At 42.1% G+C, this 257474-nt stretch overlaps 10 protein-coding genes and 2 long non-coding RNA genes across 52 annotated transcripts; 5 read left to right on the forward strand and 7 right to left on the reverse strand.

Annotated features, from left to right (window-relative positions):
* Window positions 1-984: 984 nt before the first annotated feature.
* Window positions 985-24465, forward strand: PROC (protein C, inactivator of coagulation factors Va and VIIIa). The gene is made up of 16 exons (XM_083615157.1): window positions 985-1108; window positions 1637-1725; window positions 2642-2802; window positions 3378-3402; window positions 3810-3920; window positions 5104-5250; window positions 7740-7834; window positions 8678-8795; window positions 10222-10803; window positions 17201-17361; window positions 18056-18080; window positions 18474-18587; window positions 18973-19107; window positions 20501-20832; window positions 21860-21977; window positions 23279-24465. Exons 2-16 carry the CDS (start codon window positions 1644-1646, stop codon window positions 23851-23853), a joined length of 2781 nt encoding a protein of 926 aa, XP_083471283.1. The 5' UTR covers window positions 985-1108; window positions 1637-1643; the 3' UTR covers window positions 23854-24465.
* Window positions 24466-24718: 253 nt separating this feature from the next.
* LOC310763237 lies at window positions 24719-25066 on the forward strand. The gene is made up of 2 exons (XR_014548551.1): window positions 24719-24817; window positions 24948-25066. It is a non-coding gene; the product is annotated as an uncharacterized lncRNA (long non-coding RNA).
* A 1247-nt stretch (window positions 25067-26313) lies between these two features.
* On the reverse strand, window positions 26314-42027 carry IWS1 (interacts with SUPT6H, CTD assembly factor 1). Of its 23 annotated transcripts, none has more exons than XM_083615097.1 (16): window positions 40755-40857; window positions 39679-39730; window positions 38507-38622; window positions 36973-37810; window positions 34828-35020; window positions 34575-34632; window positions 34195-34289; window positions 33522-33672; window positions 32421-32503; window positions 32099-32228; window positions 31516-31633; window positions 29720-29831; window positions 29395-29451; window positions 29120-29231; window positions 28423-28574; window positions 26314-26720 (listed from the first exon to the last, which is right to left on the reverse strand). In XM_083615097.1, exons 2-15 carry the CDS (start codon window positions 39680-39682, stop codon window positions 28446-28448), a joined length of 2196 nt encoding a protein of 731 aa, XP_083471223.1. In that variant the 5' UTR covers window positions 39683-39730; window positions 40755-40857; the 3' UTR covers window positions 26314-26720; window positions 28423-28445. The 23 variants fall into 23 exon arrangements, with proteins under 23 accessions (XP_083471223.1, XP_083471222.1, XP_083471221.1 ...); XM_083615096.1 differs by having other exon boundaries at window positions 28414-28574; XM_083615095.1 differs by having other exon boundaries at window positions 40586-40815.
* Window positions 42028-45158: 3131 nt separating this feature from the next.
* MYO7B (myosin VIIB) lies at window positions 45159-100731 on the forward strand. 4 transcript variants are annotated; one of them, XM_083615073.1, is made up of 50 exons: window positions 45159-45268; window positions 46877-46919; window positions 48097-48210; window positions 48552-48704; window positions 50032-50216; window positions 51141-51262; window positions 52248-52390; window positions 52479-52592; window positions 54929-55082; window positions 55783-55859; window positions 56667-56786; window positions 57434-57576; window positions 57986-58196; window positions 58531-58666; window positions 58956-59122; window positions 60725-60781; window positions 63148-63285; window positions 64045-64197; window positions 64531-64629; window positions 65430-65524; window positions 65752-65836; window positions 66416-66634; window positions 68427-68534; window positions 69933-70100; window positions 71097-71321; window positions 72203-72364; window positions 74304-74381; window positions 77585-77712; window positions 78615-78741; window positions 79599-79718; window positions 81053-81226; window positions 83381-83608; window positions 83911-84078; window positions 85118-85235; window positions 85336-85462; window positions 86491-86660; window positions 88041-88264; window positions 89171-89298; window positions 90437-90594; window positions 90953-91106; window positions 91405-91560; window positions 92419-92524; window positions 93592-93705; window positions 94361-94448; window positions 95051-95157; window positions 96461-96646; window positions 97260-97376; window positions 97860-97943; window positions 98515-98634; window positions 99623-100731. In XM_083615073.1, the coding sequence occupies exons 2-50, from the start codon at window positions 46902-46904 to the stop codon at window positions 99710-99712; spliced, it is 6636 nt and encodes a 2211-aa protein (XP_083471199.1). In that variant the 5' UTR covers window positions 45159-45268; window positions 46877-46901; the 3' UTR covers window positions 99713-100731. The 4 variants fall into 4 exon arrangements, with proteins under 4 accessions (XP_083471199.1, XP_083471200.1, XP_083471201.1 ...); XM_083615074.1 differs by having other exon boundaries at window positions 68430-68534; XM_083615075.1 differs by lacking the exon at window positions 60725-60781.
* A 628-nt stretch (window positions 100732-101359) lies between these two features.
* Window positions 101360-133279, reverse strand: LIMS2 (LIM zinc finger domain containing 2). Of its 3 annotated transcripts, none has more exons than XM_083615118.1 (11): window positions 133014-133279; window positions 122596-122755; window positions 121415-121481; window positions 120833-120953; window positions 110442-110591; window positions 109646-109796; window positions 108522-108614; window positions 106869-106917; window positions 106646-106721; window positions 101977-105456; window positions 101360-101881 (listed from the first exon to the last, which is right to left on the reverse strand). In XM_083615118.1, exons 1-10 carry the CDS (start codon window positions 133022-133024, stop codon window positions 105309-105311), a joined length of 1026 nt encoding a protein of 341 aa, XP_083471244.1. In that variant the 5' UTR covers window positions 133025-133279; the 3' UTR covers window positions 101360-101881; window positions 101977-105308. The 3 variants fall into 3 exon arrangements, with proteins under 3 accessions (XP_083471244.1, XP_083471243.1, XP_083471242.1); XM_083615117.1 differs by having other exon boundaries at window positions 101360-101846; window positions 101936-105456; XM_083615116.1 differs by lacking the exon at window positions 133014-133279 and adding an exon at window positions 127382-128093.
* GPR17 (G protein-coupled receptor 17) lies at window positions 107573-118203 on the forward strand. Of its 3 annotated transcripts, none has more exons than XM_083615121.1 (3): window positions 107573-107591; window positions 112149-112166; window positions 116902-118067. In XM_083615121.1, the coding sequence occupies exon 3, from the start codon at window positions 116930-116932 to the stop codon at window positions 117944-117946; it is 1017 nt and encodes a 338-aa protein (XP_083471247.1). In that variant the 5' UTR covers window positions 107573-107591; window positions 112149-112166; window positions 116902-116929; the 3' UTR covers window positions 117947-118067. The 3 variants fall into 3 exon arrangements, with proteins under 3 accessions (XP_083471247.1, XP_083471246.1, XP_083471245.1); XM_083615120.1 differs by lacking the exon at window positions 107573-107591 and adding an exon at window positions 108001-108061; XM_083615119.1 differs by lacking the exon at window positions 107573-107591 and having other exon boundaries at window positions 112024-112166; window positions 116902-118203.
* Window positions 133280-134520: 1241 nt separating the features above from the next.
* Window positions 134521-138891, forward strand: SFT2D3 (SFT2 domain containing 3). The gene is made up of 2 exons (XM_083615123.1): window positions 134521-138240; window positions 138289-138891. Exon 1 carries the CDS (start codon window positions 134743-134745, stop codon window positions 135382-135384), a length of 642 nt encoding a protein of 213 aa, XP_083471249.1. The 5' UTR covers window positions 134521-134742; the 3' UTR covers window positions 135385-138240; window positions 138289-138891.
* Window positions 138892-139948: 1057 nt separating this feature from the next.
* WDR33 (WD repeat domain 33) lies at window positions 139949-196342 on the reverse strand. Of its 3 annotated transcripts, XM_083615078.1 has the most exons (22): window positions 196152-196342; window positions 181647-181872; window positions 180507-180575; window positions 179851-179955; window positions 178428-178523; window positions 177836-177987; window positions 176025-176122; window positions 157793-157919; window positions 157239-157393; window positions 156397-156475; window positions 155108-155218; window positions 153029-153123; window positions 151836-151922; window positions 151327-151466; window positions 150896-151048; window positions 148994-150004; window positions 146807-146909; window positions 145394-145862; window positions 142327-142493; window positions 142132-142212; window positions 140892-141077; window positions 139949-140595 (listed from the first exon to the last, which is right to left on the reverse strand). In XM_083615078.1, the coding sequence occupies exons 2-22, from the start codon at window positions 181848-181850 to the stop codon at window positions 140369-140371; spliced, it is 3915 nt and encodes a 1304-aa protein (XP_083471204.1). In that variant the 5' UTR covers window positions 181851-181872; window positions 196152-196342; the 3' UTR covers window positions 139949-140368. The 3 variants fall into 3 exon arrangements, 2 of the variants coding, with proteins under 2 accessions (XP_083471204.1, XP_083471203.1); XM_083615077.1 differs by having other exon boundaries at window positions 142132-142493; window positions 196152-196296; XR_014548546.1 differs by lacking the exons at window positions 139949-140595; window positions 140892-141077; window positions 142132-142212; ... (5 more) ...; window positions 151327-151466; window positions 151836-151922 and having other exon boundaries at window positions 153029-153854; window positions 154151-155218; window positions 196152-196293.
* A 2577-nt stretch (window positions 196343-198919) lies between these two features.
* On the reverse strand, window positions 198920-204585 carry POLR2D (RNA polymerase II subunit D). The gene is made up of 4 exons (XM_083615124.1): window positions 204279-204585; window positions 202802-202982; window positions 200010-200105; window positions 198920-199490 (listed from the first exon to the last, which is right to left on the reverse strand). Exons 1-4 carry the CDS (start codon window positions 204343-204345, stop codon window positions 199412-199414), a joined length of 423 nt encoding a protein of 140 aa, XP_083471250.1. The 5' UTR covers window positions 204346-204585; the 3' UTR covers window positions 198920-199411.
* Window positions 204586-208100: 3515 nt separating this feature from the next.
* Window positions 208101-229129, reverse strand: AMMECR1L (AMMECR1 like). 2 transcript variants are annotated; one of them, XR_014548547.1, is made up of 8 exons: window positions 228654-229039; window positions 226576-226687; window positions 224160-224604; window positions 215459-215569; window positions 214404-214518; window positions 213660-213750; window positions 212700-213295; window positions 208101-211888 (listed from the first exon to the last, which is right to left on the reverse strand). XR_014548547.1 is itself a non-coding variant. In XM_083615122.1 (8 exons), exons 3-8 carry the CDS (start codon window positions 224564-224566, stop codon window positions 211777-211779), a joined length of 933 nt encoding a protein of 310 aa, XP_083471248.1. In that variant the 5' UTR covers window positions 224567-224604; window positions 226576-226687; window positions 228654-229129; the 3' UTR covers window positions 208101-211776. The 2 variants fall into 2 exon arrangements, 1 of the variants encoding a protein (XP_083471248.1); XM_083615122.1 differs by having other exon boundaries at window positions 212700-212796; window positions 228654-229129.
* Window positions 218666-224114, reverse strand: LOC310763235. Of its 3 annotated transcripts, none has more exons than XR_014548548.1 (4): window positions 224078-224114; window positions 219373-219463; window positions 219047-219121; window positions 218666-218852 (listed from the first exon to the last, which is right to left on the reverse strand). It is a non-coding gene; the product is annotated as an uncharacterized lncRNA (long non-coding RNA). The 3 variants fall into 3 exon arrangements; XR_014548549.1 differs by lacking the exon at window positions 224078-224114 and adding an exon at window positions 221663-221788; XR_014548550.1 differs by lacking the exon at window positions 224078-224114 and adding an exon at window positions 221391-221507.
* Window positions 229130-231984: 2855 nt separating the features above from the next.
* Window positions 231985-253511, reverse strand: SAP130 (Sin3A associated protein 130). 7 transcript variants are annotated; one of them, XM_083615055.1, is made up of 21 exons: window positions 253279-253511; window positions 250749-250866; window positions 250370-250605; window positions 248881-249039; window positions 248536-248647; window positions 247532-247656; window positions 246713-246837; window positions 246108-246258; window positions 245464-245554; window positions 244683-244787; window positions 244061-244202; window positions 242597-242715; window positions 241023-241325; window positions 240161-240335; window positions 238730-238834; window positions 237346-237704; window positions 236083-236331; window positions 235643-235768; window positions 234863-234966; window positions 233836-233949; window positions 231985-232887 (listed from the first exon to the last, which is right to left on the reverse strand). In XM_083615055.1, the coding sequence occupies exons 2-21, from the start codon at window positions 250858-250860 to the stop codon at window positions 232729-232731; spliced, it is 3171 nt and encodes a 1056-aa protein (XP_083471181.1). In that variant the 5' UTR covers window positions 250861-250866; window positions 253279-253511; the 3' UTR covers window positions 231985-232728. The 7 variants fall into 7 exon arrangements, with proteins under 7 accessions (XP_083471181.1, XP_083471183.1, XP_083471187.1 ...); XM_083615057.1 differs by having other exon boundaries at window positions 236083-236328; window positions 253279-253492; XM_083615061.1 differs by having other exon boundaries at window positions 234863-234963; window positions 236083-236328; window positions 253279-253487.
* Window positions 253512-257474: the final 3963 nt, after the last annotated feature.

Here is a 257474-nt window from a genome sequence, read left to right on the forward strand (position 1 = left end):
AGATGAAACACTACAGAGAGAAATGTAAAAGGTATTAAAAGTCAACGGCACAAGTATAGAATGGAGCAGATCTAGTTTGGTAACAGTACATGTGAAAGAGATGTAGGTGCCAGCAATATGATGCAGCTGCCTTCATAGAAGCACAGTGTTCAGATCCCAAGTAGCATTTCCACTCTGTTCTGCATTGGCCCGTCTGCTTCCAGAGCACCATGTCTAGTTCTGAGTATCACATTTAAAGAAGAACATTAACAATGGTCAGGATGGTGAGGGGTCTGGAAACAAGGTTGTGTGAGGAATGGTTGAAGGAGAAGGTTATCTTTATCTCAGGGAAGGTGAGTTTTAGGGGAAGCCTCATAGCCGCCTACAAATACCTGAAGTTCTGTGATGCAGAAGAGAGCAGGACTAAAACCAATGGGTGGAAATTGCAAAGGGACAGATTTTGGCTAAACACTTAAGATCAGCTTACTAGTGATAAGAGCTGTGTGAAAATTCAACAGGGCTTTCCTTTGCCGAAACACTGAACAAGTGAACATGGTAGATAGGAGAACCAAAATAAAATGGTAAATTGGTTTGAAGGCAATAAAAACACCAGGAGAGGGAAGGACAAATTAGAGACCAGTACACCAACATCATCCTTTCACAGGCATGGGTGCCATTCCAATGCCTTGAGGGAAAGGATGTAAATGGACAATTGTAGCTCTCTAGTGCTCCCTTCTGGTTTCAACTTGAAATTGCTTGGTGGATAAAGATGGAACTTCAAATGATTAAAATGGAAATGAAGTGGATTAAGTTTCTTTCTTCTAAGAAGGAGGAAATCCCACAAGGATTATGAGCATAGCTGTGTTCATGGAATGCTAACATTTACTTCAGCTAGTCATTTACTTTAATTGGAGAAAAAGGCCAGAGAGTGGGGAGAAATGTTTGAAAGCAAGTGATTCCTGGTCTTCCTTAATGCTCTGTAGAAATACCATAGAAGCAGTTTTTGTTTGACTGAAACAAAGGCTCTCTGAGTGTGTGTCTGAGTAAATATTTGAGGTTAGGGATTAACTAGCATTCTCAGAGTCTGATGGCAGAAAAGTAGACAACTGTGATTCAGCTGGTGAAATCAGTAAGTCTTTTGGAAGGGTTTTTTCCAGTACTAATTCTCCTTTTTAAAACATTTTTTTTAACCTAGTCAAAAACAGAAGAGGTAAAAAGTGGGAGAGATAACAGTGGGAAATCTGGAAAGAGAATCAGCAGTACATTTAGTGTGGTGTTCTCCCCCAAATACATGAGTGTGGTATTCTTTTTGCTTTGGGAACACACAATGATATTAAAGACAGTAAAGCAACTTTGTGTTTTGCATAGACTTTTTTTTTAGGAGGATGAATGTGCTACTGTGAAGGCTAAACATAATTTAGTTAAATATATAATGGGATCAGGAGTGGTGGCTGTGGAAAAAATGTTCCAATGTCTGTAGAGTATATAAGTCTAAATATAAGTATGAAACTGTCCACCATACTATATATATGCCTGTGTAAACTATAACAGTTATAAACAGTGGAACGGTATTAAATCTGAATACAAATATATAGTGTTATAGGAGCTTGTATTTCCTTAAAACAAATGGTCAGATCTTCGGTGGTTATTCTCTTAGGTGTGTGATGTGTTGTGCAATGTGGAGAATCTTTACCCTCTCGGTGTTTTCAGCTGCCTTCATATTGCCTAGTGGACATGAAGCCTCAGGTATATCCTTCTTCTTTCCTGCATTACTCTTTATCAAATACACTGTGTCCTATGAAATTTCTATGGGTACGATAGTAAGGGCACAAGCCCCAGAGACAGTTGCATTCTCTCTCTATAGAATTCTCTTCAAAATAGTTTCAGATTACATAGGGAGTTAGAATGTCGGTGCTTTCACTTGACATGGAAGCCAGTCTGGGCAAGGAGGGGTGTACAATAGAGTATATCTCATTGCAAAGCATTGTTAGGTAGGCCCCAGCATTCATCAACACCGTTCTGATAGTTTAGTGGCAGCCGTGGCTACCAGTGTGTTTCTGGGCCTAGTTCAGAGTGCTGGTGCCCTAAACAGGTTGGAACTGGATTATTTTGAAGATTGCTATTACCCATATGTCTCTTCTCACTGGTGAAATTGGTTATGTTAGTGAACACATGAGGCAGGGCCTTCCTGGTGTTGGCCCTGCAGTTGTGAAACATCTTTTCAGTTAATATTTCCCTGGCCCTTTCAGGTCTGGCATCCAATACCTTAAAAACATTTTTCACTGTTGACTTCCCTTAAGAGAATGTTGGTGATTTAATTCAGTGTCTTTCATATGTTTAATTGACTCCATTCACTCAGCGCTTCATACTCTGATTTCTGTTCCATTCCTTTTATTTCTCTCACAGTCACATCTCTCTGTGAGGGTTTAACCTTGAAAAGTGACTAATAAATAATCTGCTAAAGTCAACATTATTTTCTCCTTTCCAAGTTTTAGTAATCCCTCAGTATTTTGTGTTTACTATTTTAAAAACTCTTCTCCCTCTCCTCTACATCCATTATATAAAATAAATGGGGAATACACTGTGAATAAGTGTCTTCAGATAGCATGATGTTGCTATAAATGGCCCAGATGGATATTTTTGTTTTGTTTTCTGCCTGAAGTATTTTATAGCAGCCAAGAAGCAAATCAAGTGCTGAAAATCCAGAAGCGGGCAAATAGTTTTTTGGAAGAATTAAAGCAGGGCTCATTGGAACGGGAATGCCGAGAGGAAGTATGTGATTTTGAGGAAGCCAGTGAAATATTTGAAACCAAAGAAGCAACAGTAAGTTATTGCTAAAGACTGGGAACTAAGCATTGAATCCCATTGCCACTTGAGGTAAAACAGAAAATGGCATCCCCTGTCACTGCCACCTCCTCCTCCATTGCTCCCCCCCCCCCCGTTGCCACCTGAGGTGACTAGATGCAGGCCAGGGAAGCCCCAGCACATTGTAGGCAGTGGGGGAGAAAAAAAGAGGTTGGAGAGGTACAGGTGGCGGTAGCTGTGGCCTCGCTTTTCCAAGTGGCAGCTGTGAATGGCAAATGCAGGAAATAGCAGCGGTGTGCTCCTTGTGGGCCCTGATCTCCTGCCCCTCCCAGCTTGCCCTGCCACCTGAGGCAACTGCCTCACTGAAGTTATTGGGTCGGCCATCCCTGTATGGCAGTAATATGCTTCCCCAAATGCTGAATCTATTCAGCTGTCATGTTTTTTGTGCCAAATTGGGTAGGTGCTCTCCAATAATAATTGGTTCCAAGGAGGTTGATTTTCCTATCTGCACTGAAATGTTGTGTGGCAGAATCCATATTGAATCATGGAGAAGACTCCATTTCAAGTATTCACCTCGATTTTGTTTCTTTCAGCTGGAGTTTTGGACAAAGTACATTGGTAAGTAAAGAAGTTTCACCCCTTTGAGTGTAGTGGGAACCTCTGTCTCTTTTTTTCTACCGTGCATTTGTGTGTCCCCATATTTAGATATGTTTTATTAGGACTTTTCTACAGATTTCCTTAATAGCGAGGTTCGCAGCACACCAGAAGATCTCAACGATTTAACCCTTGGGGGCGAGCACTGAGGTCACAGATTAGCCTATTATTTCTGTAGTCTGGAAGCAGAATTTCACTGTAAAGTTCCCCTGTGTCCTAAGCAAGTTAATGCTTTTGTGTCTGCTAATATTTTCTGTAGATGAAGCATAACCAAGAGAGCAAGTTTATATAATGGGGTGATGTAGTTAACTCTTCCCTTGCAAAGAGACATACGGCATATGGTCTGGGTTTCCCTGCCAATGTGTTTTCAGATGGAGATATGTGTGAATCCAGTCCATGTGTCGGTGGATCCTGTCGAGACGGCATTGGACGATTTGACTGCATTTGTAACAAAGGCTGGGAGGGGCGCCAGTGCCAATATGGTAATATAATCTTCAGTTCTCCATTTTACTATCAAAATGCAACTGTTGTTCTTGTGTAAGGGGTTCTCTATTCCTTCGAGTTCAGATTGATAATACAACGATTTTGTATAGAATATGCATGCTGTTCTAAAGCCCCTTTCTTGATGTACACTAACTACAGAACTTGCAAATGGAAAAGTTACGCTTCTTTCTTTTTAAGTAGTGAGAAGTTAAGGACATTCCCCCTGCAGTCAGGTTACTCCCTCCCCTCCATGAACAGGAGACACACAGGCTAACATACTACTGGTGCTCAGTTATCAACACATACTAGCTCTCTAATCCAGCGTGTCAGCCTGTCCCCAGGGTATTGCTGCAGAGGGAAAGGTCTTACTTATTTGGCATTTTAAAAAAAAAAAAAGCAAAAGGTTTGTGTTTGCTAAGGGCCATGGTGGTGGCATCTTTCATCAATGTAAGAGGTGTATATTGTGACTGGTAATCCAATTCATTCAGTAAACATGCTTCTTCATATATAGGCTGTTAAATCTATGTATGTATTGTATTGAGGCAGGAGCCACAGACCCACTAAAAATGGGGGGGGGGGCAGCATACAAGTAGAAAGCAATTCTCCAGCCTGAGAAGAGTTTTGAAACTACGGATTGAGCTATCTGACAGCCACCCGATCCTAGCCTGACCCACCGTTCAAAGGTGCCCCTCATTAGGTGGGCGCCTGACTGTAATGGGGAGCCTCTCACTTCAGGTGAGCTTGGAAGGACAAGCTATGAATCTGCAGCTCATGGTGACAGAGGTTCACTCAGTGATGTTTCTGTTTGCATATTGTTTGGGAAAGTGAGGATTCTGTAGTTTTTGCCTTTAAATGCAAACTAAATCAAATTCCTCCCCTATCTCCAACTGCAACACAGTCAGTCAAGTTTGGTCTCCTGTTGAGTTTGGATTCCACCCCCCAGTAGTTCACTGCGAGGAGAGTCATTATTTCCAGCGCAGCTCACTGTGTTCAGAAAGTTAATGCTGTTTAATAAGAGGGAAAGGAGACAAATGTTCAGTAATGAAAAGAATAAGTTCAGCCATCAAATTGTTCTGTTTCTGCACAGTTTAAGAGGAGGAGAAGGTTGAGTGACATAAATAGCTCCTTCAAGGAATAGGACTGCCTCCTTTCAACATGTATTTTACTTCTTTTGATGCCCAGTGGTTGACTACACCAACTGTTCAATTTCCAATGGTGGCTGTGAACATTTCTGTAATGAGGACCAACAAGACAATGACCAGTACCGCTACTGCAGTTGTGCTTCAGGCTATCGGCTGGCTGATAATTATACTTCTTGTGAACCTGTTGGTAAGAAAGATGGATAAGCATGAGCTTGGCTTTTCAAATCAGAGGCAGCCACATTATTTAAGGCATAATTTTATAATTCAGTCTCTTTGCAATATCAGGTATGTGGGTCCCCCCCCCACCTTCCTTCTTCCTGTTCAGTGGCCCGTGGCATCATGGAATAGCCATGAAATAATAATATAATATAATAATAATAATTTATTATTTATACCTCATCCATCTGGCAGGGTTTCCCCAGCCACTATGGGCAGCTCCCAACAGAATATTAAAAATACAATCAAACATTAAAAACTTCCCGATACAGGGCTGCCTTCTAAAAGGTATGTAGTTCTTTATCTCCTTGACATCTGAAAGGGGAGGCAGTGTTCCACCGGGTAGGCGCCACTACCCAGAAGGCCCTCTGCCTGGTTCCCTGTAACCTCACTTCTCACAGTGAGGGAACTGCCAGAAGGTCCTCAGAGCTGAACGATGGGGTGGAGATGCTCCTTCAGGTATACTGGGCCTCTAAATACTATTCAGTAGTATTGCCTCTCTAGCTGCATTCACAAGTATTTAATTGTTACTATGAAGGTATAAGAAAGGAAATGAGGGCAGTCCTACCCTTAGGCAAAATGAGGGAGCCAACTCAAGTGGATGCCAGGTACCCACTACCCATGCTATGCTGCTGTGAGAGCATAAAAAACATACTTTTTATTTTTTTTACACACGCAGCTTTATTGTGGTCCATAGACCCAAAATACACAGTACAACAATAGAGTGTGGGGTGTGTATATGTTCAGGAAGTACAATGCACTTAGATGGGGGGGCTGCCGTTTTGCAAATAGAAATTACCTCATGCTTAGATAAGTTCCACAGCATCCTAAACATGTGTACTAGGGCAGTGGTTGCCAACATGGTTCTGGCATGTGCACAGGTGCCCACAGAGGCCTCCCCTGATGTCCACAGTGTCCCCTCTCCCTGCTGAAATTAGATTTAAAAGAAGGGTGGCATGGTGGCCTTTAGTGGGGTGGGATCTGTATGTCCTGCCCAGTGGTACCTCGGGTTACATAAGCTTCAGGTTACATACGCTTCAGGTTGCAGACTCCACTAACCCAGAAATATTACCTCGGGTTAAGAACTTTACTTCAGGATAAGAACAGAAATCATGCAGCGGCGGCACAGCAGCAGCAGGAGGCCCCATTAGCTAAAGTGGTGCTTCAGGTTAAGAACAGTTTCAGGTTAAGAACAGACCTCCAGAACGAATTATGTTCTTAACCCGAGGTACCACTGTATAGCTGTGTTTTTAGAATTTTATTGGATGTCTTTAATTTGGGTCACCGTGTGAGAAAAAAACCTAATAATAATAATACATATAAAATTAGGTTGTAGAATTCTGGACTCTACCATCTAAGACTTCAGGTGGGGTAATATATTCCCCCATGTTTCTAATAATAACAATAATAACAAGAACAAATTCCCTGCATGTAGTAAATTGGCACATTCGGGTGATGGGCTGTAGTTAAAAATATCTCCTGACGGGTTATGTACAGTATGCAACTAGATTTTTTTTTTTAAAAAGGGTGCACTGAAAATTATTAAAGTCCTCATGCAGTCTTAAGTGGTAGAGTCCAGAATTTTACCACCATGTTAGTAATAATAATTTATTATTACTGTCAAAGACCAGTTCAGAAGCACAACTGAGACTGCTTTCACAAGAGTGAAATAAACATTTAAAATAATATACAATAAACATTAACAGCTTATAGATTAAAATTAAAATAGTTGCATGAACACAAAAAGACCTAAGATTAAACTAACATGCAGATGTTGAATGGCTCGGAGGCATATTTCACATTCTCTGGATTGTGGATGCTTCCAAGTGGAGGTTCAATTTGGGAACCGAAAATTGGACACCAGGTTGTCATGTTGTTGTTTTTATTTACTTGATTTCCCCCTGAAAGGGTAACTCTGGGTTAAACAGCATTCTGATGACAACATTGTATGGATGCTGGTGGCGGGGGGACCGCTCACATGCATGAACCCAACAGATCATATAATAAATGTATTATTGTTTTATTTACTATATTTATATCCCACCCTTCCTCCCAAGGAAGCCCACAGCAGCAAACATATGAACAATAAAATGTTGTTATTTGGCATAAAAGAGGCTAAGATTCTGTATATTTTGGCATAACATCTAGTTCTGGCCTCAAAGGTACCAAAGGAGTTAAACAAACAAACAAACAAACAAACAAACAAACACAACTTAAAACATTTTAGTGTGTTATATTATTGCTACAGATTACTTACAAAGCCAAAAGAATTCAGGATTTCCCACAGCTTGAGCTAATGAGAAATTGGGAAGGAGATAGCTTAGATAATTTATACATCCAGAAATCAGCAAAGTAGCTTTGAAGGCTGGGCTGGATTCTTTTTGACGTAAAGTGATAGAAACTGTACAGACCTTCCTAGGTTATCCTTCATCTTGCCTTTCTTTTTTCTTTCTTTTACAGTGGAGTTTGCCTGTGGAAAACTCCATAATTTCATCTATAAGACTGCTAAAGTAATTGGGGGAACACCTGGAAGAAAAGGACAGAGTCCTTGGCAGGTAAGAACTAATAAAAACATTCAGCCTTTGAATGGGTTTGTCAGGCCCTGCTGCTTCTGTCAGTCTCAATGATTGTCAGAACCCCAGGGGTGTCTCTTATTTTCAGAGGCCCCCTGGTGAGGCCTTGTTCTCATACTTCTGGCTGCTCATATCATCATTGGTCCCACCTGTATGTATTATTTCTTCAGGTAAGTACTCTTTTTTTACCCTCTCCTGTCCTGGCTTTCACTGGTGGATGCAGTACTTGGAACCAGCTCAGTTTTTGCCAAAGACTTTAATGCATCAATCTCTGTAAGTAAGTTTATGATGTGCATCAGAAAGCCATATGAAAATGTTTGTCATTCTAGACCTAGAACAGCAACTTGAGTATATGGGGGATTCCTCCAGATTGTCAGTATTTTGCTGGTGGAATTCATACACATACTGAAAATTTTAGGTTTGCACAATTATAGTGAATTAAACTGTTCTGTCGCCCTAGCACAACAAACCTACTTTTAAAAAGAAACAGACTTTTTGCAGTTAGGAAATGCATTGAAAAGTGTGGGATGAACAAATGATTAATGGGAAGACATATAAACACCTTGCAAGTAAATCAGAATAAATGAATGATGATGAATGCTCATATAACCTTCCCACAAACAAATTGGAACAAATGCTCAGTAAAGGTCGGATATAATCTAAACTCCACAGAAGCTTTGTGCAAGCAAGTCGGGAGGAATGCTGCATAAATAGCTCATCTGGAGGAACCTAAGTTGGTAGAATAACCAGCACAGATGTATTGGACACACGCAGTCAAGGATGCATGAATGAAGTCAATAGCTTTCTTCCTCTTCTTCGTTGCAGGTTATGCTGAGCAATAGTGCAGGCAGATTTTTGTGTGGTGGTGTTCTCATTCACCCCACCTGGGTGCTGACAGCTGCACATTGTTTGAAAAGCCTACGAACAGTCAAACTGACATTTGGTAAGGAGAATCATGACTGCATTTCTTTTTAATGTGGGACAACAAAACCCTCAATCGATACTATTTAAATTCTTTCAAACTAAGTAATGTCCAAGCCATAGATGCAGGGAATATGGTCCAGTCTAGACTGAAAAGGCTAAATGTGGTGACTGGTACTAACACATGTGATCAGATATAAAGATCTGGCCACCTGTTGGTGAAATTATGGAAGTTACCATACTGCAAACCTGATATATGGAACTGACATAAAGGGAATAAAAAATCTATCTTGGGTTTCTGATGCTTTGGAAAGATAGCAGAAGGAATTAATTTCTGAAAATTCTACGCCTTCTTGAATCTGTATTGAATAGGGATGGAATTTATACATCAGCAAATCACATGGTAAAACATTTCCTTAGGTTGCAGCTATGGGTTCTGCATGCTGGCATGACTCCTGGTGCTGGTATGACAAAGGCCTTTTGAGTTTAGAAGAAAGACAAGCAAAGGGGGGCATGTTAGAGGTTATAAACTTTTGCATGATGTAGAAAGGAGAGAGTGTTTCTCCCTCTCTCAGAATAGTTCAATACTTCTTTATACAGTGCATCTTCAAACTATTGAATTCACTCTCACAGGATGTAGTGATAGCCATCAACTTTGGTGACTTCAAAAGAAGGTTAAATAAATTCATGTTAGTTAAGTCCTCCCTCCATTGTAGAAGCCAGTATACCTCTGAGTACAAGTTGCTAGGAATTGCAGCAGGGGAGCGTACTGTTGCATTTAAGACTTTTTCAGTAGGCATCTCTCTGACAACAGGATACTGGAATAGACGGGCCTTTGGCCTATCAGCAGAGCTCTTGTTGCATCCTGATGTTCTCACAGTTAAAAAAAACCAAAACAAAACAGTATTTCTGGAAGACAGCTAGTCAGGCATTTCTCCCTGATGTATTGCTTTCTATATGCAGGAAGGGCACATTCAAGCATATGATCTCTGACCTCTAGTTTTAAGTAGTACAGCCCTGCAGTGCACAAAACCATTCTTCTCATTCACTACTTGCTTATGAACTGTAAGAATCCTCTCCCTGGCCATGATTCAATCCAAATCTGGATATATATATATTTGCACTCTCTCCTCTTCTTCCTCTATGTTCTTTTTATGGTACAACCTCTCTGTTACAAGTACGGTGTGGTATACAATTCTGCTGAATGTACACAAATTCTGCAGGGACACGAGCCTTTTATACTCTACACATAAATTCTGCAGGCATACAGGCCCTTTTTTATACTGCCACTTGTTCCTGTTATGGACTTGGATTTTGCTGAGCCTGAAATGCAAGAAAGAAATATTACCTCTTCTTTATGAGATCTGCTAAAGTATTTTGTGAGAGGTAAGGTTGGCTTAGATCCCAAGAGAAAGGACACTTTCCAAGTTTCCCTATTGCCCTTACAGGTAAATATTATCGTCGGCGAATAGAAGAAAGTGAGCAAACTATTTTTGCAGACAAGTTATTGCCTCATGAAAACTACTCTGAACTTACCTCTGAAAATGACATTGCACTGCTGCACCTACAACGCCCAGTTCTTGTCAACAAGTTCACAATTCCTATTTGCCTGCCTTCCAAGAAGCTGGCAGAGCACTTGGAGAGAGAAGCGACGCAGGCTGTGGTGACAGGCTGGGGGAGCCAGAGTGAGGACTCGAAGGTGAATTACTCCTCTGTTCTCAACTATATTGAAATCCCTGTGGCACCACGGAATGACTGTGTCAATTCTATGTTGAATTCTGTCTCAGAAAACATGCTGTGTGCCGGGATACTGGGAGATAACCGGGATTCCTGTCATGGAGACAGTGGTGGCCCTATGGTCACCAAATTCAAGAACACTTGGTTCTTAATTGGACTTGTGAGCTGGGGAGAAGGCTGTGGAGCAATTGATAACTTTGGAATCTACACCAAAGTCAGTGCATATCTTGACTGGATCTATCAGCAAATGAAAGACAGCATAATCTCACCAAACACTGTCACAAAAGAAGGATGAGGGAGTACTTTGGCAGTACACTCGGTATGCCCATTGTCTTCTGCTAATAAATACAGAGCATACAAAGTGAGTATGTGTTGTGTGTTGCATTTCTTAAATCAGGAGGTTTGGTTCCAAGGCCACATGCAGGAGTGGCAGGTTGTTGGGAGCCACAGGCCAATCACTGCAGCCACAGCCACCCACATAATAACATGTGTGGGACAGAGTTTGTTGCTATTGTCCATAACACCATCTCTTTAACCTCTTGACCTTGGAACAGGCTTAGAAGGTCTGTTCTGCCATAGAGACAAATTGGAGATGCTGCTGTTCTACTGACCACCCTGTAACCCATTGGCATCACTGGTCAGGCTGACCAAGGTAGTCTCTAGTCCACATTCAGCTTTATGTGCCTGGCAAAAAAAAAAAAAAAATTAAAAAGGAGGAAATTGGGTGGATGTCTGGGGAAAAATGACTTTGGCAATCCTACCTGCCATTGCACACAGTGTATATCGACTATACATGAGTTTGGCTTCATACGCTATTCCTGGAACGTAACCCCCATGTAAGTTGCATGTTTACTGTACTTAAAGAACTGTGAGCCCTGTGGGGAGGGCAGAAGAGGGGAAGGTCGGATTGTTCCTGAAGAGACTGCCAAGAGCCAAAAGAATTTTGTTGTCTTAATGTTTACATTTTGCATTTCTTGCTTTCATTGTAGTATTTTTAGAACTCTCACTCCCCTGAGAGGTTTGACTGGCTCCATGTTTATTCTCTTCCTATTTGCCTGGGCCTTTTTTAATTTTGTGATTTGTTTTTATGCTGAATTTTTATTGCCTGTTGCAATTTTCTATGTTTTCCAGTTGCTTAATCACTGAGCAAGCCTCTGAAAATGCTTTGAAAATAATTATTAATATAATATAAATATCTGCCTTGAGCACCTGAGGGAAAGACTGTGTCTCAGTGCACAGTAAATAACATATTCTGTCCCCCAGCTCCCAAATATTTACAGTTTGGGTTTCAGCTATAAGCAGAAAATATAAAAATAAATAACTGTGGCTCTGGGGAGGAAGTACATTTGCCTTCCAGAAAACATCTTTTTTGTCTGCAAATAGTAGATGCGTAGAAAGTTTGGTGCAAAAGTTCACAATGCCTTCAGAAGACCTGATTGTGGAATGCATTTCAGGCAGTGGTTTGTTTATTTATTGAAAGTCTTGATATCTTAATCATATTTCTAGAGTGGTTCACAAAAAAGAATCAAACAATTAAAAATGTAAATATCAAAAGAAGCAGCAGGTAAAAGCCACCAAATTATAATAGCACCATAAAAGTGAGGGAGCGGTTAGCAACCAGCAGCAATCAAACTTAGCTCGTTTAGCGGGGAGTTTGAAGGGGGTGGTCCAGAGTTCTGTCTTTTAGTGTGCATAGCACCAGAGACATGGAGGGCGAGGGAGTTGCTGCAGTGACCTGTAACACCTGTGCCATGTTTGTAATTCTGCCAGAAAACAAGCAACAGTGCACTTAAGTGCAAGCTGGTTGTCTCGCTGGAAGAGAAGGTGCAGCAACTTGAGGCCTGCCTAGCCCACACCTCAAGCAACAGGACAACATGCAGGGTTACTTGATAGAGTTGAGTTGACTGAGATTGAGCAGCAAGATAGATGGGGTGCCCCCAGGGTGGAGAAAGATCGCCCATTGCAAGAGTCTAACCCCTGGAGGAATGTGATGCACAGAAGTAGGACAGTTATAAACCACACTTTGTCATTAGAGTTGCAAAATCGCTTCCATACACCTTGGACACCGATTCTGGGCTAGGACAGCAGTTGCCAGCCTCAGAAGACACGAAGGTGGCTGTGAAAGATACAGTGCTCAGAACAATTATTGCCACCCCCACCTCCACCCCCACCCCCAGTGGAGAAAGAGACAGGCAATGGATTTGGAAGAGTCTTTTTCGAGTCTTGATCTAACCCCATCAGATCCAAGGCTACTGACCGTGGATGAGTATGCTGATAACGTACTTGATACCTTCTGTGTAGACAGCAAGCTGGGAGGAAGGAGTAGGAAATACTCAAACCATAAGTTTGTAACTTATCCCAACAATATCAAAATAAGCTCCAATAAACAAGAGGGGAAGACTCGAGAACAACAGAAGCAGACCTCAGAATGCTCCAAGCAGCCTTTGGAAGGCCCATCCCATAGAATGATTCCTGCTACTCCCCAGAGGAGGAGGAGGAGACGAGTGGTGGTGATAGGTGACTCCCTACTGAGGGGAACAGAGGCAGTAGTGAGTGGAGGAAACAGGATGTCACAGGAGGTGTGCTGTCTTCCAGGTACAAAGATTTACAATGTGACGGAGAAGTTGCCAAGTCTTCTAAAGCCCACTGACCACTACCCCTTCTTTCTGATTCATGTGGGTACAAAGAATACGGCCACACATAGCCTGCAACACATAGTGAAGGGAATATGAGACACTGGGAAGGAAGCTAAAGAGATCTGGGGCACGGGTAGTCTTTTTATCACTCCTTCCTGTTGAAAGTTGTGGCCAGAGAAGAGAGAGGAAAATACCTGGCTGTGCAGGTGGTATCATCAGGAATGAATTGGCTTCTTGGATCATGGTCTCCGCTTCCTTGAAGTAGGACTTCTGGCAAGAGATGGGCTGCACCTCACAGCAGTTGGCAAGAATGTGTCTTGGGAATCTGATCAGGAGAGCTTTAAAATAGATCTTGAGGGGCAGAGAGAAAAGTATAAGAACAACAAAAGAGCACCTGGCACTAGGGATAATAGCTTCATTGATGCACAGGAAATGGAGGTGGCACTCCAGAAACCTGCTAAAGGGCAAGAAACTATAGGAAGGAAGCAGCTGCAGGGAACAATTCATGGTTTCCGTTGTCTCTACACAAATGCACAGAGTATGGGAATCAAACAAGATGAACTGGAGCTTTTAATAGGTAAAGTAAAGTGGTAAAGTGACCCCTGAGCATTAGGTCCAGTCGTGGCCGACTCTGGGGTTGTGGCGCTCATCTCGCTTTATTGGCCGAGGGAGCCGGCGTACAGCTTCCGGGTCATGTGGCCAGCATGACTAAGCCGCTTCTGGTGAACCAGAGCAGCACATGGCAACGCCGTTTACCTTCCCGCTGGAGCGGTACCTATTTATCTACTTGCACTTTGACGTGCTTTCAAACTGCTAGGTTGGCAGGAGCAGGGACCGAGCAACAGGAGCTCACCCCGTCGTGGGGATACGAACCGCCGACCTTCTGATCGGCAAGTTCTAGGCTCAGTGGTTTAACCCACAGCGCCACCCGCGTCACTCAAGCTTTTTATACAGGAGCTTTTAATACAGGATGGCAAATACGACCTGGTAGGCAATACTGAAACCTGGTGGGATAAGACTCATGACTGAAATGTAGGAATTGAGGGATATAATTTGTTCAAAAGGAATAGATCAAAAAGGAAGGGAGGAGGAGTAGCATTGTATATAAAGGATGTGTACACTTGTGAAGAAATCCATGACCTGGAGCATGAAAAGCAGATTGAGAACATACGGGTAAAAATTGTAGGAAAAGGCCCTCTCTCTGGCAGGCACCTGGCTTAGCTCAGATGGTGGGCACACCCCTTTGAAGTGTGAACATTTATATTAAAAAAGCACCATAATTAGAGTAAAGTGTTACCTCAGTTTAAGAACAGTCCTGTTTAGGAACGATTCGGTTTACGAACTCTGCAAAACCAGAAGTAGTGTCTTGGTTTGCGAACTTTACCTAAGTCTAAGAACGGAATCTAAACAGTGGAAGGACACTGGCAGCAGGAGGCCTCATTAGGAAAAGCGCGCCTCGCTTTAAGAACGGACTTCCGGAATGGATTAAGTTCATAAACCGAGGTACCACTGTAATGGCATTTTAGGATCTGATCAGCTTTTGAATTAAATACTCTTTTCTTTCAGCTGAAAGGGTGCCCCATCCAGAGGGCCCAGGCTTCTTTGTCAATATTTGTGGTAGATTAATCATCAACAGATAAATTCCCATAGCTTTCTTTGCTGTTGATCTAAATAGCACTTTGTCCTTCCTAATCAGGTAAGAGACCACAGTCTTTTTATCTTACATTGTCCTGGGGGCTGCTTCCTTTAGGAAAAGGGGTGTTAGATGGAACCTGGAATTCTTTATTTTGCACATTTCCTTTCAACATCCATACCATTTCATTTCTGATGAGGTTTCAGTTGCCCTGTAAAGATTGGAAGTAAATGTGTTACTTGAAAATTTTATCTAGTATCCATCAGTAACTGTAAGAAAGTCAATGGATAAGCTATGCCAATCTGATTCCTTCCTCAGACTTCAAACAGGACAAAGGAACTGGCTTCTCTGCACAAGATATCAGCTTTACCAATAAAATGCAACTATTCTTTGCTATTTGAGTTTGAACTTAATAGAGGGTTCCATCTTCTCCACATGCAGATTTGACAGTAAGAGCAGAGCATCTGAGTTACTATTGCAATGCATTAACTGACTGGTTTTAGACGATAGTTAAAATCCTTCAAAGTTGTAATTTTTTATTGTCTTTTAATCCCTTTATTTCTTTATTTGTTTCTCCCTTAATCCAGTCCCCACTCCCCTGGTTTTGCTCCCATTTTTCCTGGTTATCTCTCATCTCCTGTGTTTGAGCAATACATTGGTGTTCTTTTTCTTCCACGTGTAGGTAACTTATACGCCAAATCCTGCTAAATAGTCTGCCCACCTCAGCTGTATAATGGCTAAAGTTTCCTCACGTGTGGCCTTGCTTTTACTAGTGTACTCCCTCTACAGCAGCCTACCAAGTTCATTGTCAGGTAGGTACTTATTATCCACAGAGTGCAACTGTCACTGTAGATCGGAGGTGGCTTAAACTGTGGTCTTCCAAATGCTGTTGGACTCTTTATCTCCCATCAGCCCCAACTAGCATGGCCATTACTCAGGGGTTGATGGGAGTTGTAGTCCAGCAACAGCTAGATGGCCACAGGTTAGCTACCCCTACTGTAAAAAAAGAGAGGACAATATGAATATCTATACCATAGCTAAGACCTAACACTATCAGTACTTAACTGTAAGCACAAGAGGAATTCCATCCTAAATCACTGTTGTGGCCTCCATTTTACTCACATAATTTCTACCCTGGGATTAACCCTGGAGTTGCATCACAGTCAGCAAATATTTTCCCCTATCACTTACTGTGATAGGGGAAAGGGGGGTGGGAATGACCTAGTGTGCCTCCTACCTAACTTCTTAGCTCTACACACAAGGAGACATGCAACAGAATCCTATCCATGCTTACTTGGATTGTGTTGAGTGTGTTACTTCCTAGTAAATGTGTTTAGGATCTCAGCCTGATTATTATTATTTTTTAATGTATTGGGTCTTCAAAGGAAAGATGGGAACATAACCGCCCCCCTTGTTAAACACTTTCCTCTACCCAACTGCCTCGCCCAAACCACAGATCCCTATGGGGGAACATTATTCCAAACTTTCAAATGTGACTCCAGCGGATGCCACTGTATAATTGATGTTCTGTCATGTATGTGATGAAAGCATACCAGGTCCAGGGCCGGCACTATGATGAACCACCCTGAGACCTCTGGGTATAGGACGGTATATAAACTCAATAAACAACAACAACACACCACAAGGCCATTGCCTCAGGTGGCAGGATCCTGTTCGGCAGTGGAACAGACTCCTACGAGAGGTGGTGGACGCTCCTTCCTTGGAGGTTTTTAAACAGAAGTTGGATGGGCATCTGTCATGGATGCTTTAGCTCAGATTCCTGCATTGCAGGGCGTTGGACTAGATGACGCTTTAGTCCCTTCCAACTCTGTGATTCTGTGATCCAGGAGTGGCAGATCCTGCTACTGAACCTGCTGGTTGTCTGCAGGTGAAGTGGCCACCACTGGCACTGATGCCAGTGCTGATGCCTGCGGCCTGCCTTGGGAGACGTCTGCTCCAGCAGCTCAGCAACAGCACTTGAAGCCAGAGAGGAGCAGCACCTAGATCAAAAGAAGCCAAAAGACCAAGCCACAACTTATTCAGGGGTCTTCCTGCTTCCAGCTTCTCTGATTGGTTTACCTTCTCCTTCTGGCTCTTCTGATTGGTGCTTTTCCCCTGGGTTTCCTGGGCGTCCATTCATTTTGTGTTTGGTTCTGCTGCTGTTGCTGCTGTTGGGAAAAGCAGGGAGCTGCATTTTGCTATGCTGAGAGACATGGGTGTAGCCAGAATTTATTGGGCGGGGCAGGTTTTATGTTGGTGGGGAGAGAACTGAGTTATCTGTGACGCTGTTGGTCAGTTACTTAACTATTTTTATTTACTAAATTGTTGGTATAAAATTGTTGAATGAAGCCTGCAGGATTACAGTTTGAATGGAAGAATCAAGGTTCATAGTGCCAGCTCATTTTGCTTTCATACCGGTAGTTTTTATGAGAAAAGACGAGGCAAGCCAAATCCTGAGAATTCATAAACGTGCCAACCATTTCTTGGAGGAGGTTCGCCAAGGAAATATGGAAAGAGAATGCAATGAAGAAAGGTGTTCGTTTGAAGAGGCAAGAGAGATTTTCAAATCAGAGGAGAAAACGGTGAGGAATTGAACTTGAGGGAATCTAATGCTGGTTTGGACACTTGTGAAATACAATGAGATATACCTATCCAAATACCCCACAGAGTCAATCACATCAGATGGGCATAGAATAGTCTGCTGTCCCACTCATATGGATCAACATCATAATTGTTTGTAATTATTTGTTACCCCACTCTTTAGCTGGAAAACCTTCCAGAGCAACTTGCACATTTTTAAAAAATGAGCACCGTCCCTGCCCTCAGGTTTACAGTCTAAAAGACGTATGGAAGAATGGATGGGAAGGAAGAGGGGGGAAATAGTTAGAAAATATATAACTCAAACTCGTAACTTATTAAAATCAACAAATAAAATCAATGATTAAACATAACGAAAGTGTCTTGCTTTACCCATACTCTCAAGTATGATGGGTGGGGCTTTACACCAACTTGCACAGGTTCTACGGAATGTTTATACTAAAGAGGTAGGTGGGGTCACTGCCTATTTTCTCTCCTATGACCCAGACCCAGTATGAATGGGGTCAGTATACTATGTAAGAACCTGAGTCAGTAAGGCAAAGATTTGTAGCATTGGAACAATGGGGGGTGGCAATATATAGAAATAGGCAGTTTCATCCATCAGAAGTATCTTAATTTAACTAATACAGAAAATCCTTTGTATTTTCCTTTTATATTTTATTTTTTACTGTTTTACAGGTGGAGTTTTGGTTCATGTACAACAGTAAGAGATTTTCATTTACTTCTTTTTTGTGCTGTCAACTGGTTCCTAATGCAAATTGAAGGCCAATAAAGCCCTCAGAAGGTTCCTTTGGTCTCATCCCTCTTGATCTCCCATTGTTCATTGAATACATTTTTGTTTCTGCCAGGCTTTTGGCTTGCTAGGCTGAGGTTTCTTTAAAATGTATACTGATATGTGTTAGATTGTTTCCCCCATCTTCCCCGTTTAAGTGTCGCAAAGTTTTACTGACATTAATTTTGTATGTAATTTTAATGTTGTAACTGTGTTATGTATTGGAGAGCGTAAAGCATTTAAATAAATAAATACCTCTCTCCCCCGCAAGGCCATCTTTTTAATGCCTTGATTTTTATCACAAGCTTCTCTCCTTCCATACAGATTTGGACACTTGTAAAGAGAATCCTTGTAAGAATGGTGGCATCTGCAAGGTTAAACGCTATATAACTGTTTGCACTTGTCCTCCCAGATTTGGAGGGAGCCACTGCGAAATAGGTGAGTACAGAATATGGGCTGATACGAACATTTGTTACCTTGTTTGCTTTATATGCCAGCCAATAACACTGAATGGCTTAAGTGCAAAACTGAAAACAGTTCAATGCACATTTAAAACATATGGCTTCCTCCAGAGAATCCTGGGAACTGGAGTTTGTTAAGGGTGCTGGGAACTCTTATCTCTGAGGGATATATTACAGTTTCCAGACTTCTTTGGCAGAAGTCCTTCTGTTGTCCCTGTAGCTGCATTACAGCACCTGTTGCTATTATGTAATAGCATCTATGACATGTTATGTATAATGACTGCCTATTATGCAGCCATATCATAGCATCCATTACACATGATAAATAATGATCCAAAATAAAATGTATACTTCTAATGCAGAGAAATCTGAATGCTGGTACAAGAATGGTGGCTGCTGGCAATATTGCCAGGACAATGAACGTTCGCTTCAAGTGACCTGTTCCTGTGCGTTGGGATATACGCTAAGTGAAGATGGAGAGAGGTGCACACCGTCAGGTACTTAATATTGATTGGGATGCCCCTCATGTTTTGGAATAGCACTTTCCATCTTACAAAATGTTTCGTTCTCATTTTTCCCTCCTGCTGCTGAAAGTTGAAGCAAGGTTGGCTTGCTCCTAGCCACTTAGAATGAGTTTATAATTCTGTGAAAAGTATCTCCTACGTTCATACCAGCACAGTCATTCTAGCAACATAGATACTGTATTAACTGCATGCTTCATTGTTTGCCTAGGGCCAAGCTTGCATTTTGTGAACACCTAAAGCCGAACATCCCACTAAAATGAACTGTATCCTGCAGCATGTTTTTATTTGCTATGCAATTGTAATTGCACCTGCTGCCACTTAATGGCTACTCCAAATTATTACCGTATTTTTTGCTATATAAGACTCACTTTTTCCCTCCTAAAAAAGGAAGGGGAAATGTGTGTGCGTCTTATGGAGTGAATGCAGGCTGCGCAGCTATCCCAGAAGCCAGAACAGCAACAGGGATCGCTGCTTTCACTGCGTAGCGATCCCTCTTGCTGTTCTGGCTTCTGAGATTCAGAATATTTTTTTTCTTGTTTTCCTCCTCCAAAAACTAGGTGCATCTTGTGGTCTGGTGCGTCTTATAGAGCGAAAAATACGGTAATTCAGCTTTCCACCCCCATAAGGAATTTCCAAACAACTGATTCCCGTCTGATGCATCCAGTGTTTTTTTCTAAAAAAATGTTTAGGGGTACTCTCATTTTCCTACTCATATTGAAATACTGCCCCTCAATGAGGCCAAACTTAGATTCACAAAATGTTTAGGGGTATGCGTATCCCTGCGTCTGTCCTCCCCCCAGAAAAAAGCACTGGGTGCACCACACCACCAACCTTTAGGCTCTCTGTTTCCCAATACTAATTCACACCCTTCAGAAATGGGAACCAATTATCCTGGCCTATCTGTACATTACAGTATTTTTGAATGCTTATTATTTACATGCATATCCTGCCTTTCCACCTAGGCCCTTAGGGCAGAGTGCCTGGTTCTCTCTTTTATTTTCATACCAACCATTTGAGGTAGTAGGATAGGCTGGAACCACTGGCCTAAGGTCACCTAATGAGCTTCATGGCTGAGGAGGAATTTGAACCTGGGACTTCCCAATCCTATCTCTAAGGATTTGGTACAGTTAAGGAGGTGGGGAATGTTTCTCCCCCCTTCCCCCCCCCCATTGATTCAGAAGGGGGTGAGGCAGAAATCTTCTGAGGTGTTGAAAGTGATTATTCTTCCTTCGGTTCCTCACTTTTCATGTTACAAGCAATGGGATATAAATGCCAGGAAATGTCATGTGGTGTTGCCACCTTCATTTACTTGTCTAAACAGACTGCTTTACACACAGCAAATTTGTCTAATCCCACCCCTTTTAAGATCGCTTTCCCTGTGGACTGGTTAAGAGATCAACACGCTCTAACAAGGAAGGATCAGAAGAGTACAACCAAACTAATGCTTGGGATATGACTGGGACGGATACAAGAGTTGCTCAGGAGAACGTGGCCCACTGGAATCAGTCATTGGCTCACAACTCCTCAGCAAGCCTGAATGACACGATGGAGGGAGAGGCTGAGGAAGAAGGCACTGAAGAGATGAAAGGAAACTTCACAGACTCCTTCAGCTGGCTCAACTTCAATGACACTGCTGAAATGGATGGTTCCAGGGTAGTTGGAGGCTCGTTCTGCCGCCCAGGAGGCTGTCCCTGGCAGGTACAGATAATGTTTTGACAAAATTGCTTCACTTTACATTGTTGTAGTTGTGCAATGGCAGGGCCGGGTCATATGGCCAGTGAATTAACTTTAAACAAACAGCAAAATAGCACTGTGTCTGCACAGTGAGCATCTGTCATCACCTCCCCTTCAACAGCATGGCTCCATCTGCACTGTAAATTTAAAGCTCTTTAAAGAGCCATGGCTTCTCTCAAATAATCCTGGGAGCTGTACTTTGATAAGGGTGTTGAGAATTGTTAGGAGACCTCTGTTCCCCTCAGAGAGCTGTAATTCCCAGTTTCACGAGAAGAGGGAGTGATGGTTAAACTACTCTGGAAATTGCACCCTGAGCAAACCACAATTATTTGGGGGGAAAGCATGGCTTTTTCAAGTGGTGTGATCCTGCTTCAAATGTATAATGCAGATGGGCCTTTGTTGGAACATTGTCCCCTAATGTCTGTTTGCTTGATCCTGTGGGAAGCTGCAAATGTATCCCACATACGTAGAGACATTTGCTGCACATCATTATATCTCTCTATAAGACCCCCTTCTTGCATTTTGTTTCACAGCTAAATAACTGAATTACCTTTAAAGAAAATTCCCATACATATATTCCTTCAGCTCTCCCTACATTGCTGGTTATTGATCTCCTTTCCTTGGATTTTTGTTTTCTTTCCATAACTTGTTAAAGGTTCCTATCTGAACATGCCTGCAGCAGCAGCAGCAGCAGCAGCAGTAACAAAACAACAACAACAACAACAACAACCTTATATGCCTCCATCTGATTAGGTTGCCCCATCCACTCTGGGTAGCTTCCAGGAATTAAAACATGAAACACAGTAAAACATCAAACATCAAAAACTTCCCTATACAGGGCTGCCTTCAGATGTCTTCTGAAAGACTGATAGTTGTTTACAGTATTTCCTCAACGTCTGATGGGAGGGTGTTCCACAGGGCAGGCACGAGTGCTGTGTAGAGTGTATGCATATTTGATTGTGTGAATCAACAGTGTTACTTCTCCCCGCAGGTACTGCTCCAAAATAAGAGAGGTTACGGTTTTTGTGGTGGCAGCTTAATCAGCAGTCGGTGGGTGCTCACTGCAGCACACTGCCTGGATACCGTTATCCCACATCAAGTTACTGTAGGTGAGCCACAAGGACAATCAAAAGATTTCATGGTTTGTTCTTTTCCAAGCATGCCCCCAAGAAGATACAATGAACTCTAACATCTATCATTGTTTCACTATTTTTTTTAAAGAGCCTTCAAGGTCATTGAGATTAGTGCATATAATTACAAACTTTTCCAACGTTGTTATCAGCACCCAACAAATTGCCAGTTTTTAAGTTAAACTTATAGGTGCACTTTCATGGAAGACTTGATATTGAAGTGCAATACAGCAAACCCTCAATTAACAGTGGTACCTCTAGTTACGAACTTATTTTGTTCCAGAGGTCCATTCTTAACCTGAAACTGTTCTTAACTAGAGGCGTGCTTTCGCTAATGGGGCCTCTTGCTGCCACTGCACCGCCGGCACACGATTTCCGTTCTCATCCTGGGGCAAAGTTATCAACTCGAGGTAACTCTTCCAGGTTAGCAGAGTTTGTAACCTGAAGCATTTGTAACCTGAGGTGTTTGTAACTCAAGGTGCCACTGTATGGGAAAAATGACTTTGGCAATGGCACCTGCCATTGAACCCAATGTTTTTTTACTACACAGGCGCCCTGCGCCCCCACCCCCCACCTGCATGTGACAGCTTATATGTCCAGTGCCAGGAAGGAAATAGATAGATTAGATAGATAGATAGATGATAGATGGAATCATACCAGGAAATGGCAAGAGAGAGCTACAGAAAACCTCACCAGAGCCATCAGGACATCAGTTTGGGTGGAGGAAGCCCTGAAGAGACTGGAGACATAGTGGGGCTTTGTTTAGGCTGCTTAGCTGCCCCACCTAACAGCTGTTGTGGGGGGTAGTGCAGCAGCAGCCGCTGCTTTTTCACGCATACTCCAGCCTCCAGCCAACCCAAGAGCTTCAACTCCAGATATTCTGGTCTGGATTGGGGAGAGAGCTGGAGAGCAGGAAGAAAATGGGCATTTAGAGTTTTTTAGAGGGTGCTCCCCACTTATGCGATTTTCGCTTACATGCCCAGGGTCCTGGAACGTAACCCTTGCCTAAGTGGGGAGACACCTGTACACAGCTTTGGCTTTTGGTGTGATCCCTGGAACCTAATACCCACATACGCTGCAGACTTATGGCAGAACATTAATTGAATAAGAGACTGTGACATAAAACATTTTGGGTCTGCACACTAAAATTGGTTTCTTTGGATCCTTTTCCTATTTATTTAAAAATCAGCTTTAATTCCCTGCCCCCTACCCTGCTTCCATTAGGAACAACTAACTGTACAAAGGTATCACACTCTTCTTACATTTCATTTGCCTTTCAGGAGATTTTGACAAACATCAGCGAGAACGGCATGAACAAAAGGTGGGAGTTCGACAGTACTGGAAACATCCTCAGTATGACTCTACCAACTTCAACAATGATATTGCGTTGATCCAGCTGACCAGCAGTGTGGTTTTCAGCGAGCACGTACTCCCCATCTGCCTTCCCAACCCTCAGCTAACTACTTTACTGATTGGAGAGGGGGCATCAGGAATGGTTAGTGGATGGGGTGCTACACATAGCAAGGGTAAGTCAACTCGCTTCCTCATGAAAGTCAGCTTGCCTATTGTGAGCGCAGACACTTGCCGGCCGTCAACCGAGAAGCTCATCACTGACAACATGTTTTGTGCAGGCTATGCTGAAGAAGCACAAGATGCTTGTAAAGGAGACAGTGGAGGACCTTTTGCTGTAGCTTATCGCAGCACCTGGTATCTCCTGGGGGTTGTCAGCTGGGGGGAAGGCTGCGCCGAAGTGGGAAAATATGGGGCTTACACACGAGTATCCAACTACATTTCATGGATAAAAGAAACCATTGAAAGCACGACTGAGTCAGAAGGACTTTCACGTTCTCTGTAACGGAAGCAATTTTTTAGTATACTCTCTGCACATTTTGACAATTATTTGCAAGTACTTGTGTACACAGTTAACACTGCAGGACCGCTTCCTTGGCTGTTCTTGAAAGTTGCTCCAGTATCCAGAAATATGAGGCATGGGAGAATTTACACACACATCTTCAGCTGGGAATAACTTTATTTTAATAACTTTTTTAAAATGAAGATTTTGTAGCCAATTTCCTTTGAGTAATAGTGTGTAGTAATTTTAGTTCACTGTTCTACACACATACATCTTGCAGTAGTCTTGTAGCAGTAACCAGGATGTGAAAGAGGACTCAAGCAATCAATGTTACCTAGCCACGGCAATTTATTTCTCATAATTATTCCAACTTAAACTTCATTAAATATCTAGTCTGCAGCCCCCCACCTTGCTGAGCATGGTGACTTAAGTAACCCCAAATACTTTACGAAGTAACAGTCGTATTTTTGGACTTGTTTTTGAACGTAAGAATTGTAGGCAATTGCTGTTTTGCATGGGAAATATATGTATACTTGGTCTGTCGTGTCAGGGATTCTCCCTGGCACCCATTCAGATTAATGGCATAAAAAAAATCATTAAATTAATTTTCAAGTGTCCAATATGGAAAGTTATTCTGGCATAGACTTAGCCACTCATGTTACTATACTGTTTGTTTGTTTTTTGGGGTTTTTTTTTTTGCTTCAACAGCACAGGAGAGGTATAATTCCTTTAAATTCTCTAGAGCAGGAATAGCTAGCTTTCTTTGGCCAAAGGGCCATCTTCACACAATGGGGTGCAGCCAATTCTCTTTTCTGCTGATCTGTGGAGACTGATGAACAATGAGGGGGCAATTTACATCCGCAGCAGGGAGCTGCTCAGAGAGACACTGATCTCACCACCCACCCATGTGTTGTGTCTAAATTTATTTCATTTTGCTTCTATAAATATACTATCAATGTCTTCGGGGGTGGATTGTGCCACCAGGCTAGGGATGGATCTCTCTAATACCAGAAGTATTACTAGTATTTGTTTGTGCTCAGGCACATTTCAGATATAACAACCTTGCGTCTGATAAACCAATTTATTTCAACCAGTAGCAAGTAGTGTGCTGCCACTCTCCTCAGAAGGCAATTCCCTCTGGGTTTGTTAAACTACCGTTTCCACTTATGTTCAATCCAGGAAACTGGGGATTTAAATAAACCAAGATTTCAAGCCATGGCTTTGCCCGTTTACATGCCAGGTCTAAAACTGATTTAATCTCTGCTTTTCAGTTTACATATAACGAAGAGGAAACTGGTTCAACAAATGACAGAAGTATTGCATTAAGACATGGATTTTTGTGACGTTCTCACGATTATTCAATTATTGTAAATTATATTTTATAACAAAGATCGCTTACAGAAAGCTTTTGAAATTAAAAGCGATTTTTCCTCATTCTCATCATCAATGTTACAGAGCAAAGGAAGAACAGGCAGTTATATAACCTGATAGCAGAATTCCATCAGACAAAAACAGTAGCAAAGTATTTTCTTCAAGTCCACTTAGGTTTCTAGTATCCCACGTGTACCTTTTTCTTGTATAAAGAAGGGGATGTGTTCAATGCTGTACAAGCAAACACCTGCTTGTGCAACAGAACATCAGTGCCCCCTGCACTCCCAACCCTCTGTATCAGATTTCTGAGAGGGGTGCAGGGTAGAGAGAAGGGTAAGTCCACTCATGAATCACTAAATGCAATTCCAAGTGTACCCAATACTACGGTAGTCACTACCATTTGCTTTGATCAAAGTGACACAGACCCATTCTAAAACATTTGTTGATAGTGTTAAAACATAGGCTACAGCCCAGAAAAATGGTTCAGTTAAATGCTTAAGTCCAATTAGACTTAGGCACAGTAATCTTTCAGCTGGTTATGCCCCTTATCTCTAAAATGAAACAGCATTGCTTAAGATTGTTTCTAGTGTGGTTTTAAAGGTAGAACAGGCTACCTTTAAAAAAGAAAAAGGTTGTTTAAAAAAGAAAAAGAGAAAGGTTGTTTTCTGCTGCTCCAGAGAAGCGGACACGGAGCAATGGATCCAAACTACAAGAAAGAAGATTCCACCTAAACATTAGGAAGAACTTCCTGACAGTAAGAGCTGTTCGACAGTGGAATTTGCTGCCAAGGAGTGTGGTGGAGTCTCCTTCTTTGGAGGTCTTTAAGCAGAGGCTTGACAACCATATGTCAGGAGTGCTCTGATGGTGTTTCCTGCTTGGCAGGGGGTTGGACTCGATGGCCCTTGTGGTCTATTCCAACTCTATGATTCTATTGTAACTAAGTCAGTCACTAGACATGTGTCTATAACAACGGCAGGCTGTGTATTTGTATAAAAAAAATACTGTAGTCACACCTATCAATCTGCAGGATTCAGCAGCTTGTGCTGAACCTTCTAAATATACATTCATTGCACCAAGCACCACACAGCCCCACACATCAGAAAGATTTTAATGTCTGAGGTCTGTAGCAATACAAGCTTTCATCTGTACAAAGGACACGAGAGACCAGGTTAAATACAATCATAATGAACAACATCCAGGGTTCACAACCCTCCGCCAACATGTATTACTACCATCTGAACCAACAATCTGAAGATACACTTAAAAAACACACCCAGAGTTCGTTTTAAAAAATGTAGACATCTTTCCAAGAGTCTGTAGGTGCACTTCTCACAGCAGAATTCAGAAAATATCCTTCCTGGATGGAGTCACAATGGCATTTTATTGCCTTCAATGCTGATTTTCACAGCATGGGACGTTCTGCTTTTTTTCCTGATGTCTGTGAACTTCCGCATCTGTTTGTCCAAGCGGCTGACCCCTTTCTTGGAGCTTGCCTGGAACTTAAAAGAAAACTTAGGCTTACTTTTACGAAGAGGCAGGAATTCCAGATTTGCTTTTTTCAAAGAGGACAAAACATGCACACCAAACTCGTCCAGCAACTGCAGTCCTTCTATACAGAAGCTGATAAAGCCACAGGAGATTCCAACAGCATATTTTCAAACCAAGACTGTAACAGGGATATGCACTCTCTATTCCAGGCTCTGCCAACCTGGTGCCCTCCAGATGTTTTGAACTATAACTACCGTCAGCCCCTGTAACTACCCATTAACCCAGGAGTCAGCAAACTTTCAGCAGGGGGCCGGTCCACTGTCCCTCAGACCTTGTGGGGGGCTGAACTATATTTTTTTTTGGGGGGGGGGAATGAATTCCTATGCCCCACAAATAACCCAGAGATGCATTTTAAATAAAAGGACACATTCTACTCTTGTAAAAACACGCTGATTCCTGGACCGTCCGCGGGGGGGATTTAGAAGGCGATTGGGCTGGATCCGGCCCCTGGGCCTTAGTTTGCCTACCCATGCTTGAACATACCTGAAAGAAATATACTTCCATGTTTAGGACAACCAGGAAAGGTTGAGCCCCAGCATCCATTTTTTAAAAAGCAACGATTACAATGTGAACTCAGCAACTCTCCCATTTTATGCCATCTGTTATTTATTTATACAAACATATATATCTAACTTTTGCCCTCCAAAAAAGTATTTCTCAAAATGGCTTACAAAATCTAAAAATAACCATCTATCATTATTGCTATGGCATCCATCTCTCTAAACATTTCTCTCCAAATATTAAAGTTTGATTATTTCTGTAGCATATTTCAGAATGCTACACACTTTACGGTTCTTCTCTTATCTTATAGGCAATAATGTCTTGCAGGTAGTAATAGACAGCATTCTGTCCAATGTCACGAAGTCAGTGATCAGGATTTCCTAGAAAATACTGAAGTGTAATTTTCAGTTTGCATCAGAAAATTATCTGATGCCCTGGTTTGAAATACAACTAGTTAGCTGGATACTGCCCACTGTATTTGCAATTTCCCATTCACTGTTGCTAATAAGCTTATGAAACAGAAAGTTTTTCACCCCAGATAGCTGACCACAGTCACTTTCAAATTTAACTAATGAAAACTAGTTGATCAGCTTTCCCCATTTATTATATGGACTCTCTGAAAGTCAGCAAGTACACTTCATGTTTCTCCTATCTACGTGCATTAAAACAGCAATGCAAGTTTACACAATTTGTCATCTTCATATCCCAAAGTAGTCTAATTGTACTATATGCACACTTAAATTAGATATTCATGCTTCAACTTGCAGAGACAAACTCATCACCAGTTCACTAGAGAACTGTATTGAAATTATCTTAGGTATCCCTAGGGAAGATTAGTCATGCTTTAAAATGTGATGGGACTTTGTACCCTTTGAGTAATTTTTTAATGCTCGCTCAATTTTTTTTGCTGGAGGGGGGCTTATGATCTTTGACGACATGATTTCCCTATTTTAGTAGATCATGCAGTTGTGGAAACTTAAATTAGCACATTAAAGCTGTTTTTCCTGACTTGCTCTGTGAATCACAGTGCCAGAAGGATAAAGTTTCCTAGGCTATAGTTAGTGGAGACATGCTGCTTTGTCTGACAGTGCACACTGGCAACAGCTAAAGCACATGCATTGTTCAAACATCCTTTCTGGATACCTCTCAGACCTGGGGTAAGCAGAATTACAGGGCTATAAGGGCATCCTGTTGCCTTCAATGCTGAATTTGACAGCTCGATGTACTTTGCTGAGTCGTTTCTGTTCAGCAAACTTCCTCTTGTGTTTTTCCAACCGACTAATACCTTTCTTAACAGTCCCTGGCTAGAAACAACATCTCAGTCAAAGGACTAACAATTAATAAGAATAGAAAATTTCAATACATTTAAACAACTGCTCTCTTCCTTTGTCTAAGTTTGCAAATAAACAACATGGACTTTATCCAGTGCCATGTTGTAAAATACTGGAGGATGGAAACCTACTGACTTCATAATCCTCAGGCTATTAGGGGGAAAAGTAGTGCAGAAAAATATTGTGGGTTGAAGTAAAGGATTGTATTGAGGAAGATTGTTTCTCACTACTGGGTCCAAGACTACACATAACCAGATCAATATAGAACTGCTGGTTCTTACTACCAGGAACAATGAATGTTCAACTCTTTCCAGTGGTATTTTGAGACACTAAACTATTTTGGATAGATTTTTATGTAGTGTCTTTGGACAGGATAGTGACTTAAGGCATATGCAATATATATGAATGGAAAGCAACAGTGAGGATAGGCTCAACTGATTTCCATAATATCTAAACTAGAACTGGTCTGGGCACAATGTTGCAGAAGAAACTTACTTCCTTTCTTCTCAATCACTTACCCTAGAAGATTCCATTTCCACATTCCACTTGGGTCTGACCACATAATCCTTGTTGGAGGGCATTGGAACTCTTGCACGAGCACAAAATCCTGGATCGCCAGGCCTTAGAGCTCTGAAGAAATAAGACAAGAGATGTTGCTAAGTAACGTAAGATTGCTATTAGCATCTCTTCTCTCAAATTATTCTCTACTCATCTCCCTGCTCCACCCAACATAAAGCAGTATTCTCTAGTATTCTCTAGAGATACTAAAATGGCAAAAAAAGAAAAGACTTACTTTTCCTCCCCTGTTAATACTTTCTCCAAGTCCCTGCGGGGTGTTTGACCACCAGAGCTGTAAAGACAAAGAGATTTTGTTTTGCGGGAGAATTATTATCATCACAATCACCATCACCATTTCTCTCACACAAAGAGAGATAATTTAGTAAGTATTTATAAACGAATAGGTATTCATAAAATTCAGTAAAAATAAACGGAATACTAATAAAAGCAACACTCTCGACCAGCTAAGATGCCAGACACTCCAGGGAATGGAGTCCAGAGTGTGAAAGAAAATCAGCCTATGCTATAAAGTTAGCAGTGCAGAATATTGCTCAAGATACCTGCTCAACCGCCTTCGCTGTGGCATCTGCTCCAGATCCCTCTGTTCCCTTTCTTCTCTGGTCATTCCCTTGTAGTTTGATGTTAGACCAAAAATAGGCCGAGACCACTCATCTGTTGTTTTTAAAATAAAAAGTGAATGTACAGACAGCAGCACTACACATATATACTGCACCTGCTAGAAGCTCCTACTATCGAACAGGCAATTTTGCCTATTTAACACAGATACTGAACCCATTTAAGATATACAGGGTGAGTGAATGGCTTCTCTATCTTTGTTTAGCCTACAAACTCCAGAATTCTGGTTTCTATTTTCAAGCAGTGTTTCTAGACCTAATGACTGTGGCTAAATTTGGAGGGGGGGAGGGAGTATGCACCGTATCTGCAGTTTAACGTCCACCCTGTTCATCAATATATCGTATTTTTCGCCCTATAAGACGCACCTTTTCCGCTCCAAAAATGAAGGGGAAATGTGTGTGCGTCCTATGGGGCGAATGCAGGCTTTCGCTGAAGCCTGGAGAGCGAGGGGGGTCGGTGCGCACCGACCCCTCTCGCTCTCCAGGCTTCAGGAAGCTATCCGCTAGCCGTGGGAGACCCAGCTCTGCTCGCCCCAAGCTTTGGGATTAGCGCAGCGCTCCGCTAGCCCTGGGAGAGCTGCGCGGCTCTCCCACAGCTAGCGGAGACCTTGCCAGCACCCAGAAGCTTGGGGCGCGCTGAGCTCTGCTCGCCCCAAGCTTCGGGATTAGCGCAGCGCTCCGCTAGCCCTGGGAGAGCCGCGCGGCTCTCCCACGGCTAGCGGAGACCTTGCCGGCACCCAGAAGCTTGGGGCGCGCTGAGCTCTGCTCGCCCCAAGCTTCGGGATTAGCGCAGCGCTCCGCTAGCCCTGGGAGAGCCGCGCGGCTCTCCCACGGCTAGCGGAGACCTTGCCGGCACCCAGAAGCTTGGGGCGCGCTGAGCTCCGCTCGCCCCAAGCTTCGGGATTAGCGCAGCGCTCCACTAGCCCTGGGAGAGCCGCGCAGCTCTCCCACAGCTAGCGGAGACCTTGCCGGCACCCAGAAGCTTGGGGCGTGCTGAACTCCACACACCCCAAGCTTCGGGCTTAGCGCAGTGCACCTGGGGGGGGGGGGAAATAATTTTTTCCCCTTTATTCCCCCCCCCAAAAAAAAACTAGGTGCGTCCTATGGGCCGGTGCGTCCTATGGGGCGAAAAATACGGTGCTTAAGATGTTAGTTCAAATTAACAGTCTAAAATGTAGCCTGAAGAAACAGGAACTTTAAGTTAGCATTTAAACAGGTATGGGGAACTTGTGGCCCTCCAGATGGACTACAGCTCTCATCATGTTTGACCCCTGACTATTCTGGCTGTGGCTGAGTTTGGGGGGCCAAAGTTTCTTCATCATACCATATTTAAAGATATGACACTATCAGCAAAAATGATAAGACACTGGAACAGATAAGAATATATACATTTTTAACACTTGTTGCTGTCAAGCCCCTCGTACTTAATTTGGCGTAAGTCTAATTTAGTTAGGACAAAAGTTACATTAAAGTCATACCTATCTCCCTTAACTGCAATATACTATTAATGAAGAAATGAAAGATAAGGAATCTCGGAGATATACAAGCTTTGAAAAATAAATATAGCCTTCATACAGCACCATAGACAGTCTTGTATAAGGTTGAAGGTTTTTGTAGCACATACACACTTAACAGGGAGGTGAGATGCTGGCGGTGAACTGCAAATGTTGAAGTATGAGACGGCTGTGCAGTGCATCTCATGAAAGCCCATGTTTACTTACTAATTAGCTTCCCTGCCATGTCCTTGTTGGGCCGTGACTCCTTAGGGTGTTTGTAGAGATACATCACTGCTCGTCCAATCCCACTGTGCTTTAAGGTCTCTTGGCTTACACTAGGCAACTGAAGACATACACACACAGGAAACCATCACCTACTAAACCTTGAGAATTGAAGACTGCATTCTGTACACAGGATGCAAACATTTCAGCAAAGTGGACTTAAATACCTGCAAACTTTTTTTAAATATTAAGAAAGAGTGGGACGAGTTTCCCAGGTAAACTTGAGAATTTCAGTCTACTGGGAATATTTCAGTACTGCTTCAGCTTTCTCTGGTCCTTCTTAACTGCTTTTATGGAACATTGGTTTTATACCTTTTAGAGCAGCTTCATTTTAAAACTGGTTTTAGAATGAAAACAGGTCTGTAGACACTTGGATGCTATTGTTGCAGTGCCATTCATCTTCCTGATATGTACAAATACTTTCCTCATATGGGACTATTCATCTATCCCCTCTCAAAAACTTGTCACAAAGGCATAGAACGGAATCAGTAATGCTGATTCTACAAGCTAGGTATTAGAAACTAACCTCTTGCAGAATCTTCAGAAGCTCCTCACGAATTTTCAATGCTGGTAGACTCCGGTCTGGTAGTGGTGAAAGCCACTCTTTGATGGCAGACATCACACCACTGTCAATGAAAGTTTCTTTCAGGTCCTGCCTGGAAATTCAAATTGAAATCTATCAGAAGCAGGAATGGGAATACCTTTTGGCAATTCATCAACCACACAAACAGTCCTGTTCTAAAACCAATACAAGAGACATTCTAACATGGAAATAGTAGCCCTAGAAACACATCAAGTTCCCTCTTTCCCATCATGAGGAAAAATAATTTAGATGAGCTTTTACTCACTTTTTAAGGTGCATAACAACAATTGGCAGCAAAGTTAACTTTTTTAGTGCTGGTTTCTTCTGTGTATTCAGCTGCCTATCCTCCTGCAGGAAGTTATAGATGTAATTAAAAAATAAGCAGAAAAAAAGCAGAACACTCAAAATCCCAGTTCAGAAGACTTGTAAAGCAGCCTGATTATTCTCCTCTAGCAGAATAACTAGGAAGAAGCAAACCAAGGAAGTAATTTCATTTGTATAAAATTCGCTGGCCTTTTTGTCTGCCTGGTGCCATGGCCTTAAATAAAATCTTAGAGATTATACTCATGCACGCATGTTATAGTTGAGTCTTGAAAACAGTATGGTTGTTTGGTTACAATGCACAGTCGAGACACCTTATTTTGCGGCAGTTGTTTCATGACAGAGGTGTCAGGTTTTCCTCATTTTCACAACACAAAGACAACATATCTGCATTTGTGTAAGACATAGTGCATAACAATTGAGTGCACAACTTCACTGCCCTCCTGCTGCATCTTGGGGTGGGGGAAAGGTGTCTATTAATTACTAGCTTGCAGGGCGCTGGCTACTCAGCTTCTGTTCTGGATAGTGCCTTGCTACTGCAGTCTCCTCCTATGCCCTAGATCTATTCTTCAACTTTGTGATGACATTAGTTTGTTGTCAGACAGCTATTACCTCTCTAATGCTCAAAATCCCCATTTCTTGCTACCATTCCCAGTCTTATCCACCTGTAATTATTTGTATGGAATATTTGTGCAACACTGATGTGCTTCCACCAATTGGCTGCTCCCACTGCCATCACCTAATCATCCCACTCTTACACGGGCTATTTCTGCACTGAATGAGGGCATTTCTGCCAGTTGGCTGCTGTGTTGCCATTGCCTCCACCTGCTTCTCTGCCACTGTGACTGTGAGATGCGGACAATGCTCTGCAAGCAGCATTATGGTGCTTTGTACATAAGAAGTGCTTTCAATATTTGCAGATGAAAACTTCAGCATTTAGAAACATTCGGCTCAAATTGCTCATTGCCACTCCTACAAAAGGAATTGCTTCCCATAACCTAGAGTTTCTTTTGAGTGAATTGAGCCTTGAATGCAAGGAACGTACCTCTGCTGCTTCATTCATCTTCACGATCATAGCGCTGACTACATCGTCAGCATCGCTAATGAATGTCCCACCATCACGGTTGCGCCGGCGTTTGCCACTCATGCTCTTTTTCCGTTGTAACATCATGTCAAAATCTGACATGAAGTCCATGCTGTAATGCAGAAGGTTTCAATGAAGTCACCCTGTAGCCTTATAAGTGTACGTATCAATTAAAACAGCATCGACACAAGCACTTTATCTGCTTGGAAGCATCACAGTTGTACCTTGGTTGTCTAACGCCTTGGTGCTCATATGTTTCAGCTTCTGAAAGATCGAACCCGGAAGTGAGTGATCCGGTTTTCGAAAGTTTTTTTGGAAGCTGAACATCTGAACTCTGATAAGAATGAGAGCTGCTCCTTATCCTAATGCAGTCTCTTCTTTGAAGCTTTATGTGAAGACATTTCAAAGCAACTGCCTACAAGTGGTGTTGAAATCTCTGTGTCTAATCTAGTACAGAAGGCTACTTTGAGAATAATATGGGGTGCAGGCATGGGGGACAATGTATGTTCTCAAGCTTCCTAGGGGAATGGCAGGATATAAATGTAATAAAATACAAAAAATATATAAATATTTTAAGGCAAATATGTATACAAATCAAATCTGGTTTCTTGTAACAATCACAATAAACACTTACTGCTTTCCTCTTTTTATATTGTCATCAGAGTCTGAATCGTCAGCTGCTCCTTTCCTTTCTCCTTTCTCTTCCTCCAAATCCTCCTGGTTAAATCCCTTTAGTTACAAAGACAATACAAGTCAATGCATCCAAATACAGCTCTGCCACAATGCACATATAAGCCTTTTAATAGTTCTCAAAATTCCTATTATGATTTAATCCAGGCTGCTCTTTCCAAGGATGTCTACATTGCATCCAACACATAGTAGGGCTGATGAAGTGGTGAAATTTAATTCAGTAACAATAGAATACAAGGTCTACTAAATGCATATAGACAAGGAAGCCTTAAAAAAAGGTGGGAGGATGGGCAAGACAAGGGAAAAAACATGTTATCAACATACTGTAAATTCTTCCTCTTCTTCATCTCCAGATTCTCCAAATATATCTGCAATAAGGTTTCTGCAAGAAAAATATGCTATTTGTTTTTCTTATTAATTCTCTATAGCCTTGTTCACTTCAATTCTAACAGAACTGAGAACTACAGCAACTGCATTCCTCTTCCCCACACAGTTTATCAACTTTGTTCCATGTAACATCCATGTCCCATCCACTGCTGCCCCAAGTGTACCACTCTGTTACTTGACAGACACTTACTCTTGCTCATTTCCTGACTCACTGTCACTCCCAAAAAGATCCTTCTCTTCTTTCTTCTTTCCATCATCAGCCTTGTCACCCTCATCCTCGCTATCGGATTCTAGAGGTTTCTTTTGCTTCTCGTATTTCTCTGATGCAGCATCACTATCAGATTCTTCACCATCTGAGATTATGCGGCTTTTTTTTACAGCTGCTAACATAGGTGGACAAAGTAAGAAGCGCATCAATAACTGAGCCAAAAACAGTCAACACTTGCAGAGGGGAAAGTCTCCTTCACTTATCATTCAAAGAAGTTGTTAGTAGTCAACAACCTCAACTTTGCAAAATAATAATAATCATCATATAATAAGCCTGTGGCTAAACATACCATCATACACGTACTGTACTGCAAATCTCTTACTTAGCGGTCACAATAATTTTATAAAGCAATTATCTGTTTCCTCTAGAACTTGGTTTTGGACTCGATCAGCTTCCAATTACACTTCAGAGAGCCTATCTTAAGACCCATGTACCACCAATAACATGGAATCAATAACCTAATATACAGTTTCCTGGATGAAGGCACAATCAATCACAGCTCTTAAAATACTGCCAGAATCAAACACCAAAAGAAAACTTGCACACTCTATTTTGGTGCCTCCTCCCTGCTAGACTAACACAGCAAACCAAACCTCTGATTCACTGTACTAGAGGAGGTTTGGAGGGGGCAGAGGTGTCCCTCTGTTCACCCCTGCTATGAGGAGCCCCAATCTGTCCACCCCAAAGGGCAATAGCCAGCAAAAGCTCATGAAATGGGGCTGTTCAGATGCAGATCCAGCACATGGTCTCAGTGGGTGCTGAGCCAGCACTGCTCCTGTCATGTGACTGTAGTAGGCCTGATTCTGAACCTCTTTGCTGCACTAGCCTGGGAAGCAATTTCCCCTCTCGGTTCTTGATCCAATTAGGTAAAAAGGAAAGAAGGTGGAAGCTTCAGGTGCCAAAACTGGATCAAGGTCTGCTTGGTAAACTGACAAAGATTACTGTATTTTTCGCTCTATAAGACGCACCGGACCATAAGACGTGTCTAGTTTTTGGAGGAGGAAAACAAGAAAAAAAAATATCCTGAATCTCAAAAGCCAGAACAGCAAGAGGGATCGCTGCGCAGTGAAAGCAGCGATCCCTCTTGCTGTTCTGGCTTCTGGGATAGCTGCGCAGCCTGCATTCGCTCCATAAGACGCACACACATTTCCCCTTACTTTTTAGGAGGGAAAAAGTGAGTCTTATAGAGCAAAAAATACGGTAATTATTTTGGGAAAGTTCTCCAAATTAAGTTCTAACGTAAATAGACACATATTACTTACTTCTGGATATTTTGTGAAAATTTCTGTTTCTGGTATCAGCTTCTTTCCTTCCCTTTTTTAATCATTTTGCAATTTATTGCTATGACTTTGGGCTAACGTAAATGAAACAGCACATGTAGTATATAGTCCCACCCATTTCCCCCATATATTTGTCTGATTTAGTATGAATATCATTATCAGAAATCCAGTTTGAAGGGACTTCAAAAATAATCTAATCCAAAATCCTGCCAAGGCTGGAATATCACTTCTGTAGCAGTGTCTCCGAAAGGGACATGACATGAAATCCGTTGCAGGGAAACTGTACAGGTCCATGGGGGCACTCATCTATTTTCCGCACGCAGTGTCCCTGAGAGGGTAGCATGTCATCATGTCCCAGGAGCATTTTGTTCAAAGGCACATTGTGAATTGTGCATTTTGTACTGTCCTTGCTGGGTTTTTTAATTAACTTTTAAAATAAAAAACATATTTTAAAGGCAGACTTCGGATCACCGTGTAAAATTAAGCAACATTTTATAATATATATATTAGGGCAAATTAACTGTAATATAAATGGGAGAGAATGAACTCAGGAGCTAAGACATACACCAAGTGGCATGGACTAGAGATAAACTCAGCCAGATATCCTTAAGCTATTTCACATATGCATATTCATCACTTGGAGGACCAATGATGCAAGTGGCGACTGCAGGTGTGAATGAGCCATCAGAGAACAAGCACCACCTTTTCAACGAAGTCCACTCATGCATTCTTTAGGGATTCAACCAGTACTGAATAATCAAGGGGTCTAAAATTAGTATTTCCTTACGTGTTTTTTCATCATCCTCACTATCAGAGAGGACAGTAGCTTTCCTCTTTGTCAATTTTTCCTCTTCTTTCCCTTCTTCCTCATCACTGTCTACTAGCTTCTGTTTTTTAGGACTGTCTTCTTCCTCGCTGTCAGAGTCCTGAAGCCTTTTTCCTAGTTGCTCATTGTCTGAAAGCTGAGCACCATTCTCTGTTTCCTCCTCCTCCTCCTCTTTATGTTCTTTGTTGCTATCACCGGTCTCTATTTCTGGTTTGTTTCTGGTAATATCTTCAGTTTCAGAGTCACTGGGCTGAACCTTTGGCTCCTCATTTTCAGAGTCACTGGCAAGAGGTTTTGGAGCTACTTCATTCTCTGAATCACTATCATGCGATTTTTGATGCTCTTCATTTTCTGAGTCGCTGGCTGGACGTTTCTGTGGCTCCTCATTTTCTAGGTCACTCGTATGATCTTTGTGTGATTCTTCATTTTCAGAATCACTGGCCAAGGGCTTCTGGGGTTCCTCATTTTCAGAATCACTGGCCAAGGGCTTCTGGGGCTCCTCATTTTCAGAATCACTACCATGGCCTTTAGGAGGCTCCTCAGTCTCAGAATCACTGGCCTGGTTATTTACAGCATCTTCATTCTCAGAGTCACTGGCATGGTGAACTGGGCGATCCTCATTATCAGAATCACTGTCTTTACCTCTATGAGTCCCTTCATTTTCTGAGTCACTGACATCATTTGGAGCATCCTCGTTTTCAGAATCACTGTGTTTCTGCCTTGGAGTATCTTCGTTTTCAGAGTCTGTCATGGGGTGTTCTGTAGTTTGTCTGTCATCTTCTCCATCACTAAGTTCATTCTGGAAAAAACAAGTAATTCCAGGAAAGCCACAAAAAGGCAAATTAAAGATGAAAAAAAGCTTGAATGTAACTATGAAAAACATTTTTAAGGTGACGGAAACAGTGCACACGTCTGTTTTTCAATCTGGCTTCTCTTCTAACAAACCAATTTCTTTTTCTATTTTACAATACCTGTGTTAATGACCATTTTTAAAAATGTATTAGAAGCACCACTACATTACATGGTACGATGCAAATAAATGCATTTCAGGGATTTGTGCAAAATTGTCAGGTTGTTATTTATTTATTTATTACATATTTCATTTTCTTGATAATTTTATTGGAAAAATCTGTGAACACTTGCAAAAAAAAGTGGTGTCCTTTGTTTCCTACCAAAGCAAAGTGTTGTATTAAATAGTGTGAAGTAACCATCCCTCAGTGCAAGGATTTACACTTGTACAACAGGACTTCTCCCTCCCATTCTCCTCCTTCTGTTCTGGGGGTTCCGCCAACCTCTGGAGCAGATTTGAGAATGAAGAGGGAGCACGGGGGGGGGGGGGGAGCAATTCCCGTTGCACAAGTAGCAATCCTTGCACTGACAGGATGAGAAAGCTGGATACCACCCAATGTATTTAGGGCTGTTTCAAACATTTATTAAGAAATGTTTTCTTCCTATGCATAAGAACCAGGATTTATTGAAACTCTTTCACAGCTACCTCTGAATGTTGTCCTATGCTTCCATTCTCTGATTCAGAGTGCTGTTCATTTCCGTTCTCTTCCATGTCCGATCCTGAATCACGTTCATCCTGCACTGGTGTTGCTCCACCATCATCTGTAACATGATACTTGTTTTTAGATCAGAATGAAGCTTAACGAAAACTATATATACTTGCAAACAATGTCACAATTTGTGAGGTATTGTTCAAATACAAAAAAGCTAGCATCAGGTAACATCAGGATGGCCAGTATGAAGCCAAAAAGTCTCTATGAAGTTAGCAACAAATTGGACAATCTCAGAGGCTGCTACTATTATTTTTATATTTACCATACTCTTAGCTTTTAAGGTGGCAAGCAACATAAGACAGAACTGATGCAGACTTTTTTTTAAAAAAAAGATGAATACAGAATTTAAAAGACTCAAAGCAAAATCAACAAGTGGTGACTGCTTTCAGAAAAGAAGTCCCAAACCTAAAAGCCCTGCTGGATTAGGCCAAAGGTCCGCCTAATCCAACATCCTTTTCTCACAGTGGCCAACCGGATGTCTCTTGGAAACTCACTTGCAGCACCTAAGTGTAACAGCACATATTCTACTTGTAATTCCCAGTAACTGGTATTAAGTCACACTCTCTCCAATAGTGGAGGCACAACACATCCATCCTATTTAGCAGCCACTGACAGTCTTAGCCTTTCATGATATAACCACACTGTCTCCAATATGTTTCAATATCATCTAACACGCTTGTTTTAGACCAGGCATAGGCAAACTCAGCCCTCCAGATGTTTTGAGACTACAATTCCCACAATCCCAGACCACTAGTCCTGTTAGCTAGGGATGATGGGAGTTGTAGTCCCAAAAACATCTGAAGGGCCAAGTTTGCCTATGCCTGTTTTAGACTATAGAGATAAACATTGCTTTAAAAGAACTTGTCTAGGGAAGCACATTCCCATTTTCTGAAATATCAAGGATCACTCTGGGTTTCAGCATCTGAGGGCTGATTCAGTCTACATTTTGTGCTTGGGTATAAGTGCTCTGATAAAAATAAACAAGACCTCTGATCATATGTGATGCCCATATTCCTTTAAAACACAGAGGCTAGGACTCAATCAATATGTGGCAAACCATATATATATATGAAAGGATGCTCTTTGTACTTCATTAAAGACTTACGCATTTTGTATTCTGCTAGCCGTGCCTAAGCACAAATCAATTTTCGATATCGCTGTAAAACAAGGATGCAAGTCGAAGACAGGAGAAATTGCTAAGAGCCTTCAGTTTCTGCAGGGAGCAACTTATGGTTTACAAAATCATTTTGTGGAACCCATACACTATACCAACTAACTAGAGATAGTGAGCTGAAGACCAACCAGATCATCCAGAAAGATGCACGGTTAACAAAGTGCACATGGATCAAGCACTGCGGAAACCGACTGAGTGTTTTTTTGCCCACTGACAGGATAAGCAATGGAGGAAGCAGCAAGAAAACTGCTAGCAGGCTGAAACAAGTACCGTACTTTTTGCTCTATCAGCCTACCCAGTCTCCACAAAGGGCAAGCCTAAGTTTCACACAACTAAAAGAAACGGTCCAGGTCTAAAGGTGATCTTGGCTTCCTCCTGTCTGGCTCAATTTGGAGGGGCATGTATGTAACTTGGAAGCAGAAATTCCACTAAAACGCAATCCAAATCAGATGCAGGCAGCCGAAATATTTGTGAGCGCGTTTATCAGCACCAGGTCTATGGGTGCAAGACTGTGACGAGACGATAAGGACTCAGCTATGAGCAAAACACAAATATACTGCATGGAAGTTAAGGGCCGTAGGCTACGTGCTGTGCGGGTCACAGTCTATGCTGCGTGTGCGTGCGTGCGCACATACACACGCGAGTTTTTATCATGAAAAGGCACGACAAAAAAGGGGTGACTGAGAGCAGAGTAGCATCGCCTTGGTCCCCGACCAGCACCCTGCTTGCCCCCGTGGGCGCCCGTTCCCCGTTCCCCTATCCCCCTATCCCCCTGCCACTCAGTCTTTCATCCACTTAAGGCAAGCTGAGCACAACCTCCCCGCTCCTCCGACTGTACCTGACGGTTCCCCACCGTAATACTCCGTCTCCATAGCCCCGCCTCCCACTACTACAGGGCGACCAGCGGAGGGGGCGGGGCTCCGAGCTTGGCGGCGAGCACCGCAGAAACCGGGACGCGGTGGGGGGTTTGAGGGGGGGAGAAGGAAGGAAGGAAGGGGGAAAATCACCTTCCAGTTTCTAAGCCGGAAGCAACAGTACCCACGACCTTCCCATCCGCCCCCGCGCGGAGCCTAGGAACTTCCGCAGCCGCGAAATGGCGTCACCCTCAATGGAATCCGGAAGCTCTTGCGCGTGCGCGGCTTGCTGGTCTGAGGCCATATCGCTGTGACGTGAGGGAGGGAAGGCGTTCCGTTCTGCCGCGTGCCTGAGCCGTAGAGATAGGAAAAAAGAAGAGTAGTTCCGCACGCTGTCTGGAGAGGGAACTTCTCGGTTATTTTCCGTACCCACCCTCGTAATGAACAAATAAGGAGCAACAAATAAACCGCTGCTCTTTCGAACTCCAGTCTTATTCGTGTGGAAAGATAATATTGGCTTTTAAAATATTTGGCTTTTACATTTCATCCCATATTTACTCCCAATGATGTCGAGATATTTATCTTCCCAGCAGCCCTGCGAGGTAGTTTAGGCGAAGAGACGCCGTGACTGGCCGAAGTAAACGTCATGGCCCGAGTGGGGATTTGAACCTGCCACTGGTACTCACTTCTGAAACTTTTTGAAGTCCGTATATCAAAGGCTGCTTACGGCAGCCCTGCAGTGACAATAATTGCCAGTTAGGTTAAGGCTGGTTGGAATTTTTTTGAGCCCAACCTCTCCTATACAAAGCATCCCTCAGGTTGCAGCTACCACCATCCGCCTTCGCACCACCTCCTTCCATCTTACATTCTGAGAGATCCATTGCAAGCAAGCAGCAGCCTCGCTTCCTACGACTTTGCCGAGGCTCGTCTCACTTTCCCTGCATTTCCTCCCGTGCGAAGCAGAACGCCTGTTAGAAAGAGCTACTACCTTTTGCTCAGAGGGAGGAAAGAGCTACCGCCCAGTCCCACCTGCAGTAAAATATATACACCCTCCCACTATATAAAACCAATTTATTTTTTATTAAAAAATTATTAACAGTTTCAGCATATTATCAATACAAATAATCGTCATTATTTTCCCCCTTTTCCCCCCTCCCTTCCCAAAGAACCCTCCCACCTCCCCCAAGACTTCCCTCAGCTCCTCTCTGATTTCTCAACTCATGTTATTCTCTGTATACTCTACATCCTTTTATTTATCTACGATATTAACCCTCAATAAATTTGTGTATGTTTATTCAAAACCTGCCAAGGAATCCAGTATAAAACCAGATTTTAGCAATGCTTTCTGTGAGCAACTGTCGCTTCCACCCCGGGAGAGGGGAGGACCTGAGGAATCCAGTACGATAGTGAATGCACAGCTTCCGTTAGAGTAATTTATTATAGGCTTATGCAGAGCGCCAGCGAAAAATTATCACGTGCTTGAGAGCGACTGGCATGGCGTCTATTTGCTCGCGAGAGGTTAATATCTCGCGGGGTTTGTGGGACGAGGTAGCGGCCTTCGCGTGCTGTCGCCTGCGGGGGTGGTGTTGTTTTGAGCACATCATGGGCGACGCAGAAGGCGGCGGCTCCGGGTGGCCTCGCTGTAACCTTGCTGAGCCTTGCTCTGACGGAGGAGCCTCCCCATATATAGATCTTTCCCTGACTAGAAGGAAGAAAGGCGTTATCACAACTTAACCCTTTCTAAAACCTCCAGTTTCAAACGAATATGACACAGGCTGACTCGGCCGGACCCCGTTTGTGCTGCTAAATCTTGAAGTAATATGGTTAGGGTAGAAATAAAAGTTTTTAAAAATGTGCATCTTGCCACTGGTGTAGCCAGCAAATCCACAACATCCATTTAAAGCCCCCCCAACACATGCATGAAGCACATGGGTTCCAATGAATCCTGGGAACTAGTTGCTGCTTTCAGAGCTACAATTCCCATCACCCTTCAACTACAGTTCCCATTATTCTTTGGGGGAAGTCAAGTGCTTAAACTGCGTTAGATTTGCTTTAAATGTAGGGTGTGCATCTGCTTCCAGGCTTCGTGCACATTATCCATTAATGCACATGACATACCCCAAAGTGTTTCAAAGTTTCTCCTAGGTTTTGCTCATACTTTAAAAAGTATACTCTCAGCTCTGAGACTCCAGTCAGAGACACGTTTTCTCGCTGGTGCTGCAACCATTTAGTATTATGCCAACAACAGGACACTTAGTTACTTAGGTATATAGGAAGTTGCCTAATGCTGAGGCAATTGGTCCACCTAGGACAGTACTGTCTGCCATTGGTAGTGACTCCAGGTTGTATCTCAGTCCTACCTGGAGATGCCAGGGATTGAACCAGGGACCTTTTGCATGGAAAGCTTGTGTTCTACCATTGAGCTATGGTGTGAGACTGGTAATTGATCATTTACATATTTCAGAGTTTTATATCCCCTTATTGCAATGTATTTGCATTCCTCATACATTGAAATAAGCCTGCTATCATTTTAGTGAGGCTATACTGCAAAAAAACCCTGATTATTTATAAGGCTAATACTTCCAATTCTAATTATGTTTATTTACTTATTTCCTAGTTCCTATGAGCGATGTGACAAATGTATGAGTGCTTATTGAAGGTATTCTGCTTGTTATGTGTGCACCTACTTGTGTTTGATGAGACAGATCTTGGCACAAAATAGTCTGCAGTTCGTGCTTTTAATGCTTTGTTGGCTGGATCCCAGAGGGAAGGGTGGATGTCACGCAGGTCCTAATGAGATTGCATGACAGGAAAGATTGACCTACCTTGTAACACCAGGAGTAAGACGTCCCACCTGGATGGTGTGTGTGTATAGGTGTGCAATACCATGCACCCAATATCTATCCCAATTATATTCTTCTCACAGCAGCATAAATGATCTGCGAAAAGCAAATCTGTCTAAAGATAAGATGCTCAAGAAAACTGGGGAAATACCTGAGACTTTTAGTTGGTATGTCTTTCTTTCTTTCTTTCTCTCCCTTCCATGAGCTTTTAAAAAAAGTAACAGTAGTATTCACTAATGTAGCAATACAAATGTGCTTAGGTAAAGCGAAGTGTTTAATACGTAGTTGCTGAAGGCAAAAAGTATGTGAAGTGAAGTTAGCATTTATCTGTGAGGTGTTATGTCCAGGATTATAGAAGCTCAGAGACATATAACTGCAATAGGGGCTGAAGCAGACCTTAATTTAGTCTGTGCAACTGACAACTTGTGCATTTTCTCAAGAAAGAGAAAAACAACAAGAGTAACACCCACGTGCTTTTTAAGTCCTGTTTATCCATATGGCAGCAGACTATTAAGAAGCTGCTGAGAAGTTCTGTATACGTTCAAACAGATGAACTTCTGTTCTCCAGAATAGCAGGATTAATGTCACTCAGCATTACTCATTCAGCATGCACATGGCTATCTAACTTGTTCATCATTATTGATTGCTGATGGTATAAATTGTCTCAATCAGCAGCAGTAATTACATCTCCTAATATGTGATATAGAGTTGTCTAATTGGAAATGCGCTGGCAAATGTGCAAGAAAGAGAAAGAACATATAAACAGTGGAACAGCAACCCAAATAAACAAATGCATGTGGAGAAAGTGTTACAAGATTCAGAATGGGTTTTTATAAGGGTATAAGCTGAGTAAACAATTTTTAGTTGAGTTGATGAATCATATTTGATTAATTGGCTAAAGCTGCACACGTTTGTAGGTGAAAATGAGTTCTTTTAAAAATATTTATAAAATTATTTTTGAATCTAATAATTTTTAAGAAAAAAGAACACACGTGTTTGTTCGTGGACTAGTTCCAAGTTTAAGGGGCCCCTTAGCAAACTGCCCCCTTAAATCAGTGGCCTTCCTGACCGGCTTGACTGGTAGCAGCAATGACACAAAGCATTAGGACTCCAATTACTATCAGTTTTTTAAAAATTTCCTTCTGAATTTATATCCCACCCTTTCTTCAAAAGGTAGCCTGCAATGGATATCTGAAAGCCACACGTTTAATTTCCTGCAATGCTCCAACAGGAGGCATTGTGGGAAATTTAGATGGCAGACAGGTGGAGGAAATTAAACAATTAAAGGGAGTTCCAGGGCAGGCATCAGCTGTGGACCCTACCATGCGTAACAGCAGGCACCATCTCAAAAAAGGCAGTCATTTCTAGGTGTGAGAGAAGGGTATATGATAATTACCACCAGATATCCTTCAACTGCATCTGAGTTTTTGGTTTCTATTTAAAAGCACCAGGCATTCAGATTTTTCTTTCTTTTAGAAATATCTAAACCAAATTTATTTGGGGTAATGAATTTAAAATTACAGGGACACTCAAAAGAGTTGTGAATGAAGGTATTAATTGACCTCACTTGACTGAAATGCCAGCTGCAGAAATGGAAGATATTCGAACAGGGGGGCAAAGTCCTGTAATAAATAACTACGAAGGGAACGTCATTCGTTTCTTCTCTTCCTCGTTGAACAGAGGACTGTCTTTTCAGGGTGGAACTCTTGAGAACTGGCCTTCTTGAGAACTGGCCTTCTGTGGCTAAATCTCCTTTCTTATTACACTACTTCTGTAAAAGAGAGACGTGAAATCCATCCGACATAACAATCTTCTGAACAGGGAGTAAGTACACTCTTTGTTCTTTCATTTGGTGTGGATAGTGGGTTTTAAAATGCAACAGCAAAGGAGAAATTGCTTCCTATAAGCCGCTCCACACAGAAGGGTTGAAAATTATCCTTCTCCATCTTAGTTATTTTTTATTAATTTATCACAGGAATATGGCCATTTGATGTGGACATATCGGATAACAAAGTTATTACAGGCTAGGAGGCTGGGGGTGAACTTTAAGAGAGCAATCCTACGGAGTTAGGGGGAGAGGGAGGAGAATCCATGGGAAATCTATTGCCACTTTCTATGCCCTGCTAGCTTGAGGTGGCCAGGGCAGAAGATGGTGGCGGCGGGGGGAGTGTTTTCTCTTTCCCCCTTATACTAGTAGGAGGGAGGGAAATTAACTGCATCAGATCTAGGGCTTGGTGTATTGTTTGACTTTGGTGTGTTGGAGGATCAAAGGGACTTGGGAACTTGTGGGTCCAAGGTTTCCTCTGATCCACCCTCAATGTGTTTCAAACCCTGGTGCTTTCCCTCGGTGGTACATCCATGCCCACTGAGGTTTTAGTGGGCATACTGAGAGCTCCTGACACAGCACCCACTTCGGGAACTTCCAAAGGCTCCACAGACAGCCTGTAACCAATTGTAAGATTGCAGTCATTTTTTTTATTTGTATTTTTTTTAAGGAAAATATGTGACAAAATTGTTTTAAAGTAAGCCCCGTTGATCACAACTCATTTCTGAGTAATCAAAGGCCTTTAACCTTTAAAATATAAATTTTACAATAGTTGAATAACAGAACTGCAATGTTCCAGAAAGGCACAATTTTAGCAACTATCATCCTGGAGGAAGATATGACTCAAGAAAACTAATTTTAAAATATAATTATTGGGGTGTTTTCAATCATACTCTTAATATTTGATTTACCATACTTTTAATATTTGAAGCCAGACATCCTGTGTTACAAGGAATGTAAGTGCTATGTTCAAAAAGATAATCTGTTATTTCAAAAATGTTTCCAATGTTTTACCTTTGAGCCTTTGCCACCCAGTGATGTGCCAAATAATAATTTTATATTCAAATGCTTTACATATAATAATAAAAACACTATGTTAAGGTCAGAAACATGTAAGATTTCAGAGTTTCAGGTGAATATTCATATTAAAATTGTCTTACATAAGAGCAGTGTTTAACCGATTGCACTATGGAGTATTTAATCATTTGGGAAGAATGTTTTGATTTTTGAATGTTTAGGGAATAGATTTTACTCAGATTTGGAAACACTCCCCGTTTTGTCTTGCTGTTAGGAGAAGTGTGTCCCAAAATGCTGATAAATTATTGTAAGGAGAAAAACAGAGAAATGGAAAAACATTTATGGATTTGTCTCTTAAAGCCAGCAAGTACATAAAACATAATCTGGGATGATTATGCAGGCCATTAAATATATTTCCTACATCTAGCCTTGGTCTCACTTGCCACTTTTCCATCTACCATACAAAGAATTCCCATTTGGTTTTTCCTCTAAACTTTGTAACCAATTTGTTAGTTACATATTGGATTATGATTTTTCTTGTCCCTTGAAGATTTGACCTTCTTCTGATGTTTTTCTCCCTATGAACACAGGCTGCATGTATCACCCTGAAGCAGGATGGTTGTTTTCAGAAAAGTAAGTCTAGTCCTTTATCTTGGTGGGACACATCATATATACATTGGGGGTGATGGTGCAGTTTAAGATCTGAGCTATATACAACACAAAACTGTCATAGCACAAAAGAAGCAAACTATAATACAGTTGCTGTCTTACATCCAATGTGTGTTTCTTTCCAAAAATATAAATGAGATAAGAGGATGTATCCCCAAGTTCCAACTCTGGGGTGGGGAGTGGGATTTTGAACTTACATACAGAGGGGAAATAGCTAACTGTCCCCACTCCCTATAGTTATTCTACTTAAATTTGCAGCCTTTGGTTTTGCTTAATTTTTTTAAAAAAATGAAATCCAGTGAGTGATGTGGAAATCACCTCTGGCAGTTTGTTGCATGAGTCCATGAAGTACTGCAACAGCTGCTGTATTTTACAATTGTTTGCCTATAAAATGTAAGCTAATAAAATACTTTAAAGAAGAAATAGAAATAACAAAGGTTACCAGTAAACTGTTCCATAGTAATAAACCTTGGCAATACGCAATTGCAACAATGCTCTGAGAAAACAAGATGCTTATAAAATTGACCAGCCAGGCCTTAAGTCAGAAAAATAAATAAGACAATAAAGAAAATGAATCTGAGGTTAGACAGCTCTCACTCTCTGGCTTCTAATGGAAGACGTCCAACAGAAGATGAGAGGCAGCGGGTGGGGGGGGGCAGATTTTGGCGTCACACAGGGCACCACTGATATTTGAGACACCAAGGTCTGCCACTGCTTACACTTTGGCTATTGTCCTCTCTACCAGCCAAGTGAGGGAGGGCCCCCGCCCAGTTGCCCTCTGGCACAGAGCCAGCTTCCTTTCTTACACTAACAAACATAGTTAGGGCCATTCAGCATACTTAAGACATTACCAAGAAGCTTGCCTGCTAGTTCAACAATGGAATCCTCCATTAGATTTTAAGCCTTGCTGGATCCAGGATTCAAGGAATTAGAAAGGACTCAGGCATCATGCAGTCTAAACCCCCCAAACTCACAACATTATTAAAGAAGGAAATGTTAGGTTGAAAAATTATCATAAGATCCATAGCAAAGGTTCCCACAGTTTAATCAACATCAAGTCGGAGGAATCGGTTCTCCAAAGCACAAGAAGTGTAACATATCACAAATAAGTAAATGAATTTTATGTCCTTTCTTCCACAAGGGTGACCATATATGGTTGGAGGCCTCTTCAGGAAGTGAGTTTAATGTGCCCATTGGGGCAGTTGTAAAGATTTCTGAGTCTGGACGGTTCTTGCTGGAAGATGATGAAGGCAAGGTAGGTGTCACAACATTTATTCTACAGATCCAAATGTTTTACATAAAGCGAAAGAGCTAGGGATGGGTCTGAATGCCACAACCAGAGATCAAGTTATTCTTGGTCTTGATAGAAATCTAGGATTCATAGCTGGAACTTTATGCGAATTAGTTATGCAGTGAGATGGGACAAACTGGAGGCCCATATCTGAACAATCTGTTCTTAAATAGTGTTTGAATGCACTTCTGAAATAATTTTGATCGATGGCCTGTCTCTAATGTGTCTCAAGGGTTAGTTCCTAGGAGTGACCTGAGGTGGTGTATAAAATCTAAGCTGATTAGTTAAAAGCAGTTGTATTTAAGGAACACTGGATCATGGCTCGGAACATCTGCAATGTGCGGCCAATGCATCCCACTTCTGTCAAAGGAGTTGAAGATATGATACGTCTTGGAGACATGAATGAAGCTGGCATGGTGCGCAACCTTCTTATCCGCTACAAGGAACACAACATCTATGTAAGTTAGGAATGTGGCATTTCATTGTCAAGTAATAATGTGAAATACAAGCTTGTATTTTGTCTGATCACAGATTTTCCTCTCAGTGAATTAATCATCATTTTCCTTTCCCTTCAATTGACATTAATTGATATCCAACAACAACCCCTCCCAAAAAAACCCCAGTAGGGAATACTTCAATGTGATTGTAAGACTACTTAGATTTTTTTGATGAAGAAATCTGCATTTTGTTAAGTAAAATAAATATTTTCAATATACATTCTCTAAAAACATCAACAAAGGTGTGGGCAACCTATTTCTTTAGAGAACTATATGCCTTTGGTCTGACAGTTGCCACATGCCAGCAGTGATGGGCACAGCTAGTGATGGGCAGAGCCAGAGACGAAAGTGTCATGAAATAACTAATCTGGAATAAAAACCGGTGTGCTTCAGTTTTCACCATAGTTGCCTTAGAATCCTGCGCAGATCTACTCAGAAGTAAGCCCCACTGGGTTTATTGAGGTTAATCTCAAATAAGTTTACAGAGGCATTTAAAAAAAAATTGTACAGCTGTTCTGGAAAGCAAGTGAAACAAATTCCTTTCTGACTTTACTGTGCTTCACTCACACACATGGGAGAAGCCTATCAATTTATTCTCAAATTGCTAGAGGGAGTTCTCCCCCACAAAGCATAGCAACCCCCCCCCAAAGAAAAAAATTTAAGTACTGCTGCTGTCACTTCCATTGTTTTCTGAGCCTACATGGAAAAGTGGTAAGGAAGAAACTCTGATGGGATGATGGAAGAATGGGTTTTACTGACTTTATTTGCAGTCTAGGGATAACAGAATTCTCTGTTTAAATGTGCACCTGGACTACTGATTATGAATGATAAGAAAAATGTAGAGTCAAATGCAACATAGCAGTAAGTGGGGTATGTGTACGTGGGATGAGTTCTGCTCGTGCAATGAAACGCTCCCTCCCCTCGCATATCCCTTAAACCCATTCTGGAGATTCCTTCAATCCTCCACAGCAGCTTTAGGAGGCATGGGAGAAGAGTGGGGAGAGACCTGTTGTGCAGGTGGACATTTCTCCCTGCAGGCAACAACTTAGCCGACTCATGCCCAAAATGTTTATATGATATGAATAATGTGTCCAATGTTGTTGACCCCTATAGTAGTGTACGGCAGACTCTAAAGGCAGAGCACTTTCATTCATTTATTCTGCTTTCTACTACATTTCAAAAGCTTCTAATCTACCTACACATGTTTTATGATACTTGATAAGGGCAGAGCATGAGGTGATGAGAATACTGTTTGGGGTTTGTGTCATAAGCATCTTAATTTATTTAGACCTACACAGGATCTATCTTGGTAGCTATGAATCCATACCAAGTGCTGCCACTGTATACCATGGAACAGATTAGACTCTACTGTAACAAGAGGATTGGAGAACTGCCACCTCATGTCTTTGCCATTGCTGACAATTGCTATTTCAACATGAAGAGAAATAAAAGAGACCAATGCTGCATCATCAGGTAGAGGCAATTAGTAGTGGGAAAGTTTGATGCTATTCCAAAGAAGAATAGCTGGTGGGGTTGGGTGGGAGAAAAAGAGCAACATCTAAGGGAAGCTTCCTGATGGGTGTTTATTGCGTTTCTCATGAATGCAAACTTTTTGCACTGCCGTCCAGTGTCGTTGGCATCAAAATGTCAAACCATATTCACCCTGCCCATTTAATCCAAAATTACCCTTTCCAGGGAAATTCTGATAAATCAAAAAAGCCACTTGCCAGCCACCTACCCATTTGTGATATCGTAATGATGTAACTGCAGTTCAAGCCCCCATATTGAACCACCCAGCGTAGAAATGACAACACCATTATTTTTATGGCACTTTGCTCCAGTGGTGTAAAAGAAAAAGGCGTCTGGTTTAGAAGTGACTTGCCAGCTGTGGGCAGTGGGCAGAGTCACTATGCTGGCTTCCTAGCAGGTGGGATCGGCTCTGTTGTTGCGTTTCCATCACACTGACCTTGCTTCTTTCTCAACCTGATGATAGGCAACAGTGACCCACCCGCTGGGATGCTAGCATAGTGGCTTTGCCCCACCCAGCAAGCTGCTTCTGCTCTGGTCCAGCTCTTTTGTTCATGTAGTAACCATGGGCCTGACTTTGATAGGCGTACAGAAAAAACAGGCACATGCCCTCAAATGCCACACATTCTAAATGAGACAACAGTAATGCAAAAGAAGAGGAACACAGGTGTAGGCAAGAGGTATCAAAACACAGCTAAATGGTTGTTCAGAGAATATCCACTTTGTGTGATGGTGGAAAGCAAAATTCACTCTCTTCCTGCAACGATTGATTTAAGATTATTCAAGAGCAAGAAGAAACAGGCCACTTTTTATTCCAATTTGTCAAGAGAGTTGATCACTGAGTTCACCAGATTTGATATCTTATTTCAGTGGAGAATCCGGAGCAGGGAAGACCGAAAGCACAAAGCTGATTTTGCAGTTCTTAGCAGCTATTAGCGGCCAACATTCTTGGATTGAACAACAGATTCTAGAGGCCAATCCCATTTTAGAAGGTAGGCTATATAATGCCATTCACATGGCAGTTCATTCTATTTCCCTGACCTTTCCCTGACTGTTAATTTCTGCATTATATTTCAGCTTTCAGGAGATGTAAAAGCCACTTCTGAAAAACCAATGGATGTTTAGCACTCATGTTCATGTTGTTTGATTCCAGAAAAAAATCTGTTTGCATGCCTCTTAACCCATAAAATTGCAGGAGTAAAGTGAAGAAAGTTGGTGTTGTATACCAGTATAGCAGAAGCATTCATGTGCAAAAGGGTGGTGAACCAGTGACGTCGTCCAACGATGGTTGTTATTGTGACACACCATGCTCACTAGTGTGAATGGAATTTAGTTCAACATGCCAGTATATTGGTAAAAAAGCCACAGTTCTGTATCGCAGCAGGTGCTGCAGTGTGAAAGGAACATTAGAAAATGGAACAGAAGTGCTAGCCTTATAATCAGGAAAACTAATGCAATATTCTGCACGTCTGAAAGCACCCCTAGAATGTACATCATATACAGTCATATCTACTGTTCAGTCTGGAGGTTCCACTTGCATTCCCTATTCAGCTATTAAATATATCAGGATGTCTTTATAGAGAAGGGCATGCAGTCAGCCTTTGCTGTCACACATAAGGAAAGTATTGGGGAGAAAGTATCGCCCAGTTCTGGAATATTCTTAAAAGAAATTAGAAATGGCACATACATCTGTACTTTTAGCTGGCTACACTGTAAACAGTCAATATCTGGCAGAGGTTTATGGACTTTTCATGGTGTTTTAATCAGATTATTTTACTGAAATGTTTATACATTAAAGATGGCTCACCACCCTTAAGATCTTGGGATGTAGTTGACTATAAATCAAAATAAAATAAAATAAAATGAGCACCTCTTACTTTGTGAAGAAGAACTTCCAAGTATCTTAGTGCCCTGAATGATTTCAAATAAGCAAAAGAGTGGCCCTCCCCTTCATGGTGCCATCTCACCCACTTACAGCTTTTGGAAATGCCAAGACAATTCGGAATGACAATTCGAGTCGCTTTGGGAAATACATCGATATACATTTCAACCAAAACGGGGTGATAGAAGGAGCTCGGATTGAACAGTTCCTTCTGGAGAAGTCTCGGGTTTGTCGCCAGGTAATTCAGAGCACACATTAATTGGGGCAGTGTTCCTATTTTCATTTGTGCTGCTGTTATATCTGTGGGGGTGGTCTTATCATTCTAGGCTCCTGAGGAAAGGAACTATCATATCTTTTACTGCATGTTAATGGGGATGAATCTGGAGCAGAAGAAGATGCTGAATCTGGGCACAGCTTCAGAGTACACCTATCTTACTATGGTAAGTTGTATCATGGAATTCTACTCAATATTGATCCAGAGAAGAACTCCAACATATAGTTAGCAGAGTAAAAAACTTAAATGCATTGCAGGATTCCCAAAAAATGGACCAGAGGCAATTGTATTTCATCCAGCAGAGCTTTACTGCTACTGAAGGCAAATGAGCATAATAGTCACAAATCCAATACTTTCAGGACTGGCACTGTCCATAAGACGTCCAGTTGCAGCAGACTTAACTTAACTTAAACTTACAATAACTTATAAGAAGACTAAAACTTAACATGAAGCATACTATATACAGAACACCACACAGAACGAAAGAGAAAAAGAAAAAAAGTGAAACCCAGGCTCCTTCTGGCCTATTATTATTGTCAGAAAGAGATAACAGGAGCAGTTTGAGCCAGCTATACTCAGCTTCTCTGAAGGATAACCCAAACATCACGAGCCTTCTGCTTGTTTCTTTCACAGAGCAGCTTTCAAAGCCCTCTTAAATTTATTAGAATAGGAAAGATCTCTGCACATCAGATCAATACTTTATGTACTAAGAAATGCAAACTGACAAGTTGTGCCTTATGTCTATCAGTGAACCTGGTCCTTACCAGCCATTTCACACCAGTACAAGCGCACAGAGGCTTTTCCTCCCACAAAGTTTACACATGTATTTCCATGCATTTTTATATACCCTACAGGGAAGAAAGCTAGAGGAAGAGGCAATTTAGAGCAGAGAAACAGGAGTGTGGGAAGAGTTCACCCCCCCCACACACACACCCTGCTTTCACTCCTGCTTAGTGAAGCAGTTAATAAAGAAGAAAAGAACTTCCAGGTGATAGTTTTATGTATTTGCATAAAGCATGTACTTTGGCCTTTGGGCACTTTTTCCCACTGAGCATCTGCAAACCATTCTTAGATGGGAAACAGAAACCCAGTTGCCATTCCCTCCCCCCTTTAGAAAGACATACATGAAAGTGAAATGTTTATGAAAGGAATGTGGTCCTAAAAAGGAAACACTCTCTCTGCTCTGAGCATTTCCCTAAATTGGAGAGGGTTTTTTTGGTACCATCTTAACCAAAGGAGGGCTTTACCAGCTATCACAGAATGAGAATGTCATTTGCTAAAGGACACATATTTTCTTGGAAATCAGTCACACTGATTAATATTCAGTTACATCTGATGTTCTGCGGCCTTTTAAATGTGTTTCTCTGGGAAGGGGGGGTTATTGTTTTGCTGTTTTGTTTTAATTATTTACTTGTGTTTTTATCTTGTATTTTATTCTGTGAACTGCCCTGAGATCTTATGATGAAGGATGGTATATAAATTTAATAATAAAGTAAAGTAAAATAATAATAATCATAACAATCATAATAAAATATGAAGCAAGTAGAAATTAATCTGATAACTAGGCAGGGCAGAATTTACTTCTGGAATTCAAAGATTGCCTATTTCACAAAAGGTCTGAAGGTCTTTGTGGCTCATGAGGAAGTACAGAAAAAATACACACACAAATATATAGATTAGATTAAAAGGGGAACACACAGTAGAATGCATTTTGCTTTGTGTTTGCTTGTTATGGGTACAGATGGAAAAGAGGAGACTGAGAGGAGATACAATAGCTATCTTCAGATATCTTAAGGGCTGTCACATGGAAGAGGGAACATGCTTGTTTTCTCCTGCTCTGGTGGGTAGGACTTGAACCAATAGCTTCAAGTTATAAGAAAGGAGATTCTGACTAAACATTCAAAAAAACTTTCTGACAATAAGAGCTGTTTGGCTGTGGAACAGACTCCCACGAGAGGTGGTGGACTCTCTTTCCTTGGAGATTTTTAAGCAGAGGTTGGACTGCCATCTGTCATGGATGCTGTAGCCAAGATACTGCATTATAGGGGGTTGGACTAGATGACCATTGAGTCCCTTCCAGCTCTAAGATTCTATGATTCTATGCCAGTTTTCTTAGCTGTAAATGTATTGTGTGCACACAATCTCTGAGGACTGAGGCGCGGAGTGGCTTTGGTGAGAAGGGGAGGGGCAGGTGGCTTTGGCAAGGTGTAATGAATGGGAGGGTTTGTGGCTTTGGCAAGAGACGTAGGGAGGTAGGTGGGTTGGGTGAACAAAATAAGCAAGGTTACAGCCCCTAGTTTATACATATACGGATTGAGCATAGGTGAACTGCCAATCTTCGCAACGAAAGGAAATCTGCTTGGCTAAGGTTCACAAGTCAGTTTAGCAATCTCCTTTTGCAACCAGATTCACAGAATCACGATACCATCCTTGAGAAATCATTCAAACGAACCACCCCATATCATTACGGTATAAAAATGTCATCACTGTGCTGTCTTTCAGGGTGACTGCACTTCCTGTGAAGGCCGTAATGATGCCAAGGAATATGCTCATATTCGCTCTGCCATGAAGATCCTGATGTTCTCTGATTCTGAGCACTGGGACATAAGCAAACTGCTGGCAGCCATTTTGCATCTGGGGAATATGGAGTTTGAAGGTAAGTCCAGCGTGTGCGCCTACACACAAACACACACTGACCAAAGAGGAGAAAATAGGGGTTAATGAAATTACCAGACTATACCTTGAGCAGAAAACAACATTTTGTTATCTACATAAGAAAGTGCAGAGGAATGTAGATACATTACCCTGAAAAGGACTTTCCTTATTATACATACTGTTAAGATGAATGCTTTGTGATACTTGTGTGTAGTGTAGGGGGAAAAATATTTTAGTTGGAGAAGTTGGATAATTCAAAGTTTTATTTCACACAGTTACCACAGAACAGATTGCCCATATTTGGAAAAGCAAGAAAGCAATGAATGATGCATGGGGTGTTTCTGTAGTGATCTTCAGGGATCAACATTTTGAGAAGTGGGCAGGGGATGGCAGGTATATTTGTAAGGATCCCATCTACCACAGTTGAAAAAAAATCACCATTTTAATTACTGGCACTGCTTAATGTCTGTACAGTATATTACATTTCCATGTAAGAAGGTTCAGGGACCATACCTTAAGGGGCATCTCCCATTTTCCACATGGTTTATGAACACAAATACCCTGGTATCTTAGGGAGATTACATTATTCCTCTTCTGTTGTTACTTTTTTTAGCCTAATGGCTGCTTCTTGAATGAGAAAAAGTATGTTACATGCTTTATGTTATAAATGATCACCAAGCTTTACCTTTTCCTTTATCTAGCTGCTGTGTATGATAATTTGGACTGTTGTGCTGTACTGGATTCTGCACACTTTTCCATTGCAACTAAACTGCTTGAGGTATTGGTGTTGCGCATGAATATTATTTATTTACTTATTTCATCCCTACAACCTTTCCTCCAAAGGAACTCAGGGCAGTGAATATAGCTTCCCACTCCATCGCAAGCGGTGTGGGCTTCATGGATGAATGGGGATTTGAACCTGATCTCCCAGCTCCTAATTTGACATTCTAACCACACTGTATTGCATTGTCCCCTGCCAGTTTCCCCCCCTTTTTGTAGCACACTTTTTACCATATTGTCTTCTCTGCTTAGAGATCACATCTTGTGCTCTCATTGCCACCAGCCACTGCTATGATGGCAGGCTTGCCTTGCCTTGCTCTGTTTTCTATTAAAGGTAAAATTAAAGGACCCCTGACAGTTAAGTCCAGTTGCAAACAACTCTGGGGTTGCAGTGCTCATCTCGCTTTACAGGCCAAGCGAGCCAATGTTTGTCCGCAGACAGTTTTTCCGGGTTATGTGGCCAGCATGACTAAGCTGCTTCTGGCAAAACCAGAGCAGTGCACGGAAACGCCGTTTACCTTCCCGCCAGAGTGGTATCTATTTATCTACTTGCACTTTGACGTGCTTTTGAACTACTAGGTTGGCAGGAGCTGGGACTGAGCAACGGGAGCTCACCCCATTCGCGGGGATTTGAACCGCTGACCTTCTGATCGGCAAGCCCTAGGCTCAGTGGTTTACACCACAGCACCACCCGCATCTCTATTAAGTGTCTTTATATCCCTTCTCTTGAAGGAGGCGCTGCCCTTTCTCGCCAGATCTCCTGCATCTACAGAAAAATGACGCAATTCAATTGTCATTCTTACAGGTGGATTCCGGGGAACTCCACAGCAGCCTTACAAACCACTCGATCATCATCAGGGGAGAGAGCGTCTCTATGCCCCTAAGTGTAGCCCAGGCTGCTGATGTGAGAGATGCCTTCGTAAAGGTAAAGAAGATAAACAGCTCTCCTCATGTGTGGTTCTCAGTTATGTTTTGTAAAAAGCTTTGAGGTTTTCTACAATGAGGCAGTTCATACATTTTATGAAGAAATAAATAAAATAAAAATGATAAGGTTGTACATGTCATTGAAGTTTAATAACAGTCTAAAGACAAAATCCTACAAACAATGTCCTCTTTGGTATTCCAGCTTTAGCATCTGATTTATTAAGGAAGTTTGAATCTATACAAGCCTATAGCTATAATGCTTCCTAAATCAAGAGAGAAAAATTATCACTCTTGGCTCTCATCCATGGGCTTACTCTCATGGTGAATGTTGTATGTTTTTCTTGATGTCAGTGGAGCTGGTATTTCAGCACAGAATGGCAGAATGTGGAGGAGAGGGATGGCATGTTGGCATCTGTGGATGTTTATTTATTTATTGCAGCTTCTTGTTGCTGTGTGCATGGCATTTACTGCAACCTGATGGTATAGTGGTTGAGATGTGATGAAACAGGTTTGTACAGTGTGAAAGGAACTTTAGAAAATGGGACACAAGCACTAGCCTTATAATCAGCTAAACCAATGCTATAAACCCCACATGTGAATGCAACTTATGTTAAATGCCGTGCTCTTATGCACCTTTTCTTTACCCAGGGGATCTATGGACTCCTCTTCCTCTGGATAGTTAATAAGATCAATACTGCAATTTACAACCCACCATCTCAGGGTCATAAAAAAACATGCAGGTCCATTGGGCTACTGGACATCTTTGGCTTTGAAAATTTTACCACTAACAGGTATGACATTCAAGTTTTAACTGTTTTGTGGGATGTTTTGAGAAATAGCACACCATGTCAGAAACAAATTGTAACCATTAGTATTGATGGAAGTTATATTTTAAGTTAATTAATTTCCACACTGAAGATGATTGAGGTCCACTGATACAGCTTCATGCTGAAGTGAAAGTGTGTGGTGTTTATTACTTGCCCTTGATATATGCTAGATTTCATGAGAGCTGCCTGTGATTCAAGATTTTTAGTGGATTCATCATTTGTCTTTTAATTGGTTACTCAGCCAGTTGTATTTCTCATTAAGTGTATATTTTACCCAGACCTCAATATCTGAAGGCTATGAAGGACTAGAAGGGAAGATTATATTAATAATATAAATGTTCACGATAAATAAGAAATAATTGTGTCCCTGCAGTTTTGAGCAGCTGTGCATCAACTTTGCCAATGAGCATCTCCAGCAGTTCTTCGTAGCACATGTCTTCAAGCTAGAGCAGGAGGAATACTTGGCTGAGCATATCACCTGGAGTCACATTGACTTCACGGATAACTGTACCGCCTTGGAAGTGATTGCACTCAAACCCATGAATATTGTGTCACTCATTGATGAAGAAAGCAGGTTCCCTAAGGTGAGTATTGTGGTTTTTCTCCAGGCTGCCACAGGGAATTAGCTTTGTTTTTATTTTTTCTGTTGCTATATTGTATTGATTTGTGTTGCATGTTGTGAATCTAGCTGTGTAGCTTGGCTTTCTTGCTTTAAACATCTGGAGCTATTTGCTGTGCAGGCAACCTAACAGAGACCCCCTCAGGTTTCTGTCTCTCTAAAATATTTCCTGACTCTAAAAATGTTGTTGCCACATTGTCGCAACTCAGGAAGTCTTTTGCCACACATTTTCCTTGTTTTGAGCAAGTATTAGCATCCTCCCTGACCCACTTTAATCTCATGTTGTGGTTTGCTTCCAGGGAACAGACACAACCATGTTGCACAAAATCAACAATCATCATTGCAGAAGCAAAATCTACATTCCACCAAGAAGCGTCCATGACACAGTCTTTGGTATCAACCATTTTGCTGGTGTTGTTTATTACCAGTCTAAAGGTGAGTCAATAATAAAAGTTCCCTGTCCCAGCATTATATCATCTATCAATTCAAAGAGAGTTCCTTTTTTCCCCAGTTTCAAATCCTGCACATTGATACTGTCAGACTAATTCTTGGTTCATAAACAGCTGTTTCATTACTTTACTGAAGTGGTGTGGTAGGCAGGGTCCATTTCAATGGAGTGGGAATGGCCACTATCAAAGAGAGAGGAGGGAGAATGGCCAAGGGAACTCAGTAAATTGGCATCAAGCAGAAAAAAATGATTTACCCTGCTTCTGCTTTCTTATAGGTTTTCTCGAGAAAAACCGTGACATGCTTAGCTCTGACATCCTGCAGTTGGTTCATTCATCCAAAAACAAATTCCTCAGACAGGTCTTTCAGGTGGAGACACCCGTGAATGTGATTCCTTTTGGCCGTGGGAGCATCAGGCATCTAGGAGTGGATCCCACCCTCAAGGTTAGCTGCCCCCCAGCACTGACTTGAAGTGTAGATGTCCCCCCAGCCTCTATTTCTTAGACATTCTAGCTGCACTTTGCCTTCTGTCTCAATTTTAAGCCTTTGCCATATTTTAAATGTATAATAGTAGGAATGATCCCGAGCTATTTATATTAGATATAGCTGCTTTATCCTATAATTCAGAAAATACTTTCCTAGTTAGAATGAGTGGTTTGGTCAGAATATGCAGTTTTGTTTTCCTAGGGTTACCAGATTCAAAACAGGAGAGTAGAAATATATAGCAAGCAAAGCATCTTCTACAGTTACAATCACTCCTAGACTGCATACACACTATATCTTTAAAGCACATTCAAAGCATATTTCTCTCCCCCCCCCAAGGAATTCTGGTCACTCTAGTTCCAATTCCCAGCAACCCTTAACTAACTACAGTGCTCAGAATTCTTTGAGAGGAAAAGGGTGCTTTGAATGTGCTTTGGAGTTATAGTTTGTACACAACCGTGGCCTGTTGTGAGGGGATGGGGTCCCCTGCAATTCTTGTATGACAGGTATGGGGAAGATCTGCATGTTTATTGACTGCAAAACATTGGCTGAGGAGGAGCAAGCCCAGTCCAACTAGTGCAGGTGTTACAATTTTGCAGTCATAGCACAGGCAAATCAGGATGAAGCATTTCTAAGCATTTAGCCAGTGTGATGAAGTGGTTAGAATATTGGCCCTAAACCAGGAAAACCTAGGCTTAGATCCCTACTCACCTGTGAAGTGTCGGAATCTTCAAAGCCTTCATCAGTCAGAGGAATTGGCCACTCTCCAGGTGCCCGGCTTGATTCCTTGTTGATCTCCCCCGTCTCGGCTCCCGGCAAGACAAGGCCAGATCTCTATCGGCCGATTCTCCTCAAACGTGAGAAGAACACAACCACTCCTCCCCTCTTCCCTGCCATCCCCAGGGAGGGGAAAGAGACAGACAGAAATGTATTTACATGCCTTTATTTCTGTCTTTCCAGCAGTGCAGAGAAATCATGTCTGCCCTCTCTCACATCAGCAGCAGAGAGATAATAACTCCACCCATGTACTTCTGGTACAGGGTCATGTGACACTCTGAGCTAACATCCGGTGCTCAGTGCACATAATAGACTGTCCCTGGTTCCCACGGTACAGTCCCATAACATCAACATCCTGTTTGGCTTTCCAGCCATCTGGAGCACTCAGCAGCATTGCTCCTTTTTCGTAACAACTGAAGGTCATTGGGTAATCTCGAACTAGCCAACATCTCTCAGACACAAGGTTATTGTGAGGATAAAATGAGATAACATAAGTTTACATTGTCCTCAGCTATTTGGAGAAAGGATACGCGGTGGCTGTGTAAATTCACAACCGCCATGTTGTAATAGCATTGTAGGGACATTATTGTGGTGTTGTGCCAATGCAAGTGTTTAGGATTTATCCACATAATGCTCTTTTCAGATTTCCCCCTGTACTACCTTCAATCTAACTAATGAAACATCAAATAATTGCTGTACTTATCTTATCCATCTGTTCATTTCCTCCTTTATTCTTTCAAAATTCTACTCTTTTTGCTCTCGCTTTTGATGTCCTTTTGCCACCAGTCATTGTCCTGCCGGGGTTTTGTGCAATCCAGAACATCACCTGCTGCCTTTGGACAGGTAAACTGCTTGGAGAAGAAATGCCACGATTGAAATAATAAAAAAAGCCCTAAAGCCATCACCTGGCTTTAATTATTTCTGTAGCAGCTGTGGGTTTGTGCAATTCCTATTTTATTTCAGTAGGCTGGAAGGGGAACTATTTCCTTTGGATTGTGCCTACTGTTGGGAAATTTTCAGGCATTCCCCTGCAATTCTGACAAAGGTTGCTAAGTAGTTAGTTACCCGCAGAACGTGCATGTCCTGTTAGCCGCATTTCCCCCATTCTGGAGTATATGCTCATGCTAACTGAACTTAAGCTTGTAAAAATAAGACACTGAGAGAAACTGACATTGAGAGATATGCCCATGCCTAGATGTCCTTGTTTCTTTGCAGGAAAGCACCTTGTGTGTTTATCCCTCTCTGAAAACAGCAGCTTCCAGAATAATTGCAAGGTTTCAAGGCTGCTTGAAAAGCAGCTGCCACCTGCCCTATTCAGATATTTTTCATCTATGTATACACACAGCTGCACCTTTATCTTTTTCTTCTGAGTTTTTTGGGGGGTTTGAAAACCTGAACCCAGACTCTTTTTGGAGGAAGGGCAAGATAAATTTTAATCAGCAAATTTAATCAGGAGCCCCTTACCAAGTGCTGTTTCCCCAGCAGTTTGCATATGGCATTGCAGGCACCAACAGTTAGCTGGTTGGTGGTGTCTGCAAACCTCCCTTTGGCTGAGCCAGGCTTGTACATAGTATATATGATGTCAAGTGTAGGGCAGTTGGTTGTGCCTTGTCCTACATGGTCTCATGTAGAAGGACTGGTGGGCCTAATTAGACCTACAGGCTGAAGGTTTGTCACTTCTGGGCATAGATGTCCGTTGAAATACAGAATGGAAGATCCTGTTTTGTTTTGTTTTGTTTTGTTTTGTTTTATTCATCCACATTTGTACTCCTGGTACATACACAATTGTATTCAGATATTTTCAAGCTATATAGCTTTCCAGTGCTTAAAAACTAAAGGAAATTGCCAGAATAGAGTAAATACGTCCTGAATAATCACAGTTCTTTTGCATCAGTTCTTCCAAAATATAAATATATAAATGTGTAAACATTAAATATTTAAGTTATATGAAAAAATTATGTAAATGATAAAAAGTCCACTTGTCTTGCTATTCCTAACGTTTTAATGTATCTTGTAGTTACCATTATATTGCTACTAGTTTGCCTGTATTTACCTGTTCCCACAACTTCCTAATTATGTCAAGTTCATTGGGGTTTTTGAATGTTCATCCATGCCTTAGCATGCATAATTCTTGCTATGGTTAAAACATGTAATATGTGTTTATTCATAGTAATTTTGTTTCATTTTACCTCCTTCATTCTCTTGGTTGGCATGTCTTTTCTTCTTTAGACTTTTGTTCTGTCCACAGCTATTGTTTTTTCCCCTCAGAGAAGGCAAGAGCTACCCCTATGTTATTACTCTGTTGAATTTGCACATCTGAGTTGCCACTCCACCATTTTGTGGCATTAACAATAACACTATTACAGCATTGAGATAATTAAATGTTCGTTTGTAACCTAGTTCATAGAGGGTGATTTCTAACTAATTGGTCTATTCTGAATACGAGTAATGCTGGATATTACCTATTGTTCTTCTTTAAACTTTTCTGTTCTTTGTTTAAAGAAGTCAAAATATCCAACAAAATAAGTATCAGGTCAGCTCCAGTAGAGACACATAATACCACCCTCTTTTACATATGTCATTTTCCCTTTAAACATCTATCCCTGTTGAAGAATGCTGAGCAAGTTGACTGTTGTTATTATAAAAGGATGATTTCCTTTGGTTTGTGATTTTGGCCATTGGAGGGCATTAGTACTTCACATATAAAACCAATAGGTCCCACAAACCATGTTGAAAAGGGAACCTCAGGTCTACAAACATAACAGGAGAGGCAATGGGTATATATGCTCCACAGCTTCAGACACACATTACAAACGTCCACTAGGGGGACACAGTAGACAAAGAGAGAACTTGTCAGTCATAAAAAGTATGGCTTTTTATTAAGGGCATATTCGCCAGCAATATTAAGAACACATTTTCTCTGAAAATGCATTGCTTGGATTGTTTTTAATGTGAATGCAAAGCAGTAAGAAAGGGCTTTCCCCTGTATGGTTGTATTAGCATTTTCATTATTGGTTTGTCTACACCACAGCATCAAGGAAAATGTGCCTCATCAGCATTTTATTATTTCAGAGTAAACATGTGTAGGAGTGCACTGTGAATGGGTGTTCAGTCATCAAGGCAGTACATATATATAAAAAACGCAGCATAGTCATTCAATGCATGTGGGTGTTGAATTGATATTCAAGACATGTGGTTTGCTCTCCCAGGGGTCAGATACCACCAAGCGTCTCTCTACGTTAGGGGGGCAATTCAAACAGTCCTTGGAGCAGCTGATGAAAATCCTGAGTAACTGCCAGCCGTATTTTATCCGCTGTATCAAACCCAATGACTACAAGAGGCCAATGGTAATATTTCATTAAAATATCTTGATCAAGCTTTTGTCTGTAGCACCTGTTGGTTTGAAGAGAAAAGACATTCGTTTGGTAGGAATTATGCAGTTAGCAGAGGCGGGGGATGGGGGCCAGCCCCTCAAAAAAAAAATTGCAATGAAAGGGCCAGCCCCCCTGCATGTTGCGGGGCACACTTGTGTCACACGCACAAGCTGCGGGGCACCTGCACAACATGTCAGCACACCCCATAGCATGTGTGAGTGATGTTAGGATGCCACTGGGTGTGTGTGCATGACGCGAGAATGCCACAGGGCATGCTTTCACCATGCATGCACACAGCAGGGTATGCATACACGGTGTGCTGACGTCGCGTGGCCCTGCCCGCCCCCTAATCACGGGTGTGTGACAGGGTACTTCCAAATGAGGGCAGTTTCCTGCAGGTGGCACATTCAGATCTAATTTTATTTATCTGATTGACATTCCAGGGTTTAATAGGCTGGCCCATTCATTTTGGTGAAAATTTGTATTAATAGGCAGGTACGAATAAGAAGCAAGCAGGTGGGTGACTCTAGCAAATGTATGGCAATATTGACTTCCCTTGTTCCCTGCTGTGCTTGTTCTGGTATCCCAACTTGACTGAAAATGTGAAAGAAAGAAATATATTTTTCATTAGACACAAGATGAGGTGTGAAAAGAATAAACAGGAACACTTAATGTATATGATGCAGAACCAAGGTTGTTTGTGTCAAATTTTGCTGCGTGTTTTATTTTCAGCTGTTCGACCGAGAACTCTGTATCCGTCAGCTGCGCTACTCTGGAATGATGGAAACCATCCGGATTAGGAAAGCTGGCTACCCAATTCGCTATGGCTTTGCAGAATTCTTTGAGAGATACAGAGTTCTGCAGCCAATGTCTTCTCGTGAGCAGGCAAGTTAGCAGGACTGATCAACCTTATTACTGCAGTAAGAGGCATATTGATTTGTAAATTTCGAATCCCTTCTTACTGCTATATACATATCCAGTAAGCACATCACCAAGAAGAGGGTTGCTTTATTTATGCTTTTCTTAAGTCATCCTTTAGCAGTTGCAAGAATTTATATGGCAATATTACCAGTGATATAAATCTCACCAATTCTAGTGTAAAAAAGCACTTCCAGAGTATGACCAGAATCTGGTGCCCATTTCTTAGTTACCGTATTTCTCATGAGGCCTCTTAAGTTTCCAACCAAACATAAATGTGACAATTGATTTACATTTCAGCTGAAGAATGATGCTCGCCAGTGCTGCATTTACATCTGTGAGAAGGTGATAGGAAAAGATGATGAGTGGAAAATTGGAAGAACCAAAGTATTCCTGAAAGTAAGTTACTGGTTTAATCTAACAGTTTTGTCCACTTTGAACAGCCATGGCTCTCCTCAAAGAATCCTGGGAACTTTAGATCATTAAAGGCTCTGGGAGTTGTTAGGAGACGTCTGTTTCCCTCACAGAGTGACCCTCCCCAAAGGGATTGTTTGCTAAACCACTCAGAATCGTAGCTCTGTGAAGAGAATAGGGGTCTCCAAACAACTCTCAGCACCCTTAACAAACTACACTTCCCAGGATTCTTTGGGGGAAGCCATGACAGATTATAGTGATATGACACAGCTTTAAACGTATAGCGCAGATAGGGCCTATGTGAGAGCACTGTTCCCTCAGGTCTGTTTGCCTGATCTTATATGAATTGTTTCTCATCGCTTCCCTTCAGTCACAACTCAGTAACTTGTACTTACAAGTCATAGACCTTGTCTTCTCCTGCCCAAATTATTTCTGTGGACACCCATGCTTGAGAGGAACTTACTCTCCATCTTGAAGCTGAGTCTACAAGCTGACTTCATGGCTGTTGTAACATCCAGCCTAATTTTTGTACTTGCCCCCCTTGTTCCCCTCACCTGGATCTAAATCGGTTGACACTAGATGACAAAGCAAGAAGTGTTTCCTCCATCTCCATCACAGATTCTCTAATACATTTTGTTGCTAAGAGCAATAGAATAACTTGTATATTGTCCTATATACAGACTGATTGGTTCTGTTTTGTAACAACCCTTTTATATGTGGTGAGTTTTAGATTAGATTAGTTGGTGATAAACATGTGGATTATTATTTTTTCCATTCTTTAACAGGACTATCATGATACAGTACTGGAGGTGCAGCGAGACAAAGCACTCACAGAGAAAGCCATCCTAATTCAGAAAGTGCTGAGAGGGTTCAAGGAAAGGTAAAAATGTTTTTAAAAGTAGCAAATGAAATCAGATTGTTAATTTCCTTTGGGTATTTTACCCATGGGGAGAAAATTGCATTTTTCTTGGGCTCGGTGCAAGTGGCTTTTTTGTGTGAGGTGGGGAGGAGAGGTGCAGTTCGGGGTTTATTCCGCTGGACCCACTATTTTGGGATTAATGTTAGCATATTGAGCTTTGTTTTGTTTTTAATTCCTTCTGCCTGCAGGAAACAGTTTCTGAGGCAGAGGCGCTGTGCTGTGGTTATTCAGACAGCCTGGAGGGGATATTGCTGTCGGAAGAATTTCAAGATGGTAAAAAGCTTGCGTGGATCTTTCAGATGCAGTTATCAAAATGGGCTCTGCATAGCCAGGCACACTATTCATAGGTTCTTACACTAAAAGACCTAGAACACTCAAACATTACTTTGACTGGGATTCAAAGAGTTAGCTGCACAGCTACTTATGGAACTATTTATGGAACTTCACACACCTCAAAATATATGGTGGGCTGCTTTTGAAATGTTGCAAGTTGTGCTATGGCACGGCATTCTGCTGTGCAAAGGGGAAAGTATCAAAAAATCCCCCTGGATGTGCTTTTCACATAGTTCTTTGGATCCCTGCCTTGGTTCAGTTGTTGTTTTTAACGCAACAACTGTCTAAGGTCTAACAGATGGCTAATTTATCTGGGGGGGGGGGGACTGTTGCTTGCATGTATTCCTGATGTGCTTTTAGTGTATGGATAAGATAAAGATGGATAAGATAAATTTGGTTTTGTCACTGTGGCAAGGACCTCCATGAGATGCTTTCAAAGACAATTGAATATTTATTTATTTGAAGCATTTTTAACCTGCTATTCATTCACCTTATCCATTTCTTCTCTTATGTGGTTAGATCATGTTGGGTTTTGAGCGCCTGCAGGCCCTTTTCCGGAGCAGGCAGCTTGTGAAGCAATATGAGGCCGCCCGGGCAAGTGTGATTAAGTTCCAAGCTTTGTGTCGAGGTTACCTGATGCGCCAGAAAACAGCTGAGCAGCTGAAAGCTGTGTGTGTGATACAGGCTTATGCCAGAGGGATGTTTGCTCGTAGGAGCTTCCAGAGAATGAAGAGAGAGGTGGGTACAGTTGGATCATAATCAGCACACGATGCATCATAGTAGGAAAGCTTGACAGCAGCCAAATCCTGCGAATAGAGAGTTGGCCTAGCGATGACTTTAGTATCCTCAAGGTACAAAATAACCGAATACTACATAATGCATTTAATCACGACCCCCTGCTTACTACAGTTGAGGGTGAGGTCTTGGAACTCTTGACAAGGTGATAAGAACAGAATTATTTAAAATACATATCAATTCAATTTGTTTGTGTTCAGAGTTAGATATATTGGCCTCGTTCACATGTCACAAGCCATGGTTAAGAGGCTTGTTTAACTCTTCACTGGAGCATGGAAGAAACAAACCACAATCTCTGCCTTTGCTTTATGTCCACTGAACCATGTTTTACTGCAACAAACTATGGTCAGTGAACCTTGGCTGCCGATCATGCATTTTTGGGAGTGAAACAAGCTGTAATCCTTGTTTTCGATGTATTGCCAATCCAGAGTACATGGTTTGTTTCCTCCCAGTACTAGCAGGGAGAAGTGAAAAAGTCCTCTTAGGCACAGTCACACTAACCATTAACTATGGTTTACCAGGATGTCACTGAATGAGTTTTGCCTTTAGCACTTGCAGTAAATTTTTTTAAATCGTTCAAGGCCAAAATGTTATGTGATGATTTTAAAAGACATTAATTTTCCAAAATATTTTGGAGACCTCATAATCAAATGCAACTTTAAAGTACACAATGGAAGCTATTAATTTATAAGTACACCAGTATAGATATTTAAGGGACGCGGATGGCGCTGTGAGTTAAACCACAGAGCCTTGGACTTGCCGATCAGAAGGTCGGCGGTTCGAATCCCCGCATCAGGGTGAGCTCCTGTTGCTTGGTCCCTACTCCTGCCAACCTAGCAGTTCGAAAGCACCTCAAAGTGCAAGTAGATAAATAGGTACCGCTCCGGCGGGAAGGTAAACGGCATTTCCATGTGCTGCTCTGGTTCACCAGAAGCGGCTTAGTCATGCTGGCCACATGACCCGGAAGCTGTACGCCTGCTCCCTCGGCCAGTAAAGCCAGATGAGCGCCGCAACCCCCGAGTCGGCCATGACGGGACCTAATGGTCGGGGGTCCCTTTACCTTTACCTTTATAGATACTTAGTTTCTAACAGTAGTATTTACTAGTTGTAAAGGTGAAACTGGTGTTTTATTGCAGGGATAGCTCGGTTGGTAGAGTATGAGACTCTTAATCTCAGGATCATGAGGTTGAGCCCCACATTGGGCAAAATATTCCTGCATTGCAGGGGTTGGACTAGATGATCCTTGTGGTTCCCTCCAACTCTACGATTCTTATGTTCTTGATGCAGTAATATTTGTGGTGCATTTATTCTGCTTTATTGGTTGCTCTGTGATGCTTCCCCACTGCTACCATATTATTGTTGTCTGGAGAGGATATAGCTCAACAAAAGCAGAACAAAAATAAATGAGAACATTCCTGATGTAAAAAGTTACAGGATTTCAGCAGGAAGTTACTAGGTATGCCCCAAATGGAAATGAAGCAGTGTGACCAGCCCAAAACTTTTCCAGGTGCAAAGAGTATTGAAATTGAGATTACATGTGGCTTCCCCACAAGATCATGAGCACAAATCATCATGGATGCATAATAGAAAGGCTGTCTGGAAGGGGGCCTCAGCCACAGTGAGACTTTTGCCCTTGCTATATGCAAATGTTAGGCTGGGAATCATTTGGAAACGAGGGAGTGCAAAGTGATAAACCTGGCTAAAGACAACAATCGTAAGTTTCTGTTACCCGCAGCAGCAACTCAAACTGGAAGCCAGACAGCTACGCTTCAAGGAAGATAAGCATCTCCTTCCAATAACTGGAGCAAAGAAAGCAAGGGAAGAAGCGCTTAGAATAGAAAAGGTAGGTTCTCTCGGTCTCCGGGCTCTCATGTATGATGGCATTCAGGCAGAAGAAACTCCCACAGAAGAAATGTGTGCTTCCACAGCAGGTCACATACAGTGATGCAAGTGGACACATTTCCAAAGCAGAAAGACATGCATGTTGATGGAGAGTTCTGTCTGTGCAGAAATATTAGCAAAGTTCATCATACACAACAAATGTCCTCCCATCTGTACCTGTTGTCACTACTTTGCCGTTTGTGAAAGTGAAGTTCATTTCACGCATGTGTTATGGTTCTATACCAGGTGGGGGGGGAACCTTTGCCTGCCTGGTGTTGCTGAACTACATCTTCCATCATCCCTGATGGCCATGGTTGCTGGAGCTTATAGGAGTAGTAGTTTATCAACATCTAGAGGGTTAAAGGTGCCCCACACCTTTCCTTATAAGGTCATCTGATTTTTTAAAGTCAGAAGTAGCCAGGCAAATTGGGACGTGGGTGGCGCTGTGGGTTAAACCACAGAGCCTAGGACTTGCCGATCAGAAGGTCGGCGGTTCAAATCCCCGCAACGGGGTGAGCTCCCATTGCTAGGTCCCTGCTCCTGCCAATCTAGCAGTTTGAAAGCACGTCAAAGTGCAAGTAGATAAATAGGTACCGCTCCAGCGGGAAGGTAAAGGCGTTTCCGTGCACTACTCTGGTTCGCCAGAAGCGGCTTAGTCATGCTGGCCACATGACCTGGAAGCTGTACGCCTGCTCCCTCGGCCAGTAAAGCGAGATGAGCGCCGCAACCCCAGAGTCGGTCACGACTGGACCTAATGGTCAGGGGTCCCTTTACCTTTACCTTTACTAGCCAGGCAAATTATTTTCACCATGAAATCTTCTTGTTCCCTATACGTATTTGAAAATGAAATAATTTGCTTGGAATCCAAGAGCATATGCTGGGTCTCAGCAAGCTTAGTTCCAGCATGTTATATTGAAATACTTTATTGTCACTTGTACAATTTGTATACAGTGAGATTACACAGTTAATTGTATATTGTATATAATTATATACTGTATGTGGTCAGATATCTACTACTTAGATCTGCTTTACCAAGATACCACTGTGCCTGTGCCTGGAAATCTAAAACTAGGTGACAGAAATTAGGCTTATAAGGAATGGATTGCTTACAGAATTAGATGAGATTTAGAAACATTTGAAAATATCTGGTCCATTTTTGTATGCTCTGAGTAGCTGGCATACTTTGCTCCTGAGAATTCCCATATGCATTCTAGTAACTTACTTTGTAAACCTGTTTGTCCTCCTGGCCATGGAAAGCCAAACTTGCACTTTGTGCCTATGAGGATTTGGCATGTGTTCAGATTTTCATTCCCCCAAGTTCCTAGTGCTGGCTACATGGATTCATATAACTTATCCACAGGAGCAGCTGGAAGAGGATGCTGAGAAGCTAAGGAAATATGATGCTGTTGACGACAAACATGAAGCAATATATGATGTCATCAGTGACCAGGAAATGGTGGACAGAGTATTTGGTTTCTTACCTTCTTTAATCGGAGGCCAAGAAGGACAGGCTCCTCTGGGCTTTGAGGTAAGCAGCTGTAAAGTCTGTATTGCATAGGCCTGTTCACCTCCAGGGGGAAAACAGCATATGAAGTGGCCACCTGGAGATATTATCTCCCAGTATGTTTCCAAGCACAATTCAAAGTTTTGGTGCTGACCTTTAATGCCCTAAAAGGCCTCGGTCCAGTATACCTGAAGGAGCATCTCCACCCTCATCGTTCTGCCCAGACACTGAGGTCCAGTGCCGAGGCTCTTCTGGCTGTTCCCTCGCTGCGAGAAGCCAAGTTACAGGGAACCAGGCAGAGGGCCTTCTCAGTAGTGGCACTGCCCTGTGGAAAACGCCCTCCCACCAGATGTCAAAGAGAACAACAACTACCAGACTTTTAGAAGACATCTGAAGGCAGCCCTGTTTAGGGAAGCTTTTAATGTTTAACAGACCACTGTATTTTAATACTTTGTTGGAAGCCACCCAGAGTGGCTGGGGAAACCCAGCCAGATGGGCGGGGTATAAATAATAAAGTATTATTATTATTATTATTATTATTATTATGAAGGTGTCCACTATGCACACCTTAAAATGATGCTTATAAAATGAGCCGACATTGACACAGTTTTGTAGAGTGTCTTGGCTAAAAGGCAGGGTACAAATGCCTCAGACAAGCAAACAGCCTTGCTGGAGCCTCTGTATAAGAAGAGCCCTGCTGGGTCACACCAAAGGTCCATCTAGCCCAGCCCAGCATCCTGTTCTTGCAGTGGCCAACCAGATGCATGTGGGGAGCTCACAGTCAGGACACGAATGCAACAATGCTCTCTGATTTATGTTCTCCAAACACTGCCTCTAATCCCAGAGGTAATGCAGCAAATCAGGACTAGTAAGCACTGATGTTTCTGTGGGAAGTCAGAGAGTGAAGGATAACAACACGAGAGAGAGAGAGAGAGAGAGAGAGAGAGAGAGAGAGAGAGAGAGAGAGATGGAGATGTTCTCTTCTTCTGTGTCATAGTCTGTGATTTTTTTGCCCTGTAGGACTTAGAGACAAAGACACAGATGTACAAGCTGAACGAGGTGGACCTGGATATGATCCCGATGGCCATGGAGCTGGAGGACGAGGAAGAGGAGACGAGTGGTCTTGCAGAATATTCATTCCCCAAATTTGCAGCCACTTACTTCCAAGGTTCCTCTACACATACGCACATTCGACGGCCACTGCGCCACCCATTGCTCTACCATGAGGAGAAGGATGATATTCTGGTAGTGTAACTCTTCTTCGCTGTGCTGCTTAAGTTCTGCTGACAACACTAGCAGCACCCTAGATCTTATTCTTTTTCCCCCTTTGTTTTCTGCAGGCCACAAAATGCTGTTCTAGAAATAAAACAGAAAGAACACCGATGTTAGAATGCAAGATTTAGATTGTGTATACACCATACATTTAAAGGATGTTCTCCCCCTCTTAATACCCCTGGGAATTGTAGTTTACCCCTCACAGAGCTATAATTCCCAGCACCCGTAAGAAACACTAGTTCCCAGGATACTTTGGGAAGGCACATCCTTTAAATGCATGGTGTGTATGCAGTCAATACAACTGCTAGACTAACTGATTTACAATATATTTGTTCAGTTAAAAGCAAAACCCTAATTTACTGGGCAGCAATTTTTTTATGAACTTTTTTTAAAACACAGGTACTTAAAAAAATACCACCGTCTCTCACATATGGGAGGGAATGCTTCATGCAGTTGTTATCTAAAAACAAAGGGAGAATATGTATTTATTCATATGCGGATTTAATAAATTAAGTTTATAAGATTGACTAGGATTTACTGAATCGGTTTACAATCCTCCATAAAAGAAACTATCATATTGTGTCTCAACACAGGAAAAACTAACAAGCTGGTTTTACATTACAGTATTAGCAAAAACCAGTGCCAGCTACTGACTGGACTGCTGCTGCCTAGCTACTGCTACTATTGCAGATTATATCACAAAGTTGTTATGGTTTCAGTACAGGCACACAGAACCTCACAAACTTCCGTGGGAATTAAGTGCATGCAAATACCCATGGGTAAAATCTGAGACACGTTAGTTTTACCATTACTATGCAAAACTATCTCAATGTGTGTCCTATCCATATTAGGCATCTCTAGCCGTTTGGACCACCATCTTGCAGTTCATGGGTGACTTACCAGAGCTAGGAAAAAACACCAACAGCAAGAGCAGCTCTGAAGTGACTCAGGTCTATGATACCTTTGGCAAGAAAAGCCAGCTGCAGCCCACAGGCAACTACAGTCCTGATGTGGTAAGAGGAGGGCATTGTTTTTCACAGCTATAAACTTACGAAAATTAGACCACTCTCCTTGAAGTATTTCATAGAATAGAATCGTAGAATCATAGAGTTGGAAGAGACCACAAGGGCCATCGAGTCCAACCCCCTGCCAAGCAGGAAACACCATCAGAGCACTCCTGACATATGGTTGTCAAGCCTCTGCTTAATTTGCATCTTAACCTTTTCGCCTGTGCTGTTCTCCCCCAGAAAATTACCCAGAAAATTATTATTTGCCCCCAGAGGTACTACTGTATTTGCAGTGGCATCTTTGGGGAGGGAAAAGATCTCAGAGGGGGAAAGTCAGTGTGTAGGAAGGATGACCTTTCACCCCCCATCTCCAAGTGCTGCAATCCTGACTTGGACTGAGGGACTCTCACAACTGTTTTATAAAACGGAAAAAGCACACTAAGTTACAAACGCATGTTGAGCTTGACCTTGATAATTGGAGGCTACAAGTCTGCATTTTAATTTGCTACATTCAAGAACTGAAGCAGACCTCCCCAAACTCTCAAGCTGTATGTGGGGCTGTCAAGGCTGGGCTGTGGGGAGCAGCCTGAGGTGAGCTGGGAGAGCAGGGGTGGAGAGTAAGTCCAGACCAAAGGAGAAACTAGGAGGCAGGACTGAAAAGCAACCGAAGGATACAGGCACACACCATTGCTTGGCAAGACCATGTTGCTCATGGAAGACCTAATAAGAAAGAGGAAATCTCTTACAGTTCTTCCTTTCCTAGAGGATCCGATGACCCACGTAGATGATTGGGATGTCTATCCAGAACTTGGAGATGCTAAATGGCCTTCATGTAGGTGCAACACACCAGGCAGCTGTAGACTAGAGCCAAATCTCCTAATTCAAACCCATGCAACTCCTGCCAGTAACACACTCACCAAGAATTGCCATCTATGAGATGCTTGATAATTATCCTGATTTTGCAGCCATCACAGAGATGCAAAGCCAAGAGGGTCATTAAGTGCTATATTAATATAACTGGTACAGTGTGTATGGACCAGGGGTCTGCGTTTGATTGGCCAAGATGAAAGGAATTTTGCAGATGGTTGTTCCATGTTGTAGCTGGATTCTGGGGCTTAATTGTTAATTTCCTGCAATTAGTCCTTGCAGACTTGAATTGGTATAATTAATGAGGACAGGCTAGTTGTCTATGATTGGACCATTGTTAATTGTAACCCATTTTGGTTTGGAAGAAAACTGGGTCATAGTTCATTAGTGCTCTGTTGTGTGAAAAGAAAGTCCTACATTCCATTTACATTACTCAGTACATGATTTATAGTGCTGGGAGGGGGAGATAGTCTAGTGTGTGATTCTTTTTTTAAAATAAAAATCTGCAAAGTACTTGGCAAGACCCTTGTCTTCTTCAGACTACAGTGAAAGCAGAGTTAGGGTTTCAGAAAAAGTGGTTTCAGAAAATCCTTGGCTAAGCTGGAGAACAACCTAGCTCTGCTCCTCAAAGTGTTTTCTTCAACCAAATGTTTAATATGAAAGTCTACCAACATTCTAGAAAGTGGTTTTGATTCCAGGTGATCTGCTGGTGAATTTATTGGAGCCTGGCTGTCCCATGCATGCCTAAAAGCTCCACATGCTCCCATGGCGTCTTTTCTCTCCACTTCTTTGTGTGATTACCTGTGCCTTATGAAGAACTTGTTAAATCCGAAAGTTTGCAGTGGTCTGATATGTCATCCACGTGTGTCTTTCATACTGTGGAATCCAGAATCACCAGTATAACATATACTGTGGACAACAAATCATTCTTCTTTTGCATCAGAATTCCTGCATGTACTACTTGACTGGAAAGTTCTCAGGAAACAGTGCTTGATACTGTAGAGAATATTTTCCCTTAATTTAGCAGTTGCCACTGACTTTTGAGGATCAAAGTTCATAATGAACATTTCTGTCTTAGAGGGACAACAGGAAGGACAAGTTCTCCAATGTCATTTCATCTGTGAAACTAAAACGCAACTCCAAGCTGACTGGAAAGGTAGGCTATGTTTTGACATTGGATTTGAACAGTGCTATTTTTACAGAAAAAGAGGTGCCAGAACTCACCACGAATGCTTCCCTTGTTCTCTTATAATAGCAATGGTGTCCACCTGAGAGGTGCCGGAACTGAGTTCTGATGAGTTCCAGCTGGGGAAAAAGCCCTGGGATTGAACTACATTGTTTAATAATAAGTACTCTGGGCAACAGTAATTTAATAGAAAAATTGCATATGAAAACATGTCCATTCTGAAAGCAAGGGGAGCTGGTGCTTTGAGTCAAGTGACCAGACTTGATGTTAAATGAAAAAAGAAATGTTTGTAAGAGTAGGACAATTTGGTTGCTTGCACAGAACTCAAAAGACAAAAAGAACCCCAACCCCCTTGCTGAACATTATAAAGAAGGCACAAAGATAGGAACATACTACCATTTGTGGTGGTCCTGTCTAGAGATACAAAGATTTTGGAACATGATTTATGAAGAGATTGATAAAAACTACATTTAGCAAGAAACCGGAAGAATTTTTACTAGGAATGGTTTCAGATAATATTCCCAAAAACAAAACTAGGCTATTTATGTATGCAACATCAGCAGCAAGGGTTATAGTGGCAAAACACTGGAAAGATAAAAATACACCCACTAAAGAGGAATGGGTAGTCAAATTGTGCGAGTACTTGGAGCTCGCAAAGATGACAGATGCAATAAGAGATAAACCTAAAAAATTGGTGAAAGAAGAATGGGAATGTTTAAATAATTATTTAGGGGACAAGGGCTCAGCAAGAAAGATCTGGCTATGTTTAGAATGATACCGCATAGAGAAATGTCCCCTGATACCAAGATGAGGGATTCCTTTGGAATGCAGATAGAGATAATTGATAAGAATAATGATCTCTTGTGAGCTTGATGGAAGTGTACAATAGATGAGCTTTCCTGCTTTGGCTCATCTTTCTTTTTCTTTTTCTTTTTTTCTTTTTTCTTTTATCTTTCCCATAGTTGCTTATGTTCTGTGTCATGTACTTCAATATTTTTTGTAGTTTTTTTTAGTTTTTTTTCATTACTATTAAGGAATTTTCCTTTGTAATTTTGGTTGTTTATATTTATATGTACCTGTTTAAAACAAAAAAAAAGTTATTAAAAAAGACTTTTGTGAGTGATTGACACTCTGCTGTAGATCATCTGCAAGCCACATATTTAACAGGTGGTTCCTGTCCCAAGTGTTGCTGATCTACATTGTCTAACAGGACTAGCATGGAAGGCAGAGCCATGATTGTGACAAAACTGCAAAATCAGCTCTGAACTGCTGCAGTAGATGATGATGTGATGCAGAGCTTTGCAACTGTGATAGTCCCATCTTCTGTTTTGAACCTTCTAGGCCTCTTTAATGAAGTACTTCCTCATTCAATTCCTCATTTAATTAAAAAAAAAAAGGCACAAAGACAGTAGGCAAACTAAGGCCCGGGGGCAGAATCCGGCCTGCGGACGGTCCGGGAATCAGCATGTTTTTACATGAGTAGAATGTGTCCTTTTATTTAAAATGCATCTCTGGATTATTTGCTGGGTCTGCCTGGTGTTTTTACATGAGTAGAACATGTGCTTTTATTTAAAATGCATCTCTGGGTTATTTTGGGGGCATAGGAATTTGTTCATTTCCCCCCTGAAATATAGTCCGGCTCCCCAAAGGTCTGAGGGACAATGGACTGGCCCCCTGCTGAAAAAGTTTGCTGACCCCTGCAGTAGGGGGTGGGAGGATTATGTCTCAAGAATTAAAGGAAATGAAGGCTGCAATCCTATTCAGGACCAAGTCCCACCAAACACATTTTGTTGGTGCTGATCCTCTGATCAGCAATAAATATGACGGGACAGATGGATTTACTTCCAAATAAACATTCATAGTGCATCAGTTTGAATTAAGAATTAAGAATGTAAAACAAGTCCTGTGAGAGCAAACAAGGGCCCATCTAGTTTAGCATCTTGATCTCACAGTGACCAGCCAGATGCGTATGAGAAGCTCACAACAGAACCTGAGCACATTAGCACTTCTTGCAGTCTCCAGAAACTGGTATTCAGAAGCATACTGAATGCAGCTAGTAGCCATTGATAGCTATATCCATGAATTTGTCTAATCCTCTTAAAGCCATCCAAGTTGGTGGTCATCACTGCCTCTAGTTTAACAACGCACTGTGTAAAGAAGCACTTTATTTTGTCTATCCTGAATCTTCAGTCATTCACTGAACATTGAATTGAATCTTTAAACCCCTGAATGGCTTGGAGGCAGGATCACTTCCTTCCATATGATCTTCATCAGAGGCCCTTAACCGGGTTCCCCTGTCTAGTGAAGTGAGTCAGATTATGTCAGCTGGGATAGCTCAGTTGGTAAAGCACATGACTCTTAATCTGGTTCAAGCCCCACATTGGGCAAAAGATTCCTGCGTTGCCTGGAGTTGGGCTACATGACCCTGGTGATCCTTTCCAACTCTACAATTCTATTAAAGAGAGGACTTTTTAAGTGGTGGCACCCTGGTCATGAAATGCTCTCCCCAGAAAGACTCATCCATCGCTTGCATTAGGATCTCTCCAGTGGCTGGTTAAGCCCCCTTCTTTCCCTTTCAGGTCATTTAATAATTAAGATTGAATGTATTTTAGTTTTTAAAACTCCTGTGTTTCCCCCCTTGCTATGCTTTAGTGACGTTGTATTGGTTTTGTATGTTTTTGTGCTACTTTTTGTTTTGGTGCTTACTTCTGTATTTGGTTGTTTTCAATTGATGATTCAATGTGTGAACTGCCCAAAGAACATGGCTAATTGAGAGGTATATAAATGGCAAAGTAAAATTAGGGTAAATACCATAGCTCCGTGGCAGAGCATCTGTTTTTGATGGCCCCAGGTTCAATTCTGGACATCTCCAGGTAGGGATGGGAATGCCCCAGACTGAAACTCTGGAGAGTTGCTGATATTCAGTGCAGACAAGACTGAGCCAGATGGACTGATAGTCTAAGACAACTTCCTATGCTCCTATATGTGAATAAAATTAAAATTAAGTATATATAGGAGATTTGTGTATGTGTGAGTGTAGAGGCAAGGGGATCGTTCCATAGAAGAGAATGTTATCAGTTATATGTAACAATTTCCTATCCCAGAATTAAGTGTATTTATTGAAAATAACCTTTCAGGCAAGAGGTGGAAAATGGTTTCCTGCTTCATTTTAGGTGGCCAACCAGCTGAGCAATGGGGAAGATATGTTTCGGGAGGAAAGCACTGTGTCTGAGGGACCTATGTCTAATCTTGAGAAAGTGCACTTCATTATTGGCAATGCTATCCAGCGTCCTGCCATCAGGTATTATATATTAAGGGGCAGCTTACATTTTCAGATTACAGTGGTACCTCAAGTTACAAACACCTCAGCTTACAAACGCTTCAGGTTACAAACTCCACTAACCTGGAAGAGTTATCTCGAGTTGAGAACTTTGCCCCAGGATGAGAATGGAAATCGTGTGTGGCAGTGCAGCGGCAGCAAGAGGCCCCATTAGTGAAAGCACGCCTCTAGTTAGGAACAGTTTCAGGTTAAGAACAGACCTCCAAAACAAATTAAGTTCGTAACTAGAGGTACCACTGTACAGAGTATATCCAAATGACCTACTAGAAAAGCCTGGGTTCATCTTAACTTCATCCATTTTTTAACATTCTGTATATCTGGTATATTAACTAGGCCAACATTTATGGGTATGTGGCCATTTGCAAACTGAGATGGGCACCACATGCAGAACACCAGCTTTTTTTAATTGGTGACATTGGATGCTTCTTTCCAGCCTAATTTCAGCAAGGAGAGGGGTGGGAGCAAGGACCCTGTGGGTGCCAGGAAAGCCCTCTGCAAGGCCTGTGGGTGCCACATTGGCAACCCCTGAATTAGGCATTCTTGGAAGAACAAGAATGAAGTAGAAGTGTAGCATAGGTGGGGCTCATATGTGGGATACGAGGGCCTTTGCCTCAGGCAGCAAAATGTGTTGAGCCAGTCCTGCATATAGCCCTTAGAAAAATGTATTAAAAATTGTGTAGATCTCTACCAGATTGAGCATAAGGTACCTAGGTGCAGCATTTCTTACAAAACAAAAAGCACAATGTAATCAAACAGACTTCAAGTACACCCACTTGTAGCAGGGAAATTGTACATGGATCTGTTTAGCAAAAAGTCTGTCATTGGGGATGAGGATTATTTTGCTAATTAGTCTTCTTTCACAGGGATGAAATTTACTGTCAGATCTGCAAGCAACTCAGTGAGAATAAAAACCAAACCAGTTATCTGAGAGGTTGGATTCTGCTGTCTCTCTGTCTTAGTTCCTTCTGTCCTTCAGACAAGTTTGTGAAGGTAGTTATTCTGCAGTTTTGTTTTTTTACAGTATGTTGGAATCTAGAATATCAAGAATGTACAGGATTGTGTCTGTGATCGGTGTGCATAGAGAGGGGAAACTGCCTAAGACAAAAGCCCACAGCTACTGCCCCTCACCACCACCACCACCACCACACCACCTTCCGCTGCCCTCACCCTCATGGTGCCTCCCCACCTCCTCCTCTTCTCTTCTCTTCTCTTCTCTTCTCTTCTCTTCTCTTCTCTTCTCTTCTCTTCTCTCCCCCCACCCTGTCACCTTCCACCACTTCACCATCTTGAGATGCTGTTACCCTAATATAACCTCATTGGCAACTCTAGGATCCTGACATAGGTGCCAACTCCCTGGGGCCCTGGGTGCCTGAGTACCCACAAAATTCCCCATGAAGGGACCGGGCACCCACAAATTTTGGTGCCAGGGCCATGCACGTTGCAGGACACCAGCCCCCAGGCACCCATGGTCACAGGGCCAAGCTGGCATTCCTAGATCCTGGTGCCATCTTGGAGCTTCTTTCCTGGCAACCACAGAAGAGGGGATGAATGAGGAGAAGGCAGTGGAGATGATGGTTATCGCAGTGAAGGTAGCAGTGCATAATTGTGGGGTAGGAAGAAATTTATCCTTCCACATTTGCAACCCTAGAAAAAAATGTCACTTTCCTTGAGGTCAGGGAGTAACAAAGAATATGTCATTTGGGAAATGATACTCAAAACCCAGAAAAAGAAGAGGTGTAAACCATGAGTAAATATTTTCACAAGTTCTGCATACCTGTATTAGATGATTAATAAGGATTTGGGGATAGTCTTTGCTTTCTAATACTGTGGTCTGTTTATACTTCCAGTACCTACTGAATTTCATCCAGGGTGGACCAACATTATATGTCCCATACTGTGCTGAAAGACTGAAGCGCACATATATGAATGGAACACGATCTGATCCACCTAGTTGGCTGGAGCTGCAGGTAACCATCATTTTATCCTTTTCTCACACTGATGAATCTTGCTGGGTTGTAACAGAAGGCAGTTAACCTCCTTAAGGGGTCTGTGCATTTTACTGCTTTCTGCACTAGTCTGTCTGGAATTGCTTCCTTGTGTTCACTTACTCTTTAGACAAAGGCTAAAATGATAGTTTTGATTCCTACTGATGAGGGACAGATGATACAGAAGGAACAGGACAGAGCTCAAGTTAAGAAATGACCAGAGCAGTCTAATCAGCTGAAACAGCAGCACAATAGGCATCTGCACTTGCGGAAATAGGGCAACTATTGAATTCAGGGCTTTTAAAAAAGTTTTTTTTCTGAGCTTTGGGGGGAAACGTGAAAGGCGGAACAAGGAAAATTTGAGAGGGAGACCTGTCTTGTTCATGATGTCATACAGATGCATGTTAAAAAGTGAGTGAGGAAAGTGTGGCTTTGTCACAGAAAGTGTCCAGTTTGGAAGCAGTGGATTCCATTGGCAGATTGTTGTAGTAGATGGTTTGTGTCTTGTCTCCCTTGCTTGTTTTTCCAGTTCTGATAGATGGCAAAAACATATAATTTTTGCAATAAAACATGATTGCAGCAACAACCTGCCTAGTGTAGATAGGCAAAATACTGCTGAGTCTCGTGCCCCCCCCCCCCCGCATGCTCCCCAGACACTGAACAGCCCCTTTCGGTTGTCCCAGTACCAATTTCCATTCCTGTGGCAGGAGTGGCGAGTCTTTAAGTATTCGTTTATTCTCTTTTTGTCCTTGGAGTTTGGCCATGAGGAAGTGCATTTCTGGTGAATATGCTATCTTGCTATGTAGAATCTCAGTTTTTATTGTGAAATTCAGCACTGGTATTTTGCTCTTAAAATGAATACTTGTAATTAAACCCCAACTCCACCTGCAAGAACAATGAAGGCAGTTAAGATAAGCTATTCAAGGGACAATTAAGGCAGTATATATTACTAATCCTATATCCAGGATCATGGGGAAGATTTTAAAAAAATTAATATTGGAAAGGATCTTTGCTGGCCACAAGCAAGAGCACTGCTGGATTAAGTGGTGTGCCGAACTTTCATTATTAAACACTTCCAATTAATTGCAGAGAAGCAATGTGTCTGCAGTACTAAAGGGCTTAGTAGAAGAAGCCTGAATGTTACTACATAGGTAATTACTTTTGTCTAATAGCATCTAGAAGAGTCAGGTTTCTCCCCTTTATCTGAAAGGTGGATATTTGTGTAACGATTTGGGATTCTCATTATAGCTGCAATATAGAGCAAGTGTGGAGAAAGTTGCTGTGCGACTCTGCCCCTGTGTTTCTTTGGCTTTCAGGCAACAAAGAATAAGAAGCCTATTACACTTAGTGTGACCCTGATGAATGGCAGCAGCATCACAGTCTCGGCAGATTCAGCCTCCATTGCAAAGGAAATTTGCCAGCGTGTTGCTGAGAAAACTAACCTGAAGGATACATTTGGTTTCTCTCTCTATATTGCTTTGTATGACAAGGTGAAAGAACATTGCATGTGGGGTGAAATCTGCCTAAATGCATTAGGGCGTGGGGGGCATCTACACAACTCTTTTAAATTTCAGTTATGTTTTGTGTGTGGGTGGCGGGGCGGGCGGGGGGAGAGGGCTCTTTGCCATCAGTGTAGCCCAACTCTTCACATGTGAAAATGCAATTTCCCATATTCTAAGCCTGATTGTTTGCCATCTTCCCACATACTGTATTTTTCGGCCCATAGGGCGCAACGGCCCATAGGGCGCACCAAGTTTTTTTGGGGGGAAATAAAGGGGAAAAAATTATTTCCCCCCCAGGCACTTGGCTGGGGCGGGGGAAGCCCGAGCTTCCCCCGACCCCAGCCCCCAGAACAGGCAGCTCTCTGCAAGCCGTGGGAGAGCTGTGCGACTTCGTGCAGCCCTCCCACAGCTTGCAGATAGCTGCGCGAAGCCCGAAGCCTGGGGGGCGCTGAGCTCAGTGCGCCCCCAGGCTTCAGGGTGCAGGCAGCTCTCCCACGGCTTGCGGATAGCTTCCTGAAGCCTGGAGAGCGAGAGGGGTCGGTGCGCACCGACCCCTCTCGCTCTCCAGGCTTCAGCGAAAGCCTGCATTCGCCCCATAGGACGCACACACATTTCCCCTTCATTTTTGGAGGGGGAAAAGTGCATCCTATAGGGCGAAAAATACGGTAATTGCAGCAGGTAAGGTGTGCTTTTAGAGCTGAAGACCAGTTTGCGTTTTGGGCTTTTTAATGTGGCCAGAGTTTACACAAACACACACATATACCGACGTAGATTGAATGTGCTTGTGGTTATCCTGGTCATGTGAAAGTCATACTATGAGATCAAAATGGCCAACATCCCTATGATAAGTAGCCCATTGCATGCAGCCTGTAGATTTTGTGCTCCTGGTAGCAGATTCACATAAATAGTGACATGTGCAAATTCAGTCTGCATGGGCAAAAAGTCTACATGACATTCTTTTTAAAGAACAAGCCCATTTATATCAACCTACCGTGGATACTCAAGTAAGGAATGGCCTGTTATCTTCTAGCAATCATCTGGGTCTCAAAATACAGTGGAATAAATGTGGTGGTTTTGGTATGCATTTATACCTCATGTTTGAATATCTACAAATGTGTCTATCTACAAAGTTCTACACAAGGTTTTTTTTTAAGGAATAGTGTTTGTATCAAGTCCCTGCCCTGACCTCAACAATACCCTAGAAGGGCATAAAATGAAACCACCTTCCCATCCTTGCATTACCATACACTGGCCTGGGGCTGATAGGAATTGTAGGAGGGTACCAAGTTGTTGTTTTTTTTATTAGATCTATATACTGCTCTTCATCAAAAAATCTCAGGATAAGAAGATGGAAACACAAATAAATAGTTAAAACAAGTGCTTTTCTTCTAGGAAAAAAACTGCTGGTACTGGCCTACTCTTGAGTATCCCCAGAAAAAAAGCACTGGTTAAAACAGAAACAACAAAACAATAGCCCCACATCCCACAAACACATTTAAAAGGCTGTAGAATGTTATTCAGCCAAAGTCCTGGTTGAAGAGGAACATTTTTGTCTGGTACCTAAAGATATATACAGTGGTACCTGGGGTTACATACACTTCAGGTTACAGACTCCACTAACCCAGAAATAGTATCTCAGGTTAAGAACTTTGCTTCAAGATGAGAACAGAAATCGTGCGGCGGCGGCACAGCAGCAGCAGGAGGCCCCATTAGCTAAAGTGGTACCTCAGGTTGAGAACAGTTTCAGGTTAAGAACGAACCTCTGGAACAAATTAAGTTCTTAACCTGAGGTACCACTGTATAATGAAGGTGTCAGGCAAACCTCCCTGGGGACAGCATTCCACAAGCCACCTCAGAAAAGGCCTGCTCTCAGGTTGCCACCTTCTGTACCTCTTGTGCAGGAGGCGCAGGAGAAAGGGTATCAGATGGTGATTGTAGGGTCTGGGTATATGGGGAGAAGGCTGCCTTACACCATGCTGCTAATTAATTATCCTGGTGAAATATAACTTACTGTGTAATTTTCACTCACAACTTATCCCCTTACATGAGATGACTTGGGGGCATTTCCCCGAAATTATTAGACTATCCATTAAGGAAAACAACCTCATTTATCTTTGAAATGGGTGATGTTGATGTTGTTAGGCTTGGTCGCTTGGTGGCGAACGGGAACACATAATGGATGCCATTTCCCAGTGTGAACAAATGGAAAAGGAGAAGGGTGGCCACGAACGCCACACTCCCTGGCGTCTGTACTTCAGGAAAGAAGTCTTCACTCCCTGGCACAACTCTAAGGAAGATCCTGTCAGCACTGAGCTCATCTATCATCAAATCATCCGTGGCATTCGATATGGAGAATACCGCTGTGAGAAGGTAGGTTTTTAATTCACTAATACATGGAGTCCAAAGGCACTTTGGGAAATGGATTGGTTTGGGTATACATAATCAGTCTTCCCAGCGGCATTTCTTTGACAAAATGGATCTTTCCTTACTGTTTCAATATTCTATTCAATGCCATTAGTGCAATTCATTCTTCTGTATATGTGTGCTATACAAACCTCTGGATCAAACCTGCTTGGGAGAAGATGAATATCTAATTTGTCTAGTCTGGGCAATGACTGACATTAGGTTAAAGCCTCTTCTAGCAAATCACCAAACCTGATTAATTGTCATAGGAAGAGGACTTGGTGGAGATAGGAGCCAAATATTGCTACGTCCAGTTTGGAGAGTCCATCCAAAATGAGTTGGTTCAAAACATGCTCCAGGAGTGTATCCCAGCAAAGCTGCTGAAGTCTAAATCCAAGGAGAAGTGGGTGAGCCTCATCACATATGCTCACGCTAAGGTAAGAACACCCAGGGGTACATACTAGGACTAACATAACCCATAGCTTCTGTCTTACATAACTTTGTTTTATAATGCATTTGTCCTTCTGTGCTTTCTTCTGGAACAGAAAATAAGTGTCCTAGAGGAATGTGGCAGAGGAAAAGAGGACCAATATATTTGCCCCCTATGGTTTACTAAGGAGGATTGAGCGGGGTGTCCCACTGAATGAATTTATGACAATTGAGAGGTTTCAACAAGTTGACAAATTGTGTATGGGCCTGACAGGGGTGATGGATTGCTAATGGTGCACCCTGTTTCTTTCACTTCACTGAGCATTCGCTGCTGCTGCTGCTGCTGCTGATTTCCCACTTACCTCTTCTGTTCTCCTGCAGCTTTTCTCTTTCCCTTTGCCCTTCCCCCTCTGCGTTGGTGGCAATAGCAGCTGAAGTGAACAGTCTTTGAAACACTTGGGGAGAACTGACGGTCGTCTTTCAGTATTTTATCCTCGGTGGATGTGCACCAGGAAATCCCATATGTGTTGCAGAGCATTTGGAGGAATTCAGCAAACATGAATTCCAAACTGGACTCACTTGATCCATACCTTCCAGACTGAAATATGGATTGGGCATGGGTCCGCTTGAGAATCAACACTCGGTCCACATTCCATGATCAGGTGGTCAAGTATCCCAGAGTCTCTAAGAGCAGTGATGACATGCATGCCCATGGAAATATCCACGTTCCCGTACATCTGCAATTCCTTTTGAGAACAGAAGTGCATCGTCAGTACCTGTTTTCCCAGTCTTATTTGTATATGTGGCTGCAGCTGTTGCTAAGTCAAAAGGAGACAGCTCATATCTGGCCTTTGGCAGTTTAGAGGTATTTAAAGATAGCTCTGCCACTTCAAAGGATTTTAAAGTATTTCTAAATCTGTGGGCTTGAATAGAGTTTTGAGGGTTTCCCCCATAAAAGTCTGCATAGACACAGAAGAGAGATGGTTGTCACTGAAGGAAAATCTGGAAGGGAGCAGACTTAGTCACCTCTCCATCTCTATGTTGCAGGCCCCTTATACCCAGGACCGACTTTCCCCTCAGAACGTGAAGGAGCAGCTGGTGGATTTTGCCCGCTTTCAGTGGCCTCTGCTCTTTTCTAGATTCTTTGAGGTCACCAAATTTTCAGGTAATGTCAACCCCTTTTGTGTGGGTGAGGGTACAGAGGGGAGGAATATCTGAGGTAAGAAAAGGTCGCCACACTACCTTTTTAAAAATTGTGTTTACAGGGCCAAGTCTGCCCAAGAACCATTTCATAGTGGCAATTAATTGGAAAGGGATCTGCTTCCTAGATGAGTCAGAAAAGAGACTTCTAGACCTGTCTTTCCCAGAAATCACTGGCATCCACACAAACAGGTAAGTCTGCTGGGACACCGTGGGCCCAAGAGAGTGTAGATACTGCATTCTCACTGACATTCTGCACAATATATGAAATGCATTTCATCATCGCAGGACCCTCTTGGGAAACTTTGGAATAAGTGCACATTCTGATCGTAGGAAGCTTGAGAAATAATCCCTTATTGACCATGCAAGGAAAGGTCAAGAACTGAGTGGGAGACAGTGCTGGAAGTCTTCCATTGTCAGTGGGATTGTGAACTTGGGGTTCAAAAACACCATGCAGGGGCTGGCACTCCACTGGGACTATTGCAGTGAGGCAGGTGACATGACAGAGTGCTCCCTCACAGCAGAGCAGCAGAGTCCCCTCTTGCAACTCTCAAGAAACCAAAGGGTGCTCAGCTCCTACCTCCTCGTCATATCGTTGGCCACATTTGATTCTTCTGTCTTCCTTTCTCAACAATTATGCCGGAGGAGGTTTTATGCAGGAAGCTGCCTTACACTGAGCCAGATCACTGGTCCACCCAGCTCAGTACTGCCTACAGTGGCTAGCAGTAGCTCTCCCAAGATTTCAGAGTGTTCTTTCCTAGTCCTACCAGACTCTGCTGCTCAACTATGGCCCTTCCCCAAAGTTTTAAAAAGCATCCTCTTTTTCAAGGAGCAGGTATGGAGTTCTGTTTACTCAGAGTATGAAATCTTATATCATCTCACTATCCCTTACAGCACTGTGTTTCCTGTTCCCCCTTTGTTTGAGAATGAGCCTTGCAGGATAAGATGTCTCTGTAAGGAGACATGGAAGGGCTGAATGTACAAATTTGACCTCCCACTAGGAGTTGGTGATTCTGTTCTAGCTTTGGAAAACATCAGGTCTCGTCCTTCCCACCCCTTACTTTTTGATCCATGTTAAGAGACTCCACTGTGTCTTTGAATTAATGGATCTGAGGACATTTGAACTCTTATTCTGAAGGCTGTAGGTAGATGTAGAGCTTTGCTTTCCTGCAGCTTCCAGAGCCATCTTCTCTTTAACAAATTACTTCTGTGTTTCACAGGGCAGTCAAGGCGTTCGGACAAAGTTGCACCCTCAACACCTTGCGTGCCGAAGAGTTTGTCTTGACATCGGCCAACAGCGTTGTCATTGCTGAGCTGGTGGTCATGTTTCTGCAAGGACTGAAAGAGAGGTCACAGTATGCCGTGGCAATGCAAGAAAACAAGCAGCAAGGTAACTTAGGGTGCTTTCAGATGGAGAAGTTTCCAAGGGTCCGGTTACGCTAAATCAGTGTGTCCAATGGAGGGCTGGTTTGGGCCCCTCTCTCTGCTGATAGATGTCAGGTGCAGATTATGACTTTCCCATCAGCTGCTGGTGTGGTCCCATCCAAACTTGTGTGCATCATTTGTCCCCTCTTAGTGAAAGAGGTCATTGAACTGTTTACCAAAATGAGGCAGCATTCCTGGCTCGTAAACAGCAAACCGCCTAGCTTTACATGGATGGACTTTTGCTTATTGGAAGAACTGAGGAAAAATTTTCCTCGTCTTTCCTGCAGTCTCAGTTCAAATGCTTCAGCTTCTCCACCTTCTTTTAAGGAAAAACATGTTCTTGAATTATTAAACACAATTTATATACCACTTGATTATAAGAAATACTCTTAAGTGGAAAGTGTTGAGAGATCCAGTCACAAATCTCCTTCATCTCCTGAGGTGGCATGAGAAATTGTTAGTGGGAAACGTGAGCAGAAACAGGTAATGATGTAGCAGAAGAATGGAACAAAAACTAGACAGGTCACTGAGGTAAAAACAAGATTGGGAAAGAAGGGAAACTGTACACACCCCACATTTAAAGCACATACCCCACCCCAAAAAGAATCCTAGGATTCTTGGTAAGAGTGCAGGAAATTGTAGCTTTGTGTGGCTTAAACTACAGTCTAGAGGATTCTTTGGAGCAGGATGTGTCTGCTTTAAGTGTATGGTGTGTACACAGCCTTGTGAGCACAAAACACAATTTTACATTCCTTATTTATTTATTGTTAAATTTATATACCACCCTTCACCCGAAGATCTTAGGCAGTTCACAAGATAAACAAATGTGATTTGCTGTTCATGGCAAGTTACTCTCATGGCCCACTTGTCACATGCTTGATACAACCAGAGGTACCAGCTTCTGATGGAGAATGTGGGGGCCAACATCAAAAGACCTGGGGGCAGAGACGAACATGTCGGCAGCATGTCTTCCATGGCCAGCAGCTCCTTCCCCTCTGTGGCAGGAGGAGGAGGAGGAGAAGAAGGAGGAGCTGGCTATTGAAGCTGCACTGTGCTCAGCTCCACACTTGGCCTCCTCCACAGAGGGCAGGTCTGTCCCTCTCCAAAAAATATCACAGGGGGACCAAAAGGGCTCAGCTTCTAGGAAGTGGCCCCCCTGATACAAACTCAGATATCAATATTTGCACAAAATGGCTGCATAACCGATCCCGCATAACCGGTCTTGTGAGAAAGTCTGAGGACTCATGCCTTGGTCTAACTCTGAAAACACCTCCCCCCCCTGATTTTCTCTGATGTACAATGGCTGGACAGCATTACTGCAGTTCTCTCTTTTTTTGCTTCCCAGATGACTCCACAATTCTGGCCTTTAAGAAGGGGGATTTACTGATTTTAGCCAAGGACAGAGGACTAGAAAAAAGCCAAGGCAGGATGCATGCCCGTGGCAGAAGACTGGAAGGAAGCCAAGGCTGGATCTATGCTCAGAATGAGCGAACTGGTAAATCTGGGCTTGTGTCACAAGATGCGATCTACGTCATCCCCACCGTTACGAAACCTTCTAGTCAATTACTGGTAAGGATAACCAAGATAAATGGCTTCCATCCCATCTCTGCTCACATCATCATCATATTTTTAAAGCACATATTCCCCTTCCAAAAAGAGTCCTGGGAACTTTAGGTTGCTAAGGGTGCTGGGAATTGTAGTTCTGTGACTGGTAAACTACAGTTCCCAGGATTCTTCAGGGGAGCCATGTGCATTAAATGTATGGCCTGGATATGACCTCTATTAAGGTAACATGCTGAAACCCACAAAAAAATCTGTAGAGTGTTTCAGAGGAATGGAAGAAAATAGCAGTACTGAACAAGGGCTTGCTTGGAGCCTTTGGGGAAATTGTCAAAGCTAACTCTGATCCCGTTTTAGAGCTTGAGTAGAAATCAGGCTTCCTCTTGAATTCCTAAATCTTTAGCAGAGCATGCTCAGAATTTTCACATGCTTATTAAAACTAAAACTGAGACCAGAACATTGGAAGTTATTCCCCCATAAAGGGGAACTTTTGATCTGTTGTGGACTGTAATTATTATTGAAGTACTTTAAATTGCATTTTTAACATCGTTCTCTGTTTTGAGTACAGTATTTGTTTCAATTAGCAGTTTCATGCGAGTTTCAAATACATCGAAGCAGCTACAGTAGTTCCAGTTATACATTGACTTGATTTCTGGATTTGACATTGTGCTCTCTTGGGGCCTCTTTTAATGCAATGCTTGCCCCTGTGGGAATTCTTTTGGAACTATTCCCCTCATTAAGGGAAATGTTGGCAGGCCTGGTAATCCTTCCTTGCTCTGAAGAAGTGTCTGCAAGCAGACCTGGCAGGAAATGAGTATCCTGCTCACAAATCTTTCCTGAAGCATCAGCACGGGTGGTCGGTGTCTGACATCTTGGCAAGATGCCTGTAGCCTTCAAGGGGCTGTGTCTTTTCAGAGCCTGCTGATGATGTCGCCTGAACAACGGAGGTTGGCGTCACTGAATTCTCGCACAGAGGAGCATGAGGAAGAAGAAGCAAAAGTGAAGCCATATACTCTGGAAGAGTTCTCCTACGAGCACTTCAGGTATATCTATTCCTGTGCCTTGCAGCTTCCTATTCAGTTTCTCCCAGAGCCTCTTACTTCCTGAAAGTCATGCTGCTTTTTCAACCAACAGTTGCATGTTATTGCGCTTAAACCCGTTTTAGTTATTGCATTCCACTCCATCTTCCATGTGATGGAAATGACTCTTGTGGTGACTCCTCTTGCTGTTCCTTATCTGCAGTGAAGCAGAGGACACAGTGAAGGTCGACCGCTCCTCTGCTGATGGGCACTGAGATACTGTTCCAGCCAGGATTTTCCCCATATTCAAATGCAAATCAGAGTTGGCACCAATCTTCATTTGGCAACATAGAAAAAAGGGGCCTAATCTTCAGAAGTGTAAGAGAAACAGTGGAAACCTCCTCCCCTTGGGTCTAGTTAGCTCCTGCAAGGGTCATAATTTGGCCTGTGAGGCTGTTTCTCTATGCCCCCCTTAAGCCATATGTGTCATCAGGTGTGGCTGCATAGGAACATTCATGAGCTCAACATGCACTCCCAACTGTTCCAAGGCAAGCAGAGGTCACTCTTAATACTCTTGGTGCCAATAGGAAGCGCTGATTGGTGCCAGTTGATTGGTGCCAATAGGAAGCGCTGCTGGGATCAACTGCACTAGGGAGTTGCCTATCAGGAACTCCCTTGTTCAGCAGATGGCGCTGTCAAGTGTGTGTGGGGGGGGCACCTGGCCCATTGGCCGGGTCCAGTCCCCAACCTCTGTGCTAGAGGGTGACCTGTTCAGTACTGGTAAATGTTAGCAGGTGCAGGGAATTTTAGGTTGGCTCCATGCCAGGCAGGGTACAGCCATAATCCTAGCTTTTTCGCAGGTGTATTACCCCTGCTTACTGGGAGGGGGAGAAGCAAAATTGTGGTGCAAGTGCATTGCTTTGAACCTGCCAGCAATTGAGTGGCTGCATTCTGCACAAGCTGCAATTTCCAAACAGTCTTAAAAGGCAGTCCCATGTACTGCACTGCAGCAATCCAAGCTTGAGGTTACCAGAGCAAAGAATACTGCAGCCAGGTTATACCTGTCCAGATAGATTTTCTCTGTTACATTTTTTATCCTATCCCAAGCAAATGTTAAGTCCAAATGGCAGTGCTTTGAGAAAATGTTCTTTTGTTTTCCCAGAGTTCCCGAAAAGGAGTCCATCAGCAAGGCGGTCTTACACAAGTCCCGTGGGCGGAGTCACCTATGGGCTCACTCTAGGGAACCCCTAAAACAGCCTTTGCTGAAGAAGGTGTGCACCAACTCTGACCTCTGGGACTTTGCTTGCCAGTCCTTCATTGATATCCTTTATGCTGGTGATAGGGTTGCATACCACCCCAATTTCCAAGTGGTGCCATATTCCAGGGTTCATGTTTCCTTTGAAAATGAGGCACAGCAGAGACTGTGGTGTCCTTATGATAAATGGTTCATACTATATACAATCTGAGCCTATGATGGAGGGGTTCATAGCATTCACACCCCCAAAAGAGAAGTCACAGAAGGCAGTGCTAATTCGTAAGGTGACCTGTTAATTGCTTTTGCTAGGCAGCACAGCCTAATTGTCACCGGGGGGCTCAGTCACTAGGAGTTCTCTGAAAAAGGAGAGGTGCTTGAAATTGCACATCATCTCTGCAAACTTTTCCTTACCTCTTTGCTCACCTATCATGAGATACATGGGAGACTACCCCTCAAAGCAGGAGAGGTCCCCTGCGGAGCTCACTGACCAGATATTTGTAGTGGCAATTCAGGAGGAAGTTCTGCGCGATGAGATCTACTGTCAGATCATGAAGCAGCTGACAGAGAACACCAACAGGTACCAAGGGCCAGACCTTTCCAACCATCTCTTACAGGACAGTTCCTTTTTATATCAATGTATTTCTTGGTCATTGTCAGAAAAAGAACTTATTGAGCTTTCAGAGGTATCTGGCTTCCAGAATCTCCAAATCCAGCAGTGGAAGCCATTTCCAGCCCTATGGTGACAATGGAGGGGGTGGGTCACAAAGAAGCCAGCTTGGATGGATAGTTTCCTAAGTCTCAAGAGCTGTTGGGTTAAGTAAATAAAATATATTAACGTTTCTAAGTAATTATTATTATTTCCCTCCAAACTACAGGTACAGCCTGAACAGTGGTTGGCAATTACTCTGGCTCTGCACAGGCCTTTTCCCTCCTAGTAAATCCCTGCTGAGTCACGCTCAGAAATTTATGGAGACTCGCCTGAAAGAGAACCTGGCTGTGGACTGCAGGCGTAGGATGCAAAGGGTGATGAGGTACAGAGGCTTTATCAATCCTTTGAGAAGGTTTTGTGTCCTCTGTCCCTAAGGTAACAGTAGAGTCCCACCTTGTACAAGGTGGCAGGAAATGTAAAACATATACGGTAAAGCATATGCAACATGTAACCTAATGTACAAAAGAAATTGAAAGGGACTAACCTTCCTTCCATACCAGGAGAGATTGATAGCATGACAGATGTGGGCATAATGCAGGTGTGCTCAAGACATACACACATTTCTCTTTTCTGCAGAACTCACAGGCAGCTCCCTCTGAATAGCAGGTGATGCCGGAGGGCTCTTGCTTTAGTGGGGTTCGTTTTAGATTAAAAATAATTACATTTAAGGAATGAGAGAGCCCTGTGGTTTCTATGACGGTTTGGTTCTTCAGCTGAAGCCTCTTCACAAATCCTATACTTGAAGAAACAGGTGCCTCAGAGCCCTGTACCTGTCTTAGGGTGCAGCCCTTAGGAGGAGGAAGAACTCGGGGTAAGAGAGGAGCCATCTAGGAGCACAAAAATTCATGTCAGGATAGCTTTTACTCTTCCATCAGAAGCCTCTGTTTCCTGCTCTCTTAATAGCTGTTTAGTGGCTTAACTTGAGGAATGGCCCTGGCTCAGTAGCAGAGCTCTTGTTTTGCATGCAAAGGTCTCCAGATTCTCCAGCATCTCCAGGTAGAGCTGGGAAGGATTCTCTGCCTGAAACCTTGGAGAGCCGTTGCCAGTCAGTGTAGACAGTATTGAACAAGGAGGACCAATTTTCGGACTCTGCATAAGGCTGAGTTGCAATAGACTAATGGCAGCTGCCCATGAGCAAATGCCCACCTCTGAGATTTCTACCTGCATTGCTATTTTCCAGGAGTGGCTGTCGGAAGTGGGCCCCACACAGCGTGGAAGTGGAGGCGATCCAGAAGAATATCACAAAGATTTCCCACAAGGTTTACTTTCCAAATGATACAGAGCAGGTGAGGCCAACTCTGCGATCTACCCATATCTGTTAAATATATTGGAAGGTTGTTCTTTGTACTGTACAGTTACATACAGTCTAATAGACTTTATACTGCAGAAAAAGGGGACATGGAAGGCGGGGGATGAATACAGTAAGCCCGCACCTTGCATGGGGGTTACATTTTGGGGAATCACACCTAAAGCCAAAATCGCATTATCATCGAAACCCATTTGGGTCAATGGTGGGAGGGTTGTCAAGGTTATTTTTCCTGGAACCCGGCCCCTTTTTCACCCTTGTCAAGTGCCTAAAGCTGAATATGCACAAGCTAAATGTGCATAAGTTGTGGGCTTACTGTACGTATTAGTAAATTCAGGTACAATTCCTTAATAATGTTTCATAACTGGCATAGCCACTCATTCAGGCATCTGTCTGAACACATGGGCTGCTCGCTGGCGGAAGAAGAGAAGTGTGGGTGAGTGCATTGCCCACGGCAGCGCGATCCTGGTGGGGTGCCATCACAGCTGCCCCCCCGTCCGCGCTGAGCGCCATGCCCCCAGGACGTGCGCCATCCCTGCCCCCGCCTGCTCTCTGCCCCCTCGGTGCCGGAGCATGAAGCTCTGCCACTGGGGCTGCTTATATTAATATATATGTTTAAATCAGGATTGATGGATTATTTTTAATGTGAGCTGTCTATGTTGCTTTTCTTTTTCTTATATTTGCAAGATTTAAAAATATGTATTTAAACAAAATGCTATGGACAAAATGCTAAGGAGACAATAAACGCTAGTAACGATAATGTCAGGATTGTTGACAACAGTGGCTAACCAGATGCCCTTGAGATCTCAGAAACTGGGTTGCAATGACAGTCAGTTCCTCACATTTGACTTCAGCATCCAGTGGACATAGAGAGAGGTGCTGCCTCTCAGCATGGACTTGCATGTTTTCCTTCACTGGCTTCTAGTGCAGCTTGGAGCCAAGGAGACAGATGCCCGCTCTTAGCGGTTTGTGTGCATCATGCAAGTTGTCCTCCATTCCCTTTCCTTCCAGTCTACTCACTTTGGTCCCTCCACTGTTATGTTCCAGGCATTTGTGGTAGGGACAAACACAAAAGTACGGACTCTGTGTGAGACTATCGCCAGCCAGATGGAACTGAGTTCCTGGGAAGGATTCAGCCTCTTTGTCAAGACTGCAGACAAGGTAATTGGCAGAGAGGGCAGCCATATAAAGCGAGTGTCTTTGATGGGCCCTTTTGGTCACATATCCACTGTGAGCTCTGTGTGATAATAATGCATGCTTCAACTTTTTTTTCTGGGTGAAAGAATAATGCTTTTTTTTGCTTAATTTCTTTCCTTCATATGGGAAGCCTGCAACTTATGCAGGGTTTACATTCCAGGAATCGCACCTAAAGCCAAAATTGTGTATACTCAAAAACACATTCAGTGGCAGGTGGGATTGCCAAAGTCATTTCCCCCAGAACCCTGCCCTCTTTCCAGAGCGGACTTGGGCAAACTTGCATTATGGCACACTTTGCAAGGCCAAAATTTGGCACCCCCAAATGGATCTTCTCAATTTTACACCCCCTTGGGTTGGAACCACCCTCATTGCCCTAAATCCTACACTGCCCCTTTCCACCCTTTTTATTTATTTATTATCACACAAAGCTGAATATACACAAGTTAAATGTGTGTAAGTTGTGGGCTTACTGTACCTGTTTAATAAGATCCATGGTCTAACATATGCCAGCATCATTTCTGTTAAATTCCATAAGCTGTTCAGTTACTGCAACAGAAACTATGGGGATTAAACTGATTCTTTGCACAAACTCCCCTCTCATTCATCTTTTCTTTCTTAGGTGATCAGCCAGAATGAAGCAGATTACTTCTTTGACTCTTTGAGACAGGTGACTGATTGGACGCGGAAGAACAGGCCGAGCAGAGAGGGTATGGAAATGGGTGGATGGATTCTTGGGTGTTTGTTTACCAGGGACAGCTCTGGTATTAGGAAACAGAAGAAGAGTTCAGGAAGCAACTCATTTTATTGCCAGAATTAATCAGTTCTCTCTTTGTTATCATTGCTCTCTGGTGTGTGTTCTGTGTGTACACCTGGTGGCATGAATTGACTGGCTCAGCTTGACAAAAAGGCTCATTTCAAAATAGTGGAATGAGTCCAGACTCTAGATAGTTATCTAAATAATTTTCGTTTGCCACATTAGTTGGTGGATCTGGCAACTGCTTGTTCCACTTTGAAATTTGTTCATTGCCAGATAAGATATCATAGCCCCCACATCCTCAAAGGAGACAGCACAATTCCATTTCCTGAACAAACCTAAATATATATTTACAGGTTCCTTCTTTGCTTGTATGCCAACTTCTAAATTTGGATTCAGTTTCATTGTTGGGTGGGCTAGGGACCATATTTTTGGCACCTGGCTTTCTGGAGAGTAATGTGAAGCATAAAAAAATACTTATGCATAATCAGGCTATATAAATGAGTGTTACGAGATTTCTTCCCTGTTTAAATGTATATAACACTGTTTTCCTAGTGGCTCCCACCACTGTGAATTACCAGGTGTATTTCATGAGAAAGTTATGGCTGAATGTGACTCCTGGGAAGGACTTGAAGGCTGACTGCATCTTTCATTATCATCAGGTAATTAACAGGGTTGATATTTATAGCATACCACTGACAGTAACGATAACAATAATCACGAGAGGTCTACAAATTATGGCCAGTCTTGATAGTAAAGTCCTAGTTTCTACTAGCCAACTGTGAAGTCCTGTCCCATCACGATATACAAGTGGCAGAGGCCCTGCAGGCAGCATGCCTGCCGCCGCCATCAGCAAAATCATATCCATTTGGGGAGAGCTTGCAGAGCACACAAAATCTCACATGATCGGGGTGTGGGGGGGGGAGATTTCACCCAAAATCAATCCAATCTTTCCCCAAATCAGCACTGATGGTGGTGCTGGTTCTCTACCAGCAGCAGATGCAGCAGGGCAAAGCAGCAACTTCAGGGGCTGCAGGCAGAAGGAATCAAGCTGTATAGGTGGTATTTAACTAAGTTTTACTCAGAGTAGACCCATTGAAATTAAGAGCTATTTTAGTTATGATCATTAATTTCCAGTTTCTAGTTGAATACCACCCCTATGTATGTTTGATCTGGTTTCTCTCCTTGCTTAATTGATTAGCATAGATAAGATGCCTAAGGAAGAATTCTCCTAAGGCTGCTTCCATTGTCTCTCCACCTTTTGAAACTGAGCTTAACTGTCCCAAACAATAGTAAAACTTCAAAGGTTCTTTATCACTTCATTAACTTTCCAGAGCAGGGAGGGCTGCACAATTACCTTGGCAAGTGGTTTTGTTGGAGGCTAATCATCATACTAAAAGGTAAAGGAATTGATGGGTTACTTGGTTTGAAGGAGGTAGATATTTTGGAATACACAGGTGAGATTAATCTCGGAGATATCTGGGATTCTCCTGTAATCATTTCCCTCTTGTTGCTGGATAGGAATGGCTGCAAGTCCAATGCCCAGAGCAGATAGAATATACTAAGGACTGTCCTTTCTGAACCCACTGTGGTTTCTCTGAGTCATACAGATTTGTGGAGAATCAGTATGAGTTGAAGATTCACACGATTTGTGGACAGTGGGTATTTACAATTCCTGGAAAATGTGTCATCATCAAACCAGTAAATGTTATAAAGCACTGAGTGTGGTCTCTTGGGCCCAGGTTTAGAATTTAGATGTTTTAATGCTTTCCCTCACTCTCACTAAGTTCCTTGCTTTGATTTTACAGGGACAAATACAGTGCCTACCCTGAAACCAAAAGCAAAGCACAATCACTCGTTCTCTCTCTCTCACACACACACGCATGCGCGCGCACCCCCCCACCCCCCCACACACTGCAGAGAGTAGGGTTAACAGATCAATGTGTCTTCAATTGTATCTTTCAGGAGCAACCAAAGTATCTACGTGGATATCACAAGTGCTCAAAAGAGGATGCCATCCAATTAGCTGGGCTGATTTTCAAGGTTAACTATAACAATGATCGAACGCAATATGCAGCAATTCCCAAAATATTGAAGGAACTAGTGCCTGAGAACATGATCCGAACAGCATCTCCAGAGGAGTGGAAACGGGTAAGAAGAATGATTTGATTGTTGCTTCTTGAACAGTGGGCTGGGGCCCATCAGTGGGCCTGCCCTCTGCCTCCATTTGCCACTGACTGTGTTCCTGCACTGCCATTTTGTTTCTGGTGGCCTCAGTAACCTTTTCAAGTAGGCCCTGAGGGTTGAAGGTTTGAGAACTCTAGAGTGTCATAAATTTATATTTGTCCTGGCTTTTGTTTGGGTTGGGACCACCCTGCGGCTACTGATCATGCCTCAATAGTACCCCCTCCCAGTTTATGAGCAAATAAAACCAATTTTGCTGTCCACAAAGCTTCCCACTGATGGCAGTCCTTTCAGAGACCCTCTGAAGTCACCACAGTTGCTAAAACTCTTTAAAAATGGCAGGCATCATGCTGTACTTACTTTATTTGGATTTTTAACTCACTCAAACCTGAAGACCCAAAGGATGGGTGTTTTCTATCATTCTAATCCAAGGGTGGGGAGGTGCTTCAGTAAATAAATTTATGTAACAAGGAGCATTAGATAAGTTTTGCATTCTTCATACCTGGGAGCAATTACTTGAGACCCATTACTGTGAGAGAAAGATGCCCCACCGTTTTGACTCGTGTGTATTTTTATGCAGAATATTACTTCTGCCGCCAGCAAACATGAACAGAAGACTGTGGACGAGGCGAAGATTGCCTTCTTGAAGTACATACATCGTTGGCCAACATTTGGCTCAGCCTTCTTCGAAGTGAAGGTGAGTTTCAAAGGTGCTGTTTTTATGTGTGCCTCCATTTGGAAAGCTGCTTTCTGCAGAGTAGAAGCTTCTTCTATTGTCCTGCTTCTTTTAAGCTCTTGAGTCTACTTAAGGCCCATTCCTGTGATGTGGTGTCCTTGGCATTGATGCCTCCTCTGTTCTGAAGAAAAGCCACTTTGGGAGTGGGGTGAAATTGTAGGAGGAGATGAAGCTTAACCATTTCTCCCTTAGCTGGTTCCCAGTTCCAAATAGCTCCCATGTGTCTGAAGCCAAATATGGGAGGAGTAAGGCACTGAGTGTTTGTAATAACATTCATTATTTGCAGCGTGCAGTATTCCCATGACACACACACTTGATTTTCTTATTGTTACATACATTTTGACTGAGAACTCTTTAGATTCTTGTGCAAATAAGAGGACACTGACAGCTGGTGATTTAAAATAGTTCAACAGCTATCACTCATTTTTTCTTCCTCTTTACTAGCAAACCTCGGAGCCAAATATCCCTGACATTGTATTGATTGCTATCAACAAACAAGGAGTCTCTCTAATACATATGAAATCTAAGGTAAGAGTCATATTTTGATACTTGACAGCGAACCTACCCATTGGAAAAGGTACACACACACACTGAGCTATGCCATAAGTTTCATTCAAAAAACCGTTTAAGGTAAAGGCATAGGGAGATGTGATGAGAGCTGTGGATTCCAGCAGGAAATGTACTTTTCTTCAACAGAAGCAGAACTGTACATTGGCCAACAGAATTTAGTTTTCAGCCTCAGACATTTATCTAGTATTCCCTTAAGCATTAAGGGAAATAAAAACAATTTTATAAAGAAGGGATAAACATGAGACCTGCACACCCAGGAAGGAGAAACTCAGGTGGTATCTTCTTGGAAGGATCCTTCAGGCAACATTGCCAGACAGCAGATAAACAGAAGCTTGGCTTCTATTCTATGGTCAGAAGTGCTATTTAAGATCAATAGGGATTGGTGTAGAAGATAATCTGATGAGGCATCAGCACAGAACTGCGTCCTGGAAAACCAGATGTGCCACATGTCTCTTTTTGTAGAGAACTACCTGAGTTGTTTGTTCTAATTAAACTTACATGTAGCATTTATTTTGATTTTAAATTGCAGGAGATCTTGACAGTTTACCCTTTCACTAAAATCTCCAACTGGAGCAGTGGCAGCACATATTTCCACATGACCATAGGGAACCTGGTACGAGGGAGCCGGATCCTTTGTGAGACTTCCCTGGTAAGAAAAGCTTATGATTTCAGATTTGCTCAAGACCATCCACTGAGGAAGGAAGGACCTGGTAATTACTGGTTAACCCTTTTTCTCCTTCCTCTAATGGTGCACTGATTAAATGTCACCAAGAGCTATTTCAAATATTTACACATTGCTCCCCTTTTCTCAAACCTGAATAATAGTTCTGCCTTGGGTAGTTGCGAAAAATCCTGAAATAGATGAAGTCTCTTCTTGCCTTAGATAACATGGTATGTGTGTTAAACAGCAGAAAGATATAATTGCAACAGGCTTGGGATTGTGGAGGAAACAGAACTGGCTTGTATTATGTGCATATTGGTGGTTTTGGGAACTTAGGCACATATTATATTACTACAAAAGGTATATGGGGTAGAAGATTCACTTCTTGTGGGAGTCAAAGCTCCCACAGCTGTGCCATAGTGTCAACCTAGGGAAAATACATACAGAGAGAAATGTTTTGTGTTTTAAATTAAAATGCCTCAAACTACTTAGACAGTTTTTTGAACAAGATGTATATATCTGTCAATCAGCACCCATTATTAACTTTTAATTTATTTTTAAAGTGGTTTTCTTTGTCTCATGACCAACTAGGACATTCTGAGAGATCAATTCCTTAAGACTACTTGTGCAGTCACCAAATAAGTTGGGAAGGGCATCATTTACCTCACCCTTGAAATGCCCAATTAATGTTTTATAACCCGTTTACAACCCATCTCCTGTGACTTACGATATTTTATGTTGCTTTTCCACAAACCACCGAATTCCAATTTTATCAGAGGAAAACATAAGTTTTTTGTACACTGCTTAGCAGTGTTAATATCTTAAGCCAACAGTATTTGCAGGAGTAACAACAGAATGCTGCTTATCTTAACTGGCTGGTCTACTATTGTGAAACATTCCATGACTGCTAAAGGGTCTCATGTCTGTCTCGCTCTTTCCAGGGTAGTTCATTAAATGTCTTTTATTTTTCCTTCAGGGATACAAAATGGATGACCTGCTGACGTCATATGTGCACTTGTTATTGAATGCTGCAAACAAACAGAAGGATTCACATCTCCCTGCCTAAGGATGTGCAGAGACCATCATTCACAGGCTGTGCCAAACTGAAAATTTGCCACATATTGGAAGGAATTCATTTTTAGCTTTACATTTGTCAGCGCAGTCTCTAGTTTTACCTCTTCTTGACCCTAGGGGAGTGAACCAAAAGCTGCTGTTGTAGCAAAAAGGTATTTGTTTTTAAACTAACTACAGCTTAAAACATTTTATGACTCATTGATTTCAACAAGGCTAGCTGTCATTCCCCCCGCTTTTCTGGAAGTATATCCTGTACTAGATTATGCCATCCTTTCCTATTGAGCAGGGACAGGAATGCAGGACAGTCCTGGCATGTGCCAGGCATCAGCACAAACCTGCAGCACACATGGCAAAAGGTGGCTGTTACCTTTTAAGTCGTGGTGAAGTACTACAAATGAATGGAAGCAGCATCTTCATGATGTGAAGAGTCGGTCCGTGACTGTTGCCTTAGCTTAAGAAACATGCTTCTGCTAGGAAGCATGCGTAGGATTGTGTTCTGTCAGTTTCAGCAGTGAAGCTGCCTTTAGTGTCCTCACATTTTCAGCAGATGAGGAAAGACTACTGTTGGCTTCCCCCTGTCATTTGCCAAAGTAGTCACAATAGTTAGTCTTTGTTCAACTTAGGAGAAGGTGCACAGTTTTGCAATGAAGGTTTTTTCCTGCTTGGGTATTGGGGGATTAGAGCTTCAGTAACTTTGCGCAGCTAAATGAGTGCCACACCTTTCAGAGTACTTGACCTTTGAAAAAGAACATCCAGACATTCCATGCACAGCATCCATTGCTGGCAGGGAATGCTGACCTGGGGTCAAGATTGTACTGTATTTTTGAATTCTTCATGTAAATTCAGTTTGAAGTTTTTGATTTAAAATATTTTGCGTGTCCACTTTCTGTTAATGGTAACAGCCAAATTGTTTCCACTTTCTAAAGAGAATTGCAAAGTAATGGGAGTGATATTGTCAACTTTCTTCTAGAAATGTATATCTAAGAATAAATCAAACTCTTGAACAGCTTACCTCAGTCCTCTGTTGTCAGAATGCTTAAGGCTACAGCTTGGGTCAAAGAATCCTTCCTGCACAACAGCTGTAATTCCAGTGAAATACATTAAGCACTAAAATCAACATTCTGCTTTAGTTAAAGGAGATGACCAGCTTCTGTATTCTTGAGGGCTACTCTTTCTCCACACAGTGGCCTGGGGCTGGAACTGTATTTTGTCACAGAAACTGATTATTCACAAGTAATTGGACACCACAATAAAGCTGGAATCCTCTAACGATAAGGGTCTCACAGCTATGGGGCATTACATTAGATGTAAATACGTACATTTGCACATTGCAGAAGAAAGATGCAACATTACACTCTGGAATATATACTATATCTTAAAGCATTTCTTTCATTTCCTTACTAGTGAAAGCTGGCAGGCATTTAACCATATTATGCTGAATATTTGGTAGATCCATCAGGACCAAACAAATGGTCCAGTAACTACAGCAGAACACCTGTTGGCCAGAGCAGCTTACAATGCTATACCTTTACTATTACATTACTTAGACGTCTTAATGACATTTCAGTAACATTTGCACATTTTTGCAAAATAACTTACTGCAGCAATTTCTTGCACCAAATAAAAGCAATCCAAGATGTGCAGTTTTAAAATAATCTTTACTGTGAAGAGTGAAAAGATATATAGTAGTGAGTTGTCGTTTCAAGAGTATATGGTAAAATGGAGGAATACAGTATTTTAATCATCAGGATGTACCCTTTTGCTAGTGAAATTACAAGATCCTGGAGCAAAATACTGGCAGGAAACTACGTAGGTCTTACAAAAGTGTGATGCCATGCATTATTGTATGAATGGGATCTTATACAAAATGAATCATTTTTAGTAGCAAGTGATATAAAATATGTTAATACAAAAACTATATCATTATAACAATATATTATAAGCAGTTAAATCTACATTCAGTGCAATTACTGGAAGGATAATATACGTAATATGAATTAAATTGCTATTTACCTATAATTTTGGCACTTTCAGATTGCCTTGATGGAGCAAAAGTCGCTTGTCATAGACTGGTCAACAAAGCTGTAACAAACTAATACTTGTTTATAGTTAAGATGTAAAATGTGCTTTCAACAGTTGCAAAAAAGCAACTCCACCCTTACTTTCCACCCCCCCATTACTTATTTTAATAAGAAATATACACATTTGATAACACCAATGCACAACAGCATCTCTGTGTAAATGCTTGGCCTTTACATGCCATTTTTCATGCTTGCTCACAGCCCTGGTTCCCCTGATGAGCTGCTTCTGTGCCATTTTTAAACAAGGCAGCTTCTTCCTCCATTCACCAAGTGAGTGGCAATGAGAAACCACATTGTGAACAATATGTCTTCATGGAATCAGTCTGATTAGACTCTGTGGTGACAACAGCGAGAGCAAATGAGACTGTAGTGCCCTCCCTCTGAAGATTCATTCAAGCTACAGTCACACAAGAACTTATATTGGACTTACACATTCCAGCAGACAACACTCACTGCTGGATGCACATTGCATTGCACATCCAGCCAATACTTTCTTTTTCGTAGTACTTCATTGTAAAAGTTCAATGTTGCTCGCCACCTCAAACGTACACCATTTTAACCCAAAGATGGGGTCCTTTTTCAAGGGGCACAAAATATTTACAAACTCAGGCTTCTGGTTTGGTTCAGCTCTTCTAATCACTCTCACTAGGCTGCCCTGAAACAGCCATTTACTTACCCCAATAAAAGTAAATTATTTCCCAGCCAATCAATTTTGTTTCTTTTTCAATGGACAGATTCTGTATTTAGAAGATGAACATTGTGACAAAACTGCAAGCAATTGATACTTCATATTAGATAACTCTGGAGATTTGTACCACAGTGATTACTTTCCTGAAGGTCTCCTAAGATTATGGCATTTCAAATATCTCTCCCTAATCCATCTTTCTAACAGGACATTTCCATTCATCACAAATTTCATGTTTTAATGTATTTGCCTAACATTTCATTTTGAAAGGATAGCACTGATTTCTTACACTGTTAAAGCTGGCCTGAAAGCCTATCTGATATGGCACCCAGTCTTGGCATATTTGTATTAGAAAGAATAGTATAATAAAATCTGTTTTTCTATGGAGCACTACATTAAAATCGTTAAAGCGGATCCATATCACTTGCTGGATCAGGAATCTGTATCATAAATCTACATTGCTTTACTTACTTTCAAACATGCATCTCCACTAGTCACATATATGCCATTTTAAGGCATAACCAGCATTGGTCTAAGGCATAAGAATTGTGTTCCCTAGGTACAGGAGTGCCAGCTTGGCCCTTCAACCATGGATGCTTGGGGCCATGGGTGCCATGCAGCATGCATGGCCCTGGCCCCAAAATTTGTGGGTGTCCAGCCCCTTCATGGGGAATTTTGTGGGTGCTCCGGCACCCAGAGCCCCAGGGAATTGGCACCTATGTCTAGGTATGTTGCAGAGGAAGATTCTGCATGAATTGTGTTTTGACTTCTTGACAGTAGACCCTGTGCTTTGTTCCTACAGTGCCTTAGTAAGAATGAGAACCACAATGCTCTCACACAACTTCTCCACTCACAAGGGATATCACTTTCATTTCAGTGTTGTGGGCAAACCACATAGACTCAAAGTTCTGTGTTTAACTCCATTTAAATATGACAGCACATATACATGTGTACCATTTTAAATGGAGCACATAGAGGGCTCTGGATGAGACTGACAACCAATTCAGTGTGAGTCCAAATTTAGGAGTACTTATCCTAGAGACCTAAGAAAATTATGTCCTACATTGTGAAACATGTTCCTCTATATTTGTGCTTGGAGGATAGTCTCAAATCAAGAGATGGGCAATCCTCTTGTGCTATTAGTTGTGACAATACAAACTAAGTGCTAGTAAGTAAGTAGCAGATAAATAATGGTATTTGAGGACTAGTTTGGGAGAAGAGGATAGAAAAACCAGTCCTCTCCCATCAGTAGAAGCAACACATGATTCTTAACTTACATTGTTAGAGTAGTAAATACCGTAAGTAAGATTTATGCTTTTCTATATTAAACAGTCTTGTTCTGTGCTAGTGTTTATCTTCCTATTACAGGAAAGGAAATACTATGGTGTAATTTGAGGAGAACTTAGGTTGAAATGACAAAATTATGGAGAAACACAGGGCTCCCAAACTCACATGGTCTGGTACTGCTAATGATAGGGTGGGAAGGAGCACACAGTGAAGAACTGGCAGGTGGAGGACTGCTTCGTACTTCCACTGTCTGCCACTTTCCCCATACCCAGCAACCTCTCCCTCCCTGCACCATGCCATCCCTCTCCTCTGGCACATACCCTGAGCTCCAAGACTGGAAATGACAGAAAAGTGGCTGGGAGAAAAGGATTAAGCACACAAAGCTGTTTTTAGATGTGTCCTGGAATATGTATTTTGCTGAGATCAACTATGTTTGGGAACATGTATTTGCTGAGGTAATAAATAGTTCCAGCTTCAGAGACCATTAAGAAGATTGCTTTCCCACTTCCACTGAAATGAATGTACATTGTAGGAAGACTACGTTTGGGTTAAGACTCCAGGGATTTACTTAAACTTTGTCACAACAGACAAAAAAAGAGTGCTTGCTAATATGGAGGAGAGGTCTAAACCAGGCTTCCTCAACCTCAGCCCTCCAGATGTTTTGAGACTACCCACCATCCCTGATCACTGGTCCTGCTAGTTAGGGATCATAGGAGTTGTAGGCCAAAAACATCTGGAGGGCTGAGGTTGAGGAAGCCTGGTCTAAACGCTCAGAAATCTAAAAAATGCAGGCACCAAGAACAGTCTCTTTCAAAAATGATAGGCTTACAGTTCAGGTACTTTGGTCCATCCAGATTCTATATTATGCAATCCTGACCTATGCAGCTTAGCTACTACAGCAGGAAAGGTCAGCCAGATAATAAAAACAATCCAGGCTTATGCTAAATAATGTCAAACTATTAAAATGAGTTAACTAACAATTGCAAGGAAAATTATTACTTGGTTTCGATTAGTCCATTGCAATTTTAAGAGAATGTTCAAGAGGCATGTTAAATGGAAAAAAATGTGTTTTTGTGCTGTTTTTGGAAGAAAATGGTTAAGTAGTCTTTTTCTACCCAAGCTTCCTGTGTTCCCACTTGCAGTGTGGCCAGGCTAATTTTGGTATAAAAGCAGAGAGAGAGAGAGAGAGAGAGAGAGAGAAGGGGGAAGAAGACAGAAGAATTCAAGTAAGTGTGTAACATGAACCTGAATCTCAAAACAAAATAGGCAAATAGTGAGAGAACATGATACACAACTTATACAAAAGGAAAAATCATAGTGCATTATTGCATATTGCCACCATTCTCTTCTGGAGGACAGCCTCTGCACACACTATACCTGAGCAGAATAAACATTCAGAGTGCAAGATATAACTGGTGAGCTTTTGTTTGTCTTGAGTCCTTGAAACCATTTTTAAAAGTTCCTTTTGTGATCAGTAGCTGAGGCAGATTGTAGCTGGTGAGGGTGCATACAGTCAGCAGAGGGTACAGACCTGTTTAAGCGGAGTTTAAGTCCAGAGCTTTTGGGTGAGTTTTCTTGGAGGCCAACTCAGACAGCTTCTTCAGCCTCTTCTTCAGCTCCAAAGGGAATTTCTCATAGCACTTCTTGCACACTGGCTTCATGTCGAATTCCACAAACTTATTCCTTTCAAAGAAATACAGAAGGATTTACTTTTCAGTTAGGAAGTCATGTGAGGCTTAACATCTAAGTGAGTAAGGTATGTGGTATACATTCCTTTCATTTTTTAAAAAACTTGCCAATATAAAATCTGTTCCAAATGAATGAGTTAGAACTATGCAAGTAGAAGATCTCTCGTCCAGTCTTCAGCATCGCAGGTTTAAAAGGGTAAAACAAAGAAATATATTTGCCAGTGAGGCTGGGGAGCCACTGCCTGTCAGGTACTGGATGCAGACTGCTTCCCTTGTCCATTTCTGTTCTCTGTCTGAGATACAAAGGATCCCAATCAGAGCTTTCTCTGAAGAAAGAAAGAAAACATGACTGCTCCGGAAGAAGGCTAGGATCAAAGTGTGTGGACTTTTCATGATTTCTGAAAGGGTATCGGTTTAACGCTTGCTTCTTTCTCTTGCATTTTTCACATCTTTTCATAAAATGAATATGTCTCATAAACTCAGTGCTTGAAATTCCAGGTGAGTGTGCTCAATTGTGACTAGATCTTCTTAGATACTTGCTCCAGCCTGCTAGTTCAAGCAGCAGGCTTGGGGGTGGGGGAAAGGCACTTCTTCTAAAACAAAATTTGCTGGTGGAGCAACCTCCGGCCTGTCATGTCAATCAACAAACTGGGAAATCAAAATACAAGCAGATTGAGTAGTGAGCAAGTGCCATGGCCAGCCAATTGACACAATGGAATAAAGCCTATCTTGATAGAAGATTTGCTTACAGGTATGCATACTGTGACCCTACTGGCAGGCTTAAGTGACTATCTGAAAGCAAATCTTATGAATGAGCCCTCCACCTTGCAAGTTGACATGACATGCCCCCTCCTTGAAAGTAATTATGGCACTGTTCCCGTCACACATTAGTTGCAAGTGCAACAGGACTAGCATAGGAACACTGCAAGACAAGGAGTGGCAGCCTGGACTATCTGGTCCCAAAAAGAAATGTCAAACTACTTGCTGGTGATGGAACACTTGTTTGAGTGTATACTCGTATACATATTTTCTCAGTGATTTCAAGGAGTGTCTCCTATGATTTACATGCTTCTCTTGCCAAACTTGAGCCAGTTACTCTGACCACAATGTAACACTGCCAGACTGCAGTAACTCCCTGAGTCATGTTACCTTCCCCCCCAGGACAACCTTTGCTGGCCACTTACTTCAATGTGAGTTTGATGTTGCAGGTGGAACAAGCGAAGCAGTTCACACACCAAGCCTTGTTGAGAGCAGAGACCACTAGCGGAAAATATCAAACAAGGGTGGGTTATCAAACTGCAGAACTGTACCAAATTGAGCAAGGACAGATGTGGGGGGAAATCAATCACTGAGGCCTTGTCCGTGCAGGGCTGCAACAGCTGCATTGACAAACAGGCTTAAACTTACCATCCCCCTCAATCACATGGCTGCAGTTATAGCAGACATCTCCAAAGAGCTGTGCAGAAAAACAAAAAAGCAAAACAAAATGAGCTTTTTAAAACTAATGGAGGGGGTCTGTCTGCCCCTCTTTATCAAATCAGACAACTTGGTCCCAACAATGGATTAATTTAGTGCCTCTACAATAGTGCCCCACATTACTTTACACATTTCAGGCACCTCAATAGCTTTTCTCACACATTTGCACCACAATCAAACTTGCATTCCCAAGGCTGCTTTTTGCACCCTTTGATAGGAATGGCACACCACAGTATTGTGTTGTGTATACCTGCCAGGGGGAAAATGTGAGCTTAAAAAAATAACAACCCAGATCCTTGGGACCAGAAATATCTTTCTAAGAGAGGATGTGTACTGGGTTTTCTGGATTTAAAAAATAGTGGCTACTGCTTATTCTGAATCTGTTAATCCGTAAGGGACAGGCCGAGGATCTGTTGGAGGGCAACATGCCTGCAATCCATTTCATCTTCACAAGGTTTCTATTGTGTTTTCTCCTCAGGGTTTCACTTACTCAGGAATTAATGTTAACACAGGTGTTTGGTGCTTTGAAAAAAACTGATCTGCAAGAGGCAGGAATGGGCTGTCCCTAAATGCTGCCTCCAAGCAATTTTGTTATACAGTCTGCTTTCTTCCATCCTGAGTGCAGTGCAACCTGGCATCAAAGACAATTTGCAGGTGTGTACCCAGTTGTCTGTGTTCTTCCCCTTACAGATTTGCTAAGTGCCTTACATGGAGTGCTAGCAAAGTGCCATCAGTAGGACAGTCTGCGTTTACTCTCTCCCACCAAAGTGGATGTGTCTCTCTTTAACTTTTGTAAGAGAAAGGAAATGTGCAGCAATTAATGACACTGTTGAGGTGGAATAAAAGCCTCGCACATGCTCCAATCTCAAGTATTTCCAAATGCAGCTTTACAGCTACAAGTTAAGCAGGGTAAGGTTAAGAACTTTGAGTGACCCTGCAAAGAAGTAGGAAGAGACAATGAGCCCCACCCCCACCCGTGAGCTTAATGGGCAGAAGCCCATTGTCTTCCCTCCCCTCTCAACTGGCTCCTTCTGACACTGGCCTTCCAGCACATGCATAATCCCGTACAGTGATGAGGCTGCATGGTATCTGAAGCTCAGCGAGATACAGAAAAACGGGCATAGGTATGTACTGTTACATGTTCCCCACTTCCTGAGTGATAGAGGCTACAGTATTGGGTATACCTTCCTTTGAAAGACAAAACTCTGGAGATATATTTGTGAAGAAAGAAATCTTGCGCAGCCCCCCCCCCCAAGTTCCCAGCTAGAATACTCTTGGCACTGGCTCTCCCCCCCCCAAAAAAAATTCTATTCAATTTAAAGAATGTTTATTTATGGTTAAGGTTGCTTAAGTTCCTTAAATTTGCATGTTGATACCACTAGGGGTTAGCAGCCTCACTCAGCTGAATCTCTTAAGATATTAAAAGTTTGAAATTCCTTACACCTCCTATTTGTAGGTGTTTCAGTTCAAACAGCAGGGATTTCTTAAATTCCTCATTGGGAAACAACCTCTTATCTCTTGCTCATTTTGGGGGGTGGGAGTGGGGGTTTGGGAGTGCAGAGTTCAAATAAGAGCAGATTTTACCTGGTTGTAATGAGTCTCGCAGTAAGCCAGACCTTTCTTCTCATAGTGCCGGTGTCCCAGGAATGGCTTCTCACATTTGGCACAAACAAAATGCTGGAAGGTTAAAAGTCATGTCAGAGTCCAGGGGTCTGTGCTACAGGCAGTTTTGTGCCAGAAAAGTGCCTTGATAAAATAAGTAGTATGCAAATATTTGCCAGCAAATATGAACCACACCTTAGATAGACTCCTAATAATAGTTTGAGTACAGTGGTACCTCGGATTAAGTACTTAATTCGTTCCGGGGGTCCGTTCTAAACCTGAAACTATTCTTAACCTGAGGTACCACTTTAGCTAATGGGGCCTCCCGCTGCTGCCGCGCCACCGGAGCACGATTTCTGTTCTCTTCCTGAAGCAAAGTTCTTAACCCGAGGTACTATTTCTGGGTTAGCGGAGTCTGTAACATGAAGTGTCTGTAACCTGAAGCGTATGTAACCCGAGGTACCACTGTATAAAGCATTTAGGAATGTGAATGATCAGCATGTCGTGGACAGATGTTTCAGCACAGCTTGCCTCTTGATGGGGATTAGTCACTGGAGTGTATTATATCAACCCTCCAGCAACAGCTCTGGCTTCTGATTTTCTCCCAGCTACACTTCAAGGTGCTGCTTATAATCTCTATAGAGTAATTTAATATACTGCCAAAGCATACTAAAGACACTGTTTTCTCAACTATGGATAAACTAAGACTGTCCTGCTGGGATTAATATTTGTGTCAATTTTATATCTTTGTTTGGAACACAGAAATGTATTCCCAGTGACTGTCCCATAGTTGTGAAGCTCCTTTCTTTGATGACTCACTAAATCTTTTTGAAATGTAATGCTTTGCAAAAGAAGAAGCAGGGGTGTGGCTTTATTACTTGTAATATGTTTGACATGTGCTTTGATACCTAAATAGTATATTTTGGGGAATAGGCTAGAGATCTAAATAAACAGAATAATAATGAATAAACCACCTGAAACAATTGCATGCAGCTCCTATGGCTTCAAAGGAACTGTGGCAGCATCTACTTATTAACACAGGCTGTGTCAGGAGTCTCTCTGTAACATGAATCCCAGAGCAAGTAGCGCAACAGGAGAATTCTCACCTCCACATGCCATTGTTTCCCCAGAGCATTGACCACTCGACCCTCAATGGGCCTGCGACAGGCCCCACAGATTGGGATGCCCATCTTGTCATGGCAAGGCAGGCAGTAGAGCTCCCCCTTCAGCTCCCTGGCATCAGCTGTCAGCTCCTTCCTGCACACAACAGACAGAATAATCAAGACCTTAGCAGAAAAAGCTTGTCCTCAACACATCATGCTGATGGTCACTCCGCCCAAATAAACCAGGCACTCTCCTGACAAATAGGGATAAAGAGCAGCTCTCAAAAGGAAACATTAAACACAAACATCCTTCCTTTGCCTGCTGATTAACATGATTGTGACATACAAAAAGCTATTTTATAATGAGGTTCTTGTGAATCCAGTTTGAAATCTGTTTAGATAAGCAGGCTCCATCAGAAATGGCAGGGATTCTAAAATACTGTAAACTGTAGGGCCCATCAAGCTGCGGCTAAGTTCTAATGCCATTGCTTTTGTAACAACGAGCCTTCACAACTGGCTCTTTCCAAGGATGTTAAGACCCGTCAGGAATAGTGCCAGCTGAACAATGAATTGTATAAGGTGAAGTTTATTACAGCTCAGCACAATCACTACAATTCCTCTGGGGTTCTTTTTTATTATTCAAATGCTTTTTGAACTTCCGCATTCTTGTTAGTCAGTCTGCAGAAATGCAGCAAAGCTTATTCTTAAGATCACTCAGGTCCCTTGCAAGACCCCACAATTGCTCATTCTATGCCTTTTCACTTGCTCCAGAGTCCTAGCTGAAAGAGAGTTGACATACCCGCAGTGGGTGCAGCTGAAGTGATCTGGATGGTAGGAATCATTCCTGAACATCAGAGGCTGTTCATCAATTATCAAGTGGCACTTCTGGCAAATATACTTGCCCAAGCCCTTGGCTTTCTCACGATTATGGCAAGGCCTACAGAGGTGCCTAGAACAGGAATTAAAGAAAAAAGTTGGGAGACATCATACAGGTATAAGCTACACAAGGTTGCTTTCTAGGCTACAGAGCTTCTCAGCTTTGTAGCTGAGAAGGCTTACTTGTGAATGCACCCAGTAGGGTATATTTAGAGACAAAAAGATTGCATGAATGGTCTAAAGCTGGCACTGATGGCAAGCATCAAGCTGAATTTTATTTTATTTCATGGCCAAAATTATTGGTTCCCCTACTCATGCTCTTCAACTACAATTTAGATATCCATAACAAAAAGAAGCATAAATGGTTAGACCATTCCAAATACATATTTTTGAGTACATACAATGCCAGCATGTGCATTTCCAAATGCAATGTATGCAGCTGTGCCTCTGTACATATGGAACTCCAGTGACACACCCGGTTTGCTTATCTGCGGAGTGAAGTGCATAGTCACAGAGGACAGCTGGTAGATGCAACAGTGCAAATACCTATGGGAAAGGAGCAAAGAGACCCTGGGCTTGTTCCAGGCAGTCTCACTGGCTTCCTGAGAGTTCCAGGCAGGTCACTTAGCCTCCAGGTCCCTACCAGTAAAATAAAGCTAATAATAAATCTCAATGTCACAAGGCTGTTGTACAGCCTTGTATTTTTACAAGCCTCAAATAGAAAGTCCCAGTGAGCATAAGTGGAAAGGAATGTTATTAACACTCCCTCTTCACAAGTCTTCTACTCTGTTCCTCCCTAGAGCTGAAGATATTGCTGTCCCAGACAAGAGCCACAGTCCCTAGAAAGAAAGCAGACAGCGTTCCTTTATAAATGGGGGCATGCAGCTGTGTTCATCTCAGGATAAAGGCCTCAATTTTATTCCACACTGTGGAACGGAGTCTAATTATACAGGGCAGGACACTGAGACCCCTATAGCAAGTGTCCTAAAAAGAGCCCCCTCTCATTCAACTGAATAAGGGGCCTTAAGCCCTTTCCACTGACAACCCATTATCAGCAAGGCTCATTCAGAAGCACCCCCCCTACCATCCTATAGACCCTCCTCCACTGGAAGCAAAGGGAGGTCTTAGAATCACAGAGCCGTTTCTATGGCAGCCGTCCTTCTCACCCCCACTCCCACTATTATGGAATTATCCCCTTCTGAAATGTCCTGTTGTGTCTGCAACACCAAATTTCCTCTCCCTTTCTGCAACGCTTTCCAAACTCTCTAAAAGGGTCAGAGGGATCCAAAGAGTCAGCGTAAAAGGCAGAGGTTCAGAGTGAGAGAGAGAGAGAGTGCTAGAGAAACATTGGAATATTCATAAATACCACAGCAACTCCCCCCTTCCGAACAGCCCAGCTGGAATGAAAACTGTCTTTCACAGCAAATGTGTTATCTACCCTCCTCTCATGTGAGCAAGATGATAATGGACTATCATCTTCAACAGGGCTCTATATAGTGCAACTCACCCTTCCACTGAACCTGCCACTGTCTGCAACTTCAGGATCATCACTGTTTTTAGCCTTTCTGTCTTACCTACATTTGCTGGCACTCTAAGAAGCTAACAAGATCTTTACCTCTCTTTTCTACAGGACTGCAAGCTGCAAGAGGTAAGCACTTTGGTTTCAATAAGAATTACAACCTTGGGGTGTGGGGGTGTGAAAATTGAGAACGTTCTCAGAGCACCATACTGTTCCCCAGGGCTTACAGATTATACAAGCTAGAAGGGAAAGTACAAGGAGTTGCAGGGACATTTTGATATTGGAAGTTTTATGCTCAAAATGCTCTGCAACACAGAGAGTGCATTCCACTTTTCTTTTGCATTCTGCCTTTCATTTAATGATGGGTACACAGCGCACAGACAGTGCAAGTGGTGCACTTTTTAGCAACTTGTGTGAAAATGGTCTAGCAGTTAGAAACTAGACACAAACAGCATGCAACAGCCAATTAAAGCTACTCTGATGAACCTATACAGTATCTTCAAGTCATAAGAACAGAGCAACAGCACTGTAAAAATAGTGTATGCCTGGGATTTTTCCAGTTGACAAAATGTTCTTGCCACTACGCTTTTGAAAAATCATTCTGCTTTCCTAAGCAGAACCTCCTTGATATCTCACAAACTAAGATGATTTCTGGGGGCCTAGTAACAATGGATTGATGTTATCGTGTGCGAGTAATGATGTTACTTTCATTTATTCAAAGTCACCTAGATATACACTTATGAATGATATATAAACCATGACAGGAAATGAACTTTATTAACAGAAGTAGCATGTTGGTATACTAGTAAGAACGTAAAGACTCTTGTGAAAACGGTAGCAATGATCCAGAAGACTGCACACACAAAATGAGTTTGCATAAAATAGACTTGAATGCACAGCACACAATGCAAATGAGCAGCTGTGTGCCAAGTTACACTTCTACCTACTGTTCATGCAATTTGGAAAATTGTGGATAACTTACTCCTAAAACAGAACTGAATAGACAGATAGATAAAGCAATTGTTGCTATAGACCCTAACAACTCACTAGTAACACAATCTAAGAGAAGGTGGCCAGTCATTTTCCTATTTCCTATTTATTGACTATTACAGCCAATACGAATAATTCCAAAAAGTATGTTTTATATGTCATATTCTTAAAATCCCACAACTGCAGTAACTACACCAGTGAAAGACATGTATGAGGGAGTGCTTTTAAAACCTCTTCTAGATCACGTTCTTTAAAACAGTGAAAGTGATGACAAGAACTATTCATGTGAATATCTCAACATGTTCTACAGAGGTAGCTGCTCCACAAAAATCTTTCAGACAGTTATTAAGGTTCTGTTTATTTCACATGGAAAGGTACCAAATGGAGGCTGCTTGATATTGCATCCCGTGAAGAACTGTGCAGGTACAGCAGTTCAATAAGAGGAGGAGATGCCCCCATTCAGTATTCTCCACATCACCGATAAGTTTGTTTGGTGATGGTATGGGGGTGTTTCCAGACTACTGTTATTTTTGCACAACTTGCAGATTCAAGTTGCACAGATGAAGCTGATTTGGAGCTCTTGCAGAACAAACCCACTTCCCTAAAATAATGGACTTTCTGCGATAAGGAAGGGATTGCAAGTGTACTGGAAAGTGTAGGATAACACTTGCTTGACACAGCATTGTCTGATCTCCCCATAAACAAATAAAGCTGAATGCTCATTTAATAGCCAGTGTTGCCTAAACTCTCCGCAGACAAATCAGGCTGAATGCTGATTAAACAAGTTGTCCAGAAGCAACAGTGGAGACAAAACTGCCTCATGGTGAAAAATTCTCCAGAGTCATTGCATAGAGGCAGCCACTAGACAAATACTGTACCATATTAGCGAGCTTCCATGTGCCAGCCCTTTCAGGAAATAGTTTTAAGATAAACAAGTCAAATAAGGATGCAGTTTAAACAAATAGGTTTATTAGGAGTACACTGCCAAATATTTTTCATGTCGATAACAAGCTCCTAATTTAGGGATCACATGGAAATAATTAGCAAGATTCCTGTGTGTGACATTTAATTGTGCAGTAGATATTTGCTATATATATTTTAAAAATTTTAAGTTAACACTGGAGATTGTTTAATGTCAACCATCAAAATTGTCTATGAAAAATGAGGAATTAAAAGCCTGCTGTGTTATTGCAACTTTGAGAAAAACAAGTGGAGAGAATTTCTAAAGCATTTGATGGAGATGTCCTGTTGCCCAACATTTAAGGAAAAAGATTTCTCCTCTGAACAAGGGGAAGGCTGACTTCTTGTGTGTGTAGGGGGAAGAAACTCCTTATTTTGCCTCTTTTTAAAAATGCTGTACAAGAGAGCACTCTGTGGTCAGATGAAGGAATTACACTTAAGTCTATTACAAAAGAGCAGTCTGTCCCAATTAGAGCTCAAGTTAAGATCTCAAACAATTTTCAGCTTTTACATACAGTGGTACCTCGGGTTAAGAACTTAATTCGTTCTGGAGGTCTGTTCTTAACCTGAAACTGTTCTTAACCTGAGGTACCACTTAAGCCAATGGAGCCTGCTGCTGCACGATTTCTGTTCTCATCCTGAATCAAAGTTCTTAACCCGAAGTACTATTTCTGGGTTAGCGGAGTCTGTAACCTGAAGCGTCTGTAACCTGAAGTGTCTGTAACCCGAGGCACCACTGTATTCAGAGAGCAGGAGCCATGGGTCCTTTATCCCAGCATGCTTTGCAGCAACCTGAGAGTACTTTGCACCACACATGGTATAGGTTAATGAACAATGCAATCCTAACCATGTTCACTCCCACTGAGTTCAATAGGACTGGCATATAAGGATGTCAGAGACATTTTATTCTGTTCACATTTAAAGGCTAATCTACTGGTTGGCCACTGTAAGAACAGGATGCTGGACTACTGTTTCCCCCCAAAAGTAAGACACCCCCGAAAATAAGACCTACTTCCAGTTTTGCCTCTCGCTGTAATATAAAGCATCCCCTGAAAAGACGACCTCCCCAATAATAAGGCCTCCCCAGAATATAAGGCCCCCGAAGCTACCGTAAGGCGTCTGATTCCTTTGGACCATAGCGGCGGGCACCGCCGCGCAGCTCACTGATTGGCTGCAGTGCAGCCGGAGCTGTTGAGGCAGTGTGAGGTCTCTTTAAATCAGAGAGCTCATGCCACTGCCAGGACAAGCTGCCGCCTGCTGCTCGCTCTGCCCTGACAGAGTCTGGCTGACTCACAATTAGACAATAAATGTGTACCGTATTCTTCTTCATGGAAAAATAAGACATCCCCTGAAAATAAGACCTAGCGCATCTTTGGGAGCAAAAATTAATATAAGACACTGTCTTATTTTCGGGAAAACAGGATAGATGGGTTGTTGGCCTGATCCAGCAGGCTCTTAGGATGTTGCATTTTCTTATGTACCAAAATGGCACTTCCTGAAACAATACACAAACCACAATAAAGCTATCCTTTGGGATTCATACTTATCTGAATTATGTGACACAATTCTCTGACCAATGTTTTTAAAAATGCACATATTAGAGAACATTGTGCAGAAAAATGGATACATTTGTGAAAATAAAATGTAAAAATGCCTATTAGAGAGAAAAGCTTGCAAAAATGTAAATGTTGACAAAACTGCATACAAACATGCGTTCATTAAGAGAAATCTGCACTAAAATGCTGGTTTTGTTTTTTAAATTGCAAGTTGCTGCAGTAAGGTGGATCACATAATTTAAGATTGGAAAAATGAGATACAGAGAACTGAAATCGACAGATCCTTCCATTCCATCCTTTTGAGTTACACTCTGCTTTGTGATTTTTTTACTTAATTCTAATGAAACATTTTATGCAGCTGTTGCTGTTGTTTCTAATGGGTCATCATAGTCTGGCATTTAAACAATCCTGTAATTCTCACTTCTACTGTGCCCTTAGCATTATTTTTTTTTTCAAAAATGTAAACACATAATTAAAAGTACTTTATTGCTAAAAATGCTATCCATTATCTGAGTCTTCATTTCATCTTATGCATCCTCTTGTAAGGAGCAGCAGAAGCCACTGTGTGGTAGGGACAGGCTCCTGCAGCCTCGTCTCCAATCCAGCAGTAGCTGTTCCTCCAGTGCTTCAGTTTGTAAAAAAATACAATATCTGCAAAGCGCAATAAAGTGATGTATGCCTGTCCGTTGTATATTATCCTGTAAACTTTACAGCTTTAGCCGTCCCCCCCAAAAAATATTAACAATTAAGAGATTCTAAGAACCAGTTTATTATACTGCAAAACTTTTAAAAACTAAACTTACTAAAACAAAGTAGAGTACATACATTTTTAATGGTCATGGAGAGCACAGAAAAAGTGTGGCTAAGATCTAGAAAGGCTCTTGTGTGCATACAAACTGAGTATGTACAAGGTTTGGCCAATTTTTACTTCTGATGGCAGCCCCTTTTATCTCACGGGGTGCTACTTTAAGGGAGCCCCTCACTATTTGGGGGTGGCTTTTTAAGCGAGTGGAAGCTGTCAGGAGTAAAACTGGAAACCCCTCTAACATATGCAGAACATGACATAGGATGCTTTGGATCCTGGCCAACATTCATTACAAACCAGTGGCGTAGCGTGGGTTGTCAGCACCCGGGGCAAGGCAAGTAATTTGCGCCCCCTAACCCGTGGATTTGCGCCCCCTAACCCATGGATTTGCCCTAACCCCAGATGTTGCGCCCGGTGCGGCCAGCCCCCCCTGCACCCCCCACGCTACGCCACTGTTACAAACATAAGCAAACCAGCAGGCTTGGCGGATTTCCATGTTGCCTCCTCTACGTTGTAATATTCTTCTCTAGCTTTTTCTTCTTTATTATTTCAGGTTCATATTTCAAGTCCCGCAGTGAGGAATGAACAACCTAGCTGATTCTTCAGGCCTGTTCTTCAACACTTCACTGGAAAGTTCAGAACAATGTGGCAAAGAGACCAATACGGAGAACATCCTTTTTGCTACTTTCTACCTTCTGGATTTCATCCTAGCCTTTGTTGGCAATGCTCTGGCTCTTTGGCTTTTCATCCGGGACCAAAAGTCAGACACCCCAGCCAACGTTTTCCTGATGCACCTAGCCATGGCCGATCTATCCTTTGTGCTAGTTTTGCCAACCCGGCTAGTATACCACTTTTCAGGCAATCACTGGCCATTTGGAGAGATCCCTTGCCGACTCACAGGCTTCCTTTTCTACCTCAACATGTATGCCAGCATCTACTTCCTCATGTGCATCAGTGTAGATCGCTTCCTAGCTATCGTGCACCCTGTAAAGTCCCTCAAGCTCCGCAGATCACTCTATGCCCACTTGGCCTGTGCTTTCCTGTGGGTTATAGTTGCTGTGGCCATGGCGCCTCTTTTGGTCAGTGTGCAGACAGCTGAGATGAACAATACCACCATCTGCCTGCAGCTCTACAGAGAAAAGGCATCACGCCATGCTCTCGTGTCATTGGCTGTGGCATTTACGCTTCCATTTTTTACTACCGTGACCTGCTACTTGCTGATCATACGCAGCCTGAAAAGAGGGAACCGAATTGAGAACCATCTAAAGGAAAAAGCCATCAAAATGATAATAATGGTTCTCATGATCTTCTTGGTCTGTTTCGTGCCCTACCATATCAACCGTTACATTTACATTCTCAATTACGATGGTGTGAAGACTTCCTGTGAAATGCAGCGGATTCTGGCTCTTGGCAACCGAATTACTTCCTGCCTCACCAGCCTGAATGGTGCCCTAGATCCCATCATGTATTTCTTTGTAGCTGAGAAGTTCCGAGAGGCCTTATGTGGTTTATTTTGCAGCAGAAAAGCTGCAAGGCTACCTTCAAGTTATGATGGGAAAACGAATGACAGCTCTTTGAGCACTAAAACTGAACTGTAACTAATGAAATCAAGTGCTTTTTCAAAGAAAGGCTTTTTCTATCTGATACAATTAAATCTCCAAGATAGCAAAACTGTGTTTCTCCAACAGCACACTCTGATCTATGCTTCATTCTTGAGAAAACGAGTAACATATAGTAATTTTTGCACAGCTACCACCAGCAAGTGCTAATTCTCAGCGGAAGGTAGACTGCAATCTCAATGTATACAAATATAACCAGCATTACACTACAATAGCCACCCTTCTGATTGTCTTCAGACAAGAAAAAGGAAGAAAGCATTTGCTTAATAACGCCATGATTGCTCCATGAAATATTTTTGTACTGAAAAATAACAGGCAAATACTTCCATCTTCAGTTATCAAACAAGCAAACTGCACAGCTAAGATTCAATAGTCCTGACATTCTCTAAGAAAGGTGTTCTAAATTTACATCTGCAGAGCTTTGAGAAGATTGTGCATATAGATTTTGACATGACCTGATAAGAAAAGGAAATCCTCAAAGCCTCCAACACATCTGCAAGAAAGGAGAACCATTTGATTTTCTAGACAGCTCAATCGTCTCATTGTTGACTTTTGACTATGGACAGCAGTAAACTTGATATAAACACCACATTACAACTTAAAACTCTCTTCTGTTACAGCCTTGGCTGCAGCTCTTATTTTCAGTAACATTTAGAAACAATGACATGACACAACTTGTTTCATTTTATCTTTAAGTTTTTATATGAAGTATATGGTTCATGAATCACATGCACAAGACTAAAAGATTTCTAGGGAGCTTGCTACAAATGAGTAATCTAGTTCAGTTTAACTATTAGGATGCAACTCTTACTGACGCAATTGCCCTTGCTTAATGCAGACTGTACCTACCATAGCCACCTTAACAGAACAAAAATCCTCAGTCAAGAGCCACTTCACCAGAACCTTTGCCTGTTGTCTCAATGTCAAATCTGTGCTGTAATTTTTGATAATTGCTACACCCAAATCCTAAGCACTTGCTGTGCAAGAAATCACTTATACTGAACTCTTGTTGCCATAGCTTTTTTGGAAGCAGTGGTGCACCTAGGCCTAAATCTATGACCCTGGAGTCCGGCAACCCGCTAAATTATCACCGGAGAGTGGAAGGTGATGAGGGCAGGAGCAAATGGGTAAACCCGACGTCAGCACCTGGGCAGGTATTGACATGCCAGAGTGTACATTCTAATGGTGGTCACCTCAATGTATTTTTTTATTACTTTTTATATATATATAAAAGTTATACAGTGAGAGGGTGGCTGGCCAGCCATATGCACAGCTACAGCTCATTCTTTATTTTGTATTTCAAAGATACATTGTCTTTTTCTACAGGTAAATGAGTCTACCATCAGGGAAGCATAAGCAAACCTCATATTATTCCTGTAGTCATGATGATGTGAAATGGCACATGCTCAAGAGTATTTCTTCTTTCTAAATCAGGTTGGCAAACCGTTAGTTTGTTTGATGCCCTAACAAAGCAGTTGTACAGCATAGCACGGCCAGGGTAGGGGCCGGGGAGAAGAGAAATGTGAATTGTATGTGTCACAACTGAAGTAATGCACATGGCTACCTAAAAGGCGAGGCCCTAGCTGGATCCGGACACATCAAAGAAGCGTTTCAGTTGAAAGAGTTGTAAACAGGGAAAACAGGTAGAGAAAAATGGGGTGCCACGTCGCCATCTGGTGGCACAATGTTATATCGCACATGCAACACATATAAATCACTTTTTCTTCACGAGTCTAGTTGAGTCCTCAGTGAGATAATTAAAAATGGCCCCATTGTACTCTTATTTAGAAGAAGCAAATGTTCAGCTACCATATTATGGAGTCTTGCAACTTGCCTGTTAACCATGGAATCCTGACTGCTTTCCTATAACAGACTTTGCATTCACTACAGAGACCTTGCAACAAAGAAAAAAGGCACACAAATCATACTAAGTTGTTCCCTTTTAATTAGCTCAGTTCTACTAGGCTAGTCATCAAGACTACATAGGAAATGTTTCAGTATAAGGCCATTTCAGAAGGTTTATACTATGACCAGATAAACTGCATCACTCTTTCATAACTGTTCTATTCGCTGCCAACCCAAGAAGTGAGAATATAAACTCAGAGACTCTTCTAGCTAGAAATCGCATGCAGTGATGCCAAAAGTTAAGATTCAAATGTTGTGGCACAGTTACTAGGCTGTTTTTTGTTGTTTTTTTACTTCCCTGTTGAAGGGCGTTTGCTTGGTTGTCTATTTTTACTTCATTTAGCTTCATATTTTATACTTTCTTTAAAAAATATTGTTTATACTTATTAAACACCAAAAACTATTAAATTCAGAGGAAAAAAAGAATTTATGTGGTGTGTTCAGTGTGCTGTCTGTCCACCAAGTTGTTTCTGGTGAGTTATTATCCAATCCCTAATCTTCATGTTTACATAGGTTATTCCTCTTCTACTCCCTCACATTTTGTCTAAAAGTAATTTGCTTACAATTGAGGATGGTTCTCCATTCATTCTCTAGTTTTCTGCCAATACCTTCCCAGTTCATTTCCGCTATATGCCTCAATGCAATTAAGAGCAAGGTCCAGATTCCTTGCTTATCCCACAACAAGACTGCTTAACATTTCACACATTTCATATATGCATGCAGTTCACATGCTAAACCATCATACTTAAGAGAGATGAATGTGTGTTTCGGAAGACATTATCAGCTCTGCAAAAGTGCATACATGCCTGTGATTTTTTGGCACCTCCTTCTCTGGGTGTGCACGTATTTAAAGCATGTGTTTGCAGATCCCACCACGCACCCTGGGATTTCTCCTAGAGTGTGAAGTGGTCCTGACATCCAAAGAATTATCTCATGTTCACGTCCTCTGATCCTTCTTACCTGCCAGCATTCTTCACAAAGCCCAAATCAGCAAGAACCACATCACAGAGCTCACAACGAAAGCATTCTGGGTGCCAGTTATTGTTCATTGCTTTGATAACACGGCCAATGATGAATTCACCTTGGAACAGAAGTACCACACTTCAGTTAAAACACTTGATTTATTTCAGGACTCTTCTCTATGTGCACAGCCATTCCCCCAGAGAATTCCATGGATGATATATTTTAATCATTTATATTGCAAAGTAATTTACAATTATCTTAGACTCAGAATAAGCCTGCAATTAACTATTATCGAAGAAACTGAGTCTGAGTGAGAGTGACTTAATGAAGGCCACTGAATAATTCATACCCACATTTTTCAGGCTCAGGACTAACATCCATGCCACTGAAACATAAAAACCTATATTCTGAATGTCAGGAACTTTGGCTTTAAAACCTCAAAACTAATTATTTTATTGCTCTTGACCAGAGTGCCTAACGAGAACAACATCCATCATTAATAATTCTTTCACCTTTGTGTAGCTTTCCTTAAAGAGAGAGAGAGAGAGAGAGAGAAGGCTTGAATGATCTGCATCTTACCACATTCCCCACAGCAAGGCGCAAACAGCATCTGGAAGTCATGCTCACAATATTTCCTCCCTTCAAACTGTAAAAAAAGATGCAGGAGAACATATCTTTACAAAATTTCCACTATGTAATTCCAGTTTGCCCACCACAGAGTTACAATTCCCAGCACCCTTAAACCACAGTTCCCAGGATTCTTTGGGAAGAGGGTGGGCTTTAAATGTGTGGTGCGTATGAAGCTACTGTTACACAGAATGTAAGTGCAAAGTTCTACAAACTATTTACCACCATTATTTCAATCACTGCAGTTTTTTGTGTTCCTTTGAAGTAATTTATTCTTAGGAAAGCTAATCCCTAATGCAACCTATTTTGGATCAACATTTTAATAACAATATATTTGTTCTATAAGCATGTACTGCACTCTTACAACACTCTCTCATTTTAATTATATTGGCTGCAGAACAGAGCATGATGGGCGGCAGAGCAACAGGGTACCCTTATGGACCAGGCAATGTTGCATTTGTTGAGATGGGTCAGCGCAGTGAGAGCATTCCACAGGTGAATGGGCCTTGAATTCATCAGCTTACTCACTTCCCCCACCCCCACACTTCCTCCAATACATCTCCAAATAAAAGAACAGAATGTTGCTTCCATGTTTAACTAACTGAAGTTTAGCATCTAATCCCAACATAGGACAAGCTGTGGTTAGTCTTAACTATGGTTAATCAAAACAAGTCAACTTTGAACTGTGGTTTATGAAATTGGTTTGTTTCAATAAACCACAGTTAAAACAAGCCACAGTTTAGGGTTCAGATGTTGATGCTTCTCTGTGGTTAACTGAGAATGAAAATGAAAGCTTCTAATCACATCCTTGTGGCTATCCTAGAGGAGGATGGAGCAAACAAGCCCTGGCTCAAGAACATAACACTAAACAATAGCTCAGCATTATGTCTGAAGCAGGGCATTATTGACAATACTGCTAGGAAAGCAACCCCTCATTGATGACTGAATCATTTCAAAGCTAAATTACTGTATACATGGAGGAAATGGAAGGGGGTCATTGATATAAGAATTGCAAATGAATTTTGGATAATCAAACCCCACAGAAAGTTCAGTCAAGCTTCTTAAAATCATGTAAGTGGAGGGGGGGGGAAGTCAAGTAGCTTTTCACACTATCAGAAAGATGCTGATCTTACATCGTAGAAGAGTCCATCTGGAAACTGGCGGAAGCACTGAGCACAGACAAAGCAGTTTTCATGATATAGTTCCCCATTGCTGTTCACGATTCGCTCAGTTGGATCAAAGCGAGCTCGGCAGCGCTCACACACAGCATTTGCAAGGGCATCTGACATGTTACTGGGGAACAAAACAGAAAAAGAAATATCACAATTACATATTGAAGCCATCAAAACCACCTAACTCAAATTAATCAAATCAATGAGAAGTCCATGCTTACAAATTTATTTATGTTTTACCATATACAAAATCTATATATTGAAGGGTTCCATATATGCTCATCAACCCCTCCATGTTAGAAAGCCAAATCTTCCAGTAGGTCAGTGGGATATTTTCTGTCAACTTCAATGATGAGCCTATTTGAATCCAAACTGCATAAGAGGACTGAATAAGGCATTTGCTAGCACAAAGTAGAAAACCAAGAAAACCAAGAAAACTCAATAATTTTTTTTGTGCCCTTTACAGAATATTCTTTGTAATAGTCAACTTTGCTGATGTCTAGATTTGTCTTAAATGTCACTGAAAGCAATGGAAATTTACAGTAAATGTGTTTAGATGCCAGTGTCTCAAGCAGACAATGGAATGAAAAAACAAATAACTGAATGTCCACTTTCAGATGAGTGCTTTACATTACCTTTAGAATCCATTGGCTGGTTTTAAAGCATGCTCTGACTGCGTGTGGAATTCTGTGATCTGGACAGTCTTGTTTCCAGCCATATCAGCTTCAGATAATCTATGGCTTAGAAATGCTACTGGGTCACAGAGCCAGACACTATTAATCAACATCACTCATGCAAATAAAAATTCACAAGTAATCTTCTGAGTTTGGAGATAGCCTTGATGCTGTGTTCTTCAACAGATGTGAAAGAGTGAACAAACCCCTCCAGAGTTTTAATGTGAAAAGTTAAGCCTATAGGCACTTTCTGAAGCATGGATAACTGTGCAAAAGGCAAAAACAAATACTATGCTTTCAAGAGATCTAACTCCAAAGTCCTGTCTGTTAGTACGGAATCAGCCACCAGGGCTCCTGACACATCAGCAGTTGCCCTCTATCATTGCCTTGGCAGAGCAGAGTCACCCAAGGCCACCTATGCTACTATGGAAGGGACTGGAAGCGAGCAAAGTCACCTTGGAGCAAAATGCAGTTGATTTACTCATGCTCTTTGATATTTAAACACAAATATATTCCACAACAAAAAGTGCAAAAACTACCAGGGAAGCATGGGTAAATACAGATAATGTGGGACATACTGAACAGGACACAAACACAATTGAAAGAATGTTTATGCAAGAGCTGAAGGAGTCCTAATGGGCTTTACGAAACAGAAATGAAAACTCCCACCAAGAGACCAATAGTTAATCTGTGTCCTTGCAGGCCCATGTTTTTGTCCTTGGAAACATTTCTGGATTCTAGCTATGCAGGTCTTAAATTCATCCATCCCACTCATCCACCCACACACAACAGGCTAAAAATGTCAAATGTGAGAGGATTGATCATATTTAACATCATAGTGGCAGCAGGCTTTCATAACTCCCAGCAGAATCTTACAAACAATCAGCTATCCAGACAATCTTATGAGAGCACAGGAAAAATTATAATGAAACTGAGTAATTAGGTGCTACATCCCAAAACTATCTTGGGATATACGGAGATGCAATAAAACTGATAAAGGGTAAACAGAATAAGTGACTGTTATAAATAAAAATGTCGTTGGTAATGAGAAGTACGAAGGCCATGCAGAAGTCACAGTGCCTTAAAGAAAGCCTGATGTAAATTAATCAAGAGTAATTCAGAAAATATTACACATAATTATGATATCAAACAGGATGAGCTTTTATCCTGGCCACTGACAAATCTAAAAGTGCAAGCTTCACAGATGTTGTTATAAAATTCCCTTAAATATACATCTCCATCTCCAAATGGAAGTAACTCTTCAACCTTGCCCTCATCTGATCCTACAAAAGGTCTTTCCATTATTGTTCCTACCTGTTAAAGTACTTATCTCCATCAACCAGTCTATTAGTTAATTACTTTTATAACTGTGCTTGCCAGCCCCTTGCTAAGACTGCCCAGCCTTTGCAGCAGCTCTAGCAATCATCCATTTCCCACTTTTATATGAACAGCATAAACTTTTCAGACTTATTCATGCCACAAAGCTGGTAGCAAAGTTTGGTGGAGGACAGCTTGCTTCAGATAGCAACTCCATACTCATGTTGAGGCTTCACTGGAGAAACTGCAGGACAGTAATAGTTATTAATGACAAGACTAGAGGCAGTGAAATGGAGATATCTGAAAAGTGCCATCTGGAAAGGACTGTGCCATATGGTTTAAAGAAAGCTCATATGTTTGTGCCTGAGAACCAAGGAGTGGGACAACACAGGACAATACAGCACCTGCACCACCACTGAAAGTGAGCAACATAAGCTCTGTGGCAGTAATTGTCCCTGGGATTGTGCTGGACTGGTAAACACATCCCATTGATCCACTGGAGATCAACAGAGAGATGACTCATAACCAAAGCACAGTGTAGATAGCATAGGAAGGCTGTTTACTAAGTGTGATGTCTAATGTCAAAGCATAATCAGATATGCATAGCTTAAAAGATTTATAATTAAAAGTCATCAGTTTTAATTAATACAATGAAGGTATTCTGTTTTGGGTATAAAAGTCTTCATGTGCAAATTAGCCAGTCAAGATCAACAAAAAGCAAGAAAAGGCAACAACGAAAGAGACCTCTAAGTCTGTGGAATTTTCTTCACACTGTGGCTCACACATACATGGAAATCAGCATGAGGAAGAGGTCATTAGAAATAACACAAGTCCACACCCAAACACATCACTATTATTAATTCTCCTGGAGCTTTGCGGTGCTTGAAATTCACAGCTGCTCAGGAGGTCTTTGTGACAACTCAGCTGGGAGCTTGATGGCACAAGAGAGGCAGTCCACAACCAGAATTTATTTTGATCTCTGATATATTTAGGGACTCTAACAAAAGAATTACAGTATCTCTGTCTCTTGTAAAAGATGAGTTGGCAATGTAGCATAAAGGCGTGGTGAATGTTATATTTAATTCCTTAAACATACCAATGTTATATTTAATTCCTTAAGATGATGATGCTTGGGGTGGGGGGGCACCCCTTTTCCTGTAGATACGGACTGTATTTCATTGCCATTGTGTTAAACAATCAGTCTTGTTTGCACAACTGAGAATTCAGAAGGGGCTGTTCTTAATTCTACCTTTCAATACAGACAAGAACATTGGGGGAGGGCTGTTTCTGCCTCACAGATACTCACTATCCATGTTGATTGAAAGACCTTTGCACTTACAACACTTCCACATACCTGCTGTGATGTAAGTGTTCACGTCTCAGGAGTAGAGAGAAACAAATCAAGAGCTCAGGAGCCAAGTCTCTGATTCACCTTTAATGTACAAATCTTATTTAAGTAAGTTACTTGGCTGAGGATTCTGGGTTCTGAGATGCCAGACAGAATTGGTGGACCCAACTGATGCCACCTGTTCTCTACAACATGCTCAAACACCTCTCAGAGAGTGGAACAATTTGAAAAGCACTGCCCTACACTTTCCATTTTATCTACAATTCTTCCCCTTCTGAATTATTTCAGTATTCTTCCAGAGTATCTCAGTAAATGAACCTGTCTCCTATTGTAGAATCTTCCCCTTTAATTCCCCTGCATCTAAAGCAGTACCCTCTCATGAACCAAAACCACACATTTTCATATGGGATGTAAGTGAGTCACGAAAACAGAAAAGTTTTAGTGTATGAATTACTATGGGAAATGAGATTAAGACACAGAGCCTACAGCCTAGTGCAATTCAGACCAGACATTATTTGCTTAGAACAAAAGAAAAGCCTTCTGGTTCTACTACCAGACTAAATGCAATCCAGTGAACCCTTGTACCCTTGTAGCAGAAATAGCTTTATGTTATGCGAAACAATGGTCCCCCCCCCAAAAAAAAGCTCAACAACTTTGCCCCTTCCAATAAAAGCTCAATGAATTTTTGTCTGGATTTCACTTGAAATATGGCAACCCTGCAATAGACATGAGTTGACGACTATTTGGCAAAAAAATTAAAAGCCTAATTGAGCAGGAGTCTTCTAGGTGATGATAGGTATCAACGTGTTTATTTAATTTATCCTGCATATGATCATGTTCCAGAGGGGATAAGGGTATTGTTTCTTGTAAGAATTTTGAATACCACCGAAATTCCATGGGGACATATCACAAAGACAGGAAACACTGTGCTTGCTGAACTTTGCCCTGCTTTAGAGATCTTAAGGGAAGGGCAAATCCCTATTCTTTTTTCAGTATGACAATTCAATATATGCTGAAAAGAAAGAAAAAAATAACATAGAAACTATTTACAATGGAAAAGACTTATTTCGGGTGGTATAAAAGTATTGGTTTGTTCCAGGTGTCAACAAAAGCTTGAACTTTAGACTATTAAGACTACACAGCGCCTTAGCTTTTGTTTATGTGGTGCCTACAACTCCCACATTGTTAGCCTGCCCAGCATCACCAAGGAGGCAAAAGTTCCCATGGTTGTTTTCCTGCTATTGTTCAGAACTGTTAATACCAGAGCCAAAGATACCTCTTCAAACAAAGAGTGGAAACTGAAACACAGTCATGTCAGCCTGTCTAGTTTTGCCTTCCTTCCTGCTTCAAAGGAAACATTCCAATAATCCAAGACCATTAATCTAAAACAGCTATCCAAATAACCTACCTAAATATCCCAGCTGCCCTGTCTTTCCCATCATTCCATAGTGACCCTGTGCCACTCAGACGATCTTGCCGGCGTTGATAGAGTTTGGAAGATGCTAGCCCCCGAAGTTTCACGCCAGCCATGGAATTCATTACCTCTGGGTAGAAAAGCTGTATGAGGATAACTGAAGAGCAGTCCACAAATAACACTGTAGGTTCAAGGAAGCAGTTTCTTCGGATAACTGCTTTTCTCAGAAATACTACAAGAACAAGTCCGTGCTTCTTATGCAGCAGCAGCTGCTCTGTAACTATTCAACATCTTCCTTCTTTTGTTCAAGTATGGAATTAGTGTAATTTGTTCAGAGTCATTTGAACAAGAACTAAAATTAAAAAATCTTGATTTTTTTTTACCTTGATTCCTTTACTAAAATCACAGAATCAAAAAAACTGAATTTGAGAGAGAACCCCCCCACCAAATTTGTTTAGTAATTAATACTGAAGACTACTTGCTGAAATAGACTCCTTCGTATCAGTCTTCTTTGACCAGTTCCATCACAATTCTATATTATCTAGTGATCGGATTGCCACTTGGGAAAACAAATGCTGGAAAACAGCAGGCTAGCTTTGAAGCTTACTTCAAAAGCCACATATAGTCAGAATATCAATAAGCTGAGAAAAGAAACATACTTTACATTCCATTCCCCACTATGTTCTCTCTGAGATGCAGTAGTGTTACAGACTCAAGCTGTTCCTTTACACAACTAATTCCACGCCCACTTTAGGGAGATCACATTACATAAGCTGGAGTCATGACTAGCGTTTATATTGTTTGGATGATCCAGACCTCCCTAACCTCAGAATCATCAAATCGTAGAGTTGGAAGGGGCATGAGGGTCATCTAGTCTAACCCCCCTCAACTTATTTCTCCTTTCAAAAAACAACTTTTTTTCATATACTGAAAATTATGTGCGATTATGCTTACTATTGCTGATTCTGGCTATATAAAAATCCAAGCCAAAAAAAGAAAAAGTAGCAAAATCCAACGATGCAGAAAACCAGTCCTTTAAATTAAGAAGCACAAACAAGTAGCAGAAAAGTTTCCCAGTATCCCAACCAAGCACAGATCCATAATTAGATGTATTATAAGTAAGAAATGACAATTCCAAAATCTATTTCATAAAAATGACAAAAAAGTACTGGCAAAATCACTCCCTCCTATATTCTACCTGCTTTTTAACATTTTTAAACACGGAAACAATAGCTTTCTTAATTATCTTTCAGAACAATGGGTCCAAATATTTCAAGCAGGGAGTACTGAAATTAAGTACCTTTGGTTTTGTACCTGCTAATTCCACTCAAAGATATGGAGGTGAACATTATATTGGCCTAGTGCACCTGGCTTATGCATATAATAATGCAGCCTTAATCCCTCTCTCAATCCATTAGTCACAGAATCATAAAGCTGGTGAGTGCCTGGAAATCTAAAATGGCAACTTTGCCAACAGATGACTATCCAGCCTTTACTTGAAGACCTCCAGTGAGGTCAAACCCACTTTAGTTCTGTTGTCAAACTGCTCTTACCATCAAAACATTTGTCCTAATGTTCAGCTGAAATCTACTCACCTGTAACTTAAGCCCATTAGGTCTACCCCTGTTCTCTAAGGAAGTAGAACAAGTCTCCTATTTCTATGTGGAAGCTTTTCAGGTATTGAAAGAGCCCTATCAACGTTTCCTCTCAGTCTTTCCTTCTTCAAACTACACATACACAGTTCATCTATTCCTCATTTTCCTTACTGCTGATCATTTTGTTGCCCTCCTCAACCTTTTTCAGTTTGTCCATGCTCTTCTTAAAGTGCAGCCCCCCAAAATGGACACAGCGCTCAGGAGAAAGTGTGACTATGACATGCAGTAGAACCATTACTTTCTGTGGCTTGGAAATTACGGTTCTGTTAATACTGTACTGCCAAAAATCACGTTAGCCTCTTGTGCAGCCACAGCACACAAATAGCTCGTTTCAACATGTGATTGACTACAATTCCAAGATTATTTCCACATGTGCCACTGCCAAGTCAGGTATCCCATATCCTGTACCTGGATATTTTATTTATTTAACTAGCCTAAATCTAGAATCTTGCATTTGTTGCTATTGAATTTAATTTTCTGGTTTTTAAAAATTTATTAAATTTATATACTGCCATTCATCTGAAGATCTCAGGGCGGTTCACAGCATAAAAATACAAAACAAAAGTACAACACACATCATAAAAACAAGATCCAAACCAATAACATCCCTTCTACAAACACATTTAAAGGACCTAGAATGTTAACCAGACAAAGCCCGGTTGAAGAGGAATGTTTTCACCTGGTGCCTAAAGATGTTTAATGAAGACGCCAGGTGAGATATTTGATAAAAGTTGTTTTGAATTTTATTTATGATGTGTTAGGTATCCTCACCAGTATTGTGTCATCCACATATCTGATAAGCATGCCTTCTACCTCTTCATCCAAGTCATTGATTCCAACATTAAGGAGTACTGGGTCAAAGGAAAAGCTCTGCAGCACCCCACTTGAAACTTATTTCCATTAGCCCTCTCTGAACAATTTCCCAACCTTCGGGAAATCACCTGACATTAAGCTGTTTGCTAATGAAAATATCATCATCAACTTTGTCAAACATTCTGCTGAAATAAAGATAATTTATATGCAAAAGCATTCCCACAATCCACTAAATTAATAATATGTTCAAAAAAGTACTGAGTTTAGCAACAATACACATTTTTAAAAATCAATGCTGTCTTCTATTATTAACTGCATTATCAAAGTGCTCACAAATGGACTTCTTAATATATTAAATTTCTTACATTTATATCCTGCATTCTCTATCCTACAACCCAAGGTGGCATTTCTGTAGTTCCCAAGCAGTATCTCAACCAGGCACTGATCTGACTTTAACCTTATAAAATCAACTCTATAGAGTTTCCAAATTTTCCTTTCCCCCATTTTTGAGGATTGAGACAACATGCCACTTTGGCATATAAGTGATATAACAACAACAACAACAACAACAACAACTTTTTCTCCAGTTCTGTGGCACCTCACCTGTTCTCCACAATTTCTCAGGTGATACAAATAACTTCTGAGACAATACCTGCCAGTTCCTTTAGTATTCTATAAAGAAATTCACCTGACCCTGAATACCTGAACTTGTTTCAAGCACTTCCTAACCAACTCCTTATCAATCTTGAACTTACACTGCTTATGCAAGGTTGCTTTTGGGAGAAAATGGAAGGACAGCTGAGTATCAGTTCATTTCATAGAATGGTCATAATCAAGGACCATTGGTCATAATCAATCATTATAACTTTTCCACCTGAGCTATTTTGTTAAGTAACTAAAAGGAGGAAAAGCTATAATCAGCAAACTGGATTCTTCAACAAACTTATATTTTCAAAGTCTTTCATAAGACCTGTTTTAAATAATACACTGTTAAGAATCTAATTCTAACAATCGTGTCTTTTTGTGTAACTATAAATTATTATAGCTTTCCCTCCTTTTAGTTATTTAACAAAATAGCCATATAATCAAACAGGTGAGTATGAGAAAGTGAAACACATGCTTCCTTTAATTCATTCTGGTAATAATCAATCATTATAACTTTTCCACCTGAGCTACAGGGAGCCCAAAGAACTGGGAAATAAAATCAAGTTATGAAACACATTCAAATGCAATTCTATACAAACTTACCTGTGAGTAAGCCTGAATGAACATAGTGGGACTTACTTCTGAGTTAACATGCATAGAATTATGTGGTCAGTGCTCCATTTGTCCCGATTCGTTTTACACAGGGTGGGAAATAAGAAGTTCTGATTCCTCCTGCCCTAAATGTTAGGGACCACAGAAAACCATGCAGAAAGCAATAGATGGGATACATAAAACACAAAACTTAATTGGGATCTCCAATCCACTCTTCTTCCTACCTACATCTATTCAAGGCACAGATAACATGGGGAACATTCACAGGATGGTCACTCACACTAGCAATTAATGTCTAATTATAGTTACAGAGGTGCAGCTGTGTTAATTCCTTGCAAGAAAACAATCAGAATCTTATGGCACCTTAAAAGAATAACAAATGTAACATGACATAAGGTTTTTGGGACTCATGCCCACTTTTTCAGATGCATAAAGTGAAAGTTGGTAGGTATAAAAAGAATAAAATTGCAAGGTGGGAGTTGAATGGCAATGAGATGCAAAAATTACAATAAAAATATGAACTTAAATATATATATATGTTAAATATGTACACTTTTTGCAGTAGCAGATTGGTGCTAATTGCTAAGATTAACTCCTGTAGTATGGCTGAAAACCATTGGCAAGAAAGTCATATCCTGATAATGGTAAGTTAATTCACACACACAGTGTGATAAAAATCCTTTCTTTCAAGTTCACCCATAAGTGATGGCACTGAACTTATTGATGAATTAGCAGTTTCATGTTGTATTGTTTCTTGTTGCAGAATGGTCACCCTTGAGGTCAGTTACAGAGTGACTTGAGAGGTGGAAATATTCTCTCACTGATTTATGGATATTACCATTTAAATTATCAGACTGACCTGTCTGTCCTATGAAGGGTACTGTTGGCAGATGATAGTATAAATCTCACTAGGTGAATAAACCCCTGGTATTGTGGATGCCATTATTAGATCCTGTTCTAGTGTAACCAGAATGACACAGGGGCAGAGCATCTAGATTTGCCTCCGGGCATGGTCCTTAAACATATATTTTAACTCTAGTTTTCACTGACTGCAATTTTTGCATCTCATTGCTATTCAGCTCCCACCTTGAAATTTTCTCCTTTATACCTGCCAACTAAATTTCATGCATCTGGCAAAGTGGGTTTGAGTTCATGAAACCTTACGTCATAATAAACTTGTTAGTCTTTAATTTGCCACAAGGCTCTTTGATTGTTTTATCATTGTTACAATATTTCTGTACCCAAACCACACCATCTTTTGTTTTGCCAGTTCTCTGCAGTCCCTCCTTGAGGGAAGTTCACTCTGCCCTTGCTGGAGAGATGCTCCCTTCATTATTTCCTTCACATGCCCAGTAGCAGCTAAGTGTCTGGGCTTTGCATATATATACAGTACACTACTGAACCAAACAATTAAAACAAAAATGGCAAGCGTCACACATTCCAGGGTGGGGTTAGTCTGTTGTAGCAGAAGCAACAGCGAGTCTTGGGCACCCTAAAAAGGACGCATTGTGGAACAGGAATCTTTCAGGGGCTGTATGTTGAAAAGGCCTAACAAAGCGGTTTGCAGCAATAAAAAAAAGACAGCCTCAAATTCCGTGGAAAGCCCAATTCGTAAACACCTCCCTGACATCATTTCATTTTTTTTATCCCGAAGGGAAGGGCGAAAAGCCTGAGCAGCTAAGCTGGCCGATTTCTGGGCACTCCCAAGGGCTGCTCCGAGCGTGCAAGTGATAATATCACCGGCCAGGAGGGGGCTGCCGGCGGCGGGAAGGCTCACGACTGGAAAGGGGGCTGAACTGCCCGCTCTGAGAGCCAGAGGCCGCGGAGTCGCTCTCCGCCCATCCTCACCGCCGGCGCTGGCGAGGGGACCCCGAGGGCTTCTCCGACTGCTCAGTTCCTACCTGCCCGTCATGGCGGCTCCCGGCCCCGCGCTGAGGCGGCGGCAGCGGCTGTCCTGACAAGTGAGGAGAGGACGAGACCCGCCCGCGCTCTAGAGCCACTCGGTCCCCGGCTCAGGCAGCAGCGCCCGGCCCGCTTGGCTCTCGCCTGTCCTCCGCCCTGGGTCAGCCGCGGTGGCGGGCCGCCCCCCAACGCCTCCAGAAGACGGGCGGCCTCCTCTTCCCGCCCCTCGGCTCGGCCCAGCACATACTTTTCCTAGAAAGGGAATGAAATAATAAATAATGAAATAGCCGTGGCCGGCCGGTGGGCGGGCCAGGCGGTGGGAGCGCTTGGGCGGCAGGGCACGAGCCAAGCTTGCGGGAAAGAGAGGGACGTGTAGGGAGCTAAAGGCGCGGCTGTTGGTGCTCCGTAGGCTGAGTAGGGAATGGAAACCCATCGTGTAAGCACCGCAGTGGGAGCAGCCCCAGAGGAACAGCGGAGACTATGAAGACCCCCCTAAAGCTGTTCGGTTTATCCTTATTATGGTCATTCAGTGGCAGTCACAGAAGTCCATTACATGCCTCTCCCACCTAATGTTGTGCTAGAATCTCTGCGCTATCTTTTCAACAATAAACCTCTCAGATCTGCAGCCGTTATTCAGGACAAGCTTATTGCCCTTATTGAAACTAATCTTCGCGCATTCTTCTTATTTAACATCCTCAAGTTAGGGAGTGGCAGATATCGAGAGTGCAAGGGGACATGGTTGCAATTCAGAGAGGGCTGAAATGCAACTGGTAAATACGTTTGAAGGTAAGACACCATTTATATGCCAAAAGCTGGAAGCCTCTGAGCCAAGATGAGCAAGCAGGAGTGAGCAGGACAGCACTGATAAGACAGCACTGTGGGCATAACAGAAGCCTGATGTAATGGAGAGAATCAGTGGGTCACTTATCTCCAAACCCAACCTCTATAGGAATGAGAAGGGCGCAGAACTATAGAGGGGGCCTCAAGTTGATGGGCATTACCATTCAAATAGTGTGCATTCACCAGTGGCGTAGCGTGGGGGGTGAAGGGGGCCGGCCGCACCGGGCGCGACATCTGGGGGTTAGGGTTAGGGGGCGCAAATCCACGGGTTAGGGGGTGCAAATTACTTGCCTTGCCCCGGGTGCTGACAACCCACGCTACGCCACTGGCATTCACCGGGTCATATGTGGGGCAGGGCTTACCTGGACCCCCAATATTTTATTCAAGTTGCCACCCCTGCCCCATGACCAAATTGCTCATAGTAATCTTGACATGGCAAATGAAATCAGGGAGGCATCCCAAAGAGGAGCTGCTGTAGTAATAAATGACTTCAATTAAACTAGCAAACCGTTACAGTACTTTTACAATAAGATAGAGCAAGCATTTCTTTCTTTGTTACCGCTACGTAATTGTTTCTGACTGAATCACAGCCTTATCACAGCGATAGTAAAATTCTAGAACCCGCCCCCGCCAGCTCTCAATTTCGCCTTGTGGAAGGGGGGGGGGAAGGTCCAAAGAGACTGGCGTTTCTTCTCCAGATGATGGTCACTCTCTAAGTTTCATATCTCTATAGTTCAGCGTCTCTAGAGGAAAAAGTAGATCCAAGTCCTTGATGACGCAAACCCTATTCCCTTGGCGACTAGAAAAACCACGGAAGTGCATTACTCCGGCCGACAGTTGACCAATCGGCAACTGCCTTCCCACAAGGCCCATCGCCTTCTCCCCAAGATGGCGGATCTGAACCGGCAATTGCAGGAGTACTTAGCTCAGTCCAAGGCGGGCGGCAGCTCGGCGGCCCTGTCGGCGCCTCAGAACCCGCCGCGAGATGAGGCGGAGAAGCCCGGCTCGGGGTTGGGGACTTGGCTGGGCCGGATCAACCCTTTCCCCGCGACGGAGACGTGGCCGTGGGCAGCCGAGCCGGAGCCGGATCCGTGGCTGCCGACGGGTCTGTCCCGTTGGCAGCGGCTGGTGGGGAGCGCGCTGTGCCTGCTGCTGGCCGCGCTCTGCTTCGGCCTCGCCGCTCTCTACGGGTCGCTCCTGTTGCTCCGCAAGTTCGCGCTGCTCTGGTCGCTGGGCTCCACCTTCGCCTTGGGCGCCGCGGGCTTCTTACGGGGCCCGAGCCGCCTTCTGGGCGAGCCCGACCGCCGCGGCCTGGCCCTCCTTTACTTAGCCTCGGTGGGCGGCACTCTGTACGCGGCGCTTGGGCTCCGCAGCACCCTGCTCACCACGCTGGGGGCCGTTGTCCAGCTGGGAGCCGGCGGAGTCTACTTGCTGTCTTCGGTACCTGGCGGGACTACCGGGCTGCGCTATGTCGGCGGATTCTTGGGCGGCGCCGTGCGACGCAGCGTGTCTAAAACTCTGCCCGTGTGAGGACGGTCGTCGAGGCGAAGCCCTTCATGGACGTGGGAAAACAAGATCGATGTCTGTGGTAAAGAGCCCCTTGCCCGTCTCCAAACCAACGCGCAGCACGGGACGTCGTCTCCAGGCCAGACCCGACTGCCCATGGGGCATTTTGTAGGATAACGTTTCTTTACTGTTTATCTTTTCGAATCGAGGGCAGAGGAGCACTTGAGTAACCGACCGGGACACTGCATCCTTCGCACAAGGCAGTTGAAAAGGATAGTTGAAGTTAATTGCAACAAAGGTGTATGAACTTGGCTGAACAAGCTACTCAAGCAATTGAACCAATTAAGGGCTTTAACAGTGGTACTGGGTAAAGGTCTTTTTGTGTCTCCCCTTGCTCTCTGAAACTACTCAGATGCCCTCTCAGCGGCAGGTGATGAGGTTTTTTTTTTTTTTAACAGGCAGATCCAGCCAAGTGTACAAGTATGTGTTGGCAGATTCCCTGAGGGTGCACATTGATGCCAGACCTATCTCTTTGTCTTAGAACCCAACTGCATAATATATCAAACATGCTTTTATGAAAGTGTTTTCAATGATATCACTTCTGTTTTGAAGAAGCAACCGGTCTGTTGCGCTGCTTAAAGAGAGAGTACAAGCAGATAGTTCATTTCTTCTGGAATGGTCTGTCCCAAGTAGTGGCAAGCCTCACTTGCCTGTCTCTTGCTGCTTAGAGTGGCTGAAAGACTATATGATAATAGCAAGAATGACATTCCCACTTGCTATTAACTATGCTGGGTTCACTCCCCATCTCTGCACCATCCAGAGGAAGAGCACAAGTGAGTGAGGATGAGATGGCTACTCTGGTGTGTATGTGTTAGAGGTTTACTGACTGGATGGTTCCTTACCCTTTCCAGCCTCTGATGCATGGTAGGGGGCTCTTTTTGCCTGATCAGCTCTTTTTCCTTCAGAAGAAGCTGCTCAAAAAGTGTGATTTCGGTAATGAGTAGTTGAACCTTAAACTCTTTTAAAATCATCAGTTTGTCTCTTCATCTTTTCAGGGCCAGAGCAGGAAATAAATTTGGAAGCTGTTGTGATTTGCTTCCATTCAGTTCCCTAGCATCATAACATTCCCAATTGCCATGTAACCTCTTGCCTTACTAAAAGTCAGCAGTATCAGTATATATAGTACTTTGTTTATCCATAACACAAGTTCTTTCTTGGGCTGACTTCCAGCATACTTCCTATTCAAGCAATGACTTCTATGTCTGATCATATTCAAAACGGCATGACCACGAGACTGCTGAAGTTCACACCAGTGATTTTAAAGACAAGTATAATATAGACATGGGACCTAATTCTGCCATAATGGGTTATGCTTTCGTTGTGACTTTGGGAAATCACAATATATGTGAAAAAGCTGTGCCTGAATATATTATCCTCAACTTCTTTGGATCATGGGGCTATCTGTCATATATGATTCTGTCATAACTTATTCCATGTTTGCATTGAAGATTTTGTAAGCCCATGGGTTGAATCTGAACTGCACAGGCTCCTAGTTCTTGCTACAGCTTAGAAGTATTGATAAGTGGTGTGATGGATGGGTATCACATAGACATATTTAATATATCAATATGCACTACCAAAATCACCTGAGTAAAGTTCATTTTGCTCCACAAATGTAATCTGTAAACCACTTAAACCAACGGCAGCTGCAAGCACTACACTTTGGCAGTGTAAGTTGCTATAATGTAATTTAAAAACTAACTATTGAAGCTGCCTCTTAATTGTGGCTCTTAGTGTTATTTGAAGTCAGTAAAGTAAGCCTTGCAAAATGGCTTAGAGTTTGCAGCCAAATGTTAAAGTATTAGTTTTTCAAAGTCTGTAGCTTTCAATAAAACATTTTTGACAACAATAAAAAATGATATGCAAATAACTTCCAGTTCAAAAGTACGTTACTGAGAAAGGCTTCTTGCTGTAGTGGGAATGTTAGAGCACTATCGTCAAACACAAATGCTGCATCAATGTGGGACATGAAGTGTAAAACTTGAAAGTAATTTAGTAGCTAGTATGTCTGAATAGATACTTTGACTACTTGATGTACAGCCCAATCCTGTACTAGAAGCAAGTCCTAGTGAGACTTTTTAAAAAAATAAATGCATAGGATTATGGCTTTAGGTTGTGATCTGCTATTAAGATGGTCTATTTGTTTACATTTTCAAACTTGAGATTTGTGGGTCCTGCATTGTAGTGAAATCAGGCTATGGCAGATGCCGCAGATCTGAATCAAAATGGTGCTAAGTGTTGTTAAATTGTGTGATAAAAATATTCTGAAATCTTTTAATTGGGACTTTAAAAAATAGTGTTAATTAGCATGACACATTGTAGAGCACATTTAACAGTGCAATCCTGTTTACTCAGAAGGAAGCCCTGCTGAGTTAAAAGGGACGTACAACGAGGTACATAGCCTAACAGGTAGGCTAACCCTGCCCTGATATCAATAGAGCAGAGGGTGGTTTATCTCATACTCTGCTGCTTTTGCTTGCCAGGGTGGAAGGGGGTTTTCTTTCTTAAATTTTTGCTGTGCCAGCTCCAGGCTAGCATAGCTGAGAAGCCTACGGATCAAGCCTCTCAGAGGAAGCACAGGATCCAGAGCCCTGGCATCCTGACCCATTTCATGTCTTATTGCTGGCTTTCCACCCATCAAAGGTGGAGCCTGCACTATAGTAGAGCCACCACCCTGTAAACCAGCAGCACATCTCTTTGCTGTCAGGGAGTAACAAGCATAGTATTCTATCTTCCCACAAGCCACCAACATTGGGAGGGCACATTAGATTTGGGCTGTAAGTGATTGGTTTTTGTATTAGTGTACATTTTTGTATTCATGTAGATACATAGTTGTTCAGTCCCTTGTCATTTGAAAGAAATGGTTAGATTCAGTTTTTGCAAACTTGTTTTGAAGTATTTGGGTTAGTGTTTACAGAACTAGCTGATAGCACTTTCAGAAGTGAAACTGATTTGAATGACATTAAAAAAACCTCAGATCTAAATAGGGGCTGAAAACAATATTTTACTGGTGTGTGTGTGGTTTTTTTTAGATGGTTGGTTACAAGTGTGCTTAAGATTGCTATGTGTATTTTCCATTTAACTGTGGTTGAGGTGGAAGGAGCAGGCATTCCCAGAGCTAGCTGGAACCAGTATTGTCTCTGCACTGACCACATCTAAAAGGTTTTCAGATATTTTAATATTGCTAGATCATCTCTTGAGAAATGTACCAGCATAACGTAGAGACTGCAAAGCTTCTCTGTAGACATATGTCTACAAAGACTTAACAAAACTTAAAAGCACAAAATAAACTTCACCAGAATGCTGTTTTCTAGTTCTTTTCTTCTGCAGTTGGGTAGGCTTCACTGTTGGAATAAACTGTCTACCAAAGAGAAATGGAGAAACATGTACAGTATGTGCTTTACGTTCACTTGCTTTGCAGATATGTGCAGTGTGTCATTTTTGTTAATAAAATTGAATAATTAAAGCCTAGGCCAAGGAGTCTTGATTCCTTGTGACAGAAGTCTTAAGGCTCAGTGATCCCCCCCCCATGTTTGGTATGCAGTATAACCCTTAGTGGTTTTAAACTTGTCCAGACCCAAGACCCACTTCCAAGTCCAAACCTGCAACATGGCACCCACTTTCACTTTTGATTTATACTTAATAATGCCAATAATGTACATTAATAATCCTAAAATAATTTAGAGCAATATATATAGTTTACTTATTTAGTAATAATAATAATAATAATAATAATAATAATAATAATAATAATAAAAAAATAAACACTAATGACTTTTAGCAAAGACAGAAAAGCTTTTGAAAAGCAATGTTGTTGTTTTTAAAGACACTTTCAGTGGAAGACCTGAGCATGTTTGTTCTTCCAGATTTCATTGCAGTATGGGGTGATATTAGAAAAGCAACTCCTTTCCTTCAGCTAAACTGTTTCTTGTTTTGTTTTTAAGGGTCATGCTGGCCACATGACCCGGAAGCTGTCTGCGGACAAACGCCGGCTCCCTCGGCCCATAGAGCGAGATGAGCGTCGCAACCCCAGAGTCGGTCACAACTGGACCTAATGGTTAGGGGTACCTTTACATTTTTTATTGTTGAGAAATATGGATAATAGCTTCACCTGCCAATTCTGGGTATTCTTTACTAGCCAGAATCCAAAACTTTGGTAATATTAGCTGTTGAAATTGCACTTTCAAGATTGTGTCAGAAGATTGCTCAAGGAATTGTTTCTGCAACTCATACCTAAATTCCAGTGACTCTGTGTCCACAGTGAATGGCAAATATAGACACTGCATACATTCACACAAATTTTGGGGGAACTGATTGTTCAAATAACGTCTTGTTTTGTGAAATTTTGCTTCTGTTTGATAGCCCTCAAGATCGTATAACAGTAGTTAGTTGCCAAGATTCTGACAACTGGATGCTTTTGTATCCAGAGACAAGAATGCAGTCTATGCATCAGTTTATACTACATGAAAGATACCGTGTGGCTAGAGGGAAGATGTGAAAATATGTATATAAAAAATCACAAACTCCATTTGTTAATTTTTGGACAAATTGCATTCTGTATTCATACAAAAACAACTCAACTTTTTCCTGACAACTGTACATATAGAAACAAGTTCTTCTGGACATGAACTGAAATCTGTGGAGGTGCTCCATGTCTCACAACACTAAAAAAACATCCAGCTTTTATCTTCAAAAATCAATGCAAGAAATATGGAAGTGATGAGGGACTGGGATGGCAAGGAGAATGAAACAAAGGTAGTTGTGATGGCATTACTAGCTGGCATTTAATCTTTGAATAGACCTTCTTAGGAACTAATGCACATTCATTTATCTCCATTCATAGAGTCCAGGTTTGTGGGATTGCAGAATTACTTTCTCAATGATTCTGCAATAGGTGTATTTAAATACTGTCCTAGAAAGACTGGGACTTGCCCAGTCATAACCTCTTCTATCGACCCCTTCCGCCACCTCGAGAACCTCCTCGCCTTGACTGGTTTGAGTTCATGTTACTTCCTCTTCCCCAATTACTCCCACTCCTCCCTCGGGAAGGGTTATTGCCTCCTGGAGGTCCTCCAAAGGGTTCTTCTCTATGATATCCATCATGGTGTTCTCCATCCAAAGAGCTGGATCTCCCAGATTTTGACATTCTCTGTGAAGGTCCTGACTTCCCACGCCCTGGAATAAAAATATTGCAAACTAAAATAAGAAAATGCACTAGTTTGTTTGCTTTCCAGTCATGCAATACAGAAGATCAAAGTATGGTGTCTCAGTTTCCTGCCTCCTGTTCCACTGCAGAAACAGTGCAGAGTTAAAGATAATTGGTAGGGAAAATTAGCACTGCGTATAGGAATTTTGATATCAATGCAGTAAAAAATAAAATAAATCAACATTTTCCAAATTGATATTTCCATTAATATTTGAAATTAAAATTTCTAAAGACAATTCTCTAATCTCAAAGAGTTATGTTTTACCCTTTCCCCTCTCTTCTGGAGGCCCGCCTTGAATTTCCATTTCTCTATGGTCAGAGGTTCCTGGTCCATCATGCCAAGGACGCTTGCGAGGTGGCAGTGATGCCATGTCCATTCCCTGGATTGAGGAAGAACGTTCTCGACTTGCTGGAGAATGACCATCATGAGGTGGATGATCCTGGCGGGGACCTAACCATGATGGGGGGGGGGGGAAATCAAGAGAGACAAATGTTGGTATAGTGCAGCAAGGAATCTCTTCTTGGAACCCCTTCCAGCATTATCTTTTGTAAATATTACAACGAAATAAATGTTTTGTAGCATCCAATTTACCTCAGGAAGATAGCTCATTGTCTTTTCTTAGTTAAGCACACAAATAATTCCTGTTCCACTATCTCTGATGGTGAAGGTTCTACCCCCTTTCCACCCCAGGCGAGCTGCTGTAGAGATTGTACTTTCTGCTTTCGTTAGACAGAGAAGGGATAGAGATTGATAGGGAAACAGGCAATGGACATATTTCTTGTGAGAAAGGAACAAGAACAGTGCTTGCAGAAAAATCACCAAGCTCTTGGTGCTACTGAAGGAGACTGGGGGAGTAGATTATGGTAAAAATGTGGCTTTCTATGGTTCATGAGTACCTCTTTCCACCCCTCCCTTATCAAAAACTTCAAGCAGCAGAGCTCATTCTTCCTCTACAGGAACCCCCTCTGCATTTGCTTGCTGGGCACTGAGAAGGGAAACCTCTTTTGCAGCATCCAACAAGGATGGGAAAGCAACTTTGTCTCATTACCGATTATCTGAACTGTACAGGCCTGCCCCAAAGTCCATTATATTAAGGAAAAATGTGTCTCTCTGAAATAATCTGCCTTCTCTGTAAAAACGGGATACGTTTCTGCAATCTGTTGCTGATTAACTTCTTATGTATGAGGTTTGGTTGAAATTTGTGTGCCAGATTCAGCTAGAGTGCTAAATATTTCCCACCCCTTACCCCAACAGGGAACTGAAGGGGGTTGCTGGAGAAACTTTTTGGAGAAATCTAAAACAGATTGAGGACTATTGGATCATGATAGGAAAATCCAGGCCAGTTTTAATCTATAGTTCCATGTATCTGTATCTGTATCTATCTAGGAATTAAAAACAGTAAGAAAGATCATATGGTAGCCTATTCAGCTTTCCTCCCATTTTGTAATACAGTATTCAGATAAATGCTAATATAAAATCTGGCGAAGTGCTTCTATATTTTCACCTGGTTCTCGATTTCCATCCATACGGCCTCCTTCAAAGTGAGGAAATTCATCTGGCGTTGGAAGCAGACCTTTCCGTCCCCCTGTATAATGAATGGACAAAGGATGCAAAGAAGTTGAAAGAGCAATTATAAAAATTCTAACTGCACCAATACATTCCTCAGCTGAGTATAAATTATCCACCAAAGCTCTCTTACCTCTAGCAGCACCCCGACCTCGCCCCCGGCCACCATGATCTCTTCCTCTTGCGTTATCCTCTGAGGAGTCAAACTTTTCTTCTGGCACAAAGTCGTCAGGCCCAGAAAAGCTGTCCCTTCCCCTGGATCCCCGGCCCTCATGTCTTGAGGGTGTTCCTCTCCTATAGCTGAACCAAAGAAATATAAAGTAGCATAAGAATATACTTGAAGCTATATAGCTCCATGCTGAAAAATTCCATTGTCTACTCAGAAATTCCAACTACTTAAAAAAATGCCCAATTTCTCCGCATTGCTGGAATGGGATTGTATTATTAAAAAAACTTCATTTACTTTGTACCTTTGCCAGGAATCAGAAACTAAAGTTTTCAACCAGTTGAATATTATTTACCGTATTTTTCCCTCTATTACACGCAGATTTTTTCTCCTAAAAAGTAAGGGGAAATGTCTGTGCGTGTTATAGAGCGAATGTGTGGTCCCTGGAGCTGACAAGCGTGAGTGAAGGCAAAAATCAGGCAAATATCAAATCGTCCGGAGAAGGGAGGAAAGAGGAAGCTGCTGCTTTCCTGCATTCTGCCTCAGGGTCTTACTGCCCACCCGCTTCTGTTTCCTTACTGTGTTTGCTCAGACGGAACAAAGAGCAGAGAAAACCCCTCCCCTCCAGGCAAGCAGAGTGGAAAACAGATTCCTCTCCGTGCGTCTGGGACTCGAAGGCAACATGCAGGTTGGGGGGGGGGGAGAGAGAGAGAGAGCGGGCTGGCTTGTGGGGGGGGGGGGACTTTTGCCTTCCTTTCCTCCCTCCGGTAAAACCCCTCTCCTGCATTCTTAGCCAGCTGCTTCTCTGCACACCCCTCTCCTTGTCGCTTCTATGTTTTTCCTTCCCTCCCTACTTAAAACGTGGTTCCAATCACGGATCCACATGGATCCTCAGGATCTTTGCATTTAGTCACCCCAAATTCATCATCAGATCACATAGCAATGATCTGATGCAAAAACAGGGCTGCAATGCTGCAAAAACATGGTTACAAAGCACGGATCCACATGGATCCTCAGGATTTTTGCATTGGGTCACCCCAAATTCACCATCAGATCACATAGCATGTCCATGGCTACAGCCTGCACCAAAAAAATCACGCACCCACTGTTTCCTGGGGCTGCAATGGTGCAAAAACATGGTTACAAAGCACGGATCCACATGGATCCTCAGGATCTTTGCATTGGGTCACCCCAAATTCACCATCAGATCACATAGCATGTCCATGGCTACAGCCTGCACCAAAAAAATCACGCACCCACTGTTTCCTGGGGCTGCAATGGTGCAAAAACATGGTTACAAAGCACGGATCCACATGGATCCTCAGGATCTTTGCATTGGGTCACCCCAAATTCACCATCAGATCACATAGCATGTCCATGGCTACAGCCTGCACCAAAAAAATCATGCACCCACTGTTTCCTGGGGCTGCAATGGTGCAAAAACGTGGTTACAAAGCATGGATCCACATGGATCCTCAGGATCTTTGCATTGGGTCACCCCAAATTCACCATCAGATCACATAGCATGTCCATGGCTACAGCCTGCACCAAAAAAATCACGCACCCACTGTTGCCTGGGGCTGCAATGGTGCAAAAACGTGGTTACAAAGCATGGATCCACATGGATCCTCAGGATCTTTGCATTGGGCTACCCCAAACTCACCGTCAAATCACATGTCTGTGGCCGCAGCATGAAGCACAAAAATGATACATCCACTGTTTCATTCAGAATTTTTTTTTCTTGTTTTCCTCCTCTAAAAACTATGTGCGTGTTATGGTCAGGTGCGTGTTATCGAGCGAAAAATACGGTAGTTAGCTGTCTGGTTTCCAATTGTTTAATCAGTCAAATTTAAATACATGTTATGTTGTAGGAAAGTCATTATCAATAAAAGCGGCTTTTCAATAATTCTAATTAAATGTTCCATTGATTATACCCAAGCCTCTTGCTACTCACTCCTAAAGAGCACTCATTAATAGTTCCTCATCATCCTGAAAAAAGTGACAAGTGGGGTGCTGCAAGGTTCTGTCCTGGGCCCGTTATCGTTCAGCATCTTTATAGACAACTTAGATGAAGGGATTGAGGGGATACTCATCAAATTTTCAGATGGCACCAAACTGGGAGAGGTAGCTAACGCCACAGAAGACAGAATCACAATTCAAAATGACTTTAACAGATTGGAGAACTCGGCACAAGGTAACAAAATGAATTTCAATAGGGACAAATGTAATGTTTTGCACTTAGGCAGGAAGAACCAGATGCACAAATATAGGATGCGGGACACCTGGCTTACTAGCAGTACAAGTGAAAAGGATCTAGGGGTCTTGGTGGACCACAAGCATAACATGAGTCAACAGTGTGATGCAGCAGCAAAAAAAGCTACTACTATTATAGGCTGCATCAACAGAAGTATAGTGTCCAGATAAAGGGAAGTAATATTACCACTCTATTCTGCCTTGGTCAGACCACACCTGAAATACTGTGTCCAGTTCTGGGCACCCCAGTTTAAGAAAGATATTGACAAGCTGCAATGTGTGCAGAGGAGGACAACTAGGATGATCAGGGGTCTGGAAACCAAGTCTTATGAGGGCATTGGGTATGTTTAGCCTGAAAAAGGGAAGACTGAGATGAGAGGTGATAGCCATCTTCAAATATTTGAAGAGCTGTCACATGGAAGATGGAGCAAGCTTGGTTTTTTGTGCAGAGGTTGGATGGCCATCTGTAATGGATGTTTTTGCTGAGATTCCTACAATAAAGGGGGGTTTGACTAAATGACCCCCGGAATCCCTTCCAACTCTGCAATTGGATTCTATGAGTCCACTTGGCTGTGACTTAGTGCCCACTTTAGGAAAACTGAACTTTGTAGAATGCCATTTTCATAATTTTATTAATAAATGATTTGATGAGTTCCTACAAACAGGATTTCCCCCCCCCCCATAAAATGTACAAATTCACTTAAATGAGGCTCATTTCTTTTAACATGAAACCAGGAGATAACTGTTCATCATCGAATAATAAAAACTGTATGATTTTTACCTTTCATCTCTTCTTCCTCGGTACCGTGCATCCTCAGGCTCATGAGGAAATCTCTCGTCTGAAGGTCTCCGTCCCTCCCAAGGCCCAGGAGGTCCACGGTTTGGACCTCTGCTATCTCCCTCATTGAATTCTCTGTGGTCCGGGGGGAAAGGTGGGCCTGGACCACCTCGTCTCCACTTCTCTTCTTGGGGTGGGCCTCCCCGTCCCTCAAATTCACGTAAGCGATGCCCAAATCGCTTGTCTGGATGGAAGTCTTCACGAAATTCATCTGGTCGATCAAAGTCATCATGGAACTCTGGATGAGGTCCTCTTCTGTCTGGCATGCCCCTATTTTCTCTACCATCACCCCAATCTTGGCCACCTCGGAAGGGGCCCCTCTCAGGGCCATGATCAGGACCACCACTGTTCTGGTCATGCCGCCTTTCTGAGAGAGGGCCCATGTGATGGTTTGGCGGCCCACGAGAATCACCTTAAGATAAAGGAAATATGTGTGAGTGCTTTGTAACAAAATATTAATAATATAAAAGGTATAACTGAATGTACTTCGTAAGTGCAGACAATGAAGTTACAACTATCAGCAAAGTATTCTTATAAAACTTTTACCTGTTTTAATGGTGCACATATTATATTATATACTAGCATATTATATATTAGTATATGAGTGCTGTTTGTCGCACTGGTCCCTACTGTGCCAAAAGGCAATGATTTATTCATTCATGCATGCATGCATGCATGCATGCATGCATATATACATACATACATACATACCCTGCCCATCTGGCTGGGTTTCCCCAGCCACTCTGGGCGGCTCCCAACAGAACATTAAAAACACAATAAAAGATCAAACATTAAAAACTTCCCTAAACAGGGCTGCTGTCAGATGTCTTCTAAAATTCAGATAGGTGTTTACTTCCTTGACATCTGATGGGAGGGCGTTCCACAGGGCGGGCGCCACTACTAATCATTTAATTTTGTAAATTTGTACCCTAATTTTCAACTTAAAGGTTCACAGAGCACCTTAAACTATTCCACTAAAATGTAACAATAAAAAAAATCACAAAATGAAATCCTTCAACCATAAAATATAAACCTAAAACCAGTATACATTATACTACAACCCAACAAAGAGCACAATTTCTCCTAAATCAGCACCACCCACTGCTCCAGACCTGAAGAAACAAGGAAATATTCACCTATGCCAGAAAACCATTAGGGTAGAGAATGAACATATTTACAGGGGGAGAGAATTCCAGACCCAGCGTATCATAAGAGAAAATAAAGACACATGTTGCCTGACTTAGTCTATGGATTAAAGACCCAAAGAACTATAAAGCACTGAATTGTGCTAAAGCTTGCTTTGCAATAATAGTGAGCTTATGCCATTTGTTCTAAAGGAAAAGTGAATTTAATTACCTTTATTAGGACCAGGTCCTTGGTTGTGAGGGCCATGGCGGCCTGGGCCTCCATGCTGTCCCAGTCCTGGTATCAATGGTGGGGGACCTGGATTCTGTCCTTCCTGCAAGAAAGAAAAACTAGGAATTAATGAATCATGGAAAGAACAGAATAGAGCAAAGCAGAGCAGAACAGAAATCCCTTGTGTCTACTAGGTAAAACAGGCAATACAGTGGTACCTCGGGTTACATACACTTCAGTTTACAGACTCTGCTAACCCAGAAATAGTGTTTAAGGTTAAGAACTTTGCTTCAGGATGAGAACAGAAACCGGGCTCCGGCGGCGCAGCAGCCGCAGGAGGCCCCATTAGCGAAAGTGGTGCTTCAGGTTAAGAACAGTTTCAGGTTAAGTACGGACCTCCGGAACGAATTAAGTACTTAACCCGAGGTACCACTGTATATGGTTCTCATCCTCTAATTATGAGGCGGAAGTGGGGCCAGCAACCCAGATCCTGAACTCTCCCACCCCCTGCAAGCCATTTTGACTGGCCATCTGTCAATCACCTGTTACCAGGACATGAGATGACCCATTTTTCCTTTATAACCTTGCTTGAACTCAAGTCCAGCTACAAAGGAGGTTTCTATGTAAGTGTAAGTTGGGTTCCTACTATGCCATCAAAAAAAAAATGCAGCAGGGTTTAAAGTCACCACTGATCAGCTGACTGATGGCAACTTTCAGTAGGGATTGGTTCTACTGTATTTAGGAGTTCCCAACTGATCTAAAATATCAGGTGTGGGGCAGGTTGGCATGGCTTGGAGAACACAGAACTCTTGATGGGCCTAATTTGGCTTGAGGGCTGGAGGCTTTCCATGCCTGCTCTAAGGGTAAATCCAAACAACATTAAAATGGAATTCTCTCCCAGTTTTGGAATAACTTCAGCTAGAAACATCTAATAGAGCAGAACAAAACAAAACAAAAAAACGACGAACTGTGGAATCAGGCTACACTGGACAAAAAAAGATAAGTAGGACAAATGAAGTCAAAATCAAAGAAACATTTAGGTTTTATTGCAGCCTACTCTAGCAATTACCATGTGGATAAGATCCCACCAAAAAACATTCCTGTATAAGTCTGCATTCTTTACCACCTACTAAGAGCAAAAGGGTGTTCCTTGACTTCAGTGATTGTACAGAAGAGGAATTTTGGGCAGGTGCAGCTTTCCTCAGCCCTTAATAACAAATTGCCCTGCTAGAACTCCCTCTTCTACATACCTTTTAAAAGTATGTAAGCTTTTTTATTTTTAATCATTGGCATCCGTCACCCTATAAACAAACTCATAGACTATAGATTTAGGAATTTACAAAAATATATTTGCCAATAGGGGAGTGAGTGTTCATAAGAGAACATTCACACAACTCAGGTGATGTAGTTCAACTCAGATATAACAGTGCAGATAGAGTAATATATGAGATTCCCCTCCTCTTTTCACTTCTATCAGCCCATCCCCCCATAACACAAAAATATTTCATTCCAGAGACCTAAGGAATCAGAGACCTTCTCATACTGCATCAAATACTGAAAAAATCAACCATGGCTTATAAAGAGGCAAAGGCAGTTGCTGTTGAAAAGGTGTTTTGTCAGCCCAGGTGGGCATGTGTCACCCTATGACACTCTGGGTTGTGGTCATCAATAAGACCTGCTTCGGGGGGGTGGGATCTGATGAATATTAAAAAAACATTATTGAATCTCCTGATACACTGGCTATTTTGTACTGCAACTTGCTTGAGATATCTGTGAACCCCATTTTCATAACAGTCTGCTGGAACTATGAAAATAATAAGGTGACGTGCAATTTTGGTATCTCACTCCTGCTGACATAAATTGGTTGGGAGACTGCAGGGAGGAAGGGGAATTCAGTCATATTCGCTGGTGCAACGCTGGATTTCACCCATATTCTGAGATTACAAAAAAACAAACAAACAACAAACAAAAAACAAAAAAACCCCAGCATGTGTGTCCCAAAATCCATCTAATTTCATTTACACTAGGGTTATAACAACAGTCAGTTTTGTTCTTAAAAGAGTTTTACACCACTGAAATCACTGCTCTGCCTGATCATTTTATTATGCTATTAACAGCAATTTATTATGGTATTAATTTCTTCCTGACCAGACCTCTTCTCATGAAGAGTATCCTTCCCAGACATACCTGATTGAATGGGGCCCGAGGACCGTCACCAAGCAAGGGAGTTTTCTGCTGCTGAAAGGGTGGAGGGCCCTGGGAAGGATGTGGCCCCCTTGAAGGGTTCTGCTGTCCTTGAGGCCCTGGTGGCCCTTGCATGTTTCCTTGAGGCCCTACCATAGCACCTTGCGGAGGTCCCTGCTGTCCTTGTGCACCTGGTGGCCCACGCAATTCTTGCGGAGGTCCCATCATTGAACCCTGAGGTGGAGGACCCCTCATCTCCTGGGGACCATGCCCCAGTAAACCATGCGGCCCTCTCATTTCTTGAGGTGGATGGCCCATCATCATTCCCTGTGGTCCAGGACCCTGGTTCTCCCTTGGTCCTGGAGGTCCCTGCATGCCTCTTGGGTTAAGTCCCATCAAGGGCCCTTGAGATACAGGACCCTGTATCCCTTGAGCTCCTTGCACTCCATGAGGTCCTTGCATTCCTCTTGGCCCAGGTGGCCCTTGACCACCAGGTGGCCCTTGAGGACCTAAGTGGGTCTGTGGTGTTGGTGGACCTTGTTGACCTAAATGAGCCTGTGGGCCTGGTGGGCCTAAGTGACCCTGAGGTCCAGAATTCGTCTGTGGACCAGGTGGCCCTCCAGGTGGAGGGCCCATTTGTCCATGAGGGCCAGGATGTCTCTGCATTCCTTGATGCCCATGAAGTTCTTGAGGTCTTGGCAGTCCTTGTGGAGGTCCTTGAGGCCCAACAAATCCTTGTGGTCCACCACCTCCTTGGTGTAAAGGAGGACCTTGGGGTCCCATTTGTCCTTGAGGTCCTGGAGGTCTGAACTGGCCCTGTGGCCCAGGTGGTCCCATCTGAGGCATATTCATTGGCATCTGCTGAGGTGGATGGGCTTGCTGAAAGCCTTGAGGCACCTGAGACATTGGACTTTGTCCTGGGAAATGTTGGGGTCCATGAACAGGTCCTCCTGGAGGTGGCTGCTGCTGACCTTGTTCTGCTTGCTTCTGTGCAAGCCTTTCAATCTTCAGTTGCTGCAAAAAAGAAGAAAATAATTTACACAGCCACACAATTATGACGAACTATTGGAAACCAAAGGGCACTTTCTGCGTAGCTTGTTCCAATTAGTATTAAGCCATGGCTTGCTCAACAAATGCTAAGCCTCACAGAAAAGTAAACATCCCTTGGCTTGTTTCTCCAATGCTTGATTTATTCTCTAGCTGCTCTTGCCTGTTGCCTCTGTAGCTTGGTGAGTGTCTGGAGTGGGGTGGCCACCCACAGTTAAGCAAGACTGTTGGGTTTGGAGATAATGCCGATCCAAGGATAAAATATGGCTAGACTTTCAAGCCAAATACAAACCATGGCTGCCAACAGTAGTTTGTTACTGGAAAACAAACCATAATTATTCTCTGGGCTGAGTTCAGATGTTCAAACAAGCCACACTTTGGCTAAACAAACTATGGCTTATCATTATGTACTAACCAGGCAATTTTTAATTTTAATTATTGTTTCAACAAAAGCAAAATGAAGAATGTAGCTAGGAAGCAATAACTTCAAACAGAATGTTTACTTCAGCAGCATACACCACTTGATTAGACACTGGTCAGGAGCAAAAAACAAAACAAAAAGCCACTTTCTTCAGAGGGTTTTGTGGCAATCATTTATTAATTATTCTTATCCTTGCACACAGAGCAGATTATATGTGGTTCCCAGATAGCCTCTCATGCAAGCAGTACTCAAGGGAAGACCCACTTACAGCATCATGTAACTTGGGACCATTCATTAAGCCAGAAAAGTTTATGTTACCCATAGCTGCAGTGATGTTGCAAATAGGGCCTATCAATATCCTCATTGGTTTCCTCTAATTTTTGGTGGGAGTAAGTGCATTTATGCAAACATTATCAGTGACCTGACTTTTCACATACCTCTAGAAGCTGTGGGTTGGTGTACTGAAGTGCTGCCATTTCTTGCTCAATCTCTGCCTGTGACTTCTTCTTTTCCTCCAGTTTAAGATCTTCCTTTCGGTCATTCAGTGGCTCAGCTGGTGAAGGAATAGGAACTTTATTCTGCATCCAAGCCTGAATAGGATAATAAAGGTGTATGGTTACAGTGTTATTGAAACCTGTTGGATGAATCCATCCACAAGTGCATTTACGCTGGAGACTTGATGAAAGTAGACTATGTCAACTGCACTATATTTTAGGCCCAGCTGCTGAAGTCAATCATCTATTTGCTCGTTTTAAGAATTCATCAATGAGGACTTTGGATTCTAATAGGTACTGACTGTGGAAATAAATAAAGATGTTTTGCATTCTAATAGGTGCTGATCGTGGAAATAAATAAAGAAGTTACTAACCTGCTGAAACTGGGCTGGGATTGGTTTTGCGTAGGGGACCTTTTTTTGTGGTACTTTCTTTTGGTCCTTTTGCATCACCTCCTCCATTCCCCAGTCCAATCCTGGGATAGTCATCTCAATTTCACTGGTCTCATCTTTCCCTTCAATGAAAAGAATTGAATAGTGGTTTCTACACAGTATGATGAACAACTTATGTCTTCATAAATAAAGTCATCAGGAAACTTAATTTCATGTCCAGAGATGGGGGGGGAGGGGTTTTTGCAGAATCCTTTAGCTAATTTTAAATTTTTCTTGGCACAAAAGGATGCCAAAAAGGAACAGAAAAGAAGATCCAACCCATTTCTTTATGATTCATGCAAATTTTCAGAAAAGCAACACAATCCTATTTGGGATTCTCTTCCTATCAATTGGTATTTCTCTTGCTATTGGTTATTAGCAAGTCCCACTATGTTCAAGGAGTTACGCCAAGGAAAGTATCCATAATACGGCAGCCACAATTTCTCTCTTACCCATCTGCTCTTGTTCCATGGCTAGTTTCAGCTGCTCAGGTATTCCCATCCCTGGAATCACTGCAAGACTATTGGGTTCTAGGTCATCTGGAAAGGGAGAGTAAACTGTTATCAACAAAATATTTGATATTTCTTAGGTCCCATTCAGTGATGTTTCAACACTATTACTTAATTTCCTACAATCAACCATTTCATTATTTTCTCTTTTACTGACCGGCAAGGATTTAAAGCAGGGTTGGAGAACCCTTTTCAGCTAGTGTTGCTTTTGATGGGTGAGGCCACAGTGAAAAGTGGCTCGCATAAAATATGTAAACTTTACCTTTATACAGTAGGTTAATTTCGATATCCTCTTTTAAACCACACTCAGCCAAGCAAAATACATTAGCAGAGTTTAAGGACAGAATCAAGCCAGGTAAAAGGACTCTAGTAGGTTGCAATCTGAGGGTGGGACTTTTTATTTTTATTTACTTATCAAATTTATACACCACCCTTCCTCACAGGATCTTAGGGTTTGAGGAAATGAGGTGTGGCTGGGGAGGGTATGTGGTGTAGGGAGAGTCCTGAGGGCCAAAAAGAAAACCTTAGAGGGCCATATTTGTCCCCCCACCCCCCGCCGGCCTGAGGATCCCCATCCCTAATTTAAAGTCTGTAACCTATATAGCATTTCAAACTTTCTGCTGAAATAAATATTGAGTAAAATATGTGTTTTCTTTACAAGGTAACAACTAGGTGGGCTGTGATGACAAGAGAACAAACATTTGGAAATAAGACCACAACCATGGTTCCTATGTTGTGTTGTGTTAGAATGCATAACTCACCTGAAAGGAACAGAATAGCAAAGGAAAAGGGGGGGGGGGCGAGGTTTCAGGAACTACGTGCTTTTACATTACAACTTAAAGATTATCTTAAGCACTGCTTAAGTTTGAGTCTGTTGTCTTTTCATATTCCCATATAAATGGCCAAGAAAGCAACTGTGGCGTATTGGTTAGAGTGTTGAACTAGAATTAGGGAGACTCAGGTTAAAATCCCTGCTCATTTATGTAGCTCACCAGGTGACCTTGGGCCAGTCACTACTTCACAGCCTAACTTGTCTCACAGGATTGTTGAGAGGGTAAAAAAGGGGAGGAGGACATGTATGACACCACGAATTCCTTCAAAGAAAGACGAAATGTAAGTGTAACAAATAAATATACCATATTCAACTCCATCCTCTGACATTCCTGGAAGCAAGTTCAGATTATAACGATCTCGCATTTTATCTCCAGGACGATTCCGGGTCCAGAATTTGCTGTTAAAATAAAACTAAGAGATAGTATCCTCTGTTGATTTATAAGTTAAGCCTTCATTACTCAGAGCCAGTAACTCTTAACATCCTCTAACTCTGAAGTTTTTTTAAAAAAGTTATTTTAAATGTGTATTAGCTTCTTCTTGTTTTCTACTGGACCACTTCAAGTTGTGATGGCTACTGAATTGGGTGGTCCCTCACCATCTGCCAGTAGTAGAGAGTAGAGGTAGAGTACCCACTCCTTGCTGTGCACATAGTTCCAAGTAACCTAAATAAGCAGTAGAGTTGCTTCTAAAGCAGAAAGGGAAATCTGTTCTGCATCAACAGCCACAGTAGAAAGCTATTGCCAGCCAGAACCAGACTAATAATACAATTTGTGTAACATCTTACAATGGTGTAAACTTGTACTTAACCAATAGGCTTGTTTCACATATTATTGGGTGCCAACAGGGTTGCACAGAACTCTGCTATATCTTGAAAATGTATATATTAAAAAATTACACTTCACCCTTTAAGTATGAATACTATCAGAGCAATCAAAAGAGATAAAAACAATAATAAACTATAATAAAGCAGACTTACAAGTTACTCTTTCATTATGTTCAGCAATACCCATGCCAAAAGAAATAATCTAGTTCAATAATGTGTTACATCTGGGCTGCTATCCAGTGAAGTTGTCCTATTAGTACAAGGAGTTCTTACTGCACATCATAATTTTCTCTCCCTCATCTCGCCTTGTGCCCCCCCTCCAAATCTGTTCTTGGGGGTTCTCAAAATCCTCGGGAGCAGATGCGGGGGGGTGGGGGATGGAAACTTCCATTAAACAAATGGAACTCCTCATGCTAAGGGAACTGTGCTGTTGAATACCTGCCCTGGTGTGTATAACTGTTTGAGCACAATGGCCATTCTGTAGTCCTTTTCACCTTGATAAGAAGGGGCACAAAGTATCAGTGGTAATGATACAATAAATTTGTCTTTTTTAAACTCTCAAAACAGTCAAATCATTGTATGGGAAATGCATCCGGAAGACAAAAATGTATCAAGGAGTTAGTGATCTGATACGGTTACCCTTCCTGCCTCTACTCCTTCCCCCTCCCCCGCTCTTGTTAAGTATTTTGATGGTGTGAGAACAGTCTTTAATGTCCTGAGAATGTTGGGAGGAGGTGAAGTCCCCCACACAGCTGCCTTAATCAGTTCGGAGGATAGTGCTGGGTACCTTCTTTGATGTTGGACATTGTTTTGAGAAAGTGAGGCACTGGGAGGGGATGGCTAATGGATGATCTGCACGTAGTCAGTCTTGGAAGCCACAGGCTACCTATAAAACCGGACCATTTGGGCAGAGTTTCTTTGAAGCTCGTGCAGGGACTGATTGACTGCAGGGCCGTGCAAACTGAGGCTACCTGGGGAAGTCGCTTTGCCACTTCTTGAGGGCTTCCAAGTGGCAGAGGGAAGTGCTTGCTTGGTATGTATACATTGCTTGTTGTCTAAGAATAAAATCTATAATCTTCTGTATTTTGTATTGCTTCTGAATCTATCTTAAAAGAACCTTGCCTTTGGCAAGACAATCATCTCCTGCAGCTTTTCTATGTTTAATGTACTATATTTCACCCCGTCTCTTTCAGTAGTTAAATCTTCCAGCTTGCTGAATGATCATATTTGATTTCATTTCGTTTCACAGTGTATTCTTTTTAATCACGATGAAAGGTAAAGTACCATGAATAACAGCTGATTGCATTAGTATGAATGTGTAAATGAAATGTACTATATTAAAAGCTAATGAGTGCTAGTTCCTGACAACACTCTTAGTATTTTATTCTTCCACTGCATAAGTAAACTACAATTTTTCTTTTGAAGCTTCTTGGTAGGGTATGTTCGTGTGGGTACAAACAAATGCATGATGACGACAAAGAAACGTAAGTGAAGCAATGAAAAACAAAATGTTACTGAGGTCAAACGAGTGCAAAGCAAAATATTTAAATAAAAATACCTGGTGTGATCATTTGATCCTGAGCACAGAATGTGTCCTAGAGGATGCCAAGCTAAACTCCAAATCATTCCTTCATGGGCCATTTCCATACCTCCCACTTCCTTCTCCACCCTGAAATAATACAAAAATAGTGCTTAAATGGATGAACAAGGATGCATCAAGGCCTATTTTCTTTTCTTTTCTTTTTAAATACAACATTTTCAATGAAACTTATTTTGTTTAATGTTTACCTGCATTTGTTTGTTCAGAAGTTATTATTTATGTGAAAACTTAGAAGAGGTTGTATGTGTGTGCACGTGTGTGTGTGTACACACACACACACTTATTTTGACTGCTGTTTTAATTAGGAAGATTGCTGTGACAAACAAGAGAAGCCATACCCACATTCTTTCAGGCAGAAATATTTAAACTAGAAAATTAATATATTTAATGATTATCTCCACAAGGATCAGGGGAGCAGTGGGGAGTCTTTCCTGGTTAGCAGGCAAAACTTTTATATCCCTACTCCTTAGCAGGCCAAATTTGGCAAGTGGGAAAGGTCACCCCCGGTCAATCACCTGTTGCTATGAAACCAGGGGATGCTGTTTGCAAAAGCCTCTCAGGCAACACCAATGTTCCTGTCTGAGCCACCAGTTTGAGTCTTGGAGGCAACAGGCATGAAGGGAGGTTTGAAAGTGCCTTCCAAAAGTGCTTACAAGTAGCTTACTGAGGCTCAACCTGGAGGTTCAAACAGAAGCACTGTGGCTTGCCTGAGAGCCCTTTGCAAACAGCATCAATAGGAATGCTGGGCTGCTTGAAAGCACTTTTGCAAAGTACTTTCACACTACTCCCCAACCTCTGTTTTGCCTCTGGTTTCGCAAAGGGCTTTCAGCCAGCTATTTGCCCAGGTTTCAACTTCTGAAAATGGGCTCTCTTGAACTCAGCAGGCTTTAACTGTGACTAAACCCTGCTGGCTTGGCTGCATGCATCTGTTCTTTGCTGGTAACAGGCATGCACAACCAAAGCAGGATTTTACCAGTGATGTCAGCTGATGAGCAGGTGGACGTGGTTGGGGGGAAATGGCCTTATGGGCCAAACTGGACCCCCTGGTGGGTCAATATTGGTCTGCAGGTCAGAGGGTCCCTAACCTCTGGATTAATAAATATTTTACTTAGTTTTCTTAAAGTAAAGCCCTTCAGCTCAGGATGGAGACATTCACAAATCATCACAAGGATAATTCTATAGTATCAAAAGACAATATTAAATTATGGATGACTTCTCAGTTGTAATTTCTCATCAGAGGTACCTACCCAACATGCCAGAATAGTAATGAGCCATCGGACCCTCCACTGGCAAAGAACCCTTCATGAACAGGATGCCAGGCCACAGCTGCAATGAGAAAATTCACAATTACTACTACTTATTTACGTTTTTCCAATGGTGTACAGAAGTAACATAGGATCTGACCAGATGAGAGAGGATGGATTACAGTGCACGATGAGGAGTGGATAACAGGCATCAGTGAAGGGGCAGGAAAAGAGACTGACAGTTCAGAGTAGCCTTTGGAGTTCTCATGGGAGGACCTGTGGAGGGGGACCTCGTTTAATGAATGGAGAGAAGGCTACTTAAGCAACAGCTTGCCAAAAGGCTCACTGGTGCGAAGCAGAGAATAAAGCAAAAACAAGTAGGATGTTGGAAGAGAGGAGATACAAGAGAATAGATATGGTATGGAGAAATAAATACACAAACTTGAAGTTCACACATAGCATGGCAGAGCCAATGGGTAGGAAAATGGGTAATATGGGAGGTGGAGACTGAATTGTCAGCAGGGACAAAAGGTGCTGATAGAAAGATAGGAGTGCTCTGAAGAGTTAACATCAAGAGGGATAGTGTGATGAATAGCTTCAAAGGTAGCAGATTAGAAGAAGGGAAGTATTGTAGAGAGGGAGAAGCTATAAGCTTTCTAAACGGATTAAGGATATAGAAGATTTGGGCATGCTTGATTTGAGCAATGGTATTAGTTATCTTTCGTATCAACTACAGATCATAGAAACTGGAGTGATATAATGCAGACTTTGAATAGTTACTTTCAAGGGTTTTGAATATCCAACCACCAAGTTCAGAAACAACTGACACAAAAGTTATTTTTAACCTGTTGCCTCCTTCTTATGACCTCTGAAGACCTGAAGCTCTTCTTTCAGATTTCGAATATCAAAGAGTTTGCAGAGGTGATCACGAGATGCTGTAAGTAGCCAGTTGCCATTTAGGTTCAATTTGACTTCCATCACAGTGTTCTTATGAGCATGACTGGAATATATCATAAAAAGAATAAACTGTGCATAATTTAAAGAAATGAGCAATTAAAGCAACCCACTGTTTGTCTTCAAAACAGTTCAGATAGTAAAAAGTATTCTATCCACTTTCTCCACAGCATGCATAATTTTTTGAAACATCTAATGTGTCCCCTGACCCCATCATAATGAAATAAAATAAAACAGATCTAAACACGTTGGCATTTTCTCATAGTGAAACTGTGCTAAACCTTGTTTCAATTGCTGTTTCAACACTTTTTGCAGCCATCTCACACATTATTCCAAATGCACTGAGCAATAATATTCTAAACAAGTATTCAATAAATCTATACAGGCTGAAGGCCCAGAAATTTTTGGCAACAAGAGCCCAGGCACCAACTGCAATTGCACTTACAGTGTAGCAAGGCTCTGGCCAGTCTTGGGATCCCAGAACTTGATTGGCTGCTGACTATCTTTGCTTCCAGAAACCACCAAACCTTTTGTCGGATGCCAGTCAACACACTTGACATCAGCACCATGGCCTGTTTAAAATACAAAGGTACTGTTGTTGAAGAGACTTCACACAGAAAATTAAATAATGAAACAATCTATCCCAACTATGAAATGGCATAATTGTTTGGACAGGTTACATCTTGATTTGTCTTTATTGCCCTAAAAGACAGCTCTTTTTCCTTCAAGGATTTCAAAGTTATACAAAATTGTTTTGGATACAGTCCATGCTGTACTATATTAAATATGTGATTACCTTTCAATAGATGTTCAAAAACTAGTTTGGAGCAGGAAGATGTATTAACACAAACTTTGTCTAGATTCCTTATTGGAATCTAAACATGAATAACATTTGTTCATATATCGGTTTCAATAATGTATATAAATCAGGAATGACCCTTCTAGCTGCTGTTGGATTCAAACTCCCATCAGTCCCTACCAGCACGGCCAACATTCAGGGAGATGGGAATTGTAATCTAGCAATATCTGGAGGCCCACAGTTTCCCCATCCGTGATAGACATTTTTCTAATGGTAACAGGCAATAAATGATTCAATTAAGTGGCATGGACATTAGAGATTATTTTAAAGTTACTTTAAAACCAAACATTTCATAATATTGTGCTATGACTCAACCTACAGCTGCCAAAATTAATAAGCTCTCTTTCATTTTAATATTTGTTTTGCTCTTTTTTGGACAGCTATCAAAGTATACACAAAACAATCTATTTATTTACTGAAGAGGAATGAATTCCATGCAAAATTATGAATAATTTTACAACTAGTGTTTGTTCTAGACTCCCCACTTGCACCCCACAAAAAACCCTAAAAACTTTTCTCATCAGATCAATATTTATTTATTGGTAACATCCTTTTTTTTGAACTTTCAAACAATACCAAAAGGTTAGGTCACTGGATCATCTAAGCAGATCACAGCTATAAACTCAGGAAGTTGATCTTTATTTTTATTTTCTTTGCTATCTATTTCCCCTACTTTGAACCAGTTTCCACATCACGTTAAACTGTTAGGGTTTCTATTCTTTTTTTACGATACACTATGGTTTAATGTGAACAAGGAGTGTGCAAGTACTTCATAGTTCCTTTACCACAGGCAAAACAAAAACCCAGATGCAGAAATGAAGTTCTTTGCGCGTTAACCAAACCACACAAACATGCACAGAGAATTATATTCAAAGCAGTATGCACTAAAGTTCAAAGCTAGCGCTGGTATGCCATCAACAAGCCAGGCAGTGGCGACTGGAAAGGTTTCAATTCATTGTACAGATGGTGCACTAGTCTGATGGCCTACAGCAGCCCGCACAGGTGCAAATTTTGAAAGCTCTTGCTTGCATGGATCATAAGCAGCACTCCATGGGCCACAGCACTGCAATACCTGCATGCAAACTGGGTCTTGCTTCCACTCTCAGATCTACTTTTATAGCGAAAGCCAGGAAGTGAATCCAGGAAGTGCCCCCTGGATACACTCACATAAGCAATGCAATGGTTTGTGTGCTCACCAGATCAAATCTACAACCCTGAGGTATTACAGTGGTGACTGTTCTTAGATTCTTGGAGAACATTAACTGGTTAATGATGAATTATTGCAGTAGAACCACAACTGTTAGTTGATCTTAGAGATCTAAACAACTGTTCAGAAAACATCCATAGGTTGAGATCACTTTACTCACCCAGACAGGACAAAGAAGAAAAAAATCAATATCTGATTCTTTATATTATGGGCTTCATCGTTTGAATCGATCAGCCTCCTCCCCCCAAAAGCAAGGAAATCATTTTTGAAAGTGACGTAATTTTTCAAAACTGCTTGTGATATGACATAGAGTCTGCCACGAAAGAAAAATGGGGGGGGCGGAATCCATTATGCAGCCTTGGGTGCACCTAAAGTAACTCTTTGGATCCATAGGGCCAGAAAGAACTAATTCACTCTTATGGTCAAGAGAACCCCCCAGCACAACACACAGGGAAATGGCTTACTCTGACAGAAGAATCCTCCAAACATAATTTCTAACAACACCTGGTGGGGCACAAATTCACCATCCCTGTTTTAAGCGATGTTGGCAAAGCAGGGACCATATTTTTCACTTTAAATACGGTCTTTATTTCTCATAAACTTAAAATAAAGAATAAGCTTCATGGTTACTTTTAATTTTTTGCAGGTTTTTTTTTATATGGGAAATACGCAGATTAAAATTATGAACAATTTTGTATTTTCACAATAAAAGTTTACAAGTCAATGGAAAATGTGTTATCTTATGATTTATCAGTAATTAAACTAAAGCCTGACACAGACAAGGAATAATTAACCTACAAACTCAAAACAGGCCCTGTATCCCAGTTAACTGTGAACAGTAATTAAAGTGGTAATAATTATTAAATAGTAGTAGTTAGCGGAATTTCAGGACCACCCTTTATCATAGAATTGTAGCGTTGGAAGGGATCTCAGGGGTCATCTAGTCCAACCCCCTGCAATGCAGAAATCAAAAATAAAGAATCCCTAACAACTCATGGTCTTTTCTGATTCAAGTGGCTTGGGAGAGAAAGTTTGAGATACATGTCTGTAAGAGACATATTAATAGGTTAATATGTTGATAGTCAATAATGTGTGATATTTCAAATGCAGTTTTGATAGTGGCCAGTGTGCAGAACCTGAGCACAAGTCTTTTAGCTCCCAGTGCAACGAATTGACCACTTGCCACCTCTGAGTGCCTAAGATAAGGTTAGTAGCTTCTTGCAAATACAGGAACAGCATTCTCTTTAGCATGTTTAGAATCTTTAGAATTAAACCACACTATATTTCATTTTCACTTTTGCACAACATTAATTCATGCAGAACATTTCTCTGCCTTTTTATTGACTGTCCTTCCCTGGTTTAGCAAAGTCTGAAATCAAACAAAGTTTCTTACACATGTACATGTGCTGTTCAATGTATCATGAGCTGCCTTTTTATAACTCTAAATGTCACAAATTCCCCTGTGTTTTGGGAATGGAACTTCAGGCTGCTGTTGTAAGAGTGAGCAGGCGAACACACAATCTACTGTTAGTCACATGAACAAAAGATATACATGTTGCCTGAAGGAGAACATTTATGACACATGGTGTATGAAACAAGGGAATAAAACATGGTAACATGTTTACTTCATTCCTTCTGTTTTCAATGTTCAGGCTATGAGGACGGCTGGTTCCCTCTATTTCCTCACGACGGTAAGCAATGCCGCTTATATAGCTAAAACAACACTTACCATCCAGGCACAAGAACAGGCTCTGGGGAACTCCAAGGTTTGCATAAGCACCACAAAATATTTAGGAAAAAAGTCTCAAGGAGGTGTGCCCAAAACAGTCCAATGAGGAATGGCTTAATGCTATGGAATGTTGATTCACTGCTGAGGGGGCAAGAGGAACGGGACGGAATGGCTGGAACCCCAAACAAATGCACTCTGCACTGCAGCATTTTATTCTAGGTCTCTTCCTATTATAATTAGGAACGTATGCTTTTTGCAAAGATATACCTCAAAATAGTACTGAGAGAGTAATTATACAAAGGATTTGGAGAATCAAGTCATGGAACATTAAATAAAATTAATTCTACACCTGACAATGCATTCAGTACAATGCAGGATGACTATATCTCCAGTTTTTGGTTTTTTTTTTTTTTTTTTACAAAACAGAGGTATTGCCTTAGTCCCCTGCTCCAGCACTGAGTTATCCGTGCCCCTTAAGGTGGGGCAGCTGCCACCATAGGCACCAGGTATTTCCAGAATGAGATGAGATGGGGATGTCATTGGCTACTTCTGGCATAAATTAGCTCTAAAAAATGACTTGGGAGCTTGATAGGTAGTTTTATACCAAGTGAGAGGATGCTGTTTGAGCTGCTGCAGTGGAAATCTGTTTCAGCAGCTGCCCCCAACACTGAAGCAAAAAGGCTGGGTTGCCATGTGTCCTAATATACTAGCCCCCAACTCCTCAATTAAATATATTCAGTGAACCGAAAGGAAAATCAAAGAACCATTACAAAATGTGTTAAAAGCTTCCAATATTATAAAGAATAGTTTGGTACAAATCCTATCTATTAATGTTGGTGGCAAATTTCCATCAATTCTGAAAAAATGCAATTTGTACCCTAAACGTCCCCAGCATCTTATTGACTGTGCGTGCACATAACTTCCAAAGAAATTGGGGCCATGTAGAATTTTTACTCCCAAAATTTATGAAATAAAAGTGTGATTTTTAGGGGTAAAGTGCTTTCCAATCCCCACTTCTCCTATTTTGGTATTTGCTTCTCGGCACCTGTTTGCATTCCAAACTCAAGCTGCTTCAGTTCCATTTTCACTGGGTTTTTTGGTTCTTTTCTGAATAACTGCAGAGGTATCGAGGGAACAAAACCTGTGACTGTTGAGCCAGTGGAGCCAGACCCTGGGATTCTGGGACTCGAGCCACAGGCCCTACCTGGACAAAGTGGCTCCACCACTGTAGTTAGTGTACCCAAGGACAATCCAGTAGAGTTAGAGGAGGGGCGCTCCACTACACTGTTGGGGTACCCCAAAGGTTCAGGAGCTATAGGATCCCAACCAATCAGGGACCACATAGTGAATGTGATGTCACAAAAATCCATCAAATATGGCTACACGGTAATGTCGCTAATGGCAAAAAAAGCCCTTGCACTATGAATAGAGCAAGAGGGAAAATGTAGACTATGCCACTATCAAGGCATAGTCTTGAGTGACACTATTGTATTGTTGGGCTGTGCTAGTGTGCAATGAAACCACTGCAGTGTAATGTGGCAGGACATGGAGCATCACTTGACCAGACAACATACTGACATATTTCCTCCCCCCCCCCACTCCCCATAATTTATAAGGAGGGCAATGGGAGGGCATTTTTTATCCAAAATGGTATGGCCCTTTTACTAAACCTGACTGGCTATGCAGTGAGAGTATGAGTATGCCTGATTTCTCTCATGGCTTTTTTTGGTCTCTTCTTGACCCCTCTAAATGGGTAGAAGGGAAGGGGTTTCTGAGGGTGTGAAAATATTTGCAAAAGTCAGCTGCTGCCCTTTCGACTAAGCTCTAGAATAGCCTAAGCATGGAAACAGAATACATCGAGATAAAAACAAATATATTTATATGTAAAAGGACTGCAGATGAATGGAATGATTGCTTCTGTGGGCTATTATTATCTTTATCATCAGCCAGCCCCTGAATCTACCTGTAGCTCCTTTTACCCTCTCCCATCTTGAAAAATGAGCCTGAAACCTATTGACTGCCAATAACCCGTGCTCGCTTCGGCAGCACATATACTAAATTGCCAATAACCCGAAGAGACATAGTGCCCTTAAGATAGATTTGAATGATTGTAAGCTAATCTTGGCTGCAAAGCAGAGTAGAAAGGAAAATATTAAAATAAAAAATAAAGTAGTGAAACAGAGCAGACTTGAAAACTTGCTCTCACCCTCATGTTACCTTGGTTTGTTGTTTTGATCTTGGTGGCTAGCAAAAAGTTCCCTTATGACAAAATACTTGTAAGTATGTGAAAATGTCCTAGCAGAACGACTAGAATTCAGGGTTTCCATTACAATGTCTAGCACGGTGTTGTCATCATAAGCCAAAAAAGTCAAACCTGAAAATATTCTTTCATTCCGAGGTACCCCCCCTCCAAAAATACCTCTGGATATCCTATACTCCAGAAACCTAGTAACTGAGTGGGAACAGTTTGGCTCAACATTCCTCTGAAATTCTAAAGAAGATTCAATAGAAGCACTTGGAAAAAGAAAAGTGTATTACTCATCACCAGGAACTATCATATAGAATGCATTCCTCAGTGTTTAGTCTGTTTTCCCCAATCCATGCTTCTTTAATTATATTTAATAATTATTTAATAATACCCCCCAATAAACCAGCAGAGACTGGGAAGGGGGGCAAGAGAAATAAAAAGGGTGAGTATTTCACAGGTTACAATGTCTGTAACTGGGTAGCACCTCCGCGTTCTGGGTCACTGGGTGGTGACAAACAGAAGAAAAAATAAACACTATGGCTGGGTAGATACTCTATGTTTACAGTACATGGCTTCCCTCAAAGAATCCTGGGACTGTAGTTCCCACTTAAAGAACTACAATATCCAGCTCCCTTAACAAACTGCAGTTCCCAGGATCGTTTTGAGGCAGTTACATGCTTTAAATGTATGGTATGTACATACACACCATTCAGCTTTTCAGGTTCAACCCCTGGTATCTCTAGCAAGAAGGATCAGGTAGCAGCTGATGGGAAAGACTTCTTCTTGAGACCATACAGAGCCATGGCCAGTCAGTGTATATAATACTGGACTTATTGGACAAATAACATAACCTGGTATAAGACTGCTTCCTGTATTTCTAGGGGGGGCTTTGATTTTTATGTTGATGTTTAAAATATAATTTTTCTCCACATAAATTCTAATTTTATTGGCCCTAGTATGCCAAATATGCCAAGACTGCAGTGTTTTTCCAACTAGTTGGGTTAATCAAATTATCTGGAGCACCCAAATATTTCTTTTTCACACAAGGATGTACAAAAAGATGGCTATCAAGGACTGTCTTAAAAGAGGTATTCTCTCTTCCTTCCTATACTGTGAATACACAGTATCTAGAACATAGTAAGCAGGATTTTTCTTCAGAATGACTGTTTACTCATAAGCAAATTTAAAGCAACTAAGATTTCTTTAATGAGATGGCAGTCCTTTGTGGTCATTGTAACTACCACTGAGGAAAAAAATCCAAACAGAGTACTATTCTTACACACTAGACATTTACTGCAAGTTTTAAAACAACACTTTGAAGTTCATTTTGAAACAGGACACTCACAAAAGTAAATGGGTCTCATCTATCCAAATTAAAAATCACTAAATGTTGTGAACCATATAGTTGAAATTTGTAAATGTTGTTGAACTAGATCACTATTCTCATTTATTTAACCGTATGCTACAACCATCATGTGGGAAGTCACCTGAAAGAAAACCAGAATTTAAATGCAGTTAAATTCTGCCTGCACTCATGCAGCTATGTGAATATGTAGGATGAGAGCAAAATGGAAGCATTTCTACACTTGGCGAATAGCTATGAACACCTATAAGTATACAGAGGTTTGCTGGAACATTCCCAGTTCCCAATGCATTTCAAGCAAATTGCTCTTTTTAGGGGAGATAACTCATAGAAATCACAATAGAAAAACAATGTATTTGGCTTGTTCTTAGCAGGAAGTGGAGAGTGCTGATGAGTAACTACTCTAGCTGCCATTCCTGCTCAGTATGCATTTGATATTTCCGAATAAAATGATATGGAAGCATAGCACTGGATGCCATTAGGATGCTAATCAGATTCAGCTTTCCCACCTCCCCTTTTCATTTGTTTTGGGTTGAACAGTCTCTGTGTGCTCCAACTATCTGGGTAAGGTTGAAGACTGGATACAGGTAAGACTGCACATATGTCAATGGGCAGGCTTTGTAACATGGGAGGGTACCAGGATTCCCAGCACTGACAGTATTTTGCCTCCATTTGATCATTCAGGTTCACAGAACCTAGATAACCTAGACTTGGGTGTTTTCTGTCAGTCTAATTGCTGAGAAAAACTGGTATTTTTTGCACAGATGTAAACCTAGAAATCTTCATTCATGTCTTCGTAACTTCAAGGTTAAACTCCTTTAATGCATTTTGTGTGACAGTTTGGAGGACTACCCTGTAAAGGGATGAATTGACAGAAACAGGGATCTAGTGTCTGCACTAGCTATGCATAAAGGTAAAGGGTAAAGGGACCCCTGATCATTAGGTCCAGTCGTGACCGACTCTGGGGCTGCGGCGCTCATCTCGCTTTATTGGCCGAGGGAGCCGGCGTACAGCTTCCGGGTCATGTGGCCAGCATGACTAAACCGCTTCTGGCAAACCAGAGCAGCACACGGAAACACCGTTTACCTTCCCGCCGGAGCGGTACCTATTTATCTACTTGCACTATGACGTGCTTTCGAACTGCTAGGTTGGCTGTGCATAGAAAATTCTAAAGGGTCTGGACTAAGCATATCCATGAGACTGACTGTACACGCGTGTTCTGTCATAAACTTTAAGAATCCAAGAATCAAGTATGCAAAGGCACATAAAGAGGCATTCCCATTGGCTGTTCCTCAACCTTCACTCTTTCCCCCAAAGCCTGAATCTACATCTTCCAGAAACTGGCATTTAGTGGGCAGCGATAAGGTATAATACTTGGTATTCTGTGATATAAATACTGGACATATAGGAAAGATGGTTAATTTATTTTTCTCTATTACTTTCCAATTTCTGCTCCTTTGACTTTTGTTTTGCCATCTTTCCTTGAGAAATTATGTTTGTGGATATTCCAAGACACCACCGTATCTCAGCCAGTGGCAAAGTAGAACTTGCAGAATAAGAAGCGATAAGGACCTTGACACTCATGTATAACTCAATGACAATGGAAAGTGTCCTAAAACTGGGGACTAGGTAGATAGACAAAGCATCAGAAAACAGGATACAGATACTAGCAGAAGAGTAGTAAACTGAACACCAAAAGGTCTGATAAAACTTTATCTGCTGGATTCTACTACACTTTGAGCACCGCCCCCCCCCCCATAATGCAGTTGTTTCATGATAAGATAGAAGATAAGTTTGGCAGAAATTTCACTCTCTCCTTAGATTGAATAGATGTCTGCATTCTGGTAATGTCTAAAAGGCAGAGACTATTACTCAGGGTGTTTTTGGTTTGGCGCTTTTTTTGTAAAGTGGATTTTTAATAAAGGAAAAAATGGGAAAATTCATTAAATACAGTGCTTATGAATTAAGTTGAGTAACAATATGAGGCTGATAAATGAAAACAAAACTGGTTCTTTAAAATTCAGAACATTTCAAAGCTGTACTGTATCTTTGGGAGAAGAAAGTTCTTTTAACAATACTTGAGAAACAGGATCCAGTTTGTTACAGAATCATTTCACCTTTGTCCTGATTCCTTGGACTTCAGAAGAATGTGCCAAAAAGACAGTAAAGTGAATTGCCTAATTTGATCTATTCCTTCAGTAATACTAGGTGTGACTTGAGACCTCCATTTCCTTGTTCTTTCTTTATTGAGTCAATAGTATAATTTAATAATAGGAGTACATTTGGGATTTCATAACTACTCAGATGAAGAGTGGTATACAAAGGAAGGAACTAACTAACTAACTAACTAAATAAATAAATACAATACAATACAATACAATACTACTATAGAAAACCTATAAACTTTGCTCTATATTGCTTACAAATTACACTTCTACATGTGAGAATAGTTTCCTGGTTCTTTCTGACGTTTCCAATATGTATTTGAAATATTTTTTATTTATTTTTCTTATAAATTCAGGAGTTATATGCCACACAGCATTATTTTAAAAGTTTCATCTTACTATCATATTTAAGGAGAACCTATGTACCTTATTCCAAAGCATCCCTCGAGTATACATAGATACGATTTCCTAAAATACTGTGCCCACTTGATCATTTATAACTTAAATTTATATGAATAGAATCATATGTAATAAATTTCCTTCATCTGCTTCAGGGGTAGGCGCCCTCTGGCCTGCAAGACCTCTCAATTTGGCCTGTGAAGCCTTTTCAGCCCCCCCTCCAGCACCTGACAACCAGCTGATAGTTGAACATTTGGGAAGCACTGTGGAAAGTGATGCACTTTGACAGGAGTCAATCACCTGATGTAATTATGTCAGATGACTAATAGGTGATCCCTCGATGGGGATGGGGGTGGGATAAAGATCTGGTCTACTGGGTCAAAAAGGTTCCCTACCCCTGATCTACTTGATCCCTAGCTATGACAGCAAAAGATATCCACATCTAGGGGGTGAGCACTTTCAATCACCATGTTTACACAGGTGAGAAAAGGATACTAGAGCTCCATAAATCTGTCCCATTAACCTTGGCCGTTCTAAAGTCTGTTTTTATTTTTCATAGAAATGAAACTCAGGATTATGGGTGGAATTCCGCATTGTGCTAAAACAAACACCCTGTCTATGCAAACATTGCAGGTTGCCAGATGGCACAACTCCCTCATAAGTTGCTCTGGGTGTTCTTCTGACCCCTCACATTCAGCCAATTTGGGGGTGCATGCAGAGAGAATTGCTTCCACTGACAGGGAGCATTAGGTGAATCCTGCCGTGTGTTTTGAACCTCTAGAAGTAGATTTCTTAATCAAAACATTTGAGGTGTGCAAGTCAAGTCCAACTCTAAACGCTGGTTTGGCAGCCATATAAGTAACTGCAGTTGTTGTGCTAACTTGTCATCCATCATATGGATAAATCAATACTTGTGCAAAAAACAAGCATCAAGTGTCTGAGACTTTCAGCTCAAAAAGTACTTGGTAGTAGCAGTAGTTAGCAGCAGAATAGCAGTTATTTATTTATTTCACAAAATTCATATTCCCCTTGATGGAAGAAAAAACCTCAAGGTGGTTTACAAAGTTAGTAGCAGCAGTAGCAGTAGCAGTTTATAAATATAAATAATATATATATAATTGAACTTGAAAGACACATTTGCATCAAGATGTATTACTCTTATGTGAGCGGCTTTACCAACAACAGCAGCCTTATGATTTTGAAAATACAAGAACAATCATGAATTGCAGCTCTTTTAAATGTTTGAGAATTATTTAGATTTCTTAAGTTATTATGCTCAGGGAAATGAACAAAATTCCAAATATTTAAATGTTCATCCAATGAAATTATTCAGCTAATCCTGTGTATCTATTATTTTACTGACTTCTTAAACAAAAATGCTTTTGTATCCACAAGTTTAGACTGTCAGGCAATCTAAAGCCAAGTATACCTCTCTATATGCCTCTACTCATGGATATGAGAATTCATGAAAATGGACCTGCATCTAGACTATCCTACGTTTCAGTGACCCTGCGTATCTGATTTTTACAGTTCTAGGATAACACGAGAAAGGGAAATTTAATCTATCCTGGGGAAGATTAATGAACAGTACTTTCATTTGGAACTTGCATATCTTCCCAAATCACCTAAACAACCATTTTGTCTCTTCCTGTAACATAGGGACCAATTCTACTTAGGCTTACTGCCAAGCACTTGATCCCAGCAGATAATACAGGTCAGAGTCATACACACATAGAAAGAAGTAATGTCCATGATATGAACACTTATTGTTGTGTTTTACTAGTTAAAAACAGCACGTTGAAATGTTTCTGGGAGGCTAAAGGAAACTGCAGGCCCTGGAGAAGCAATGCATGTTCAGCACCTGCAAACTTAACAAGGGTAACCAGGACTGCAAGGTCAAGACTATGAAATATGAATGTCAATAGGCAAGTCCAACTGGTGTGTTTTTTTGGTCCTTTCTGAGAAAGGCATAAATGTCCCTTGTCACTACTGCAATCTTGGAACTCCGGGGAGAAATGATGCATTTGGAAGTACCCCAGGTTGTAAGCCCCAGTGATTAGGAGATGAAAACGCATAACTCCTCTATGGACGTCTTGAAGAGGTTGTGTATAGTCTGGGATCTCCCTACCAGATATAAGAATTACCTCAAGAGTAAGGGTGGAGAACCTGTGGCCCTGCAAGTACTACACAGATCCAAGAGTCACATCATCAATGGTATAAGGATAAACTAAATTAAAAAGGATAATTTGTCCTTCCAAATTCAAAATGTAAACAGCTGACCATGGCTACAAGCCGTATCTCTTTATCATGCTAATCTCTGAACACTTATTTGGAAAAGGGCAAAGAATTACATGAAATGTAGATGTAAGACAGTTGCTTGTTTCAAAACCTTATCCAAAAGGGAATGAATCCATTCATTGTCAGAGGAATTAATGAAGATAGGATTTCTGGAAACAGAAAACTTCTGACTTAAGGGTAAAGTAAAGGTAAAGGACAAGGACCCCTGGATGGTTAATTCCGGTCAAAGGTGACTATGGAGTTGCGGTGCTCATCTTGCTTCAGACTGAGGGAGCCGGCGTTTGACCACAAACAGCTTTCGGGTCATGTGGCCAGCATGACTAAACTGCTTCTGGCACAACGGAACACCGTGACATAAACCAGAGTGCATAGAAACACCATTTACCTTCCCATCACCTGTTTATCTACTTGCACTGGTATGCTTTCGAACTGCTAGGTTGGCAGAAGCTGAAACAGAGCAATGGGAGCTCACCCTGCCGGGCGGATTCAAACACCAATCTTCTGATCAGTAAGCCCAAGAGGCTCAGTGGTTTAGACCACAGGACACCCTCCAGCCTAAAAGGAAGATTCGGTGCCCAACCAGCCAACAACCCAAATTTCTCTTAGCAGTATTTGACTGTTGTCATCAAATTTGCTATCAGTTGTCTATGTTGACACATTCTGTTTCTGACCTGGAAAGCAGTACCTAGTTAAATGGATTCATACAATGACAGATCTGTGCCCAAACTAATGCCCATCAAGTCATGCTAAATCCAGCTTATTTAGATGTATGGAGTATATTTCATACTCCAGATAAAGAGAACCCAAGTTTAACAGGCTCAATAATCACACAAAAAAATCACACAAGAGTATTTAAAACACTACTGGGAGGAGAAAAGCGTATGTTGTGCAACACTGTCTATATTAGCCAGAACCTCAGAATTCACATCTGCTGGAGACTGAATGGGCCTATAAAAAGTTCATTTGTTTCTAATTTTTTAATCCCTCCTAGTGAACTCATATGAAGAGCACTATCATAAAATAACATTCCACACCCAATATGACCTGTATAATTTATGAACCCCTCAAAGGTAGATCCTGCATGTACCATTTAGTGTAACAATGAGGATGCTACTACCTTAAACATCCCTTCAGTCTGGCTTTCAGACTTTCTAGTTTCAGGGAACCCCTTCCACATCAACTTTTGTGCCAAGGAACCACTGTGCATTGTAGAGGATTCTTGAAAATGTTTTAGAGCACATACTTGATACATGAAGCATGTTGGTCAAATCTACTGGGTCTCACCATCGCCTTGTATAAAATGACAAGTGACAGCAGAGAAAGGTGAGTGGCAAGTAGTGGGCATGGCATCTTTCAAAGGACCTGGCTGATAATGTCTAAGGAATCTCAACAAATTTCTGAGAAAACAGGTTTTCTGGGCACAGCTTGAAATCCATTGCCTTAAATCAGCAGCAATGCATTTACTAACTCCCCATAATGAATTCTTGGAGATAGGGAAACAGAAAAATATGATTTGTTACACAAATAATCTGCCAACCGAAGTAGCTGTAGTTTTCTATACAGTAGATACACCACTGCTTGATATGTTTGGGGCATCCAAACATGTACAAATGGCTAGAATGCATTTATAGGATCCATCACTTATTTACATAACCAGCATGATCACTTATGTGACCAAACTAATTGCTTTTTCTATGCTCTTTTTATAATTATACTTTTTCAAAGCTGGTAGAAAAATGGATTTAGGATTTTTTTTAAAACCAACAGGTAATTTTAGATGGGAATTCAAGGGACAAAATTCTTTTTACCTGATAATTAGTTTACTTATAAAAATAATCAAGAGGGAAAGCTGAGGATCAAACAAGGCAATTTTCAGAAAGGTAATTTTTAAAAACCCATCATGAAATACAAATAATACTACAGATGGCTTAGTTTGAAGCTTCCATTTCATAAACATATATTATTCTTAAAGAGGCTTTCTGTCTGGTCCTAAGTGAAAAACTTTCAGTTTTATTGCAACAGCCCAGATCTCTGAGCCTTATCCTCCACAGTTTCTCCTACTTTAGTTCTAAATTGCAATACTTCAGCAAAGCAGATTTTCAAGAGTATATTTGAATGAGATGTTGGGAATCTCATGGAAGATTAGGAGAAACTCTTTGTTCTATGATGCAGGTAGTATCACCTAAGTTGTGTGATCTAAGATTATTGGTGTATCAAATGTCATGTTTGTTGACAGATTCATATGGAGTACCCAAAACAGTATTTATAGTTTAATATAAAAACAGACTGGTACATTAAGGAATTTTATGAGTTATAAGCTAGCTGAGTATGATGGATTTCTGGAGACTGGGTCTATCATAGTACAACATCCCTGATAGTCGTTTAGTCCACACAAATAGAACTAGGTAGAGCTGTGCTATGTAGGATTGTTTGGCTGTTAACATCTATGCTAAGGCTGCATCCCAAACAAACTTAATAGGGAGTAAAATGAGTGTGAGTCACTTCTGAACAAAGATGCTTATGATTTCACTATCCAAGTTTTAATCTATAGTTGATTAAAAACATAAATTGCTTACCTGAGAATTCTCCTTCTACTTGTTTGCCAGACAGTGAAGAAGGTGGTCCAATGTTCTGGACCACTGGACAGCAACAAGTAGGGAGAGCTGACTTTTAACACCTGCATAAATAAAACTATGCCATCTTTCAGTGCCTTGGGGGCTGGTGGGAGAAGTTGCTTAAAGTTACCTATTTAAGTTTTCCAATCAACGTTCTGAACAATTTTTAAAGCTGGAGTCCACAACACAGTGTGTGCTATCACCCTCAGACACACCCTATGGGACCTGCAAAATTCCCCTGCCCCTCCTCATTTTTTATTTTCAAAAGATAGTGATGGAAAGCTTTTTGTTTGAGGGTTTGTCTGTCTGGGGGGATACTGTCTGACTTTTTGTCTGTGCCTTATTTGTTTGGGGGGGTGTGGTTTGGCAGCTTTGCAGGGTTCTGAGCATTGTCAGTTTTTCTTCTATAAAACAGGTATTCTGTGGTGCACACAACAGTTCCTTATATTTCCAAATGTTCCTCAGCCCAAAAAGGTTAGAAATCCCCAATTTAAAGGCATCATATAGCAAAAGCATGGAAGACCTCTATCAAGGTCAATTTTTTCTACTCACAAGTAGGAAGGAGCATGATTTTTTTTTACTTAGCAGGAATTACATACATATATGAAGAAGGCTCTAATAAACACAAATTGTTCTATTTATGACCCAAGTAAGTTTCCTTAAACAAAAACATTTTATGTGTAGCTAACTATGGGGAACCTTTGTGCCTCTCCCATGTATGTTGTTCGACTCCAAGTCCCATCATCTCTGTCTGCTGATGCTGAATGGGACTGAAGTTGGGACTTGGAAATCCAACACCTAAAGGGTCACAGACTATACAGTCTAACACAATTTGATGGAACTTTGCATCAACTGCCATTATTTTGAAATTGTATACCACCCTTCATCTGTAGATCTCAGGGTGGTTCACAGCATAAAAATACAAGACAAAAACACGTAATTAAAAAAAGAACAAAATTAACCAATAACCCCTGCTTCCCCCCACCCCCTGCACATTTAAAATAGGACGTTAGTCAGCCAAAGGCCTGGTTGAAGTAGAATGTTTTCACCTGGTACCTAAAGGTGTATAATGAAGGTGCCAGGCAAACCCTGCCCTGAGGAAAGCATTCCACAAATGGGGAGCCACTGCAGAAAAAGCCCATCCTTGTGTTGCCACCCACCAGACCTCCTGCGCAGGAGGCACATGAAAAAGGGCCTCACGTGATTATCGCAGGGTCCAGGTAGGTTCATATGGAGAGAGGTGGTCGTTGAGGTACTGCAGTCCCAAGCCATTTCAGGCTTTATACGTCAAAACCAGCACTTGAACTGGGCCTGGAAACTCATTGGCAGCTAGGCCAGGATCTGTGCAATATGCTCAAACCGTCTTGCCCCGATGAGCAGCCTGGTTGCCGAATTGTTCACCAGCTGAAGTTTCTGAACTGTCTTCAGAGGCAGCCCTATGTATAATACATTGCAGTAATCTAACCTAAAGGTTACCAGAGCCTCAACAACAGTAGTTAGGCTATCCCTGTCCAGACAGGGGCGAAGGTGGGGCACTAGCCCAAGATGGTGGAAGGCACTCTGCACTACCAAGGCCACTTGAGACTCAAGAGACAGCAAAGGATCCAGAAGTACTCCCAAGCTGCGTACCTGCTCCTTCAGAGGACGTGTAACCACATCAAGAGCAGGTAATTTCCCATCCATCCAGTCTAGGGAAACCTCCACCCCACCCCCACTAACAGTGCCTCAGCCTTATCTAGATTCAGCTTCAGTTTGTTAGCTTTCATCCAATCCATTACTGAGGCAAGACAACTGCCATGCCTGCAGATGTAAAGGAGAAGTAGAACTGTGTGTCATCAGCATATTGCTGACAACATACTCCAAAACTCCAGATGACCCCACTCAGTGGTTTCATGTAGATGTTATACAGCACAGGGGATAAAACTGAACCCTGAGAAATCCACACTGAAGGCTCCACGGGGCTGAAAAGAACTCCCCAAGCATCACCCTCTGGAAATGTCCATCCAAGTAGGACCGGAAGCACTGCAAAGTGGTGCCACCCATCCCTAACTCAGACAGAGGTCATCATACAGGGCCACCAAAGCAGTTATGTGCCAAAACTGGGCCTAAACCCCAATTTAAATGGATCTTTATGTTTAATTTATAAAGGTGGGGTGGGGGGAGAGAATAAAGCTTATATGCCAAATCCCAACAGTTTAGATTCTAATTTCTGTTCTGTTCATGGAACAGGGCTTTCCAGCCTTCTCCTTCCCTCTGCACCCATCAGCACCCTCTCCCCAAATCTGCTTGGAAATGGTTGCAGGATAGGCTGCAGGAGGTTGCTAATGGCTGGGGGAGTAAGATGAAGTTGCATCTTTCAAGCCTCAAATGTTTACACATTTATGTAAATCTTACAGAACTCAGTTGAATTTACTTCTGTGTAAACATGCATAGAATTAGATTGTAAAGTATCATTTTTACAAGTTATTTTGTAGCAGAATGAACCCAGTATCAGGCTCTAAGAAGATAAGGGAGGAAGTACATCTGCATATGCTTCTCTGTCTACTGCCCCAAAGTTTTTAAGAACAAAAGTAGTGTTTGGCAGCATTGTAAATTTAGCATGTTTATTTCTTTTGCTTCCACTTTTGTATTTCAAATAGAGGTAGTATATGCATGGCCTACAAAAAGGGAGACAGGGCTCAATGTCTGGATTGTATCCTGTGTGTGTATATTATCTGACAATTATGAAAACTTAAGAAAATGGAGGAAGGCTGTTTCAGATATAATTCTGAAGAAATGTTTCTCATGAATGATTTCTATTTCCTAAAGTAATACAGGAGAACTTTACTGAAGCCCAAAATAAAAGTTTAGAGTTCAGGATTTCTTCAGAGTTAAACTATTAGGTAATAATGCATCAAAAGTCAAACACAAAACCAAACCACAAACTCTTTACTTCCTAAAGTGTAATAGTCTCTGAATGTTTGCTATTTATTTTCTGTATTGACATCAAGTCAGGCTACAAAGCTAAAAGAATTACTAGGTAAACTTTCCTACAAAATGAATGAATACTAAAATACCATGTGATATAATGAAAATGAAAGCAGTGTTGCTACAACCCCTGTTCCTCGCTGTCTAGTATATATTTCAATTTTTTGTAATGTAAACCACTTAAGTTTTTCTTAATTAAGCAGTATATAAATCTTGTCAAATAAATAAGTCTATGAATATGTTGACAACTTTATTTCTTCTCAGTAAAAGATGTATTTTACCTAACTTTATGCTATTAGTTAGAAACAGTAATTCATTCCCTAAAACTTTGTAGTGTCCACACCATGTGGGAAGTCAGGGGATTCCAAGGATGCTGGGCTTATCTGGCATTTACTTGATGAAAAGCTGCACTTTCCATAAGGTGGCATAGTCTGATACAGGCACATGAAAATGGATAGCATCAACAAGTTACGTTTTTGAGGGAAAATACCCCTTCTTCTTGAGAAAGTGTTTCTGGTATAACTCATTACAGTTGTTATATACAGAAATGGGCACATGAAACTGGGCATTCAGCTTGCTTTCCTACACAGATGTTTCAACAGTCCTGGGAGTAGGGAATAATCATAGTACACAATGCTCCAATGTTAAAGCAATTTAAACAGATCATAAACAGTAACTAATAGGTTTGTAAACCTTGTGATACAACTGATTGAATTATTAAGGATGGGGTGCTGGAATTGGAGGTTTTTGTATAGTCCTTATGTAGGCAACTACAAATAATTTCCCTCTATTCATATATCTCAATCAGTACTTTCTGGTACACATACCTCGAAGAATTCTCTCCTCATGGCAACGTAGAAAGTCCCAGATTCTAACAGTGCCGTCATCAGAGCATGTAGCAAATTTATTATCCGTGGGTGAGAAACTGTTACATGAAGACACACAGCAGGGGAAAGAAGTCAGCATTTAACATATCTAAACTTCTCAGACAGGGCAAAATTTAGCTAAGGTGTTAATATACTGATGGAGAAATTCGAACATATTGTGCCTGGAAAAATATACTTCAATCCGTTGACATAATTGAGTCCGTTTGCATAACTGAGAGCTCAGCTTTGTACTTTGATGCAGCAAAAGCACTTTTTCCTGCATTTTGTTCCCCAACCAAAGGGGAACTTACACTTTGCACTGTTCCACCCACAGTTGAATAGATTTGCAATTCTCTGCATCATCTGTATAAAATGTGAAACTGACAAAAGCATGCATTCCATGCTTTTGAAAGAAGGATGGAAATAGGCAATCCCAAGAGTGTTAATAGTAAGCTTATTTCTTCATCCACAGATAACATTTCAAAATACAAGGGGGTGGGAGAAGACAGGTAAAAGTATTTGCTTACTAAAAATAAGAATAAAAACATATCATATGGTCTATATATACAGGAAAAGTTACTGAGAAGAGATTTGCCACTCCAGTGAAACATTAGTCTCATAGAATATGCTTCAGAACTTGAAAAGCTTGTTGTAAATTGTGGAGAGCCAGGCATCGGTTTCTTATTGAGCTATGTTAGGCATTTGGTTGGACCATCATCAGTTACAGATGGGGAGCCACATCCTTTGTGATGCAGTGAAGAATCAAGTAATGCTCTTGTTGAGATTATTCAAACAGTCATTCCCCCTGAAATTGCTGGAACGTTTCATATGTGAGATAAACTTTTTGTTTGGAGAAATCCACTTCACAGATACAATAGCATACACCTATGAGGTCACATCTGGTTAAACTTTGCCAGAAAATTCTGAATCAAAAGGAAAAATGATAAATTCAGCAGAAAGTGCTTCTGTGGTAATGAATCTTCTTCTCCAATGGACAGAACCCAAAACTTTTTAGGTAGGTCTAGTTTCTTCTTCAGCTCCTCTTCAGACACACTTTAAATGAGTAAGATTTCTTCCACTTGCATTATTTGCTAAAGACTGTAAGCATTCTTCACGTGCATCTCAGCAAGGAAATCTCAGTTCACTTGTTATACTGAGCATACATTTGCACAATTGGAACACTTGACACTGAACCAGGTAGATGTCCTAAAGTTGCCTCGTCAGCTTTAGATTCCAAACTTGAATAACCCATTCAATATTAATCATGACCTGGATGTGGAAATTGGTGTGGGTCCTACATGCTACTGTAAATCTTGGACTCACCAAGCCAAGCAGTTCTTCACTTTATTTAGCTCTTTTATGTTGTGAGAACTATGCAGCTGCTTTATTTCTGGATTATATTTTATTCAATTATATTATTAAATACTGAATTCTTTATTTGGAATGAAATTGTCATCGTACACAAGTGAGCATAAAAAGAGAGTAACTGATACACATTGTGATCATATATAAAAAGAAACCAATACCAGTGCAAAATGCAGCAGACAAACACATCTCTAACATATTGCAGAGGCAGATACTGGGACAACACTATTTCAGAGATATGCCAGCAAATCAGTGAAATTGTGGAAACAAAAGAAAATATGTTTATGTGGTGCAAAACATTTCCCAGAATCTGACAATACCCATGCATATCTGCACCCAGAATACACTTAGAGAACAGTCTAATCATGGAAATAGGAACTACAGAAAATGGTATATTGTGTATAAACCTGGCCTCTCTAATCGCCTCCTTATGTGCCTGGAACATCTTGACGTTGTTCATGTTCGACTGCCAATATTTCACATATCCCCCATGGTCTGCTGTCAACATCCACATGTCATTATGTGACCAAGTCATAGCTCTCACTGGACTGTCATGAGCCTACAAAGTCAAAAATAAAGGAAGACCTCTAGTGAGCATACTCAAATAATATCATGCACCTTCACTTTTCTTTTAATATGATTTTTTCTAATTTCAATTTAGGTAGATATAAGAATGAAAATGCATTATATATAGATCCATACATTCATTTTGTGAGGACTGTTATCAAAGCTTCAGCAGCGTTATAGTAAGTATTACTTAGTAATGAGTCAGTATTTTGTCTACAAATTTGATTTTTTTAATCACCAATGGAACAGAAATGTCTCTCATATCAAAGAATGACAAAAATGCTAATATTTAAATTAATCAATCAAAATCGCAATAGCCAAAGGCAAGAAGCATAAAGTTCAAAACAGTGCTGACTCTCCATCTGTTTACAGTGGCAAGAAAGCAGATTACTGAAAGAAGTACTGATCAAGACAGCTTTGATAGTGATTTACCTGTAATATTGTTTCAAAGTTGAAAGTAAGCCCATTCCATAAGGTGAACTCTCCACTAGAAGCCCCAGTAACTAAGCGCCTCCCTTCTGGAGTCCACTGGAAGACAAGAATTAAGATGTATTAGAACACAAATTGTTGCCCTGACACTATAGCAGAGTCTATCGCAATGACAGACAACATGTTGTCTGCACAGTTGTATTCTGCAGCTCTGCCTGTATTGGGTTCACTTACACACTGTCTGTACACCCCTCCACCCCACATTCTGGTATTTACCGTATTTTTCGCCCTATAGGGTGCACCTAGGTGTTTTTTTTGGGGGGGGGGAATAAAGGAGAAAAAAATATTTTCCCCCCAGGCGCGGGGCTGGGGCGGGGGAAGCCCGAGCTTCCCCCGACCCCAGCCCCCAGAATAGGCTGCTGTCTGCAAGCCTTGGGAGCCCGGCAGAGAGCTGCCAAGGCTTGCGGAGAGCTGCCCGAAGCCCAGGGTGCACAGCGCCGCACTCCCCAGGCTTCGGGCTGCAGGCAGCTGTGCGCAAGCCTGCGGAGCCTGGCGGGAACTCCCGCCGCGCTCCGCAAGCTTGCGGAGAGCTGCCCGAAGCTCAGGGTGCACAGCGCTGCGCTCCCCGGGCTGCAGGCAGCTGTGCGCAAGCCTGCGGAGCCTGGCGGGAACTCCCGCCGAGCTCCGCAAGCTTGCAGAGAGCTGCCTGAAGCCCGGGGTGCGCTCCGCTGTGCTCCCCGGGTTTCGGGCTGCAGGCTGCTGTCCGCAAGCCTTGGGAGCCCGGCAGGAACTCCCGCTGCGCTCCCAAGGTTTGCGGAGAGCTGCCCGAAGCCCGGGGTGTGCTCCGCTGCGCTCCCCGGGTTTCGGGCTGCAGGCTGCTGTCTGCAAGTCTTGGGAGCCTGGCAGGAACTCCCGCTGCGCTCCCAAGGTTTGCGGAGAGCTGCCCGAAGCCCGGGTGTGCTCCGCTGCGCTCCCCAAGTTTCGGGCTGCAGGCTGCTGTCCGCAAGCCTTGGGAGCCCAGCGGGAACTCCCGCCGGGCTCTCCAGGCTTCAGCGAAAGCCTGCATTCGCCCCATAGGACGCACACACATTTCCCCTTCATTTTTGGAGGGGGAAAAGTGTGTCCTATAGGGCGAAAAATACGGTATTTGTTGCCCGATGCCCTGCTTCCAGTGCCTGAATACTACTGGATGAATAATCTGTCCGTTTCTGACAAAAATACTTTGCACTATCACTGTGTCCCATAAAAAGATAACCATTCTGAAAAGTTGTTATTATTAATATTAGAAGTAGTAGTAGTATCTATTGTATTTATAAATCACCCTCTCTACAATGCAGAACATGGCAACAGACAACAAAAGATAAACAACAAAATCCATATTCTTAGCAATTTATCACTGTGCCATGGAGTGTAACACTATACTTACCCTAACAACAAATACTGGACATTTTACTTTATTGGTAGATGTCCTAACAAATTTTGTTGTTACAGCATTCATAGGATTGTTCAACATTCCTATAGGAGGGACCAGCTAAAAGAGAGGAAAAAATGTTAAAAGTTATTCTTGGTACTTAATACGTGGAAACAGTCTTTTAAAAAAATTGTTTGCAAGCTTATGTTCTTGAATGAATAAGCCAAAGAATCTCAATTTTGGTGGAGACGCTACAAAAGCATACCTAACATCATTCTGATCTTCAGAATTATATTACAATATGGCTTGGATCCAGAAATCCCACCATGAGAACAGAAGGCACTTCTGCTTCGATAAAAACCATGGAAGCAGTCCTCCCATGCAGTCCTCTCTCAAACATACACACAGAGCCAAAGTGCCTTCTGCTCACATAATAGGATCTTTGAATCCATGTCTAGAGCTTTAGCAGGATCATCATACTAGAATGTGACTAAATGAATTCATCTTCTTTCAAACCCACTTGTAAAATCAAGTTTCTATAGTACAATTAATGTTGTTATTCACTTCTCCCACACTTAAATAGAGAATTACAGCTTAAACCAATTTTTCAATCTTTCAGGAAGAAGAAAAATGTTTTACTGCCCAGGGGATAAATAAACATGTATACTTACATCATTATAATACCCTCCATCAGGCTGAATTGCCCGCATATCCCGTTGGTCTCTTTGCCATACTCTGTTCTGGAAAGATGAAAAAATATTTTCATTAATACTATTGGTTAAAACATGCTAGCTAGCTTGTACCAAATGAGAAACAATGTTTGCCTATCTGTGCCTGCAGGGTAGTGCTATTTTTGGAAAAGGAATGCAGCGTGTTTCATTTTCTAGAAGGAACAGGCAATTTCCTTCTTCAAATCAGTGCAAATCAGTTCAAGAACTTGAACTTGATGTCCCAAAGTAAAAAAAGTACCCCCTCCTCTTCAAATTTGCTACTAAAGTGCACCAGTTCAAATCAGGCCACAAGATAAACAAAATCCCACATTGCACTCAGAATGGGAAACACTCTCCAGGCAATAGTGGACTTTGGGCTTTAAAAATTCAGTGGCACCCTGCGAGACACCAAAATTTGGCGGCGCCAACTCTAGTGTTCCATTGTTGCAGCGCCTCCTGTTGTGCCCTGTCACCTTGGTGCCCAGTGTGGGCAAACTGGTCATGCTCCCCTAAATCCACTTCTGTTCTGGGGCAGGAGTACCTAACCTGTGACACACTATATATATTCCAACTCCCAAGGCCAACCACCATGGTCAATGGTCAAGGATGATGGAAGCTGTAGTCTGGCAACATCTGAAGGCCCACAGGTTAAGACACCTGTGCTCTAAAGAGATCAGACCACAGTTAAAGCTTAGTGCTTAAACATTCATTAGTGAGGGAAGGAAAGTAACCTCTCACTGGCAGGAAAAGTAAACAACAGTTCTAAGTGTTGCCGTTTCCCTAGGTTTCACATACCTGATATGAAAGATGAACTGGTGTTTCTATTAGTCTCCTGAGGGCTGATAATAAGTATAATTTTTGCCCTCTTTCTAGGGCATTTTTGGTGTGAAATTTTTAAGTGCATAGTGTGAAATGGTTCAGACTTGGGAACAGAATCCCTCCTTTTCCATAGCTACTCTCAGCATTTTAAGCTATTTTTCACAAAATATTTGGCAAAATCTCTACTAACTAGAAATTCATGCTTAGTAATTCTTTGCTTCTTTTGTCTTTTAAGCTGAAACATTTTGTAACAATTGCAGGTACAACAGGTTCTGAACATACCTCCAAATACTTGATTACAGAAGGATTATAGTCTATAGTTTTTCGGTTCACAGCTTTTCTCATACGTTTTCCATCAAAAGTGAGCTGCTGCATTGCCTGTTGCTGAGCAAAATCAGGTCTCTTATAGAACAGTTGTCGAGGGGCCTGGTGTTGAAACCTTGGCATATGGAAAAACCGCGGCGGTGATCCAATCTCTGTAGCCATGGTGTCTTTTGCTTTGGAAGATCTAAAATAAAGCAATTAAAAATGAAGGTTTCAACTAGGAATGCCAAGATATAAGAAATCTGAATAGTACTAGAATTTCTCACATAAACAAGGCAGCTTTTTAACATGTGCAACATTAGCCCATCATTAACAGGGAAATTAAAACTTATGAAAAAATATTTCATCCATCATTATCATCAATCCACCCTTCACCTTAGGCCCCAGAGCCATTACAACAACTAAAACGCAATAGTAAAAACAGTTAAAACAACTTACAATCACAGAAATAAGGTGGGATCTAAAAATATACATATTAGCTATCCAAAGTCAGGGTAAAGAGGTGTGTCTTCAACATTTGCCAAATGCTATATAAAGAAGATGCCAGACACATCCATGCAGAGAGGGAGTTCCACAACTTAGGGGTTGCTATAGATAATGTCCTCTCCCACTCTTATCCCCCAGCTTCTGAGAGTGGTGGAACAATCAATAGGGCCTCCTATTGTACAACTAATGTAAAATGCAATACTGAAAACAGGATATGGCTTCCCAGAATAGGTTTGTACTCCCTTGTGAGTCAAAACTATTAGTAACTGAGCTCACACACCACAGAAGCAAAATAACACAGTAATTACCTTGTAGGTGGCAATGAACAAGTTAGTAATACTATATTAAATAAATATTTAGCTACAACCAAAGACAAGTCTTGACTTCGATTTTTGAGAAGGACAACGTATGAATTTTCTTACACTCCACTTGTAAAGTGAAAGCTCATTTCTTGTTTGTTAAACAATTGTCAGTGTTAAATTAAGGCTATTTTTTCTAATTTAAAATGTTTCTGTTGGAGGCAGGCAGGCAAATACACCATCACTACAAGCTCCTGGGTTCAGCTATGATGTCACCTTCCCCATCACAGCAGCACTAGCTGCCCTGTAAGAGAGAACTCAGGGGATGAGGCTGCAGGCAAAGGTCCCATTATACACCTACTTCTGAACAGCTCCAAGCAGTCCCTTCTGCAGCTCCCTTCCAAATTAACATATTCTATGTGTGGCAGGATTTTTTATTTTTAAACAAAAACATTTTCATTCTGCTCGGTATTCTATATTCCTGTTTTCTAATGTCTTTTCTCCCCCACTCACACTCACTTCTCTTGGATTAACTTATTTTTTATGCTTATTACACTGTAAGGCTTTTAACAGAACTGTGGATGTTATAAGCCACTTCAAGGACTTCAGTGAAGAACTGGAATACAAATTTAAAGCAATAAAAATACATATGAAAAATGGTTTCATCAGTCTGGCCTTTTATCTTTCCCCTAAGAAAATACAGGACGTTATCTAGCCCAGTCGTGGGAAACCTCAGGCTTCAGAGCCAAATGCAGCTCTTTGTCCTCTCTCTCTGGCCTTTGAGCTCTCCCAAGGCCACCCGCCTCACTGGCGCCGTATCACATCTAAGTGTTGTTGCATGGCTGGAACATGTCCTCGTACTCTGATACAGTGGTACCTTGGGTTAAGAACTTAATTCATTCTGGAGGTCCGTTCTTAACCTGAAACTGTTCTTAACCTGAGGTACTACTCTAGCTAATGGGGCCTCCCGCTGCCGCCGCGCGATTTCTGTTCTCATCCTGAAGCAAAGTTCTTAACCCAAGGTACTATTTCTGGGTTAGCAGAGTCTGTGACCTGAAGCGTCTGTAACCCGAGGTACCACTGTAATGCCTCTTGGAAGATAGAGAGGTAGCAAATGATGGTATTAGATCCTATGACACACTGTATCTGGAAGAGGACTGAGGAGGAAGGAGCCAGCTACAACTGCCTGGTCAGAGTGCTTGAATCCTATAAGGGCTGCATCTAGTGACTCGTACATACCAGTTCAGCTCCTTCCCCTTCCCTTACAGCCCGGTAAGTAAAGCAGCTGCTAGTAAAGGTTGTCAGGACACACTTAACTTTCCCCCTGTCTCATAGTCTGGCACAGGAATGCATCCATGCTGCCTAATCTGTATATATAAAGGCCATATGGGGACAATGACACCCTCTTTAGAACCACCAACAAAATCAAAATGGCATTTCTCTAGAATATTTTGTGACAGCCACCTTTATTTTACCTTTAGGGAGCAAATGTAAGGTGTATGTTTGAAAGAAAACTGGTAAGAAGAAATAAGTAAGAAAACTAAACTTCTGGGTCACCCCAATAATATCAATGGCAAGCCATTTCTAAACAAAAGGGACTAGACTACTTTTGCAACCAAACTATAAAAATGATGATTCCAGTTATTTAGTACATACAAGTACCATTTCCCATCTTTGTTCTAAAGAGCTTATAATTACCGTAATTTTCGCTCCAAAACACGCACTTTTTTGCTCCTAGAAAGTAAGGGAAAATGCCTGTGCGTGTTACAGAGCGAATGCACTTGACCGGAGCCATGGCTGCCGTCAGTCAAGCAAAGCGGGAGCCACTTGCAGGGCTTTGCACGGCTCTAGCTTTGCTTGCTTTACAGCCAGGAGGAGGGGGGGAGCCAAGGAGGAGAGAGGGAAGGAGAGCCATGGCAGCAAAGCGGGCAGCAGCCGCTTACACGCGAGGAGGGACAGACGGGAGCCATAGCGAGCTGGAAAAAGCGCCCCGTAGCCAGCAACAGCTGCTGCAGCCTCAGCTAGCAAAGGTCCGTGTGCTCTCTAAACGGAGCAATGAGGCTGCAGAGGGACGGCAGGGCACAGGAGGGCTCTGAGCCACGAGCGCAGTGAAAACCAGTAAAAAACTTTTTAAAAAGGCTGCTGGGGACAGGAGGGCACGGGATGAGGGAGAGGGGGAAATTACGATTCTCCCAGCGTCTCAGCTGATCTGCTGAGCAGGACTTGGGTTGCAGGGGATTCGCCATTAGCTGCGTAAAGCAGCAAAGAGGGAGAGAAGGAGCAAAGCGGGAGAGAAAAGGAGCTGCTTACACTGCTGTAAGTGGCTGCTGTCCGGTTGGCTCCTTTAAAGCAACAGTGCTCTTTCCCTCCCCCCTCCCCGCTCAGCTCGCCGAAAAGCTCCTTTTCCACACACCCCACTCGAGCTCTTTCTCCCCTTAAACCCCTCTCCTGCATCATTAGCAGCATCCTTCTCCACCCACCCCACGCGTGTTCCTTCTCCCCTTAAACCCCTCTCCTGCATCATTAGCAGCATCCTTCTCTACACACCCCATGCGTGTTCCTTCTCCCCTTAAACCCCTCTCCTGCATTATTAGCAGCATCGTTCTCTACACACCCCATTCGTGTTCCTTCTCCCCTTAGACCCCTCGCCTGCATTATTAGCCGCATCCTTCTCCACACACCCCACGCGTGTTCCTTCTTCCCTTAAACCCCTCTTCTGCATTATTAGCAGCATCCTTCTCCACACATCCCACACGTGCTCCTTGTCCCTTGAATGCTTTTCCTTCCCTCCCCACTTAAAGTGTGGTTACAAAGCACGGATCCAGATGGATCCTCAGGATTTTTGCACTGGGTCACCCCAAGTTCACCATCAGATCACATAGCATATCCATGGCTACAGCCTGCACCAAAAAACACACACGCACCCACTGTTTCATGGGGCTGCAATGGCGCAAAAACGTGGTTACAAAGCATGGATCCACATGGATCCTCAGGATTTTTGCATTGGGCTACCCCAAACTCACCGTCAGATCACGTCTGTGGCCACAGCATGAACCACAAAAATCATACATCCACTGTTTTGTTTAGAATATTTTTTTCTTGTTTTCTTCCTCTAAAAACTACGTGCGTGTTATGGTCAGGTGTGTGTTATAGAGCGAAAAATACGGTACATAATTTACAAGATTCAAGAAACAGGCTAGAGTGAAATATTTTTGCAGTTATTATGTATATGAAACCATTTAACCATCTGTTGCAATACAACAGTGTTAAAATGCTTAACTTCCAAATTAGTCATCTGCTGTATTTCTGCTTGAAAATTCAGATGTCAAATTTCAGCAACTTTGATGTCATGTAAAAGACCTGCAAGAGGCTACTTGTTTAGCTAAAATATAGCTAACATGGATTAAGAAGCCAGTGGGTATACCAAAGGCCTTGTCTGGGTTCAAGCTTCACCTTGGTCATGGAAGATAATTGTCAGATGCTCTTGTGGTTGCTCGAGAGTAACCAGGCAGGATTCCGACCTATCTTTTACAGGCTTTGTTTTGGTGCAAACTATTTACAGTGAAGAGAGTCATAAGTTCATGTCTGGCTCAATCGCTAGCAGAATCTGGGAGCGATCTGTTTTTGTACCTCCCCCAACATAAAAGTTTCATCACCCCGCGCCTTTTCCGCCCCTCCCTGCGCCTCAAACTACTGTGCATAACCGGGGATGGCAGGGGTGTGCTTCCCTCCTTTCCGGCTTGCTCAGGCGCAGTGTTAAGGCTCTCTCTAGCATCCTCTGCCCCTTGCACCTCTTCTCCACTGGAGGTTAGGCTTTCCTCCTCTCCGGAAGAGGAACTGCTTCGCAAGATTTTCGGAGGCTCCCTGTAACACAACTCCCCCTCTATCTCTTGCCTCTGAGCTGATGGCAGTTCCCTGACAATAATCTTCCCCAGTTTCCAATCTGTAGCAAAGAAACAAGTGTCCTGCTCAGAGCTGTTGTGAATGTGTCAATAGAGATTACAGAGTACTTTATAAAATTAAAAGTTTTATATAAATGATGAACACTAAGTACCAGTAGTACTATCTTCCTATAAATATTATGATGTCCTTTATAAACTGAGATTTCATTTAGTTTGTTCAGTTTATAAATGATAAAAAGTGCACTGTGTTAGGAACACAGGAAACTCCTTATAGCAGTGGTAGCCAAACTTGGCCCTCCAGCTGTTTTGGGACTACAATTCCAATCATCCCTGACCACTGGTCCTGTTAGCTAGGGATGATGGGAGTTGTAGTCCAAAAACAGCTGGAGGGCCAAGTTTGGCCACCACTGCCTTATAGTGTTGTCCATTGTAGATATGTTGCATAAATATCACACCAGGAGGTTACAGCTTGTGGTTACTTCAAACACAGGATAAGCATAAGCCTCGGTTCAGATGACATGCTAAGCCATGATGGAGCTTGTTCCTCCGCATTCTGGCAGTGGAGGGACTCCCTCTACCACCAATGTCTGGCATGCCAAGGTACCTCATGGCTTAGTCCTCCCTCGGTTTGAGGGCCAGCACGTGATGGCACCTTCACCCAATGGTACATTGCCAGTGAAACCTCAGGAGCAGTGGTGGTTTCACCTCTGATATACCACCGGGTGAAGGCACCATCACACTCTGGCCCTCAAACTGGTCCTGGGTGATGTATCAATACGTCACCCAGGCCAACCACATACATACTTCCTAGGGACAGTTTCTTTACAAAAATTATTCATTTATTCATTATGCTGTGGATTTATTTCTCTTTTTGCAACAATACTTTTTTATACAAATCTTTGTCAATGGAAAATGTAGTAGTGGCAAATTTTCTTCTGCACAACACTGTTGCGTTTGCAAGCTGAAAGTGCCAACACACAAGGGGGAAAAAAAGGCTTTTTTGTAAAAAAAATTGAAGATTTTTGAAAACTTTGTTAGAGTGCTGTTTCCCCCCCAAAAACCAGATTGCCTATGTATTTGCTTTATATATATCATTTACTTTTTATAAAATAACAAATTATTATTATTTTCATTCATTTTTGGTGGTATACAAGCTGCTCACACAGACTTAACATCTCAATGAAGCTGGAAGCCATGTAACACTAGTATTAGAACTGGCTTTCTACAGCCTACAAACTCAGTACAGAAATGATTGTTGAACATTAAGTGCAGACCAACCAATCACACTCATCTGAACAGTCTTACAAAGAATTAAGCAGAGGCGACTAGTGATCTTCTCTTTCACCACTCAGGTTACTGCTACTTATTTTTCCTTCTCTACCACCAAAGTTCCCACATAAAATTGTGTGTAATGGAAAAAATCTTAAAGAGATTTTTCTATTTCAAGCAATGTCTGATATAGGAAAATTGGGCAGTTTCAAAGTTTTAATTAACTTTTTCAGATGACTAGCTCTAAGAGTCAAATATGAAGATGATGTAGTTTTTTTAAGTATGTTAAAATTACTATACGTTTCCTGTGCCTTAATTTTTCCCTAAATTGTAATCAATACAAGGAAATACCGTATTTACTCAAATTTAATGCTCACCTTTTTTGGCCAAATAGCATTGCGAAAATCAAAGTGTGCATTAGATTCAACGGCACATTTACATTCGCCAGCAAATACTTTTTGGTTTCAAGGTTCTGAAAATTGAGGTGTACATTAGATTCGATGGCACATTAAAGTAAATATGGTATATACAGTGGAATCTCGGTTATCGAACGACTTCACTGACAAACAATTCGGAACCTGAACATCGACAACCCGGAAGTGAATGTATTCATTGATCGGCTTCCAAGGCACGTTTATCCATTTTTTCAATGGATTCTGCTGACGATCCCTTGATTTTTGGTTTTCAAATGTTTTGGAAGTTGAACAGTTCCACTGTACTACAGAGTTTCCACTTTGGGGAATATTTATAACTGTTACAGTAAAAATTATTTCCAACTAAAGTTTTGGATTTGTTTAAATATAAATTTCAAATAAGATTGTGCATTTTCAGTTTAAATGTTTTTGGCAAATTGATTTTTTTGATGTATTTACATAGCACATAAAATCATAATTTCTTTTTAGTTATGCTTACTAAATATATGAATGGGTAATTAACAAAATTATTACACCATGTACAGTCATACCTTGAGTTGAATGTGCTTCGGGTTGAGCGCGTTCGAGTTGCACTCCGCGGCAACCCGGAAGTAATGGAGTGCGTTACTTCCGGGTTTCGCCGCTCGCGCAGACGCTCAAAATGGCGTCACACGCATGCACGGAAGCGGCGAAACACAACCCACGCACGCGCCGTCGCCTCTTGCGTTCTGTTCGGGATGCGAACAGGGCTCCAGAACGGATCCCGTTCGCATCCCGAGGTACCACTGTACTGTATAAATATGCTAAATCAGACTCTAATATATTTAGAACACCAGAATTTTTTCCAAAAAAAAACCAGAACAGTGTTACCAACATCAATTCTGGAATTGCATCAGCAAGGGCACAAAAACATCTGTGTGAAAGTTGCATGCAAGATAAATATCACATAAATGGGTTTGGAATCCCTATATATGACCTTTTTTACCAAAGCAAGGTATAACTATGAAACATTTCTGGACATCTGTAGTTAAAACCGCAGTCCAAAAACATTCTCAATATAATAGATCTAATATCCATTAGAATTTATAGCACAGTATATTTTCCTTTTAAGATGCTTTGTTGGATCTTTGGGAACCAGAAATAAGTAGAATTCAAAAATGAGAAAGGAAGGGGGTGCTTGGACCTCACGTTTGTAGTGCCATATAGATAGTAAAATTATAGCAAAACTACACAGAATTGTTCCTTTGAATCATGGAATCATAAAATTGTAGAGCTAGAAGGAATCCCGAGGGTCATCTAGTCCAACCCCTGCAATGCAGGAATTTCAGCTACAACATTTGTGGCAGATGGTCATCCAACCACTGCTTAAAAACATCCAAGGAAAGAAAGTCCACCACCTCCCAAGGGAATCTGTTCCACTGTGAAACAGCTCTTACTGTCACAAAGCTCTTTCTGATGTTTAGTCAGAATCTCCTTTCTTGTAACTTGAATCCATTAGCTCGAGTGGTACCCTATGGAGCAGGAGAAAGCTTGCTCCATCTTCCATGAGATAACCCTATAGATATTTGAAGGTGGCTATCAGGTCTCCTCTTAGGCTCCTCCTTTTCAGGTTCCCTGGAACTCCCTCAGCTCTCGCTCATAAGGCTTGGTTTCCAAACCCTGGATCATCTTGGTTACCCTCTTCTACAAACGTTCCAGCTTGCCAATATACTACTTAAATTTTGGTGCCCAGAACTGGACACAGTATTCCAGGTGTGGTCTGACCAAGGCAGAATAGAGTGATCTATTACTTCCCTTGTCCTGGACATTATACTTCTGTTGGTAAGCCTAGAATAGCCATTTCCTTTTTTCTGCTGCATCGCACTACAGACACATGTTAAGCTTGTTGTCTACTAAGACCCCTAGATCCTTTTCACATGTGTTACTGGTAAGCCATGTGTCCATTTGATATTTGTGTTATCTGATTATTCCTACCTAACTTTAGAACCTTACATTGGCCCCTAGTGAATTTCATTCTGTTAAGTCTGGGCCCGGTTCTCCAATTTGATAAGGTGATCCTGAATCCTGCTTCTGTCTTCTGTGGCATTAGCTATGCTTCCCAGTTTGGTGTCATCTACAAATTTGACGAGTATCCTCTCAATTCCTTTGTCCAAATAGTTTATAAAGACGCTGAACAATGAGCTTAGGACACTAATTTGCCTCTGGACACTTATACAAGCCATGGTTTTAGCATCCTGCTATAAATGAATATTGATGGATTATAATGAATATCACTAGTAAAAAGATTGCAGATTCGAACAGATTCTCTGCAACAGATTAATCAGTAATTCGATTGCACATAAGCTAGTCCACCGATGAATACTATGTTTCACATTTCCTGCTTGAGAGAAGTCCCATTTTAGGGGTTAAGTGTGGGATGTTGTACCACTGAAATCTGACTTTAAGTGTACATGGCATAGTTTAACACACCTGGTATCTGCACCTGAGCAAGTTCAACATATTTCTAAATCCTAGCACTTGTTGCTTAGGCTGCAATCTTAACCCTACTTACCTGAGAGTAAACCCCATTAAATTCAATAGGACTTACTTCTGAATAGGTATGATTAGGGTAATAATAGTAATAATAATAATAATAATAATAATAATAATAATTATTATTATTATTATTATTATTATTATTATTATAATTTATTATTTGTACCCCGCCCATCTGACTGGGTTTCCCCAGCCACTCTGGGCGGCTTCCAACAAAGATGAAAAATACACTAAAATGTCACATATTAAAAACTTCCCTGAACAGGGCTGCCTTCAGAATGTCAGGTAGTTGTTTATCACTTTGACATCTGATGGGAGGGCGTTCCACAGGGCGGGCGCCACTACCGAGAAGGCCCTCTGCCTGGTTTCCTGTAACTTGGCCTCTCGCAGTGAGGGAACCGCCAGAAGGCCCTCGGAGCTGGACCTCAGTGTCCGGGCAGAACGATGGGGGTGGAGACACTCCTTCAGATATACTGGACCGAGGCTGTTTAGGGCTTTAAAGGTCAGCACCAACACTTTGAATTGTGCTCGGAAACGTACTGGGAGCCAATGTAGGTCTTTCAAGACCGGTGTTATATGGTCTCGGCGGCCGCTCCCAGTCACCAGTCTAGCTGCCGCATTCTGGATTAGTTGTAGTTTCTGGGTCACCTTCAAAGGTAGGCCCACGTAGAGCGCATTGCAGTAGTCCAAGCGGGAGATAACCAGAGCATGCACCACTCTGGCAAGACAGTCTGCAGGCAGATAGGGTCTCAGCCTACGTACCAGATGGAGCTGGTAAACAGCTGCCCTGGATACAGATTTGACCTGTGCCTCCATGGACAGCTGTGAGTCCAAAATGACTCCCAGGCTGCGCACCTGGTCCTTCAGGGGCACAGTTACCCCATTCAGGACCAGGGAATCCTCCACACCTGCCCGCCTCCTGTCCCCCAAAAACAGTACTTCTGTCTTGTTGTGCTGCTAGTCAGGATTCTCGCGTATTAATATTTATTCTTCATGTGCAATCACTTTCTTTAAATAGAAATAGACCTGAATTTTACGCAGACAAATGTCCAAAGTGAAATATCCCATTTTATTCTGCAATGAACTGTTCTGCAGACAATTTGAATTTTGTCATTTTCTTATTATAAACCCTGCATGAGTTAGGAACAATGTACGCGCCCTCATATAACCTCTCCAGAGTGCAAAAGGTAACTTAATTATGAAGCTCTCCAAAATATTTGTAGAACGAGGTGGAAGATAATGAATCCCATCTAACTTCAGAAAGCCAGGCATTTCCCCCAGACACTAACTGTTTACAATTAGAAGCAAAACTGGTTTTAAATCTCTACAGACTGCAACTCCCAGGGCTTCTTTCTCACTCTGGAGCAGGCTCCTTGAAGACTGCTTGAAAGCCAGCTTTTCTACAAAGCCATAATTCAAGTAACTGGTTCCATTCAGAGAAATTTGTTGTAATGTGTTTTTATTTAAAATCTTTAGATCCTGGAACATAATATAAATATCAACTACTACATGTCCAAGACAAACTACAGATGGGCATACTGATTTACATGGCTAGCTACTGTGACCCAATTACATTTTGCCTATTCCACACAACAACTATATTAATTCACTAAATCTATATCCAACTTTTCCTCCAAGAATCTCAAGGCAGGGGAGATGGTTTCTATAGTTTCACGTTATCCTCACAACAACTCTGTGAGGTAGATTGGTCTTCAGTTATAGTGACTGGTCTAAAGTGCTTTATGGCTTAGCAGGGATTTGAACCTGGATCTTCTCAAACCTAGTCCAACAATCACCCCACCCCACAGTGTCTCAATACACAGTTGAAGACAACTAATTAAGAAGTCACACCAAATCTCATTTTCAGGGGAATGATGAAACAGTGAGACAAATTTCAAAATTGTAATATGCGCCTGCTAGATTTGATTCCTCATCTGATTAGTTGGGCCTTTCTAATTTTTTATGCTAAGATTATAGTCTTACAGATAATGTACTTATAATAAGTCTTACAGATAATGTACTTATAATAAAATCATTCTGCAATTAATTGGATTTTCAAGTAATTCTATTTAAAATAAACAATGACTCTGATCCCCAGTGTGCCTTGAGGTGACCCACAAGACCACGACAAAAAATAGAGAAAAAAGTTAGGCATCTTCCAGACCAAACAATGATACACCCTGAATCACCCTCAACTCCTTCTGCATTCTGATGCAGGATGGGGTGAAGAGTGGAGCGAGCCATTGGTAAGGGTCTTCCAAACAGAAGACATTTTGAAACTATCAGTCAGGAACAACAGCACTCCAACTGACAAAGTTCTCAGTAACAGAGCATGTGGCAACCTAAATGGCCTCGGCCCAGTATACCTGAAGGAGCATCTCCACCCCCATCCCTTAGTCTGGACACTGAGGTCCTCCTTTGAGGGTCTTCTGATAGTTCCCTCACTGTGAGAAGCGAAGTTACGGGGAATCAGGCAAAGGGCCTTCTCAGTAGTGGCGCCCTCCTGGTGGAATGCCCTCTCTTCAGATGTCAAGGAGATAAAGAATTACACAACTTAAATAAACAGCATTCTTTTTTTTTTAAAGACTTACACAACTTTTAGAAGACATCTGAAGACACTCCTGTATCAGGGTTTTTTTGATGTTGTTGCATTTATTATGTTTTTAGATATTCTGTAAATATTATTATTATTAGTTTGAGTAAATATATGCATGATTTTTCCTCCATAAAGCAGAGAGGAACTGTCTGTGAGGCAAACCAGCAGGTTAGATCCAGTTCTGGCCACAGGAAGGGTGGTCCTATCATCCACTGACTAAAGAAGGGGTGGGTAAGAACTTTTTGCCAATTCCCCATTCAAATATATTCAAGAGGGTTGGAGATCCCTGTGGAACAGTTGGGAGGGCATTGCAGGTGGGAAAGGAGAACTATCAAAAATCATCTCTCCCATTACAAGTGTCTCTGTTGGACCAAAATTCTTTCCATTCATAGAAAGCAAGCCTCTGTGAGCAGAAAGTCACTACTGGATCTAGCCCAGCATTGTTAGACTGTTTCAGTAAAGTGAAGGCATAACTGAATGAGCAGCAGACTTGTAATTTAAAAAAATTATAGACCAAGTTTGATTCAAGTGGATAGTATTGATACTCCTGCTTTTTTTTTTTACATATGGATAACTAAAGAGAGTATGCAATGTGACGGTATTCATCATAGCTTGTTTGACAAAGTGAATATTTCAACATGTCAAGATTTAAATGTGCAATCCTAACCCCCAGATACACCAGGTGGGAGAGATTGGGATGAGACATAACTCTCCACTTGCTGACGGCACACTTTGGCCAGTGCACATTACTTACCCTGGCATATCTACTAACTCTGGCAAAGGGAGAGCCCTATTGAGGCAAACTAAGCTACCAGAATTAAAGGACAAAATAGTGTATGTTAAGGGTGGGGATGGATGTCTTGAACAGAGATAAAAAAGTTACATGGTGTCCTAATTTCATTCATTCATTTGTCCCATGCACAGAATTTGCTTTAATTTATACCACCAAAAATGCAACCGTAATTACTAGAGGCAAGGAAAGGTCAGAAAAATGAAGGTTTATACTGGACACCCAAACTCTGGCTGTGCCACCCTGGCCAGCAGCAGTTAGGGTGCAATTCAACTTACATAATATATACATCAGCGTGTATATAAGGATTTCCTGGAAATCCTTGCATATATGCCTAGTTAGGATTGCTCAATAAGTGTACCAACTATGCATTCTCTGGGCATTCCACTCCCCATTGGATTTGTTTGCAGAACAATTGAAAACTGTTCATGCAATTAATACAAATTAGCTTTATATCCAAATTTCAGGAATAAAAATAAAAGCTCAAAATTAAGAAGTCAAACTAATTCCTTTTGCAGAATTATGTAACATGGAATTTAATACATGACTATTTCAAAGGGTATCATATTTATATATTTGAGATGTTAGCTACTATTTCAACTAACAGATTAAACTATTCCATTTGAAGTATAAGCTATGTATGATTAATAAGCATTAGAAATAAAATCTTCAGCATTTTATTGGTTTATTAATATTCTACTTTAAGATGAACAAAACTATCAGCAAAAATGTAATGTTTGTCTCAAACATTGTTGTGTGAAATGTTTCAGTGGTGCAGGAAGGTAGGATGTAAGTTTTAAAGTAAACTTACATCCTACCTTCCTGCACCACTGAAACATTTCACACAACTGAAACATTCTGTAGTATTAAGTTTCAGTTAATTCTAAAGCAGACACCTGCGTTCTGAGAACATGTGAAATTTACTTTAATACTGAATATATTAGAAACTAGAAAGCTACAGGCTTTATAACAAATGTTTATATACAAACTTTTATAACAATTGCATGTATGTCAAGTAGTACATGGCAGGAATGTTGTCTGAGCATGATCCTACTCACACACTGGCCCTACTCACACAATGAGTATTTTTGAAAATTGTGGAATCATGACTTCTTGATAAAATAAGTTAGCAAGTACTTATTCAACATAAGAGTGTAACTGGTAAAAAATCTGATCCTAGCCAATTTCTGGAACTTGCATTGAATTTCTCAGTGCATAAGCTGTTCTAACATTTAAAAAATGCAAAAGTATTAAGTCTTTCCTAACATATTAATAAGGTTCCTGCACAATGGAAATATATATTTAATATGTTTACATTGTTAATACATCTTATTGGCTCTTAATCTAACAACTGACAGCAACAGCGCAATCCTATGCATGCTTATTCAAATTAGGTCCCATTGTACTCAATTGAGCTTCTGCCAAATAGTGCACTCGGGAACACAGCCTGACCTTGTTCTTACAGTTATAGGCGCTACTTGTTTTGCCTAAATTGAATGCTACTTGAAACCCTGCATGTTCGTACACCAAGAAGTTACACTCCAAAATAATTATATGAAGCATGTATTTATCATCTACCTAGCATACGTTAAACGTCCCTAAAGCGTCCTACACATCTACAAGTGATTGGCCCTTACAACACCCCTGTAAGGTGGCCTGTCATAATCACACCCCCACCCTTTACAAAGGAGGAGATGAGGTTGGTGAGGCGGCGTTGATCTTAGGGACACCTAGCGAGTCAGTGGCTCAGGTGCGCTCTGAATGGAAAGGATCCCAAAGCGCCGATCCCACACACAGCTGCTACCCTACACCCAAGGCACTCTTCAGCTACTCTTGTGGATCTTAGGGCGAGGCCGAAATTACTTATTGCGCCCGAAACAGCAGGGCAGATGGATGGTCGGCTTTCCCCTACCGGGCTTCGACTGAAGACTTTGCGGCTCTTTTCAAACTTTCGCTGGTAACCCCACGCCGGCCTCTCTCCCGCTCTCCTCACAACGTCCTCCTCCTGCCCCGGCTTTCAGCCACAGGCCCCTCCGCCGCCAATAGCGTAACAGCGGCACCTCTCGCGGCCTAAAGATGGCGGAAGCCGCGGCGGTCTTCCGGGTCGCCGGGGTTCCTTCCCTCCCGCACCCCCGCCTCCCCACCGCCAATCGCCTCAAGGAGGAAAACTCACAAAGCAGCCGCTCACAGAGCCCCGTACGCGGGGCCCAAAAACCTAGAGCTCGCCTATCCCGGAAGCTGCTGCCTCACGAGCCGTCGCCACCATCCGCCATCTTCCCCACCAGCGACCGGAGGCGGTGCACATGAACTACGTCATCACGCGCGCGTCCAAGGGGCCAGCCAAAGGGAGGGAGGAGAGCGAAGACGCTGAGCATGCGCGTGCTTCTTCTGAATAAGTGACGACATCAACTTGCGACAGGTTTCCGGCTGCTGTGGCGGAAAGGGAAAGACTTACCATGGAAAGCAGGCCGGGGAGTCGGAGCAGCAGTTTAAACCCTTATAAGACTTCCCAAAAGGTCTCCAAATAGTGGTGATTCTTTGACTTTTAGAAGGATTATTTCTGTGCTGATTATAGTCCAGAAGAGAAAAGGAGTGTTCCAGCCCCAGCCAGCATGGACAATGGCCAGGGATGGTGGAAGTTGGAGCCCAATGACACCTGACGGACCACAGGCACCCCTCCCTTGATCTCCTGGCAGGAAAAACCAAGATTGGGGGTGCAGAGAGAAGAGAGAGAGCAAGCCCTACACGTACATAAAGCGGTTTTTAAAGAGGAGAGGATTGTATGGTGCAGTAAAAAAAGCCCGTAGTTTATGAAAAATGAATGAATGGGTTATCTCAATCATCACAAGAAATCAAGATATTACATCAGTGGTTTTCTATCATCTCCATCTCTAATGCAGTCAGTAGTCTTAGGCAAGCCTAATAATTCCATAGGTTTGGCATGTAAAAATACAAGATGGGAAGGATGGCCAATTTGCCCAATTTTATGCAGCAGATAAAAACTAGGGGGTTAAGGAACCAATCCTAACCATAGCAGGTAAAAAGGTAACCATAGCAAGACAGCCACTGCAAATGGAGGTGAAGTATCAAGACCACACTGCTCATGGAAACTTGGTGTGTATTGCCAATGGAGTGAGCCCGGGCAGGTGCAACGTTGTCACATCCTAGGTCTCTTTGTATCCCTTCTATATGCTCCAGTGACGAGCACAAATCTACGCCAGCCCTTGGTTTGTCTTCTATTGTAGTCAAATGAAAACTAATCCCTACTTTCCATGGCAATAAAAAGATGTGCTTCCTGCTCTGTTAGTTAGTAATAGTTTCTGCACAAGATAATTTAAAAGCCTCAGCTTGGTATAGCTGGGAACTAATGCAGCTCTTTCGAAAGTTTTCATGCTGGTGACACTTTTTATACATGCATCATTTCGTGACACAGTAATTCAGTTTTACTAGCAAACCGGAGGTTAAACTAACCCCTTACAATACGGAAACATACATAAATTTAATAATGAATGTATAGGGACATACCTGCACACTGCAGCTGACACACTAATGTGTCACAACACACAGTTTGGAAAGAGAACTAAGGGAATAGGAAGCATCTCCAAAAGGGCAAAAGAATCTGGCCACTAGAAGTGTGGTATAAAGAAGCTCTCATTCTCCAAATTTAGTTTAATATTTGCATTGGAATAGCCCAGAGGGTTTATTCCCCCCCAAAAAAACTTTTACTAATAGATGTGGAAAAGGTAGAATTCAATAAGTTTAGGATTTTATGTTTACAAATCATTATGCAGAACAATTGGGCAACCCCCCCCAAACCCACAACCTTAAATACGGTATTTCAGGCACAAGACAAAAAGCTTATGGAAGCTGTTATGACTAACTAGTGGTATTGCCTGAGTAGTTTTCAAGCAAGATCCAACAAGAAAAATAACTTCAATGTGATTCTCAGTGGATTGAGATCAGAACAAATTTTGACAAGGTTTCACGTCTCTTTAAAAAAATAATCTTGACACTCCTTGACAAATTAAATACTAGGTTTTTGGTACAAAAACAAGTGGTTTCATATATAAGCTTTTCCTGTGTAATCATTCCACTGCTGCAGCTTGTGAGTGGTGATTATTGGTTACTGTCTAGCAGAAAGAAAAATCTAATCAAGATGTATGAGATTGCTACAGCTTGTTTGCTTCTGTACACACTGATATTTTTTACTAAATGCTGAGGTTATTACTCCTGACTTTCCCCCTGTTTTATTCACTTGGTCAGGCTTGAATAAAGAGATTAGTTCAGCAAACCTTTCACAGCTTATTGCTGTATTTTAATGTTTTAATGCTTGTAGGCTACTGTTATTGGGTGGCATATAAATGCTGTTAATGAATAAATAAAATACCATTAGAAGTGATTATGCAGGTGGGGGGAATGGAGTAAGCCAACTCATTCCTCAGTCACTGTTGCTAGCTGGATGAGGGCCATCTTATCATTTATGACAGCTGACCGACGTAACATGCAATTTCTGTAGCATTAGGGCATTTCTGCCTAAGTGTAGGGCATGGGTCATGTTTCTACCTTTATGAGCCCCATGGTTCTGCCAGCAGTTTCCTTTCACACTACAAAACTAAAAAGTGCTACTTATGGTAGCTCATTCACCCAGTCTGACATTTCCAGTTACACTTCCCAAAACAAAAAAGTATCATTTTTTCTCTCTCTCCAACATACATACATTGTAAGTGTAATTATTATTTATAGCAACTTATGTATACAAATTAAATAACTTTACATCAATTTACCAACATACAGCAAAAATATTATATGCAATTTAATAATCCAACAAATTCCTTCAGCTCCTTGTGTTTATCCACCCCTTGCAGAGTATTTCCTCAAGACAACAGGACTTTTGTATAAACAATGAGTGAATGAGAACTTTCACAAACCACAGACCCCTCATTAGAAATACTATACTTTAATTCACAAACAACTGTACAAAATTATTGTTGAAGAGAAAAACTCAGGCTTTTGATCAAACACATCAAAAAAACCACACAAATTTATCTATCCTGATTCTACTATTACAATTCTCAAAATATAATAGGAAAAGTTTCTCCTATCTTGGGCAATGTATGTTCATTCTGTCTGGCCCCATAAACATTCTGTATATTCCCAGGAGGAAGACAAAGTTTGGAAACAAATATTAAACTAATCAAGGCAAACTTTTCAGAGTTCTGTGGCTCATACCACATTAGTCTTGCCAACTCTCTCAACATTCAACAAGTCCAAAGAGCTAAGAAACCCTTTTAAAAAGCATGTCATCACCCTACATCAGCTTCTCTTTTCCATCGAGAGATAGTCAGGACTGGTCCAGAGATGTATAGAAACAAATGAACATTCTTAGATTTCTCTTTTTCCATGTTCAGAGTTTGGAGGGTCTGGCTGTTCCTTCTAATACTGAAAACTTCGCTTGGTCTGAATGTCATCAAGAATCTGCTGCAACTCTTCATCTTCAAACCGACCCTCTAAGCTGAAAGACAGGAGCAAGCAATGGTTAAGTTTCTCTCTCTTTTTTTTAAAGGGTTGACGCTCAAGCTTTCCTGAAAGGGAAAAACTATGAATAATGTATTAAGTTGCATGGTGAGGGGGAGTGTTAAGAGCACAGGGCTCATATCTGATTTGATTATGGTCTGGAGGATTGTCTCAGTGTAGCCAATGCCAGGTAAGATTTCTGCAAATGTGGATTGTACTTTTGGGCATTATCCTACAAAGGTAAAGCTATAAATTACATTACATTAAAAAAAGAAATAAGAACAAAACATAGTAGCAGCAATTATTTTAAAAAGATAACGAGTTTTTAAAAGACAGTTGAGCTAAACAGGCAGCAGGCCACTTCTTCAAGTATCAGGGCTTCAAGAGATGCTTGATCATGGTCAAAATAATAGGCAGCCAATTGAAAATATATTGGCCAGTTAACTGGCTGGTATGCTAACCTTAAATCCAACTGTAGAACCATTACTCTGACTTTTTAGTTGCTCATGCAACTCACCTGGGAATTAAAGCTTTGGCCTCCTCAGCTGTCTCAGGACATAAATTAGCTAAACACGCCAATTCAAATTTATGGAGCTTCTTCTGGAGTAACAAACTGCAGGAATAAATAAAATAAACTATGTATGTAAAAAATGGAATAGAGAAGAGAACAGAAGTTGCAGAAAAAACAGTACAGCTACTCAAAAAGGATTAGGGATTTATTTTTATCAGCGCATATCAGGCATAGGCAAACTTGGCCCTCCAGATGTTTTGGGACTACAACTCCCATCATTCCTGACTACTGGTCCTGTTAGCTAGGGATGATGGGAGTTGTAGTCCCAAAACATCCGGAGGGCCAGGTTTGCCTATGCCTGGTATATATAGTCTATGAAAAGATCACACAAAAGTATGACAAAAATACTAAAGGTAAATACATGGCTTTATATTGTAACATGCTTCAAAGAAAAAGTAACAGTTGCTTACTATTTACTCCACCAAAATTAGTATTCCTAGATAGATAGATCACTTTAACTGAAAGTTACTTCTTTAACATTGGGACGCGGGTGGCGCTGTGGGTAAAACCTCAGCGCCTAGGACTTGCCGATCGTTAGGTCGGCAGTTTGAATCCCTGCGGCGGGGTGCGCTCCCGTTCCTCGGTCCCAGCGCCTGCCAACCTAGCAGTTCGAAAGCACCCCTGGGTGCAAGTAGATAAATAGGGACTGCTTACTAGCAGGAAGGTAAACGGCATTTCCGTGTGCTGCGCTGGCTCGCCAGATGCAGCTTGTCACGCTGGCCACGTGACCCGGAAGTGTCTGCGGACAGCGCTGGCCCCCGGCCTCTTAAGTGAGATGGGCGCACAACGTCGGACACGAGTGGCCCGTACGGGCAGGGGTACCTTTACCTTTGCTTTTTACTTCTTTAACAAATCTGGTTAGGATTTCAGAAGGGTGGCATTCCCATCAACAAGAGGGAACCCACTAGATTTCCAAATGTTTCTGTCAATTCACACTGCTTTTAATAAATGTAAGTAAGTACCAACTCCACATCTATTTAGGCAGCAATTCTATTCCCACATACCTTTGAGTAAGCCCCATTGAACTCAATGGGACTTACTTCTGAGGAAATATGCAGAATTACATGGTTATTGTTCCAAAGGGCAAAGAAGAAACTGCTTGGACAAGTGGCAAACTATTGCCTATAATAACCTTGAAACATAGGGTTTATCTGAGTGCTTTGACATAAAAGCACACACAGCCACTAACAGTGAACAGAATCAGTGAAAACTTCCCAGATTTCGAGCATGTGCAAGAGTCATGATAAGTAGATAAGAGACAAAAGTTTAAAATCATGGGCTCTAGAAGGAATCATGCTTATACTAAGGAAAAATTAATTGAAGAAGGAAAAACAATAGCTCTTTTGAATCAGCTCAATTATCTATCTACACCTACACCCTGCTTTCCACATTGAACCATCAGATGCCTTTTGGAAGTTCACCATTAGGGAAGCCCTTTCCCACTATGGCTCTGAAGCTGCTGGCAGTCTGTGATTACATTTGCATATAGTATTAGTCTATTTTCTATTCAATGCTGGTTAGGAATAGTGTGCCAGTTATCAATCACTACCACGTGGAAGAGCAAAATCAGCACAGCATCAGATCCTTCAGCCATATTGTCCAGTTAGATTAGTACAGGGTGGTGGAGATCTGTACATCTGCCCAATAAATGCAACCAAACAAAGTATGGCCCAAGCTAGGCTAGATAAGTAATGTTGGTAATTCTTTAGCTTAAGAGGCAACTGTATCAGTTCTAGACTAGCGGAAGAAATGTTGAATCCTACCCTTACAAGACTGAAAGTGACAAATCTTGTGAGTTATAATCCTACAAACTACATAAGCATCAATTAAAGAAATAACATGGAAAGAACTCATGGCTCTACGTCAGAGCTTTCCAAACTTTTCATGTTGGTGATACACTTTCTAGATATGCATCATTTTGTGCCACAGTAATTCAGTTTTACTAGCAAACCAGATGTTAAACTAACCCCTTTCCAGCCCCAAGAGGAGCACGGGGAGCGTTCACGTGACACACCTACATACTGCAGCTGACACACTAACATGTCGCAACACAGTTTGGAAAGCTTTGCTCTGGGTTCTATGGCTTAGTACTATGTGCATGAACTGAGATGAACCAAAGTTATACTCAGGCTCTCACGCTCCCTCCTTCACTCTCTTCTGCCTGCATGACCAGGCGGAGAACTTCAGCAGTGTCTAGTTTTGTTTCCAAGAAACCCAGCTTGCTATTGCATATAAACCAGATGTCATGGTTTATAATAAAATCTGGTTTCTATGCATTTACAAGTCAGGATTCTATCAAATGAAAATGAAATACTGTCAAAATTCTCCCCCAGGCCACACAGGAAGAGGGAGCATGCAAATCCAAGACTTGCGTGAGCTCATTCCTCGTCATGCATATAGCATTAAACTATAGTTTAACATTACATGTTATAGACTTTTAAATTTGAAGCACACCAGGGGGCTTTAGACAAAGAGCAGTCTAGGAAATGTGATTCTTCATTCACATGTAGAAACTATGCTAATCTCCACTTAATGCAAATATGATGCTAAAAGGACTCAACAGATGTCACACCTGCATATTACTTTCAATTGTGAAATAAAACCAACTTACAAAATACCTTCATTTAATGCTAGAAATAAATGTATTTGCATTCGGGAAAAGGTTTTATTTGTTCAGCTTCTTTTGCATTCACTCCCACATTAACGATGAAAAATAATTTATTTGAAAAATTATTCACCTGCGGACACTAGCAATAGTCTCCCGGTTTTTGAAGCGGCTGAAGCGAGCAGTATAGTTCAAGGTTTTCATGAATACTTCTGAGAGCTCCTGCTCATCTTCTGCACTCTCATTCTGCTGTTTCCGATGTTCAAGAAGCATGTGCACTTCTGAATTTAGAAGGGTTTCGGCAGTCTCAAATTCTATATGCAAAGATGGGTGAGGAAGAAACTGACAGTTCAAAAGGCACAGAAAAACACACCACCATTGGTAACACTTAAGCTGGGGTACACATATGGTAGTAGCACTTCAGGTGGTGGGTAGAGAATACTATTTTTGAATGATCTGACACATAAAACCCACTCACTCCACTGAGAAAACATATGAAAGAAAGATTCTAGCTCAATCCTCTCTTTGCTGTACCTGTGGGAACATTCAAACACATGATTGAAGTGGTACCATCTATTCTACTACCCCATCCAGTTATACACAGATTATATCTCTTGATGTAAAGACAATAATAATTATCTGACCCATCCTGCCAAATTTACAAAAAGGAGATCATTATCCAGCTCAATTATTTGTGCAGTACAGTCACATGCTTCTCCAGAATACTTCAACACACACGTACATGTGAAAATATTTCCAAAGTGCTAGCACATATAAAACTTGAATCTTAAAAAAGGGCCTCAGATCGCTTTGGAACGCAGAAGGCATCCTATGCTTTTAAAGACAAAAAGCAAACAAAACAAACACACTGTTTTGTTGCTTGCTCAAGGCAACTGTTCTGAGAGTGTGAACTATAAACCAACGATCAAAGTAACTGCATGTCAAGGACCCCAGAAACAGAGCCATATATTTCTCTACAGTTTATATAACAATTGTATATGTAGCATACAACAGAATACTAAACAGCCTCCCATCCAGGGAAGGGCCAGAGATGCTCAACTTCAAAACTGCTGCACCGCTTGCCTCGGACAACAGGAACAGAGAGCAGACACATTCGCACCATGCATTTAAAACCAGTACGGTGCCACGTTAAGCAGACAGGGCTTCCCGCAAACAATTCTGGGAGCTGTAGTTTTGCTAAGGGCGTCGAGACCCTTATTCCCCCATCCAGAGCACCATTTCCAGAGTTCCTTGTGAAGAAGAACTGTTGGTTAAAATCACTCCGAAACCGTAGCTCCGTGAGGGGAAATAGGGGTGTCTCCTAACCAGTCTCATTACCCTTAACAAACCACAGCTCCCCGAATTATTTGGCGGCGGGGAGCCATTATTATTATTATTATTATTAAAGCGGTACCATGTCGCTTTCAACGTATGGCGCGAATGAGGCTAGCAATACACGAGCGCTTTTTACAGCCAGGAATGAGGAATGTTGCTCCCCTCCAGGCAAGACTCCTGCTGCCTCTTTGCTCCCTCACAAGCCAAAGTCTCCTCCGGCACAAGGCCGGGGGCGCCTCGCGTCTCCTGCGCCCCCCGAGGGCCCAGCCGCTCACCCTTGGGAAATAAGAGCTGAGAAGCATCCTCCTCCACATCCACAGCATCGGCGCCTCCGGCCGCCATCGCCTCAGCTAGCCCCGGAAAACCGAAGCGCTCGGCCGGCCGGAAAAGGAAAGGAGGAGGCCTGAGCAGGTGCCGGCGACGCCCTCTGGCGGGGGAAGAGCCGGCCCGGATGCCGCCTCGGTTTGTGCTGAAGGAAAAAGAGAGAAAGGGAAAAAAGTGTGTCGGGCTATATTGAACATGGTGTGTTCTCTCTCCGGAGCAGCTTCGCGGAGGAGAGCGATAGGGTCGCGCGGCCTCAAAGCGCCCGCTCCCAGCGTTGCCCTGAGCCCCCTTACTTCGAAGTAAATCCCACCACGTTCAGCACGGCTTACTCCCCAGCAAGTATGTTCAGGATTGCAAAGCGTGAATCCAGTGGGGTTTACACGGTTCCCGCGATTGTAAGCAGGATCCTGTCAGTAAATGAATCCAGACCCGACAGACAACGGCCGATCGCCCGCCCTCATAATTTTTTATTTTTTTAAAAAATTGTATATATTTAGTGCTCCTCTGATACAAGGGAAGCAGGTTTCTAGGCCAGGAAGCAGCGCAGAGCTGAAACCCCGCTGAAGCGTCTGGAGCACCCAAAGTCTGTAGGCAAGGAAATGGGGCAGCCCCCCAAAGGCGCTTAAAGCCGCGACGGGTAATAAGCAGCCCTCGAGGTATCGGACTGCACTCCTCTCAAGCGCAGCCGCCATGGCCGATAGTCAGGGGTTATAGGAGTCCTGCAATATGGGGCGTGTTGTGTGCTCACGGCTCCCATCCCTCCTCGAAACTACCTAGCTGGCAGGGAGCCGGTTCGTAAACGGAATGTTGGGTTCGATGCAACAGTGTGACCCACGTTCAGAACCCGCAGGTAGGCCAGGAGGATGGCAAGAGGGAGAATGTGGCATTGGAAGGGTCCCTGTTTGTTGTGGGTCCCCCCTGCCTGCTTCAAGGTCACCTTCCTTCGTTTGCAACTGATTCGCTTAGGGCGCAAACGGGGCGAATGGATTCTCCCCTCAGTACTTCTAGGCCAACAAGCAGAGCTGCGTGAGCCACAGGCCCTGGTGCATCCAAGTGACAGTCAAGACCCAAACATTGCCCTAACCAATTGTTTCTCTCTCCTTCCCTAACTACGCCACTGGAACTGAGCAGTACCATTGCTGCTAAAGTGATGGCAGAGAAGGGAAAGCCCAGCCCTAACCCAACTGCTTTTTGCAGCCAAGGCACCCATTAGATGTCAAATATTGATCTGCAATTTCCATACTGTCCAGGTGAAAAATGGACAAGTGGCAAACATATTTCACTCTCTGCATTACCCATTGATGAGAGAAAAAACCAAGTGAGCATGCATCTCATTGAGCAGAAACTTATTCACGTTGTTAACATAACCCTAAGGAGTTTAACTCACAATTCGCTCTGAATGGGAGTGGAAGGAGTCACTAATAGGTAAAAAGGTAAAGGACCTCTGGACAGTTAAGTCCAGTCAAAGGCAACAATAGGTAGGGTTGCCAGGACACCCCAAAAGTTGAGCTTTTTTTTAAACGAAAACACCTATTTGTCTAAGATCCAGGACAAAGTGCCAAGTGCCGCCTTTTGGTAATCCCCCCCCCCCCCGATGTCAATTCTTCCATTTAAATCCCACTCCTAACTAACCATATCTGCTGAGAAGTGCCACTGATTTCACTGGGGCTTAATCCCAGGTAAATGGGGTTAGGATTGCAGCCTTTGAGCAAGTGTGCACCTGTAATAACATTGAGTTCAGGAAAGCATGATGCATTACAATTTGCAAGAGCATGCATATTTATATGATTACTTAAACAAGCAAAGGGTCAGGAAGTAATTCTGACAATCCTAAACATTTTTACTCAGAAGTAACTCCCAATGTGTTCAGTGGGACTCAATCCTTAGGATGTTTAGGTTTGCATTATGAGTACCCTATTGTTCCAGCCCTACTTGGAAATAAGCCCACTTTAAAAACCGGTGGAACTAACTTCTGAGTAAACATATATAGAATAGGTCTGCTGGTCAAATGTGCATTAAAATAGTATCATCAATAGCCCTGTACACTGGATATTGTGTCTCATGCACGCAATGTGCTCGAGAGGTTTAAATTCAGCTATCAATTGATACAAGCCAGAATTCACATTTTATTTATGTGAATTCACAAATGTTCTCTGTTATCCAAGAGTCACACATAAATGAGGAGTCTTTATGCAATAGCCATGACCACCCCGGCAATAAAAGGTAAAGGTACCCCTGCCCGTACGGGCCAGTCTTGACAGACTCTAGGGTTGTGCGCTCATCTCACTCTAGAGGCCGGGAGCCAGCGCTGTCCGCAGACACTTCCAGGTCACGTGGCCAGCGTGACGAAGCTGCTGTGGCGAACCGGCACCAGAGCAGCACACGGAAACGCCGTTTACCTTCCCGCCAGTAAGCGGTCCCTATTTATCTACTTGCACCCGGGGGTGCTTTCGAACTGCTAGGTTGGCAGGCGCTGGGACTGAGCGACGGGAGCGCACCCCGCCGCGGGGATTCGAACCGCCGACCTTTCGATTGGCAAGTCCTAGGCGCTGAGGCTTTTACCCACAGCGCCACCCGCAATAACCAGTACCCTGGCAATAACCAGTACCCCGGCAATAACCAGAGCTCAAATTCTGCATGGTAACTCTGAGGCATTGAAGCCAATGGGTCATTCCCATTGTGAACAATGAAGAGTTTCCACAGATAATACTGTATTTTGTCTCCTGCTGGCTTATCAAGGTCTGTGTTTGAAGCAAAAGTAACGTAAATCACAGGTCCCAAATATAATAAATTGTAGCTTATGATGAGAAATTAGATTCAAAGATTTTGGACTAGCAGCTTGATGAAACACTCTTTACTCACTTTTAACATTTCACCTTGTTCATTCATGGCACTGGGGAAGGTGGACACTTGGATCACAAAACACCATACTTTCAGAACTTTACTAGTTTTGAAAAACAAAACTTTCCAGAGCTTGCCCAAGTAGAATCCAATTGTCTTATAAGATTAAGTGCTTGAAGGGAAAGAATTTATTAGAGAATGTTTGATTCCAAATCAATGCTGCAGCAGTAAAGCAGAATGTATCCTTCCATTAGAAGCATTACTGCTCATTCTGCACATCAGGACAGGTAGTGGTACTTGTCTTCAGGCCAAACACCCTCAAGCAAGAAAGAACCGCTTAACACTTAATTGGTATAAAATCACAATAGTCTTTTCCTGTTGGGATTTTTTGGTTGGTATTACCAACTGAAGTTGATCTGGGACTATTGCTGGCCTTCTTTACCAAAACACAAAGGAAATACCTATGGCACTTGCTACCTATTGAGTCTGACAGGCTCAGCTTTCTTTTTTTACAGACATATTAAGACTATTGCTGTGCATAATCTAAGTGATACAGAACTGTAAACCCTTTCTCAGCATTTATGTTGCAGCTGTGCTTTTAAAGCACTTTGCATACATACCGTAATTTTGGTAAATGTCAATTTCAAAACGACCACCCTGAAATCACTTTTTATCTTAAAACTAATGAGAACAGGCAGATAGGCACAACCAGATAGGCATGAAAGTTTTAATTTTAAAAAAATACAATTTCCAATCTCATTACTTCTGAGCATTTCCTAATTTTGTAAAAGAATCCACACTGCTTGCCTTTCAACTTTAATTTGCCTTGTAGGATTAAAAAGAAACAACACAAAATGAATTATTAGTATTAGATTGTAATGTGAAAAGTCAAAATCGACAAAGACACCAATAAAAGAGGAACAAGATAAAAATGTATCCATTACAATTTATTTTCTACAATACTTCATTAGAGGGTAAAGTTCAATGATTTACACCCAGAAGTTATATAGCTAGGAGGCAACCAAGTGTAATAACAAAGAATTGGTCTGACATCTCTGCATTGAAGGTCAAAAGAAATTCCTTGCTTTAAAGGAAAAACAAAAGAAAAATAACAACCCCAAAATGTCACTCATTTTGGTGCTAGAAATTAAACAAAACAGCACTCAGTCAATGAAGACTGCAATGTTAACAATGAATCGGGGAAAACAATTATGTGCAAAACTTAAAATTTTGGTTGAAATGTACAGATTACTTCGCCTTTATGGTCTTCAGATGCAGTTTTCTGCTGATCTGATATTCTGACCATAAAATCTTTCTGACCAAAATGCCTCTATCAAGATAGGCTCGTTGTCATTATGAAAAGGGGTGGGGGAAATAGTGAGACTCCAGTGATCAAAGACATTATCTGCTGGAGAGAAAAAACAAAAACAAAACAAAACACTAAAGATACATGGCTGCAGCAAGGAAGATTCCCAACTACAGTTGTCTTGAAATAAACCCATCTAGACCAAAAGGCACTTGCTTGTAGCTAAGGATGAGCCAGTTCCCAATCAGACCAGAAGACTATTGCTAAGGTCTTTATACAATCCTGCTACTCACTAATCAGCTGAAAAATACAACTGGTTACGGCTCCAGAACAGGCGGTTCTCTTTTAGCTATTTTGTTGGTTCCCACATCATTCAAATATCAGTGTTGGCTCATCTTGGTGCATTACTGTTATGTATGAGCCAAATATAGTGTCATATTCTGCAGACGACTTATTCTACCCCATACATTTTGCAGGAATGACACAACTAACACACTTGTTCAAAGATACTGTAACTGAACTCCATTATGAGACCAATGCTGGATGTACCCATTTCTCAGGACTATTTCATGCTTCATGGCCTGCTTGCTGTTCCACTTAGTACAAGAAAACACCACAATCCAACTTTAACAGAGGCATTTCCATTTATACAGACTAGGTGGTTGGATGGAAATAAGGGCAGGGAATGAGACCACCTCTCACTCCAAAACCAATTTAGCTTACTTCAGTGAAATGGTTAAATTAAACCAAGTAGGTCAAGTCACTCCTAAAAGTCTGTTCTTTAAAATGGCAACTAAGGTCCCCACCTGGCTCCTGAACTCCCACACCCATTAAAATGAAACCAAATAATTAACACTATACACTGTTGAAGACACGTAACAGGGCAAACATTTTTTTTAAAAAAAGCAATATTGAATAGCCTGGCACTATATGCCTGCATGACCAGTCTCACCGAATGTGCTCAGGGGTGAAAGATTAGCACCATTTTTTTTCTTTTTGCTTTTAAAAAAATCTTTACAATTTAAATTCTAAAGTAGAACACTTGAATAGTAATTAGTGTAGCCCTATGTTTCAATACTGTCTGAGAGCAGAGATGGATGGCATGACCACAGCTGAACTCTCCTCTCCCATCTACAATCTCCCATCAGTCCAGGGCACCTGGAACATTAACTACAAATCACTCTAATTTGTAAGAAGACTGATTTATTCTCAGTAGCAGGAAATCATGAAACAGTCCCTTCACATTCAAACACATTTCATCATCATTAGAAGGGAAAAAGTGGTAATCCATACAAATGATCTGATACAAAACCAAAGCTGGGGCAGTACTGCAGATATCTGGAATATGAGCTCCTCTCTCTCTCATTCCCACCCATAACCATCTAGATATGTGTTCATTGACAAGCAAAATTTCAAGGTTAGGTTTTCTTCTGAGACAGGAGGAATAGTGGTAGAAAAACAAGTAATTTGGAGGCTTCCTAGATTCTCTGAACAGTCCTTTTGCCAGGAAGATAATATGATTGCCCTCTTCTAGCCAGCAGTTCACTTTGATGCAACCAAGCCAGATACTGGCAAATATTGCTCACCAGTTCATATGGGCTATTCATGTCTACCTCTCCAGTAATCCAACATCTATTCAGTCTGCCTTTGAGGCTTTGCTTCAAGATAGAAGGCATTAATCTCCCCTCACCCTCCCCACCAGGGCAATGTTCATTCACCAAGAATCTGGAAACTTGCATCCCACAGTAAAAGATAATTCCCAGATAATTCCTGGCTTCCCATAAGCCTTCCATAAAAGCTACTGTCCTTACACATACTGCATATAAGGTATCAAATTCTCATAATGCTGTGCTCTTCACCTGTATTTTTTTTAATCTATCAATGCTGATTACCAAGATTTCCACAAGTCCTGCTCTACCATTTTCTAGTCCCTGTGGATTCATTTAAGAATGCCTGCATTCATGATAACACATAGTGACTCACACAGGAGAATTAGGATAGTTGAATGGGAAAAAGAGCTTTCCAGTTATGATTTGATGTACCGGCTATTCAGCAACAATAGGAAGGGCAATTTTAAAATCCACAGGATAGTTAAACATGGTTGTGAGTTAACTTTGCGGGGGTGGGTTGGGGAGGTATGGGTTGAAAATATTCCTTAGGTTCCAGTTCTAAGTACACTTATCTGGAGGCTATATACTTTTAAATCAATCTGAATGACTTCCAATTATATGTATCTAGTATTGAAGCACCAGTGCAACGATGGCACCTATATTAGATAACCACTTAAAGGCTAACATTTACTGTGTATTTCATTACCTGGGTATCAGGGTCATGCTAAATAAAACTGCTGCCAGTTAAACACAGGTCCCATGGAGTGTTCCCTATACACAATTTTCACGTCCTTTTTGAATTGCTTTAACGATGGCTTTGTGGGGAATAATATCAGCCCCAATCCAACAGCAGACCATGCTGCTTGTATTTCAAGTTAGAAACCCAGGGAAAAACCCCAGAGAGGGAGATTGTACTTCCAGGAGACAAGGAAACGCAAGCTACTCCCAAACATAACCCAGAGCAGTTCACCTTCATTTATGCATTACTGTCCTATCTAGTGGGCTACTTTCCTTCTTCGTCAAAACCAAGAGCAGCTAGGTGTGAGAACTGAACCCTCCTGGATTTGTGCACGCAGTAAATTTCATCTGCAGTAAATTTTGTTTCCCCTTTCAATTGCCATCTTCTGCGAAGAGGAGGAGGGAGGAATCTCTGCTGACATACATCCTTGTAACGCGTCATGTCATCTGCTTGCCTGGGGTGTATAAGGACTAATCAGCTCATGGTAGATAAATATCAGAGGTTAAAAAAATTAAAAATAACCTAAAAATATGTTGTTGTATTCCGTTGCCCAGACTGCCAGGAGAACTCTCCTACTTAATCAAGGGGGCTGTCACAATTAACAATTCAAATGAACACAGTGCAATTTAACACACAGAGCAATCTGAAGCGGTACTGCCGTTCCTCAAGGTTCTCTCTACCCAACTGCAACTGTTAGTCTTGGAGCCTCAGTCCAACTGAACCCTCATTCTGAAGGAAGGATGAGGAAAGGCATGGGCCCCTTGAAGTTCAGTTGCACTCACTGGTATCCCCCATCCCTCAGTCAGCTGGAAGGCAGACTTGGCAACGGAAGCTAGCATCATAAAATGGTGCAGTAATAGAAGTAACTGGACCAGGAAGAGGAGGCATCTGCCCCAATGATGTCATAGCCGTTAGTGGTAGCTGGGGGGCGGGACTGGTCATGCAGCCTTGTGTCAGGAGTAATGATTGTAGAGGGGCGGGGCATGAAGAGTGCCATTCTGAAAACAATGCTGACGAGAAGCCATGTATTCTGCATAACTGATTGTCACCTTCTCACTGCGGTATCTGAAAGAAAAAAGCATTGGATCTTTTAAAAAAATACATTTGTCAACGAACCAAAGTCAGCAAATCACCAACAGCTGTATTCGGAATTCTGTTGTAGCAACAAAAATTGTTTAACCTTTCAAATTATTTATTTCAATTCCAGCTTAATACGGATGAGGCCCACAATCCACAGGGGCTCAGTAGTCATTGCCGACTGGAGCCCTTCTAAATGGCTGCAGAGTGGTGGAAGGTCCTTCTCTTCATTGCCAGATCCCTCACTCACTCCTTTCCTCTGTGCTTGCTTCTTCTTCCTATTTGCCTAAATCTGCTGGTAGCAGAGGTGAGAAGCAGGAACGGCTTCCATTTGCTCCCTTACTCTCTCCCTCCAGGCATAAGGAGCTGGAAGTGGATGCTGCATCTCGTCTTGCTGCCTAACCATCACACCAGTGGGCCCAAAAAGAAAGCATACAAAGGAGGAAATGGTAACTGATGGCAGAGAAAAAGAGAGCAGCCACCACTGCCAGTAGTGGGGAGGAGTGTGTCCCAGCCAGCCCAGTAACCTGGGTGGGTGGGTGGGTGCACATTGCCCAGGCAAAACCAAAGTTGGCTCTGGCAGCCAGTATTTGTTATTGTGAAAATTAAAAGCAACAATTTAAATACAATGACTGAACAAAGCAACAAGGTTTAGGCACCACTGTTGGGGGCAGTGAGGAAATTCAGAAAACTGCAGGATCTGGAGCACAAAGAGCAATCTTAAAACTTACCATCAGCAATGAAAGCAGTAATGACTTTAGTTGCTGACAACTACCAAAAAGTAAAATATGTCATTTACCTGGTGAGTTTAATAGTTTTCCTAAAATCATTGGTAATTGGAGCCTTAAAACCACCTTTCCTGAGCAAGGAGTCTATTGTCTGAATCTGATCCCAATCTGTTAAAAAAAAAAAAGCAAGCAGCAGTGAACTAAATACAGGCTCATTTCAAGAAAAAGGGATAGGCTCTCAAAAGAGAGATAAGCAAGTTCAAATTACTGTTCCAACTGTTCCAACAAATTCAGTTCCAACTGAAAACAACAATTTAGTCAACAAAGTCATATGACATTTCCAATTATCCTATTTTAGTCATATATAGCAATCAAGTTAGTCACATTTTCAAAGTAAGACACAGCTATACATCAAACACAGTATAAATCCACTACTCTCCAGTAATGGTGCAGTGCGGAGACCTGGTTTAATGAATTACACTTTGGTCTTTTGACTCAATTCCAGGAGGAGATGTGATCCTCTGAATGGTGGAAGAAATGTTTTGAACAATTACAGTGGTGGCAACTGCTGCATTCTTCAACTGTCGTCCATGTTTGCAGCACAAAACCTAGTGCTGAGGGAGGATAGAAGGGTCATCTGACGTTGTGCTTGTGTGATCAGGTGAGGCTGAAGAGGAAACCCACACACAATGTTGAAAAAACCCTCAGAAGGGCAAAACCTGATTCAACAGTAAACTAAGCCAGGCATTCTTTATGACAAGGGGATGGAGGAAGAACACCAAAGTCTTAGCAGTAATAAAGAAAATTGCTTTTAAGACATGGTTGGTCTTAGGGGGAAAAACATGTGCCATTGAATGAATAACTAGCACTGTACCTTTTGAGCATTTTAAAGGGCAGATTTTTAAAATAATTCAGCCATAGATAATTAATGGCTTTAGGTGACCTCCACAGCTGCTGTATAAGCCAAAATCCACAATCCAAATCCTGATATTTAGACCACTTTCCCTCAGTGTAGATTGTTTCAAACTCACCTTGTTCCTTAGCAACCTCAGGTAAATACGTTGCTGTGCGTTTGACACCTTTCTCATTGATGAACTCAATTCTGATTCCATGGATTCCCACCTAGCAATGGAAACATAAACGTCAACTGAGATGTAGTTCCTGTAACAATGTACAAAACATTTTCCAGCTGCCATGCATCCTACCAGCAGTCCAACCTTGTCAGGATAAAGGCCTCCACCTTGCTTCCATTTCTTGCATCTGCAATATCATAAGTCATTTCCTAGGACAACTCTATTGTGTACTGCCATCTCTTTTGGCCCCAGAGGCAATTTCTCCAAGGCAGACCAAATTAATTAGTTTCAGCAAGCCCCACTATTTCAAAACGTAAAATATATGCCCTTCACCCCATATGCCACTATAACAGTATGGTCTTATGCTTGTTACACAGAAGCAAGTCCCAAAGCGTTTAATGACAATCCTAAGCATGTCAGGAACTTCGATGGGATTTACTTCTATTGAATTCAGTTAAGTGGAATTAGGATTGCAACGTTAGTCTAATAATTATCTTCCCTTCTCATACGCTTAACTGAAGTAATATTGATATATTACTCCACTTTTGCATTCTTTGTCAGTCTTCCATCTTTCCAACCTCATTTTTCTAGCTATATAACCACAATCTACCCTGATAATAAAACAGACACGTTACCATATACTAACCCGAACCCAAATGGTATGAGACAGTGATGCAGACATCCAAATGCACCTGTTCTCACCTCCCAATCCAAGTAGTCAGTGGCATCCTCAAAATTAGTGAGGAGGGAGACAGAGCAGAAAAGTTTAGGCAGCTCCTCACGAGTCAGGGGTGGAAACCTGCTGTCCTTAAGTGCACTATAGAAGGGGAACAGAACACACACACACAACCAAAAACAAGCACCATAAGGTTTAAATCAAGCATTTTTTTACATTTGCAGCCTCATTTCATCCCAGGACAAGGGGCATCACTTTAGGTCAGAACAGGTTTAAGCACATTACATGGAGAATTAAATAAAATATAAAATGGAACACCAGATAAACCAAAGGTAGAGCCATGCACTAAGATTTCTGTCTATGACTTTTACAATGATGAAATGGGAAGAGATTGAAATGCTTCCCCAAAACACTCACATTCTGCCAAGAACCCAGACAAACTGGATTTGATGCTAATAGAGAATAACTTGCCTTAGTAATGAGCATGCCGTTAACCTTATGCAGGCTATTGATCACAATGAGGCTTCCTTCTGGCTCAAGCGAACTGGCCACCTAGTGACGTGGCTGCCTATCTCAGCAGCAGGGCTGCTGCCTGCCATTCAGTTCTGCTATGCAGCCTTATGTCTTCTTCCAACCATATTCCCCCTGGGGGAGGGGTGCTTTTGCAAAGTGGGTGTGCACCCTTGAAACCCCCATCATGGGTAATTCAATAAATAAACCACTAACTTACATTGTGCCTGTAGGTTACAGGAATCCAGTGCACTGCTAATCAAAGTACTGCTATAACATGCTTGCATCCAAAACTGCTACTTTACATACCATGCTTTGAAGATGGTTTTTCAGCCCCAAACAAAAGAATGCAGTGTACCATTTAACTGGAAGCCATAGTACAATATACAGTCAGCTACAAAAGTGACTCCTCAATTCTAATTTTGGGTAGCAGAAAATTCTGGTGGAGAACATCTGCCTGAGCAGCAGGATATACATGATGCCTCAGACAAGACATAGGAAATCACAACATGGCTGCCCCACTGTGCCTGGTTTCCCATCAGACGTGAGGCAGTATGGATGATGTCTTTACCTGGTTAATGTGTATTCCCTGAGTCCTGAGTGAAGATTCATGGCAGAGAAAGTTCCGATGCAGCCCCGAAGTCGCTTGTCTCGCCCTGTCTTCCATGTCACAAAGAGTGGACTGAAAATGCATAACACAAAAACTCCATCTTCAAATAATTCACTACTACAGCATTCCTGATAGGTGGCCATCCAGCCTCTGAGAAAACAGCTCAAGCTGATAGGAAGTTATTTGTTCAGGTCCTACACTCTGAAGCGGCAAAAGAATAAATTTGCTGCACCTTCTATGCGATAACCTTTCAAATATTTTAATATTACCTCTTAATAATCTCTTTTCCAGGTTAAACCACCCAAACCCTTCACACTTAATTTTATTACAAATTAATCGTTGTCCACAAATGTGGAAGAGCTTCTTAGCTACACTGAAGGTGGCTGTGAGGCCTCTCCATAATAAACATTTTTTTTTATTCTTACACAACTAGCATATGTCTCAAATTTATTTTTTGGGGGAACATGGTTGGGTAGGGGATAGATAACTCTTGTGACTCCTGGATGAAGCTGATTATCTGGATTCATTTTGATCTGGTTTCTAGTAGTCTTGGGACAAATCTGCTTTTAGGACAAGGCCTTTACTGTAGTCACCCTTGAACTCTGAAATGTTCAGTTTTCTTATCTTTGTCTTCTTTCCAAAGGCAGTACTTTTTGAGAGCTATGCCCTCTGCTGTTTTATTTGAGTATTTTGTATTTTAGCTTAATAAAGGTTGCTCTGAATAGATACAGATCCCACCAGTAAAAATACAGTAAATAATTAAGTCACAAATGTTGGGATGCAGCCCCACGTTATCTCAACGAGGATAATTCAAGAAATAATCTTGTGGCACCTTAAAGACTAACAAATATATTATGTCATAAACGTTCACAGACTACAGTCCACTATCAGATACATGAAGTGTTATCCTGGGTTGCAGGTAGATAGATAGGTACACTTTCAAATTTCTTCTAGCATTTTCATATCTCTCTTTCCCCAATGCATACAAAATTGGAGGTAACATTTTCTAACCTCAAGTGCTAACCACAGTACCAATAACGTTCCTTATTTTGCATATAAAGCTTATGCTAAAAGACCACAGTATTCCCTGCCTCAATTCTGAAAGTACTTAAGTCACATGCAGGCAGTGTGCAGGATGACATTAGAGAGCAAACTGCAACTCTAGTACTGAGAATGCCTAACTCAGTTACTGCTCCAGCCACAAACCACTGAGTAGAACTTATAAAGCAGTATAAGCAGGGTTTCAAGTGGCATCTCATATGGAGGCTAAAAGAATATATGATGGGCCACAATGAAAGAACAAATCAGAATAAAACTAAAAAAAATACATCCATTTTTTTCTGATTCAATTATAAGTATACACTTCCCCTGATATGGTCCCAATCCAATCACCCCTCTCCACAGCTGTTATTTGCCCCAGATGAGAACTGTGATTGGCATATCAGGATTGGGACTGTGGCTGGGGAAAAGGATTTTTTTGGCTTTGGGCTACTAAGGCATTTGATAAATTTTCAGTAGGCTGGTTTGCATGTAATGCTAAACCATGGTCTATTAAACCATAACCTAGCATTATGTGTGAACCCTGGCTAGCAGCTTAACCATGGTTTGTTTACTGCCAACAATGATTTAAAGCTGTATTTTTTTATTGGCTTCTAAAACTTGATTTGTATTAACTATGGCTTGGTGATGTGCGTGAACCCAGCACCCCTCCTAAATCACCGCACCACAAATCCTCACCAGGCTACAAAGGCATGACAGAAAGAGCAGCTGGGGGGGACGACACCAAACTTTGGAGAAATTAGTCATGATTTGTTTGACCTATGAGACTTGTGGTTCATTAAACAAACTATACCTGAGTGTTATGTGTGCACCAGATAAGAGCAATGGATCCAAAGATCAGACCTGGTTTTCCAAATGAACTTGCAAATCTCTTGAGCAGATTCAGCTTTGTAGCTGAATCTGAACAAGTTGCAAGAATTGTGATATGCCCAAAAAATTAATAGGGTGCAGAATGGATAAAAATCTGGATATTTCTAGAATTAAAAAAATAGCAGGGAAACACTATGTTACATCCCACTAACAATTTAATAGAACAAAATCCCACTCAGTGTGTACAGAAATGTAATAAAAATAAATTTTTATCTTAAAAAATACATTTCAATTCCTTTTTAAATAAAAATAACTAGCGTACAATGCAGACAAAAAACATGTTTATGTTGAAAGAACCAAATTCAACAACAGTGTAAGATATTTGTGAGAAACAACTGAGAGACAACCAAGTACCAAGCCAGTTTTTTAGTTCACCAGATGTTTTCTCCAGGATGGATATTAAGCAAATAACAACTAAAGAGTGTGTGCATGTGTGAGAAAGAAAGCAAGATGAAAAAGCTTGTCCAGTTTAAACAGATTTAAGATGAAATGGAAGTGCTTTGTGTATAGGCTAAGCAAGGCTGATGGACTGTTCATACTGGAGTAGTCAATATGCCTGGCCTTTCTCAGTCATGTCAGATGCAAGAGCGAGGAATAGACAGAATTAGAATCCATTTATATCAGGAGCATATGGACTACGTAAGGAACCCATACCCTGCGGAACAGCTGAAGGAACACAGGAAGCTATCTTATAACATGTCAGACCATTGAACTGCCAAGTTCATTACAGTCTTTAATGGCTGGCAACAGCTCTTTAGGATTTCAGGCAGGGAGTCTTCCCCAGCTCTACCTGGAGATCCCAAGAACCTTCTGCCTGCAACTCCAATGCTCTACTACTCAAGTAGGCAAGGAGTTCCAGATTCAAGCCACTGATATAGCCTCTCAGCAGTCCCTGTTGGGAGATGTTCAGACTGGCACACCTGAGTAAGTGCTGTGTCATCCAATCAGGGAAAATGCTGAATTGATCGGCATAATTAGCTAGCTGCTGTTTATTGTACCAGAGCTCATCATGTATTTTGCCCTCAGTGCCAACTGACTGCTTCACTTACTGTAGTAATCAGGCCATTTGCAAACTCTGAGGAGCCTACCCACTACCTTCATTTGAGCATGGAGCCATTACAGACCCTGAGCTCTAATAATAAGCCAACCCTTTCCAGGTCAGAGTTCCCATCTTGAGACCAGTGAGAACTGGCGGATGGGATTAGTGCCATCCACACTGACAAAAAACAAAGACATCTGTTGCTGCAAATGAAAACTTTTATTGCACAGTATCAGATATTTCAATTTACAGAATCTCACTTTTCTACAAGGTAGCTGGATTGATATATATGGCTAGAATCACAATAGTCGTAACTGCTGGTCTTGCTTTAGGCTTCACTTGAGATCTGCATGGCACTGGGGGTGGAATGTGTCCTGTTCTCTGCACCTGGAAAATCGAAGAGACAAACGGAGAGCACTAAAGTAATAGTCAGCATAGTCTCTGGAGCTATATGTGTAACAGGTGTTTGTGAAGAGGCTATTTGAGTGAGTGCTGTCACCTAGGTGCTCATCCAATACCCTCAGCCTTAACCTCCCTCCCTCTGTTGAGTGAGAAAGTGTAGAAACTGAGACAATACCTACCTCTCTTTTAGGGAGTTACAACAGAACTCTGGGTACTGCATTTGTCCTGTTCCATGTGTCCAGGCTGTCACGATCCTGTATGACAAAAAGAATCATGAGCATGTGTTAATTGTTAGGGTCTGTCCTTCATTAATAGTGTTTTCTTGCATATGGGGGTTTCATGGCCACCAGGGCACCCCTTTCTGCATGTTTAGCCTTGTGCTTCTTTGTAAAGGTGTTTCTAGGTATGACGAGAAAAAGAATCCTTCCACCAATATAGGTTAGCCAAGATATAGCAAGGTTGCACTAGTTACACTTTGAAAAGATTCCCCTTTCCCCTTGCTTACCTCTTCAAGGTGCTTTGTTCTTGCATCCTTGGCTACAGATGAGAGGTGTTGTTGGCTGCTTGTGTCCTGAGGCGATATACCTGTATGGGTTCTAAGACAACAAGTATCGGCAATGTGTTCTGAGTCCAAGATGTTCGTGACAAGTGCTCCCTTTCTTTTATGTCAGGTGCTTTTTCTACATAGTTCCCATAACCAAAGTTCCCCCTTAATGCGGGAACCAAAGCTGTACAGCTCCATGCAGCAAATGCTATCATCTGAGTTATGTTTGGGTGTTAGATGTTGGTAGGGATGTGCTGTGACTAAATGCAAACTTAGTTTGAATCCTATACTATGCCAGGGCAGAGTAGGGTAGTTTCTTGGTCTCCATTGAGCTTAATGGGTTAACTGAGTTATGACTTGCACCTCTTTTGTTGGTGTAATCATGGAATTGTAGAGTTGGAAGGCACCTCCAGGGTCATCTAGGCCAAGCCCCTGCAACGCAGGATGCCAGACTGATGTACCTATAGTAGACACAGGGGGTGTTTAGAATTTGACACCACTCCTATCCTCCCATTCCACCATCCAGTTTTGGCTCCTCCAGTGACAGAGATGCACTTGCAACGATAAAAGCACTGCGGAAAATTTAATAATAAATAAAATCTCAAAACGCTAACTGATTTCATGAGGAGTAAGCCCCCGCTAAGTACTCCTCGGTAAGTGTATTTAGGATCTTCTCTATCCCATCTTAAATGTTCAGTTGCAGACATGAGCTCTCTCATCACAATCATCAACATCTTCCCCCATCCCTTTTGACTTAATATCCAGCCTGAAAAAGAGATCTGGTGAACCTGAAAGCTTGAACACTACCTTTGGGATATTTCGGCTGGCCTAATAAATTATACTACTGTAAGTTCAGGTATTGTTCATACCAACAAATCTGCCACGCCTATACTTAGAAATCTGAAACTGGATCCATGACCCTTCATCAAACAAATTGAATCAACACTTGTTTTTTAATGTAAAAAACAAAGCCACACAGGGAACAGGTCTGACTTTTGAAGTCAAGTATTAAAATAATGACACAATTGGTAAAATGTTTTATTTAAATGTGTAGGATTCTCCTGGACCCAAGTACCAGTAAATCATTACAGGTACTACCATCTAGGAGGCATCATCTGGTTATTTAGGTTGGAAGAATAGAGAGATGTATTAAAGGAATGCAAATTCCAGTACAGTACAGCTTTATCAAGTGCTGAAAAGACAAGCTTCTCCTAAGTCACAAATGTTCAGGAGGTTATTTCAAGTTCTAAATATTTGTGACTAAAATGAAACCTCTTGCAACCAGCAATGTTCCCCAGAAGAGCACCTGAGCAATAAACCAAGCCTTCCCAAACCCAGTGCCCTTCTGATGTTGCTGGGGTATATTTCCCATCAGTCACAGCTAGCATGCCCGATTGTAAGGATAATGGGAGTTTTAATCCAACATATCTAGAGGACACCAAGCTGAAGAAAGCTGAAATATGTAGTGCTATCTCCCTCCACGTGATGCCTGCTTTTTCATCTTAGAGGGAGAAGTCGAACTCTATGTAGTTGACTCTGTACAGCCTTATGTACACAAATAAGAGAGGCAATCAGGGTTGCCAGTTCAGTATCACAGTGCACATGAGTTTATCGGCTAGCCTTCACCAACTTGGTGCCTTCCAGGATTTCTATCAGCCCCAGCCCGCATGATCAGTGGTAAGGGATGATGGGAGTTGTAGCTCAAAACATCTGGAGGTCACTAGGTTGGGGAAGGCATTCTGCGTTAAGAGTCTTTGGCCTTTAAAGCAGAAAACAACACACACAGTCTGACACAGCAGAAGCATATCACTCTCTGCTGGCATGTCCTTGGGCAGACTGTTTAACTTGGCTGCTGTATTCAGATTCCCACTACCGGGGAGATGATTAGCCCAGCATTCAGTCAGCCTTCTTGATATATTACACACATCAAAACTACAGGAAAAACAAAAGAAGTGACAGAGTGCACAGCTGGTGCATACTAATTTCTGGATAGACGAGATCAGATCAGGTTCCATTGATCAGCAGTCTAGAAGTGACTAATCCACTTCAAAGAGGCTCTAAAAGCACCATAAGGGTCATGGATAGATGGTCACTTTTTTTCCAAGCATGTTGTTATCAGAAGACTACACTGGACAGTTCTGGGGAGAGGGTGTGAAAATTTTAGTAATCCTTTTGATTGATCTTGAGTTAACTGCTCCAAACTTTTACAGATAAGAGCACAGATTAGCTGGTAAGAAGCATTGTTACCCACCTGGTGGTAACTTCTGATCTTTAAGATGCCACTTCCTCAGGATGCCCCTTTGTGGTCTTGTGTTGCTATTTGATAAACTATTCCAAAGTTTTGTTTCCCTCTCAACAGGGGTCTGAGTATGTACAGTTAGGCTGCACACACAAAAAAGTGAATACTAAAGATAGAATGACCACATCCACTTTCTGTTCCTGTGCTAATTCCACAGGCACAAATCTCTGGAAGAGAAGGGAGGGCAAATCAGGGAAGCCAAGATGGAGGGATGGCTCAAACAACACGAGATTTCTCACTCTCAAGAAAAACTAACTCCAAATTCTAGGGTTGAAAAAATGCTTGTTTAGTCTAATCAAAAACTCTGGACTTTTACTGGCTGACTTTCTCTCTCCCCCCCACCCCCCATAATTTCAACATACTACTACAGTATGGCTATAAAAATTAAACTCAAATTCCTATGAATGTGCAGCAAACTTTTGATACTGCTCCTGAATGGGGAAGATGTAAGAAATCAGCATTTTTCAACACTAGCTTCCAGATTACAGGAATTTAGGATAATGTGATTTTTCTAGCCAGTTTATCCAGATTTGTACCACAGAAAGCACAGGCAAAGACACTCATTCTGATATGCCTGCAGATGTGATATAATGTGATGTTACTGTGGGTTTCAATGATCACCTTCAGAAATATATATTTCTATTTTTAGCTGTATTCAGATGATCATATCTTGGCTTAATAAACCAAGATATGAATAAAGCTGGTACCAATGCAAGCAGCCACTTCCTTCATTGGTGCTTCTGAATGCAAGGTACAAGTCTTCAATTAGCAACAGTGTCCATCTCTTCCAACTGGGAACTCCCACAACCAGGTTCAGAACAAGCCAAGATCTTAAACCAACTGCCAACAACAGTTTGATTTTCTGGCTTGTTCCTGACTTGGTAATCATAGTTTTACAGTTCAGACAAAATGAGAAAAAATGGTTAACTGATGATATCCACTTTGTGTTCAGGTACACCATAAAGGGCAAGTTGCATGCGTGGGTAAAATTTTTGGGCATATCTTGGCTTATTAACCCAATATATAATTGTCCAGACTGGACCAATCTGTCTGTAGAGAAAATAATGCAGGAAAAGTGATCAATCACTATTTCTCCAGCAAATATATTGGCTTAAATCTCAAGTTATCAAGCTTCTGATTTTTTGGGGGGGGGGGGATTTTGGATCCCTTAAAGTCATTTATCTCTCAATACATTTTCCTAGGAAAATAGAAGATTTCAGACCATGAGTGAAGACCAACCCTGATCATGCAGAGCCAGTGGTGGCTGGCCTATGGCTGGGAAGCATAGTTTTGCTTTTGTTTTAAAAGACAGCTATGTGGGGCAAATACTCTTTACCAAAAAAATAATCATGTCATGGTTCAACAAAATTCCAGTGAAATCTGCATTAGAGGCAAATGATCTAAATATTTGAAAAACACAATCTAAGCTAAGAAGTGCTAAGGAGACACCAATTATCTTTTCAAGGACGGGATCCAAATGCAACCACAGCTATGCTACTTTTGAAGTATCTGCTTCACCCTTGGCTCTAGCAGGCAGCCACATATTTTTTCTGTTGGAGACTCACAATATTCACATCACTCAAACAACAAGTTAGAGCAAAAATCAGAATGGAGTTCTAGGGGAGCAAATTCCAATCTTCTTCATCGCATTCTTAAAGAGCTGCCATTTAATAAGTATAAGGTATATCATGCACTGCATAACCTACGCCACACTAAGCAAGGCTACCTCCTCATTCCATTTCACTTCAAACCTCTTCTAAAAGCTGTTTTCCTGCTTCCTAGTTCCCCAGTTATAACCTTTACACCAAATGCAACTTTTCTCAATAATAAAGAATACATCATGTTATAATGGAGCCACTTACAAATTATGCTGTGCAAACATGAAGATTCTCATTGCAACAAAGAAAGATATTGAATTTGATATTGATATTGTAAAGTATATATAACACAGCTACAAAGTATCAGACTTCAGTATAAAACACTACCCTTCTCTGTTCTTTTAAGGGTGGAAAACAGACCCCTCTGATCTCAAGTCTGGTTAATACCGACTGTGGAGTAGCATTAACTATGGATAAGATGGGTGTCATGATAAACCTTTACCATAAGGCTTGCTTTGGCTGGGGAATTTGCATTGGAGAAGCGAAGGAGCATTATATCTTTTGGCCTGCTCCCAATCCCTTAACCTTCTTTAGTTACTGAGAGTGCTACAATGTCAAAGGCCCTGTAAGATCCAGTGCTTGAATATGCCCATTTTAAATGTTTGCCTATGCCACCTATGCTTCCACCATTTAAAACAGTTTCATTTCAAATTTTATGTCATCCTACAAACATCAAAACAGCACTGCAGATTCCTTCTTAACAGTTTACCTGTGTTCCAAATAGCCCTACAACATAAGAACTTTGGATGGTGAATTTTCAGTTTCCCTCCCGTGCCCATGGATTTACTCACTAGGGGTCATTGGTAAATCGAGGAAGTCTTGGCTGAGGGAAACCATAAAGATGACAGTAGAGTACATCAAAGCAGTAGCAGCACATCTCCGCTGTCACCACTAGGTTTTTGGTGCTGTTGGCAGTTCCATTAGGCCGGGCGAGTGGGCTCAATGCTCCTGAAGTGGGATTCATTCGCGTAATTGGAGAGTTTCCAGGGCATAAAGTCAAATCTGATACGTTCTCCCTTCCATTGCCCCCATCTGCATGCTGGTGGTTCTGAAGAGGACCTGAACTAGAGACTGGCACGGTTGTGGCTTGATTCCCGTGGCTGTGTGTTCCACTTCCAGACAATTTGGGTTTCTTTACCCCACAACAGCCTGCTGCCAACTTGGGCTCAAGTGGAGGAACACAGCGTCTTTTTCCCATCCTGATTCAGCACTTGCTGTCTGGAGTACTGTAGAACCCTGGCAAAACACACAATATGCAACACATAGCATTATACTTAAAGAAAAGCAAATTATAAGGATGTATTTTTTCCACAGTAAGAAAACTACACCTCTCACATTAAAAACCCAAGTTCCATAAGAAAGCTCACATATGATTGCACAAGACTGGAAAACTAAATAGAAAGCAGACCGATGCGCACAGTTATGAAGACATTTTTTACAAAGGTCATGTAGACTTTATTTATGAAAAGGAACATTACCGTGAAGTTTGCATGAGCAACATGTGATCCAAAAGTTAAATGTAACTGCAGACCATTTGCGTATTTTAGTACCTCATACAGCAATAGGAATGGAGAGTAGTCCTCAACCTGCACTATCTTTGCATTAAGGCAGAATGCTGATAGATAAACCCAAGAAAAACATTCCAGATGTGCTCAGTGACATCATCACACATACAATTGGTTGAACGGCCACAGTGCTACAAAGTGCTCACTGTATGCTTGCAATTTTAGTTTGCTTTCAACCTAGGGTTTCAGTTCACTTGCAAAATACTATGTCCAAGAAGGCCTAAGGCACAGGGAACTGTGAAGTCTTCCAGATATTGAAAATATTCAGTTTAACAAACTTGGCCTTTTGCTAGAACAAAGGCTGCAGCCATTTCACTATCTTCTAGATGTGCAATCTTATAACTTAGAGGCTATTCTTTCTATCCATCCCTTGCTCACACCTGTCTCGGGAAAATCTGATCAGCAGTGATAGTACAAGCTAGCCCCTATGCCCACCAGCAGGAGACAGGTATATACTGGGGCAAAAAGAGTAGGAGAAAGCTCCCAGTGTCATAAATACTTTGGAGGAAGAAGGCAGTATGCCAATCACCTCTCCTATGCTAGTTATTAGCCTGGTAGAGTCAAGAGGGTGAGTCTTCCTTTCTTGGACATTCCCAGATGCAGGTCTACTGCTGCCACCCTTTCTTAGGAATTAGTGCATTTTGCCCATTATCACTGAAATACAAATAACCACCAAGGAGTTTGATCAAAGATCCCTCTAACAAAACACAGATTACAGATAGAAATGAGACCTTCAGCCTTAGATTTTGAACTTTCTTGCATGTTACTATCTTAAATTCAAATTAAAAACTGAACAGGACAATTTTCTCTGTTGAGTGTAGGCCTCAGTCTTCTTTACATAAAGAGAATGTTGAAACCAATGCCCTTGTATTGGTTTGGGGCTGAAAAGTGTTAGTTATAAATGGAAGGTTATACAATGGCTATGAAAAAGGAGGGAGAATTCTACAATTGTGGCTGCACCTGTGTCAATGGCCTAGTTAGCATGCTGGCCAGAACTGCAACACAAACCTAGGCGCATTTACTCAGAAGTCAATCCAAAGCATGCACAGAATGTATGATATTTGCAAGGGATTTTATAAGAAAATTATTATTCCCTGTGTGCAAATGGTCAGAAAGCAAATGTAGATGAAACTGGCTGGTGCATTTCAGATGCTAACATTTTGTAAATACCAGCAAAGAGAAAGAAACAATTTAACAATGAATCACCTATTCAGTTCTTTTTTTATCCAACAATTAACTCGCCATCCTATCCCCACCTGACTACAGTCACCTCAGCATATGGAAAAAGGGTTTTATAGGCAGCGATTTCTTGTAACATTACATCAAATAATTTTATTGCTTTGCTAATTATTGGGTTGAACACCCTATTTCATCTCAGTTTGAGCTCTGTTACTGAAACAGGGCTGCAAAATATATAGGATATTATCTAACCTTGGCATCACTTTGGAACTGGGTGGCAATTGTAAAAAACACACCAAGCTTAGGGGTTGGGGCGGGGTGCAGAAAGAATACAGTAACATTGGAGGTTGTAAGGTGGGTAAAGCTCTCCCCTTTCATATGCTTTTTGGTAATACCAGTCACGAGTATTCGCAGCATCATTGTGCCATAAGTTTCAACATATTATGCTTGAGATAATACTTACTGAAAGCAGAAACCTTGTATTGCCAAGGGGGGAGATTGACAAGTGGAAGGGGAAGCTATTTTATATCTGGAATGAATTTTCTTTTCTCACGGCCCATTCCTGTTCCCCAAATCTGGAAAAAAAACATTCAGGAAAAAAGGGCTATCAAATAATATCTAGGCAAAATTAAACACTGAATTAAGACTGAATCAAAATTAAACACTGAATAAGCTACTAGACTTGCACTACCTCACTACTACTACGACTTGCACTACTAGACTTGCACTACCTAAATGCACTACCTCATTGCTAGTGAAATAGATGGAAAGAGGCATACTAGGTTAACACAGTGTACGAGACACAAAGTAAATGTGGGCTTTTCTATCTTTTCTGTTCTTGACCCAAAGTCCATCTTACTCCTACTATGACATGCACTCAGAGAAACTACTGCTATGAAACCATTGAAAGACAATGTTACTGTATTTCCTTATGGGGTGGGGGAACTTTTGTACAGATAGTGTACAAAGATAGTGAAAGAAGCAAAATGAAAGAGCTAATACAGGAAGAAATACCCTAGAACTATTAGGTGCAGGGTGCTTGGGCCTTATTTATTAAAATATTTATATACTGCCTTTGGCAGAGGCATCTCAAGGAGATGTACAACAATATAAAATATTATACAAATGCAATCAAAATCATTAAAATACTTTCAGACAGACAATAAGAATATCCTTATAGAATCTTATAATGGCTGGCATCAGTAGCCAGCAAATGTCATGATAAGCAAAGTTTTCAGCACGTGCCAGAACTGCTTTACTGTTGGCATGTGCCTTATTTTGGGGTGGGGGTGATGGGGAGAGACCATTTCATAGCGTGTGGCACTACAGAAAACATACACTTCCAAATGGATGCATGTTGGCATAACCAGGAGAACCTCTACAGATGATCCTCACCAGACATGTACTGTCATCTTAGCTCACTTAGTTTAAGACCACACTGACACTGGGATAGAATACACCAGCATGGCTAATTATCTCTTCTAGCACATCAGCCACACTTGCAGAGAAGATAAAACAGGGGTAGTCTGCGCTGGTGAAGCTGAATAAAATGTTGAAGCCATCTCCAAGTATGAGATCCAACTCTTTCACTATTTTAACTCAGACATATACAAAGCTGATGGCACTGATAGCGTTAGAAGGCAGATTACATAGATAAAATGATTAGCAACAGGAAGACACAGCAAAGGGTAGACACACTTATTGGAGAAGTCGATGGGAGCAAAACCAGCAGTCGAATGTCTTACGGAAATAGTTTCAGAAAACCATCAGAGCAAGCATATATATTCCAAAATGCACTTTACATCCTAATTCCTAGTAATTTACTTCCTAATTCCAACTTTACTTCCTAATTAAGACCACAATCCTACGCTCCCTTATCTGGAAGCAAAAACCCAGCTGGACACAACAGGATAAATACACAGGACCTTATGGCAAAGGAATATAAAAGACTACAGCCTGCAATCCTAAAAGACACGCTAGGCACCAAGTCCCACTGAACTGAAACGGAGCTTATAGCTGAGTAAACCTGTTTAGGAGCGAAGAGACGACCTACGTGACTGTACTGAATGCAAGAGGAGGACGTGACTAGCCCTGTTCCATAAGCATTTCCGCCGCCGTAACAAGGTATTATGTCTCATTTATCCTCAAAACAGATGTACAAGGATAGCCGGGCTTGCCCAAGGCTACCCAGGCGGGTGAACCGAGAATTTGAACCGGGTCCAAAGCCCCGGTCTGTAGCCGCTGCACCACGCCGGGAGTCGGCGAATAAGTAGGTTGAAGGGCCCCGTGCACGAGCGTGGGGAAAGCAACAAAGCGGGGGGGGGGCTGCCGAGCAGGACGAGAGGAAGAGGAAGATGCGGGAGGGGGGAGAGATAAGAGGGACGCCCCAGAGTCCAGACCTGAAGAGACAAGGAGCGAGAGCGGCGCAAAGGAGGATGAAGCCCGGGGGCGTTGAGGGGAATGTGAGGTGAGCCCGCAAGGGGGGGGGGGGGTAATATCTGAGCAGCCCCCCCCCCGCGGCGAGGACGTGAGAGCCCCCACCTTCTCTCTCCCCGGAGCGGAGACGGCTCCCTTCCCCAGTTCGCCGTTTCAGCCCAACCAACGCCGCCGCCACCAGCGTTGCCGCCGCCGCCGCTCCTGCTCTTGCCTCCCCGCCGCCGCCACCAGCGCCGCCGCCGCCGCCACCACCTCGACTGCCCCGCGCTTCATGGAGCCATGGGCCGAGGCGGGCGAGAGCCGGAGAAGTGGACCCAGCGGGGCAGGGGAGGACGAGGCGGCCCGGGGGCGGGGGGAGGGGAAGGGGGGAAACCGCACAGCGAAATCGGAAGAGGAATCCCGGGCTCGCCGCCGGCTACACAGAGAGAGCTGAAGCAAGGCGGCACAGAGCGCAGGTCCTCCACTATCCCGGCGGCCCCTTCGCCGAGTGTGAGGTAATGGGGGAGGAATGTGCACGCCGATCCGCCAGCCTCCCGTCCGGCCCCGCGAGGACCATAGACGCAGCGGGGAGCGCCTCCTACAAAGAAACCATAGATCCTCGGGAGCAGAGGGACTTCCGCCTGCCGACGCCTGATCCGTTGGAGGGGGGGGTAGGGTCATGTGAGACCGTGAAGGCGCGAAAGAGACCAATGGAAATAGAAGCCGCCTCTCTTTCCTCCCTGCCCACGTCTTCTGAGCGAGGGGGGGGGGGAAGGTCTGAATAGGACTCAACGTGCGGCCTGCCCCCCCCCCCAAATCGGGTTATTTAGACGGAGAAGGAAGCTCGAGGCAGAGGGAGCGCTATCATTCGCTTCAGAAACGCGATGTCTTTCTCCATGGGTTAGAAATGTCGCCTGAGTTCTGTTGTTTATAGCGGGGGTTCCGTGTACAGTACTTCTGACGCCCAAACGCCTTGAGTCAGGAGGAGGTTCAGTTGAGGTCAAGGGGAATTGGTCTCCAGCAATTGTGCTTACAACTGCAGCCTGAATAGGCACTCCAGTGCGGTGCATGTGGTTGTCTGCTGCAGGCAGAAATATCTCCACACACACAAAGATATTTTTAGCAGCTTAAAGGCCAAAGGATTTATCGATTGATTTACTGTATTTGTAAACAAACAGCCAAGGCAGCTCACACTAAGAATTAAAAGAATCATAGAAATGTAGGGTTGGAAGGGATCCCGAGGATCATCTAGTTCACTCCCTGCAATGCATGAATCTCAACTAGATCATACATGACAGATGGCTAGGTAAAGGGACCCCTGACTATTAGGTCCAATCACTGATGACTCTGGGGTTGCAGCGCTCATCTTGCTCTATAGGCCGAGGGAGCTGACGTTTGTCCGGGTCATGTGGCCAGCATGACTAAGCCGCTTCTGGTGAACCAGAGCAGCGCATGGAATCGCCGATTACCTTCCTACCAGAGCGGTACCTATTTATCTATTTGCACTTGACATGCTTTCGAACTGCTAGGTTGGAAGTTGCTGCAGGCCTTACGCACTTGCAATTTGGTAGTAATCATCCTGAACTCTGGGGATACTTAACTTGGTTACCACCCCACACTGCTGATGGAATATGTCTGTTAGAAAGAAATGCAAGTCATTGCAAAACCTGTTATTAAAATCTGGATAATGTGGGCATGGGGGGAGAAAGGAAAGCATGCCAAGGGCTGCACAAGTCAAGTGGATTGTCTCTAAATGAATTACCTATGTGGTCCCAAGTAACAGCAGCATGAAGTTTGCAACCCTATGCAACTCACTCTTGTCAACCATGTCTGCTCCTTCCAGTGAGGTGTGGCAGCCCAGCACTATCCTTGCCCTTGGATAGCCTTCTGTGCATGACAATATAGAGAACAGCACGGGCCATCACAACTTTGGATACCTTCTCAGGAGAGTGGGTCACATTGCCCTACCATGTGATGCAGGCCATGGAATCACATCTTCAGTGTCCCCAATGACTATTTGAATAAATGACTATTTGAATAAAGGGCTTCACTGAGTACTCATGGGTATTCAGCTGTGTGCCTGGGGAAGTAAAAGGGTTATCAATGGCCTCTCCTGTCTGGATGTTGCTATGTGTTAATCCATCTCACACATCTATCCAAAATCCCCCTGTGGTCCTCCAGCAGATGTAGCTGGTTAGAAACTAAGAATCTAGAAGTTATCTGTAACTAGAAGTTAGGAACATTTTCTGGCATTGTGGCATTCATGAGATGGACACTGGGTATGTAGATAGCGTAGACAGAAGCCAGCAGTTTCATAGAACACATATCTAATTTTGCACGCTCTACCTCACAGAAGCCTGGTAGTGCAGCCTCATGGGACACGGTGGACTGACTACCCATGCCACATTCCATTGGAAATGCCCTATTACTGGGTAATGCAAACCCAGGAGGACATTCTTGATACCATTAGTATGGAGCAGACCCGATAGGTTGGAAATGGACATGGTGGTGCCATGTTAAGAGAAGCAGAGAAAGGAGTTGGCAGTGCCTAAGAGGCTGACCAGCTGGCCCAGCTGCAGATCCCCTCCCCCAAAGTCATCGAACCCTGGAGGTGGCTTTGCTCAGCACTCCTGGAAAGGTGTAAAAAAGGTGTGCTTGGCAATGCTCCAGTGCAATGAGCTTGTGAACCATCCCTGGTATAAGTTGCCTTTCTTTATACAGGCATGCTACTCCTCCAGGGTCCACCAACTGTTGTGGCTACCCTCCCACTGACTGCCTAGCCAGGCCCCTTCCCCCAGATTTTGGAGCACCACTGTCCTGATCTCCAGAAACATCCCCTTGCCCCCGCTGCTACTATTTGGATATGGGCTTCAAGGGAAATTGAAGAATTTGAGGAGCTTGTAGTCAAGGGGCAATCTACACTTGAGTGAACCTCCCCCTGGCCTGCCTTATCTTTGCACTAGCAGGCTTGCTCTGACCCACTGGCTTTTGCTAATGGTAGCTCATCTCATTCTGCCTTAGTATGGGTGGGTGCTCTATTGGGTGCCTGGCCAGCAGTGTGCATGGTGGGTGATATTGTACCTGCTCGGAGCTGCATCTAGACTGGCTGCTCCAAGTGGGATTGCTATGGATGTGTGTGCCTTTGCACTCCTCCCACTGCAGTTGTTTTCTTTTGGCTGGTAGTGGCCCCTTCCACTGAATGGAATTCGTACGTGCTGGATTTTGCCATTGTTATATCCTATATGGATATATGGTACTAAGAGAACTGATAGCAGCTTATTACAGAAATAGCAAATGTGGATGAAAATATGTTTAACCTAGATTGCTAAAAGTGTAATTGTTGTCCATATTACCAATCTGTTCTTTTTAAATGTCCTGAACAAAAGCAGCTACTTCCCTATAGTTCTTATCTGGCTTTTCTTTGCTGGGATCTGTAGCACAGAATTAGATGCACCTGTTATTATACAAAATCCTCCAAATCCTTTATTCATGTTTCCAGGATGTCATATAGCACAAATTGTATGTAACACAATGAAGAGCATCACACCAGCTACAGGAAGTACTGTGCTGTATGAGAGTACTTTGAAAACAATATCCCAGAGCACCAACATGGGCACACGCACACACTCCACAACACTACAAATCACTTTGAAATGTATTTTTTTAAAAATAGACAGCTAGAGACTTCAGAACCACTTAAGATTCTAAATGTAGCAGAACCACCAGTGCAAGTGGCACTGGGTTTATGAAGGCTGCTCTAGCCACTGCAAGATCTTAAGGAGCAAAAAACTGAGTTCGCTACGTGGAAGTAGTGTCATCTCCAAACAGTTTCAAGACAGATGGTTCTTGAGGTCTGCTGCAGAATCCATTGTACAAACCTGTGAAGTTATCTCTAAAACTGTAGGATGGAAGGGCGAGGACTGTCTATCACGTTTGCATCAATGGTTCCAATTAATAGGCACTGGCACATCAAGAGGGCTAAACAAAATGTGACTGTGAAGAGTTTAAACAGGGACAAGCCTGAGAAAAATCTTTGTTTCTTTGATAGATCAATAATCATCCCTTAAGGTCATTGGGCTCCAACGTATTCATCCATCGTCCTTCTTACTCAGATGTAGCTCTCTAAAATAAACCCCCAATTAAAAGAGCCTTAACACTGTTCTGTACAACCTTTGTTTCCAGAGTCTTTATACCTCTGGCTCTAGACTTTTTCTTTTCTCTTCAATTTGGATACTTTCTTGACAGTTCCATTCTTATTGAGAAGCTTCAGAACACGCTCTTTGTGATCCAAGACCTTTAGCATGGATTCTCGAGCTTCATTTATTTGATCCATTACGAGCTTACATCTCTGCATATTCCCCTGAAACACAACACAGGACTGATATTAAACAGCTGAATGCCTCATAGGCACACAAGTAATCTTTAAACAACCACATTGAAATGTCAGAGAGTACATGACCTAAAGAATTTTAAAACAAATGAAACAGATGAACAAGTATGTTTCCACTTTCTGCTAATAATAATCTGGGAAATTAGACTCTCTACATCAAATGTATTATGTAAGACATTTGCATTTCAAGACACAGAGTAATAATGGTGAACTTTCAAGGCGAAAGCAACCTCATTTGGACGCAATGCTAAACTTAGTGCTGCTTGGATGAAGCTTGTGCGCTCTCCCACTCCCCTTTCCACTTCTTGCATATCGGCAAGGAGGAGTCATGTCCAAACCTGGATCAACAGTTATTTTTAATTATGGTTTAGTGAAACAAGCCAATTTCAAACCATGGTTGATTAAGTTGGCTTGTTTCCCTAACCATAATTAATATTAATCATAATTTAGAATTTGAATGGAATAATAAACTGCAGTTAATTAAAAATGGGTATCTTCCTTATGGCTGCCACAAAGAGGATGGAGGTTTCTGTGACTAATGGACTAGTTCTTCTTCTTCTCTCTCTGTCTCCCCCCACGTGTCTGTGTCCCCTCACTTTTAGAAATTATATATTATGCTCAGGCTATGAATGATACACGGAACCATGGAACCTGTGAATATCTATTTTCTATTTGTTGTAGTGTTTAAATACATCCCAAATTATTCATTTTTTAAAATAACCATATGTGTGGTTGTTTTTAATATTTTGAGTGGCTATACTAAAATACTGTGTGGTTTGTTTAGTCTGCTTCATTTTCTACTTCCCTCTTTTAACAGTTCTTTGTTTCACATTTAAAAAAACATGTCCCGCTATTTAAATTAAGAAAAAATATCAATTGCAAATCACCAAACTGAAGGAGTGAACAATAAGCCTTTACCTGTATCAGTTCATTTATTCGATGCAAATCATCATCAGTTGCTGCCTTTTTCTTGGGAATGATCCCTTCTTGCAGGGAGGTGAGTCGTTCATACACATCGTGCTCCAGGTTGGTCTATAAAATATTAGAATTTGGCAAGAATACCTAACATTTTCTCACTGTTTCATATCAAGGGCTACATAAGCTATAAAAATTCCATCTGCTCATATAACTGCTTTCAAAAGGTTCACTACTATTTTTCACTGCTGACAGAACAGTGCTCCTCTTCTTAAGGTTACAATGTCATCTTTATTGCAACTGCAGTAGGATGCTCTCTGAAATATGCTTCAAAATGAAGCAGGGCTGTCCCACTTCAGAATGAGGAATTAGGGAAACAGTAACTCCCTATTATATACAAGTAACCGTCATCCAATGCCTGAGAAAGATATCCTTTGAGGTTCTAGTCCTCTTACCATCATCTCTTATACTTAGATCAAAACCTAGTTTCACATGCCATCAGCAGCCCCAGCACTCCTAATTACATACACAATGTAATGTCACATTTCCATAGTACTCCTCATGGCCTTGGGAGCTTGGTGCTAGAATACAAAGCACCTACATCACCCCAACCTGAAACAGAAGCATCCAGGAATGTGGAACAGTGCTGCCTCCTCCAGTCAGCAGCACAATCCCAGACACTTCTTCAGATTTGTGCACCAGAGGGATTTGCCAGTTTTGAGCATCTGTATAAAATGCATCAGTTCTTGTGCCTGAATCAAGCCCTCCACTCATACCTAATATACATATACTCAACTGCAACCTACAACATATCCCTCAATCTTGAAGGGAATCCAATTCCAATAGTCTTATCAATCTGGTGGTAATTTTTAAAAATAATATAAATGCTGTGTGTGTGTGTGTGTGTGTATATGTACGTATGTATGTATATAGTTTTGTATCACCTTTCAGAAAGCTTCCTGGGCTAAGGCTTTTCTTGGAGGAATCTCTTCCTCATTTTATATGAAACTACCCCATTTCCCCCACTTACCAGCTGTAATAGCTGTGCTGCGCAAAGGTGGACCTTCCACCCCTGCGCACGGCAGGATACACCTTTCTGATTAGCGATCTCTTGCAGCATAGCCTTCTTCTCTTCTAGAACAAGAGTCAAATATGAGACACAAGCAAATAATGAGTTTTTAAAAGGTGAAATGTACCTTATTCCTTGAGCTACAAAAGTACTAAGTTTACTGCAGCAGTCATTTGTGTACCTGGTATGTGAAACCTGACCACAGATGTTGGTAGAATGCAGGAACAGGGATCCAGGGTCAGATGTGCAATAATGCAACAGCCAAATTTTGTGATCTGAACAGGGGTGGAGTGGGGCTTGCTTTGAATCTTTGTATTCGAGTGTTGGTAAACTTAGTTTGTCTAATAGCCAGGGACTATATATGTAGAAACCCAAAAGTCAAATTCAATAAATACATAATGCAAAGTAAGCAAGTCTCCTTGCACCCACTTTTCTTGCATAATTCATTTTGCTAGTCAGACACACAGAGAGCAAGCAACTATACGGGGACTATTTCCTGTCAGTTGAGGTTCTCGATTACCTTATGTATAACTAAACCTCAGTAACAATAGGAAAACTGATATGTATTAGCACTGCCTCTGCAGTACAAATATTACAGTGGCTTTAGATGGTGGATATGTTTCTAGGCAATTCGCTGCACATCCTATATTAGAGGTTAAATGTTTGCAAGTAGACACCTGTCTAATATTGTAACACATCTGTTCACCGACCCATGCAAAATGTAATGACAGGAAGACATACCTTTCACTCTGACATCACTATACCGCTGAAAGTGATGGTAGGCAGCTTTCCATGGGTTGCGATAGTGGCGAAGCAGTGTTATGGGTGGCCGAGGACGTACAGGCACATACCTCACACCTTCTTCATCTAAAGCAAGATTGAGAAAAATAACTAAAGCCTCTTTTAAGGTGCTTGCGTTTTGAGCTAGGAAAGAAAATGTGATCCCACAATAGGGCCGGCATACTTTGAATTAGAGATTAATTCAGCTCCAACAGCTCTCCCCCAACCCCAATAATAATCTGCCATGAAAAACTGATCTTTGTGGGGGACAGACGGACCCAAAGTTGATCATTTGTAGCTCAAATTCCTTTTCTAGTGGCAATCTTACATTTTGGGTGGATGGGTATTACTTGGAGAAGACGACCACCAACCAATTATTTAATTTATTTATTTCCATTCACCTATATATTCTTTTGGAGGTGACTTGCGCTTCTCTGCTTTCACCAGCAAGCTTTTGGTAGTGGATTTCTCATCATCAGTGCTATTAGTCTCCATCATATCCCCTTCCTCTGTAGAGATTATGTGCTGCTGCTTTCGTGGTTTTTTCCTTGGAGAGGCACCAGGTGGCAAGTCACTTGAGGGCACTGAAAGGTTGTTGGCCAGCAGTGTAAGAGATGGGGAGACAGTATTTGTAGTCAGTGGAGGAACTGCTGAAAGAGAAGACAGGAAGGGACAAGTTTTAAGAGACTGACAGGTAAAACAAAGGCAGCTTTAGAGCCAACACCCTTGTCTTCCAAAGACTGCAATGCTAGAGACCAGATGCTAACTGCCAGTGCAGTGCCTTTGTAAGAGGAGAACATTATGTTTTTCTAGAGTCCCTCCTCTCAAGGATCTTAGAGCTTTTATATATACTTTCCCCCTGATTTTCTTTTGAATGGTTTGGCCTTACGTCATGAATAAGAGTGAGCAGAGCTAAGCAAACAAAGTCTTTTGTTTCAGTGCTCCCTTTTTTTCTGGGATTATGGTTACTATGACAGCGTTTGGGCTCTTTCAGTTCCTAATAAAGCTGCGAGGCACCTTTAGTGCAATCGATTGGCAGTTTGTTTTTGACATGCAAACTACTACGGCAAAAGTAACTTTCAGGAAATTCCTTAACAAATTGAATTTAAGAGTGAAAGCCTTGAACAGAGACTTCTCACTATAAGGCTGCACAACTGTTCTCTTAGTGTTTACTACAGAGCAGAATTAAGCACTAATGTTTGATCTCTCCACAAACTTTAATAGCAAGTGTACAGTGGTACCTCTGGTTATGATCGCTTCTGGTTACGAACTCTGCTAACCCGGAAGTAGCTGCTCCTGGTTGCGAACTTTGCCCCAGGATGCTAACGGAAATTGCGCAGCAGGAACCCCATTAGTGAAAGCACGCCTCAGGATAAGAATGGTTTCAGCTTAAGAATGGATCTCCGGAACGAATTAAGTTCATAACCAGAGGTACCACTGTATTCTTTTATTTCTACCTGCCATTTTAACTATGCAACTCTTGTAGCTTTCAGTGACATGCTAGCTATGGCCCTGCTCTTAACAACCTCTGAACCTCTTTACTAAAATCAAACAAAATATAATTTAAAATGAAGCTGCTAACAATCTTTCTAATTATTATCTCCTGTGGGGCTTTTGTACCTACTTTGAGCATCTCATTTGTAATTGCTTAAGCAGAAATCTACCTGAGACTGGCCGCATTATATCCATGGGTTCCACTTCCTCTTTTATTTTTATCTCTGGTACAACGGGGCCCAATACTGTAGAGAGGACGCCACCCATGGCTGGTGGAGGTGGAGGAGCTGCCACAATTGTGGTTGAAGTTGGTGCAGCAGCAGGAACAGTTCCTGGAATGGTTGACAGGGCAGCCGTGGGCTGCGAAGGTGGACTAGCTGCTGTGATGATGGTTGGAATGGCAGCTGGTGGCTGCTGGGAAGTGGGGACTGCAATTGGAGGTTGTTCATTGCTCTGAATGGATACTGCCTCCACAGATACAGTCACTGGAGTGGCCATAGACACATGGATTTCTGGTTTTGGCTTGGCACTAGATGAAAGAAAATAAAACAAAAAAAGGAAAAAGTTAGCAGGTTCACTTATTCAAGATCCTACTACCATAACTGTACAGAAATGCAGAGCCTCTGAAAGATTAATTTTGTTCTGGTTCCCCCCCCCCCAGTTTTCTAGAAACATATCTTACAATATGATGACATCACATAAGTAGATGGAAGTCTGGGTTTCCAGAATCTAAGTAGTACAAGCCCACCAGAAATGGTGAAATACAGTCACCAAGTTTAATGCCTTTTCTTCAGAATCTTGACAATACCATGTAAAAACATCAGAAAGCAACAAGCTTAGGGTTCCAGTGCTATATCAAAAAATGAGGTCCGATATGAAAGAGGTTTTTGCATTATGCCTGAATCAGAACCTTTGATTTGTTTCTCCCCAAGAAATCACATTCAGGAAACCAAGAACATTGGCTTCCTGGTCATGTTTTTTTCAAATGCAGAAAGGAACCAGGAGTGCTGGTTTGGACAGAATTTGACAGTAAGCCAGTCAAATTTACATGCTAAAAACCATCAAGATAAGAAAGTACACTGGACCCCATTTTGGACGACACATTTTTGTCTGATCCACTAAGCCGCCTGCTCTGTGGTTTGTTTTCCCACTCAAAGAAGGGGAGAGAAAAACGGGGAATGCTAAAACTGTAGGCAGCATCATATGGCTCATTGGTAAGACTATCTTGCCTAACTATGGCTATGCACAGGCTTATATGTGAACATGGCCAATATGTGCAAATTGTAGTGATCTGAGAAAAAGTAATTCAATACTCTTAAAATAGCTCCCTGTTTTATGTTCCCCAGGTCCTAATCTGCTTGCACAGCTCAGTGATCATCACTGAATATTTCACTGAACTCCCATTTACCCAGAAGTAAGTATGCACCAGCTGTCTCCACAGAGCTTATTATTTTGCAATGGGTAAGAACAGCCAGCATCTCTTTCACCTTTTTTGCCAAGTTAGAATTACAATACTCTGAATGCTTTACATATCTTTTTATTATGAGATCTTACCCAGCTGGTCTTGGCGATCCAGATGCACTCCTCATTGAGCTTTCCACTCGAGCGCCAGATACCTCAGATGGCTGCGGAGGGATGAGGCTTTTCCTAACTGCCAACCTGCAAAATAGCCATGAATATAGTAGTTTCTGAAAAGCAAAACTATTACAATAGTTGCCAAGGGTGCTTAATTTAAAAGTGGCGTACTAATATTCTCTTCTGCTGTATTTATCCTATATAGGCTCCAGCTGGGGGGCTGATTAGAATTGTTCGCTCCAGCAGATTAATGGAATCCAAAAGATTCCTGAATTCGCAGGGAAATTTTCCAAACAGAACAGCTGCTCTCCTGTCAAGACCCTAGTCTTGCTGTGGAAAAGCAAGATGATATAGGCCACTGACACAATTGCACCTAGGGGCCCTCTCCAGTCCTGGTTTCCCAAGAGACTTTGGGCAATGAAACATGTCGGAAAATGGCTAGAGCATAGATTGCTTAAGATGTAAAGCGGGTTTGACCAAACACAGGTGACAGAGCTCTTTCCTTGTAGGTGGTTACGAAACTACAGCTGGTGCAGAATGCTGCTGAACAGCCTGGGTCATGTAACACTAATTCCTAAGGTTCTGCACTGGCTGCTTGTGAGTTACTGGGCCTGATTCAAAGTTCTGCTATTAGCATATAAAGCCCTGAACAACCTGGCACCTAGTTATCTAAAAGAACAGCTCTCCCTATGCTGTCCAACTTGTGCCTTGAAGTCAGCACTGAACTGAGGCCCTGCTTATGGTCTCACACACACATAAAATGCTAGGAGGCTGCTGACATGAGACAAGGCGTTTTCTGTAGTGCTCCCTGCACTGTTGACTCCAGACTATGAAAATTACTTCCTGAAGAAATACAGTTGCCCCCTACAGTGGCAAGTTTTAAGAAATTGCCTGGTCCCTGTGTTGAAGTGTTTTTACTCTTTTATTTTACTGATCTGTTTCTCTGTTTTTAGTTTTGAATTTTTTTAAAAAATACACACATCTCTGTTTTTGTAAGCTGCTTTGAGCTATGTACTGGAGGTAAGGCAGGGTATAAGTCTTCACTAATAAATACATATTCCATGAGTTCTCACATCTTTTACTGGTTCCGTCATAATGTTCAGCATACATAAGATGATTGTTAAACAGAATGCTACAAGGTTGTATCCAACAATATTGTACTGTCGGTGCAAGGACTTTCATCTGTGCAATGAGACTTCTCCCTCTCCCACCCCTGCACACCTGGCCCAAATCTCCTAGAGGAGTGGAGAACCCACAGAAGACATTGGGGGGGGGTGCGGAGGGAGAGGAAATCCCGTCGCGCAGGCACAAATCCTTGCACCAACAGGATGGTTTTATTAGATACGACACTATTTCTTGTACAGTGGCAAGCAGATCGCACATTATCAAAGCAACGGCAATTTTACTCACCCATCTGTAGTGGGTTTCTTCCGGAGAATGCTTGGGCGAGGGGATGAACCCTGGGCTGGTGTACTAGAACTGGCATTCTGACTATGGGTTTGTACCACTGTAGTTGAAGCTGGAGCAGTGTTGAATGTATTGCTGATTGGATTAGCCATAATAGTGGCTCCATCTGCCAAGACCACTGATGGAAGGAACAAAAAGGTTATAGGGAGGTAGCAGAGAAATTTAACCAGAAGCTGTTTCTCTTAAAATAAGAAGTGGGAATGTTGTTCCATTCTATGCTTGCTCAACAAATGCCAAATTTAAGGAGACAGCCATCCAAATCATACTCAGGAGCAGAACCACTGAACTCAATAGACTTAAGTCAATCTTTTTACATTGCTCTACTAAGAGTATAATCAAAATTGGATATCAGGCTTAGTGTTTTAAAACTATCTGCTGCTCAGTTCTACAAACGTTAACTCAAGGTGTTCAATGGGGCTCTCTCAAAAATGTATACACAGGATTAAAACTCTAATTAGCCATAGCTACACAAACTTGATCATATATTTTTGCTAGGAGATATGGAACAGCAGATACTGGTAAACAAAACAAAATGTTTAAGTGACTCTAGCAGTAAACAAAACAAAATGTTTAAGTGACTCTAGCAGTGTGTTTGAGTCAGAAACAGAAATGGCAGTTGTCCACGTTAGTGACAGCCCAAACCTATGCATTTTTAATCATAAACCCCACCAAGATCAACAGAACTTCTAAGTAGGTGTTCATAGTAGTATTGCAGCCATAATTACACGATTAATTAAAAAGCAAACCCCAAGAGGAATAGTTATGGACAATTTTGCTCACAACACAAGCATTCTTGGCTAGTTACCTGATGTCTTGGTTTCAGTTTGTGGCTGTTGAGCACCCATTGGTGCAGTCTGAAGACCCTGTGTGCCAATTGGGGCAGCTGGATGTAGCCCTTGGGTTCCAATTGGCGCAGACTGTATTCCTTGTGCACTGATGGGTGCTGGTTGTATACCCTGTGCACCAATTGGCGCAGACTGGATGCCCTGAATATGACGGGCATGAGATGCATCCACTGTCATCAGCTGCATGGGATTAAGATGAACTGTGGAGGCCACTCCTACTCCAGTCTGAGCTGCTATGGCAGAATTTGGCGCCTGAGCTGAAACTGGAAATACCAAACAATAGACTTAATTACTTCCACACAAAACAGCCAATTTATTATCTTGTGTTGCCAAGCAGCATTGTTAGATTTTGTATTTAAATACTTGTAGTTTATGCACACATCTGTGGTCCTGCTGAAGATGCCAACAGATTAAATAAGATTCATAAGCCAGCCCTTCCAGCATTATGTTTCTACAGCAGCAACACTGGCTTCATAATGCTAAAGCTGAATTATAATAATCCTCATGAGCGCTGCTGAGGTTATATATGCAAAGAAAAAGATCTATTCCAATACTCCAAAGAAAACATATGGCCCTTTCACAGCTAGGGTCTAGCTATAACAAGTTTTCTGATTAGCTGAAGTAATTTAGAAGAGGTTATTACTGGATATTCCAATAGTTTGGAATAGAGCAGCTGAATGCTGTAAACATGGAGCTCATGTAATACAATGGCTGAGAACACAAAGCAGAGACTTGCCAGTTAAACTTTCACCTCAATTGCCAAGTAATTAGAAGTTATTTCACATTGTCAGTCCTGGTTTGGAGAGTTTGCACAAACCACAATTTGCCAATTTAGATTTAACAGCAAACCCCTGTTTCCAAAAACAACAGGACACCCAAGAGAAGGGTGGAAGAGGACTGTCAGGAGGATTTTTGTTATTGTTTGTAGCAGTAGCCATTGTAATACAAATCACAAGAAACAAACAAGTCAATTTGAGAGTAATTACAAAATACCAATTTTTCAGAACAGCAAATCACCAAAACTTAAAAACTGCAGAATTCCCCAAATAATTTAGATTAAAAATTCCCCTTGGCAGTCACTATGTTTGGGGGTCAAAAAAGACCGTATGTGGTAGCCACCAAAGTAGTTCTGTTGGCACAAAGAGCTCTAGCTGTGCAATGGTATTTCCTCTCCTTCTCGGCCCCCTGTTCACCCCCCTGTATTTTCTGGGGATTCCCCCAATTCTCCTGAGCAGATTTGGAGAGGGCACAGGGAAGAGGAGAGGGAAAGGAAAACCCACTGCGAAGCCAGAAGTTTTTAGCAAAATAACTAACATCCTTTGCTGATCTGCTTCATCATTATCTTGACTTGAGCAAGCTTTGCAGAGAGGGATTTTTAACTATTTAAATATTAAATTTGCCAGATAACCTTTGCTTGTTTCCCAAAGTACTTTGGAACCCCACTTTGAACTTAAAAAAGAAAAGTTTATGCAGAAAGCTCATTTATGTAGCTGCTCTAAAACTCTTCTGTAAATCAAACTTTGAGATTCCTTACCAGGATATTGGCGTATAGTGGATACAGAGCTGGTAATTGGTGTGTAAGTGTGGGCAGCCAAAGGGTAAGGAGGTGGATATGTTGGTAAGAAGTACTGGAATTGAACAGGTACTGACTGTCTAGAGGAATGAAGATAAATTAAATGTTAGACACAACAGTATAATTGTAGCCTTCAAATGAACTGTAGCAGTCATTGTTAATTAACCTTTGTTGCAATGCAATCGACTGTCCTGGTCTGCTAGCTTCTTTGTGGGCCATCACATTTACCTACTTGGAAGGACACCCAAAAAGCTTCCAAATTCAAACCCTCTCTCTATACCAGGGGTCTGCAACCTTTAAGACAAAAAGAGCCACTTGGACCCGTTTCCGAAGAAAAAACAACTGGGAGCCGCAAAACTCGTCATGATAAAAATAACTTTTTTGTCACTTTTTTATTATTTCTTTGTTTGACCCCTCAGAATTACTCCTCCTCATAGAAATAAACGTTAAATTAACAAGTTACCTTTTTGTGTGTGTGTGTGTTCTTCATTCCCCTTCAAAACAGTGACCAGCGTACATGCCCCCTTTCAATGCAATGACCAGCGTAAGTGCCCCTTACAATGTAGCGGGCGGGCGGGAAGGTGACGTCGGGACGGTGCGTGACTAACGCACGCACCGCCCCCATGCAACGTCACAGCCAGTACAGCGCCTGCCACAGTGGGGAGTGTCGGGGCGCACAATGCGCCTCCTCCCCTCGCTAGTATCTGCCCCAGAGCCACGGCAAAGGTGTAAAAGAGCCACATGTGGCTCCGGAGCCGCAGGTTGCAGACCCCTGCTCTATACCCTGACAATGTTGAACAGTATAATTCAATAAAGAGTAAACAGAAGAAGTGAAGTGAAAGAGTTTCTACATTTGCACATACTTCATGTCACTATGTAGTCTGTTTGTAAAACATGTATACACCTGACACTATTTCCACTTCTTAACAATGCAGCTCTTTTCCCTTCATGTATAGCTGCCCTGAAATGCAGGAGAATGCAGAATTTGACATGCAGCATTATTTGCTCCTCAAGAACCTGACAATTCCCTGAATCCACACCCTTTTAAACAAACTGTAGAATTTGAAGAGCACTGTCCATAACTCACAGAACTGGAAGCATAAATTGTGGCTTGGTTACCTAGATGTCTTTTCAGCCCGATTGGTTCAAATCAATCCAAAATCACAAGCGCTTCTTTCATCAGAAATATGCAAAGTCTTAGCGGGCGCAATCCTATGCACATCTATTCAGAAACAATCTTACCAAGTTCAACTGGGCTTACTCTCAGATATGTGTGCGCATAGGATTAGCTTTGGATACTGAAGTTAACTGAGAGATCAAAACACATTTCATTATATTTTTGCAGATGTCCTCACGTATAACATACATGCAATATAACCAAGATGATTAAGTACCTATCCTATGTGAGTAAATTCGTTCAGTTACCTGTTATCATTTCTAGCTTCCATGGCAACTGGGTTTGGAGATGCCCGGTGCCCAGATATAGGAATGAGATTACTCCTCTCTGCAGTGTAATCAGACTGGATGCGAGGGGAAGTGTGCGTAATTTGCTGTGGGACTACTTTAGCTGTACAGTGAAAAAAGACATCCCAGTTATTCACAAAGTAAACTGTAGTAGATTCATACTAGGAAACAGATACTGATTGTTCCTTTGCTGGAGCAAGATGCACTCCCAACCTCCATTCAACTGGTGGGTAGGAGGAGCATGGCTTGCTCAAGGAGGGGAACCTGCTTCTCCTGCCCAGAACTACTGTTTGAAGCCACCCAGTGCGGCTACTTTTCACCTTTAACAAGACGGGTGGAAAGGAGCAGCGCAGGGAGGGTTGCAAAGCACAGGGCTGACAACACCCGTTGTGCTGTAGTTCTCAAGCTTGGAAACCCCACACAAGGGGTTTCAGCAGGTAGGTGGGACCAGACACCTGTCAAAGTTGCCCTGTGGGAAGCAAAGAAGTTTCCTCACCCCTGATGTACCTAGTCCATTCTGCCCCAGCAGAAAATAAAATGATAGATCAAAGGACAATGAAGCTCAGAACTAATGCTCTCTTACCGACAGGGATGTTTGAGGTGGTCACAGCCGTTGCATGGGAGGAGTGTGAGGGCATAGTCACTGTGACAATTGTACTTGTAGGTGCTTGAGTGTGGGATACAGAACCTGAAAGGAAGAAAGGTGCACACACAATTAAAACATTCTTCAGAGTCTGTGCCTTTGACAGAAAATGTATATCACTTCTAAGCTGGGAAATTTCTGTTGCTCCTTGTAGAACAGCTAGACCCCTAGCCTGCTCCTGCAGTAACTGGGGTAGTGTTTTCCATGTGTGCCTAGCCTCCAAAATCACATGTTAAAATCATATACTAATTTTATTGCACAACCCAATAATTATGAGAAATAAAGGGCTTTTTTTTAACAGGGTAAAGGTAAAGGGACCCCTGACCATTAGGTCCAGTCGTGACCGACTCTGGGGTTGCGGCGCTCATCTCGCTCTATAGGCCGAGGGAGCCAGCATTTGTCTGCAGACAGCTTCCGGGTCATGTGGCCAGCATGACTAAGCTGCTTCTGGTGAACCAGAGCAGCGCACGGAAACGCCGTTTACCTTCCTGCTGGAGCAGTACCTATTTATCTACTTGCAGAAGCTGGGACCGAACAACGGGAGCTCACCCCGTCGCGGGGATTCGAACCGCCAACCTTCTGATTGGCAAGCCCTAGGCTCTGTGGTTTAGACCACAGCGCCACCTGCGTCCTTTAGCAGGATACTTCAACCCTAATAACTGGCTTTTGTATTTGTACATAAAAATTTGTACATAAAAAATGCTGAGCTGTAGATACTCACCAGCTGTAGTTGCCGAAGGAATGGTATTGGTTGCTAAAATAGGGGCCACAGTTGCTGCTGCCACTGGAGCACCAGTACTAAATATTGTTTTCTGCAGGGGGGAAAAAGTTGTCTGTCAAGAAACCATGATTGGCATATTTCGGCATCTTGGAACAGAGATGGCACGTCCCCCAATCTGATGCTTTACAAAGGAGCGGGAGTAGATGGGCTCCCATTGTTGGTCTAAGTGACCAGCTCACGAGAGTCCCCAAGCTAGCTAGACTATCAGCCACAGCACAGCAGGATGCCATGAACCAACAGGGCTTTTTAAGCCTCTTACAGCAACACCAGAGGACTGAGCAAAAGAAAGATGCTAGGTATATCAAACACCAAGTAGAAAAGCAGCAGCCTAGAAGAGGAAAGGAAGGGTAGACTTGCTTGGCAGATTAAAGAAAGCAAGGAGGCAGACTGTGTTCCCGAAAGGAAAAAAGCTCCAGACTTAGGAATGGAGGATTGTGGGTTGGAAGTTTCCCAACCCCTGTCCAGGCCAACAATATGTTTCATGCTATGTCATGAAACCTCATTCAACTACCTTATAAAACCATATGGTAAAAGTCAGACAACAACATGGAAGAAACTGCGCTGATCTCACTTATAATATTTACCTGAGCCATGGTGTGAAGCTGCTGTTTCTGTGTTCCTATGGCTGGATGGGACGGCAGGGTAATTCTGGTTGCTGTATCTCGTGGCTGTGCAGGGCGCTGAATACTGATAGGTGCAGAAGGTGGGTGCTGCTGAATTGACAATGTTGGCCGGCTGGAAAAGACAACCTAAGGTTCTTTTTCTGAAAGCACTTAACAGTCCGTCGACTCATTTTATGAAGAGACACCACAATGGAGCTTAGAATGGCTTCTTACTGTGCATTACATGAATTAATGCACCAACAGCATTTCTTCTGGACAGTTCAATCAATGCTGTTTCACATTATATGGCCACCATGTGAAAGGGTGCTTAGCTGCATAGCAAGATACTGCACACAGAATGGCTCCTTTCATGGAGCAGCTGCCTAGGGAGGCCGTTTGAAGCAGCTCCCATTAGATGGCCATATTGTGTAAAGTGGCCCTCAGTTAAATCACCGAATGTACCTTTTTTTATTTAAGAAAGCAATCCCAAGAAACATTTACTAGGGAGTAAGCTCCACTGAGCACAGAGTGACTCACTTCCAAATAAACGTATCTATGATTATACTGTTAATGGATGTAGTGGTTACCTGAGGGTAGCTTCTGTGGCATGTGTTGTCGTTGTTGTAATAACGGGTGATTGGGCCCTCGTGGCCGACACTGTTGCTACTACAGCAGGAGGGATGGTACTTGAAGTTGTCACAGGAGGCCGGGACTGTGGTAGGTAAGGAAAAAGTATTACATTAGAGCTTTCAACCAATAATTTAAAAAAATTATTCACTGCCTAAATGTAAAGAAATTACACATAGCAAAACTTTGTAAAAATGGACCTCTGAGTCTCCTAAGGGTCAGATAATTTGATTGCCAGACACATTTTTCTCCCTTAGCAATATGTAGATCATTTTTGTAAACATATTATAAAGAAAAACTGTTGGCAACCTTACAAACTAGGAACTATTTTACATATGCACAGAGCTTGGCATGGTAGGCTCCACAACTGTGCTTGCACCACAATGAGCTCCCTGCTGCCTTGCTCATCTCCCTTAATAACTGGCAGCGAAGTGCAGCACTGGGAAGTCAGGAAAGCAATGCAGCCCCACCTGTGCCAGCCACTACTGCACACAAATGGAGCTAAAAGCCAACCAACCATCAACAACAGGGCTTCAAACAAAATGGAAACCTCTTAACTGGGGGAGTTAATCTGAAGTTCACTCTTTGGATAATATTATTAGTTTGCTCACTTTACAGGTTTTTTAAATCTTGGCCTGCAATGCTGAAGAATTTGAGTCACAAGAACCAGTTGTCAGATTTCACAGTTCATTTAACGATGTAAGTGGTTTCCCACTTAAGAAAAGCCCAAAAGTATCTGAAAGCAACAACAACAATCATACTGCACAATTGTCACCTGCCTGGATAGGTTGATGAATGATGTGCTGAACTGCTGGTTGAGCTGTCGCTGCATTTGGCAACTGTGAAGCTGGCCTCAGGACAGTTGTCACTTTAGAACTGGACATCACAGCAGCAGCTGCTGCACCTGAGGAAAATACCATGTAAAACTGAGACCACCATTAAGACAGTCCACTTTTCAAAAAGTGTTAGAGCAGCCACGACTCTTTATACATGACACAAAGAATTAAGAGTGCTATTAGTAGTGCTGGCTAAACAAAGCAATTTGCATAAAATAAAGAAAAAGTGGTAACATCAACCAGGGTTGTATAGTTGCAATATCCCTCAGCTGCATAAACCATCGAGAGAATAGGCTGTGGAGCTGTATGCTCCCTCCTCCCTTCAGATGCATGAAGTTTCTCCAGCTGGCTTGAACTGCAGATTATTTTACAGGGATATTGAATTGAGCCTAATCTCTTGAACAGGACTTGAAGTCAATTTGTCAACCCTGGTATATAAACAATCTGGCTCATCTGAACTGCAGTTGACACCAGTATTAATGTTAACTGCAGTTAGAGATGGTGGATTTGCCCAGATTGTAGACGGCATGTGATCCACAGCATATCCTAAAAAAGGGGCAGCCAACATGGTGTCCTCCAAATGTTGCTGGACTACAACTCCCATCAACCCTGCCCACTGGTTGAGCTGTTGGCCTTGCTGGCTATGGATGAGATTTGTAGTCAACAATGTCTGAAGGACACCACATTGGCTACCCGTCCTAAAACATATGTGGGGTGGTGTTGTTTTTTTTAAAAAAGGATCAGCACACCATATTCTACTGTAACCCTAATTATACCCTACACTTTCCCAAGACCAAGAAGCTAAAAATAGTTACTTTAGATTGCAGCCATTATCTTTATAGCTACTCTACCAAGGTATTGACGCATGCATTAACCACAGTATAAACATTGTCCAGAATAAGTTTATTAACATAATACTTTCTTGGGATGATTGATTCTGTAAGTACCTCGAGGTAAGTGAGATGCTCCAATGTGTAATGGTGGTCCAGGAGCACTACTTCGGATTATTGACATCTGAACATTGGTTGTCATGATATGGTGCACATTGCTGGGATGTCCCTGCAGACAGTAACAGATTGTGTGTGGGGAAATCGTCTAGATGTAATTTACAAGAAAGGCTTCATATACAACCACACACTACAGTTAAGCCGTTTGAAAGTACAGGTTAGATATGAATTATTATGGTAGGAGATACAAACCAAGACTGTGGCTACTGTGGTTCACAGTGCTTCATTTGCTTTCCATGACTTTAAACAAACAAAAAAGTTACTTTAGAAGAAGAAAATGATTACCTGTTGTCCACTGATTGTTGCTACGGGAATAGCAGAGGCCTGTGGGATGCTGCTCTCCATTGTTACAGTAACTTGCCCTGGGACTTTGGTGGGGCAGGAGAGAGGAGAGGGTGGAGCTGGTGCAATAGGGCGGCTAGGGATGGTAGGCTTCAGGGGAGGCTGCAAAGAACATAAAGATACAACTACTGGTTCTTAGAAATTTGTGGCAACAGAACAAATAAAAATAACACAAGTATGCACCAGTTATCTTACCCTGAGGGGAAAAGAAAACCTGTAACAAACTTACTGGTAGCCACAATCTAATTAAATTATTCTGAATTTTTCTATACACATTATTCCTCAGAAGAGAATCATATGAAAAGATGAATCTTTGTGCAATAATATTGCTTTCTTAAGATCAAGTAACTAGTACAAAAAGCTTTAATCTCGGAGACAGCTACTGGGAGTTAGCACACAAATAATTATACAGACAGAAAGACATACCCCATCAACCAATTTCCTTGAAACTTTTTGTAATCCTGCTCTCTCCCGCTTAACAAAAATTAGGTCCAGGGTTTGAAATTATGCAACTCCCTACTGGTTGCGCTGGAACAGAGACAGTCAACTCTCAAAACCTGTGGGGCTGTGTTTTCTCTAAGCCAAACTGTTTAGGATTAGGATTACCAATGATTATCATTTCACTACCAGCCTCTGTGTACGGGGAAGATGATGCAAGGGACAAGATGCCTCTTTCCAATTAACTACGGTGAACCTCTTCCTCCTCCGACCGTTCTTATTCATGCATGGCAAAGAGAAGCCTTCAGCAACTGGTACCCTCCAGATGTTTTGTACCACAACTTCCATTAGCCCCAGCCAGCACAGATGACAATTAGAATGCTCTTGCAAGGGCATGACCAGTGTGCCCAGCAATTTTTAGGAAGAATTTAGTAGCATTTTAAAGAGATGGGCAGTAGGATATTTTGACTGAGTTTTTCATAGATCCACAGAGTCGAAAAGGACCTGAAAACATCACATAGACCCCCTGCTAATGCAGAAAATTAGCTGCTATAGCATAACTGTTAGCTTACCAGCCTCTGCTTTAAAACATCTAACAAGGAGGGTCCACCATCTTCGGAGGCACAGTTTGTACCAATGGGGAGCATTTCCTTGTAATTTCACCCTATTGGTTCAAGTCCTACCCCTCTGGCATAACAGAAAACATATTTGCTCCATCACTGTGAACATCCACATGTACTAGTCCAGTCCCTTGTCAGACTGCCTTCAATGGTAAAGGTTTCAGTAGATTTTTTTAGAAAGCATCAGATAACAGTATTCAACCTTCTCTGTCCCAGAGAATCAAAGGCAGTTGCAATATAGAAACAAGTACATGCTAAAATGAAGAGAAAGTTGTGCTTAAACTTAAATCTAGCCTGAGCTAACTTTGCCATTGCATTAAATTAATGCTATTAAATACCCCTATTCCATACTTGAAAAACAATGCTCTCATTACCTTCATAAGACCTTCAGAAAAAGAAAGTGGCACTGCTGGAGCTAAATGTGCTGGAGGAGCTGCTACTGTAACTGGCACACCAGATTGTACCGTATGGTGCTGAGTCAACATTTGCACCTGCGGATATGGCCGGACTACCACTGTTTCCTGCTTCTCTTCACGGGACTGCAGAGAGCCACCAGGGACCACATGATCTCTGGGAGCAACTTCCATTTCTCGGCTGGGTTCATCACTCACTAAATAGAAAAATGTATGACATTTTAGAAAGAAAACAGGACTAGAAACAGGCAAGGCACAGGAATGCTATATTTGATTTCTATGGAACTTACTTCCAAAAAAGTATACTGAAGTCTTAGTAGAAATCCTGTAGTTGCCTTACCTGTAGTTGTTGGGTTTATCAATCCAGTAGATCCACCGGTAGAGATCGGAGGAGGAGCTGGTCCTAGACTTGCAGGAGGAGGTCCTGAACGGGGAAACTGCTGAGAACTCATTTCCACCTATGGAACACACAGAATTACAAATAATTCATACATCCACATTACTGAAGCCCTTGTTACTGAGGAATCCCAGCAAATTCAGTTAGGTTACATATGTTTGCACAGAGTAGCTACTGACAAATTATATGCAAGCTCTCCATCTGGTTAAAATCCAAAATACAAACAGTTCAACCAAGTTCAATAACTTAATAAACAAATGTTGGTGCGTTAATATACTGAAATATAAAAATAGTAACACAGGTTCAAGTGACAACCACCACGTGCAAATAATAAAGTAGCAATACATAGGCCTGGCACAAATCCAATGTTTACAGTGCCAACTTATGTTTGCTCAGAAATAAGTCCCACTGTGTTCAATGAATCTTACTCCCAGAACTGTGTACAGAGGATATTAACCTTTCAACATTTTGACGTTAGGACTTCTCTACTAACTATCTGAAAAAAATTCAGGGCTATAATTAACTTATGAAATTAAGACTCAATATTAGCATTAGTAATATCGGTAAGTAACAGTTGCTATGCAAACATCTGTGTAAGACACCTACGGTATATCAAAGTATTTTAATCATGTACTGAACATCAATTAAACATACCATCAACTACACAAAACAAATATAGTTTAAAGATTATAGACCAGGGCAGAAATGCCTTAAATAAATGAAATGATAGATGTAATTATCTCGTACTTTGTAAATGGCTATAATTCTCTATACTCTTTCCTCATGCAGTTCCAAAGGAGGTGAGGCTGGTATTAAATACTAAAACTATATTGAAAGATTGCACATGTACACATGACAGTAAAGGTAATGATGAGCAACACAGCTGTCACACACAGGTACCCAAATGCAGTCAGAAAGACTTAGCTAATTCTGTGCAACAGCTGAGCAAGCTACATAGAAACACTGAAAGTGACTATAAATGTAAAACCAGACCACTGATCTAATTATATCAGCATTGCTTACTTTACTGTCTCGTTTCCAAGATCTCAGGCAGAGGGCTTCCAAGCAACTCAAAACTTCTACACAAACTACTATATACTTCTGTTGACAGCAGCCATGCAGAAACCAGAGGAAGTGTTCAACTACGCAGAACAATACATCTACACTGAACAGCTAAGCATCTGCTGTGTACACTTACCAGAGAGAAAGCCCCACTTAACAAAGAACTTATTCCCGAATAAGCAAATCTTGGGCTGCATAATGGAGTGTTAGGCGTTGGATCCTGACATCAGTACAGTAATCACATAAACCAGTTCTGAACTCCAGCTCCCATCAGTGACAGCTGAAATGGCCAATTAGCAGGAGTGATGGGAGATAAAGTCAAACTGCACCTGGATGGTAGCAAGCTAGGGAAGACTAAATCTGTCTTCACATCCTTCACGATCATAACTTCTACATCACCATCAACTCCAAAACCACTTTATGACACCGCAAGACAAATGTATTTCATGTGTTCGTCTCCCTCTTTTAACATCAATTGCAGGCAACACCTACAGTATCTCAAATACCTGCTTGGCAGCAGAACGCAGCTAGCATGAAGTCATCAGGGGTAATGACTGCACGTGCACAGTGCGAGATCTAGGGGAATCCAGGAGCAGCTCCTTATTCGGGGATGCTCTCTTTCCCCCTTGTTCTGGGAAACAAGCCTAATACCTCGCCCCACCCCACCCCACGACCCTAAACTGCGCTGGTCGTGGAAGGGCCACTACGATCAATACGATTATAACAGCGCCGCTTGCAACAGCTGGGCCGGCTCACCCGCCCTCAAACCCGCCGCTTCCAACTTTTGGCTTCCGAGACAGGCGCGATCGGGCCGAGTTCGGTGCGGAATCTTGAAGGGAGAAGCCAGCACTCAGCAGCGGAGACGCCGCAGCGCGCAGCACAAGGCGGCAAAGGGAGCAGCGCCCGTCGCCGGTCAGGGGCAGCTCCCGAGGCCCCTCCCCTTTCGCTCGCTTTGGGCGGAGCTCTCCTCTCGGCATAAGCTCCGCCCACTAGAGCATGCGCGAAGCCCGCCCCCCTCCGCGGGCAGCCAATGGGAACCCCTCACTTCCCCATGGCGAGCCAGCCCAGCGTAGAAGGCAGCACAACCTGCCAACCAATGGGAAAGCCCGCACAGGCTAGGCCTGACTACCAATGGGAACACAGGTAATGGCTAATCAGGAGTAGCCAGGGCCCGCCTCCCTTCCCTCCCTGATCACTATGTGAAACAGACGCGCAGGGCCAGGGACCCGGATGTTCAGCGAGAATAAAAAGGCTGCGGCGGCCGCCGCGAACGCCCCGAGCAGCCGCCGTGAGTGAGGAGGACTCGGGCGCGCATCTCGAGTAACTCTCGGCGGGGCTTGGCCAGAGGGAGCGGCGCCTCTCCCTGGCGCCCCGCGCCCAGAACGAGCCCTCCACTCGCCCGCCGAGTTACCTGCAGCCGAGGGGGCGGCGGAGCCTCTCGGAGTAGCCTCCGGAGCCGCTTCTTTCGCCGACGCTGAGGGGGCTCAGTCGGGAGTGTTGCTTCCGCTGCCGCAGCAAAGCATCCCCTCCCCCCTTTCGATTGATTGGGTCTCGCCTAGTCCTGCCCACAGCGGTGATAATTTCTCCTCGCTGGGCGCGTCGATTGGCTGAGGCGGCGCTTGCGCAGAGGCTCCTGGGGGCTGTAGTTCGAGAACTCAGCGTCGCCCATAGATAACGCCGCGAGAGGTTGGGGGAAGCGAGAGGGCCCCGATTGGCCGTCTGAAAGGAGGCGGGACGGTCGTTTAGCTGCCTCCGCCTACCAAGATTAGGATTGGTCGGCTTTCTTCGGAGCGCTTTAGTAAATGGCTTCTAGATGGAGAACGGGACGGTCCGCTGCTTGGTGAGATGGCGGGAAACCGACCTGGAAGCTGTCAGTTCCTTTCCCCGCTCCCACTTCCGAACCCAAGCTAAGAAAACAATGCCCTGAAGCCGCATTGCTCCCGCTCTGCCTTACATTTACCTGCCTGACCCTTAATAAAAAGGTTTATTATTGTCCCGTTGCTGTGATCTCTTGTTATTCTAAAACACACAAGTTCTCTGTATTTTAGCAGCATCTCATTCACTGGTTATGAACGGCTAATAATAATATTGTAATACATGTAATATAATGGACACGCGTGGACTGTTGCACTATTGCAGTCAACACTGGGCTGTCATATACAAGGGAAGGGCCTTCAGGGTCCCTAGTGCAGCCTGTGGCACTCTTATACTCACGGGAGTATATTGCAATGCCAGTACAGTCTCAGAGAAAGCCGGGGTGGCGCGCAGGGTCAGATCCCTGCTCAATGGTGAAGCTCTATAAACTAATTTCCATATTCTACCTCACAAAGTTGCTGTAGGAATAAATTGGGGAGATGTACACCACTTTGCGCTCCTTGGAAGAACGTAATAAATACTGAACCAGCTTCAGCCCAGTAAATGGTTCCTTAGGGCAGGGAAGTTCTGTTGCGCCAGAAGCGGTTTTGTCATGCTGGCGTCATGACCCGGAAAGCTGTCTGGACAAATGTCGGCTCCCTCGGCCTAAAGTGAGATGAGCGCCGCACCCCATAGTTGCCTTCGACTGGACTTAACTGTCCAGGGGTCATTTACTTTTTTACCTTTACATAATTTTTTTTGTATGCTGCCTTTCTGCAGTTAGAGCCATGCTCAAGGTGCCTTACAACGTGAACAAATACATAACTACAACATAACAAAAGTAGTCATAATCAACAAATCATTAGAAAATACACAACCAAACTGAACAATTTCCACATAAATCACAATATCTAAAATAAATATACAAAAAAGCAACAGCAACAACCTCCTGCAACAAAAACAAACTCCAAACACCCCAGCCCAAGAATCTGTGCAGGAGTAGGCAAAGGACCAGGTCATTCAGGATTCACAGCCAAGATGGACTGCATGCCTTAGCATCCACATCCTTATTTTAAACCACCAGCAGCAGTTTTAAGGAGGGTGCAGAGTATATGATCTGCCAACACTTCTGCTGATGGGGAAGAATGTGAAATGGGATGGTGGAGGTGGCCATTCCTTTATGAAAAAAGGAGACTTGTCTGAAGCAACACTGGCTGGCAGGATTGGGAGGGATAGGTGGTGTTGCACGTGAGAGGATTTTAGATATGGAGCTGGTGGGGAGTCTCAGATGGTGGAAAGTTGTTGAATATATATGGATGTTCAAGTTCAGAGAAGGGGAGGTGGTGATGTGGGCAATGCTGGTGTACGAATATTGGCAAGCAATATTAGAATGACAATGGGTACTATTAGATATTGATATGTGAACCACCTGAGACATCCGGGTATAGTACAGTATATAAATTAAATAAATAAAATAATAATAATAACAATTGGCTATCCAGATTTGGTGGCTAAATGACCAACAGTCCACACTGCATATCATATTATATGATCTACAAGGTTTTTCATTTTTTGTCACCTATCAGTAGGCATTCTATCAGGTTGAAGCAAAATGAGCAATGGGAAGCAGGTCAACTCCACTGGATCTTCTGAGAGACTAGCTCCTTTCGGTTTCAGTTTGAACAGCCTTATTGTAACCTTATGAGGCTTTGCCATCAGGTGGGAAAAAGTATTGCGCCCGGGAAAGGGAGATGGGAGTCAACAGACACTCAAGGAATAGTTTCGGGGGAAAAGCTTTATTTCTACCATCCATGAACTGGTAGAAGGAGCAAGTGTGATAGTTCACAAACAAGCACGAGTTCACAGCCATTTGCACAGAGTATATATTCCCCTTCCAGTTCCCTCCCCTTTCTCCTCCTCTTCAAGAGCCCTGCCCCATGTTGAGTTCCCCTGAGCATGAACAGAAAGCTTCTATCTTTGGGATTCTTGGGACTCTTGGCACCCTTCCCAGGAAAAGGGGGTGAGAAGCCAAGGGGGGGGGTTGAGGAGCCTTGTGGTTCAGTATGTCAAAGATGTTGCAACTGAATGAGATAAAAGTCAGTTCTCAGGCTTGCTCTGAACAGAGCCTATTCATTAGCCTTTTTGAAGCTCTTTCGTACTGATAAAAGTAACGGTTTGCCCTTGCCACAGCATCTTGTGAGAAAACAGAGGAAAACTTTAGCTGTGGATTTTTTTAGAAGACAAGAAATGAATTTTGGACAGTTTTGAGGCCTGGTTGGGGGGGGTGACTTCGGGCCTAGGTGGGGTCACCTGTCCTCACCTCCTTCATTATGACTTTTGTAACTTACGAAATGGTGCTTGAATTTATTTGTTTTTTCTTCTTTGGCATCATGCATTTTAAACGGTAAGGCAGGAATTGTCTTGTGATTGTTTTTTTTTATTATTATTGAACTGTAAGGCACTGTGGGAGTCTTTGTACCTGAATAAGGGAATGAAAGTGTTAAAGAAAACACAGTGCTATTTTTCTAGAAAAATAGGTGCTGGAACTCACCATGAATACCTCCCTCATTCTCTTAGAATGGCAATGGTGCCCGCCTGAGAGGTGCTGGAACTGAGTTCCAGTAAGTTTCCCCTGAAAAAAGTCCTGAGAAAAATTATAAATAAATAACCACTGATCCTACTTCCAGTGTTCCTTGCTGTCATTGCCACTCACTTACTTCCCCACTTGGGTGGGTGAGTAATTGGCTGCCTTTTGGGGGCATATCTCGCTCAAGAGGGCTCACATTATAATAAACCTATGATACAGGGTGAGTCTTTTAAAAGAGGCCCTGTGGAACATGTGTACTCTGTATCCACGGGGCCTCTTTTAAAGGACTCACCCTTTAAGCAAGGGCTGGATATAGCAGGAAGTTGGGGCAGCAAGGGGACGAAGAGGAGACACTACCACAGATGGTGTCCTGTCAAAAAATTAGTTCACAGAAGTTGGTAGTCCCACTGAATAAATCTTGCTGAGGGTTCTGCCACTTGAAAACCTGGGACTGGCTTTGAATATATGGGTGATGCTTGGATTGGTTTAGACCAGATTACTTTCCACAGCTGGGGAAGGATAGGAGATGGAATCAAGTATCCTGGAAAAGGGTGCAGTTGGGCAGAAGATCCCAACTGAAGTGATTGATCTCATTTCTATTAAAGGACTCTCAAGTCTTGCAGGTTTTTAAACTGGGGTCAGGAAACAATGTTGCTGCTATTAGGAGCCTAGAACAGGGATGCGAAGGAAACGTGAGGCTCTTCAGATGCTGCTGCACTCAAGACTCCTATAATGGCTGGAGCCCAGGCACGAGGACGTTGGGCGCTTGTCGTCTCAACCACCTTTGGAGAACAGGTGCCTCCTCCACGATGCAGAACTATGAAAGTGCAGAGCGGCACTGGAGTCTGGCAAGGGCTCGGGTGGAAGACTTCCTGCCTGGTCCTAAAGACGATCTTCCTAGGGCTGGAGCCTGTACAGTACTATCTAACGCTAGTCGAGTTACCCTGAAACGAAAAAGCCACAAGTCTCTTGCAGCGGACTGCTTCGCGAAATAGCCTGTAGCTCTTTGTGCGTGTGCGTATTTGTGTGTAGGGTGAGGAAATAATACTAATACAGTAATAATAATAATTCAGTGGCGAGGTGGAAGCGGGAGATGCTATTATGTCGGCAGACAATAAAGCGGGAAGGGTAGGGTGCAGCTTCACGGTACCGTCGGTTGCGTGCCC

The sequence above is a fragment of the Podarcis filfolensis genome (assembly GCF_964270895.1).
Source record: "Podarcis filfolensis genome assembly, chromosome: 5".
Classification (NCBI taxonomy): Eukaryota; Metazoa; Chordata; class Lepidosauria; order Squamata; family Lacertidae; genus Podarcis; species Podarcis filfolensis.

What these genes read in the sequence shown, in the direction of transcription:
- PROC (XM_083615157.1), top strand. Translation starts at nt 1,644, where the DNA reads ATGTGTTGTGCAATGTGGAGAATCTTTACCCTCTCGGTGTTTTCAGCT. An exon ending in GTTTTGGACAAAGTACATTG is followed by an intron (nt 3,403 to 3,809) that starts GTAAGTAAAGAA and finishes ATGTGTTTTCAG; the next exon opens with ATGGAGATATGTGTGAATCC. An exon ending in CCCACATCAAGTTACTGTAG is followed by an intron (nt 21,978 to 23,278) that starts GTGAGCCACAAG and finishes TTTGCCTTTCAG; the next exon opens with GAGATTTTGACAAACATCAG.
- IWS1 (XM_083615108.1), bottom strand. Translation starts at nt 40,619, where the DNA reads ATGGAGACGGAGTATTACGGTGGGGAACCGTCAG. An exon ending in GAGTCAGGAAATGAGCAAGA is followed by an intron (nt 34,633 to 34,827) that starts GTAAGTGTCTGT and finishes TTTTTCTTGCAG; the next exon opens with AAACCTTATTGCAGATATAT. An exon ending in TGGAAATGGAATCTTCTAGG is followed by an intron (nt 26,721 to 29,119) that starts GTAAGTGATTGA and finishes TTTTCTTTTAAG; the next exon opens with TTCCAGGCAAGCTCCAAGAA.
- MYO7B (XM_083615073.1), top strand. An exon ending in GAGTGGATCCCACCCTCAAG is followed by an intron (nt 59,123 to 60,724) that starts GTTAGCTGCCCC and finishes TTTTGCCACCAG; the next exon opens with TCATTGTCCTGCCGGGGTTT. An exon ending in TGAGGTCACCAAATTTTCAG is followed by an intron (nt 85,236 to 85,335) that starts GTAATGTCAACC and finishes TTGTGTTTACAG; the next exon opens with GGCCAAGTCTGCCCAAGAAC.
- GPR17 (XM_083615121.1), top strand. Translation starts at nt 116,930, where the DNA reads ATGAACAACCTAGCTGATTCTTCAGGCCTGTTCTTCAACACTTCACTG.
- LIMS2 (XM_083615116.1), bottom strand. Translation starts at nt 127,512, where the DNA reads ATGAATTCCATGGCTGGCGTGAAACTTCGGGGGCTAGCATCTTCCAAA. An exon ending in AGGGCAGCTGGGATATTTAG is followed by an intron (nt 122,756 to 127,381) that starts GTAGGTTATTTG and finishes TTTGTTCCCCAG; the next exon opens with TAACATGTCAGATGCCCTTG. An exon ending in TTTGTGAAGAATGCTGGCAG is followed by an intron (nt 110,592 to 120,832) that starts GTAAGAAGGATC and finishes TTCCTGTTCTAG; the next exon opens with GCACCTCTGTAGGCCTTGCC.
- SFT2D3 (XM_083615123.1), top strand. Translation starts at nt 134,743, where the DNA reads ATGGCGGATCTGAACCGGCAATTGCAGGAGTACTTAGCTCAGTCCAAG.
- WDR33 (XM_083615077.1), bottom strand. Translation starts at nt 181,850, where the DNA reads ATGGCTACAGAGATTGGATCACCGCCGCGGTTTTTCCATATGCCAAGG. An exon ending in CTGTAATCAAGTATTTGGAG is followed by an intron (nt 180,576 to 181,646) that starts GTATGTTCAGAA and finishes TCATCTTTCCAG; the next exon opens with AACAGAGTATGGCAAAGAGA. An exon ending in ACTTTGAAACAATATTACAG is followed by an intron (nt 177,988 to 178,427) that starts GTAAATCACTAT and finishes TTGACTTTGTAG; the next exon opens with GCTCATGACAGTCCAGTGAG.
- POLR2D (XM_083615124.1), bottom strand. Translation starts at nt 204,345, where the DNA reads ATGGCGGCCGGAGGCGCCGATGCTGTGGATGTGGAGGAGGATGCTTCT. An exon ending in TCAGCTCTTATTTCCCAAGG is followed by an intron (nt 202,983 to 204,278) that starts GTGAGCGGCTGG and finishes CTTTGCATATAG; the next exon opens with AATTTGAGACTGCCGAAACC. An exon ending in ACTATTGCTAGTGTCCGCAG is followed by an intron (nt 200,106 to 202,801) that starts GTGAATAATTTT and finishes TTATTCCTGCAG; the next exon opens with TTTGTTACTCCAGAAGAAGC.
- AMMECR1L (XM_083615122.1), bottom strand. Translation starts at nt 224,566, where the DNA reads ATGGGAAAAAGACGCTGTGTTCCTCCACTTGAGCCCAAGTTGGCAGCA. An exon ending in CTGACTACTTGGATTGGGAG is followed by an intron (nt 213,751 to 214,403) that starts GTGAGAACAGGT and finishes TTCCATTGCTAG; the next exon opens with GTGGGAATCCATGGAATCAG. An exon ending in TGAGGTTGCTAAGGAACAAG is followed by an intron (nt 212,797 to 213,659) that starts GTGAGTTTGAAA and finishes TTTTTTTAACAG; the next exon opens with ATTGGGATCAGATTCAGACA.
- SAP130 (XM_083615055.1), bottom strand. Translation starts at nt 250,860, where the DNA reads ATGAGTTCTCAGCAGTTTCCCCGTTCAGGACCTCCTCCTGCAAGTCTA. An exon ending in TTTCTGAAGGTCTTATGAAG is followed by an intron (nt 249,040 to 250,369) that starts GTAATGAGAGCA and finishes TGTTCTTTGCAG; the next exon opens with CCTCCCCTGAAGCCTACCAT. An exon ending in AACTGAAACCAAGACATCAG is followed by an intron (nt 240,336 to 241,022) that starts GTAACTAGCCAA and finishes TCCTTCCATCAG; the next exon opens with TGGTCTTGGCAGATGGAGCC.